Here is a 288,358-nt window from a genome sequence, read left to right on the forward strand (position 1 = left end):
AACTATAAAGTTCAAAAAATTGTTAATCGAATGCATATAATGTTTTGAAAAGTTTTTTGGTAAGCGATTACAATGCAAAAAATATTTATGTAACTTGATGTCTGCACAAGATCTTCAATCCCCCTGAAGTAAAGCACCCTGCATAGTTTAACTTTTAATAATTAAAACATAGAATAGGAACAGAAAAGCAAGGATGCAATTCCTGCATCACATATGCTCGAGAGGTTAAGGGTAGGTGTTTTAGGTGGTAGTTTTGCGAGCATGGCAAAGTCCTTTAAGTCAGAACCATCAGAAATCCTATCAGCAACTTGTCATCAGCAACAACATCCAAGGGAGAAAAATGGAATACGTATAAGATGGAGAAAAAGAAGCCAGTAATGAGGGGACACGGTATGTTAAGACAATGATGAGGGCTGGTAAGCTAGATAATTTTAAAAGGAAGATGAAGAACAGGAGAATAGATATTTTGGGACTGTGTGAGGTGCGATGGAGAGATAGAGAATGAGAACCTAAGGGGGTTTCTTCGAAGGATACAACGCACCGGAGTCGGTGCCCAGTAATACAACTGATTCGCCCGCACTTCTGGGGAGGAGAGTGCAATGGGAAGGTAAAAGGATGGAAAGGCTGCTACAATAGGAGACCGTCGGCGCCTCTAGGGGAGGGATGGGGATGGAAGGGTGGGAAAGGGAAAACCCTCACCACTATGAGAGCGACCAGGGTCCAATACTGGCGAAACCATACTTTGTTGTGCCAATGATTTTAGAAGATTTTACTATAAAGAAGTAAAATCCAAAGATCAAATCGTTGGATAAGATTGAGGGATAGTGGGAACTACTGTAGTGATAGGTACAGGTATTGTGGAGTGGATGAAACTCAATGGGACATAAAACCTTTGACATAAAACTGGAAGCTGGGTAAAAGAATGGTAGGTTTAGATCAGGTAAGCCATTGGGTTCTGATTGTAGCAATTGAGGCAGGGCCCACCGACCTTGTGATGGTTCATGAGTACATGCCCACCAGTGACCATAAGGAGGAGGACGGTAAGTTGCATGAACAGATCAAGGAAATAATCAAGAATTTCCAAGGTGAGAAATACCTAATAGTTATTGGGGACTGGAGAACTTCAGTCAGGGAATGGAGGGATGGAAACAGATAGGAGAATTTGGATTAGAAATGTGAAACAATCATGGAGAGAAAGAATTTGAATTATGCAAGAGGAGCAGACTATTTATAACAAAAACATGGTTTAAACATTATTAGGGGCAGAGGGGTAGACAAAAGAGTCAAGAGGATAGAGGAAGATACCAGACAGACTACATAAAGGTAAGGCTAAGGTTAGGAATAGGGTGGTTTCCTATTATTTTTTTATTGCCTAAATCAAAAGATCATTACTCCTGGAGTTCACTTCACACTTTTACATTTTTAAATGACGATATCTATTTTTCGCAATTAAATAAAAAGTGAAAATTTTCAAGTGCGTGAAAATGTGATGGCTAAGTATGAATGCTGGGAAAAGCCCGTGTGACGTCTGGCTGCTGCTGTGTGAGGCCACCTGGGTGCGAGGCTATGAACGCCGCTACGATGCAGGCTGCTTGCTGCCGAGCATGGTGGTAGCGTAGAGTACCCTGCTAGCAGGTAGCGCTTGGCTTAAATAAGGATTATTATTACCGTATCAAACGAAGGAAAGTTTCCGACTATAGGCAATTTTAATTGGTGATTATTAAGAGATGTTTCCCTGAGCTCTGTGCCTCATGCATGCATTGGAAATCTCAGACTATGTAAAACTGCTTTCTACTCGTATACCATTTAGGTCCCTGTGACATCACGTGGATTGGCATTGCATGGCTGCCAATCTGCCTTTTTCAAATGAGGTTAAAATTGATCATTAACATTCGTCTAAACTGGAATTTCTAAAACCAAATAATTTGTATATTATGAATACACTAATGGTGGGTAACGAATCGTAATAAATGCCTTTCGTTTTCTTTGATGAAGGAAACTACCCTATTGTGTGAAATAATGTACATGACTTCCCTGCAGTGGATGTGGATTCGGACCATAACCAAGTGCATATGAGATGGGATATGAGATTCAAAAGGTTAAGGAAATTAGAAAAATAAGGAAATGGAATGTAGAAAATCTGAAGTTGCCATAAGAAGTTAATTCCTGGAAATGATGGAGATGAGAATCCAGGAGGTGGGTAAATTGCAGACTGTTGAGGAATGGTAAGAATTATAACAGGAAAGGAGAATGTGGTAGAGAAGTCACTTAGTTAGGCAGAGAATAAAAGGATATAGAAACTGTAGACCATTGAGAAGATGGCGAAGAAAATGGAAGAAGAATGTGGACACAGAGCAACGCAAAAATATTGTAACAAAATTATTTTAGTTATCATTGTATGATATGTATGAGTGAGTTTTTTTTTGTGTGTTCATGTTACCGCATGGGAGTCTATGTGATTCCCTATGACTCCTATAGAGGCGTGTCTCTGTGTGGGTGCAGTGGATTTTGGGAATAAGAAAGGAGGGGAGAATATGATAAGGTGGGAAGGAGAATGGTTGACGGAACAGTGGGAGATGGTCGAGACAGAGACCGAGGAGCAGTGGTCATGAGAAAGTGGCCAGGAGAGAGAGCTTTAACAGTCAACGACTGGTGTAGCTGGCTTCCTTTACACGGAGTGACGCAGTTATTCAATGGACATCTCACCAGTTTACCTAAGCATAGAAAATTACAAACCGGTGAACCCCTTTTGAAGCAGTTTGTCCACGAGTGTTTGTGCCATAATTTTCAGAGATATTCTCCATATGAGAGTATGCAGCCATCGTTCTCCCATCTCCAACAAATGTCCCGTTCCTCCACAGATTGTTACACCAAGTGCAAAGTGTCGCCCTTTCAAAAACAACAGTTCAACAAAACTTAAGAGAACATTCATCTGACCATAATTGTATTTCATGCTAATTTTTGTTATCTATATCAATTTTTTTCGCTATTCCTCATATTTGTTCATTTGTTTTTCATTGCATTTTTTTCAGTCATTTCATTGCATTCTTCACCTCATCTTTCATTTATGCAATTGTTTAATTAAAGAAAGTTATCGAGTGAAAGCGATATTTTTTTATTATTATTTTCAACTCATATTGCATGGCCCTGCGGTCAAACAGATGGTCATTTCATTGTCCAGCGTCGTCCCGATGTGCATGCTGTGCCGGAAGGATACTTTCATCGAATGGTATGAGTAATCAGCAAGTAGGTTGCCCTCGGCCCAAGTTATTTTTTCTCCCCATCAAGGAAAGAGCTGGTCACTAATTCTTTATCGGGACCTGAAGTGTTTCAATTTCACTGTTTTTCTTTGCTTTCTTAGCTTGTGCATGTGCGGTCCACTTTCAGGGGTTGGCCTGGCGGTTGTTGGACAGTGATGCAGAACTGTTCAGCACGCTCGTATATCCTGATTGCTAAGCTATTGGGGGGGCATCCTCCTAAGTAGGGGCAACCGTTACAATATGTACAGGGATATAATCAGTAATTCCGGGAAACTACGAAGGCAAGGGAGGCTCAGTGGAAAAGAGAGTGTTATGAAGTAGAAAAGGCTCAGAAAGAAGAACTGGGCAATCTGCCCTAGACAGCACCAAAAAGTCCTTGTTTTATTGGTAGAAAGACGGTGTAAAAATAATACCCGGTCTTTATCAGGATAAATCCATATATCGATCTTTTCAACTTGTAACCTCACATTTAGCCATAATTTTGGATTAAAGTCCATTCCTGCAATTATTTTTATATTTTTTAAATTGCTTGCATACTTCCAGTTATGTAAAGGTATAATTTTAAAAATATATTTATTCAAATTTCTCAGGAACTGCATCAAATGACTGGATTCGTCCATTCAGACATTGCTATGTTGATTAATCGCGATAATAATTGTGTATACTCCAAAAAAGCAGACATAGCACCAGAAATACACCATCTTTATAACAGTTCTTGAAGAGTGGAATCGGTGTATACACTAGTTTTCACCCATGTATCATTAAGGTTTAATCTGGGTTTTACGTCGCTTGTACTGTCTGAGTGTATGCTAATGTAATGTTGTAATGGTAGCCCAGTAATGGTCAGCAAAAGACAGCAAGATAAAATAAATCACAAATGGCCCACAAGCATATGTGACACGACTCGGTTTGCTGGGAAACTTTTTTGACTCATAGTAACTCTACAAAATAGCAAGTGATTCCTGATTATGAGATGGTGTGCTTATGAGATATGTCATTTATGAAGTGTCAGTCAACTAAACTTTGGTCACCTTGAGTTGTTAACTAAGAGATCACTAGTTTCTTTATGCAGCAGTGGCCCCCAGTTTAGTGAATGTGCTTCTTCACCTTTGGCATCAAGAGCAACATTCATGGTTTCCATCCTATCTCTCTTCAGTTAGAATGGATAGATCAATGAACTCATCACCTGTCCCAGGCAAGATGTCACAGACGAGGAGAGAAGTTTGAGTTATTTTATCCTCATCAATGCGTACTTCCTCTAAATTTTCTTCATCACCATCTCCTCCTATTAAGTTCTGAAACTCAAGCCCTACTGCAGTCTTCTTCAGTTTTGGTCATGTCCATGAATTCCTACTCCTCCACTTCAAGAGTTTCTGGATTTATTCCCTCAAGGTTTATTAGGCACTTTTCTGCCAGAGTACACTCCTCATTGGGCAATTTAGTCAAGGCCAGATCGATATGCTTGAGGTGGGATGCAGTTTTTATCAGGCTACTCCTCGAAGCTATTTCCCAGCTCACTTCCTGTGATCGTCGATGCACCTTTTTCTAGCTCTGCTCAATGCTTGCATTCCCTGCATAAAATGCAAACTATTCTGGTCAGGAATTATTGCAATTAATCCTGGGAGGAAACATCTTAAAGCACTGTTGACTGTTTGGAAGCTAATATTATTTTAGTATTACATATTAGAGTAGAAGTATTATTTTTTACTTTCTGAGTATAAACGTAAGCTATGCCTGCAGAAGTTCACTATGAACACTTCTGTCAGGAGTGGACCACGAACTTCATTGGTAAGAGTTGATTCCAAACTTTCCCATCCATCAATGACTAGAAGAATAGGATATTTTTCGTCAACAACTAGAGTGATTGAGACTTTATTAACAGCTGCTGTTTTCAATCTATCTTTTGGTACATAGGCTGTTTTAAACACCACTTAATGCTATAGCAAACCCAAGCTATCGTTCTGAGGATCCAATAGTATTCTTTTTCCCCTAAGGCTTCTTTTCAATGGTTTCCATAAAGTTGATGAAACGTATTGCTGTGGTACTAGGAATCCCCATTGCAAGTTTTTCGTGCAGTAAAATCGCCCTCCACCCATGTTGAATCCAAGGGCTCTGTCGTCATGATCTGAGTTGAATTGATGGCTAGAGAGGATGAATGGGAAAACCCTGTGTTTTCAAGAGTCCCATTTGCCCAGAGTTTTGAAGGCCATTCAGAATTACTATCTTTCTAGGATGGACACGGATTTAAAATATGCCGTGCCATATACAATGCTATAATAATGTAAATTATAGTGGATTAATTGGACTGAAATAGATTTATAATTCTACCATTATAAGAAAATTCTTTAAATAGAAGAAACAATCTAAAAACACTAATGTTTCTCCTTCGTCTGATTATACTTGAGGACTGTCAGTTCATCTGATTCGCCAAAAGCCTCATCAATTTCTATTTCACAGAAACCGGTGCCGTCCGTTGAAATGCTTGCAATGCATTGATGAATCTGATTGTCGAATCTGATAGATGAGCCAACTCATTGGCAAGACTTCAGGGAAAAAACATCGTATCGTATGTGATAACTCCGAAAGTTCGTAGTGGACTATTATTTTACAATAAATATTGTTCAGCCACGGATTAACTCACGACAAACCCACTCACTTTTCCACACGAGGGTCCAGTTTGCAATGACTCTTCGAAGTGTGGTGTCAATCCAATCTGCGCCGCGTCAAAGATGATCCATGGGTCTTGTTCTTAGAAGCACACTTCTCACTCAAAAAAGAGAACACCGAAGAAGTTGCGCCCATTCTCGCCTTCGCATCAACTGCATTACGAATGTCAGATGCGAGCCGATGCGAGTTGATGCTTCCGGAACCTCGAAATATGCTCGATGCGGGGCCGTATCGATGCGCATCAATGCTTGATTCGGAACGGCCTGATGCGCATCGATGCACATGGTGCGTGATTCGGAACGCACCCAAACCCCCAAGCTAACCTCTTCCCCTGGCTCGCCCTTCAACTAACAATAAGATTATCCATTGAATGAGTGTAAATAGGCGAGAGTACCGTGGCGAAAATCCGGACCAAGGGCGCTGGCTACACGGGGTCCGAGGCCTTGGTCTGTAAGTTAAACTTAAATCGAGGTAATTCACTGTTATTAGACGGACAATTAGTGTCCAGGAATTGGATACATTATAATGTTGTCAAAGATAAAGTTGTCCTGGGAAATTTTCATGGGAAGTATGCAAACAATGCGAATCGAGGCGACTACCATCGTCCGTTTCAAAAGGATGCGATTTTATTGTGTGAAAGCACAGTGGCGCAACGAGGGAGGGTTTTGGGGGATAAACCACCCCCCCCAGAGCTCAGAGAAATTTTTAAGTTTAATCAATCTTACTTAATTGGATTGATATTAATAATGTAATAGAGTAAGGATTAATAAAATATCCCTCAGAAAGCCGTAAAACTCACCATTTTGAACCATTTATCTTAAAATTCCGCAATTTATTAATCTCGCACATACAGCTTATCCTGGTGGGTATTCCATACCCCCACACACCCCGGTATTAGTTGCATCTAAACCCCCACCCAGCTTTAATTCCTAGCTGCGCCCCTGTGAAAGCATATAACTCAGTCTAATAAAATGGCACGAAGGGAAAGAATAGATAATTGGAAAGCTTGTTTTGTTTTACATTAGGCATATTGATTATGTTTTTCTAATTTTACGTGACTCTTGTTGCGATTGGATCAGAAAAAAAGTTTAGTTTTCTTGAATGAGCGGGAGATTTAATTTTGGTGAAGTGTAACTTTTCTTCATAACACATGCAACAAGCTTGTCAATCAATAAAAAATGTGCTATTTTTTCAAGGAAAGGATTAAGTTTCAATATAGACTATTCAATACTTAGAGCGGCTCATCAGCAATCGCCTAGCTAGATAAGAACGCCCGTTTTTCGCACAGTGCCCAAAGATGCCTTGACTACAATATCTCAGGGAAACCCTAGGGCATTTTCCTTCATCAAAGAAAACGAAAGGCATTTATTGCGATTCGTGACCCCCCATTAGTGTATTCATAATATACAAATTATTTGGTTTTAGAAAAATACCAGTTTAGACGAATGTTAATGATCAATTTAAACCTTATTTGAAATACGCCAGATTGGCGGCCATGCGATGCCAATCCACATGATGTCACGGGGACCTAGATGGTATACGAGTAGAAAGCAGTTTTACATCGTCTGAGATTACCAATGCATGCATGAGGCACAGAGCTCAGGAAAACATCTCTTAATAATCACCAATTAAAATTGCCTATGGTCGGAAACTTTCCTTCGTTTGATACGGTAATAATAATCCTTGTTTAAGCCAAGCGCTACCTGCTAGCAGGGTACTCTACGCTACCACCATGCTCGGCAGCAAGCAGCCTGCATCGTAGCGGCTTTCATAGCCTTGCACCAAGGTGGCCTCTAACAGCAGCAGCCAGACATCACACGGGCTTTTCCCAGCATTCATACTTAGCCATTGCATTTTCACGCACTTGAAAATTTTCACTTTTTATTTAATCGCGAAAACTAGATATCGTCATTTAAAAATCTAAAAGCGTGAAATATGTAGGATTAAAAAGCTTTCGATTTAAGCATAAAAATTATAGGCAACCACCCTATTGTCCGTATTCCGCAAGTTATCCCTAACCCAACTTTCCAGACCGCGAGCGTCCAAACTTCGCAGAAGTATTGCTGCTAAGCCAACGGAAATACGTCGCCTCTCGGATCTTAAGTGTGCATCTAGTTATGCATAATATATATCTGGGACCGATAGGCAGAAAACGTCATGATTTAAAAAAAAAAGCTGTTCATTATACAGATGTTAGGTCGAGGCATACATTAGATATAAATGACCAAACCGAAAACCGACTGCACGCGCTCCAGCTCGTTGATTATGCCCATCTCATTAGGATCCCGGCAGCGTAATCGGAGGTCTCACGGGGGAAAAGTTGCCTGTTTCTCTAAGTCTCCGCACTATCTGAGAAATGTTTTCACAAAAAGAACAACTAGCTGCCAGTCATTAGCGGAATAAACAAGTGCGGATTAGTGTAGGTACCTTTTTTCGACCCATTCGGACGGTCATGAAATGTAGGTACAGAATACGGATGCCACCGTGGTGGGGTGGATGGGTAAGGGTTAACTTCACTTCAGTTGTTCCCGATTTCTGTAGCCATATTATCGCATTTTATGTGGTTCTTTACTTACTCTTTATTTATTCACTGTAATAGGGTTGTTTTGAAAGAATTCAAAAAGATATATTTTCATCGCGTAGGCCGTATGATTTACGGCATCGGTGAAGATCCCATGAAAATAAAATTCCCTCCTGCGACAGGTGCGATTTGAATTTTCTTATGAGCCATAACAACCTGTCAGTTGAACGCTGGGCGTAAAGGTTTCACTCCCCTTATCTCAATTATCTCAAAGATAATGCTTATTTTTTATATGAATTCCTGCAATATTCATTCAGTTATACTAAATTGCCAATTTTTAGAGCAGTAGAAACAGTCAAAGTTATCTAAATAGTCATTTGAGTGAATTCTGATTGCCTGTGTATTTGAGTTTAGCTAGTAAATTTGTCGTCAAAAAAGATGTCTTTATAATGGTGTAGAGAACTTCGGCCTAAACTTTGTGGAAGTCCATCGCACAAGTAAAAATAAACTTAAAAAATACCATTTCGTACTATCCCTTGAAAATGGCGCTGAAATACTGAAACCACTTCGGATAATAAAACCGTCGTGGAAAATTACAAACTATTTTTCTGTGATCTCTATCTCAATCCGTCATCGACCACAGCAGCACCATTTGTCACTAGAAGTTAGCTCGTTCTTTAATTTATGCAATCGTTAATTACCCTGCTTAGCCGTTTTAATTTTCTACATCCTCATTTTTATTGCAAGATTGCGAGCACCAACTAGCATCCATGATACGCGGGATAAATTAAATATTGACCACTTCATTCGTCAAAAATTACTATTTTATATTATTTCCCCTAAAGGTTGTAGGGGGCGCATTGGGTCATAAAGATCAAACTCCCTTCTACCTTCGAAATGTACGGGGATACAGTCATAATGGTGCCCCATTCAAATCAACACTCCTCGAATTAAATTCCTGCTCCAAGTAAACCTCCCACGAAAGAATTTACCGGCTACGTGCATGCCTTTCATGAACAAATACCCCGCTACTTGAGGAGACTGTGAAGGCACCCTCGCGTTTTTTTTTACCACACCTAGGCAGAAAACTAATTAGATAAATAATTTCATACACCGTTTGTTCTACCTTGTATATTTCTTTTTAAGTTACAATAACAATATCAATTTTTACATTCCTTTCCACAAAATACACCAAAAATAACGCTGAATATTTGAGGCTGTATAATTAGTAAATAGATAATTTTAGTGAAAATCACCGATTTTCAACAATAAAATACTTTTAACACTGACAAACCATTGGACCACCAACAACACATACACATCAACTGTCAACAACAAGGGTTGCCATAGCCTATCTGGCTGTTGATAAACTATGGCAGGCACTCAGCACTTAAATGTGTAAATACACTTTTCTTCTTGTATATATATCTTATTTATGTATAATTTATGCATGAATGTATACGTATATGAATAAATATTTGACAAACACAAATATACACTCAATTTAACTTGTCATAACAACTATTTCACGAATTTATTTTTTAAAAATCCCCCGTTTATAGTATTTGGCATTTGTATTCGCAAAAACCTTGCGCACATAAACAGCACACACTGATGCACAATTGTGGAAGAACACTGTCGTGGCACACATATGGAAGTAGAGCACGTCAAGGATACACTTCTATTAATCAAGTTACAGATGCGTACATATTACATAGTATAAACACAAGTCTTCATCTAGCCATCCTGAGCACCACGTCATAGCCACGACATTAAACGGTAAATATTTTTCATAATGTTTCTTGCAATGGATTAACCACTCACAAGGAAACAACAGCACCCCATTACAACACATTTGTATCACTTACACGCACACAAATATTACTTTAAACGAATTCAAGCACCCAAATTATGCAAATGGGAGGAGAGTAAAAAAATTAAATTCCTAACAACAAACTTTTTGCGTCTAGCCATGAACTATTACCACCTTGAACAAAAAATCCGCGCTAAAAGTCTAACATGCGACACATCCCGAAAGACTAAATTATTTTGAAGAGTTTTGGGAGTTTCTACATCTCGTTTCAGGTATATTTCTCCGAACAACTTGGGAAGGTCTTGTCAAATTATTGCCTATCTACACATGATCCTACATGGCTGGATTAACAATAATAATTTATTTCACCTGGTTTATATAATTTTCTAATAGTCGCTGGCCATTTCTGTGTTATTTTTCTTTACAATGTTCCACAATTAGATTTTTTGTGCTATAATTTGTGCCGTGACAATATATTTTGATTTATATTTGTTCTTACCTTTCCTTAACCACAAATTAAGAAATAGTTTCGTGAAATTTAGACTCTTGTGCATTTGTGCGGCGGCTTGCGCGCCTCTGCCGGCAGCCAACAGACACGATACCCCGACGATGTCATAGACACAGCCGCCATCAATATTTCGCCCCATGCACATTCAAATTATTCTACATTCACGCACGCGCACACGCATACAAAATAATTTATTAACGAAATTTTTTGTAGATATATATTAAGAGCCTTTGGGCAAGATCTTAACTTGTTAAGTACATCGAGTTTGGCTCGTAATTAGATACGACGGCACACGGTCAGTGGCAGCTATTCCCTCAGATCTCCGTTGATTAATAGTGAAGATTTTATAGAGGAGGTAGAGTAAAAGAGAGAAGGTCAAATGAGAGAGGAGGAGCAGTCAATAAGGGGAACAGATGTGTACATTCAGCACGAAGAAAACGACCTAATCCTAGGAAGGTATTTAAGTTTCAGTTTTATTTTTGCGCGATGGCAGAGTGAAATCCTGCGCAAAGTATGGGGGTTCTGAATGTAATAAAAATAAATTTAAATGAAAAATAAAATGCTATTTTTAGATTCCGCCACAGTTTTGAATAAGAAGACAGAATAAGATTTCATTTTTATTTAACGGATCATCATAGTGATGCATGAAATTGAGTTCATTTCTTAGAGCGAATTCTACTTCAGAGGTAATACTGTTTTCCCCAAGCTACAGTCAAGCATTAAATAAATTTCAGCTATTACAAATTCAGAACATATAACTAAAATATAATAATTTAAAATTAAATTCTTGCCGATATGAATGACATTTTTAAAATTTAAAATTCATCGCCAAAAACTTTTATTAATTTTAGTCATACACTTGACCATTATAATTTCTTCCAATTACTAGGTTTTCCTGCACCTCAAAAATATGGTATATCCGAAATCCTTTCCAACAGTAGAACAACAATTCAGGGAACTACTTTCAAGAAGCCTATTTTTTAGGTCCCCATGATACGTGAGTTGCCAGAATCGTAGTATTCCGTCGGGATAAGTTGCAATCCGATACTAATAAAAATCAACTTGATAGGGTATATTATCTATAATTAAGAGGTGTAAGTTACCGAAAGCTGTCGGAAGTATTCTTGACGTGAGACACCGACTTGCACAGTCGTCCGGGTACTGTGGAGACACTAGGAAAAAAAGATATGCCTATGGATTTAGTAATTCCAAACAGTCATTAAAGGCCAAGATAAATGCCAGTTTCAGAGATGGTTGCCGAGTATAAAGGGCCAGCGAGTGAGCGTAAATGATTATTTTATACGCGATAAAACCCTCCTCCAATTGAACGCCTTTGGTTTTTCAAATCTTAATTTTCCCTAATTTCAAGGGAGTAATAAAAATGTAAAATGATAACAATATTGAGCCCGATCAGGTAAAATGCTGAGCCCTGTCGCACGGAAATGAAGTCTCCACACGGCGCTACAAGGGACCTTTTTCTTATTTGAGACCTTTTTCTTTTCAATAACCTTTTTTATACTTGGGTAAAAAGTACGTCAGAAGACAATTTCTTTCTGCGAGCGAGTTAATTTGGTAGACAACAAGCAACTGGTCACGCCTGGATGAGACGAAAAGATGTGAAAGGCTATCATCAATGGTTTGCGAGCTATGTGGTAATTTGAAATCCATCATCAAATGTATTGATTAAGACTTCGTGCATTCTGCATAACTTTTCATTCGAAAAACCCAGAAAGGTTGCAAAACTCACGTATAATTATTTCACTTGAGTATGGCATACGTGTTGAAACCGTTAGCAGTTTACCAAATTAAAAGCTTTGCGGACTTAACTGAGTTTCAATCCATTTTTAAAACTTGGAAATGCAAATTTAATTTTTAACACTCTATCTCAAAAATAACTTCTGCGACTGAATGAAGTAAGGCATTCACTATTTCATAAAAACTGTAGTGCTTTTTACGGAAAGCTTGTTGAACCTACACGGCCATATTTAGGAAAATACGGATGTTAAGAGTTTTCAATCAAAATAAGTTATTTTTATGCCGTCTCAACGGCTTTTTCTTTTTAGTCATAACAAAGATTGAAGTTTTCTGTCCATCTTTCATAGAATTGTTAAAACGCAAATACTACGGTTGAACTCACGTCGAAATTGCCGATTAAAACTTAGAAATGCCTTCAAACTACTTGGTAACATTAATTCATCAAGGTTTGATAATTTAACTAAGTAAGTTAAACTGCTTTAGTCAGATTTAACTCAAGAATTTCAAAAGTGTCATTAAAAAAAATTAAAAATCTAAATTTTAGTTCGCCAGATTTTTTATGAATCTCTTTCCTTGGGACGTACTAAGTCTAGCATCTCCATGTATATTTGGGAAGCCAATGCAATTTAAAATTTCCATGGGCATAGGATGTAATGAGCAAAATTGGATCGTAATAAATCCTCCTCACCGGGACGATGTAAGAAAAACATCCCAACACATTTTCAGTTAATTCCACTTAGGCCGATTTGCGGATTTTTAGTAAAGCGACACTCCTGACATGAGAATAAAATTCTAGTCTACGCACACAAGTGAGATATGTTGTACAGAGGATGCGTTAACGGTGGAGTTTTAAGTTTCCGTGTGTGATTGGCTGAGTGTCGCTTCAGATGCATAGAATTATTCAGTGGAATTACGATTGCCGTATGCCACACACAAGGGATCAGCTATATTGGCAGGTACGATGGAGTGTTAATGCTTTGATATGTGTAGACTGCCGTGATTAACCAAATCTTATCAGAAGACAGTGTCCGCAGGGAATACAAATTATCATGGGTTTTTGTGGGTTCAAACTTTGTGCAACTCTCGCAGGTCCTTCGTGAGATGGCTTGGAGCGAATTTTCGTCCACTCATACGGGAAATTAGCATCGCCATTCCATTATAAAACGTTCAGTACTTTACGTTAGAAGATTACTTTGATGCCTATTATAATGTGTTTCATTCAATATTGAATTCTAACTCTGATGTGAAAGAAGTGATAAAATGGGGTCATTACCAGCTATTCATGTAAATTTCTCCTTAAAAGCATATTATTAAGCCAGAAATACTGATATGTGTCTATGCTTCACGCAGGAATCTTCATCTCATTGAAAACGTAAGGATCATTGATAGATTAGTATAAAACTTGAGGTTACAATTAATACATTATGCGGATTACTCAGGTATTAGCGCCCTTAAAATAGCACAAATTCAAAATAAAAATGAAGAATCATTTTTTAAGGGACCAATTTGACAAAATTTACGAATATTTAGTAACTATAAATATCAAAACCTGACAAAAACCCTTTCTGTGCGTTTCGATCGATATGTGGAGAGTTAAGTATGTTTGGAAATAACGAAAAACCTTGAACAGGGTATGTGGCATCAATTTCTTGCATGTTATTGTCATACAATCAACCATTAATATTTCAATTGTGTTCCGTTTCTCTTGACTGTTATGGTCACAAATGCAATCTTATAGGGATGCGAAAATGCCCATGGGTTTGGGGAGTTTTTTTTAGTAATTTTTTCCTTGTAAATATATAAACTCGCCTATATACAGCTTGCAAATTATTATTTGTGTGAACAACTTATAAAGAAAAAGCACATGAAAAGTTTTACATTAACTATAGGAGTGAAAGAGATAAATGTGGCGGAAAGATTTATCTTATTTCGCAAATCTTGGAGACAATGTCATATCATTCAGCGCGTTACGACGGGTGCAAGCAGAAATTCCGTCTGAAATATTGCGGTTCCTAAATTCGCAGAACTGTAAAAAATGGAAGGGATGGAAGGAAAAACTTTTAAGGGAAGACAAACCTTACTTATTATAGGTTCCCAATAGTAAAGATAAGTATTTTGAGCCTTTTTTGACTTCTGCACTGTTGAAGAAGAGTCATCACACAAAAACACATACAATTGCTCTTACTGTGAGGTACAAAATAGTATGGTAGCTTATTTCTAGGATAATTACACAGCACGACTGCGTTCAAATCCCAGTGGTGATATCTATTTTTTGGATTTAGACTTCTTTTGGGTATTTGATGCAATTAGGAACAATATTTGGAATTATTTCGAACTTCCGTCAAGGAAGTGTACCGTTCAGGCAAGTTTATTAAGCGAACTAATGCACTCCTATCAAATATTTCAATCTTTATTCAAAATGCATGTTAAAAATTCCGTTTTTCGTGGTCCGTTGCAGTTTCAAACATCGCATTACCCCAGTATCGGCGTCCGATCCCGGCTTCCTCGCTTAGCGTTATATATTCCATAATTACTCTGAGCTTCATTCAGTCAAGAGAAAGAGAAGAGGATGTGAGAAATTTCATCAAAAGTCTCACCAGAATGAATTTTTACGCTGGCAAAAGTACACTCTTCCATGCCACAAAAGGATTTCTACGATTGTGCCCCGAACTTTCAAACGGACATTACTGAAAATTTCTGTTCCGGAGGACCGAATGTAAAGCGAATTACATCGTATATTCAATCCCCATTAGTTCCTAATAAGGAATCAGATAAAGAAGTGTCCGCGCACGTAAATTTTTCTGGGATACTAATGTGTTTCATTAACAAATAAGGCGAAGAATTGCGTAAGCGATGACATAATGTGCGAAAGGAAAGGAATGCGGCGAATCTGATATTTTTAAAAGCCCGCGCAGAGCCAGCTCAGATCGTACACCGAATTCATCGCAAGTCGAACCCATCGTAACGCGTGAGTCTAGTGTACTCGGATTAGTGAAATGTTGGAATAAGTTAAATATTAGAATAAGAGAATTATATACCGCCAATTATAGCTCGGGCAGCGCAGCAATCATGATACCAATTACAGGAGACTTTTTGTGATTTGTGGGGAATATATAGTAGTGGAAAGAAGGTGAGAATAAGGTTGGGTCCCACTGTCGACCGTTGGCTCTATCAGACGAGCCACTCCCCGTAGGCACTGCGCTGCCGGACGCAGTCGGGGATGGTGGCGACCACGACCCATGCGCCGCCGCTGGCCCTGAGGGCGGGCCGCGAGTGGGAGCGGGCCGCAGGGCCCTTGGCTGCCGACGCCTCCTTGCGGCCGCCAAGTCAGACGTGCGTGCCGTACGTGGAGATGGTCCGGAAGGCCACTTCCTCCGGCATCTCCTCCGGCTTGGTAGCCTTGGAAAGGCGCTGCAGCAGAGAAAGAGAAGATACTATTATGGCGTCCTCATTACATTATCATATGGTTTGGTTTTTATCGCTTTGTTTTATTATTTTATAGTTTTATCATATTTGTATTTTATATTGGTCGTTTTGCATTTTTGAAATGCAAGTTATTATGTTTAAAATAAATAAACAAGCATTTGGGTTAGGACAACACCGAATTGAATGCAATATTCAGAGCCGAGAGTGAAAGGCCGTTTTACATGGAAAAAGACATTGCACAATCTGACGCGTATACGAAAGGATAAAGAACCGGGATACATTACACCGGGTTTATTTATGAAATGAGTTTTTACACATAAATGCATACGTTTTCGGTTTCGTTATGGACAGGATTTTAACGCGAAGGCATATGCAGACAATGAAAAACTCCTTAATTGATATTATTAACAGATTACACTCGAACGCCAGGGAGAAATTGTTAAGGCGTTTAACATGGGGCACGTAATTGCAAAATCTGACGCGAATACGAGGGCGCATTCAAATTTGCGTCAAGTAAAGCGGTGAATTTCTAGAATGCATACGAGAATTCATGGGGGTGAGATGGTAAAATTGTCCCTGTTCCAATTATTTTCGTGCTTTCGCCCATTTCACACCATAGTGATAATTTAATGAAATTCTAACATGATCAATCGCGTGCCCAGTGTAAAACGGCCTTAACAGCCGTTGTGCAAAGGGACACATAATCCCACTTTTTCTACCTACACGATTTTCTCAGTCGGGTTTTCAATAATTTTAAAATTAAAGCAGGGGCTATTTTTCCATTCTCCTATTATTGAGTTTATTGTTTCATTAATTTGCGCATGAATACATGCGCAAATTAACGAAACAACGTTAATTCACCGAAACAGCGTTAATTCACCGCTCAATACGGAGCAGTTTGAAATGCACATTCCTCGTGCATCCAGTTATGAAATAAGATGCTTCGAATACAACGGGCTATAGAGAAACCAGAGCACAGACTTGTTATAACAGCCGATATAACATTTCCTCAATGTCGCGAACAATTATTTTATAATTGCAGTACGAAATATTTTAAGTTATATTCTCAAGCTCAAAAATGTAGTCCCCGTTTACACAACAATTTTGCGTAAGGATCAATAATAATCACGAGATACCGTGAAGTTTTATCTCCTCTTAGAAAAAATTAATTTGTGTTTACGGTGCAATGAAATGAGCAAATTATGTGACAAAATTTTTCCTGGACTGGGAGTCGAATCACGGATCTTTGGTAATAAAGAGCACTGCGCAGAAAACTGCCCTATCCAAATATCTCTCTTCCCAAGGCGATTTTATCGAGGTTCATAGTGGCAGGTGTTAAGCCCTCACAGTCGATCCAAGGAGACAAGGCAAGGGAGGAATGATTTGCATGACGCCATGGCAGTTGAGAGCCTCATAGATTCTAGGATGGACCACGAGGGGTGAACATCTAGTACCATGATCCTCGCGATATTTGCCATCGAAGGAATCTGGAGAGCCTGAAAAGCAAAAAAAACTAAAAAAGCCAATTTCTGTGGCGCCCTAGTGGTATGCAATACCTCACAGCGATATCGGGTCTGATGTCTTACATGCGTAGAAAAGTGAATTTTTGATATTCATCAATTATTTTTAAGTATTTTATGTCTACCTGGTGCTGTGGGGTAGCCAGAAATTTCGTTCGGGGGGAGGGGAGGGGTCCAAAATCAGGGGAAAATAAAAAAAAACAGGGTACTAAGTAGGGGGTTTTAAACTAATGTTAACACTTTTCATGATGAAAAAAACTTCATTTGTCGAATAAATCTTTTAAAAATTCATGGGGGATCGGGTTGGTGTGGTGGCTAGAGTGTTGGCTTCCTACCCGGTGGGCTCGGGTTCAAATCCCGGCAGTGGCAGAGAATTTTCAAAGACTGCCCGATCCCTGCTTGAATGTTGTGTGGAGGACATTTCAAGCGCAACACTCCGTCCGTCGGATGGGACGTTAAGCCGTGGTCCCCTTGGCGCCTTTCGTTAAGAGCAGGCTAATGCCGACGCCGGGTTTCTCTCCACCCTTCCTTCCATACCCTAACCTCATGGCGCAAATGACCTCAGCTGTCGGTCGCCTCCTTCAAATACCATACCTTACCTATACCAAAAATTCATGATTTTTCAATATTTCGTTTCCTTTTGTGAAGAAAAGTAATTGTGTTTTTATATTAAGAGGTAGGGGGGGGGAGGGGTTCGGACCCGCCGGACCTCCCCCTGGCTACGCCATTGACCTGGTCAAATGAAAAATTTCAATGGAGAGCCATCAATTTCCCCAAAAAATAATATAAAATTTTCCTCTTCACACTCCACTGGTTCGTTTCCCAGTCTAGACGAATTGTTCCTCGTGGAGATTAAATTTAATGATTAGTAGAGATGCGTGAAAATCGCATATGCGATAAATGTGATATAGAAGCGATGTGCGCAAATAAATGCGACTTAGATGCGATGACTGGACTTTTATGATATTTTTACGCAAATTTGCCTTTTCGACGGCAAAGTTCGTACATTTTGTGCTGAGCGCAGTTTAAATGCTCCGCCGACACTCACCGCTTAAAGCATGAACTACAAGTGGGCGCGGACAAGCCACACCTCCGCCACTATAAGTCCTATTCTTTAATTTATTATTGTTCTACAACATAATTACTTAAAATATCCTGTATTTTGTCATATAACTGTGTTTCACTACATTTATCGTCATCTACCCCATTATGAAAATAAAAAATAGACGCTACAAAATGCGATAAACTGTTTTTGAAAGTGCGATAAAATAAAAATGAAAGCGCGATTTTCACGTATCTCTAATGATAAGACGTTAAATCCACTAATAATAAGAGTAAGTGAAGTAATATCAGACCTCACGGAAAGTCCCGGGTGTGATGGCGAGCTTGTAGATGAAGTAGACTGGGATCCATATGATCGACGAGGCAGTTAGAACCCACCCCAGCGATATACTCCATGATGGATACTTGTAATCGTCCTCTTCCAAGCCTTCGTCGCTGATCAGCGAGCAGATGAATATGGCCTGAAAAGAGGTGAATATAAAATGAGACCTATGGAAGATGTCAACAATTCATGAAGCCCGTTTAACCACAGCGAAAGCAACCGTAGCCGGATTACCCACAGTTTCATTTCTATTTCGAACGTTAAAATAGCCACTTCGTTCATCGCCGTCACAGAAGGCGTCACACTTTTCGAGTCAAAGATTTCTTGACGCCTTCGAAACACCGAACAGACTCCACGTATAGAATTTTCCATAAAACCACCCCAAAGTTTCCTTGTAGAAGATAATCCTCACGTATACGACGCACAACAATCACTCCTGACAACTTATAACATGACGATTCATGACGAATATAATTAATGTTTTTAAAATGGAAAGAAGAAATATTTTATGATAAAACATGATATTTTAATTGTTCATGAATAATTACAGAGAGAAATTTGAGAATTACTCCGGCTTCTACTCCGAATCTAATTGGACTTCCTTTCCTATTCCACTTCATTATATCAATAAACCCTTTTCCATTCATCCTTATTCGCAGCTCTCTCTTAGTATTCACTCCATATTTTCTTCTGTATCCTCCGTATCACACCAAGAGGTTTTCTCTCCTCACCCACCATGTTCAACACTTCTCCCTCCACTTCACCTTCCCCAAACAGCATCAATAGTCCCAATTCATAAAGAACTCATCTGCATCCGACATTCTCTCCCTGATTTCCTTACTGCTGATGACGATCATGACCACGTTTTCACGCAAATCATGCATACTAATTCACAGGAACCAGTGATTGGGTCCACACCTCATTTTGCAAGACTCATATAAAAGCCATTACAAATGAAAAAATGCTCACGATACTTTTGGGAATTCATTTTCACTGATAGCTACGTCACAAGAGTACTAAAAATGTCAATAACGTAAGATTTGTCAATAAATTACATTTTCTATAGATTAACACTTTGTGTATATATAAAGCGCTTGAATCACTCTCAAACATAATCTTTTTGAAATAATTACACACTTAACGGTGGCATCAATTCATCTGTTCACGGGGAAAATAATTCTCTTTCAAGTACGAGCAGATATTCGACACAGCCAAAAAGGATAATCAATGCATTTTCTTCGTTCCAACAGTTAGCAGGGATGATGCTGATGTTGACCCAGAATAGCTTTATTGGTAGGAAGGTTTGGTGTGTGGCCTTCATCGATTTATGGATTAGATAAAACGGGATAGGATTGGAATAGTGACGGAATGCAAAATTTTGAACACGTTTTTGAACATTCAATTTTCAAGACTGAGATGGGTGATATGCATAACCAAGGGTGACGTTATTATAGTGATGGTAGAAGCCATAAATGCAGTGATGCCGGGTCAGAGAACAAAACAATATAACATTCACGAGAAGGCAGAAAACCTAATGTTAAAACACACATTTTAAAAGTTATCTGGTGGAAATTGGGGCATAAATAGGATTTTTATGGACGGCGGTTGAATACTTTTTGAGTGAACATGAAAAAGAGAGAAAAATTCAATGGAGAATAGTCAAAATGGGAGCCGATGACATTGAAGGTTATCCTATAGTGGTGACTAAAGAGTCATTGGAGAAAGCAGGGAGGAGGGATAAAATATCCAGGAGTTCCAGAAAAGAGTACAAAGTTTTATCTTAGAAACATATGTTTAAGAAATGATTGAAGGGTATACTTAGTTCTTCGTAGAAACATATATAAAAACGTAATTTCATGCGATATCAAGTATGCAGGAACCAAATATTACAATTTATTATGGCAGATATTATCGTAGCTCATGATATTCATTTGTGAATCATTCCATTACATTAAAAGTACACCATCAAAGATTATAAGTAGTGGTGGATCCAGGATGGGGAAAAGGAGGGGGGGCTAGGTGGGAGGCCTGAGGGGTAACCCCCCAGCAATAGTGGGGTCGAAACAAAATTTACCATTTTATCTAGTGTAAATTGGATACCTCAGATACATAACCTTCGAGTGAACACGGAGAAGAGAGAGAAATTCAATGATGAATCGTCAAAAGGGGAGCCGATGGCATTGAATGTAATTGGATATTTTATGCCCCTCTCTGCATCCGCCATTGATTATATGTGTATACCTTTTTGTCATTTGAAACTCTACTTACGAGGATGAATGTGGGACTGATGGCCAGCCAGCAGACCCTCCAGAAGATGCCAGGTCTGTATCCCAACATCGCCTGAATGTCCTTCGAGAATCGGTCCACTCCGTACACCCAGAACACTCCAGCCGCTTCCACGAAGACCACGAACAGGATGGCGATCCCCGGGCCGTAAAAGTTGAGCAGGTTGACCAGGTGAATACCGCCCTGGGAAGTAGCATAGAAGATGTGCACATTAAAAATAATAAGGCCGCAAAATCACATTTTATTACATCGTTGGAATGCTAGAAATTATTTTCTTATTCGCAATTTTACCAGGGCAAAAATATAGGCATCCGGATAGAGCGGGTTACCTCCCTTGTTTTTTCGATAAATAAGTGGTAAATAAGTGAATTTCGCCAAGCGATACAGTAAGGAAGGAGAAAACACAGAAATCCGGATGAGGCAGATTTTCTATGTTGTTCTGTCGTAGGTGAAGATCTTATTCCTGTAAATTTACTATAAAGCTGAAAATTAATGAAGTACAACTAGAGTAAAATGCATCCTTAAAAACAATTTCGCTTGGTCGAGATTCCAATCCGGATCACGCGGTTGTTGGTCTGGTAAGCTGTTACAATTCAGTTGTAAGCCATTAGAAGGGTATACATTCTTTCCAAAGAAAGATGACGTGGCCGGGTAAATGATAACATACTTGACTGGCATTGGACGATCCGGGCTGGAGGCCCTGCTTAGCCAAATAAAATTTCTTCATACTAAATTTCACCTTTGGATTTGTAGCGCGAGCTTCTTTTCGACAAGGAGATGCACCAATGGATACGTCTCCAACTCTCAACCGGACGGCTCGCGTTCCAGTCTCAGTGCCGGTGTCTTTTATGAAAACATTGAGAATATTCGTGGAAGTTCCGGCACGGCGTTTTATGGGGTTCGCAACCGGTATGTAAGCCATCTCGGCTACCGAATTTAGTCTGTATCCAGAAGTTGGAAATAAACGTTCCTCAGCAGCAAAATACGGCTTTTTAATCAGCGTAGACAACGCGGGTCGTCATCGTCATTTCCTCAATTTTCACCCAGGGTATTTCACCCTTATATACCTCCAGGGCCAGATGCCGGTGTATTTTTATACCACCTCTTCAGCGAAAGCACGAAATCTTTCTTCTCTTCAGCGGAATTTAGCGCGCGTAATATCGCACTAAGGGGACAAATGGCACGACAATTTTAAAGGGACTAGTGTTACCAGTGTAAGTGAGCGAGAACGAGAAAGACAGACTACTAGTGAGCGCGCGCAATGCACATTAACACTACGAAGACTTAAATCTAACCGACATCGGACGTCGGGAATGGCTCGTTCGTACTTAAAGACAAGAATTTACGAAAACACTTATTTCTCTTAAGTTTTCGACAATTTTATCACTTATTTGTTCGATATTATGTATTTTTAATTTTTTTGTTGGTTTTTAGTAATTTTATCATTTTTTAGACCGTTTTGTATTTTTTATTTCCCTTGGAAATTTTTTTTCACTTTTTCCTCTGATCTTACAATTTTTCAATGATCAAATTCCTGATGGCTAGCTGCGAAGGCAAAAGCGAGCAACGTTGACAACATTAACAAAATAATGGTTGAGAGTTGGTAACGTATCCAACGGTCTCACTCCATGTTGTGGCGAAGAATGTGGTACATGTCAACATTCCAACGGAGCGAGTGACTGCAAACAATGTTACTTGTTTCAGAAAAGCTCAACTGATTCAGGCGTAATATAGAGGAAGTTCGACACATTGAAATGAAATATAGTTGCACTTTTCTATAAAAATATATTATGCGCCCGACGCGTTTCGGCTCACAGAGCCATCATCTGGTTTCGTGCAGAATTTCGGCTTTAGCGTTAACACGTTACAGTTCATATTTTGAGGTAATACTTGCATGTAAAACTTAGCCACGAAATTAAACCAATCAGGGGTTCCTCTTTTAAATTGCATGCTTATTCTTCACGTTTATTCGGTAATTCATGCATTCGAAATGTTTGCGCCTTTTTTCCAAGGCATCAGTGATAAAAAAAAACTAAGGGGATACTTAATAGATTGGCTTACCATACATATAAGAGTATAGGCAGAGAATTTCGTACTGATCAGAGAACTGGGTATCAGTCGTAGTCGTCGACTTACGGCCGTTGTGATTGAGGCACCGCAGGTTTTTTTTATAGAAATGAATATCATAATATCCTAATGCTAAAACAAAAATTCAATCCTAGCAAGCGTTATCATGAGTAGTAATCGCTCGTATTCAACGAATGTCATCTTGATTTAATTAAGGAAGCTTTCGGAAGGAGTTAGAGTTCGAAAGAAGAGACCCTTTGTCTTACGAGAAAACAAATTCGATTCGTACCACTCCACCTACTTCCCCTTCGTTCTTTTTTCACTTCCCCTTACACTCCTCTCAAGAGGCTACCGAGTGACCCTTTAAACTGAGGGAGCAAACGTTAAATAGATTGAAATCAATATACCGTTCGCCTTAATGAAAACAAGGGAACCCTTTTTAGTTGAAAATACTCCCTCTCTGAAAGTTTTCTCGACTCATCTCCGGCCGACATGCGAGCATCTTGGAAACCCACTGGGTTGGAATCGTACTTATGATAACACGAAAACCCCAAAAATGAAGAAAATCTTAAATCCCTTCTTAAAACTAATTTTTCTATTTTTGCACCACTTTTATATCAAATATCGTAAAATTAAAACATTCGGCCTCATCGTGTACGAGTATTTGATCATTTGCTAATTAAGGCTACACAATGAAGTTAGTCCTTAGTTCATGACATTTTATTTTGAATCATTCTAACTCATCTTAGCCTAGGTATTTTAATAAAACTTGTTTTAAAGTTCGTGGCGACGAAATAAATCTATATGACCGGGCCTAAAAATATCGCAATGTCTGTCATTGATAATATTCGAACACGGAACATTTTTTCGGAAGAAACTCTGTGTAAGAGTACTGATACCTTAAAATACATCATTTCAATTTGATTCTTCAATTAGTATGTGAAAAAAGCGAAGGCAGTGAGACCAAATGTACAAATTTTATTGATATAATCATATTCATACACATATTTGTATTCAAGTTCGGGGACACAATGTCCCTTGGAACGTTCAAATGAGATAAAAAAAATAATGGAAATTCAAGTCTCACTTTCAATTACAGCTTAAGGTTTCCAATGCAACATAATCACTAACATAAACACAATACACAACTTCCACAGAATTAACGAGAATAATTTATGACAAATATAAATGCAAGCTTGAAATAATGCACTATTAAAAACACAATAACAAATAAGAAAACGAAACCGTTCGGAAATATTGTGCATACTTAAATCTTTTAAATATAGCGATATTTACACAAGATGTAATAACTTTTTCGCTTAAACATATGATAATTTTATGGTATACGGTCAAATATAGGTGCAAAAACTGAAGTACGTCACAAATTGGTAAAAAAAAAATCTTAACATTGCAAAGCTAAATCCGTGAGTTAAGGAAACCCATCATTTACCAACTGATTTGATAACAAACAAGGAAATGACACTCTCCGAATACCCTAAACTGTCATTAAGAAATAAAAGATAAAATCTTAATCTCTTGAAATCTAGGGTCAGAAAATTTCCCATTTTTTCCACGTCTTCACGCGCCGAGAGTGGCCATAAAATTGATTTAAATCGAAAAAGGAAGTGAAATACGCGGACGGAGAGAATGATTGCAAAACGATAATCCGAATCTTCCCGGGATGAGAAGGATGAGTAAAATTACATTTCCAAGAACCGACCCCCCAAGACGACGAGTCTCAAACTCGCGAGGGTAGTAATTAAGACGGAAGACGGACGCTGATCAGATTGATCGATCTCATAAAAAGAGCGGAGGGGATGGTTTCCAAGATAATTGATTCTCGCGGCATTCGGATAAGCGTGGCCATTGCGTCGTCACCTGGGCCTCGATAGCGACGACTCTCGCAATTGAGGAGAGGAAGGGAGGTTTGGGTGGAAGGGGGGGGCATGTTTTTTCCAAAACCTACCCCCACCAGTCTCGTCGAGGGGATTTATGGGAATGGAAGTGAAGGGCAGGCACGCACGCAGGGGGTAGCGGGATCGTGGAACCCCTTTAACCTTTCGGAAAAGTGGCCATAAGTTAGCACACCACCTGTTCGCCCTCGAGTAACTTTCCGAAGAGGGAGTTGATGGGATAAAAATTCCATTTCTCTCTTACTCCGTCCCTCACTCCAGTTAGAGGCGACCTCAACACGTTGGAAGGATAGCCGAGAATTGGGTGTATGTATGTATGGCTCGTATATTTTCTGCCCAACATTGGACGTGGATGAGAGAAGTATCGGGAGAGACTAGTTGGGGAAAATGGAGGTCCAGTCCGCCATTGAATGAAAGGGGAAAAAATTAAGTGGCGACTGCTTATGCAACGTGATCGACGCGAAAACTTACGTGGAACTATAACTCCGGCTCGACTAACGTTTTGTAGTGATGGATTACTCGAGTAAAAAGCGTCCTATCATTTAGAAATTTTCATATTAAGCAAAATAAACTATGTTAACGATTCGCCTATTTATCAATATAAAAATAATACATATGAGAAAATAAGCAAAAGTTAAAATTATCACACTTGTGATGCAGGAAAATTTCAACGTTTATATAAGTACACTGAAAGTATGAATAAGCACACTTTGAGATGGCGAAAATTTACGCGTGTAATTCGTCGATAAAAAGACTGGTCGTGCAGGAGGCATGCATCCTCTGGAAAACAATGGACGAGAATCGACCTCAGAGTAAGGATTGGGGTAGAGGGCGCTTTCAGGCTGCGCAGTATCAGATTCTGTGGTCAACATGGTTGCCACGTGATCGTGGGAAGAAGTGCGGGAATCCTTACTATTCTTGTGGGAAGAAGTGTGGGATGTAATGCCTCATTCACCGGGATCTTGACTACATGCGCAGTAGCCAAAGCGCACTCTCCCCCATCCTTACTCTGAGGAATCGACAACTAAATATGATTCAAATATTAACGTTTAAAGATATAATAACATATTTATAACTAACTAAATATAAACATAACTAAATATGGTACAAATACTAACGTTTAAAGATATAATAAAACATTTATAATGTTTTCAAAAAAATATCATTCACACAATGATTCAACCTTTAGATCGGCGTGATATGACAGAGGACACCACGGACTATGTCTTAGTGGTGTTCTTACCATTTATTCGGGGCAGGGAGCAGTGGTGTAGGGAGGGAGGAGGTCCGGGGGGTCCAAAGCCCCCGAAATATGAAAACACCATCACTTTCCTTCGTAATAGAAAACAAAATACGCATCCAAATATCATGAATTTAAAAAAGATTTCTTTGACAAAAGAAGTTTTTTGTGATAAGTGTTAAAATTAGTTTAAAACCCTCTACTCAGTACCCTGTTTTTAAAAAATTTCCCCCCTAGTCTTGGACCCTCCCCTCGAACGAAATTCCTGGCTACTCCACTGGCAGGGAGGCCATTTCCTTGGCCCGGGCCACTTTGCACTGCGGGTATTTATTTTGGGGTGTCCGTCAAGCGCTCTTTCCACTACGCAACTACACTCCCCATGCTATTGATGACACTGGAAACTCCAATAACTTATTTACTCAATTAAAGATTGCGAATCACAAAATAATCGGTCGTCAGTGGCTCTGATTTCATATTTCAACTCATTAAAAAAGATATTATTTTAGTCAATATTTTTACATCATAAATAAATCTTGGAAATTTATTTACATATTTTATTATTATTATACTTAAATACATTATAATATTTTATTTACAATATATTTAAGGGCAATATTTCCTTATCTAGGATATTTTTGTTCTATGGAAAAAAGAACCACAGATCATATTATTTTACTAACATCTTAACTTACTGAACCTATAATACCTTATGGCTTTTTAATTTGTATGAAAGTAACATGTATGAAAAGTAAAAGTAAAAATGATATAAAAAATAAATCAAAGTGTTTTGTTTAGTACCTGCGACGTGATCCCTACGTTACGGTATTGGAGACGATTTTCTGTTTCTCGTATGCGAGGGTCGGGGGAGAAAATGGTAGACTTACGTAGGTGGTGGTTGGTAGGCCGCAGATGTAGACGAGCAGCAAGAGGCAGCCGACGAATATCTCACGGTGACGCCCAAGGAGCCGCGGGTACTCGTCGCACAGACCGGTTATCATTGCCTCCAGGCCTCCAAACGTGCTGTCCAGCCCTATAAAATTCGGTTTCGGAAGAAAAGTAAAAACCGAGCATGATTCAAAATCACATTGAAAAGCGAGTGCCTCGTTCACATATTAATCCAATTCATTCCATCCATTCATTAAAAATGCCTTACGTACTCGTCAATGGTAAATGTTAATGAAGATCTTCTTTCGCGTAAAATAATTTAACTAGAGAAAACACAACTCAGAATAAAAATATTTTAATTTTTAAAACAGCCTCCAAGGAAGTGCGGCTCATCCAAACTAGCGTTAAAATAATTTAGGCAGACTCAGTTTTTGATGGATGTACTTTTATTAAACAGCGATATTAAAAATTAAGTGGAAAAAAATATTATTCAAAAATTGCGCAATTTGACCTTGTATTATCTTATTTCCCAAATTTAATAATATTAGAGGCATAAATATAAATAAAGACCATTTAATAAGCATGGAATACGATATAACCAACTGATCACATTTTCTGCAATCCTCAAAACCTACCTAAGGTGATGAGCATGAGGAAAAATAAGATAGACCAGAATACGGAACCAGTCATGGTCGCTATGGCTTCTGGGTAGACAATGAACACAAGACCAGGACCTGAAAGGAAAATGAATAATTTAAAATACATAATGAGACGAAAAAAAATATCACGGCGAAGATGTCTGCGATATTATAATCCAGTAACCTTTATTATATCAAGTAATCAAAATACTTCCAGATGCATATTTAAAAACCCTTGCAGGCTGTAATGCCCCATTACGCATCACTTCACGTATAAAATCATTGGGTACGTATTTGCCACTGAATATCCTGGCTGTGACTGGTTCAGAGCATTCAGCCATTGAATATGAGATCATTTTAAAAGTGGATACACTTCAAAAAACGAATGCAGTATCCAACAAATCTTTATTCCTTGCAACTTATGGAATCAACACACAGAAAATGATATCATAATATTGAGTTACCGGTTAAATTCAATAAAAGATAACTTTTACTCCAAGAGATTTCTTTAACGAAGAAACCCGATTTCTATTGGTGATTTGAGAGGTAAATTTGACATGCACACGTATTGATTTAAAAATACCTCACCTGCAACTCCCACATCTTTTATATGCTTTTTCTGGACGTAGGCCATGTAGCCAAGCACGGAAAAGATGACGAATCCGGCAAGGAAGCTGGTGAGGCAGTTTATACTACTCGTCAAAATGGCGTCTCTGTAATTTTGGGAGAGAGAAATGAAGGATTAGCGTGGACACTAGGGTGTCCCAAAAAAATCGAAGTCGTTTTTTTGGAACGCATACCCTCTTAATTTATTTATACGACGTCAAAACAATTGTAAATAAAATTTTATATACGTAGGACCTCGGAAACCCGTGCCGACTTGTGTTGAAACATGTCAGTATTTGCGAAGGAAGGCGCCGCGGAAAACCTTCCATATGATAACCCTATGGCGACTGATGCAGCAGTTTTACCTGAATATAAATTTTTTTAAGTAATGGGTAACTAATATATGATGTTTGAACTTGGTCTGGTGACTGGTATGATGGCTGGTTTTTTTTATAACCAAGAAATACGAAGTATGCCGAACGGGCGGCGAGCCCAACGAAGGGTCCCACCGCAAGAAACGCACCAAAACCCAACACCTCAAGTTTGTACGCCCGAATGGAACTGACAATGAGATGGTAAGCACACAATTACTGCCACAATGTGCACAAATTAGACGAAGTACAAATGGCTAGACTCACAGGTAGCGCACCCTACAGTTTTTTTTGATAACCAAGAAATACAAAGTATGTCGCACGGAGTGCGGCGGCGCGCCCACCGGTTAATGCGAATTTAGCGAAAAATGCACCACATTGTACAATTGTACATTGTACAAGGTGTGTAAATAAAGTAACTAAACTGATAGCTTAGTGTTAGATCGGGCAATACTGGTGACGCGGGAGTTGGAGGGGAGGCAGGTGAACATGTGATACGCTATCAGTGCGAGCTGGAACTCGCTAGAGTCACGTTGGTTGTCCGTAGTGATTGTTCAGTGAAGCAGGTTTTGCTTGTGCGTTGTGAAAGCGTGTTAACGCGTCGATGTGTTTGTGATCACTTGATATTTTGTAAGTAAAAGTATTGTTTTCAATCAGTGAACAATGAACATGTCAGTGGAATTACGTAGTTCTAAAAAGGGTATATTTTTAATAGGGTGCGTAAAGCATCAAATAAAAGGTTCAAAACTCCCCTCTAATGGACAAGTTCTGGCAGTTTTATTTTATAATATCCGTGAAGTGACTTTAACTGTCAATGAAAGTGCAAATCTCACTATTCGCGAGTGTATTATCTTTTGGGAAAAGGCGCGTATACCTACCAAATCTTTCCCTAATTGTGTGAAGAAACTAGTGAACTTATATCAATTTTGGAGGGAGTTACAAAAAAATGCGCAAAAAATCCAAAGCGTATTTAAGCAGCGCCGACAACAATTTGTCAACAACTTAGATAATTTGTTTGACATTGCACACGCCGATGCGCTTCAATTAATAAAAATAGATGAAGACAGAATCTTCTTACAGCGACAGAGAGAGCCAGGTCGGCCTGGTCACTTAGCAGGAGTGGACAAAAAACTGGCTTATAAAGAGGAAAGGGCGCGCCTCAGAACTATTGAAGAAGAAAAGCGACGTGCTACATATTTTTCCACCTCAACTCCTTCAACATCATCTAATGAGCCGTTACAAAACGACTCATCTTCTGATTCTAATGAAAATGACATGCATTTAAAAGAAGATTTTCCAACTCTGATCCAGAACAAACAACCCGGAACCAGTGAAACAACTATGCGGAAAAATTTCATTACTCCAAAATTAGTAGCAGTGCTAGATAGATGTCAGTTAAGCATGCGAGACTCAGTGTTTATTCTTGAAGCTACCATTGAGGCACTTGGATATAATACTGATGAATTTCCTATAAGTAAGTCCTCGATTCAAAGAATTCGTACGGAAAAACGGAAAGAGCGTGCGGAAGCCATAAAAGTTCGTTTTCAAAACGAGGTACCAGATGTTGTGACTGTTCACTGGGATGGCAAACTGTTGCCTGCTTTAGATACTCGAAAATCAAAAGAAGAACGTCTTCCAATAGTTATTTCATATGCAAATAAAGAACAACTTATTAATGTGCCAAGGTTGGAAAGCTCTTCAGGAAGCGGACAGGCGCAGGCTGTTTGGAACGCGATTGTAGACTGGAATCTCGAAGATAAAGTGCAAATTCTTTGTTGTGATACTACGGCTTCAAATACGGGTCATATCAATGGCGCCTGTGTGCTTCTTGAACAAAAACTTAATAGAGATATGCTCATTTTTGCTTGCCGCCATCACGTGTATGAATTGGTGTTAAAAAGCGTGTTCGAAGTAAAAATCAGTCAAGTGACTGCAAATCCCGACATTCCACTCTTCAAAAAGTTCCGAGATAACTGGAATGGTGTCGATCCAGATAAAGCACAGTGCTATAAAAAAAAGCTCGCATTGCACCTGACTGTTTCCGAAATTGACAATCTCCTTGAGTTTTACCGAACTGAACTGACCAAAGAAATAGTCAGAGATGACTATCGAGAGTTGATAGAGCTTTCTGTGATATTTTTAGGCGGAGATACACAGAGAAAATTTAAAATTCGACCTCCAGGTGCTATGCACCAAGCTCGATGGATGGCGAGAGCAATTTATTCCCTAAAAATATCATTACTAAGTGATCAATTCAAAATTACGATCAAGGATAAGACAGCGCTGTTAGACGTTTGCCTGTTCATAGTGACATCCTATGTCAAGCCATGGCTCCAATGTATTTTGGCAGTAAAAGCACCTTACCAAGATTTGTGCTTTTTGAAGTCAATGAAGGCTTACGAAAAAATTGATAAAAGCATCTCAAAAGCAGCTTTACAGAAGATAATCCAGCATTTATGGTACTTGACTGATGAAATTTCTGTCTTGTCACTGTTTGACGATGATGTGGATCAAGAAACTAAAGGCAAAATGGTTGAAAATTTAACCAAAGAGAATTTATCAACTCATGGCAAACGTTACATCCCATCTAAGGAAGAACTTTGCGGTCCATTGTATGGTAAGTTAAATAAGTAAATATAGAAGTTGTTTCTTTAGTTTTCTGTTTAGATCACAATTTTGTGAACTGACTTTCTCTTGTTATATTTCAGAGAAAAACATCTACGACTTCATTTCAGTCAGAAGCAAGTCATTGTTCGATCGCCTCAAAATTGATGACAGTTTTCTACACGAATGTCCTGCTACGTGGTCAAGTAATGCTTCGTTTCAAGAAGCCAGAAAGAAGGTTTCAACGCTGAGGGCAGTCAACGATGCAGCTGAAAGAGCGGTCAAGTTGATCCAAGACTACCACGGTGTAATCACGGTGGAGGAGGAACAAAAGCAATTTTTGTTACGTTGCGTACAAGAACACCGGAAGATTTATCCTGACTGCAAAAAGCAAACTTTAAAAAGAAAATTTATAGAGTAATTTTATTTACTTGTCAAACAGTAAACACGATTTGGGCATATTGTTGTTTTATTTAATAAATAAGCATTAATTTCTGGAACCCTTCCATACTAACCCAGGACAAATTTTCATTTCTCATGTTTGGGATTAAGTCGGCACGTGTTATCATAATTTAATCGCAATAATATTTATTATGTGAGTTTGTTAGGCCAAACAGAAAAAAAATAGAGGGTATGCGTATTTGATTTCGCGAAAAAAAAATTTTCCATTATGTCTTGGGACACCCTAGTGGACACTGATTTAGAAATCTAATTCTTCAAGAGGAGAACTTAAGGCTAGCGAGCGTGACTGTCAAATTTTTCAGAGGAAGGAGAAAATTAGCCACCGATGAACCCTTACTGAATCACGTAAGTTACAATAGGAAATACCTTTAAAAAATTACTAACACATATTGTTAGAATGGAACGGTAATGCCATAACATTTCACAATACGCTGAAAACTCGAGAATCGATAGCTAAAGTGATACCAGAACTCGGTGCTAATTTAGGAGACACTGGCTCGTGCCAAAATTAAGGCATTTATACATTCACATGGCTATTATTGCACTTAACTTGAGTAACACTGCCTTCGCGGTCTCTGGAAAACGAGAGTGGACAATTTTTAGGTATAGATAACGGAAAAAATATCACTGTGCCTGGGCCAATAAGTAATAAGTCACGTAAAATATAGAAAGAGTGAAAAAGTAAATAAAAAATGAGGAATGGGTATAGAAAGTTGTTCTTTCATCCAGTGGGGACAAACGTTCGTTATACGTGGTAATGAAACGCAAGGTGCCTTTCAATGAAGTATCTAAAAAATACATCTAATGATAAGATAGTATAAATAAACAAAAACAATCACCTAGGCTGCCTAAACTGAATAGACTCATCATTATCAATTCGACAGGTGTACTTGACGGAATCAAAGCAGGATTGCACAAAATTTCATTTATTATATTCTACAAAATTTTATATCTAATCAATTTGTATACTTCACTCTCTCCAAAGACTTCACACCTATCAAAGAGTTAAATGAAAATAATGGTCAACAGTTACCAATATATTTTAGGTAAATAGTCAAAAATAAGGAATGTACTCATCAATGATCGATCAACCAAATTGAAAGATTAGCCAATAATACTCGTTGTTTGAAATGTCCCTGGCGAATAATTTTACCTATAAAAAGCAAATAGTGAAAATTGGTGGCTACGATTCATTGATCTAAAATGGCTCATTCACGCCCTTAACGGTTTCTGAGGATGCAAAATTTCCTGTCTACCAGTTTGATTTCCTCGAGCATTCTTTGCTTACAATTTACGATACCATTTTCATAAATTCATGGCATATAGAGTATATGGTAAAAGAATACGTTAGGTCGAGTGGGAGTAACCCGTCCTTATAACTTTGCGGAACTACGCATTTGGAAAATCTCCACATTCCATATTTTTTGTCAGTAACGGCCGTGGCTTCAACTTCAAACACCATTTACAAAGGCCTCCAGTGCGATAACGACATTTAATTAACGGCGTCGGCCTCGGTGGCGGTGGGGATAAGTCCTCGCCTACCATACCAAAGGTCGCGGGTTCGAGTCCCGCCTGGGTAGGTTGCCCTTTCCAGGACATGAGTGTTGTGACCGTCTGTTGTTGATTGTTTAAAACTCCCAATGTAAAGGCCACATTGTGCTGTTCTCGGGGGTTATTGAGATAAATAAATAATTCTGAACGAATTATCGGTACCACGGTATGAAACAAAGCGTAGTTTTTTTACTTCCCAACACTTTCCTTCACCAATCACCCATGCAAGACTCTTTCGATTGCTAATACTAAATTTTCCTTAATCAAGGGTAAGGAGCCTCTTTTTAAAGTTTCACTTTGTAACCAGGCAGCGGGAAGCGGAGAATGTAACATCAGCATCGCTTAAAATGCTACGGAGAAGGCTCCTTTCCCGTCATGCAACTTCGGTCTGAGGCGGTGGCTGCCCTAGCCCCCAGGGCACACGTCCCGCCCCCGACGGCAGAATAACAGGGGTGACGGGGAGAAAAGAGACGCACCCCCGAGCAAAAACAATAAGTGTGTCTAGAAAGACAAAAGAGGAACGCCCAAGTATTGGCTGACGAGGTTATTGCTTTTTTCCTGAACGTCACCGCCTCAGAATATCTCCAATGAAATTAAAAATAAAAGGATGAATGCATCATATTAATTTTTATTAGAAAATTCTTTTCAAGGGGAAATTCTTTTTTTTACCGTTAAGGTAAAAGCGTTATAAATAATCGATCAATCGATGAAAACCTTCTCGCAATAATAGCAGCCACGTCAGAAGTAACTGCAGGATAATATCATCAATGAATAACCAAGAAAATGTAATAGTCACATTTCTGCAGTTTTAGATATGAAACCTGCTGCTAAATAAATTTTATTAAATCCCATTTCAACGAAAAATATTTTTCATACTAATATTACTATTTCCATTACTTTAAGGGCGAAAATACCGTTGAATGGTCAATTATTTCAGAGTTCATCAATAAAGATACACAGAAACTAATTTCAATTGGTTATGGAATATTTATATACGGTGGTAATAGTCAAGAGGATAAACTGAAGTCTGAAAAATAAACTTACCTGTAGCAGTTGTTGTTGAATTTATTGTAGCTAGAAAGAGCTAACAATGTTCCAAACCCAGGACCCAATGAGAAGAATATTTGTGAAGCCGCATCTATCCAAACCTAGAAATAAAAGAAAGATAACAAATTGAAAGACACATCGGTGACTCGGGAGCACTTTTATAAGACTTACACGCCGTCTCACGGGTCAAGTGCAAATGGTCAAATTGAAATGTTGAAAAAGAACTGTGCACACACGTGTGAGGACATGATCACTTTCTTATTGCAGTAGATCGACAAAACTGTCCCCTCAACTTATTCTCAAATATATGTGACGAAGAGGCACATAATTCCTATTCAATGTATTTTATTGATAGCTAATAAGGTTGAAGCAATGTCTAACTTAATTTAGCATTTTTATTTTATGCCTAATGTTACACACCTTAAGAATAGGGTGGTTTCCTATTTTTTTAAACGTCTAAATCGAAATATTATTACGCCTGGAGTACGTATTTCACGCTCTTTTAGATTTTCAAATGACGATATCTATTTTCGCGATAAAATGAAAAGTGAAAATTTTCAAGCGCACGAAAACGCGACAACTAAGTATGAATGCTGGAAAAAGCCCGAGTGACGTCAATCTGGTTCCGGTTGCCGCTGTGTGAGGCAACTTTGGTGCGAGGCAATGAGCACCGCCACGATGCAGGTAGCGCTTGGCTCAAACAATGATTACTAATACCCTATCAAAGGCAGGAAACTTTCCGACTATAGGCAGTTTTAATAGGTGATTATTAAGTACGTTTCCCTGAGCTCTGTGCCACATGCATGCATTGGTAATCTCTGACGATGTAAAACCCTTGACGACTCGTATAGAATCTTGATCCCTGTGACGTCATGTGGGGTGAAATCGCATGGGCGCCAATCAGGTCTTTTTCAAATGAGGTTAAAACTGACCATTAACATTCGTGTACACTGGAATTTCTAAAACCAAATAATTTGTATATTATGAATACACTAATGTTGGGGAACGAATCGCCATCAATGCCTTTCGTTTTCTTTGATAAAGGAAACTACCCTATTAGAAATAAGAAAATTAATTAATGGACCACTGAGCCTAAAATCGTAACCAGAGAATAAATAGCTTAAAAGTATATCACGACAAAACACGTCGTAAATAAATCAATCAGTGGTGCAATTGAAGGGTTAGTTTTGATAGGTGAAAGAGGACGCCACTCCAACTAAGCCACAGGTGTGGAAATAACTCATATTCAGGGTAGCGGGGCTAGCATATTTCCCTGGTCCCTTTAGAACTTAAAGGTTTCGATTGGCATCTGGCAAGCTAATTTTATGATATACACGATGGGTTTAAATTAAAGTTTAAAATTAAAAAAAAGTAAACTTTTCAATTAAATATTTATGAAACACAGACAGGTCGACGCTTTTGGAATGCAAAGTTGATTGTAACAACTTAAAACTTTGAGTGCCGGCTACTAAATTTAAAGCCCTACAGAAAAATCCAGCCATTTTTACAAAAATCGTACATTTTTTAAAACATTAGCATCAAAAATATAATTACATCGATGTACATTTCAATTAAAATGGACTTTGCTCTTCTTTGTTAATGAATTGAATAACATTTGTTGCTAATTTTTAAGTATATAATTTAGCAATGAAAACCTACTGTTTTTGAAAAATAAAAAAGTTGCAACATATGATGTACCACCATAACATGCATAATAATTTTTTTAATACGCTCATATTTGAACTATTTAAAGCATGGAAATCATAAAAAAGCCTTGTTCCAAGCAAAGCATTATAAATCCTGGATGAAAAAAAGGGTCAATGCACCCTCAACGAACGGTCCATTGGCCCAAAGAAATTTCACACTAAGTGGCCTAAGATGAGGATGCCGGTAGCTACAGAGGACTTTTCGTCCTCAACACATAAAGTGAACTCTTTTTCCATCGAGCAGTTGATTTTTGAAAAAGCAGAACCCCTAAGCAGTAAACTGGAAAAGTACCACGGGCGAAATATTACGGCTTCACGCATATAAAGCCAATTAAATGGAAAGACGTAATATTACGCCCATGGCAATCCTCAGAAGGATTAGTAGGACGTAATATTACGTCCATGGCAAGCAAAGTGTTGAATAATTGAGAGATACAAAAATGTCGGAGAAAGATCTCTCCCTGGATTGACCCAAAGGGGTCTCACCTTGGAGCGCTTGAGCTTTTCCCACTGCGGCGTGAGGTAGTATCGGATGCCATCCTCGGCGCCGGGCAGAGTCACCCCGCGGGCCAACAAGATGAACAATATTACGTAGGGCGCCAGCGCCGTGAACCATACGGCCTACAGGAGTAAAAGGCGTTAAAAATATTGTGTACATATTCATGCCTATGAGAAATTAACAACCATAATTCCCGCTGCACATCCACAATTACTAGTGCAGACAGTGCTGGAGTTGGGAAAAATTTAATAATAGTTATAATAACAAATTTATTTTCCTAGGACCTTGTCCTATGGAACATAATACATTTTCAAATAAGTCTCAGCAGTGAACGACAAAGAAGAAGTGAAAATACAATTTTACAGTACCTATTGATGATGCATAGAATTACAGTATTTTAATTACAATTATATTTTCAAGTAAATAAGCATACATTTTCATTTTTAACTGATTTACAGTGTTTCAGTTAACAATGTCGCTATTTCATTCCATATTCTTATCGCACAGTTTAAGGTTAACAAATGGTACACCTTAGTTCGGAAATTTGGAATTTTAAATCGTCTTCTAGCTTTCACTATTCTACAAGTTTCACTCTGGTGACATACAATCATTTTATAAAGATAATAAGGTGTTTTGGATGACAAGATTTTATATACAAACAAAAATAGCAATACGGTACTCACCAAAATTTGCAAACAGCTGAACATGTATTATACATCCGGCCGCGATTGAAATGTCAAACTCCAACTCTTATATTTGTTCCAAGTTGTGCCACGAGATAACTCTGAACAAGTAAATAATAATTTCCGATTTTTCTTTCTGCAATCTATCTGGCGATTTACAGTAGGATTATTTTTTTTACATATGTAAAAAGGTATATAATATTTTAAACTTTCCCGGCATACAACATGTATAAACCCTTCTCGGGATACCGCGCAGGTAAGGTTATGTAAGAGCGCCGACGTTTCGGGTACCGAATAGCCGTGAGAATGGGTAGCGAGTATGGTAGTTTAAAGCGAAAAGTTAGTTTAACCGGTACACTTATAACGAGTTTGGATTTCAGGGGGTACGCCGTGCCGGCCCAGCTACAGCATTGAGCGCAGAGGAAATTATGCCACAATAACTGCATGCACTTCACAGAATGATTGTTGCGATATGTTTTCGTCACAGTTAGAAAATATATCATAATTTATACTCCGTGATCCATAATAACCATTGCATCCATCTTAGATTAACAGCCTTGGCTTTATAAACGATGAAGTTTGCTATTGTTCTCAACGGTATTGGTTGGTATTGATACCTATTATTCGTTGCAAAGTTTTTCATACAAAACCTTTCTGTACATTCGATTCCTTATGACAAGCTTGAGAGAAAGAGGACGGCATAAATGGTGGTTTCATAGGACAACTTGAAAGGGATACGACGAAATCTTACATTTGCATAAATAATGGAAATTTGATGATCTTTAAAACAAAAAGCTTCGTATACATCTTGTAAATGACTTAAGCTGCAACATATAGAAAGGTAGTTTTCGATTAATTTTGCTGTTACAAAGCCGTGGATGCGATACACCCGTATAGCAGCCGAAAAATGAATTGAAAATCTGTTTCAGGTCAAACTCGGAAATTACTCTCAATATGGAAATATTTAAGCAACAAATTCACGTGATAGAGAACAATAACAGCCTTCACCGAAAGCATTCGTGGTGAGAGGACCAAATAGTTGTTTTCTTCAAGATATTATATAAAATTCTTTAATCTCATCCTCATTTTTTTAGAGCGACCTGATATTCAACACAACTAGTTCATTCAGCATCTAGTTCTCCACTCAAATTATCTGCTATCGCCAGCGTCTCATTCTTAGATGACGGCAAAGTTGTACTGAAAGCCGATTTGATTGAAAATGCATGATTTTAGATTCAAAATAGATTACTTATTTCTATTAATACCTGTAAGTTTCACCAATGCAATTGGACCATTGCAAAAATTCTTTGCCGCATATATAATTACTTGGGCCTATTAATTTAGGAATCCATTTTGCTTCGTTAATATCCAAAAAATTTAAGTACATACTATTATTTTCTATTCCTTAATACCTGAAAATAATTCAACGGCCAGCGGGACACGTCAGTCGATCGCATGGCTTCCGAACTCTATTGTTTGACATCATCGGCCATTTTGAATCGGATTTAAAACTTGCAAAGCAGGAATATCACGTCTTGAAAATGAAGGAAAGTTGGATGCAGAAAATATTTTTAGCATTAGATCTAATCACCCAAAGCTGGACCCAATAAATATTCCCAAATTCACCAGCAAAACAGAATTCTTTTACAATTACCACCAAGAAATGCCTGCGATGACTACTATTTTTTACTTAGTTTACATGATTTCCTGATAAAATAAATGGGTATGTCTCACCTTTCCCGTACTTCGGACACCCTTCCAGAGGGAGAAGTAAACGAGAACAAAGACTGCGAAAACGCAGAGGGCCAGCGACCCCTTGATGGGGCCCATGCGGTCCAGTCCGTCCGCCCGGTAGGACTCCAGCACACTCCGACTGCAAAGAAATCACCCTGGAGCTTGTAATGCTATATAATTACATAGTTACATACATCTCAGCTTTAGATCGCAATGAAAGCACTCAAAAAAGGCTATTCGGGCTTCCAGCCGGGTGGTCTCCCTCCATTCTGCCAAACTTGCAAATGTAGTATATATTTTCGTTTTGTGGTTTGTTGGATTTTCGTGTTTTTGTAACCAATTTGTTATTGTCTTGTTTGATTATTATATGTGACTGAATGATAATAATAAGGTAGCATTCATTGTTAATGGCTATCAGTTGCCAAAAATGCTGGTATGCTTTTTTGTTTTTGTCATTTTCTGCCATCTTGGTTTTCTTGCTGTTTTGTTCTTAATGTCCCATGATGGTTCATTTTTTTCAAATTCATTCGTTTTGTGGTACCTCAGGCAACTTAGTGATTAATTTCCTCATTTTCAATAATTGAAGTTTGTTCATGTTTCAGTGTTCTTTTCTCGTAATACTTTGTTTCATTCTTAAATATATTACATTTATTTTGGTGTTCTTGGAGTTTAACTGTTTCTTTTCTCGCTTGTATCACGTCGATGACTGTTTAATTAATAAACGCAAAGTCTATATATAAATCATTAAACAGGCATATATTCCACCCGGATGGAAGCCCAAATAGCCTTTTTTTAATATATTCGCCGGGAAAGCATCAGAATTTACTTCGCAATGAAAGTATTTTACTTTTCGCTGTCCACCGTAGACGGCGCTGCGCTGTGAATTAAAAGAGCCATAAGTGTAATTGGTGTCTTCAGACGTGAACAGCGGGCGGCGAAAAATTGAATCGTATGAAATCGGCCCGACATCTCTTTATCAAAAATTATATCATCACAACACAACACCTGAAACTAAGGCAACAATCAAGTGCAAAAAAGTTAAAATTATAGGCAGTAAAAATTGCAATACTAAACTATATTTTAGCATTAAAGATATATATGCGGTCCGATATGCGGAAAAATTAGGGAACAGATACATAAATATGCTTGGGGTAAAAAAATAAAGTCAAGAAATGCACTTAAAAGTGTTAATTCTGATGAATTACTCGAATAACTCCTTCATAGGGCAGGGCATGTTTCTGAAGAAATCCGCTTTGATTAAGAACTTTTAGTAGTGAAAATCTGACTACGTTAAACAAGTGAATATAACGATCTGTATTAAGCAGCAACAGCATGTTAAAGAAGGATATTAGCCAAATTTATATTTCTATTTCTATTGTATCATATACATATTTTGCTGAAATTCAATGAGATTTTCCATTATCTCATTTTACTTTCCCAGCAAGCAGTAGTGTCCACTCTTAACTGCATTTATTCATATCAAAATACACTATAATTTCACCGGAAATACATTTTTTTAAATTTCACGTACGAAATAATTTAATGGCTTTTCTGAAGAATAAATTTTAACCAGGATGACTCACTCGACTCGACTCACTCTTCCTACTGGTAATGTGTTATAATTACGATTTTTTGGGGGTGAGCACCTGACTACGATAAGCTTGTGAATTTTATAAACTGCCTAAACTAACAACAATAGCTTGAATAAGTATGTCCGCCAAACAAGTTTAATTTCTATTTCAATTATTTCATGCCCGTCTTTCACTTATTTAATTGAAATTCAATGAGATTTCTCATTATTTCATTCTATTTTATCAGCTAGCAGTACTGTCCACACCTTATTATTTATTTATATTTATTTATTTCCATGCCACCGAAAACAGCACACATAGGCCTTTCACGTCGGGTGTACAACAACTATTTCAACAACTATGTGTGACACATGCAAGAACAACCATGCCCCGGGTAAAGTCAACCTACCAAGGTGGGACTCGAACCCGAGGCCTCTTGTTTGGTAGGCGAGGATTTTACCCAGACATCTCCGAGGCCGGCAACAGTTGTTTCTAAAAAAACTATATACTTATATACTTTGTATATACTCTCTATACTTTCACATGTCCATGTTTCACTTATATATACTTTCACCGCGAATGCAACATTTTTTGCGTAAAGAGCGAAATGACATCTCGGCTACACTAGAGAATTTGTTTAAAACAGGGATCACTCACTCGAAGAACTCCTTGGCGGGGCTGCTGGTAGCACTGGTGACGTTCTCGGAGACGGAGTCAAATACGCCCTGCAAGACTGCCGGGGCCCCCAACCCCTCGTCCGCCCCCATCAGTCCACCCCCGCCGCCCAACACCATGTCCTTGTAGTAGGCCATCTCGGGCCGGTCCATGAAGAGCGGACTAGCTACAGTTGCCTGGGACACGCTCGCCGCCGCCACCAGCACGTGATCGTCATCGCCCAGCGTCATCACGGGCGTGCAGTTGGCCGTGTTCCAAGTGTTGTTACACGTGGTCCACGGCAACTCGGACGTGAAAGAGGCGAACAGGTAGTACACGGCCCAGCCGATGATCGTGTTGTAGTACATCCCCATGTAGGTGTCGATGATGCAGATGGCGTAGCCGATTCCTAAAAGAAAAGAACGATAAAACAGCACGGATATAATGACTAAATCTTAGATGAACATATAGAGAATATTCTCTGAGTTTTCATCGTAATATCTTATACGAAGAATTTTTGGGATCAGTCATGTTGATAACTGTTATGTATGTAGTAGAAATCTGTAAACATTTCGTGGAATACTTGGGAAATCCCATTTTCGGCCCGGGCGAGTCGATTTTGGCGAACTTTTGGGAGAAAATGGGAATGTGGAAAAGTGACTTTTCTTTCGGGAATCCATTGGGAAAGCTTGCACTTGCCGCCAACCGCCCGAGATGTACTTCCATAAGGTAAACGGTTGAAAATACCCCTCTTGGGTTGGCCAACCTGACGATCCTATCTTCCCCTAGTAGCCTACATCACAGTGGTAATTTTGCCTTGCCCTTCAGACAACCTCCTCCGTGAACACCACCTCTTGTTCTCTCTGCCGTTCTACGCTTTCTGGTACAAGTTGCTGAGAAATTTTAGCAGAAATATAGTATACTCAAAGGATAGGTCTAAATAATATACAAAATATAGGTATCAAAAACTTCTCTTTGGAATTACTACATGAAATTATAATTCATACTGTATCTCTAAATTAATACAAGAGATCCCATGTTGGCTGCTTAGTGACCAAAAGGCGAGGGAAATATTGAAACCCCAACTTCCGTATTGTTAACCATTTGGATGCCAACCGATTTTCAAATTACTGTGCTAAAAGTGCCGAGACATTTTTGCTGATTTTGCAGTAGGTTAGAAAAAAATTAGGTCTCAAAAACAACTAAAAGCATGTATCCAAAACTTTAGGAAATCTTTATTATGTGTGCTTTCACCTTTTCATTGTATTACTTGACGAATATTTGGTAATATGAGTTAATTTTTCTAAAATAAAGAACATTGTTAATGTTAGAATAAAATGAATATTGACTATTGAATGATTAGTGAGCTATCAGCATCTAAGAGTGACATTGCAGGAGGAGCGCTATCGCGGTCCTTTCAATTTCCGCTAGAGGCAGCAGGAGCTCTTCCAGGCAATAAGGTTTAAGGAAAATGAAACCAGATAGCAAATTGATAACCAATCAAAATATTCCCGATTCCTGATACAAAAAAAATCTTGCTACTTTTCTTCGCCGTGAGTCTTTAATTTAATGGAAATGGAACTTCCAATTGAAAGAAACAACATGAAAACAAATGCTATCGCGAAAATCAGGCAATATGACCTATCAGAGTGATCACGATATACAGGTGTTTGCCATATAAACCTTGGCCTCATGCGCAGAACCATATGAGCGCTCTTCTATATAATTACACTGAGATAGTAATACAGCTGATTAAATTACATTATAGCTATGTGGATACAACAACTAAATTGAATCTGAAAGCAGCAAGTAGATAAGTCTTGTTTCTTGGCATTCGCTACTCCGCAGCCATAGTGGAACCAAAAATACCAGCTGTGGATGCGAAACCCGGAACACCATGTCACCAATCAGGCATTTGAGGCTATTGTTCACGATTAAAAACTAACAAACTCTTGCACATCAATCTAATTATGGTAAAATTCTTGATTGACGAATTATTATCTGAATGTTCCACACTCAAAAATAATTTGAGTGGCCTAATCTATCATCGCGAAGTTTTTAGGGTACCAAGATTAAGGTGTGATTCAAAGGTATAAATTATTTCAGACAAATAACTCACTCATAAAAACTCATAAATTTTCAGATTATCTTAAATTAATATGTACCAAATTTGATAGCATTTCTATAAATTTTCAATAATGAATGGGTAAACGACCTTGAACTTTTAACGAACCTCACCTGTGACATTAGTGTAACCTAGTATCCTGAAGCGCATGCAACTTACCATTGTATACTCGTCAAGGCGGTTGCATAACAGCGCTAGAAGCTGTCCAAACCACGTGTGACGTTTCATTTCCACAATTTCGCTTTGCCGCGTGTATAAGACTGACTATTCATCTGCAGATGCCAATGGTTACTAGAAGAATCATATGCATTCAAACCATAACATGTATTGCGAAGCATATGCAAACAAGTTAGCAGGGAGCAGCACTGTTGATATCAATGCTGGAAACCATTCATTAAGTCAGAAAAAATAGCCATTGGCCAATCGGTAGATCCTCTATGGATGATTTCACAGTGTTTTTTTCAAAGCCAAGTATAAAATGGTGTTTGGTTAAATTTGAAAGAGGGCGAGATTTCTGGATGGAAACACTATACAGGCCAATTGATGTGATGATTATAAATAGGAGAATTCTTCTTTATTCACTGTAAAAATTTAAATACCCATTAACCACGAAAAAATCTATCATTTCTAATTAATTTCGATCAACAATTTCTCTCTTGATATGTTTAGCAGGAAATCGCAAAAAAAAAAGTTTAAGAATTAAAATTTACACTATGGTTAATACAAGCATTGATTAATTATCTTACTAAACTAGATCGTTTGTTCCTCCACATTGAAATCGAGGCTAAATTGGATTTTAATAGATATTTAAAAGTACAAAGACATCTTTAAACGCAAATTTTCGAATAAACACCCACATTTAAAACTAAAGAAACGATAAAGAAGATGACAATTGTGGACTATGATTGCGAAAATCCGCTTCTTTATGTTCCACATCCAAAAATATAAGTAACCAGTCAGGGGCAACAGTCCATGAAGTTCAGATGAAAATCATCCCGCGGAAAAACACATCTAATTCCGTTTGTTTCCATTTGTTTGCCGTAAAACCACACATAAACGATTCATACAGAAACAACGACCAAAGGATCAGATCAGAACGTATTATGACATCCTTATTCGACCGCAAAGAAAAGTAAAAACTACGGAGTGTAACGCAGGAATAAAAAGCTAGTTTCCAAGAACTGCTATTATTATTAAATTAAAATATTAAAAATACAATACAGTTATAATTTTTGTCTACATATATACTTTTTCTTCTTTATTTTCAAAAACATATTCACATTTTTTTGAAAATTCTCAAACAGTTATGCCGGTAGAACGTTCTAGTCTAGTACAATCCTATTAAAATAACTTTTTATTATGCTGATTAAAGACGGGAGAGAATATTTGCTGGGTCATGTATCTAGGAACGTAGATTGGAAGAAGCTATACCCTTTTTATACCAGAAGGTGGAGAAGCAGCGTATAGGTATCTCACAGCATGTAGAGGGAGGGAATGTTCAAATTAAATTATTTAATTATGATACCGTGCATAGAAATTGCAAACCCATATTGTAAACATTTGACTCTACATGTTCCACATGCAAAACTATTTGTGTCTTGTCAGTGACAACTGTAATAATGAAAATCATCCCGCAGGAAAAGACATGTTATGACCATGCACCCCGCAGTGCTGTTATGTATTAAAACTTTTGCATTATTACTGTCTGCATGTATTCTTATTTTTTGTGAGGATCGTTCAAGTGCACCACAGAGAAATAACGACCCAATGATCAGATCAGAAGGTATTACGACATCCTCAGTCCCTTAGTCAAGGAGAACGACCGAAACGAAAAGTAAAAACTACGGAGAGCAACGCAGGAATAAAAAGCTAGTCACCAAGTACTACGTGGGCACTCGACGAAGATGGGACTTAAGAGCGCGGGGCACCGTGGCCTCATTGGATGCGCGGTTTGCGAACTGTAAGCGGAGATGCGGAATAAAAGTCTGCGGGAGAAAGAGTCAACAGAGAAGCGAGTGCGTCTCCGAGTCAAAACGTGAGGACTGCTCGTCTCCCGTCGTCATTCAGATGCAAAAAGCAGCGGCAGCGGATGGCGGGGAGACCTCAGAGGACCAAGGGGAGGTTTGGAAAGCATTGCGGCCTCACCGAAGTGGTTTTCTCAGAGGGAGGGAGGGGAGTTGAATCTAGGCCTGGGACCATGGGAGAGAGAGAGGGGGAGAAATCTGTGGGCAGAAACGATTTTCGGGTCCCCCCCATTCGCAGGAGTGGATTCCCATGCAAACCGAAAGATCTTCCCGAGGAACTAACGGAGCGGGGTCTGTGTGCCAAACAAACAAATGACTGGAGGATGGGGAATGCGATAAAAAAAGGGGAGCGTGCCGTGGAAGGGGGAGAGAAATAACTTGCTTGAAAGAGGGGGGCAGGAAAGACGGGTCTTTTGATGGGTTTCTGGAGTTCACGCTACAATATTGCCCTAAAATTGCAGTATGGAATTAAACAACTTTATACGCAGTTGTACGCGTAAAAAAATTAATTTGCGCGCAGTTGTACAAAGTTGAAATATGTAGGATGAAATTCATAATGAAGGAATGAAGGTTGGCGAGTTTTCAACCCGGATTTCCCAATTTCCGATCAGGTATACAATGGAAAACGTCTCTCATTAAATAAAAATTATGTATATTTTTCTCTCTTACAATGGTTTGATAATAACAATTGAGAGGGTGTATTTAAGTGGGTAGAACGACTGGTATTTGGTCTAAGTGTTCCGGGTTCCAATTCCGGGTGAAGACCTCGGACAATTTACAAGAATTATATCCTCGAAATACGAGGTAGCCCAGGGAAATGAACTGGTCCCCTACCCTAAATGAGTGAAATTCATGCGCTTGAAGCTTATTTAGGGGTGAGCTCTACCCTCACTTATCAAACCAACCAGGAGCTTGAATCACTAAATGAGTGAGATAAAAAGTATCAGCTATTCTTTATACTGTACAGAAAAAAATATGTGCTTCCAATGCTTGCTACCATATTTTTTTTCAGTTGATTTCCTCTAACCTTTAAGTTAAACCTCGTTAATGCCATCACATCTTTTCTGGGTTGAAAAGTGGTACGGAGGCTTTACAAAGGTTTCCTCAGAATTCTTGAAAATGCAGGGCTCTTCTAAACGGAAGAGTTCTAGAAGCATCCAAAAAGAAATTATTAACAGAATGAAGAAAGATTGGCCAGGGAAAAACAAAGATACCTGATGACCGCAACCATTTACTTCCGTACAGCGGCGAGTTCTGGGTCAATAAATTGCGGATTGGTGGAGGCAGATGTTTTAGAGCCACTTAGAACCGATAACGTTTCGCACTTACGGCCCACTTTCCTCAGCCATGCACTTAAATGAACACGATCTTATTATTGAGGGCCTGACTGCATTTAGCAGTGAGAACGGAAGAGGCTAAGGAGGAGCCGAGATGGATTGAGATGAATGAGATAATTTTGGAGGTTAAGCGTTAAACGAGAACAAATGCGAATCTTCAACGGCTAGAATTAACAGGCTGGAAAAGAGTGGTGATGGATGACCTAAAAGAGATTCGCACCGTTATAATTGCAAGTGAGTTCCGGAAAGGGAGATAGATCCAAAAGTTTATAGACACGAAAGGCCAGTCAAGCCCGGATGATGTGGGATGAGCTCAATGTCAAATATTAAAAACTGCTGATTTCGACAACGCGGAATATTAGAAATCCGAGCAGATCAGCTACGAATATATAGCAAAAATCAATATCTTTCATTATTCAAATGTAAGTACCCATAGACAGTTTTATGATGCAAAAATTCGCTACCTTAATTAATTTTGAATTCAGATAATTTTTTGGGACCAATCTACCCCTAATTCACTAATATTAAAACTCTTTCCAAAGCTCCACAAATATACATGCCAAAGAAGTTTCGTCTAAAGTTTAGTAAAAATATTCCGTTTGATTATTCGCCACCCAGCCAGATGCAGGCACTCATTAGGAATATTAAAAGGGTTAAATGCGACCATTAAACATCAATTTTGGAGACGATAACCTTCCTCAGAATTTAATTGAGGAGACTGAGTATCACCATTACGAACATTTTCCCCATGGAGGGGAAAAAAACGTTTCTATATGACAAAAATGAAATTATTCTCCACCCCAAATAATACTCATAGTCAGCCTCCTAAAATTAGCAAATGCTCATTCGGCGAAGCGAAAAGGATGAATAAGCTAGACAAACTTGAAAAAGGTTGGAAAAGAATATCAGTATGCCAGCTGAATTTCCAAATTATATTATACAACATGAGTATCATGAACAGATTACGTCTCCTTAATTTACCGTTAACAATAATTCACCTCTAGATAGATACTAGGTTTTCGGAAATTTTTATATCCTGAGGTTACAGCATAGTGTTATTAAATGCTTTTAATCTATTTTCAATGCTTAATGTCTAGCCCGAATCCTCCTCAGTCAATACCTCAAGACGGCGTGAACAGGAATTCCAAGCACTTAGTGGATAAAGTAGAGCAAGAAAAGACACTATAATTTAGTATCTGCTGAATCACTTTCATGGGAATATAATGGAGCCATCAAGAATCAACTTTCAAGGGGACCCAACCTGTTAAAAACCACATGAGAGGAAGGCCATATTTTAAATTAGGAATGCCCCAAAAAAGTCTTTTCCGAAAGGAAAGGTGATACCGCTCACTTTTTCTTTTATCCTAGTGGCCAAAACGATGGAGAGAGAACGAGAAAGAGATTTATAATGGCGTCGATATGGCGGGAGAGAGAATGGCCGAAACGTTTCCATCGGAAGCGTTAGGAGTAGATCGTGTGACCATCGGAAACCAATCCTCACTCTTTGAAAAGGAGGATAAAGGAAGGGGATGCGGTTTGAGGATGAAACTGTGAGATATCCAGCGGCAGACCGATTAATGGACGCCCTGTTTGTCTGACACCCCTGAAGGGAGCGAACTGCAGCGGCCTCAGGGCGAATGGCAGGCCGACACAAAGCACAAAGGGGAGTTTTAAGACGCTGATCCAATAAGTGGCAATAGCCTTTTAAATTTAACCGCCAATAGGATGTGACACTGGAACAAAATTTTTTAAATGACTAGGAATTATAGCAAGCATCGTCATCCCATTAACAGTCTAAATGTCTTAATAAAAATCCGTTTGATATTACATTAATATTTCTAACGCATATAAGGAGTATTTCTGGCAGAGCCCTTTCGAAGTTAGGTTTCTTCAAGGGTATTGTGGGATGATTTTCGGATGAGAAAGTAAAAAAAAAGGTGCTATTCCGCACTCGTCAAACCACACCTGGAATATGCAGCGAGCATATGGGATCCGGTGCAGAAGGACTTTATCCATGAAATGAGTAAAATACAAAATTAAGCCGCACGATACGTCAAAAACAGCTGGAGAAAGCTTTACACTGATTTTAGGCGAATTAGGCTGGAAGCCGGTAGAGACTCGGGTGGCTGCGCGCTATGCTTAAATTGTTTTTAGCCATTGCGAATGGCTCAATGGATATCATTAAGAGCGACATGGAGAACGTCATGTTAGAACCTCATTATATATCCCTGAAAAATGAATATCAGACTAAACGGATTGGTGTAAATAGTAAAAAAAGTAATCTTACATTAGTTTTGATATTTCCATTTTCCTGAAAAGTTTCCGTCACTTCTACGATTTTAAGCATAGTTCTAACATGGCAAATAAACAAGGCAATAAAAAAGTACAATATCTTTTCCTGTAATAATTTCTGCATTTTCATGGCTATTCTGCATAAGCTTACGATTTCGGGTTTCACTACAGTTATCGATATCAGAGAAAAAATCAGATTACAGATTTCAACAAAAACTAAGAATTACTTGCAATTAAAGAGAGATAATCATTTGGGTCATCAATTCATTTCCTCAGGATAAATAGAGTATTTACGATAACGTGCAAATACGTCCACGCAAATAGAAGGTGTCACACTACAAGTGAAATAAGCACGCGGAAAAAAATTGAGATGGAGAAAACAGCTCTTCTCCAGAAATATTGTACTACAAATCCAACGCTTACAGCCTAATAAAGAGGAGCAAAGAATGAGTTCCAATGTTGCAGCCATGGTTACGGTGAGTTAAATTCGGTAAATTTATAACATGAAAAAGCTATTTCGAAAGAATGTTGAATAGACTCATGCTGAATTGGAAATGCTTAAAAAAAAATTAGTGATATTAACGGTATTTAACCACAATTCAAGACTAAAAAATTCTCTCTATAGAAATAAATGATTTAGACCAATCAAACTTGATCTGCCAGAGAAACTATTTTTTCTTGAGATCAAAAACTGCAATTAAAACGAAAATTTAAATATGGAAGTAAAGAATAAATTTATAGGAACCTATATTTGGAGTATGTATGTACATATACGGAAGTGAGGCATGGACAATGACAGCAGTGGAGAAAGCAAGGGTAGAGGCCTTCGAAATGTGGTGCTACTGAATAATGATGAATATCAAATGGATCGACCGAGTAAGTAATGAGGAAGTCCTATGAAGAGTAGGAGAGAAGAGAAGCTTCATGAAAACCTTAATTAGGAAACGGAACAACCTTATAGGCCACATATTCAGGCATGATGGCCTTATGAAGATAATCGTCGAGGGACAAGTGGATGGCAAAAACGGAAAAGGAATACCTCAAACAAAATATATGGAACAGGTAAAGAAAGATGTGAAAGAGAAGAAATGCGTAGGAGTGAAAAGATCCGATACGAGAATTGAGTGGAGAGTTACGTTACACCTATCCTAGGATTGCTGACCAGTGAGGGTGATGATGTAGAATTTTAATCAAAAGACTTGGTGACACGTACAAAAATTAGCTTCAATGGTATGGTCAGTGTTGAGCTATTGCTTTTGATGCCAGAAATGAACATGGATTATTAAAGCGAAGGCATGTATACAATGATAGTAAACTTCTTGTGTAGGAATGGTAGTAGGAAATCCATTCTTTAGTGGAAATTTGCCAACATTTAGAAGTTCAGGATGATGAATAAACAACAGAGGAAAGGACCGATTGGATGACGATAAAGTCAGTATGGAATCCGAATTAACCTTATTTATTTAAAATATTCAATCTCATTTGCATTGAAAATCTAAATTGAGTGAAGACACGGGTGATTTTCCGTGATACCTCCTTCGCAGCGCTGGCAGTTGTTCAGCTTGTCATGCTATTATTATGTGGACATGACTATAATCAAGATCCTTCAGCACTAAGTAGGTGTGACATAGCAGATTCAAGCATGGCTAGCACTTATGGTTCAATACAATAGCGTAGCTTAATTCGATTTGGTAGTTAAAATCTATGCGGGCCGATATTGAGGAAAAAATTGACTTTAAATAAATATGACGTTATGCAGCTCTTGTAATATTTTAAAAATAATTCTACCTTAATGTACAGCGATCACGAATGATGAAATCTTTCAGTTTCCCCTCATACAGTTAGTTATCTGACAACGCTATTGTGAAATGCCCTGCTGTGAATGAACGGATCTAATTCACCATGAATGTATCAAATGGATTAGCTTATATAATAGTGCAAATATACGAATACACATGGAAAAGTTTTTGGGGGCTAAGAACGCCTGAGGAGGACGAAGAACTTTGAATTTCAAATTACTCTCCAAGATCTTGAACATAATGGATTCTCTACGATTTCTGACAAAATATCCTGGAAATAAAAGAACGCGGTAAAACATCTGAAAGTTACTGAGTGGCGTTTGAGGCTTAACTTAGCGAATCCAGAATAAAGGAAATTTGATTGTCTTTCCCTGGAAGTCACCTCTATAAGTGATTCATTGCATTTAATGGCATCAACCTGTTACATGTATTAATGTGAAAAATAGCCCATCAAAATGAACATAAATGGTGTTAAAGCGATACTTACACATTTTAAAATTCGGCTTATTTACTTTAATGTGTTTTAACTCACTTTTTCGACATTTTCGTTTCGCTTTGGTTCCATACGTTTTATCCATCCCAAATAATTTCCATTTACTATGAGGTAATACTTGCGAAGCAATTCAATCTTTTCATACTCGGTTAGTACTAAATTTATTGATTTTTCTCTAATTCGCGTCTTATTTATTCACATCCAAATGGTTTTCCAAGAGAATAAAGTATTTCTCAAATGCTTAAGCATTTACTTCTGCTGTTTCGCCAGGATAAGGTCTCTTTTCATGGAGACAAATGGATGAAATCTAAAAATCATACATTAGAGTAAATCCACGATTTTTCAGTGCATGCTATCACTTTTACCAAACTTTGGTCTAATATCATAATAGCATATCTCATATGTAATGTTTCATATCATAGATACATAGTATCGTTTAAGAGCATCATTATTATTTTACTTCTTAGTATCTTACCTAAGAACTTTATTAATCAATGAATCGCCATTATTAATGAAATATTACAATACCGTAAATTTCACGAGAAAAAGATTGATTTTCAAACGATATTTCCTTTATTTTGGGCCAAATAGTTTCATGAGTTCGCCACAGAGATTCCAAGTCAACGTGAGCATAAAATGTTCTCGAACGAAGTTGAAACTCTGGCCTCTCGTAGTTGAAAATATAAGCATTTTTACGCACTGCTTGATACATGTATCTTTTTCTTTTTAATTTGTTCCTCGGATTTTCTCGTATATTTTAATATTGCAGTGATCATTTTACCGACATTTGTTAGGCAAGTTTTGATGTAGGTATGCTACCGTGTCATGCTGGACTGATGCATTTTCTGAAGGTGACCAACACCAACAGTTAAATGCTTCATGAATCACCCATTGCCAAAGTCTGTAAATATGACTTTATATTGTACATGACTGGACGGAGCAAGCATTTCATAAAATGTAAATTATAAACATAATATTTACTTAAAACGTCTTTCACCGACCAAAAATGAGCTTAATTTCAAGAGACATTTTAAAATAATTTAATGAAATGATCCCAAAATATTAAAAAAAAAAAAAAAAAATGTTTCTCACAATTTTACAGCTAGCTGAAATTCACATCTCCTTACTTAAGCCAATCGAGCTACGTGCCGAATCTCAGTCGCCCTAATCCCTTGGATGGCACAATTATTCTGCGAAACTCAGCGGAGAGGGTTCCTTGGGGCATTCGTTTGCGCCAAGGTTTCCGATTTAACATGCGCATAATCATGCATTTATTGCAGGAGGAGGCGTGAGAGAGATAAGCCGGCCCTCTTTAGTGATTGATCGGATGCCTCATCGACTGATTGACGACCTCCGCGAAGAGTCCGCCGCTTCTGGGAGAGGCGCTAAAAGCAGGAGCTATCGGCCGGGAAGAGAAGAAGGCCCGAGGATAGATAAATGGCGGGAGGGGGAAGGGAGGGTCATAGGGGTCCCATCCCTCAGCGCATCTAACCTCGGCGAAGAAGACAAATGAAGCGGGGCCCGCGTGTCGCTTCCTCCTCATGCCGCCGCCCCACACCCAACTGCCTCCCTCTCAATAAATACGAGTGTGTGTAAATGCGATCGTCCCCCTTCTTTTGTTTTATTCATCCGCTCGCCTCCCTCTCTCCCTTATCTCACTTCGTTGCCCTTTATTTACACCCCCTTCGCTGCCACTTCTTTTTCCTTCAAAAACCCCCACCCCTCACTTCCAACCCATCTCTTGGCGACGCTCTCGAGAAACAGTGCGCTCGTAAGAAAGAGAATGGAAGGTTTTTCTTGATGGGGACTACTCGAAAGTTTTTAAGAAGGGAACTTTCCAGGCTGAAACTGTGACACGCAACTGTGAGCACTCACTTTTTCCAACTCATCCCGTGTGATTAGCATTAGCATCAGTAATCTATCTCATTAGAATTTCTAAGCAAGCTTAGACAAGGTGGTTGGATGGCTGGATTTTATTTTATAACACATGGTTTGAGTACTCTCTGTACTCAGAGTACTCTTAATGAAAATTATGGACAAGTAGATACACTAAACCTAAAAATTGGAAGTTTTATTTCTTCTTAAAATTGATTTGACGTTTTTATTTAATCATAGAACATTTAAATGGTAATCGAGGGACTTTTTCAGGTTAAGAATAATTAGAATAAGTATTTTGCTTTTTTTATTTTGCTTATCTATAATACATAGAATATAACTATTAAGAGATAAATTTATCACCAAATCATTCTGACATTTAAACATATCAACACTTGATAAACCCTAAACATTTCAGCGACCTTCTACAGAAAACATATCGATACTTTAATTATTAAGAAAACCTCATGTAAACCCCATTCCTAATCTTAACTCACCAGGAAATTTTGCGTGGCATGTCATTTACAGGTATAAGTAATTGGTGGTCATGAGTGCAGCCAATTTGCTCCAGATATGAGTGATTCAACTTCCGTTAAATCACATGGTTAGATCATTTTTAATATTGGACTAAAGTTGTTCTTTCAAAAGTTAAAAAAAAACAATATATCTCACATTGAGTCAGTCATTATGGCTCCAGTAAGCCGTTTTTCTAGATACATGACAGTTGAAACATAATTATTCGATCTATCGAAGTATGCATTTTGATTTAAATGGACATGTTATAAGCCTTTGCGCACCATGTAATAGAAAAACAAATTGTAACAATAAAGCACAGGATAGCTGAAATTAAACAGCTACTAGAGCTTGAAAATAAATATAAACCGTGTCTTTTTTTCCTCCTTGCCCTTAAGACGATAGAAATAGCTAAACCTATTCCTGAAACGAAACGCTCAGAAAAAGATGGTACGGTCACATTGTATTATTCATGCGCAATCCTTTCCAAGTGTTCCTGGACCGACTGGTTTCAGGCTATTTCGACAGGACGTCCACTTCATTTCAAGCAAGGAACGGCATAGCCAAAAAGAAGTGTGCGGAAAACGTTCAATCCTCTTACTTGGACCAAAACTATTACTGCCCTTTAACTTTTTGGGATTTCATGAATATTATGGAGTGAAAACCACTCACACTGAACACGAAGGGAGAAAGAGGCTAGGAAAATCTATTCCTCTAGCCAACTACGAGAAGCGACCGTACGTTATTGACACAAGGACCGAGCACTGAAGGGAAGCAGTAATGGCTGCGTCCGAATGGACACCAAAAAAGATTTGACGACAGCACATGTAGTGGCGGACAAGGCGTTTCTACAGTGGTCACGGAGTGCATGAGATTAATTTCATGAATGGGCTCAAACCCTGTCATACAGTTATTACAGCTTATGTTATGTTTGCTTGTCCTTTCATTCAGAGAAAAACTAATTGCTTTCAGGGTTGGTAATGTATTATCACAAAATTTTCACTTATTTACACGGTGTGTATATATAAAACCGATTCAGCGGATAAAATCAAATTATCTTCCATAATATGAGAGAAGAAATAAGTCATATAGTATGATTAATTTTAATCTACACGCTACCGACACTCCCTACTCTACTTACTGAATTTCACATTATTTACCTTGAGATAACAGTTCCAAATGAAATCGGAAAGAGGTTTGTTAATCTATTCACGGTCTAGAGAGATTTTTCTCCGTAGCAGTTAATGAGAATTCCACAGCCATTTACGCGGGAGATTCGAAAAATAGCACAACTACCAACATAGGTGTCTTCAGCGCAGGTAAAAGGTTTACCACTGATTGTGACAGCTCTGAAGCACTTTTTCCCCGGAATCGTAATTTTAAATGGACAGCGAAGACATAGAATCTAGCATCATGAAACTCGGTAAAATTTCCATGGAAGTTAAGGAAACTGAATGGCAAAGTGGTCTGGAAAGCCAAAGGTGAGATGAAGTATGTTGGGTGTTACATCAATCATATGGACTTAATTTTTACACTGAAAAGTAAAATTTGCTACGAAAAAATCATTTCTCAATCAATTTTATAGAGATCTAAATCCAGTTCTCCTTACCTCTGAACAAGCTTGTGTCCAAGCGCGGAATCAATTCATCTTAGTTTCCAGCGTATTATAGAGGGGCCATGTGGAACATTATTTTTCATGGCGAATGAATACCTTGGGTAGCATGCCTTTGAATTTGCAGCCGTGACTTCGGAAAAAGACACTAGGATACTTCAAATAAATGAGACGAGATTTTCAAAACAAATTGTATTTTTACGAACGCGTCATGATAAACTTCGTTAATATCCTCCTTAACTTTTCTTTGCGTATGTCAGAAACCTATCATTTTCGCAGAAGTTCAATATACAGCTTATTTGTGAGGCTAAAGTAAATCCTTTGCTGTCATGTTCTCCATCGTACTTCATTTTCAAGACAAGTGTTAGCAGGGTAATTTTTCATGAATATTGTATTTTTTGTGCACACATAAATTTAATCTAAGATTGTCTATTCAATTTAAATGGGCGTAAAACATATATGGTTGCAAAATACTCACGGTTCGTGGTCTTATTATTCGGTTGAAAAACCCCCGACGCAAAAAAGGTCAAATGCAGGAAATGCATGGGTGACATGTATTTTTCATTTACATTTACTCAAACTAATTTATTATTTAGAAAAATTCCCACACACAGCATAGCATATTACATAGCTTTCCAAAAACAGCGGCTCGATGTATCAATAACAACTTAGTAACTATGTGCAAATTAATAACACGTACACATATCTAATTGTTAGGCATAAAAAGGTAAGTGATCGTATTTAACGCATGGCTTGCTATGTTATTTGAATAATTTAGAGCTATAGAATGAAATTTTCATAACCCGATGAAACGAAAATTTCATAATTGACTGTATTTTTAAGAACGCCTTATTCTCCTTATCTTCGAATTGATGCCTAAAAACGAGTCTTTCTGAAAGCAACGAAAACAGCAGCGCAACGAGAGATTATAAAACCCTCACAACCTCACCCCGTCTCGTCCTGGCGCATCTGATTGGCCCCTATTCTCTCTCCCCTAACCCTCTGCGATACTCGTCCCCTCCCTTCCCCCGATCCTTGGCCCGCGATGGGGAAGACCACCCTCATCCCCCCACCACACCCATTCCCTACGATCCAAGGTTCCTCCTGCAGGTGTAAACTGAATTTCTTCTCCTCCGACTGATTATACCGCGTCTTCGAATCCTCCCTCCCGTCTGCTCGTTTGGAAGTCGGACCCCTTCCAAGCGCTCAGCCGGAGAGGAGCGGGTTTCTCGACTCCCGAGGAGGACTTGGGATTGGGAAGCGGAGGAAACGGAGAGATTTTCTTCGAAACCGCACCTCTCTCCCTCCTAACCTCCTCCCCCACACTCCTCACCCAATTTCTTACTCCCCACTACCACCCCGGAGCGAAGGAAACGCCCAGTTCGATGATGTAATAACCCAATTTCCCACGATTGAAACTGATTTTGAATGCTGGACGATTGGATTACTCCTTGGGAGAGAGAGAGGGAGCTCACCTCTTGCGACGCAAGGAGGTTTCATTTTTTTCCGCTCTGCGAAGTGTATCTCTTCCCCCCTTTTCACCGGGAAACTCTCGTTCTCCCCTTACTCCAGTCTTACCCCAACCCTTACTACTCCATGTCTCACTCCATCGTTTGGCCATATGGGCGGATACGAAGACGCCACTATGCAAAACGTATAATAATAATATTTATTTGCTCTGGGTACAATACCCCCAAGAGCACAAATTGTACATTAGTGGTGAGTAAATCACATACACAATACAGTTGATAGCATATTAATTATAAGTGAATTACAAATAAACATAAATAAATAGCATATTACCGTAGATAATTCTGTTTCGATTATCAAGTTGAATTTAACAGATACATGAAAACGTAAGTATGTCTTTAAATAAAGTATTTTTAACATAACGATAAATTAAAAATTTGGCACTTGATAACATTTTATCATTTAATAAAATTTAATGAATAATAAACGTATGAGGGTGAATGATGGGGGAGGACAATCCTCACTCTCTCCTCCTGCATCTCGCTCTACCTATCAGAGTGATACCTTGTCGTTGCCTGAAGGCCTGTTTACACGATACATTAACACGTACCAGTTAATGTCTGTTTGCATGAATGATTTTTATGGACCGGAACGGAACATGTACAAATGCATGAACCAAATTAGTACAGGTTCTATTTTCTGTGCATGCATTCGCACAAGTTGGGTGGTTACATGGTGCATTTTGGCGTTTATTCTCGCGTTCATACATTTGAGACGTTAACCCGTACGTGTTAATGTGCCGTGTAAACAGGCCTTAAGGCATTAAATTTCCATCCTCTCTGCTTTAAATACTTTTGCAAGCAATTCGACCTTAATCACACTACCTTTTTTATGCAAAAATTAGTTTATGATGCTACATATGTATATGTATATACTATATAAAAATATAAACGTGTAAAACTGACACTATATACGTATATATATAAAGTATCAGTTGTTCCTTTGATAATGAGACAGAAGCTATTGGCTACGAAAGCTCCAGAAATTTTTCCTGTTTCAGTGGTTCTTTTTATTTTTTTCTTGTTTAGTGATTCGCTAATTTAATATTATGCATATTAATTATGGTTATCAATTATTAATTAAATATATATTAAATACACCAACGGATGAAGTTCGCCATGAACAAATATTTGACTTAGCCGGATCGAACGAACCCGGATCTCCCAATTCCCGATTGTCGCTCTGAGAAAAATGGCTTGGTGGTGTAACTGGCTAACACACATGAACGGCAATCGGAAGATCCGGGTTCGAATCACGGCTAAGTCAAATATTTTTTCATGGCGACCTTTATCCGTTGGTGTAGTTAACTTTGCACCCGTGCGCGTGACTGCGTGCAAAGTCACTTGTTCCTACAGTGATTTGAAATATATATTAATATAATAATGTAAAATACATACACATATGTATATAAAAACGGACGTCGAATAATCTGTCCGCTATGCATTTCCATACGGCTGCACGAATTGCGACCAAATTTAGTACGTAGGTGCATCTCATACTCCCAAAGCCCGTAATGCTACTTCTGGTTGTGTCCGATGCGGCCTTTACGTCTTACACTCATAGCGTTTGTAACGTCACGTCATGCAACTTCTGCGGTAGGACATCTTGCCGGATAGGCACACTTATTATCACTCTCAAAGGGAAAACATAACTCTAAAGAATCTACCCTTAACTATTAACCCCCTCGGTTCAAATCTTTAAGCTGGGATAAGTGCTCACACGGCGTTTTTTATCAATGCAATCCGCACCATATTTACTTAATAAAAACTCCTACATGCCATTTTGCCGCATCTCTAATGATAAAATGCGGAGTGTTGATGACTCGTATTTAAGATATAACTTGACCCACCCTTGAGTCAATCTTACCAGATTCGTACATTTCCAAGGACATCGAATATCGGGGGGCGTGGCACCATGAACAAGCGTTCCAGAAAGGGCGCCCCCGTGCGGGAAAAACGGAAAGTAGTGTTCTTCGAAGCGCGACCACTGATGTATCACGAGAAAACGATTGAGAGGCGATCCTCTTGACTTGTCCGGAGAGAGGGGGACTTGCACGTGGTCATGTTGGGCGATTAATGATCTCCAAGCGAAAAGAGAAAGGGGTAGGGGGACGGTGTTCTCCGGCCAATCAGGGCCGCTGATGCGAATCCTGCCACGCCTCCCATGGAAATTGATTGGCGGAGTGGAAACACAACGGTATGGATGATTGGTTTAGTTGCGCTATCGGGTGACTCGACGAGCACGTCCTTCGATAAAGAGAAGAAGAACGATTGATTGATGCAATTGGGGAAGAGAGAAAGGAAGGAGAGGATGTAAGACGAAGAAGCAGTGGGTGGCTGCTCTCAGAACTATTGCAGATTTTTAAAGATTCCACCGTTAATAAATTCCCTTTGGATAATAAGATTCATTCATTCAGCCTCCATTAAAAAAATACAATCAAATAAAAAATACTTTTCGCGAGGACTTTGCCCTGTCAGTCTCGATAGCGATAGGGTAAAGTCCTCGACTGCCAAACAATTGGTCCCTGGTTCGAGTCCCGCCTATGTAGGTTGTACCTATCCAGGAAATGCTTATTCGCACACGTATGATGGTTAAATTTGTTTAACACCCCGATATAAGATAAGGTCAAAATTTGCTGCTATCGGTTGTGTGGGAATAGATAAAAAATAAAATACAGTTTAAGTCTTCGGAAGTAGAGTTTTGGAAGCACGCTCTTGTTATCCCAGGAAGGTATATCATTGCTACTTAAAAGGATCTTTAAACTTTTAGAATTAGTGAAAATACGCGCCAGAGAGATGGCTATGTAAGCCAAATATTATTGCCGACAGTTTCCATCATAATAAGCATTCGTTGTTAAATACTTTTAAAATTATTTTGGATTTTGTAGGACCCAAATGGAAACATTATTTCTCTAAAAGGAACTTAAGAATCCGTTCAGCATTCCTGTTCCAGGAAATGATGAAGTAAAGAACATGTTTTTCGGTAGTGCCGCATGATGCGTGAGTTAGCCCTTTTTGACGCATGTGATTGTGACCTTTGTCAAATTATCTCATTGAGCACAAATTTGGAAATGCTTTTCTTGTTTACTTGGTTTATATAATGATCTTGAAGAAATAATTACAAAAGGCCTTACTCTGGGATTACAATTGTACTTTCATTAACTATCATATCCTGCAGTACTCCCAAAAAATCTATCATTGGCACCTAGCATCATATATAGGGGAAGGTTGCCTAAATCGCACCAATTTGGGGAAAAAACGAATTAACTCAAGAATAAGCTACGGAATATAAGTTTTTAACGTTGTATAATATGAGGAGGAATGTCTACTTCTCTCACAATTTTTGGGAACAATCAATTCCAAGTTGAACGCATGTATAAAAATTCAATTTCAAACCTCTGCAAACGGTGCGATTTCAGCCACCGGTTTCCCACTAGGAAATGATGTTTGAACGGCAATGAGAAGGAGAGAGGAAAGTTATTTAAGGTTATTTTTTAGATCCCTTAACAAAGCAAGCATGTGCATTAAAATACCCTTAACATAAGGGACGAAAAAAGTTAAATAAGTCATATCTTTGTCATTAATAATGGATGTAGTTTTTTGCTTGATAAAAATTGCAATAATTGAAACAAAATTTAAGTATTTTGTATAAGTGTTTATGCTTTGGAATACATGGTCTTTTCACGGCAACTTTTTTGAGACTTCTTATATCGCTCGGTGACGTGGTGCGATTTGGGAGCGACCGCCATTTTATATTAAATCATTTCCACTGCCTAAACACGTGATCATACCGCGATGTTAACAGTATTAAATAAAACTCAATTGACTTGAAAAATATGAAATGCACCTAAAAATATGTGAATACCACTTAATTGTTTTCAATATGCTTGTAAAAAGACGAAAGAAGTAGCAGAAGAGACCCTTCTTTTCTTAATACCTGCGCACCTGACTTGTCCCTACACTGGTGGCCACAATTGAAGTGTGGTGTGCTTGGTGATGCAGGAAGTTCCAAATGCAGCCATTATATTGCATATATATCTAATGCATGGCCTTTTATGATGGTGGTGCGATTTGGGATGCGGTGCGATTTAGGCAACTCTCTCCTAGGAGGGAGGTTTTATTTCAACCTCCGATAGCTCAGCAAAAACACCATACAAGCGACGGGCGGGTACTGCGCAGATAATGCAATTGCGCGTCCTCCGCACCACACGCTCAAGTAATTTCTGATCGTAAGTTGACAGTTTAAATTCAGTAGCAATTTCATTAACTACACTGCCTCAACTGATTCTCCCGCCAAATAAGCAGTGCTTACTGAGCACTGCGGAGCGATAGCCAGAAAACTTGCCGAATGACTTCAAGAGTGATATGTCTTGACGTTCATGCCGATAAAAGAGAATTTTTCTTTAATGCAATGTGGATTTAGTGTGAAACATTACGTCCATTCCCATTAAAGCCGTGTGGGTCCTGCAGTGGGTTTTTTCGCTGAAGGATATTATACCCTTATCCTCATGTTTTTTCCCACAAACTTAAATCTTTTTTACACAAAAATGTCACGTATAGTTGTTTATATTTTTTTTGACATTTCACAAACAGTGTATATTGTATATTCTTGGTACTGTAAACGTTTGTCTAATATTTTATGATATGCTTGCATTGACGTTATCGAGGGGTTAGGTGGAAGAGGGGACTTTCCAGTCTCAACCTCGCCCGAATAAGGGCATTTTATTATTATTATATTATTTTTATTAAAAACAAAAGAAGAGACATGGTGACTTCTGAAAGTGTTCTGATCCATGACTACGCCCGTCATCTCAGTGCTGATGCAGCCCAACTGCTCCTTGAGCAATTTTAATGGGATATTTTCGATCACCCGCCGTGCAATGCTGACTTAGTGCCGGAGAACTTCCATCTGTATGCTGAAATATAGATATGGCAAGCGTTTTCAAACGGGTGATGAGCTTCGGGACGAAGGCATAATTCATTAGGAGTCATTGGCGGAAACATTCCATGAATAAGGTACAGTAAATCTTGTCCACAGGCACGACCAATTCCTCAATCGCCGGGGCGATTATGTCGAAAGAATACCACAAGTTTGCTCAAAATTTAGCAATGAAATAATTTTTAATGCATCACTACGTCTTCTGATCATGACCCATCGAAGGTTGAAAAAAATCGGCACTCATATAATCCGCCCTATTACACCCCCGTATGTTCCCTTACTATGCATCCCTACAATACTCACAAGAACAAACACAGACATCGAGTTAAACCATAACATGAACTGTCCTTTGAAATACAATATGGATGAAAACATCAGGAAAGTTGCCCATTGAGTGTATGGTGCATCCTTGATTATAGATATCTGCTATCCTCGTTCTTCTAACGCCCCTTCAATGATGTTCACTGGACACGGTAGCGTTGCTCATGGTGGCATGGCAAAACTCGGCTACACAGCTCGAGCTCGGTAATCCGACTCATATGCAGCCGTGCAATATCCGGTTTATTGTAAATGTGTGGAAACAAGCACATTGCACACAAATCTTTTCATGGCATAATTTTGCAATCAAATACATAAACCGACGCCAATTCTCCCTACTGCTTGGGGTGTGATTCAAAGTAGATAACCAAATTAATAAAAACGATTATGGTCGACAAAGGCAGAGTAATACCTGAAAACCACTGTGACTCTGCAAAGAGCATTTCTTGAACCAATTCAGTTGGTTGGTTTCGTTCAAATTATGAACTGACGAACACCTACATATATAATTATAAAACAAATGCTTAGTGTGTATTGAAAAATGTTTTGTTTAAAGCTGACGAAATTTTATTAGCCATAGGGAGGTCACCAGCCCTGCAAGCCGAATCACTAAATGGGATCACTGTCGGATTACCGTAAGTCCGGAATACAGAGATTGCAGCCAGGATTTTGAAATGGAAATTCACGGAAATTTACGGATTTTTCGAGGCCTTTCCGGGGTGTATAGAACACACCCTAGGGCCAAGCGAGGTCCGAAGGTCCTACCCCGTTACAATTTGGGGTTCTCAATGTTGAAAACGTGATTTATAGGGCTCAAAAACAGTAACATGTCACTCGTTTTTAAAGGCTCAAGGGGGAGGAGGGGTTGTAATCCGGAAAACCCACCGTGGCTACGCCACTGACAGATTGTACTGTATAGCAAACGATTTCAAAAGAAAAACTTCGGCCTGGTTGAAAAAGAGCTGTTCAAGGATAACACCTTTACCAGTACTACCACTTGTTTCCTCTAATGCCGAAAAGAGATAGGGTTCGGGGAACGGGAGCGACCTCTTGAAGAGGAGCAGAGGTGATAGCCTCCGCGGCAAAGTGAACGCGATACGTTGGGGTTCCGCTTGCTGGAGAGCATGCCTTATTGGCATCGTCGCCGTCAGGGCTGCACGGAAAAGAAGACACGGGCGTCGGACGTATAACGAGGCCAGAGTCAGGGCGCAGGAGATAAGGGCCTTCGCTTTGTTTTCTCCTTCTTTCTCGTTGGGTTTGGCGATTCCCCCATCCTCTTATACTTCTCCCATCTAGACGACGCTCCAATCAGAGGAAACTTTGGGAAAATATGTCCAGAGGAAAACATAATCCCTTTCCGTGCAAAAAAATCAGCTTTTAAAAGAAAAATTGAACTCTCAAAAAATATTTTCTTCGAATTCAGAAGATTTTAGGCGTCGAATGGAGACACAACATCATCATCATCATCATCACCAAGAAATTAAACTTTCAAAGTGCACAAAAGTAAAGAAAATAATTTCCTGACTTGAGCAATATTTCTGTTTTTTGAAGGTAGTTAGATTTCTTCACAGTAACAGACATAATTTAGCTGACGAGGAGAAAACTTATCCCATCAAGATCTTGAAACAGATGCTTTCCCTAAGCTATATTATCCCATTAGAATGGGATGAGATAAATAACTTTTCGATTACATTTTCAGATATTTAAACTACCGTCTATTTCTTTGTTTAGAAGAAATTACTTCGTTTAAGCATTCGCTAATAAGATTAATTTGTCTTAAGATCCAAGTATCGAATTCAGGTGGAACAAAACAAAATACACCTTGAAAACGCTGATAATGGAATTGAATTAACCCTTAACTGCAACTCAGTCATAATTAGGTGAGTTCATGTACAAATCAAATTCTTAAGTACAGATTGCATCAAATTGACGGCAGAAATACGAACAACCAACACGATTTTAGATTTACTGCTTAGTGAAAAACTTAATGGAATTCGTTTATTCATTTGAATGGATATAGGACATTAAAAGTGTGGTTAATGAAAATGCAACCTCGTAAAAAGGTTTCGCATTCAATACCCTCAAGAACGGAAGTAAATTCATGAAGCGATCCAAATAAAAACGAAGTCATGATGAAAACGAAAAGATGACCTTGCTTTCACTTCCGATTACTTACAACCATAAAATTGAACCGTAAAAGTGCTCTATCGTATTTCAAACACACGAGAAAACATCCTCGTTGACCGTAAAATTGGCCCTCTGTCCGATTAAATCGTTCCAAAAGCTATCGCAAAATTGCCCGTAGTCGGGTGTTTATCGGATTCGTAACGATCGACGAGTCCGTTAACGCACTATCGATTGAATCGCAATTCTCAATGCCACCTGAAAATGATAATTGCAGCAATCCGATTCGAGCTCTTAATTGAAGGGCTGGAGCGATGCTGTTTCCCTTTTCCCACGACATGCAACGGGGTTAATGGGTTCTCATTTGAATGTGAGGCGGCCTACTCCCAAATACCCCGCGATTTCTCGCTGACACAGGTTCGTCAAATGGGAGTATGGGAATGGGAAGATTTTAGACGGGTGGAAGCAATCACCTGTGCAGTAATACCCATTCTCTTGGAGGTATACGTAATATTTCTAAAGTCTTCCACGGGTATTTAAAATTTTCTACACCTTTCTAAGCCTACGTAAAAGGAAATACACAAGAACTAAGAGCTACTCAACCATAACTCATTTAGATTTAACAGCATAAGAATGCTGTCTTCGAAACCTTAGCACATTGTCCCAATGAAAATGGCACAAAGGTCGCTCATACGGCCTGAAAATAATCTGTTTTTATATGAATAAGAATTGAATTGTTCAAATTCTGTACACAATTATAAAGCTGCTAACAATACCGACAGTGTGAAAGTAATACTTTTCCAGACAATATGTGAAATATTGCATTTAAATCGCTTGAACTAACTTAAGAGCCGCATTAAACGAATTTAAATGTTACAAGCCAATGGATGATGATGAGAAGCTGATGAAGATAATTATTTTGAGTCGTTTAGTTGCCATAGAATTCAAAGAAGGTGCTCCGTTCCTAATTGTGTCATGTAAACTTACATGCTGCCCCCCAGCCGCCTCATTAGGCGGGTGGCGGTAGGTGTTAGAGCACCAGCTGTTAATCTTTATGAAAGGACGAAAAATATATATACGTGCGCATTGTGTAAGATTAGACTCCTGAGTTCGGCCATTTCTTAAAATCTTAATCCAAATTATTCCATGCTAATGTAAAATCAATACTTAGGGAAAAACAAATGCGTGCATCTAAAATCTGGGCAAAAAATTCTCCTCATATCGTTTTTGCCCTACCTAAAAGCATTGTGCAGTTCTGAGATCATACTAGAAGAGAAGAGTTCCAAGCAGCTTACCAGGAGACGAAATCTCGTAGGCAGCGGTGAGTAAACTCTCAAGGCTCCTATTTTGGAGAATGTTAATCCGATTTACGAAAGTGTTTAATAAATGTTGTGTTCTGAGATCAGCCATTAAACTTTATTTACGCTCGCTGTATAATGAACGAACTCTACCTCAACATCTTCTATGTGAAAAAAAAACTTAAGGAATCGGAAAGTGGCTTGTAGCGAATAGTTCGAAATGATTTTTTGGAAAAGGTTTCGAGCATGCGTAGCGAGTGAAGTAGAATTGCTAGATGTGCATTTTCTGTACGCAGAGGTCTCATAATCCTTATGCTCCCCTTATCCGCTACGGAAGTCTTCCAGCTGAAATCTCCGCCTAACGCCCGTGGTTCGATTTCCGGTCCATGGGAATTTTTTTTATCTCATGGCAATTCATGCACGTATTAGTGATGAACTCTACCTCAATTACTTCTACGTAAGAAGCTTGAGGAATCGTAAAGTGCCTTGTAGTGAATACAATCTGAATGATTTTTTGGTAAGTTGCTAACACACGCGGCGGGTTAAGCAGGATTGCTAGATGTGCATCTTCCATACGCATAAAACTCCTTACACTCCCCTTATCCGCTACGGAAGTCTTCCTGCTGAAATCCCAGCCCGCTAAAGGCTGGCAAACGTCGGCAGCAACAGGTCGCCGCTTCTCTGATTTGGCCAATCCTTATATATGCACGTGGATCCAAGGGGAGTAATGGGGTCAGGGTTCTCTTTTTTTTGGGGGGGGTAGGGGGTCGGGGAATGAGTGAAGGGGGGGAGGGAGGGGTGAGGGTAAAATGACGAAGCAGGAAACACGCAGCAAGATTGGAGGGTTTGGGCCCCAGACCACATTCACCGCCCCTTCATCCCTCCGCCACCATGCGGCCCCTAACACGACGCGCACACACTAGGGTTTCTCCGACATCTGCACGCTCGCCCCCAGGGTGTGGCCGCTCTACGAGTGGTGAGGCGAGGAAGGAAAACTGATCGGCGAGACGGAGACAAACATCAGATTCGACTGGGATTGTTCCTCAGTCTCGGAAACCAATCCGACCTCCGATTCAACATCGCTATTCATTCTGCCAAGAGCGAGAATTTTTCCGACGCGGATACATTTGATACGAATATTTCAAAAGTACGGTCAACATTTCTTGAGAATAGCAACCTCATATTGCTCCTTTATGTTTGCCTAAAGTAAGAAAATGGTATTGAATAATAATCTATACACCTAGTGATCCAAATTGTTGGATTTACATTTTTGAAAATTAAAAAACGAAGTCTAGAGACTCTCGCTCTCTTACTTAACTAACGAGATTTGAAACTCCCCGTTGGAAAACATTTTTATATACAATTTGATTCTTATACACTAAAAACACGAAAAGAAAGCATGCTTCAACAACCGACAAACTAAAATCTGATAAATCGGTGTACTGGTAATGATAAAATCAGCATCTGATAACTTACCTATCCATAACAAACGATTTCTTCAGACGGACGTACTAAATATAAGCTTATCAGTTCAAATGCCCCTTAACAACTGCATTGAAATATGAATTGACTCAGCAAAATAATCAGGAAAATAATTTCTCTGTTAACACCGAAGTTGTCCAGAGACTAATCCGTACTTTATTATTAATAAAAAATTCTAAAAAGGCAATAATTCAAATCATTACCGTCGATTGATGATATTATTTCCAAGATATTAAACAGTAACATGTCAGTGTTACACTTATAATGCACCCTTCACGTATTTATCAAGGACTAATTTGCATATATTTTATCAATACTTAATTTACAAGAATACTTACGCCAATTTTTCACAGCTAAAACGATGAGAAAATAGCACGAAATGAAATGAATCACGTATAAACTATATTCCCCTTTTCTACTGATTTTGTGAATTATTTCACATCTACTGTCTGGTGTTCTATGGACAGCGAGAAAATGTTCAAGTCAGTTACCTATATTGTAGTCATTAAGTTCTAATTGTAGACCTCCAAGTTCAAACATATGTAACAATCATTGAAACTTCACTAATTTCTTTATTTGTAAGGCGAACTCTTCTTGTATGGCGAACTTGGCGAATTTGTATGGTTTCTTAAATGGCGAACACATTTGTTCCCCATTTAAGGAGAAAGTAGCTGCAGACAGTAAGTACCTTAACAAATGTATTCGTCTCTTCACTGTAAACGAGTTTATATTCGTCGATTCTAATATCTTGCGCGTCAATTCGGTGACGCGAACAAAAAAGGCAATAATTCAGAAGAAAAAGGGAGAATAAATGGGTACACGAGGATCGCGACAGGCAGTTTGGTGTCAGAGTAGAGTCAAACGGAGAGGACCAACAAACTGTCAGATGGGCCAACTGTAAATGAGCGTTTGGGGGCAAATGATCGATGGCACGGCGGACACGGCGAAGTGAAACAAAGAAATGACTCCAGTTTTAATCCCCCGCTACGGCAATAAATAAACGTCCACGTCCGAGGAACAAAATGTGCCGCGCATCTGTAAGAGGCGAAACAGCGGCGCGCACATCCTCATTACCGTCACGTCAAGTTTTTCCTTCCATTTAAATTCCGGAGCGAAAAAAGTCCATCAAGTGCCGCTAGAATGACATGCTCAAATCCGCATTGCTGGAACGCTCTAAAAATTTGAATGCCATTCCAAACAACATCGCTTGAAAACGCATTCGTCTCCATTTTTTCTACAGACGAAAAACGCAAAAAATTTACTACGTGTTTATCTACTTGCGTTATACCCAGGATATCTCCAACCGATTTAAATTATATGAGCTTTTTCAAATGTTTTTATTACTTTCATTTTTTCGGATGAATATTGGTGATTTTCCGTCATAAAAACACAGATAAATGCAACGAGACTAAACAGCAAGCACTCTGAATTAAAGTTCACTACTACTTTTACAATGTAAATGCGTCAAACTAATTTTACAAATAGCTGCTTCAATAAATCTTGCACATCCTAAACATGTTAAAATGCTTCAGTTTTTATCCTCTACATAGCAATCACTTTATTACTTAGCAATGCATATATTTATCTATTTCAGGATACGAGACTACGTCAGGATTAATATCTAAGAAAATTAGCTACAGCCATCCATGAATTGTATTGCATTAAACTACAGTAAACTTGCTCACTGTGTAACAACCCAGCTTCTAATAATCCTTTCATGTTCGTTGTCAACAAAAAAAATAATTTGCACTGCTAGCGTAAATTAGAGTTTTCAAATATTTTAATAAATAGTACTAAAAATACGCCTTCACTTCTTCTGATACCAATTATTCTACTAATCTTAAGCTATGATTGCAAAAGATAACATCCTCGCATTGAAAGGTACAAATATAATTAATTACTGGCGACAGGAATATTTTTCAATAGTTCACAAAGCAATAACTATCGAATATATTTTGAAATTCTCTCAAATTCAGGAGGTTGAATATAATTGATTTGTAAGGGTCTGTTGCCCTTTTTCCACGTTTCTTTTGTTTTGGGTAAATTGTCTTTCTATTTCTATGTACATGTGCTCTCATATAGAAATTTTACGTATTAACTTGGGTTAAACTAATCTATGAAACCAACTAACCGAATGATATACAAATAAAAACTTCATATATTATTGTTATAACAATAATAATAATAATAAATAACAAGTAAAATATTATTTACTTTCGGTAAAATGTAATGTAAGGATAATGTTTCCTTTTTAGGAACAAGCGATTAGCATGGTACACTTTCAATCACCCCTCTGAAGGATTGGATTGGAAACGATTGAAATTGGCCCAAGGGTAGCTGGCACACGATGAATAAGGAAAGGAGCAACAGGCGAAGAGGGGGACGAATTAAAAATGAAAGTAATTTCATGGGCGGGAAGGTTCCGTCGAGGGTGAAATTTCAATTTTTGGAGGGATAATATTTGCAGTTGCCACCCCCAATCATCCCCAATTCATTTCTCCATCTTGAAGGGACCGTGATGACAAGGGGAAGCGGTAGGCATCGGGAAGTGTAGTCAGAGATGAAGGTGCGGTGGCAGGGAAAGACAGGCCTTGAAGCACGCGCCATCGGGTCGGAATGAAAGACTGATGAATATCGTAGAGAATGAAAGAGAGCGTGCATGGTAGGGTTGATCACTGTGTATAAACACATCAAGGGTGTCAATTCATTTCTTCGTACTTATCTACCACAAATGTTTAGTGAGAAGGATAGATATATTTTTATCAATGAGCCAACGTTTTGATTTGTAAAATAATTATCTTCATGACCAAAATTAAATACGCCATTGTTTCTAAAAATAAATATTGTTTAAATAGTATGAAAATAAAATGGTCAATGCGTAAATTTAACTCGAGATAAATAAAATAACGTTAATACATGTGTAATAAGTAATTATTTGGACTAAACGTAAAGATATAATACAGAAAAATTTTATTTTGCGGGACGTGCTCTTTATCCATTTTAACGAGCTGCATTTTATCCATGAAAATGCTAATAATAGTTATTTTTAAGACGTCAGATAAGACAAAATAGCATTCATTAATTCTCCAAAAACTATGAAGAGAATATCAATTTCCCCTAGTTAATGAAAATGTGACACGTAATTTATTTCTCACTCCGATGACGCTGGCAATAAAAGTAATACAGAATTACGAAATAAAACTACCGCAACGAGTCAGCAACATATTTTACTTATTTTAGAAAACGTCTCAATTAATTCTGAAACATTTTTATAGCGAGTATTCCAATATTATCTAATTATATCATTAAAATACTTTGAGCTAAAATGGATAATATTAATATCATTATCTATTTTAGTTAAATAAGTAGAGGAACGAATAATCATTTACCTTGAAAGAAACCACTTTCGCCTGTAATTTATCGCGCTCAACGTCAAGTTTTACACAAGTAACGCCCCAGTTTATCCATATGCAATATAAAAAATATGGATGTTATTTAAGCGGCTATTACCGCGTATTTATTGCGAAATATGGTTACACCGGCCAAAATTTAGCAATAGTGACAGGAGATTTTAGTTTTTCAATGTTTTCCGCACGTTTTATGCAATTTGTGGATAGCAGGAATGAAATTTCACTAAATGGAACTACTTCTCTGAAAGTAAGGATGTAGAGAAAAGTTATCGAAATTTAGCTTTGCACACAATTTGAATGATTTTATCGAACATGATTTTCCACAATCAATAATTACCAGCTGTAGTTGATACGTTTCCAATAACACATGAGGGGCATGTTTTAGCCTTTTGACTTAAGTCTTGAGGTACCCAAAGCGTCCAGAAATTCAAGATATCCCGAGAATCGATTGGATTGCGAACAAAGCAAAGGATTGACTCTGTTTTTGGCTCAATACGCAGTGTTCGACATGATAAGATCTTGACACTGGAGTGGCATCCCTTTTGAACCCAAATTAAGATTATGTCATGAACTTGCGTTATAATGATTCCATTTCCGTATATCATCCAAGTCACATCGAGGCACATAATCCAGCTATGGACTTATCCTCTTAAGGTTATCCATTAGCTTCTATATCCTCTTTTCATCAATCTCTACATACACAGCCGTAATTAGGAGAGAGTACGCCATAAGAACAAGTTAATCTTATATACATATAGACTAAATAAAGCCAAAGAGTAAAATTATTTTCCTCTAATGCTAATTTATTTCATATGTTAGAGAGATATAAAATAACTTTATAACTGTGTACAGAATGCCCGTGAGAAATATATTGTACAAAACCCTTCCTTGAACTATATGCAATGATCGAAAGATTTACTCGAAGGTTAATGACTGATTAACAATAGGTTGCTATCAATGGATTAACCGTAGTTAGCTGTAAACTTTCTTAGAATAACAATTATTATTACCTGTATTAATCCATCTAAATTAGCAGATAAGGTATAAATTCCAAAGATATCAGGAATGAGTCGTGAACTGCTGAGAATATATAGTGATGAGTAAGGATATGATTCCTCCACGATTTCAAGGAAATAGATGGCAGGTATCAGGATAATTGAATAATACTGATGGCTATCGAAATTTTAAAAAAATCCCTCCATCAGAAAAGGGAGAGCAAATGTCTCATAGAAATTTCACAAAAAAAAATATTTTCGGTAATATAATGTCCTAGAGATACCTTCACTTTAAATAAGGATGTATTCATAATACCCACAATTTGAAATATCATCACATTTACCAATATATATATTTGGTTTAATACTGTGTATAAACCCTCTTCTTCACGTCTTTAGACCTTAATTTAGCATTCCCGATAGATACATAATTCGTTCTTGAACTTTATGCAACGATCAAATGGCTAAAATTTGCAGGTCAAACGTAATTGGTTAATGCGTAGGTCACTAGCAATGAGTATAATGTGGTAAGATATAGTGACTTGATACAGTCAGATATGAGTCAAAAAATAACTCTGCGGAAATAATGGAATTAATAATAATCGTAGAAAATTGTGGGATAAAGATCTAAAATGAGAGAATGGGCACTGCGTAAAAATTTCTGAGAGTTGAAGTTGAATTTTACTGCTTCAAGTTGTTCACTTAAAAATATATATGTCAATGAAAACACTGAATAGATCCAAGCATAAATGTAGAACCAGACGACATATAAATGTGAGGTACAGTAACATTTAAGATCTCTTAAGTCTATCTGAGGTTTACATGAGTATACGGACCATAACTTGACAATACTCAAACTAAACTCAGAGTTAAAACCAAATATTTATTATGATTACGGAAGATTGAGATCCCCGGACTAAGCCACGGGCGTGTAAATAATACGCATTCATGACTGTGGACACAGCTCATTATCCTTGGCCGCTTAGCTTATCAAAGATGTTGGTTTTGAGGGTGTGTAAAGGCGAAGATTTGGAACCGGGGCCCTTAAGTCAGAAGCCAATCGTTTCACCCAGGGGCGCAGCTAGGAATTAAGGCTGGGGTGGCTTAGGTGCAGCTAATACCGGGGTGTGTGGGAGTATGGAATACCAACCAAGATAAGCGGTAGGTGCGATATTAATACATTTCGGAATTTTAAGGTAAACGGTGCAAAATGGTGAGATTTATGGCTCTCTGAGGGATATTTTACTAATCCTTACACTATTCTATTAGTAATATCAATCCAATTAAGTAAAATGGATTTAACTTAAAAATTTCTCTAATCTCTGGGGGGGCGGTTTATCCCCCAATCGTTTCACCCCCCATCGCTGCGCCACTGGTTTCACCTACTATCACAGACAGGCGTGTCGTAAAAAAATTATCCCGGGGGAGGGGAAAGAGGAGTGCCTAAGTCTAATGCAAAGCAACTGTCCCTTTTGGTTGGAATTACAATCGGTATGAGTTTGAACGTTAGTGAGAGGACAAAATATTTGCAAGATGGTATGAAACAGTTGTTATGGGGGCAAAGATCATAGAAAAAACAGCAAAAAATTGCCAAAATCGCATATTTTAATGTTTTCGCGGCGTTTTACCACCTAAATATTCTTTTTTCATTACATTAGCCGAAAGGTATTTAAACACTCCGAAACAAATTTTTGCTTTGTGGCACTCTCAAAAATATTTCATGAAAACTAGCGTTTGAAATTTTCAAATCGTCGCCAATTCTCCTTATGCCACTGAAAAGTTGTGAAAAAATGGGGCATTTGCTCCATTAAGAAAGCCCTCGAACGTCGCAAACCGCATTTAAAAATATGCTTGCTACCCCGAGATATTTGAAAAAACAGTGGAAATCGAATTTTCGAGCTAGCAGGCCCTGGTGGGCCCTTAGCGATCTGGAAGTTTGGGGAGGTTAGTCCTTTTTGATCCTATGCCCCAAGTCCGGGAAAATCCCGAAGAGGGGACTTTTCACCCTCTTATTCGGCTATGCCCTTTACGAAAAATAGAAGAAACATCACGCATAAACAGAATCTGTTTTAAAAACTTTTACGCGCTATATAATATTGGGTACAGTCACACAATATTTTTGAGGAAGGTGAACAGATTTTGGGGTTGCTTAAGCCCCTATATCACCCCCTGGCTACGTGCCCGATCAGAGAGGCTATCGCGCTCTCATGGATCAATAGTATTAAACAATGCTATTATTCAAGTTCATCCTATTTTACGTACAAATGAAGAAGCACTAAAATGACGGAGAAAAACCATTCTAAGTGAACAATGAAGGTCTAGTCCTTCCTCCGCTCCAACTCCTAGTATAAACCGTTCTTTGAAAAATAAATCAGCTCTTCTTCCCGTGGGATCGCAGGTTGCGAGACGGAAGGTGACATTGGCTTTATACTGCGCGCAGGTGACCCTTCCGCCTTCAAGCAATAACTCGACCATGCCCGATGGTAACGCGACTCCATCTAGCCGTTCTTCACTCTTTGGCGCTTCCGACGACAGGTGCTCGGGCGATGCAAATTCATCTTCTCATCCTTGACTGAGGCCGGACGGAGGCTTTGCATATTCACTACCTCAATCTCAGAGATGCGCCAAAATAGCTCACGACTTCTAAAAGCCATATTAGACGAGTTGCGCCTCTAGTAAATATTTACACTGTCCCGACCAGGATTAAATTTATAGAAGGAATATTATGTGTAAAATACATATGTAGAACCTAAATAAGATCTGATGCTTTCAGGTTTACCTGTGTGAAATATTTCCATTAAAAATTGAAAAAATAAACTTTGTTAGTTTCACTGTTTATATTATATAAAATATTTGAAAAAGCCCGACCCGGGTTTCATAACATAGTTACATCTTCAGGTTATATCTTCTTGGACCTTAAGATGTAACTATTTTTCTGAACCTGGGTCGTGCTTCTTCGATTATATAAGTGAGCCTATCACAGATTATTTTTTTTCATTTTTTTAATAAGACCTGTAGTCACTGATGGATTTTTATGCTAAACATTATCAACAGTAGAGGCATACGCACTTAGATGCTTTGAGATGAGGATCCTGAGGAAAAATTTAGGATCCATACAAGAAAATGGAGTTTTTAGAGGGTGATAAAATGAAGAACTTGAAGACCTCGCAGGCGACCAAGTAGGCATGGGCAAAAAATACCGGTTTTCGGTAGTACCGAATACTATTTTTTTCCTACTTCGGTAGTACCGTCCAGTATTTTTTAGCGGTACTACCGGAGTATCGGTACTAGAAATACCGGTACTTCGACGGCGCTGCTATCTTATGTGATATCAATCAACCACCTACCCAGCTACTTAAACAATTGAATGTTGATAATATAACAAGCAAAGTAGGCCATTTCCGAGGTTGTAAACACAGATACATGAACATACATACAAATATAGGTACAACCTCCTTGTCATTTCCAAGAAATAAACACCTATTCACAATGGCTCTCAGCAAGAAGTGTTTATTTAATTAATGCCAAGGATATTTCTCAAGAAATCATAACAAGAGACAAGAAAATATAGATGCCGACTTATGCAATAAGTGCAAAACTTGTATTTAAGCACACTAAAAATAATACCATTTGTTTATTTTAATTTAAACTGATGGTAGGGGCACTGAAACAGTTGATCAACGTAGGAAGAGACTGAAAAATAGCGATGCTGTCATGATATAGGCTAAGCTTGTTTACAATTGTCATTAACTTTTTAAATGTATTAAAAATGTTCATCCGTTCTCGTTTTTTTTACATACAACCAATCAAGTGCACCATCAAAAGAAGACCAAATTAATTTTGCTTCTTAATTATTAAGATGCGTCCTCCTTCCTCAGTTTCTTTCTTGTTTTCTCATCATTTAACGGTACTTTTACAAAATGTGAGTTCGAGATAAGTGTTATCATTATTGATATAGAAGATATTTATTTACTCAAATAAGGCAAGAAAAGTCAAAGTTATCGAACTTCACATATGTATTTCTTTCTCTGAAATAAATGGAACAGCGACCTAAACGCCAAATTTTATTCGATCGCAGTATTTTAGCTATAACTAACACCGATTATAGTTGTGTAAAATCATAAAATTAAATGTCTTAACATTAGAGGAGCTTTTACTAGTTAAACTCAGACTGAAAACGTAAGCTCTATAAATAAGAAGACTTTTCATTATAAGTTCTCGGCAGAAGACGTTCTAATGTTGTTCTCGAGTCATAAAAAAAACCGGTGGCTTCAGGAAAACAAGTCATCTGATAGAATTCCCTAGAGAGCTTCACACTTCAAATACGCCAGGAAAACACCAAAATGTAATGGTATGCACCAAAATCATTGCCTTTAAAAACTTCATCGCAATCACCCTTCTCACTATTGGAGAATCTAGCCTCCATGTATTTTTCCGATAAATTTTCGAATAAAGCCACTTAATGATTTTTTCAGTGTATTCTTTCTTTATGTTACGCTTATTTGCCCAAATGCCGTATAATTAGGGTAAGACAAGCGTTAAATCTTAACTTATTAACATATTTTATCAATTATAAAAATACCGGTATACCGGTATTTTTTCGCCGGTACTACCGTGAGAGTACTATTATTGCTTTTTAGTACTCATCACAAAAATACCGGTACTTTTTTAAGTACCGCCCATGCCTACGGCCAAGATGTAGTGAGATGTGTCAAGTCACAGAGACTCAGAGGGAAGGGACATTTGTTTAGAATTCCAGAGGGGAGAGTGGCCAAAAGATTTTTGGAGGGAAAAATTATTTAATGGAAAAAGAAGAGGACGTTCCACGCCCAAAACGATAAGACGGAGTGGAAGCAGACCTGGCCACTTTGAGGGGAGGAAGGAATTATTTAGGAAGATTGTAATGGAAGCCAATACTGACAAAATGCTGTAGCGCCAAGGAAGAAGAAGAACATTCCGCCTCGACCGTACTATTAGAAGTAAAGATGCAATTCTAACTTTTATCATATTTTTATAAAACAATGGCTCCCGAATGTGATGACCAATGATGTTTAAATGAAAAATGGGAATATGCAGCCCACATATTGACAAGTGAAATATTTTCATGGGACTCCTTTCTCAGAATTTTGAGTTCACTGCCACAATATATTAATTTAACTTGCATATTTTTACTCACTTACATCATTTATTAGCCATAGTATTCTTATGACTCAGAATATAGAAATGCGCATTAGATAGCCTCATAAGTTTCATTACTGTCGACCCGTTGTTCACCTGGACACCGCAAAAATCGTTAAGTGAATTACTCTAGGTAAGTGTATAGCAGCTTTATTCAGCTAGATATGAGTGAATATATAATTGTGCGCAAATAATGGAATTAATAACCTTAGAAAATTTATCCCAATATTTCAGATAGAAATACCTTTATCCCACAATGATACCTAATATAAGGGAATAGGCATTGCACAAGAAATAACAGAGGTGAAGGTGAAGTTTAATGCCTCAAGTTGTTCGTGAAAAATTATTTTGGTCAATGGATACACTGAAAGCATCAAAGCATAACTATAGGACAAGAAGATAGAAATTTCACATACAACATTTAGGAATTTCATATTTTCTTAGGAGTATACATGAATACACGTATTCCATTAAATTCCATTTTTAACTATCGGATCCTGATACTTACCCAAATTGGAAAATGTTGAGCTTGGCTAAAAATGTGAACTGATCGCTTCCTGAAATAATTTATCGTTCGCGATACCCACCACTTTATCTGCTAATTCATTCGTGATAAACTAAATAGCTATGGCGAAAGAAGAAAACGGCTCAAAACAAGCCCAAGAAATCATTCAGTCCCTCGATATTTCAGAGATGTCGAAATTAAGTAAATCATACCTTTGAGCGCTGGGCAAATGCGCCTCCATATAGTCAGGCAGCCGCATCGGTGGAACTGCCCAAGCGCCAACTCCATGTAGAAGAGCGGCAGGCCACCAAACACCAACATCAGCGTGTACGGGATGAGGAAGGCCCCTGAAGAGAAGGAAAGAAAGATTAAACGTCAACCTGGAAAAATTTAGCCGGGCGCAGCTCATTTGTGAAACCATGGCATCCAGTTTAACACTTTCCGGGCCAGTTAAAAATATGCTGGTTTAGCTTCCACAAATTAGTCCATTGGTTTTCACCTCATCTTTCCGACGGCTACAGCTAACTATTACAATTGAATACTGAAAATTGTGCGTGAACCATTCTGAGAATACTTATTCTCATATGAACTTACACTTTAAAAAAATAATTTTTGAGCAAATAGAACGTGAGCCTAAGATAATATCCAAGGGACGAGGTAATTAAAGTACCCTCCTCACAGCAATCAATCAGTAATCTGACTTCAACTTTCGCCTCCTCCACAATTCGAACGCGAACCCTAAATTTGTGAAGCGAGCACCACACGTAAATAAATTTCCTATTGTCGTGATACAAGAAGATTACCAATACCACTAGGCTTTTACGTCCTTAAGTGATATTAGATTGACGATAAGGACGGAATATAGTTTATACACTAGGAGTGAAATTCGCCGTGCAAAAAATCATTTGCTTTAGCCGGAAAACGAACCCGGGTCTCCCAATTTCCGGTTAGGTATATTACCAGGTACATCACTAAGCCTTGGAATCCTTAATATAAATGTCACCCTGGGATCAAACAACCTTGCGCCCTAAAGCGTGACTGCGTACAAAGTCACTAGTTCACGCACAGCTTTGGAAATACAGTTTGACGCACGTTTATAAATTCCGTACATCTAACCATGCGCAAAGTCCCTGCGCCTAGAGAAAAGTTAAATTTTGACTACCTTTATACTTTACCAGTATTATTGAAGGAGCGACTTGAACAATATATTAACCTTCAAAATAAAAGTCATTCACTTAAAATTAAATTCGATTATCACTCAAAATTAAATTCAACATTTAGCAACATTTAGCATTCAGGTGATGACAGCATTAGATGCTGAAACCCGGGTCGTGCTATTTAAAATAAAGCGTGGAATAAAACAAAGTTTTTTATTTTATTCTATGCCAGAAAAGTTTGCTTTCACTTCTTTTTACGGTCACTTTCATTTACAAAAATATGAAATACCGTAATATTTCTTGTAATTTATTTACAGCACATAATTTTAATTTGATAAGTCCTAAAATAACAATGAATCCCATGCACTTTTTGCAGTGGCTCTTCTAAAATCCAAGCGGCGAGGAATGTCCTCCCCAACCCTCAGATTCGCGTTTCTCCTCTTTTTCTTTCCACACATTTATCCCCTCCATCGGAGACCCTGCCCTTCCTACCGCCTGCATTACCCTACAAGCGCTCCATGCCATCAACATTGTCGCACTCTTCCTGCCTAAGTGACCCTGTGTGGTCAAATCGCCTGGCTTTTTCCACCCCCCGTGGATCTTCCACTCAACACGGCCATCTGCTAGCTCTTAGTCCACATTCCTCCCCCTTTCTACTCAATTTCCACGTACTTACTTATTCACCCACAACAACCAAGTCACGCCTTTGAAACTCCATAGGCACCCCATTTCACTCCACTACGCCGCGCGGTGTTCAAATGTAAAATGAGGTTAAGTAAATAGGCAAATAATTAAATTCGGGGTCTCTTTTCCTCCTTTCAATTGATTAATTATCTGGAAAAAGTGTTTTACATTCAGAAATGCAACGGGATAGCAAAATAATCACTAGGTACTGGCCATGGGCGTACCCATCGAGGGGCAAGAGGAGGGACAGCAGCCCCCCCCCCCCCCCCCAGAAGGAAAAATCGCAAGTCTTCCAGAAAAATCAGTACTGAATTGAAACGAAAGCATTCAACAATTTTTCTTTAAGCCCACGAAAAATGATACGTATCAGTATAAGATGTGTAACAAAAATTAAACTATTTTTTCAAGGATATAATCTCATAAACTAATGTCACAACTTATTTTGCCCCCCACCCCCAAGACCATGGCTTGTCCCCTCCCATACCATGGCTTGCCCACCCCTAGACCTTGGCTTGCCCCCTCCCCCCCTAGTTATGATCCTGGGTACGCCCTTGGAACTGGCCAAAGCATTCCGTGATCGCTGGACAGAATTTACTCCTTTTAAGCATGAAGTAAGCCTTAAAAAACTGAAAAAGCAGCCGCAAGCTTCGCTTTCCCAATACAATTCACTTTTACCAACACACGTCAAACATTGGAAATAAGAATACTAATTCTTTACAAACATATCTAGGGAACTACAAAATCCTAATGGACACAATTATTATAATTAATTTAAATGATAATTACCTTTTACTAATAATGAGGGAATCATAATTTTTGGAATTTAGTGGATATCGACGGTAACTCATCTCGATTCGATGAAAAAAGGAGTTATTACTTAAAGCAGGTACGGAATCTCCCATCCAACCATTGAAACTAATTTTTCTATTTTTTTACTACCTCAATATACAGAACCTACATCCTAACCCGCTTTGGTATTCGCTATTACTGGTAAGATATGCATTTTGTATATAATAATAGCAGCATTCAGAATATTTTTATGCAAACAAATATAAATTAAAAATGGAATGTACAGTAGGGTTCCAGGTCCAATTTTGTTTTCAAAACAAAGCTATTTATTAGTACTCTGACGAAAAACTAAAAATAAGAATCTTTAAGGTTAGTTGTTCGAACGAGAATACATCCTATTCATAGAATCATCACCACAACTATGATACTTCCTATGAATGAGAATGAAAATCAAATTTTCACAGCCTCGATAAGTGGCATGGCAGCATTAAAATAGCTTTCCAAAGTTCAGTAGGCAGTACTAAAAATAACACAAAAATAACTCGGGTATCTCAATACGTAATATCCCATGCATTGATTTTCTTCCCTAGTTGAATTGGCATACCTATAAAGAGAGCATTTTCTATCATGGTATTTTAAATACACCACTTGCCTCACTTATATTTTCATTAATGTCTTAACAATCTCTGACTTACTTTATAACACAAATGCTGTGTCAATCATGTGCAGAAAAAGCACGTTCTTCGGAACTTATTTGCCTCAACAATTGTTTCCCGTTCAATAATTTCAAGAGAAAAAGCAACTGTAAGAGGAATCCCAGCTTATTAGTGGTGTATATACAAAAACTATACACATTTTTTTTATTTTAAACAAACAGATCTTCTAACATCTAAAGTGGATGATAAAACTGCGAACGTCTGAGAAAGCTGGTCGTGAGGGAAATTACGTCTTTGGCCTTTTAATTATCCCTCTCCATCCCTTCATCCCAAACTTGAATGAAATCCGTCCTAATCCAGGAAGGACACCACTTCGCAATCTCCTCGCGGAATTAATAATTGATTGGACGCTGCTCCTCCGACCGCACGAGTTGTCAGCAGAGTCCCTAATCGCTGATTCTTGCCACTCTCACCCAATCACACGAGGCGTGAGAGGATACCACCCGCCAAAAGTGGAAGGTTTTCGGTTATTTGAGAGCGGTCGGTCGATTTCTTGGATAACATCAAGGTGAGGGGGAATTCTCGGAATGACTACAGAGTGGCTGCGCGGCGGCACAGCCCGAGGCGCCGACGCCGGGAACACGAACTAATTGGTTGCTGAGCGCGCAAAACGAACACGAAAACCGATTGCCTCTTTTCGTTGACTCCATCTCAAGAGCAATCGGATTGCTTTGATTCGTGACGTCAGCAAAGAATAAAAGAAATGTGCTCCACTGCCGAGATGGTCACAAAAGGAGCATTCTTGCGTAAAAAAGGCAACAGCAAGAAGTCGGCGAAACGACGACGTGTCGATGTATCCAGAAAATCGGTCGTGATCCTGAGGCGAAACTGGAAAAAGCATAGATAAGCTTTATTTCGAACTATAGACAAAATATTATATTTACTCCGCTGAAAAAACTGGTGACGAATGTTTTTGCTAATTTTCCTCGCACATGGTTGTCATTAAAAAAGGTATGCTTTCCTCTGTAAAAAAATCGGCGTCAACTAAATTTAATTTGGGAGCATAATTAATTAAAGCGATACCCAGTAACTGAAATTCTGAGGAAAAGACTTCAAATCCTGAGAAACCGAAAGCCAATCTAGTGATAACGATTCTAGTAGGTATCCCAGAATGAACATCTTTTTCCACGATTAACTATGATGATCGGATGTTATAACCAGTTATAAAATCCCCAATAGAATTGTCCAATGAAACTAAAATTAAGAAAAGGTTAGTACAGCTAGTGAAAGCTACCAATGATCCTTTCAACGACCCAGTGATTATATTTATGTAGCCAATTTCAGCGACTACTACATTCTTAGTATAGTATTCAATTCCGAAAGAATCTAAAATAAATACTTTGCTATTATAAGGATCCAAAACATAAAAAAGCAATAATTTTCCCTAATAGTCCTGCTTGTCTTTCAACAGGATTTTCAACTGAAGCAAAGATAGATTCTAACATCTTCCACTGCATGATTCATATTAGCTCTCTTCTACGAGTAGGCAGCCTCCTTTTTTGTCCTTCCTAGTACTTAAAGATATTGTGACGCCATTCGAACTCTAAAAAACTCTCATGAAAATCTCTGGATGTTCATGTATCTCGGATCCGCGTCATTAATGTTTAAGCCAAACAAAGACAAGTTTCATGTAAAGTAAGGAATAAAAAGAAGTTGGAAATGGTGCGCAAATCAACGAGATCTTACGCTGAAATCATCAGAAAAAGAAAAATAATGAACCGGTTATAGGATGGGGAGCTTTTTGTTACTTGACTTGAGAAAATATTATCTAAAAGAGGACTTTACTTTGGACGACAATTTTCTTCCGATTGACCAAAAAAACAAACTTACAATCAAGATTTTTTTATGCTAAATCTTACATTGACGATGAAAAAGATTTGCCCGGTATTTTTTCAGCTACAGAAATATCCTCCATTGAATTGTCAAGTGAAATGCCATTGCAATAAAAAGCCCATCCCCAAGACCATGGTGGGGGCATCTGCCAACAGCGTTGGGCTGATGATAGACGATTTCTGGTTCAAATTCCACGCGAAGCCTCGGACAACCTCCAAACACTTCTCGAAATGCGAAGTGGCTCAGGTAAAGAATATACCCCCTAACCAGAATGTTTGAAGTCTCCCATCACTGAGTCTTACTGTGTAGAAGAAAGAATAGGAAAAGGAGAGAAGCAAGGGTGTGCAGTGTGCACCGTCCCCCGTAATTTTTTATGTTTGCGTCGAGAAAGCCATCAATAAAATCAAGGAGAAAAATTTGGTTGTCAATATCTACGGAGACATAATTAGTATGCTACGATTTGCTGACGACATGGTAGTCATTGCCGAGACAAAGAATGCGTTGAACAAGACTTTAACACACACGCAAAGGATAATGGCCGGATATTAGCTTTCTTGCTGGTACTTCTAATAAATTACGACATTTCCTCACCTATCCAAATCAGTCTAAACGTTGCATCTCTGAGCGATAGATGATAGAAGTGTTGCGGCCCAGAGATTTAACCCTTTTAATGCGGCGGGCCGATATATCGGCTTTTGACACTCGAGCGAAAAGTGCGGCGGGCCGATATATCGACTTTCACGTAGGACATTATTCAATTTGCTGTAACTTATTACATTGATATATTTTATTTCAGTAAACGCAAAAATATTTTGTCAATATTAACCAGTTTAACCTCAATAACAAAAAAACTTTTATGGATACGTAATAAAGTAGCTTTGTGTTGTTTTTCTATTAGCTGCTACATTTTATGAATATACCTTCCGTATTTCTCACTAGCACTAAGATGGTTAAAAGGTCAGTGGTTCATTTCCCAGTCCAGACAAATTTTTTTCTTTCGGAATACATACTACCTCTTTTGCGACTGGTTCGAAATTAGCCTGAGTAATATTCCGAAAGAAAGATTCGGATAAGAAAATGGATTGGGAATAAATATATTTGTGGTCATTTTCTTCACTGACCTCAAACTCCGGGAAAGGGATGGGTGGGTCGCCTCTGATGATGAAAGAGAAGGAGAGGAAATGGCGGAGAAGTGGAGGGATGCGAGGCAGTTGGCAGAGATTTGGGAAAAGAAAGGGAGATTAAGGGGAGGGAGGAAACAAAGTTTGCAACCGCCGTAATCCACCTGCCACGTCCCACGCCACCCGCTCGGTGAGTTTCTTCCCTAATAAGGAGATTAAAGTCTTAATATCCTCACTCCACCACCCCCCAAATCTTTCCCGAGCGACCGAAAAATGGAGACTAAGAATCAGTCTCGGGTAAAGGGAGAGGGTAACTATTTCCCAGGCTATCATCACACTTCCCCTACCCCTGGCTCCACTTCCCCCCCGCTAAAACCCCAATAACATGCCCCCTTCCGCAATACCACACCTCAATTCAGATATCCTTTCCAGAGCTGGTGGAAATGAATATATCTCCCAACTCCCTACGATTGCTGTCGTTCGACATGCACAGCTATAGGTACCGAGGAAAGCTCGTCAGCCTATTCGGTGAAGTTCAAAATTTTTTCAAGCTAAGTGGTTTGCTGAGTGGCATTGAGCCCAATGTAGTGACTTTATTCAATTATTATCATTAACGTGTTCTGCCTATTAAGTTTGGTTTGATTGAAGTATTTAAGAAGTATACGGGTAGTTTCCCCTGCCTTTTTTTGATCTCCCTCTTCAATTCACAATAAGGCCTACATCCTTTCATTTTATCTAAAAATCATATTCACCTCCTTTCCCTCCCTCTTTTCCCCAAAATTCTATCCCCTAACCTAATTTTCAACATCCTCTCCCCGCTAAGTACTCGCTCCATCCTTCCTCGCATACCTTCTTCTCCGTATCACATCTAGAAGCTGCCTCTCCTCACCCACCGTGTCCAGCATTTCGCCGTACCTCCTCCTCCTCTCCGTTGACTTTACTTCCTCCTTCTTTCTCCACAACCACATCTCGAACGCATCCAGTCTTCTCTCGTCCTCCTTGCGAAGTGTCCATGTCCACGCAACAGTAAAGCGCTGCACCGTGAATGCAATGCAATGGTTATCTAAAAATTTGATATTTTGTCGTAAAATAAATATGATAAAATTTAAAAGTGAATATATTATTTTCTATTTATATTATTGATTTCTATATTTGAATTGACTCCAGTCGCCATTCTAATTTTAATAATTTAAGTTGAACATTCTCAACATCCTATAATCAATTCTGCAGGAAATTCCATGCCAAAATGATGTTTTATCTTTAAAATGTGCGTCTTCTCTTAAGTTTCAATTCCGATACAAATAATGTGATTTTACATAAAAATTACTCGAAGTGTGATGATAACATACTAGGGGCACAATATAATTTTATATAATTTTTACTCAAATCGCAATAAATAGCATCATATTCCCAACCCCTTCCGTTTTTTAAGCCACTTTCATCATAAGAGTCGTCGTATGCGTAAGAAGTACTCGGACATAAGATATTTTTTTACGTGGTAAAATTAGCGAAAATATAACCCAAAGCGATCATTTGCACAGAGGCATTGCCGGAATATTTCAGAAAAATAAAAACACCTGCTCAGCGACAAGCAATAATAACTAATTTGTTTATTGACATCCATTTTATACTCTATAGGTAAAAACTCAGGGTTATTTCTGACGCTGAAGCAGTGGGGTTAAATTTCTGAAAAGGCAGGAATTAAGATGAAGTAATAATATTCAAACTTAAGAACTTTGAGATTTTCATCAACATTCGAGATGTCAACTTTGTCCAAATTGGCCATTTCATTTTTTAGTAAAGCGTATTTTTTTTTATGGATTATGGTGTGAAATTTCTCCAGAGTGAAAATTTACAAACTATTTTAATTTCATTTTTAAATGGTTTCATACGAACCGAGTTTCACTATTTGTTTAACAACAACAACGAAATGAAAGTAACATTAGCTGTTGGAATCCAGATAAAAGTGACCTCACTTATCATTTTCACCGCTCAATTCATTTTAATTTCATCACCATTATCATTAAAAGAGGTTAACTACACCTCAGCGTCCGAGAAAATAAGCTTTTTTGAAAATAATAATAGCCGATTCGTCACGAAGGCAAGTTAATTACAAATAAAATTCTCAGTCTTGTCTTTCATTCCTCATTTTATCTCTCATTTTCTGAATCTCACAACCGGAAAAAGTACACTATCAACCTCGGATATAAGCCCACGACCTTTGAGTTTACCATCTGCGCACGATACCCCCTCTCTTTAAACATGGGGATATGACACAAAAAGAGAATAAGACTCAAGATAGCAATTTGTCTCTTTAATTTTAGAGCCTATGCAAGAATTAAGAGAGTGGCCGTCTTAATTAATTATTTTCTTGGATTCGCAGAAGAAACGGAGAGGATCCAGAGAATGCTAAATGAAAAGACGCCTCCAACCACGCAAACATGCGATATCATCGCTTTTGTAGCTCAGAAAGGAAGATAATAGTCGCGGGCAGTGCGTAACTCAATTACGCGTAAGTAGTCTCTGAAATGAAAAGGGTGACGTAAGGTGGGGGGATGGGGTATTGACCTGAAGGAGAGAGTCCACAGAGAAAATTGCGCGGACGAATAAAATGAGGAAGAGCGGGATAAAATGGAGAAAGAAGGGAAAAGAATGACAAGGGGCTGATTTCGATGCTTAATTGCTACACGTGGGTGGGAAAGCGGCCGCTGCTTATTGCGACACGTTTGTGATTCCCTTCGCGTTTGCGGAACCGTTGCCTTGACAACGCGAGCAATGCATGGGTGCAGGGGAGGTAGGGGAGGGGTGGGGGATGGGGAGTAAACATACCCCCCCACTTCCCCCGAGGCAAAAAACTCCGCCAAGGAGAAGACGCGCTTCCCAAGTGTCGCAACAATGAACTAAACGACAACCTCCCCCCAACTAAACGACAGCCAAAGGAAGAAAATTCATGATCCCTCCTTATTCATCCTCCTTGTATCTCCTCTTGAGACGAAAAAGACGGGAATAAATAAGCTCTCGGCAGATTTTTTCCGAACCTTCTCTATATATATATTTTTCCACAAGGGGCCCATTTTTCCCCCGCTCAAAAGGATTTCGTCGAAGAACGCCAAGGAAAAGACGTAGGAAAAAGCGGCCGGAGGCATTTACACTGAGAAAGAAAAAAAGGGAGAAAAAAGGAGTTAGGGGGCCGTGGGAACAGTGTTTCCCGAAGACGGCGTAAGGCGGCGTGGCCGACGGAATTATTATCCCTCGTTCGCAGTCGGCTTTGGAGTTAGCGGGGTGATATTGCTGTGACGGGTGGGGGGGATTGCGCGTTCCAAAGACCGCTGTCTCGCGCCTTGATCGACCGACAGCATCTCTCCGAGAGTATATAACAGCGTGATGCATTCGTCTTCTGGAGCTGGTGATGCCTTTTTCACTATCATTCTGGATTTTTCGCACCTTCTCCTCGCTAATTTTTTTTTATCTCCAATATTTGCATATTTTATTGGGTTAATCCGTACTTTTGAATTTTTTTGTACCACTAACCTTTGCAAATTGTATTGGATGCTCCCGATTATTATACGATTTTTCGAGGTGGACTAAAAATAAAAGATCTATCATATACTACATGGATTACTTTATATTGAGCAAATATATCTAGAAAATAATATCAATGTAGGAAAGAGCAATAAAATTTATGTGTGAATTTAGTCTTGAATAAATAATTATGAATGGCAATCAAATTGCTAATTTGTCATGACACAATCTCTATAAATGATGAACTTAAATGACGAACGAATGTAAATGTACTGCGCGAAAAGCAAAAGAAAAACATTATAAACTGAGAGAGCACATTCCATCGTGAATTTATTCCAAAGAAAAAACCTAAACTTTGCAATTGAAAAATACTAGCCTTATTTAAAGGCTTTGAACTCATTATCAAACGCATTACAAACAGCATTACTTCTCATTTCCTTGCAGCCTTTACTTTTTATTTTACTCTACGAAACTCCACCTCTCTGAAGTTACGGGATTCACTTCATTTCTCGCTCTTAAACCGCCACAAACAGCTTATGGCGAGGGGTATTAGCATTCCAATCGTTTACCTGAAGAGGTAATTAGAATATATTTTTTAATTCATGGCGAACGTGGAGATTTTTTTTGGCAATGCCTAAATTTATTACGGTCCCTTATTGACCGTGAAAACATGAAATTCCTATATAAATTCCACTTCATCTATTGAATATTCATTATTCTTATTTTGCAGTTTCATTCAAACCTTGAAATTTAGAGCGTCCCTAGTATGAAACACCCGTCTTACGTAAAGATGCCTGTTCTCAATTGCTCAAACCACGTAAGCGTACGTATGGTCTCCGAGACAGGCGCTCAGCTAGGAATTAAGGTTGGGGGGTTTAGGTGCAACTAATACCGGTGTGTGAGGGTATGGAGTATCCACCAGGATAAGCGGTAGGTGCGAGATAAATTAATTGCGGAATTTCCAGATGAATGGTTCAAAATGGTGAGTTATACGGCTTATATATGAGGGATATTTTATTAATACTTACACTATTCTATTAGTAATATCAATCCAATTAAGTAAAATAGATTAAAGTTAAAAATTTCTCTGAGCTCTGGGGTGGCTTTTATAACCCAACCCCCCCCCCTTGCTGCGCCACTGCTTCGAGATACTTGCAGTTCTCAACCTAATCCACTTAAAAGGTGTGTAACACCACCTATTCGCTGATATCATTTGTCAGCGCGAATTTCGAATTTCCGCCACTAATCGCAAAAACGTTTCGCAGGTACTCATTTGATTTTTTTCATTTTTTTGAAAATTTGTTTTGTTCGATTGTTGTTTTAATTTTCCACGGCAATATTTACTGATTCACCAGCATTTTCCCCGGATGATTATTGAACTTTGCATTCTTTGATCAATGCTATCAGTCTCGCCTGCCGGTTATTCTCAAGTCCACGCGCACGGTTCTTCCTTCAGTTTATTTTCCACTTCTTTCGAACTCGAAAACATCTGCCAAACCCAACAAAATCTAATGTATCACTCAATACTGCCTTCTAAAAATACATTTTATCCATTTAAAACGATATATTGCTCCTCATTTTCGACCTATTCAAAAATAAAGACGTTCAAAAAAATAATATAAAAATTTAGTTTCCATCATAAAAGAAAACGTATCGTAGATCATAAATACCTGCACTATTCAACGTATAAAGGATACTTAAAAATGTAATTCCCCTAACAAGTTAAAACAAATCAATTGATGAGTATTGTATGCAGTGATTCAAGCCGAAGGTTTTCCAGTAGAGGTGAGGGTAGAGCTGTAGACTAGTTGGCTGCGGTTGATTTTGACGCAGTAAGTGTAGGGCAGATACTTTCTTAATTTTTGACCAACGGAAAAAATTCTGTGAGCAAAAATCGCTTTGGTCAATCGGGATTTGAGCCCTACAATTTATAAAAAATAAGATGATTTATAATCTAATAATTACGGAGATCGAAGACGAAAAATCCCATATCACGTGATGTCCCACTCCTCCATCTCCGATCTCTCCGAAAATAGCTGATGAGCTGATTCCGACGAGTTTATTTAAATGTTTTTTATTTCGATTAAAAAGTTTATTACCATTGAAAAGAATTTTATTTGGTTTTATTGAACGCTTTTAATTCATGTTCCAATTGTGAATCTCTTTAAGGTTCATCTGGACAATTGATTTAAGCACTTGCCTGGCAAACTTTTGCTTCATTTTTCACGCTTCAAATCTCATCACAGCTGATGAATCAAAAAAATATAAACACAAACCTAAAACGATAGTTACCATTGCAAATTCAAAAAAGGAACTAGTTGTTAAATTTAATGCGTTAATGTTTTATTTGGTATTTAAAATTATATTTGAAACTAAAATAATTTATATGTGTGTACTCTTGCTCGACGTATAGTATTACTAAACTTTATTTTGTGCCCTTATTTTCGAATTTTCGGCCTGAATGAAGCATAAGGCAAACCTTTGGAGTTTTGGCACGAATGTGTTGAAGCCGGTCGAGGTTGGATCGAATAAAGATGTTAGAAACTGACTATGTTTTCAATATATTTATTAAGCTATGAACATATTCCACGAACTTAGCTCGCGAAAAATTGGAGATGTTCCCAATTTCCGGTCTAGTATATAGGATTGCCGGCAATTGCATCGCCATTCCATCATTTTTCAATTCCTGAATTTCCAGTATGAGACTCAAGGATGGCAAGTGAAACGAAACGAAAATGTAAAACGAAAAACGAAAATACGAGGCCTAGGTTTAGTTTCATTCCCGCACGAAATTAAAATCACCAAGGGGTTTAGTGTCGACCCGGCACGAAACTTAACTCCCGGGAACGTAACTAAATCAATAAAAACTCCGCTGCTCATAGTTAAATTTCGATACCAGAAGTTGAGTGGAGGGGGATAAGAGAGAAAAGTTTCGACCCATTACTTTTGAAATGCGTGTAGAGAGGTTAAAACATTGAGCTTAAAAACCGAATGGTCTGATTGCGATCGCCGATCTCCTGTTAGTGGTAAAAATATGAGTGCCCCCAGCATCTAATGGCGGTAAACCGAGCCTCTACTGCATTCGACCATATTTCGTACTACTCGGTGTGTGGGTCGAAACTAAACCGCTCGAAGGTGAAGCACGTGGTACCTCAGGGGCGAAACATTATCTGCGTTTCGTTTTGTCCCATAGTATAGTAGAAAGGAATTACTCAATTGGCCGTATAATTCTCCCACGGCTCGTCCACCTTGCAAGTCAAAATTGTTATTGCGTTGGTGTGCGGGAAGGTGGGAGAAATTCACCGCAGGGACCAAACACCAGCCTCTCAACCGGAAAGTCCAAAACACAAACACGCACACATTCACACACAACAAACATACACTACAAGATCTTTTGTGGGGGCTGTAGTGACCTCCACAAAGGATTCTCGCTCTACGAAAAACCGGGAATCTTCACAAGATGGACCTGTTAGGGATAGCCAGTGATTTGTGGAAACACACGCACTCATTAAGCAGTCACTCACACGACTCACCTTCAGATGGCTTCAATTTTCTGGGAGAAAAATATTGTTCCAAGAGAGCGTCGTCGGGGATCAGCAAGGGCCAATAGAGTAATTCCTTTCTACAGTTCCGAGGCCGTAGAAGCTCAACCTCCATTTTTGCATTTTGTCCCATAGTTTTACTTCAGTTTCGTCCCGAAGTAGCTTTGACTCTGGTTTCGTTTCGACGCTGAGTTTAGCTCCCCGAGTTTAAATCCATTTCGTTCCGCTTCTACATTTCGCTCCCGAGAACGAAACTATCGAAATATTACTGGTCCTGACTTTCGTTTAGTTTCTCTTGCCATCCCTGATGAGACTCAAGAGGAGCGTAAGAATCGCTTTGAGACGCGTGAAGTGGCGAGGCGCGTGAACTTTCTCCGCTCGACAGACAAAGAGCGCGCGTGAGCTTCCGCCGACAGAGAGGTTGGCGGTTGGGTGGCAAGGTCACGCACCGAAATACGCGGCCTTGGCCTCCATCGGAAAATGCACGCGTGCCGGGCGAAGCCACGTGGAGATGATTCGGCAACGGCAAATACGTCATCGCCATTATAGTTTTCTAAATCATAGGAAGATCAAAGGGATACGTAAAGGGGACAACGCCAGCAATAAATTGACTCACGCATAACCTTAAGTATAAATTAGCGTGGATATCTCTTGAGCCATTACAGGGAATGAATGATATGTGGAGTATGTTAAAATAAAAAAACATATCCCTTATCTTTTGCGTCTAAATTTGACTTTATATGAATGGCCTCAGAGTAAAAATCGTTATTTTTTATTGGTTGTCAAGCACAGAATAAAATGCACAAAAACTATTCCACATACTTGAAAGATACTGTTGTTGAGGAGAAAATTTTAGAATTTTTTTATCTCATAAATATGCAATTAGTCAGAAAATTTTAACCGCATGAGGAAATGGGGTGAAATAGAGAGAAACTTCGTGTTTTTATTCATTTAACTGTGAAAATGAATACCCTAATCCTCAATTTTATGTGATTTTGAAAGAAACAAGCATGGTAATAAGGCAACCTCTGAACGACCACCATATTCTCTTCTAGGTCCATCATGTTTTTGCAGAGATAGGGAGCACTTGAGGGCCTTCCAGGGCCTTAAGGCCGTATTTATACATCTTAAACGCGAACTGGGAATACGAATAATCTCTCTGCCGCATTTCGTTTCATTCGGTTCGATAGATTTTGAGTGATTGATTAACAGTCAAACAGACAGGCACCACTCAATTTTTATACAATATCATAGATAACCTGCCACGAAGATAATATTGAAACACTAAGGAAAATATTCGGTACAATTTATTTGATAACAAGGGGACACGTTTCACAAGAAATATAATTAAAGAGAACTTATAAAATGCATAAATTTTATTTTTTTTCTAAGCTAGAGTGTCATTTTTACTTACTTAAATTATTCGCTAGGTGATATTAACCAATTAGCCAACCATATACGTAAAAAATAAATGGAAAGTAAATTTTAAAAAATAACAGTTTTGTGGCTGACAGGTCATAATTCTGCACAGGTAAAAACTTACTCGGGTCTAGACACTTCGCGCCGACTGTCGAATTCGATGACGGTGATGTCCGCAAGTAAGTTTATCGGCGCACCGTCGTCCAAGCCGACTGCCTCAGCGATGCGATTTGGTCATTTAAGACTAAAAATTGAGCTCCAAAACCCTATAACTGCAACGCAAACGATAAATATTGAGTATGAATTCTAGAATTGGATAATTTTGGGAGAGTTGCTACTTTTATTCAACGAACTCGGCGTCACGGCATGATCTTATTGTCGAAGTTTCCTGCGCATAGGTTCGGCCGAAAGAGAATTCCAAGACGTTTTCAAAAGTGTTCAAAGTTATTACACCTCATTGATGTACGTTATGGATAAAAGCGGTATTGTACTAATTTTCATACATTTCACATCCTTGATCCCCCATCCAGTGGTTCAATCCAAAACTTGGTTTGAACAGGTTAAGGTAGAGCTCACCCCGGACCAAGCCACAGGCGTGTGAAATTCGTACATTCAGGGTTGGGGGCTGACTCGCTTCCCTTAGCCGCCTCGGAATTCGAGGACTTTGGTCAAGGGTGGCCGAGGGCTTCTCAGTTTTGAATCGGCGATCTTTCGATCAACAGCCAATCCATCTACCCAATTCTAGTCCCACTGGACCACCTAGTCCCACTCCTATGCTTAGAGCATACAGTATATTGGCTGATTTCCATTCTCGATACATTTTTATTTAGCTTCTGCCACCGACTTTCCCAAAATAGGAAAAAAACCGACGGGTCTGATGAGATAGTACTGACACAGAAGCCAAGAGTATGAAGGTTAAATTTCCCCAGTACACGATCTATAAAACGACATCATTAGAGGTATGCAAATGCACGAGGTTGATACTAGCACTGATAGACCCAGGTCATATAATTCACAAGGAAACTAAAGTAGGTAACCATGGTAGAAATAAAGGCTTATACGTCCAATTAGAGCGGAATCCATGCTAATAATAAAATTCATGAGGTAATCAGATTATGACAACCCTTCCACGACTTTTCACTGGGTGGCAACGGAATACATTAATCTGACGCTCTGTGAAACTATCACTCGAACGACACATGATAAACTCCCGTAATGGGCTCGCTCAACGAGAAGTGAACACAAATTAGAAAAAAATGAGAGAAAATCCGTGATTTATCACAAGGTATCTTAAAACGGTTATAAGAAAACATAGCATCACAACCAATAACACGGGATAAAAAGGTGGGGATACAATTAAAAAAATAAAGAGTCATTAGACAATGTTAATAGTATCAATAAATAAGGAGAGAAGGAATAGGCAAGCCAAAAGTAATATTTAAATCGAAATAGAAGATTGAAGACATGAATAACGAGAATGCCAGACAAGTAGATATTTAATATAGACGGAAAGTTTTAAAACTTTGAGAATACCTACCTTGAACAACTGGAATAGATTACCTTGTCAAAAAGAGAAATAATCGAGTTAAAATATTTATCTTCCAGCGCGACTCCTATTAAGTAGTTCGTATTAACAATAATTATTTCCGTTTGTTTATCACGTTTTTCTTGCTGGATCGTTTTTGTTATGAAGGTGACTCGTCAGCAGTCACTCTTAGCTCACTCGAAATCCGTATGGTAATTGAAATGCAACATTTATGCACAAAAAATATTTAGAAGTTATATAAGCCAGAATACGCGTGGCTGCCGCTTTCTCGATGAGAATACAATACATATAGCGGGCGTGTGTAAATAACTATGACGTTTGAAATGATAATCAGTATTACAAAAAGGCTAAGCAGTCAAATTATAGGTGCGGAAGATCGATATTTCCCATCCTTGGAAGGAATTGACAAAGAAAAAACATGATAATGAATGCAAAGAATTAAAATATTCAAACGACCCGCAACAATCTAAAAATATATTAATTTTTTAGTTAGCCCCATGATTAGGTAACAGGTTGAAAATATTTCCTTTTACCCGATAAACTGAGTTGAGCAACAAATGTTGAAAATGAATCTAAGCGCTAATTTATACTCCGTCCCAAACTATTCAAAAGTCTTCAAATGCCTTACATATGTAATCTTTTTGCCAGAAACGGTAGAATCGTTGACACCAGGTTTTGACTATGACTGAATGTTTTTGACCAATTTTTTTCGGAAGAAATTCTGTGTTATCTTGCAAAGCAGATATGCTTGACTGATCTTAAACGCTCTTAACAGCTGTGCATGCGGGGAATCAAAAAAATACACTCGCGACACTGGAGGGTAAATGAGCGTAATGCGAGCAAACGTTGGAGGGTATAAGTGGACTAACTTGACAAATGGGCTCTCCAACCCCAAGAGTGACTTTGGAGAGGGCTTTGTCTGATCGGAGGAACGATCCGAGGCGACTTAAGTGATCTCTACACTCTTAACCGAGGACCCGGATAAAAATAACGATTTTAAGTAAGATTTATTAGCATACAGACAATTGTGAGTCATATGATGAGAGCACTTCAGGATTAGTACCGTGCTCGTCGGAGGAGAGGTCAGTAGAGCTCAGCTTGGCTCATTTGTGTCAGAAAAAGACAATGGCGGCGCATGGAACCATATTTTGAAGCCCCTGCTGCCTCACCGGATTCTTCAACGTTGAAAGAGATATTCTGGGCATGTATTACATGCCACACCTTCAGAAAGTAAGTTTTCTACGTCTTAAGAAAAAAATGCACCATTTTCTATTCATTATAATTTCTTTTACTTCTCCCTACTGCTTGCTGGGCATCCTTTGATTTAAACGCCACTTTCAACTTTATTTCCGCCTTCATTCGCTGAACAAATACTTTTTGTTCAATCTTGAGGAGAACCCGTCTCCTTACTCTTACTCTCTTGGTTAGTCTTTTCTTCCTACCTCGAATTTACAGTAGTATTTTCCTCATGCAATATTTATGAATTTCTACTTAGGTTTTTTCAAATACCGTATTACCAAAATGTTTCAATCGCATGAATTCGAACTAATTGCTCTTGAAAAACGATTATGTTAATTACAGGTGCATTATGTATGCGTGATGTTTTTTGGACCGTGTGTTATGCATGTGGGAGTCCATGCTGATGATCGATCTCTCCCTGCCAAACTCCCTAGAGGTGGCTCGCAGGGTATTATGTAGATGTAGATGTATGTGACTTAAGTAATGCTTGAGTCTAATATTCACGAGCTTTGCCTCAAGAAGCAGCCGCGCTGCATGACGACACCGAATACAACTGAATTTCACTTGGCATAGAAAGTCGGTAGAATATATTTAACGAACTGGTTTATTTGTTTGAGCGGCTGAAGATTGTCCGCCCATGAAATAAACTTCAGCTAAGAGAGATTATTCACAATTTAAACTGAGAGAGTGAAGGATAAAGCCATTATTTCAAATAGTTCTCGAGTTCCCGTAACTTAAATTTTATCTTTCGCCCCTTTTCCAGCGATATTTTATTGTACTAGCTTTAATCGAAATATTTTTACAAAATATTACATGAAGGATAATCGCCACACAAGGAGTAGAATCGTTCAAATTATACATGCGTTTTTATTCACTTTCGGCAGAAACCACGTTATAAACGACTTATTTCACATAATTTTATGTATACGCATTACAGTAACAAATATCATTTAATTGCTGAGCGACGACAAGGTCATTAACATGAGAATTTTCAAATTCATTGAGTTGAGGCTGCTATATCTCGAGTGATTTTGCCCACTATGCCTTGAAAGTAACAGGCACTTATCATGATGATCTAAGAAAACACCAGCTTAATTAATTATTATTCCATCTACATGATTGAAAGTATATTTTATTACTTAACACGATGAATTTGGTAAAAGACATACGATGGCTTCATCCGAATTTCTGCTCTTTGGTCCATATCTATCAGTACTACTAGCCCTATTTGCTCTATCAATTAAGTCAACATACATTTCCAACAAAAAATTATTAACTTAATCGTTAACAAGGGATTCCTCCGAATACCGAGCTAATATAGGCGGTAATATTCTCTCGGGTGTCACTAACGCCAAATTCCACCCCATCCCCGTAAACCTTTCCTCACAGATCGAAAGAACGCACACGAATTCTGCATTTCAATGAAAGAGCAGAGGTGAAAGGGGAAATGATGAGGGTCGTCTTCGCTGTCTCGCTAAGTCTGCGGGTGGGATGGGACGGTGAGGGTAGCACTAACGCCGTGGGGTAAGGACTGCGCGCTGCAAGACGCCTTCGGGACGAGGGGAGAGACAATGGGGGGAGAATGAGGAAGTTTGTGTCTCTAATCTGCGGTCCTTCCTGGGGTCAGGAGGTCATTCTGTGTGGATACAGAGAAGGGCCCTCCAGCCTTGCTCCCTCTGATATCATTGTACCATCCTACAGAAACGGATCCAGGATGGGGACAAGGAGGGCTAGGGGGCTCTCTTCTTCCGCATATATTTGACAAATGAACAAAATTACCATTTTATCCAGTGCAAATTGGATACCCAAGAAGGGTGGCTATGGTCAGCCTCCTTACCCCTCTCTGGATCCGCCATTTCCATGCTAGTATTCTCACAAATATTCAACCTGCGTTCTAAGGAGCCCCCTTCAACCATACAACTTGATCAAAGTATGATAGATGGCACGTTTTAATGCGCAAGCACAGGCGATCGGTGAAGCCAACAGGAACTACCCGCGGCGTTTAAAGCCATGCATCCACCGGGTTGGGTTAACTATTGGATCTGGAGATCGCAAACCAAGCAGCTCGTGCTACGAGAGGCTATTCCAATTACAAGCGTAACAACAGGGTTATTAAAATTTTCCGCTGTCTACCGCTCTGTTGAGATCTGCCTACCAGAACATGATCCATTTCTCCTTTACTTTCATGAATTAATGATCCGTCACCTAATTCACATGATATTTTTTGTATCCCTTTCGAAGAACAGCTCCAGCGATCGATCCAAAGATGGTGGGAAAAAATGGCCGTTTCACGCGATCATTTCCGCGATGGCTCGAAGGATGGAAATCCCATCCCTTTTTTCATCACTCGGCACGCCCCTTTTTCAGTCGCAGAACAATCGTTGACAACGTCCGTCAGCCAGTCAAAACGCAAGGCCGCTAACAGCGATTGTAACGCCACGCTTGGTTTTTTTATGGCAATTGTTAATACGGAAAAAGCGATGTAAAAAGGGACGATGGGAATGACAGTGATATTCGGAAAATGATGGGTCGTGCGATAACTCCTTTGGTCCCTGAAAACCTATCGTTTAAGCTATTTTAAGGGACGGAAAAAGAAATGCTCGTGTAATTCAGGCTTTGTATTCAAGTTCTAACCCCTCAAACACGCTCATTTTGTAACGTGGGAATCAACAAAATGCAAAGCATTCCTGAGAGAAATAGCCGAAAAACAAAAAATATCAATTTAATATAGCCGATTATTTCTGAGATGAAACACGGAAATTATTCTATAACAAATATTAGCAATAAAATAACATAAAATATTATGAAACCGAAAAATTTTGAGGTCACCGGAAATAGGAAAGATTGGAGGTGGTAACTCATTCCGCGGAATATCGACCCATGTTGGTATCTATAACACTAAAAAACACTGAATGGCTATAATTAATTAATCCGTATTTATCTCAAATAAGCATAGAAGCAGCAAACATAAAATCGTAACCGTTTTCCTCGGCTTATTTTATGTTCTATTTACGTTCTCACAATAAAATAGTAGCCATTAGCGAGTTGTTCACGCATCTCTGCCAGCAAAGGAGAGTATCCTGCCATGTTCAGTTCTTAGGAGCGTTCCCAATACTGACTATTTGCTGGTTAAAGGTTACAATCTTAAGAAAGATTCTTTTAGGAACAAGACATTACATACAAGCTCCGAGGTCGACAGAAGCACAGAATGGCTGTGGGAGCAAATATTTGCCTAGTTTAATGAAACGGTGAGTGAATGGGCCGTTTCGGAGGCATTTCGCGTAGCAACGAGGACGCGCACAGAATGGAAATTCTCAGGAAAAAAAGTCATGATTTGGGAGGAAATAAGGGGGAAATTTAATTCAGTGGACAATAACGAAGGAGTGGGTAAGAAGGCGAGAGATTGGAGTGTGGTCTATAGGAAACCAAAGGGGATATGCTCGGATGCGGAGGAAATTAAAGGGAGCCAGAATGCTGATTGGAGAAAACACCTTCGCAATTCCACCGCATGGAAAGACCGCCTGCCTTACGAGAGCCGGGGACGCATCTACTGGGTCCAAAATAGGCAGAAAAAATCCCCACGTGTTCCCCTCTCACAATAAGTTGGCCCACGAGCTATTTAATGAAAATTCTATAGTACATCTACATATAAATTTAATGCAGTCTCCAACGAGGTTAGAGTCACTTTTGGAGTCCCTCAGGGTAGTGTCGTAGGCTCACTCCTATTCCGTCTTTATAACAACGATGTTGGTGAAATAGTACACAGAAAACTACGATTATTTGCAGGCGACGCTGTAGTTCACAGGGAAATCCGTTCCAGTAAATATAGGGATGGACTAGCGAACGATCTAGCTGATATCAAATCGTATTGCTATGCGTGACAGAATTTTATTTGAAAAAATTCGTGGTAATGAATTTCTGAAAAAAAATCCCCACAATTCAGCAGTATCATTCAGGGTACCCAATTAGAGACTGTAAAATACGAGAAATATCTATGAGTTAGACTCAGTAATGATCTATCGCGGAATAAACATAGTCGGGAAATAACAGGTCAAGCTAATCGTAAATTGGGTTTTGTTACAAAAAATAGTGGGAACGTGTGACGACAAAGTGAGAGAAATGAGCTACTTTTCCCTTATAATACCCCACTTAGAATACGCTTCCAGTGTTAGGGATCCTCATGAAATACGCTTAAAAACGGATTTAGAGCGCGTGCAAAGAAGAGCTCCTAGTACATGAAAATCCGTTACGATACACTTGCTAGTGTTACTGACCTCTTAAATAAAATTGGATGGGAATCTCTGACAGACCGTAGACTGAAAAATAGACTATTAGGTAAATTCAAGAGAGTGTATTTTCCGATGAAGTTAGCCATATCTTACGATAGCCAATATACTACGGTTGATCAGATCATACAAATAAAATATGAGGCCTTTAGAACAGATAGATTCAGAATATCGTTAATACGGCAGCGATTTGTAGATGTACATAATACCCTGCGAGCCACCTCTAAGGTGTTTGGCAGGGGGTGATCAATCTCCAGCATGCAATAGGATTTCCACATGCACACCACACGGACATAAAAATGTTACGCATACTAACAAATTATACTACCACATTCATGCAAAAGTAAAATTTGCCAAATACTCATGAAGGAAATAAGCCAATAAAGCTAGAACACACAAAACATGCTCTTAGAAATGCTATGAAAATTCAGAAACACGCATTGTGTAATAGATAATTTAGTAGCCAAAACAACAAGTCAACTAGCCTATTTATAAGTTCTAACGCTGCCGTTATAGTATCTTATTAATCGTAGAAAAAAACGACATTCTGGATATATCTGTTCCAAAATCTATCTCTTTTATTTTATAAATACGATCTGATCTATCGTATTCTGTTGGTGTTCGTAAGGTATGGCTAACTTCGTCGGAAAATACACTGCTTTTGAATTTACATGATAGGTTCACTTCTTTTGATTTTAAAATTAATCATCTCCTACTAAAAAGATTCCTTTGCTACACTTATGCACCCATATCAGGAATTTCCACAATGCTGGTTGGGAATTAAGGCCAAATTTCTCATTAGGCCGACATAAACCGACAATCCCCATTGCTGCGGTTTCTTGCTGCATAGTCTACCCTTTCCACCGTAAAACCATTAAAGACTCTGCCGATTATTTGATGCTAAATGGATACATATTATGTCGTTGAAATGAAACAATAATAATGTTAGCTCACCAAATTTACAATTTCGTCATCCCTGTGCATCTCAATTGAATGCATTATTTACATGAGAATACTTTGAATATAGACCGAAAATAAGTAAAATACTTAAAACTTTTCAGATCATCCATTCATAATCGAATCTGAATGACTCACGTAACATGAGTCTAGCCGTACTGGACGTACCCCATAAGAACTAAAATGTGCAAATTTTATTTTATTTTGCTGTCTAAAATTACTTCCATTCAAGAGACTGGGTGGAAATACACATATTATCATACGTAAAAGGAATGCAATATTTAATTTTTTAATCACTTTTTCTGTGTTCTATATTTTATTCTCAGAAAATTTCAAATTTATCTCTTTTCTTCTATTTCAATAAAAATTATGGCCGCAAACAGGAGTAAACATGTAATCAAAACATAATGCTATACGAATTAAGAAATTTTTAATTTCATTTACTGTCATTTCTTCCGTTTTCACTTCAGATTGAATCGCTAGCCGGAAAATTTAAGAACCATCTTTATTTTCATCCCAGCATTTTCATGATTCAGCGGTTATTATCAATCTGTAAATGCAACAAATTTTTGTAGATTGCTGCTTTAAACATTTATTTCCTTCAGTGGACGCTATATGTCCATCCAAGAATTAAAATGCCATTTAAAAGACGATGTAAATGATAAAACAATTAAGCCATAAAAGATGATATCATGATATCCGATCCTGAAGTGGCTTGAGTAAACGGGGATTAACTCATTTAAATGATTTAAGATGCATCTGCCATCGTATTTTTCACGCATACTCCTCTCAAATTAAGTATTTTCTTTGCCTTTAACCACGTTTTCCTAAAATAATAAATATAATTAGCGCTCAAGAAGCAAAATGCGTTATAATAGTGGCATTATAGGAAAGAGAAGTGGCCAGGTGGGTACAGGGAAGGGAAGGAAGTAAAAGACTTGTTAAAGTATTGCAACAGCAACCTTTTAACCTTAATAATACGAAAACGAATCACTCCGCCACGCAATTAATGTACAAAATTTTCGAATGAACCGACGTTCTTTGAGAATGACGGATGAGTGTTTGGGACGAAACGATAGCTCATGGTGGACTTGAAGTTTTGCACAGTACTATCCAAAAGAGTTTGAAATCAATGAAAGAGTATTATAACTTTAATATATTGAGATTAATAACGGGAAGCCTTACTACTTGATAGTTTCTATTTTACTCTAACAAATTCCTTCCTTAGCCTTATCACCTCCGTTGAGGATCAACGGGCTCCTCCATCAGCCTTCAGTATTTTAAAACCCATTGTCTATGTCTGTAGCATCAGACCAAACGCATTGAAAAGTAATCATAAACCCATCTTATTATTTTAACTTTTCTTAATCTTGATTAAACTTCAGCATTACCGTCGTCTTCATTATATACTTAGACATCATATTATATTTGTTTATTAAATATTATTAAATTTATGCAAAATATTAAAATTAGTATGATTCTTGAAGATAAATAGTTAGATTCATATTTATTAGGGGAGAGGTAATGGTTTTCAGAGATATAAAAATAACACAATATGAGCATAGTAATTGCAATAACTTAATAATATAAAAGTAATAGTTGACGGGCATTTCTTCATCCAACCTTTCCGATGTCTCCTAGTAATAGGCTTTCATGTTATCCATTGCAAATTCTAAGCCAAAGAAATGAGCAAATGATTTCCCTTAGCGAGACTGGGAACGCCTGGTAAACAAGTTTTATGACCACAATACCTGCGAGCAGCTGTGATTTATTCAGCTATTCTTCATTTACGATGTTGTTTGAACAACCTTTTCAAGGAAAACTGCTCAAAAGCGAAAGCCAAGGTGTGCTAGGGAAAATAACAAAGGATTTGAAAGCAATTTTCTATCATAACTCCGCCACTATAAAAAGGATCATGGAAATAAATCTTCACTTAACCAATAAAACCTTCAAATGAACAACTACAATCTTACCATACTTACAGATATTTAATGAGTGTTTTAACCGAATAATTATAACGGTATATTTATGAAAGAGGGAAAGCAAAAGATAATATTAAAAATTATATAAATTCCTCCTAATTTCTGGCTTACCTTCAAAAGCCATTCCTTTCAATGGCAATAAGTAAAAGATCGCAATATACGCATATTGAAAACTTCATTTTATTTTTTTGACAGTGTATTGACTACTTACCATAAAACAATTTTACATTGATATTAACGGCACTCTTCCGCAGTTGCGGCAAGAAATCCCTTATAAAGTGATAATTAGGAATCCTACCCAGTTTGGCAGGTATCAAATGCTTTTAAACATGAACACACCGGTCTTTCGATTTCACTACGCAATGGAAAATTTCTAGGTGATGGTTAGAACAGTTAATTTAACTAGAACTATGATTTTTTTACCCAGCACGTTATAGCACAAAAATTATTGATTTTAAATAATTATCATAGTAAAAGTGGAAAGATAAACATACGTCCTTGCAGCTTCTGAGTCAGCTTACTGCTATACACTTAGCTACTATATTTACATACTTCTTACTTACACTTACTTAGTACATTTAATTATTACATTTGGCTACAAGATCGACCACGATTGGCGTTAAAAGAGAGCTTATATAAAAAATAAAATTTTGGATCCACCCTAATTATGTAGAGGATTAGTGACGGGCACATGGAAATGAAATCTTTATTCTCGAATAGACTTTTAAACGAACCCATTAAAGCCTACGACCCTGACACAATTAGCCGCCGCTCGGGCGTTGGACTGGAGCCAAGGTACACCGAAGAGTGTGAGAGGGATTTGAGAGGAACGGCAAAAGTTTACGCAAGTTTTTTTTCCCCCTTCTCTTCGCGCACGAAGATCATCGCGCGCGGTGTCGCTATCGGGCTGTGTAGCGCCTTGCCGATCCCCCCTCCCACACTCTCCCTTGGCGTCATCAACCGGGCATTATTTATCCGGGCGTCCCAATCGCGCGAATCTATTTCCGAGCTTTAAACCCTCTCAATCAACGGGAAGCAGCGTATCACCGACACCGACGGAATCTTGAGGAAGCCGCCCCTCCTTCCTCGAGTTGAAGTTTTATTTAGGAAGACCAGCAGACGGGCGCCACTAGAGGTTCTGAGATACCTTACCAAAACACCCCCTTTCCTTCCTCGTGCCAGCACGATCCGCCAAGGAGTGAAAGTGAACGCGAAGAATCGCCTCTGACAGAAAACTGAACACTGCGACTTCCCTCTTGATACGAGATTGGAGTCGTGTACATGCATCCGCAATCGCATTTCACTGAAAGAATTTGGTAGGAGGTAATATAAAGCCTGAATGGCACGATAATTTTTTTCGTCATTTTCGAATGATTACTCCAGCGATCACTCGAGTGATCACTCGCAAGTGATCGTCGCCGGCAATTGTTTTTCGCGATCATTCCAATGATGAGGGTTCCCGTCACTTTTTTCATCACTCACAACACTCTGGAATGGGATTTGGCAGTCTGAAAACATTTTGCCACCGCCTAGATTTGTATAGGGGCCTACGAGGCTGAAAGCCAACGGTTTAGTAACCACAACAACCCAATTCTCTATACACTTCGTAACTAATATGTCTGCCCTCGACGAAATAGCAAAAGACGATCAGCATGGTCAATCATCACTCATTTTGGCGCGTAGTCACTTATGAGTAATCCAAGTCTCCCACTCCATTGTAAATTTTGAATGTAGTGAACAGTAGGTGCATATTTATGACTCTCTTTCTAAATTCACAGCGGATAAACATCACGGAGAAACTTGCGAAAACCCCACGAAAGCTCTACATGAGTGCTGTTCTCTAGTTACTCCAGCCATGTTTATTTATTTATTTCAACGGATAACACCATTTAAAATTAAAGCTCCTTGATCAAAAATTGCCTTTATAATAAGAACGTATTCTAGTTAGTCGTGGAAAATTGGTCACTGCCACGAGCACAATGAAATACGTTTAAATACGTACGTAATAGTATATTATATGCGTTGCTTAAACAATAATGATGCCCTCAAGAGAAATAGGTCTTTCAGAGTACTTTGCAGCAAAAGTCCGCAAAGTGTATGAGTGATGTAAAAATATTAGACGAAGAAGGGATCTTTATCAACGGTAAGAAACTAAATGGATATGTAATCGATATACACATATCGATTGCATCATATCGATACAATTGATATATACATCATGACAAATAATATCGAGCGACTTCTTTCAAATGATTTATCCCTCGGGTGAGTAGGAGTGGCTATAAATTTCCTAGTGCAATAATAAACGGTTTGTGATTATATTAAATACTTTCAAGCTCAACCTCGCGATATTTGATTCCTTCACATAAATTGAAAACTATTGAGAATTTTTCCATTGAACTTTAACTGACGACCGATTGCGACCCACAGCTGATGTCATCAGTTATGAAATACAGATCACCTCTTCGATATTTGCAGTGTACTTCAGGAGAAATCTTCAGGTGGTGGTAAGTACAGAAAATTTGAAGCTTTTTTGTCCATAAATATGGGGTCGCAACTCCATAGTTACTGAGCTATGGCAAAAAAATTTGAACGCACTTTGTATTTACCACGAAAACGCTTTTTCTTCGATATCCAGCCTTGTCGACATTTCCAAAGAAAAACCGTTTTCATAGTATCCGCAAAGTGCATTAAAAAATGCTTAAAATTTCCCCTCCTTGCACCTCGTGAAGTATTGCAGATTCCTCTTGAAACATCTTGTATATTAAGTAATGAAAGTTTGAGTACACCGAAGAGGAGAGGAGTGGAAAGAAGGGTGGGAGTGGAAGAAGAGGGTGGAGAGGAGAAGCATTCACATTTCAACCAAGCATTTCTTAAAGGGTTACATCAAGCATGAAGTAAAATCCAGTGGCTGTTTTAGTAGATAGGCTTAACCAAAAGACAAATATAAGCAAATTTTAGCCCTATGGTAAGTGTCACTTAAACGATTATAAAATCAAACTGACGGAGTTGAAAAAGGTAGCGACGAGGCATAAAAATGCACGAAACATGCATGAGTATACGGCTCATTCACATATTTTTATGAACTATTGTTCTACTTCTTGCCGTTTGAAACTCGAAAAACAGAAGAATGACAGATGGCGAGATACATCCTCATAGAAAAGCTGGAAAAGTGGGAATCAGATTCGCGCTAAAAAGATTTTTATCTATCATCCTCATCCGAGACGGCGAGTGAGGATGTCAGACAATAATCCCTCACTTCAAGAAATTTATTTTCGTCGTTCGAGGATCACGGAACCGGTAGGCTAAGGATCGAAGCACCTCCTGACAGCTCTCAAAAGGATCAAAGGAGTTAATGCAAATAAACAATCTGAAATGAGTGGCAGATGAAGACACATTTTGTGAGTATTTGAATAACTGATTGACGCCTGGTTGATTTCCTTTGAAATATGCCGAGCCACGTAAGGCAACGGCTGCCGTTCTTCGCAACTCATCGCCTTTAACAATGACTAGCGAATTAATTATCGGATGGGGAAACATACAGATTACGACTTATCTCTCCTGGATTAAAAGGTACCAATCATAACCCTTAAAATAAGAGGAGAATACATATTGAACTGAAACGAAATCATACCCCCATAATCATATTCATCTTACCAGAAATTTGCGTCGACCCTAATAAATAGCTTACATTTTTCAAGCAGGCATGTGACACGAGAGTTTGTTAATATTTTTCAGTGATTTTTATCCTATCACGGATAAAATATAAAATGTATGATCAAATTTTTCATTTACTCAAATGCTAAATATCTACTAAATTTAATATAATTTCCGAATATCATGTAACCAATGAGGAAACTATTTCTAACGTCAATAAATTAGGCTAACAAAGATAACGGAATATTTACCAACAGTTTTTCTATTAAGTAATATATTTGCGCATTTTTAACGAAAATGAATTGTTATCATTGCTGCAGTAAACACAATATGAGACACACTGATTCAATTATGAGATAGAGTACCAATCATAGTAAAATGCACGATTTCACTAAACTAAAATACCATTAGGCTCAAAGGCGCAAACTGGCGATACAATACAGGGGAGTATTACGATTTTTAGTCATGAAAGTTAGGTGCATCCATTACACTGGTTTTAATGTCTATAAATATTATTTTAGGCAGAGTAGGGAATTAATACGGATTAAGGAAATCATCAAGAAAAAGACATCCAATAGCAAAATATTTTTGATTTAAAAAGTCAGAAATAATTTATCAAAGAAGTATTTTTGCGACGATGACTGAATTGACTCCTATTACTTTTTCATCTAACTGGCTTCTGAGCACTTTCACTCTGGAACCACACACCAACGAAGAAGGCTACCACTTATTAAATACGTGAGCCGGACTTCTGGAGTCTCCCATGCACAGCCTGAAGGGGTTTTTCGTATCACTTATCCCTGGGACGAGGACACCTCGAGTGGAGCTGCAGCCGACGTGGCTGCGGGCCCTGCTTATATATGCGAGAGGCGGGCAAAAGGACAATCGCATAACGAAGGGCGTCACCAAGAGCCTGAAGAGGTGCCCTCCTCACAAATATATGCCATGCCACGGCGAGAAGAAAAAAAGATAGTTCGAGGTTGCCGAGTGACTTCGCGTCCTCACGAGAACCGGAAGAAGTACTAACGGACAACGATTCAATATTTTTACTAGCGACTTCCCCTAAGATCATGGTGACTGGCACTTTAAAGTAGCATTACATGCTGCTGACGTGGCTATAACAGCAAGAAGCAAATACCGTCTCAGCAATTTCTTACTGCCAAGACGCACTCGACGAGGTAGTAAACTGGCACAACTAAAGGAGGATTAAAATCAATACGCAAATAACGAATGCAATTGTATTCACAAGCTGGATCGACATTGACAAAAGGCATAATAAACTAAGCTCTAAACAACTGGGTTTTCAATGGCAAGACAGTGCCCAATACCTAGGGGTAACACTCGACAATGACGGTCAGAAGGAAGGCAAATGAAATAAATCTAAGGTACCTGATGATGAGGCTACTGCGTCGAAACTACTTTTACCGCGAGAATAAATTGGTGGATAAGTACATAGTTTTCTTTCATTTGCCAGAATGAACTTCGACAAAGTTGAGCCGGAGAATATAGAGATTATCAGAAGACAGTGTCGGTAATGTGTAAGTTCTGAAATGAGTAGGAAAGAAGAGGCCACAGCCAATTACTTGGTACATAAAGCAGGCAAAAGATATAAATAGACATTAAAAGAAAAGCTGACAGAAGAATTGAGCGAAGTGGACAGAAGTTTAAATATTATCTACCAAAAAATAAAATTATGGGGAAGCCAAGAGCATTAAGAGGTTTCCCTTCTCCCAAATATATGCAATGCCACGGAAACAAAAAAGATGACAGCGGGGCTTGCTGCGTTGCATCGCGGCCTCGTGAGAAGGTGGAGGACAAGCGGATGATGATATATAGTTATAGAGCGAAAGAAAACATTAAATATTGGTCAGGACATCGATAACTTTACCGTCTCCGCTAGCCACACATTCCGACTAGTAAAGAAATGAAACTCGTAAAGACTTGTATTAACCTGATGTATTTTAGTAGGTACACAATAAATGCACTAAATTTAAGCAATAATCTCGCACCATTCATGGGAATGCGACATCCAAGCAACAGTTACTAGGCGAGACATGTCTGTAAATTCCACCGAATTGCAATACACTTTCCCCTTAATCATTTTCATCTTCTCTAGTGCTGAAATAATAAATTTCATACAGATATTCACGTCGCAAGCCGCCGACCCCACTATACAGGACTACATTTTTTGTGGCTAAATTATTTGCTGGCCATTCCAAGGCTCCGGGTTTTAATTTCAGAGGTGGACATTTTTTTTTTTAAATTCTGACCCCTACTAGGGTAATGAGTGGAGGGCCCTAAAACACGCCATTCCGCCCGAAGGATAGGATTCCAAATCGAGGCACCAAAGTGCCATTTGTTAAGAATAGGACACGGTAGTTTCCGACCAACTTTTCTGTAACGGCGTCAATAACCTCAGTTGTTAGCTACCCCATTAAAATAATAGACCATACTTATTTTTTTATTTTACTCCCAAACCACCGAATACAGCTCTTATTGGCCTTTTATATCGAGGCACTAAAAAAAATTTAATAATTACATGTGTAACACGAACACCCATGCCCTGTATTGGGGAAACCTACCCAGGCGGGACTCGAACCACGTGACCTCTTGTTTGGCAGGACTTTACTCCGCCGCCACCGAGGCCGGCAAAAAAACTACTACCTCCAACTGGTTACGAACCCGGGCACTGGGGAAACCGTAGCCACTGGACCACGGACGGTAAATTATATTTCCTGTTTCGTTAACCCGTGGCTTTTTATCAATTTTAAAAAGTCATTACCTTTATATTTTAACTATATCTGCCAATAATAAAATGGGTTGGAACTTAAAAAAACTATACTTTCCGCAAGTTCAATATATGCAACGTATGATGGCTGCATTAAATCTTCGCCAATGCTTCCATGAAGCACTAAATATAGTATGCAGAGCGGTTTACTCACGCAAGGATTGCATGTGTGGTTTATCTTAGGCGGCAAATGTATCGCGTGCGCCCCGATTTCTTCGTCTTCAAGTTATGGCTACCATCCATCTATTCCCTCCACATTCTCTCGTCTCCCATCAAACAGGAGTCTTCTCCGCTCTCATAAAACGTTTATCATATTTTTTAGCAAATAAAATACAGTGGTCTGCATACGATGAATAATAGTAATGTAGACGTGATGCGCTTTTTCAAAGCAAAAAAAAAAGGAATCAAGTTTCCCATTTTTTGCATATTTTAAGGAAGAATACCCACAGATACCCTGCTGAATATGGCCATTTCAGGAAGTCTTAAAAATATAGGAGATTGCTTCTGAAAATTCCGTTGTTGAGTCTTTTGGAGACATTTACATGAGCGTCATCTTTAAAGACCGTCAAGACACAAGGGATTGAGGGCCGTAAAGGAGATAGCAGGAGGGGCGCAATGGCTGCCTCCGGTCACCCTCCTTAGAAATACCGTGCCCCGACCGTGACCTCCGTTTGAGCAAGAAGAGGGCAACAGAGAACGACAGGCAAATCGTGAAACGATCTTTACTTGCAAAGGAAAACACTAACCAAAGCGGTATGACAAAATACCCATCTACCACTGAAATGAAAAGATGCTTCCTACGCCACAGCATAGTTCAAATGGCCTAGAACATTGGAGGAGTTGGCCTTTAAAAAAATCGTTTGATAATGTATAATATAATAATAAAAGTCGATTAAAGGTAATCTGAGGAAGGTTAGTTCATCTTAATTTTAACAAACATTAGAATGAATAAACGGTAATCCTCATGTTCCAAAGATCCTAGCTAAGACAATATGCGTCCTCTACAACAACTTCAGCATCAAGATTCTTACCGCTGGGTTTCATTCCTCGTAACAGGCTCCTCAGTTAAACTTATGAAACTGAAGTGCTTCCTTGTACCACAATTAGCCTTCAAAATATATGAAGTTCTGAACACATTGAAGATATATGCAACTCTTTCTGCAATTTTATGTTTTGAATTTATCAAGAAGAAATAATCATTTATAAAATCGTTATATACTTCAAGGGATATCATCTCTTTATTTACGGATTTCATGCCTGACTAGCAATGCATAACTGCTGGCGTTTTATAAGTGGAGTGGCATACGTCTCCATATTGATCATTACGAAGAAAGAGTCGCTTCATTTCATATTCTCTTGTTTTGCATTAGACTATCTTGTATATAATTAACTACTATTCGATCGAAGTGACGAACAAGCGACACAAGTCGTCAAATACTTCGCTATCTCAAGACGCAATTCTACATCATGGAAGACCTTACAGCTAGGATAACGCTTTCCGCATCTATAGGAAAGCCTTAAGTTATCCGAAAACTATTTTTATGCACATACCAATAAATATCATGCATAATAAGCACATCATGCAATCAAAACAAATAGTGGAAGATCACAATTTAAATAAGCATAGACAGGTTTCAGTCCAAGTCTGAATGAATGAACCTCCGAACTCTTTTGAGTTTCCAAGGTTCGAATACGGCCGAGATTTGGACTTCAAGTTTTCTGAAAGAAGAATAGTTCCATAGGTGTTGCATAAAATTCACTTGGAAAATATTATATTTAGTTATGTATGCTCTGAACTTCGGTTTGGTAGATTCATGACAATCACAGCAGAGTAAGAGAAAACATAAACTTTCAACGTTAGGGCAATATGATATCACATTCGGTATTTAACAAGATACGGATCGTCCAAACCATTCACTAAAGATATTGGTAACCTCTCAATGCCTTTGGAAATCAAATTAAAAGGTTAATTTAGTGCATATACCATTGATTTTCCGAGATATTTCAAACTTATGTCTACTATTCAATGGTACTTAGCTGCGAAGTTGAACGCATCCTTAATACGTAAGCCGTTTTTTAGTAAAAGTAATGGTAAATATTAAAAAACCTGATCTACTAGAATACATATTAGGAAAAGTATGTATATTTAATTACCTAACGCATGGACAACATTTTCCCTACATTTTCCTAAGTTTAACCGGCATTTTTCCTTACCTGAAGAGGTCGAGACCTGGATGTACACAACGTAAGTAGGGATCGTAGGCCTCATTGACGAGGAGTTATGGTGAGAGGGGAGGTCATCGATTCACGGCAGGTGGAAGGAACACACACTCTTGCTCGAGGAAGGAGAGAAAGGCCGGGGAGGAAGACCGCCTCGAGACTCGGAGGATGCAAAGGAAGAGGCGTGCGGAATGCGGACGATGTGACGTCTTTTGTTTCTCCCTCTTTGAAGTAATGGAGTGAGCGGGCCGAGACTTGGAGGGATTAGCGGAGGAGGGGAGGGAAGAGGATGATGGGATAGGGGGGGAGGAAGGGGATGAAATGTTGGTTCGTGAGAGACGAGACACGCCTACTCTAATCAGGAGCAGCGAACAACACTTCACTCTCCATCTTCGCCATAGAGTTACATAACTATGCTTGGCGCATAAATTGTCTAGTTTCTGGCCATGTAAGCCAGTTCTACTATAGCTAAATACTCCAAAAAACACATTTTTATTGATACTACTCAGTTATGTGAAACCTTTCAATAAATTTACCATATTCCGTAAACCTATTTTTTATAGAAAATAGCCGCTATAAATTGAAATCATTTACATGTACCGCTTCTTATAAAACTGTTCAATTTTCCTCCATTATTTTGACTCAATATTTACTTTTCCACAAATACATAAGGTATGTAACAAAGGTACTGTTGACGGATAACCAATCGGTTACCTGGCATATTTGAACATTAAGCAATACGCCTTCAGAAGTGGGAACAAACATCGAACCATTTGTGAAACCATACCCTAGATTATCAAAAAGTATTAATTGATGTTTATAATTAATAAGTATTCGTCACGTGGTCCAAATCCAGCTGAGACGTCATGCTTCAGCACCTAAGGGTTACTGACTGTACCTGTTCTATGTGCAAGCTCTATTGCACGTCCTCCTCAAAAACGTGTAGTTTCGGGGGATGATCCCTCCTTGTTTCTCTTCCTTTCGCGAGAGTCCCATGGTAGCCGAGACGATCAATTCACTACAAATTTCCACTTTAAAGATGACGCGTGCCACAGTTCCCTGTTCCATGAGCCACGTCAAGTGAGCATTTTAGCGCCTTCTCACAAAAGGGAAAATGCAATGATGTAGGGACCACGCAATTGAAGAATTGGCAATGTCACAAAGTTGTGGATGGATGGTGAGAAAGAACAACTTTACCCAAGTTTCATCTCCATTCCTCTATTTTTACTCTCACTAAGCATCTCTAAGGGTAGTTGAGTGGCAGCGTTTAAAGCGAAGATAGGAAAACCCACTTACGTATCTTAGCTACCTCGTCCTCTATATTGCTAATTATGAAACGATGACTACTAACTCACTGGCATTTACTCTATTATCTACTCTCATAGAGGCGAGATCATCCCTTTAGGATGGATAAAATATCCAGCATCGCACATTTGGCTGTCGGGCAAGAGACCTAAAATTGTGCCTCGTATAATTTTAAATTACCTTTCCCAATGTTAGCTACCCAAACATCTGCTCCGTAACACGTATTCTGACTCTTGACACTGCTTCTAGACTCGGGTGATATAAGTTACCATTGTAATACTCTTGTTGCATGTCGTGAAGTCTCTCAGTTTTTTACTTTTCCTGTCAATGCGTCTTCACGTTTTTCTGAATGACAAATCAATCAATCCATAAGGCTCGATCATTATCCATACCATCTGTCCACCATTTGGAACCATTTTCTCTAATCTTTCCCTCATCACCACTCATAACACAAGCAGAAACTATAATAACAGAATATATGAATGAGTCGTATATATCTGCTGCGGAAATCCTCGACAAGTCCTTGTTTCATAATGCGTAACTTGTTGACGCTCTTGAAATTTTCGAGATATATAGATAAGACCTATTTCATCAGTTGACGGATCTCAAATTTGAAAAATTCACCTCAGTACTTTACTGCATGTAAAATTTTTCAACTTGAGATACAGGCAAAAGTTCACCATAGCCTGCTCAGCATAAGTATATTGAAAATTTCAAAACGTAAGTGTGAGTTTAAAAAAAGCAACAAGTCACGAAACTAATTACACCCGATAGAGCGAGAAAATATTAACTATTGGTCAGGATATCGACCACTTCATCGTCCCCACTAGGCACATATTCCAACCGGTAAATAAATGAAACTCTTAAAGACTTGCATTAACCTGATTTTTTAAGTACAATAAATGCACTAAATTTATGCAATAATCGCACACCATTCTTAGGAATGCGGCATCCAAGCAAAAGTAATTAGGAGAGATGTGTCTGTAAACTCGGGCTTATGAAAACGGGAAACTATTGAAAATGCCGTATGAATAAGTATCTTGCAGCAAATATTTAATTAATACCGCACCCCCGAAAACAGCTTTATTTGGCCCTCTACATCGGGGTTTCCGCAATATTTAACAATTACGTAAACGAGCATCTATGTCCTGGATGGGACAACATACCCAGGCGGGACTCGATCCGGCAACCTTCGGTCTGGCAGGCAGGCAAGGGCATTAGCCCACCGCCACCGTGGACGACGTAATTCAACAGAATGCAGCATAGTGAGTTTAAGTATGTAAGTAAAAAGCTTAATAACTGGTAAATGCATTGCCGCAGAACTACTCCACCTCACCAGTATAATAACATAGCAATGCCCAGCACTAAAAACTCCTCCGCTGCCACATCGCGCTGTGATTTTTCTTTTTCCCAACCCAACCTTCCTTTCGCTGAAATCCCTTCAACACTCCCCGAGGGCGTGACGGACGCATAATCTGGGACGATAAGGAAGAGTTTTATTTCCCATTGTTAGGATTTCACGTCGGCAGCCCTCGATGGGATCTTTTCATATCCTCGCCATTGGAGGGGAGGGGTTGGGGTTATCTGCAATCGAAGAGGGAGTTGGGGGGGGAATACGAAAGATTGAAGGGAGAGGGGATTGAAGACTCGTTCCTCGGACGAGACTCTCCGGCAGTCGGTCACTGGTATGTCCGGTCGCTGCCTCCCTCCCGTTCGGGGAGAGAGCCCTTGGGCGCCCATAAATTTTTACGGCCGTTGGGCGAGGCAATTGCCCCTCCGTGAATGCTGATCCTTAAAAGCGGGAGAAAGAATCTCGCATCGCCTCCTCGTTTACCCAAGATGCCACGCGCTAAACGTCCCGAGGACGTTCACCAGTTAAACTGGTACTCATTTCACACTTTCGCCTTTCGAATTTCCCGCGTGATTTCCTCATCAGGTGGACTGCACCATTCCCGTACGTATTTTAGTTTATAACGTCGCGCCTCGTCAAACTCCATTTTTGTTCGTATTTTTTGCCTTTATTTGTTTAATTTTGTTCGTTATTTAGGTTTTTTAATTCAATTTATGTGTTAATGTATTATTTGCTAGGCTGCTGTTTTAAATAGTTAATTGCTTGTTAATAAAATCGTTGCCATGTGTTGTTGATAAAAATAAGGGTATTGTTAAAAAGAAAGTTTATGAGAGGAGATGTGTCATATGGAGGGGCAATGCAAAACTGAGATTTCAAGAAAGCTTATATTATTTGAGGTATCTCGACGTCACAACTCGTAATGTCATTAATGAATTGAATACTTACGACGGTGAATACATACAAAATCCAAAGATAGGAAAGAAAATGGGTACATATGTTGACTAGTAGCAAACTAGGCAGTAATTCCTTTCATTAGGGACGAACAGCACTTCGTTTTAGAACAAGGACAGCAACATTTTTTAAATCTTTTATGGGGACAATAAATCAGTTTATCAAATAATTAATCACATTTTATAAATTTACCAGATTTAAATGCAAATTTCGATACATGTAGTTGACAAAGGTGCTTAATTGGGTTTGATTGAGAATTTCGACACTATAACATATGCCAAGCTATTCGACAAGCGACTGTTAAAAGACTTAATACTTCTACTGTCAACCAGGAGAATTGAATAGCTATGAAGGAGACGGTAATTCCAACCCCCTCCTAGAAAATATTTAATCGCGTCCGACCACAGCCCGTAGACTCAACTTTGATCTCCGTACCATTCTCCTCCTCTACAACCTCCTTTTCTCTACTCCCTACCCTCGCCCTCCCTTAAACATAGGTGTACACTCGCCACGAGAAAAAGTTGCATTATTTTGCTCTGGAGAATTGCACGAAATCGTTAAAACCGGTCGAGGTTGAACCAAAGAAAGCTGTGTGGAATACACAATGATCGGTGTGAAGCTCCTCTATACTTATTTTGCCATATAATGGAGAGCCGGGCTGAATTTTTTTGAACGATTTATGAGTGGATTTGAATACGAATGAAAGTATTGTTCGATTTGTTTTGCAAGTTCCAAGCGAATCTTTATTGCTTATAGATATGATAAAAATGCGAGTTACTAGTGTAAATTTTCGGCAATGGCTTTCTTCCGCAAAGATTTTCCATTGGATAAAAATTTCATTTACTATACATTTCTGTATATTTTACGTTTCAATTTATACCAAAAGAACTAAATTACCATCTTATTCCCAACTGTTCAATTGCAAAACCCTTGAATGCATAGGATTTTGTTGTTACAAGGAACAAATACTTCTGGTTCTCATGGTTTACTTTTAAATGATTCAGAAAACAAGCGGGACACCTTTATCGTATTATCTGCAAGTCCGAGCAGTTGCCGTACTTTTGTCGTCACTTACCATCAAAACTAATGGCATTTTTTGCTACAATTCTGTTGTGAGAAAAATCACAGAGAAAAAATCATTCGCCTTGACGAGGATGAGGATCCTGGTCAAGGAGAATGATTTTTTCTCTATGATTTTTCGCAGAATTTGTGCCTTGCGGGTGACTCCCGTAAAAGTTATCACAGTGGCTAGTCCCGGAATACTTGAAACTATATTTCTACCCAGCGATCCTCAGATGACTATGATTCCTGTTTTTATCGTCCAAGTTTACGTTCTGGTTACTTCCCTGGAATATTTTATTAAAATAGCATGGCTTTTAAAATCTCTAAACTTCAAGCTCACCGTATTTTATGATAAGACGTTTTTGCGAATTCAGGTGGGAAGAGAAACTTGATGTGAAACATATCTCACAATTTTATGAAAACAAATGAGACAATGTTCTTCGGTTGTACAATAAGTGACAAGAAGCCGCTCCTTTACATTTTATCAGATTTTAATGGCAACTTGGACAAATTATAGTTTAAAAACTCTTTGAAATAAAAATTCGAATTAACGATGTTCTCTGCAACGCAAAATAAACACCTTGGCAGAACAACAGCGATCTCTTATTAAGGCATGTCCAATGAAGGCCAGAGCGGAAAAATCAAATTTCGTCCTACTGAAGCATAAATCTCGTAACGTAAAATACTGCTCTGAAAGAATTCTCACATTTATCACAAACTTAGGTATATGAACTCTCTTTTTTTGCATTATTTTCTCAGATATGTGACATTTATATTATCTTTTTCTTGATTGGATACCCACAGCTGGAGAAAACACACATGCTTACGTTTGAAGATGACTAGGTAGTTTATTTAACGACAAAAAATAATTTTTAGTCACTGTCGGTTTATTTATCAACATTATGAAAACCAGGAATGCAGTCACTACCTAAAGATTCCATTCAAGGCATCCTTTCAATGCACATCAATGTTACAATTGTAACATCGTTAAACTAATATCGCCGATTTTTGCGTACAATGGAATATCACGCTTGAATCGCATCTGAGGTCACTTCGGAAGTCTGATCTTGATCCAAAGTTCCTAGTTCCAGTGGCAGACATCTAAATAAACTTGGCCGTATGAGCACACAGAGAAAAGTGTTTATACTTCTTGAGGATGACTAACGAAGTTTGCCAGCGCAGCTATGGCTCAAGTCATAGAAGCAAAAAGTTTCGAAATATCCGTGCAACCGATTTACAGATTTAAGACTTGATGCACTACAGGTTTCTGAGAAAATAAATTCCAGCGAAAGTAAAAAAAAGTCCTTCATTGGCAAATATGTGTTTGACCAAGCAATTGTGGCCCTGATCGCAGCCATCCCGCATGAATCACGACGGGGTGTTTATGCGTGCACCCAGCACGCACAAGTAGTAAACGCTAGTAATCTTTGCTAATTACACAGCAAAGATACTGGACTCGCGCGCTTAGTCGGAAATGCGCATTTACGCCACAATCGTGAACAGATGGTCAGATTAGGCGTAAGGTATCTCACTCAACGATAATCCCACAGGTTGGCTTGATACCTGATGATACAGCAAATCTCATGACAATTCCGAGAGAGCGAGGGATCTAATTGCGCTGCGAAAGAGTCAATCTTGAACGAAAGGCAGCAATAGTATTCGTTGAGGTGTACATCAGAAGAAGGCATTTCTCGATTTTTTATGAAATGATTACATTCCAAACGTTTATACCGTACATCGATGAAAAGATAAAGCGAAAATAACAAATACAAATAAATGATTACAAAGCGCATTTTTTCCTGCATTTCCGCAATAGGCAAAAAAAATCAATCAATATATCGCGTTCGAAATTCATTTCTATTATTTTACCTTTACACAAAAATTATTTTTTTAAATAAAAAAACTGAATCTATTTATCGCCATGGACATATATCAAATGACCACAGCTCCCAACCTGATAATGCCTTAGTTATGTTGAGTTTCTGATCTGAGGACGGCTGTTCATATTAAATGGGAGATGGGCAAGCGCGATTTGTATAAGTAATTATGAACAACTAGTCACATCATTTCATGCACATACGGTGCGAAGTGACCGAGTAACTAAAAGAGTGAATTTTTAATTTGATTTGAGTTACATATTTCAGTCTAAAAAGTAGTTGGAAACAGAAGCGAAAAAAGTTATTATCAAGTTGACATCATAATTTTTGCTCAATCTAAGCGTAGATGAAAATTAAATAGAATGCAGGAAATTCCAATATGAATTAAGCTACCTGATAAAAGTTAAGGCACTTTTTATGGAAGCAATTTATATCGCCAAAAAGGAACATGAACTGAAAACGGTAAAAAATTAAATCAACCAACATTTTTAAATGCATCGAACATAATATATACTCCAGTTCGACCACTACAAGGCTGAAACGAAATGATACTCTTTAGTGGACTGTGGATATTATGGCATTTTTGCAGTCCTTGAAATCCTTCTCCCATTAATTATATCAATGCCTCTTAAATATAGCAATTCTCTTCCTTGGTGGGAACATGGCATGAAATAATTACCAAGATATATACATTTTTCATAAATTTTTGAAAGATTCCTTTGCTGCACAGAAGAAATAATTTATACTTCATTTGCAATTTCGTGTTCATCTATAATCCTAAAATCACCATAATTTTTCCTTCCAGAGTTACACCACTGCCATCTGTGCGAAGTTCGACCTGTTAGACGCAATCATGAATTCCGTGGTACAACACCCTCCCCGACTGGAAAATCTCTGTTAAAAACTGCTCTTACTGAACGATCAACCCTATCGCAAACTAGCATTTCACGGAAGCAATTTCAGCGCCCGAAGGTTTATGAGGTTAGAAACTTCTGCTCAAAGACTACACCTTATATTAACAAAAATACAAACACTTCGAAGCCAATTTCCACATATGCAGGAAATGAAAACACTAACATTAAATTACTATGCGCCATAGAATTCCCGGCTGATCGAAAGAAAATATTCAAAAACTCTCGGTTGTTACTGCTTTTAGCGATTCTAAGCCCCTTTGTTTTCCCGCTGTTTTCAATCTAGTCACCTAGGCCTTTGAAATTACATGCATAAAGAGATGCAACCTATCCTGAAATCTCTTCCCCAATCAAACAGCCACCCCTCAGGACGAAATTGTTTCACTGGTGCCGTCGATCGGTGGTCGCGGAATAAAGGTTTCTCTGTACAGTACTCGCTCCGTACTACAGTAAGCCGGCACTCTACATCTACGGCCCTGCCAGTAATCCGGCGTTTTTATACAGGGAGCAACTATGCGGGTAGCTGCCTGAATAGCTCGTTATTTCGAATAGTCTTCTTCGCAGGCGAGCCAAGTGCAACTTGGAAAATAGGGGAAGTAGAGCTTACTGAGAGGGCAATCATGCACGAACAGTTGTTCTGCGGTGGAAAGATAGAGGGAAAGTTGTTATTGTAGTTTTACCTTCATTTAACACATCGATTGCGAGTAAAGTTATACCAATGTAATGTATAATACAAAATATTATATACATGCAGAGGCGGATCCAGGATAGGGACAAGGGAGGATAGGTTAGAGGCTTGGGGGCAGCCTCCCAGAAATAGAGGAATAGGTTACGAACATTTCGTTTCGAGGCTTGTAACAACACTTTAGGGTTTTCTCATTACTAGTATTCCAAAAAAATACGTGTTTGAAACAAAAATTTACACAAATTTACCATTTTATCTAGTGTAAACTGGACACTCAAGGGTAGGGCTATATCCCTCCTATCCCCTCTCTGGATCCGCCACTGTATACATGCATGCATATATCAAAACATAGCGCCTGCCGTTTCATTGCATCATTATTAGTGATTTCCAGTAATCCGGCGTTTTCGGTAATCCGGCAGTACTCTAGTGAGGTTATCTGAGGGATTACCAAGAGGCCTAAAAATCCACAGAGAAAAAATCATTCGCATTAAACAGGATTCGAATCCGGATCCCCCAACATCCGATCGAGTCCTTTAGCCAGTTAAGCTGCCGAGGCGTCATTCTTCCCTGTGTAAATTTGCGGGTGACTCCGTAAATATATTACCAAGAGACCACTGAACAACATTTATTGGCGGGGAAACTCACCGCCTCCGTTCTGGTAGCAGATGTACGGGAACCTCCAGACATTGCCGAGGTCGACGGCGAACCCGATGACCGCCAATAGGAACTCCACCTTCTTGCCCCACGTCTCCCTCTCGTTCTCGGGGGCCTCCGCAACGTCTCCGCCCCCGTCCAGCACCACGATGCCGCCCCCCGGCCCCTGGGGGCTGTGCACCACGGTGAGCGCGGCCCCCGTCGCCTTGCCGTCGGCCGCCCCCGCCTCCCCGTCCACCTTCCTGTCATTGGCCCCTCCACCCCCCTCCTCCCTCTCCTCCTCCTCACCCCCACCCTCGCCGCTTCCCTCCACCTTGCTCATCTGGAAACGGGAGAAGGAGAGAAAAGAAATTTACTTATTAAACAACTGAATGCAAAATAGGACTACGTAAAACTGGAATAATGGTCGAGAACCCCGCATACAAGGCTGATTACTGTTGCCACTTAGGTCGAATTTAAATCGGTTTTCAAAAATGTCCGCGGCGCGGTGATGAGTGCAATGTGGTCCACTTTTTCCCAATAATTTGCAAGAAAATGTTGGTAATTGCGAGGAATAGCATTGAAAAGTTATGAATTGGTTAGAACACATCGGGTGCTTTCCAGTCGTCGATACACATCGACACAAGTCGACTTGTGTCGCGGTTTTCGTGTTCCATTCTATGTGTGTCGCCGAATGTTGTGACACAAGTCAGCAAACGATAACGCGCAGACATTTGAGAGTTATAACAAGTTTCCGTGAGTCGACGCGTAAGTCGCATGAATGGAAAGCACCCATCATCGTGTATATAAATTTCGGTTAACACCCCTAATAATACCTGATTTCCCCGTGAAACTCGCATCACTTCGTCCGTCAGCGACGCGAGTGGCGACTTTTATAAACCCATTCAAATGCGCGGTGGTTGACAACACATTTAGAGGCCGACTTGAGGATCCTCCTTTGTAATATTCGTGGAGACCCGGATCAAAAAGCACAAGCGAAACCTGCGACTTCGCCAACCATCAAAACCGGCAGTCGCGGAGCATGACATCAACTTCGACCGCTCCATACAATGGGGAGAAACCAAAATGCTTGGCCGCTCCAAGGGTTACTGGAATCGCCTAACCAAGGAGGAAATCGAAATACGGCTATGCGAGAAAAACTTCCAAAGAGAGGAGGGGTTCAGTCAGAGAAAGGCATGGAACCCAATCTTGAAAATGGTGGGAGAACGAACTCGGTCTGCGCCAATCAGAATTGACCCAACATGACCACCTAGGGTATATGAAGCTAGACTGATACCCTAGACTGATATCAAAAGCCCTGATGACGATGTAAAAGGATTACATCGAAACGCCGTTAGCTCAGGTCCGAAATCGCATTTCACCTAAATACTTCGGTGGATTCACAAGGAAAATGTAAATACGACGAAAAAACATACTTCCCCATTCAGAAGATCATCAGGAATCTACTATCATGCAGTGATAAAAGTACATATGACCACCGCTAATCTATGGATTAAAATAGATTACTACCAACGATTGATATAGCATCAGCGTACTGCAAGGCCAGAAGAAGAGCCATAAATCATTAAGATAGGATTAAATGCGTCACGTTATCTTTAGATAAGGTTAAAAATATCAGAAACGTCACCAACATGCACTAAGATTCAAGACGACACATTAAACCATGCCAAACACAGAAACCGCTAGAGAAAAACGGACCAAGATCTCAATAAACACACATGGACGATAACCCGAGGGTGGTGACCATAACTTTCGCAAAAGTCAATTCTGTTGTTAATTTTCCATGGCTTGTGTCTGTACGTACAATCAATCTTTAGCGAAAGCTCATTCAGGGAAAGCCCATAAAATCATTACTCAGGAAAATAAATTATCTTCTGATAATTGCCTACCAAAAGAAATTTTCACTTTACCATGATTATAAAATGGAAATAAGCAATAACACCTCTCTTTTCTTACAGTTCTTTCTTTGGTAGAGAAGTATGTCAATAGAGATAGAGAGTCATCAAGCTGGTATGTTGACTCCTTATTCTAACAAAACCTTTAATGCAAGTCACTTTACTAAAGAATACAAAATACAGCTGAGAAATAATGAAAAAATATCATAAAAGAGGCTTGAAATCTGCATAGTATGTGGAGTATAATTCAAATGTAATTCAAAACACAACTTAGATATATTTTTAAAAATATCATAAAAGAGGCATGTGATCTGAATAGTATCTGTAGCTTCTGGAGTAAATCAGCTGAGCGGAGGAAATGCAGAATATGCATAAATTTCATTTTACCTAACGATCAAATAGAGATTGAAGAAGAATAATAACAGTATGAAAAGAAGTCGTGGAGGTTTTTACATCGATTTCTCGAAAAACTTTATATGAAATTGAGAACACTGCAGTTTCCCTTCTGGTAGCGCAGCCATGTGGCAACTACTACGGAGAAAGAATAAAAAGGACAAACCAGGAAGGGCAACTGAAAGATTACATCAAAGAAGTTATTCAAAGATTCAAATATCGTAAATCATCCGATGAAGTATTCTAAGGAGAAGAGTAGTGGAAAATAGCAACAAAAAAATCGATCTGAATACTGATAACTGCTTGAGGTTATTTGTCGACTAATCGTATCGATGAGTCAATGTTGATGGCTCGAGAAAAAATCCGAACGCTTCGTCTACATCCAAAAGAGGCTATCTGCCAGGCACTCAAGAAGAGTGCCGATAGCCAATCGAAGCGCTTCATCTCAATTTGCGCTTATCGATAATCTGGAAGCGATTTCTCCCTCCCGCGAGAGCAGTCGACACCAATCGCGGAGATTGGCTGTGAATAAAGCAAAGGATGGATGGGTTCCTCTCGGGAGTTTGACGTCGAACCGCAAGAAGGCGCTTTTGTACGACAAGGTGCCGAGGGAACGGAAAATCGGAGAAGTCGACTCATTTATTTTATGGCCACTGTCATCGGTGATATCATATGGCGACTTTCCCGGGGGTATATCTGGGCTTTTAAGGCACCAGGAATAACTCAACGAAACGCAACACTCTCTTCATCACCTCTTTCACTCTCCTATCTTCATAAAAATTAAAAAAGGACGATGATTATCACTGATAAGCTGAAGAGCACGGCCATAAGTGCCTTCCCTCAGCTTCTTTCTCTACGACCGACTTTAAATAGGAATATGAATCCACTAAGACGACCGAAAAACACCGATTAAAAGAAATGGATATCGCAATTGAATCCTAAGCACTTATCATAAACACTTCATTATTTTGAGTGCTCTTCCGTAATCAATTGCTGGAGTTGCCTTCTCACACGAATAATATCACCTGATAGCAGGTCAATAAAATGTTATCTTTATACATCCTTGCACCGCTCAATATTGGTTCGTTGGTAAGATGACAGTTCAGTCCGTACTGAGACATTGGCACGTGGATTTCACGCACTTCACTAAAGGAGGAAAATTTGTTTCTTCCTTATTATTTGGGAATCTTTACTATGAAAAATGGTTTATCTTAAGGACCTTTATTTATTTGAAGTAAATTGATATTTTATTATTCCAAGAAACAGGTCTAAACATCTTTCTACATTAATTATAAAATAAAGTATCTATTAAGGCATTTTTGGTCTCAAATTTTCTCTTACTTTCCGAGGAGCCACTGGTTGTTCATATACTTGAAGAAAGAATTGTTAAAGCTCAATTAAGGACCTCGTAGTAAGACAAGGAAGTGATTACATCTGATATAAGATAACATGCAAATATTTCAAACAATACTCGACACAGCTATTGCGATAAGCATAACCGGAATAGCAATCAATTTTTTCACTGCTAAAGATAAGAATTTTTAAAAACAGCAGATTTTTTTAGAAATATCGTAAAGTTAACTTCGATACAATACAAATCCGATCTGTTTTGGAAGATACCTGCTGCTACCAACATTTTCACAAAGATCTCTCATTCTCGAGCCCTTTGAGCTTACAAAAACATTTTTTCGAATGAGATGCATTAAAAATTTTCATAATCTTTTTGTCGTATTTTTGACGAAGCAAATTTTCATAATGCTTCGACAAAACTACAGTATGACCACTTACGGAGACAATTATGAAAAAAGTTTCCCTGTAGAAAAGAGCTGGACACTTGCCAAATCTGTAAGAAAAGTAAATTAACTAATTGAATTTAGTCACGGTAACATTTGAAAGTTTACTAGAAAAATAGAGACATAAAAAATCAATATCTCAATTAAATGCTAAACAAATACAGTATGTAATGAATTAGCACTGCGTAGCAGGAGTGATGTCCTGTAGATATAATTTTCACGGCGAATCACAATATCAAGTATAAGCATTGAGCATGAATACGTTCACTCCTCTCGCTTTGACCCACAAAACTTGCAATTTACTGGCCAAATTAATTTTCATGTAGCTTTTCACTTCTATTACAAAATTGTCTTGAATTTGCGCATTGAAGAGCACTTATCACTTGAGAAGGAACTTACATAAGGAGGATGAAACTTTAATTCTAAAATTTATATGAAATTAACATTACTCAAATAGAGTAATCAGTGAAAGTAATTTAAATACATAAGCCATGAGAATTTTTAAGGTAAACAAATATTTCCATGCGTCACCCAGGTTAATAAATTGACATTTCTCAGTCATCGATAAGAGGCTCGTAACTAGTGGTAATGAAATGTTCTTAAGATAATTTTTTCAGAACTGTCTCAGAGAGATTATAAGATAAGGATCATTACAGAGATAACATAATGAGGCTTGAAATGTGGTTCACTCCAGATATCTCTTTCTAGGCTTAACAGTGCTACGACCCCAACTACAAATGAAAAATGTGCATCAGAAGTAAAATTCAAAGTTTCAGAGCGGTGAGAATCAAAATCAGGGGTCCATACCGAGGAGACCATTCAACTTGAACCACGCTAAAAAGATGCCAGAGAGGTAATAAGATGCAAAGATGTACATGGAGGGCTGTTTACGATCGAATGTGACACGGATGACGAATGTGGGTAATTAAGATTAGGACCCGAGTGCCCGCTACGTGGATGAGAGCGGGGTTTTGGGATGGAGATTTCGGTACTGGGCTTCATTAGCATTTCCTCGAGAGGGAGGACGGACAACGCGTTAGAGGCTGTGGCGGGCAAATACTCCTCCTGAGTCCCACTTCACCCTCTTTGATACGATGGAAAACACTGCGCCTCAAAACCTACTTCCTCCTCATAACCAGCAACTCTCTGCCGGGAGTAAGCGAGACCAGGCCAGATGAAGGACACAATTCATGCAAATACGTGACGCTCATGAACCTCACACATCCACCCAACGACCTCCCCGGTGAATTGCGCAGTACTCTGCAATAAGTACGAGTGGGCAAAAACTTGAGACTCGTTAACTTTAAAGGAATCAAGACGGCAAAATTTGCAAAGAAGGACATGGAATCAAATGTAAAATCAAGAAACATTTTGCTATCATTACAGCACCCTTCAATTATCTTGGATATTCTTTCAGAAAAGGGCTTATCCAGTCAATCTTTAACGCTCATTTCACCATGTAACTGGGAGTAACAAGGACATAGTCATTTGTCGTATAACATTTAATTAACATAACCAGTTTCGGCACATAATATGCCACACTCAAGGGTAAAAACTCCCCTGTGCCCTTGTGAATGCCAAAGTAAGTGTCGAAAAGGGTTGAATTAAATATGGCTTGTGAATAAAAATACTGAGCGATTTTTATTTCAACCATTAACATGACGATAGTTCAAAAATTCGACCAACTGGATCACTGCACGTCTCACCAGTAAAGCATCTATCACTTTCACGTACGTCTCTAAAACGCAACCTTTCTCCATAGATTCAAATGAGCATCATAACTGCGGAAAATCCCTGTTCATCCAGAATTTCCCGTTGAAATCACTGACGTATTCACTGATTTTAATGTCTTCATTCAAGCCTCCATTCGTTTCCATAGCCAACATTCCTTACGCCATAGCGCAACCCTTCACCTAGACGAGTAATCGCCAGGCATAGGTACACTCAAGAGGATGGATTATTCTGGATATCTACCTATGTTAAAAGAAAATGGACTAGGTAAACAAATACTTAGTAATATAATATTAGAATAAATTAAAATATTTATTCCATAAATACTCCGCGAGTTCTATTCGACCCTAATCTAGATCAATATTTTACCGTATTTATAGCAGAAATCTTTAATGCATTTTGTCGAAGCCACAAAATTAAAATCCGTCATCACTCACTATTAGAAATAACATTAAGATTACACGGAGCAAATGCTAAAACACATCACCTACTTCCTCTCCTTTCCACCGTTTTTAAGAAAAACAGTTTCAATAATGACGATATTAACATAATGATATTTGATGGAATTGGTAAAATTTCTGTTGCAATAAAAAAAATCAATAATAATAAGTCACCAAAGACGTTAAACTTTCTGCATAGGTAAATAAAAGGAAAATTTTTGCTGAGTACAAATGAAAGAGAACAGAAAATAAGGAGGTATTTGTAGGGGAGGGAAATCGAATAGTTGACTACTTCGACCTATCGATCGATACGAAAGGTTAGCAACCGGATGAGAGAGTTTTAATTAAAGCGTCCGGTAAATTAAAGCTAAAAAGAGGACCAATGCAAAGGTAAAGATCAGCGAGACTGCCCTCAATACCACGGAAAGCAGATTGGCTAGAATGCCGAGTGATCCGAACGGAAGCTGGTTTGGCCTTAAGATTCAGCTGGTTTTCCGTACTCATGTAGAAATAAAATTGCACCTATACATATATAATTATTATGATTTCTCTCGCATTATAATATATTGTGTTTACTGTGAAATTTCAGCACCTGAGTAAAAATAAATAATTTACATCCTGGAAATTGCTCAAATTGGACGAAGAAAAGCACTATTCTAGATACAATTACATAAATTACATTGATGGAAATTGCGTTCATTCCAATACATTAAAATATATTCAATTTACATAAAATTTTACAATTAATAAAAAGGCAATATCGGTATCCCATTGGAAAAACTTCGATTTTTGGTAACCGAATCCTTTTTAATAATAAAAGGATAAAATATCCAATTACGATGAAATGGAGTACTTTTTGTTAAGATTGACCCACGCGTCAACAAAGGCTCAATTTTTCAAACATTGGTTTTCAAAAATCATTACCTGGATATTTAAACCTTTACTCCAAGCTTTAATGTAAACGACGTCATTGAAATATTATTATAGAATGATGAAGGAGGCAAAAATCAAAATATAAACATAGACATTTTTTTCTTATTCTGAAATCGTACCGGGAGCATTAGCAATAGCCTTCGCTAGAATAATAATTTATTAAGAAGAAAGATCTACACGGCTTGGACACCGATTTCTTCAGCAAAGAAGGCACTTCAATTGCTTGTTACGAACCCATGACAATTGGTGGCCAAGGTTCAATAAACAAAGCGCTTGAAGTAGAAGACGCCGACCAGGGGTCAATTGAGTACGATTACTGCTATTATTGAATGACTGACTCTCCTAGTATCCATCAGGGGAGAAAATAACAGTGCCATCCAGTCATAAACCTCGGATAGCAGATTTGAAGAATCTTCCCTAACACTCCTGAATCTAATGCTTTCTTCAGTACCCCTGAAGCTGTATCTTCTTTCGCAATAGATATCGAAACGAAGAACTTTGAATCCTATTATTTACACTAGAAATTATAAAATTTAAGCACCTTAGAATCAGAGCAACAGAAAATGTCTGAATGCCATTATTCAAGAACGGTAGGCTTAAAATTACACGTTATGTTTCATCACATCAAAATAAAACAGGCATGTCAGAAATTTCATGACATAGCTCAATTAAGACGATCATATTGGCCCAATTATGCTAAATAGAGCCATGTCATAAGATATTATAAGGTTTAATAGATTTTTATTTTATTTTTTGCACTTAAATTCTAGCTTTAGACACAAGTAGCTTATAGTAAGTTTACGAAAACCTAAGCCAGCGTTCGGCTAAAATGCAATCATTATTATTTATTTTTTTCACAGTCATCGTACTTACTAATGCATCCCATATTCAAACACCCCATTATAAAGGCAGTGTACAGTTACTTACAGGCTAGTTTAGAGTACATGCTAAAAATGTATAAAATCAATAGGGGTAGTAGTGCCTATGCCAACCAAAATACTCGAAAAAATATTGAATTAATGGGACTTAACTGTAGAATTCCGCCAGTATGATCCTCATGAAAAGCATGGAATGAAATTAAACCGACCGCTAAAAATTGCTTAGGATTTAGAAGACGTCCCACTTTCACCGCTTATGGAAAATTTCTTTGATAGGTTGAAAATTATACAATTCTCAAAAAAGTCTTCAATCAGAAGTAATCTTCTTCATATAAGGGGAAGTTTCGAAGCCATACAACCAAAACCTCCATTAAAAAGAAAAAAATCGTATCCCTTCCGATTCATTTTTAAGGCTTCACCATCTATTCCCTTTTTATATAAGGTAGGGATGAATTTATAATACCTTCAAACAACGGCTAATGGGCAACTTCATTGCAGGATATCGTCCCTTTCGTTGAGCACCTTCAATTGAATTCTTCAACTCAGACTTTAATAAGGTAATTTGAAAATATTTTATCTAATGACCAAAATATGGAAGATGATATAGATTGAGAAGAATCTGAAGCTTCTTAGTCAGGTTTTAAAAAAACCGAACTGGTGAGCCTGCATTGGCTTACGAAAAAGTAAGGTTTTACGCTACCGCTCAATAATTTGTCGTTACACAAGACAGCACCGCAATGACGTCCGAAGTTTAATGCGTAAAGTTCATTCACTTTAAGTTGGTTAAGAATCTAAAACCTTTGGTCGACATTCCTTTTTCGTTATTACTATTCATGCTGGCTTCAAGAAACTACAGGAATGCGAAAGTCATCGTGAATTTAATTCCACGAAGTAACGATACTTGTGCGGTTATTGCATGAAAAATCGAATCGGCAACTGAAAATCACATACATTCAAAAGTAATACACTCTCCTCACGATTTAGGGGTTTCGGTTTAAATCTAAACCAAGAGAATATTGTGGGTAATCTTTTCTCGGGATTCCCACCGGGTTAATTTATCCATAACGGCCAACGTTTCAAGCACCAACTCGGGATCATCCTAAGGGATGAATGTTGTTTTATTCGTTTTCTGTAGAATTTTATCACCTCTTTTTATGGATTTCTAACACTTTTGCCGATATAAGGAGGTTGATTAATTTGCCACGGCTTGTCTGATTACTTTTTCATTTCAGTGTGAAATTTGAATATCTATGAGAAGAGAATGAGACAAAATATCGTAAAAAAGCAGTCCACATGATGGCTATGAAAGGGTATGGATACTAATAAATAACATAAAGTTGAAAGTCATCTTGAGTGCTTTTAGATAGCTCATTTCTCGATTTCTGATTTTTCATGAACTCAGAAAATTTGACGTAGTAATTCATAACTATATTCAAGCGCTATGCTTTGCCACCGGTCAACTGGTAGCAAACTTGACCAGCTATCGGGTGGTTCTGGCTCGAATCCAAGTCAGGAAATATTTTTCCACAGCCAAAATCATTCTTTGATTTTTATGCCCCTTGCGCGCATGACTGCTTGGGAAGCCACTTTCTTACCTGTGGTCGGCACATATGAATCGCGGGCAGTACAAAGTGATGCTTATTTTCTTGCGACATATTATATTCCCTCACTGATTGAAGAGTGGATGGCCTAGGGTACCGTATGCCTTCACGCACCATTCTACGCGATGCTTAGTCGTCTGTATCCGCCCCATTTCCGTTTGGTCCATAAGAGTAGAGACGAGTGGACCCGAGGAGGGAGTGAGCAGGAGAATCAGGTCCGGTTGTGCTTAATTGCGATCGGCAGACGTGATCGCAGAAAGGAAACGAGGGAAGAGGGGGGAGGAGAGGCCGGAGGAAGTTCCAGAATCACGGAGAGAATGTTAGGTGCTACGCCACCCAAGCGCCCTACGAATGGGAAGACCGAAAAACTGGCAAGGGTGCGTGAGAAAAATTAGAATCACAGCAGAATTAAAGCGTAGTATAGCCCAAGCTAAGACGGCATTAAGATATATGGAGTAAAATCATATTGTTCAGTTCCACAGATATTTCTATTTTATACAAACCTCGGTTTCGACTGCAAAAGTCATTATCACCTCAATAATGACTAATGCGGCCGAAACCTATGTCGGTAAAATAAATAAATGGATATAATCTGAGGTTTCGGGCGAGATGGAGTGGAAACGGAGCATAAAAAGAAGCAGGAGCAATTTCCATAATTTTATATTTATTGCACGACCGTTTTCGCTTATAGCATCATCAAGTACGTGTAATAAATTGTGCAAAGTATATCAAGCATATCAACATAAGTATATCAAGGTGTGCAAAGCAAAGCAAGAGTGCATCCTTTGCACACCTTGTACATGATAATGCTGTAAGCGAAACCGGTCGTACAATAAATATAAAATTGTGGAAATTACTCCTGCTTCTTTGTTAAAAAAATGGAATTAATCAAAGAGATTTTATATGAGACGTTTTTCTTACTTCATCCAAGTGTATACAGATGGGCAAAAATCGGATAAAAAGTGTATATACGCTGTTGTATCTACCTGCCACAGCACACGAAAGCTAAAACTCAACCCAATGTGTTCAGTATTTACTGCCGAAATCAGTGCTATCAGATTAGCCTTATTAAGCGTCGCATTCACCAACGATTCATCTGTTTAACAATTACAGTTTCCGGCGTAATTCGGCGGAAATCTCCTCAATTTAGCATAATGAAATCACTTCAGACAAAGCAGTCTATTTTAACACTTTATTATTTCTACAGTCCCAGATTTCGGTAGATAATTTCATATTCAAGGTTCCTTGCCTTTTCAATGCTCGAGGAACCTTAAAATTGGCATTAGGTGCCGAAACCTGGGCCGGCAGAAACAAAAAGCTGCGTAAATGGACAAGGACTTTCATTATTCTTAAGATTCATTTCTTATTCGTTCCGACTCTGCCAGGAGTTTACAGTTAACTCTATATTTCTCCCACAGCAATTGCGTTGTACAAGATATACAGATCTCTCTTTTATCCCATTCAGAAAAAGGAGTCAATGTATCTTTTCTTTGGATTCCTGGACATGCTGAAATTAATCGGAAATGAAAAGGCTGACTCAGCGGCTAAGTGCCCTTGGAATTACATAGACCAACCTTCCCGCGCGGCGTCTGTTTACGACCTAATAACGATGTTAAGGAACGAAGCCTTGAGAAAAAGGGAAGAAGCGTGGACCAATATCACAACAAATAAACTCCGGGTACTAAAACCGTCAATCACAGCGCGAGCGTAGCCATCTTGTTTCAGAAAAAATCTTTAACCGCGTAGAAGAGGCCGCCATCACGTGGTTCAGGATAGGCCACTGCGTTGTACCACACTCGTATCTCCTTACAGAGGATAAAACCCCACCTCGATGTGAGGATTGCGACTCATCCCTTAGTGCAAAGCATATCTTGACGGAATGTGATAAAACAGAGGATTGTGAGGAATGCTTAACATCTCAGGAGACATCAAACAGGTTTTAGACGACAACCCTGAGCAAATTGACATTTTTTTTCTAGTTCCCTGCGCACCCCTAAGCTTTTTAACAAATTAAGATTTTTTACTATACGTAGTTATTAATATAGCGTAGGTAATGCTTTTTTACAGCTATTTTTTCTATTGAGGTATATTTTATATAAATCTGAAATATAAAAATGTGCAAATGACCGTAGCCGTCCAAACACCTCTGAAAACGAATTTTAATCCTTTATTCTAAAGTACATCGTGATGTGGTTCCACAAATTAAAGCCGGAGAACGTAATGTGTACAATACACTTTAGTACAGGGCTTTCTTTAAGCATCATAAAATAAAAATTTATAGTGAAAAATAATTATAAACAAAATTCCGATCAAGATGACAATAAAAGGGTAAGGAATACGAAAAAAACAATGATAAAAAATAATAAAATCATTTTTGAACGTATAAACTGCGAATAAATAGAAAAAACATGCAATATTTTTTTTTAATGAGTAGCTATTCGATTAAAATAGCTTGAATATTATCCTATATGTTATTCATCATCAATGCACTACAAAGTCACTGGAGTTCCATAAAAACATTTTTAAATATCCTTTCTCACTGAACAATTACAATAAATGAAAGATAGCCACGCGCCTGTTTAAATTAACAATATTATTGAACATCGCACACTTATTTGCACGTATGTAACTTGTATGTGACTTTACGATTTTATGGAGGAATTTTGGTAGCATTTGTATAAACAATTACCAGTGTAAAACAGGAAACTTTCCGCTCAAAACCTTGACATAGTCCCTAAATATAGATATAAGTGGTAAGAATAGTAATAGGGATAAAACTTAGTCGTTCTGTTTCTTTCTAGATTTCAAAATATGAATTTCATAAACGATTAGGTGCAATAAACACAGATAAATAACGCTATATTGATTATTATTCAATATTTATTATAGTTAAGCCATAGAAGTGCCTTTAAAACATACTCCGTAAAAATGCCTCACCACCCCATAATAGAAATAAGCATTTGAGGTAACATACGCTTTAACGATTACGTATATACGCGAATCGGGTACAAAAGCGCTACATACTATTCATTGAGTAGTATATGAAACTCACTTTTTGCTTATCACGCTGTGTACGGCATTGCACTAACAAAGACTTATGGAGAAGATAATGCCTTACAACGCGCGCATCGATGGATCTCGAGTACAGAGTAACTTCTCTTTAGGAACACGAATACAGGCACCTCTGAGATAGAAAGGCTGCACGGGAGAGACGACCAGATCCTGAATCGCCTAATCAAGATCGAGATTAGGCAAAGCCATTTGCAGCGCTTATTTCCGGGTTGAACGGAAGGAGATAGCCGCTGGACTCACTTTACCCGGAATGAAGATAACTAACCACGTCTGGGAATATCATCCTTCCCAGATTCGGAAACTGCAGTTTTGACAGATTAAGCCATCCAACTCTCAGGAGATGGCGTGAGAAAGCGTAGGACCAAAAACTTAGCGTAAATCGATGGCCATCATATGAATCGTTAATTAAATTGGTAAGCATTTATTATTATAAAAATAATAATCCACTATTACCATGGTTTAAATGATTTTCCTGTAAAAAAAACATGCTATTACGAAGAATTAGACATCCTAATCAATATTTACTCTGTATTTGAAAAATACAATGTATTATGGCAATATAATCTTAATAAGATTCAATGCAAATAGGTAGGTACTCGTGGTATCATGATTAACACTTCGATATCAATAATTTATCCCTTAATTCTCAATTAAAATCCTCCTAAAGAGGTCTGAATGTGAAGTCATGATGTACGTACATAGCCACTATTCTCTCACAAACATACCAAAGGGGACAATATCTAACTTAAATGGGTTTTTCCCACTCATTAAATTGATACAAAATTAAAATTAGAGGCACATGGTCCATATGGAAGCAGAAAACATATTTATAATATGGGCAACGAAATTCATGCTAATGTCATTCTTATGCCTGCTTCAAATATTTTGATAATATTATTTGGCTAGAGTGGATTGGGTAAAGATAATGCAGTCTTCAGAGATTAGCCGTGGACTGGAGGCGACTCATTAGAAATCTGTAAACAGTATATTTCAGTGACTGCTAAAATTAGGGCAGAAGACGGAGAGTCGGGGTGGGCAAGCTTCGATAGATATGTGAGACAGCGCTGTCCACTATCGCATTTGCAGTTTAATGCAGAGGCAATGGTGCGGGAGGCGTGGAATAATTTGGAAGCTGGTGTTAATAATGCTTAAAACGGTGAGTCTCGCGGATGATTTGGAGTTGATTAGTCAGTCAGCGAGAGATTCGTAGGCTCTTGTGGATGCATTAGAGAAGCGTTGCGATGAATATGGCAAATGATGATTATGAAGATTAATCACAAGAATACCAAAGTTACACGGTTTTGTAAAGTATCGCTAGCTAGGAATGTGAGACTCAAGGAAAGAGTTGATGGGGAAAAACCTGAGCGAGTAGAGCAATTCAATTGTTTGGGCATCAAATTATGTGAAAAGGCGAAAGGGATACAGCAGTAAGGACATAACGAAGACAATTAGGTTAGAAAAGGAGGCGTTCATGAACAGGAAGGCGCTTATGAGAGGATCGTTACAATAGCAATGAAGAGACTTTGTGACTAGTGCGGTTTATTTAACATAGAACTACCGGTTTCGGCTATCAAGCCATTCTCAAGTACATTGAAAATACATGGAGAGGACAGTTGTTTTTCAAAATGGCGTGACAGCTGAAACCGGTCGTTCTATGTTTAATTAACTGTGGAAGTCACTAATAATCTTCATTGCTATAACGGAGCCCTTTCTGTATGTCATGGCTTTCAATTTCGATTTAATTAGGATCGTTAAGTAAGAGTTAGGAGAAAAAGCTAGTGAAGAGTCTTTGTGTAGCGCTTTACAGTGGGCAAATATGAACATTTGGTAAGGAGGACGAGAAAATACTGGAGATCTTCGACATTTGAGTATAGAAAGGGATGGAGTAGGTGAAGTGGACTGAGAGGAGGAGGAACGAGGAAGTGCTGGACATGGTGGGTGAGGAGAGTCAGCTTTTAGATGAGATACGGAGGAGACAGAAGGTATGGATGAAGCGAGTATTTCGAGGGAAGGGGATGTTGAAAACAATGTTAGAGGGAAGAATATTGCGTCAACGAGAAAGATGTAGGAAGAGAATAGAATTTTTGATAGAATGAAAGGGTTTCGTTATGAATTTAAGAGAGAACTCGATGATGGGGGACGAGGACTTCGGAATATTTATCGAATTCCCCATACAAACCTACCTAAACCGGCAGAATAATTCAATGGCAACAATTCTTTCTTCGTGTTCCTACACTTAAGCCAAAATACGTATTTTAATACAATTCAATTGATTTCGATAAGCACGTACACATCGCATCGACTAATCACTGTCTCCATCAACTGATCTTTAATTGGAAATGATAGGCATATCATTCGATTAATGACAAGCCAAATCATTACTAACCGATATCACGCTGATGTACAAGGAGAAATATAATCCTGCGATATTAAAGAATTTCATGAAGACAATTGATGACCCATCCAATATCCTCATACATTATCTTAAAACGTAGTAGCTATCTTCAACCTAATTCTACAAGAAATCGGTAATAAAAATGTTTCACCAGAGTAGTATCCAATATCTTTATTTTTCCGACGCCATAATAAAAAGCCGCCATAGTGACAGCTTTATTTGGAGGTCATTATGGCTTCGAGGGCTGTACATTTTAAGTGGCTATTCATTTGGGACACCAGAGTTCGTGTAATTTCATAATTCAAGTTACACCCATTGGCGCGTGTTAACGACTCCTATTCCCCCTTAATGACTCCATTAATGGAGAGAAAAGAGGAAATAATTTTTAAAAATCACTAATTGACTCCCGTGATTAGCAGACATGAAAAGCCATATAGATAAGTCCACCGCAAAAGAAAGGACCGTCATTTCACATGAAGCGTATCGTTATCACTCAGGGAAACTTTTTTTTTAATTATGGTACTTTTCACACAATTTGTTTAAGACGACCGGTTTCGTCGCAAAGGCGACATCTTCAGGTACAGAAATAATTTTTTTAATGTCGTTTAAATAACGACTTCTATACCTGAAGATGTCGCCTCTGCGACGAAACCGGTCGTCTTAAATAAATTGTGCGAAAAAGTAACATAACTTTTTTTATTGTTTACAATGTATTTTCACAAAGTTAAGCCTCAAACCATCAAGTTTAATTTTCAGGGAATTGGAAATCAATTGCTCAAACCAACACTTACTACTGCCTGCTTTTCTAAGATGGAGAAAATCCGTCTAAAATCTTGACATCTAATAAGCCGGTTATTGGGTCTTCTTATACCCATTTCCACCATTTTCGAAACGAAATTGAACAATTACTCTCTATTGACAAGTGCTCAGGGTCAAAACATAATACGTTATCATATCAGATGTGAAAAGAAAATGTTTTCAACGTTGAGGATTTTGTAAAGGGTATTTCTTAAAATTGTCTCCAAACAGCCAGAAAAATCATCAAAAGTTGAGGAAAAAAGAGGAAGCTAAAAGCATAATAGTATTTCATACAATTCCGTAATAATTAATGATTACATACTCACTCGTTACTGCACCGAAGCATTCCAGATCGTACGAAATGATGATACCAAACGATTAGAGAGATATGTAGAATAACACGTCAAATTGTTGCGTTTCCTTAAGTAGCAACTGAAAATCGGTGAAATTCTAAAAAAAAGTGACAGAATTCAAGCGGTTTAACCTCACACATCAACAAAATACTTTAATGAAGCTTCTAAATAACTATTATAGAGGAGACTATCCTTCCTTCCCTCAGCGCAGGTCGGAGTAGGCTTATGCATCCTCCTTCGTCGGCTACCATCACTCCTTTCTCTAGATCGTATTCCCACTACAACCTTCCGATTTCGTTGATTTAGATTTCAGCGTACATAGATCCTCTGGCCACGTCAACCTCTATATTATTTCTATCCTTGGTGCATATTCCTTCACATACAGTTTCCTCTAAGCTTCATTCCTACTTGCAAAGTTTTTTATCCCACAGTTATCTTCTACTAGGATAAGATCATTTACTTCATTATAATAAAGTTGTCCTTTGATCCTTGTGCTCCATAGTAGTTCCATAAATATCCGTCATTGCTTTTCTTTCAAATGTAAAATAATGGGATAAATTTTTATTACAAATGGAGTAGTGTGTGGGATTTTAGGAAAATGGACATTTTAGCTTATTGACGACTGAGAGAAATTATATGAGAACAAGCTGTTGAAAGAGCGGTCACAATAAAGTTAGGAATATAACTATAATTAAGACGATGGGAAAGGTGAGGGTTATAGCCGAAACTTACAGCGAAAATAACTGATTTGTTCAAGGCTCAACTATGTGGAAGTTGATATTCGAAAATGAAAAGAAGACTTCGTTGGCTTTCACTGATTTATTTCCTCGATACGACATGTTTCGATCCATAGAGGTCATTATCAAGTACCTCACAATACTTGATAATGACCTCTATGGATAGAAACATGTACCGAGGAAATAAATCAGTGGAAGTCAACGAAGTCTTATTTTCATTTTTACAGCTAATTTGGTTTGGCCATTTTTATATTATGAATGATACCAGATTTCCCAAGCAAATATTGGAATAAAAGCCTCCAGAAAAACGGAAAAGAGAAAGACCAATAGTGAATTGGAAACGGAATACAGAGAGCAATCGGATCAATACGGAGGAGTACCGTGAAAGAAAAAATATAAGCTGAGAGCGAGAAAATGACGACAGTCGTAAACAACCTGCAATATGTTTTAATTCGTATCAATTTTTCAGAAAGGGCTCTTTCTGAAGTTAAGTCTGATATTTCTGCACCATAAGTCAATAATGTATAAAAATGAAATTGATTTTAACTATATGCGTATACACAATTTCCCGTGTAAAGTTTGCACTAAATGAAAAGGAAGGCGCCTAATCCGGAAGCAATCCATATCGCCAGTACGCAGAAAAAGAAATACAAGCGGTATTTCCTTAAATCTTTCTTTACCCGCGATGTCTCGTGGCTTCCGTACCACCTGTTGGTCGCATCCGAGTACGTTGCTATGGATACGGATGACGTTAAAAACATTTCGCAACGGGACGTCCAGACGCTTCCTTTTGGGAGCAGAAAAAAAAATGGTTTCAGGGACTTTTTTGAAAATAATCTCATCTCGGCGAGAATGATTTATCCCATTGCCTATAATGAAAAGTTAAGGCGATTGCTAGCAACATCGGATGGACAGCCAGATAATATCGTTAAGAGTGATAAAGGGAATTTACTCAGAGTAGCATGATACTCCCCCGAAAAATTCCGCTTACGCCATAAACCTACACCTCTCTCCCCGCACCGCTCTAATCCCATCGTTCGGCTCATCTTCTGGCTGTCAATACCATCAGTATAATCCAATAATTGATACAACCGAAGTGGATTAGATTCCCTGAATCTTCGGCAATAGGTATGCTATCATGCGGGAACCTTGCAGCTCCCCTTTAAGTTTGAATATCTTAGGCAAACCAGATTGGGCCGTTAAATTTTTTCATTGCAAACTGCATGCTTGGAAGTTCTTGAAGCTGGTCATTACGGTTCATAATGCATGACCATTAAGTTATTTCTTATTATATTAAAATACTCACTTTATTCTTCTGGTTTGGTAACGACACATTATTCATATGCTATAAAAAGTAAGGGATATAAGAGGGATAAAGGTGTCAGAAAACCAGTAGTAATTACAACTCCAAAATATTTATCATATAAGAACAGTAAAACAGTTTACTTTTATTATAAATTTATTATACTTTCACTTTCAAAAACCTCTTTGAGCAATTGTACGTTAAAAAATTGACAAAACCCGCAGACCTCTTTTCACAAAATAGCATTCTTGGCTTATATTTCAATGAAATACGCGCACTATTAATTGAAAGGAGGAGAGAAGCTTAATCAATTCAATTATAAAAAAGCAATATTTCATTCTACGTTCGAGGTTTCGAAGTCGGGATGTCCACGAACCGACGATCAAATAGGAAAATAATAAATGGCTATCAATTAAGTGAATCAAATAGTTATTCTCATTTTTTACCGGGAAAATACAGACTCGTTTTGAAAAAAAATGAAAAAAATAATGGATTTCACTTTAATTTGACCAGTTATTTTAACACCACACTTAAAATAAGCAAGTAAGATAAAAATCAAACGAAAATAATTTAAATGCATATCGCCTTTATTTTTAAACGAAGTTTCACTAGTTTATGCCATATTTCCACCAACAAACCGCAATGTTTTCCTCTCCATACAGTAGATCATGCGAGAATAGGTGCCAAGTGCATGAGGTTTGTATCCTCGGCACATATGCCCTACACGCCGACATCTGTGAGCGCTCGGTTGCATAACAGCAGTGGTGAAGGCGGCCATACCCAGCAAGACTAGGTACTAACGGTTTAGGATCCTAATTAAGCCGCTAGATCAAGGGTGGTCAACCCATGAATTAGATGTATGCAGTGGTATGAGAATTAATCGCTCAACAGCTGGAGGGGCACCATGGGCAATTCATTAGAGATTTGATATTTAGACGCCCCTTTTAGTTAAAACTTAGGCGATAACTTCTAAGTTGGTTATATATGACCGACCTGGGTTTCAATGCAGCATTTATGTATATAAGGATAAGATATAGGTTGGCCGTGTTCCTTCGGTCCTTTTTAAACACTCCTGATGAGAGCAACTAATTTATAGTATAGATCTAAATATCTTCTCGACCCTCCACCTGAGCTTCAAGGAGGACGAAGAATTAAAGAAGAGAGAAATACGACACAGCTGAAAAGAAACAACACCGATGCCCAGAAAACTCCAACAAATTATTAGAAACTAACTTACATAGAAGAAACTTAATTTCCGGACGTGAAAGAACGCATTGACGGAATGGCACCTACACTATAGTTTCGTTAAGTTAATGCTATGCAAGACTATGAGATTTTTATTTTAAACAGCAACACTTCGACTTCGACAAATGCAATTTTTTTCGCAGTGAAATCAATGGCATAGTATCTAACTGCACAGTGTGTGGCTCTAAAAGAAATAAGAATAAAATTAATAACTAAGCGGGGAAAATACAATCTCATTCAAAACACAAGGAAAATTGCAACTATAACAATAATAAAAGCTACAGGATAACTAAAGACAAGATTTTCTGAAAATGAAAAGAAAACTTAACATGAGGACGTTCACTCAAATCAAAAATTACAATTTATTGAAATGATTCGGTCGATGGAAGGGAAACATAAGTTGGGACGAAAAAAAATTCTCCCCATTCAGCCATTCTCTACTAAGTTTTAAACAAGAACACGCGAAAGTTTCCGCCCACTTTCATGAATTGGTAACTTATTTTAGAGCTCTAGTAGACCTACTCACTAAAGGAGAACGCTTCATTGGGGAAAAAAACTCGCAAAAAGGTAAACAACGACGAACTATGCGAAGTCCATGCGTAAAGATGAGGAGTCACTGAAAAGTGTTGACCTGCGCGGAATGCGTTCGTACTCATAAACTGATCTGGGAAAGGTTTAACACCGTGGCCTACTCCCAAATAGCTCGGGCGTAGGCGGCATATCGAAAAGCGGGTATATATTTTCCATTTCCACCGCATTGGATGGTTTAAAACAATTGGTAAACGATCCACTACTAACTCAGAAAAAATTATTAATACCGAAATAAATCCGGTATCAAAAGAATAAATTTTCTAAGGTTCACTTAAAAGATTTTAATAGGCATGATCTGGGTTTCATACATTTAATGTGCTCTTAAATTATGTGGTTTAGTTTTACTGCTTTAGGTATTGGTGACGAAGTACTTGAAATCACTGTCCAGAGAAACAATGTTTCACCGAAATGTTGGTTGATGGACCAGAGTAACACTGATTTCAACTGCCGTACTTTTATTTTCTACGTATTCATTCATACACCACTTTCCACAGTAAAAAAATGCAAGGAAACAAAGCCAAAATTTTTCGAGATTGAACGAAACTTTTTTGAAGGAACCGGAAAAATAAAAGTATATTGATCCTGCTATCAAGCACAATTAAATATAGACGAATATCGGTGTCCATGGTATCAGTAAGAGAGAGGGAGAGCGTAAAGGCCAAATGGATAATAGATTAAAAGCATTAAAAATCTGATAAGTAATAGAAGAAAGAATATAAAAGACCCAAATGTAGAAATTTCTTTCGATTGTAACTCTATTGCTGAAACATACAAAATGATGAAGAAAGTTGAACTTAAACTTTTTCCTATCCAATCCGGCGGATTTCGAAGACCGAAGATAAAACGGAAAAAAAGGAAATAGAACTGGAATTCGTAGAGTTGTTTATTTTTATGCAACCATCTGGTCGCTGCTACGGAAAGGATACCCAGTATCCCCTGCATGTTATGTACAGCAACTTTCAAGTCTGTAACTAAGGCAAACCACGCCAAATTCAGGCATTTAAATAAAGGCATACAGCGACGAAGGAATATACTAGAGTACTCGCTTCATGAATATGATATTTTTATCTCCTGATTTCAAGTAATAGCAAAAATATTGATTATTCAATTTTGTCATTCTATAAAATATAATTTTAATGAAACATACGCTTTGAAATCAATACTTAATGTTTAGGGAAAATAATTTACGCCTTTGAACAACAAAATTCTCCAAAATAACATCTTACACCCTGACACAGTAACAGTGATTACTGACTTCCCCAGTGATCATTAGGTTGACTACTGACATCCGATTCGGAATTCTCGACTTTCCTGAAGCTTCGTATCAAAGACGCTATCTGACAGATAGCTAAAGGTCACCTCCTGTAATCATCATTTTGATTTAGGTCAGCCTAATTCAATTACCGAAGTAGCAAATACCTAAACTCGACACATAAAAATGTACGAAGATCTTCATTTCAGCGACGTTAAATATGAAACATCTTCGCAGTAAAGTTTTCTCGGGTTTCACAACGGGTCAGGTCCTCCATATCTCCTTCCAACGTTTCGATGGACAACTCGCCCATCGTCATCATGGATTCAGGAATCAAACGCTATTTCCTCCAAGCCTCGAGGTATATATACAAAAATCCACGGGTGAGAGCGGTTTCAGCGTCTCCTGATTTTCTGCCAGTCCCTTCGGATTTTCAAGAGGTGATCCCATGTATGGGTTTAAGCTATAAAAATATACTAATAGACAATATAAAATTTATATCAAAATAAGCTTATATCTGGATAAAGATAAACATCCCTAACAACCCAGTGCTACGTTTCCATATATATTCTCCAAGACACAAACCTAATAGCCTATGGGTTACCTCTTTGATTTGATGAAGAATCGGCGAGGGATTCACCGGTTTCCGTCACTTAACAATATATGAGGGGTACAAGTGATTTTTTTCTCAACAGAGTTAGGTAAAGTTAATCGTTGGAAATACACAAAAACTTGGTTGCCAAGGGATACGAGTTAGTCTCTGCTCTGTGCTGACATGGAGTGGAAAATCAAATGCATTACTAAATATCTAGTGGATCTCATTTGTTCTCCATACCTAATATCTGTACCTACTTCAGTGTAGAAAAAATAAATCACTTGTACCCCTTGGCTTCTCACCCACTCATAAATTCTAGCGTACGGTCATTCAAGCTTCCAGGCTCGATATAAGGTGATTGGAACATTTAATACTCGGGGTATTGAATATAGTCGGGTTATTATAGAGAGGTATGCATTTTACAAGCCAACAAATCCCATTAACTGAAGGGCTTCGTGAAATAGTAGCAGTAATAGTAAGTAGATGGGCCGCATAGGGCAATTTTGTACAATACAAATGAGCGATACCCTCTTTGTCCTATACCCTGTTCAGTTGTGCAAAATATAAAACCATGGAGATTTCTACCAATATCTGCTCCAAAAAATATCAAAATGCATAAAAAATGAGATCTCAATGGGAGAACCGCACGCAATATGGCCATACCTTGGGTAGCAACCAGGGTTGCAGGGGTAGGGAACCAAAAAAAATGGTCTGAAATATGCAGAGTATTTTATGGATGTGCCCCGATACATACACGATGAAAGAGCCAAACGATGAGCGGCGGGCACAAAGGAGATGCAAGTATATGGTTTCATCTCCTCTTGTCGTCCCTCGCTCAATGGCTGTGCCACGAGAGATCTCAGATGGGCATCTCCTACCCACCTTCCCCATCAGCCCCCTCAGCTACTCTGGTATTGACAGAGTGAAGTCTCTTGAATTTCTTGCTGAAAAATTTGAAGCGCGCCTCTCGTCTCGGATAAGACTCACAATAGAATATTAGATCCGGTACAAGGGAAAAAGGAAGATCAGACGCATCGTTGATTTTCACGTGCGTAACTTTTTAGTGCTAATTGAACCGCATTACCACTGCAAACATTATCAATTGCGATGATAGCCAGCAAGAAAAGACGAAAATTTTATTTGTGGGGGAGCGGTCCTCTCGTATTCTTGTACAAAAGCCATCTTTTAAAATTTATATCAATTGATTGGAAGCGACTGATACGCATAAACCCTATATTTCCCTAGTGGGAAAGTGTGCAAAACAAGAGTAGAGACAAAAGATATCATGATCTGTATAAGTAAATACAATTATTTACTTTTTAACTAATTTGCCGAGACTTTTAGCAATGGCAGTATAAAATTTCTTTAAAATAGAGGAAAATTGCAATCCATTCAATAGCATAGTTCCACCACATTGACCTAAGAAACTTAAATAATGCCTTAAACGAAAGTTAGGTAACGTTCTCAGTAACTCATGTATAACGAATGTTAATATTTTAAATGTTTTACGAATACCACTCGCCTCGTTTAATAATCGTGATAGCAGAGATAGACCAGTGGTGGCACAAAAATCGATTATTCAGGTACCCTATTGATTTTTCTTCGCATAAATTAATAATATCAATAAATAGCCATCATCGCTGTCTTCGGAGTCGCCCTGAGGAAAATTTGTGGATATGTATGTTAAGGAAGGCAATGATATGATCTATTTTTTTCTCCATATAGCTTTTGAAATGTACACACAAATTGAATACGTTCAGAGGAACCCCTAAGCAGAAACTATAAGGGCATTTTCACTGGGAAGAGAAGAAAATTCCTTCAGTCCTTTGTATTCTATGCATTTTTCAAAATTTTTCATTAAATGTATTGCAATTGTAAAGTTGAAGAAGCAAATATTCCAAAAACAATTCGCTAAAATTGGATAATGGTAAAATGCTATCACGACTCTGCTTGTGTTACAGAGTTGTGCACGCCCAGATGATGGTTAACTCTACGAAGGTTTAAATCGGCAAAAAATCAGGTAAGCATGCCATTCCAATTTTAAGAAAGTACCTTTAATTAAAAAATTACTCACTGCTAAGTATCTAGGATCATAAAAGATTTATTATTAGCCTTCTCTGACAAGATTGAAGGGGGTTCTCATACAAAGGTACATACTAAACAAGAAAATTCTACATTTCAACCCTCATATTACAAAATTGAGACGTTTTAAAAAAGTAATCCACCAGAGCCATGGAAAAGTCATGGCAAATTTCATGCGCGTAGACATTTTCCACGTCGAGACTGGCCCCTTAGATTTCTTTCTATTGGATAACAAACACAGCGTAGCCGTGAGAAGACGCCAAGCAAAAAAGCGCCCCCCGCACAGAAGACGAAAGCTGCAAGTCGTTAAGATGGAAATTGATCGCCCCGAATGACAGGAAAGATGTCACATGTGGGATTGAGGATGTCCACATTCGCCGCACATGTAATATCTGCTTCTATAACCCACTGCTTTTCCCCGTGATCGCTGCTAAGAGCTTCGCAGCATGCTGGAATACCCACAGATTAAATTTAACACTAATTTTGAAGGCTAAATATATTAATGGCTTTCCATTTAGATCCCCCAGGCTACAATTCAATGCCACAGTGGATATTTTATCAGTGATCCCAATCCTTAAATCAAAGAGTCTAATCCTAACATCTTTAAATTCCCGCTCATAAATTGGGACTACGGACTTGGCTGGGACTCAATTGTGGATATGGACCCACTGGAGTCCTTCAACATAAGTATATTAAGGCAACGTCGTCCGTCATCCTCTTTTTAGTCATCCCCAAGATGAATGCTATAATGTATATGAGTTCCGAGCAAATTACACACTATTAAATCAGTTGAATTACCTTGAAACGTTAATTGAGAGTATGCTACTGCTCTTTAAGTATCAACTACATGTCAATTCCAGCTATCGCCAGGAATGAGAACATAGTATTAAGCTCGGTCAATATTTCGATCTTGAGTGAAATTACCTATGGTCTTAAAAAAAAACAAATTCTGCCATCATTTAAGAGTGTAGCTGAGTGATATTAAGGAATTTTCCAGCAACATTATAGTTATTATATAATCATGCACAGTATAGCCTGGAATACCTGATATTATTCAACAGCAAATACGATACTTTATGATAAAATTAATTCCATTTTTTCCAGCAGGAATCAATGATTCACCTCCGGCAGATATTCCGCAATATTTTCAGGAGAATAGGACTGATACTAGCAAAAAGTGACATGTAAAATTTTAGTTTTTTCCGGCCTATAGATTGATGAAAAATTTCTCGGGATTCCCACCGGGTGTGGTATAGGGTTAATTCTCCCAACGTTAAAAAATTAATAAGTACCGTAAAAAGTACCATTAAGAGTAAACCCCTAAGGACGATGGCAGACACAGCCATTGAAACGTTAGGAGAATTAACGCAATACCACATCCGGTGGGAATCCCGAGAAATTTTTCATCAAAAAGTGACATAATTAATGGCGAATATATATCATCCGAATATTTCCTTAGCCATTCTTACCGTCCCCTTGTACTTTGAAAATTGTCTTCATAAGAATATCATGCCTCAATCTGGCACCATAAGCGGAGAAATTAAGAGCCATCCATAAGGAGCCGGTGGACAGCTGGAAAAATGCATTGTGCCTGGTTTGAATCGGGACGTACGGTACAGTAGCACCGACCCAAGCCACGCTCTTCCCACAGCAACTTAGAGCTCCGCCATGAACGTCTAAACTGACCTCAGTAGTCAGTGGCCTCCCTAAATATACAAACGCACCGAGCTAAGGAGACGTAGGAAGATGACGGGCAGGGAAGAAGGAGGTCGGAGGGGTAGGGTGGAGGAGTTGGGAAGGAGTGGGATCAGGATGAGATTGAACAGATACAGATGCGAGCGTGGCGCCAGAGGCGCGGCTAACGCGGAACAAGAAAGCCAAAACTGCGCGCGGCTAAGATCGCATTCTCTTTGAGACATTGCGCGGGTCGCCACGATGAGAACCTCACTAATTAATGGTAAACTAGCCTTTCAGTTATACTGAAGAGGAGGAAAAAAATACGCATTAATAATAAGTCTAACAAACCCTAATTATCCACAGATCAATTAACACAATGAGAGGTATTTGAAAAATAAATACTTCCTCATTTTAAGATTAGAGGCTCAATTAGGAATGATGTGCTATAAAAGTATGATGAGGATCAAATGTATCGAACGAGTTAGTAATGAGATAGTCCTAATAAGAGTAAGAGGGAAGCCTTATGAAGACCTTATTTAGAACACGGAACAATCTTATTAGCCATATCTTAAGGCATGATAGCCTGTTGAAAACAATCTTTGAAGTACGAGTAGACGGCAAAAAAGGAAAAGGAAGACCTGGAACAAAGTATATGGAATAGGTAAAGAAGGATGTGAGAGGGGAGTAATACGTAGGCGTGAAAAGATTATCTGATAAGAGAATTGAGTGGAGAGCTGCATCAAACGAATCTTAACATATGACCTGTGATGATGATGGACCTCAAATAGATATGTAGAGAATGATTTCCTAGTAAACTTCCAGAAAGACTAGTTCTATTACAGCATGACACTTAAAGTTGCCACAACACGGATTAAAGAGGCTGTGAAAGATAAAAATAGAAAAAATCATAAATCAGGTACTAAAATTTGTTCGCTACCTCGGAATAAGCTTTCACTTTCAATTAAAGCCCAACTGGGGAGGTTTACAGTGTTAAAAATAAAGATAAAAATATGGAAAAATGAAATTCATTGGTAAAGAAAGAAAGAGAGAAGAAGAAAATAGACCGCTCTGTAGTGGACCACACAAAAATAAACACTGTCTCCTTCGCCAGCGTTTCCTCATTTAAATTCTAAAGGGCTGAAAAATGGTACATGGAGGCAGTGGCGGATCTATGGGGGCTAGTTGTAAAGGGGGCTATCACTTGTAATTTAAATTTTGCCCCCCCCCCCCCTTTTGTTTTCCAATTTACACTAGATAGAATGGTAATTTTTTCCGACCCCCGCTACTGTTGGAATTTTTAACCCCAGTTATCCTGGATCCGCCGCTGTATGGAGGTCAAAAAACAGCAAGCAACTACTCGAAATCAAACATTTACATTTTTTAAATCTTGGAATAAAAAACGATTATTATATATACTTGGAGCTAAAGAAACCCAGACAAAGTAACCCTATGACCAAATGCATAACTTTCAAAGGACTAAGGCACATTTCCATTGGATAATATTATTTGGATAGAGCTCATTCAAGAAAGAAATTCTGAGATTTAATGCAATGATTTAATTTTTACTAAAACATCTCGTGAAAATACAAATCCTTGAGTTCGCAGAGCCATTCTCATCCGAGTGAGCGAGGGGGAGAAATATTTTGCAAGCACTACGCCACTTATCCACCACATTAAAATTCTGTGGGTCGGATGAAATTTTTTTGACTCAGTTTTAATATTTAGAGAAGATTAGTTTCATAGAAGTGGTGATCTCAAACCCTAGCTAGTCATCATTTATTTATTTACATCCATCACCCCGACAACAGCACTCATAGGCCTTTACAAACGGGGGGCTGCAACAATGAATTATGGAATATCGCAAAAAATCCATACCAAACTGACCAGGCGGGACACGAACCCGCGACCTTAGATTTGGTAGGTAAGTATAGCACTCCGCCGTCACCGAGGCCGATATTATAGGGTAGAATGCATTCATTGCTTGGGAACGTTTTCCTTCCGATGGCTTTCATTTATCCTATACCACTCCAACGCGCCTACTGGCTGCTGCCTCTGCATGTGCTATCCATGCTGTGCACCGGTTACTGTTCGCAGAAACCATCCACTGAATGCAAACATTTATGCCAAGATAATTTTATATCCAAGTCAATGGAATCGCGATAACTTCTTGTAAACTCAATACCTATAGGCTTGAAAAAACCATATAAATGATACCAGGCATGCAGTATGACACACTGGGAAATGATAAGATAACAGAGTTTGATTACAAGATGTCATATCTTCAAACGGATTTAGATATAATCCCCTCAGCCAGTGTTTCGAGCCTACACAACGAACCACTATGCCGTTCCATGGTTTACTATGGTCAACTAAAATAGTTGATGCAGATCTTAACCAAATATGGATCATACACAGAAAACTTGACGTTTCAAAAACTGCCGTAGATTTTTTACTAGATTAATCCTGTCAACGAAGTCGAAGCGGACATGGTCAATTACAACCAATGAGTTTCGTATCCAGTTGTGGAGTGATATACCTTACGGCAAGGCTGAAATTTATCTTGAGTATCTCTCAACAGGCGATGTGTATCTCGAGGTCAGCGGAGTGATTTTCCACGAGGGGGGCCAATTACAACGGATACGCGGTTGGGGGTCCAGGGATCAAATGGCAAGAGACCGCGTCTTACACTGAGGGTTAACTGTCTCCGAGTTTGGCTGGCAAATGACGGCGCCATCGCAACGAAGCGAACGAAATGCTGGCGAAGGGGAGGCTGCGGTAGAGATGACCACGGGGCCTATTGGACAAGAATTCGCAGTTTTTGAGGAGGTAGGAATTAAGTTAAGCTACTAATTGGTTGTTATGAATTACAATGAGTTAAGTTAATACGTCCGGAGACAGGAAATCCAAGTTTCGATTGTTTTTTTTTCAATTTATGTGTCCAACTGCTCTTTCAAACTGTTTCCGATTGTTTTGTTGCCAAAATATCGCGAAAAAAAACTAACGCTCGAGTTCACATATGCATGCTTATTCCAGTTAGCGGCCAACAAGCTCAGTGTCAAGCCTATTAGTGCCACGCCTATTAGTGCCACGGGCGAAAGTGCCTCGAACCGATATACCTGCAAGAGCGCAGACCGAATATAAAATCATAATAAGTCAATATATTTTGTTTCATCCTTTATCCCAGGCATTATGTTATATATTATAACAAATGAATAATTCTTTTGTGATTTAAATTGAAAAAATTACATTTCTATCTAAACTTTATTGTGATTTTTTCTTCATAAAGTGCTACAAGACCCTTAAATTAACGTAGGACCTTTCCGTTAGTGCAATAAGAGGGTGAAGGATTTAACTACGCCACTATATCAAATTTCGAGTGGATGGATGAAATTTACTAAATTAGCTCAGTTGAAATATTAAGAGTATTTTTACATACACAGGTCCACTGACACCCTATCAAGACATTAGCTGGCGGAAAATACATACGGCTTGGGAATTCACAAAATAGTGCAAGAATGTAGTTTCGGACTACGTGATTCGAAATACATACATAAACATTTATACATGTGTTATCAAAAAATGCTTAGATATCAAAGACCTCCGCTGAGGTTAAAAAGCAAAATTTGAGCACAGATAGCGTGGCTAATATGATCCTCATATTTTTAATTCAACGCTCACCAATAACTCAAAAACTAGCCAGATGACGAGACAATTTCACTTTTACAGTAATTTTTAAAGTATAACAAGCAAAATATCAGTTTTTTCAAATATACAAATATATAACATTGATAAAATGTTTTTAACATAGCGTTGATAACATTTTTTAACGGGAAATTACTGGAAGAGCATATTATCAAATTTTCGTGAAAAGTATATGCATTCTTTTATTCACACTCAAAACAATATAGTTAAGGTTTAATAGTCAACGGCTTCATTCATTCAGCACCTTAAATGCATCTTGATTACAGAAATTCTTCATTTACAAATGGAAAATAACATAAGTAACTCGGCACGAGTCATATGCAACATTTACATTAATTAATCCTATCTTTAAATTTTATAGGACAGGTCTGCCCACAGAAAAACATAATTACCATTTAATTTTTTGGTTCATCACTCGAAATTTCGCTAGGCTTATTGAATATTAAGAAAAGTCAGTTCAGCGCCTGAAATTTCATACCATCAGTTTGTACCGTGAAACGCATAGGTACGGAGAGTTTATTAGGCCTGGGATTTTCACAACCTGCAGGTACTTTTGTAAAAGCACTTCCGAATAGAAAGCCGTAAGGTTCGAAAAGATTCGATTTTCAATTCATTTCTCTCAGGTAAATTTTAAACTTCTTCCCATTTATTTTAAAATAAATATTTTTAGCAGACAGTTTAAGCAATCTTAAGCTCTTATAAGTTAAAAATTAAGTCGTCTCATGAAAGTTAACCACCCTAGGCATGGCAAAGTTCAAACGGATCACTTCACCGCTATGAGCGGCATGAGGGCTAGAATTGAATTTGGCGTTATTGAGGATATTTGAAAACCTTAAGTAATTTACGTTGGCATCGTTGTTAGACTAAAATGGCATATCATCGATTTCCATTCGCAGTTCGGGAACCACTATCATGAAAACGACGCAGAAAAATAAAAAGCGACGACGAAAAACGACGCAGCGTAAAGCAGTGGTCGGCGGGCCAATCAGGAAAGGCAAATTTCTGAGGTCCATTTAGGACCAGGTACATTTTTCTCAAGTGAATTTTATCGCCATTAATGGACTATAAATTCAATAGTCGCTTAAAATTTATTTTCAGGATAATTGAGATTCTTCCAAAGGTAGGAGGTAAATGCTACCACATCAGTCTCTGCAACATCGCTTTTAAGAAGTAGAATATCTTATACACCAAAAAAAGTAAAATAGATGACATAAGCGGTTTACTACATAATGAGGGCAGTTAAATCATACTGACTCAGTGAAAAACATAATATAAGGTACTGTGTAGCGTGATGGGACGCCTAAGTAAGATTCTGATCAAAACGTTCACTAGAATTGTCCTTCATAAATAATAAAAGATCCACAACGGTCCAAGGGACCACAGTAATAAAAGGCTATTTGGAGCAACCTTGATCCTCGCACCAACAGAGGCAGATGGAAATAGCTGGAAAAAGTTCTTCAAACGGTTATCAGTCCCATTCCCCGTTTCTCTGACTGATGTAGGCATTTCTCCGCTGTGGTCAGTTTTATTTAAATCGATCGGATGCCATTTATCAAGAAACAGAGAAAGGTGAGTAAGAATAGCCAAGTGATAGATATAATCTTTAGTCATCATAAGTGGATAGGCCTTTGAATAAGATCAGATATCCTCTCCAAATCCCAAAATTGCCATAGCGACCATCTCAGAAGGGCAGAAGTGGGTGGGGAGGTGCAGCATGAGGAATGAGAACCGCCTGCTCTTGGCAGCTTCCTCCGATTGCCAGACACACCATGAAATAGCGATAGCCGCGGGTGAAGTCCAAAACTGTTCCATTTCAAAGGAACCGGAAATCTGCAACTTGGTCCCGAATGGTCGTAGTAGACGAGGTAACGCAAGATCGGAGTCTGAGAACGCTTCTAATTCAAAAATTAGACTACAGATGCAGAAGGAAAACTTTTCGGTCGGCACCAACGCTTCGGCAATGAAGACGCTGAAAGACACATCAGCCAAAGACAGCAGCTTTCTTCGTGAAACGTAATGATAGCCATTAGCACCGAGGAACTCAGCGGCAATGAAAGAGGGCTACAATCAGAAAAGATAGAAGACTCTTGCGAGGTCTTTAAAAAATCAACAAAATATACCTCGCAGTAAGCACTCTTGGCCATTTGAAATTCTTTCCTCGGAAACCCCATATAATGATTTACGATAAAATGGCTATGACATAAGAGATAGCATAAGTTACCATCTAACTGAATCCCCATGATCTCAATGGCCTAGATCCAGGAATTTTACTTCAGAAGAATTTCAGGAGCTAGCGCGAAATAGGCTCTCTGAATTCACGATTATTTATAATATATTCTGGATACGCACATATATGATGAATAGCCATTATCTGAAAACTCAGATTTCCATTATTACCTATACCACGCCTACCTCAATCAAAAGGCAACGCGAGCCTAGGAGCAAAACATTAAACGAACACGCGATCTACCAATAATCTTGAACAAGGCAAACTTTGACTGTATAAGATCTAATCCTGAATAAATAAAACATTCCATAATGAAAAAATAGTATTTTCGAAAAGAAAAACAATATACGATCAATTATTTCACATGTGAAAGGCTAGAAGGATATAAACGTCGAATATATAGCATAGAACATCAGCATAACTGCGGACTATAATAATTTGATCGGCCAGAAAAACTAGCAAACCAACTGCGAATGCGATGAAGGGAGAAAGTTAAATCGGTGAAAAGTAGTCGGCGACTGCAAAATATTGGGAATAATTGAGAATAAATGATGCACTGATTGTGATAACTGTGAAAAAAAGATCAGCATGTACTTTAAGCTACTACCAGGGCCGCGGTATGAAGTGTAAAAATATATGACTGAAAGAGGTAATACATTATAAATAAGCTGAAACGGGGCGATTTCAAATCTTAATTGATTGGGTGAGAAGCCAAGGGGTGCAAGTGATTTTTTTGTAAACAGAGTTATGTATATGTGCATACATAAATTGATAGAAGAAATATTTTTTTTTAACTTGGTGGCCAATGGATACGAGTGAGTCTCTGTTCTGTGCTGGCATCGAGTGGAAAATCAAATAGGCGACTAAATATCTAGTTTATCTCGTTTGTTTTCTTCACCTAATTTCCGTACCTAACTCTGTTTAGAAAAAAAATCACTTGTACCCCTTTGCTTCTCCCCCCCTCAATTGATAAGCTCATACGGAGCTAACACAAGCCATATATTTGTACTTTGACGTGAAAAAGAACGTCAATTAAAAGAGTACACACGACATTCTGCAGTAAACTCGCCTCGATTTACATTGATTGCGCCACTTAAAATGTCGTTGAGGATAACAAAGGAGACCATCAAGAGGATAAAATATACACGCAGACAATATCTCAAAAGCTTAATATCTCGACGAACACGGACATAAATTCACCCTCTCCTTCCTTTACAATTGGACCACATTGGTGGATCTCCAATTGAGAAAAATATCAAAGTATCCTGTATTATTTTATTAATTCCCCGAGTTCTTTTCCTCTCCTCCCGTTCAGTAGTAAAAATACCTGTAGATATATCCCTCAAGAAGGATGCCTTGATAGAATCGCACACGTAGAGTATATTCAATGTGCCTGCTAGAAAAGAGATAAGCTAGAAAGATTGGAAAACTATTTGTAGGAAATCCCCATAAAGGTATACAGTACTTACTGGGAGAAAACCTGTGGTGGGATCAAACAGAATGACCCGTGGCCATACATCCCTTAAGCCTCTCACTGTATTCCTCATCCGTAATCACGTGAGTGTGGGCATGATCCCACTTGAAAGGTGCTCCGAAAGCATGTCGTGTACAAAGGTCGGTGCACGTTGAATGCCGCGCCTCGAATCTGCCTCCACTCTTTCGCAAATAGCCATCCCACTCCAGCTTACACGGAAGCCCGTCACGCGGGTAGGAAAACGCACCTTACGAGGAGCCCCCACACAAAACCGATCATCTGTATTCTTTCCCCTTAAACTCCAGTGCCAAGCCGCTGTTACTCCTGAGAAAAAAGTGGCTTGTTTTTGAGGCCGCGGTGAAAGTCGGAACTAATGGCAGCACCTGTCCTCAACCCTGGCAGACGTCGTTATGGCATTGAAACCCGTGTAAATTAAGGAAACATTTGTGGAGAATATGTTGGATTCCAGAGATATAAGGCCAAATATTATTATTTTAAATTAAATAACCATTCTTTCATGTGAACTGTATGAGCTTACGCAGGGATTCTAACACCCCTGTACATTAATATTGCGAATTATATGCCGGTATGTCTTTCCCTTAGGCTACGAACTTGTAACTGCTAAGTACGCCTTGAAGCAATGGAATAAATACTGGAGATTATCTACGACATTACGAACGGATTCTCATCACAGTAAGGTGATGTTTACGTAAATGACGCGATACATAAACTAAATATTTGTCACAACAGATGCATAGTACAAATTTCTCAGATTAGGTAATGGAAGAGAGTTATACTAAAAATAAATTCATTATATCTATCTTATTAAAGGTTTGGTTCAAAATGAAAAGAAGTAAATACCCTCTGTATTTAAGTAATTTATTCAGGTTTGGAGATACCTTTGAAGCATGTGTAGATAAAGACTGAACAAATAACTTGAGAGGCCTGTGTAACGGGCTCATTAGTAAGTCCTAAAATTTCATTAGGCACAGTCTTCTGAAGGATAGAGCAGGTGGCGGTCTCTTCCTCGGTGGCCTGTGAAACCCTGTGATCCTCCTGTAAATCTAAGCGTTTCACACTCTGACATCCCTTCCTGGGGGTTTTCGCCCTAGGCCTTGCTTTTGGCTTACTTACGTAAGCTGGACAACCCGGAAATAGCAGAGGAATAGCGTCATCAGTCAATTTAGGACATCTAAATTCCACCTAAAATGAAATCGCGAAATAACACATTAAATATATTCGTTGATACTTATGAAATTATTTTATTTAAGCTGGGCCTTTACTTACCTCCTGGACGACTTTGCCATTGCCATCTCTCAACAGCTTCTTCCTGACGATGTCGTGGGGCATGAAATGCCTTTCACACAGTACCTGCCCTGCCTTTAACTCAAAGTTTACCCTCGGTATCGCAGCTGGCCATTTACTCTTCTTAACAGGATCTTTGGGGGCAGGGAAAAATGAGAAGGTAGACTTTTTAGAGCCATACCCCTCAGTACACCCTGGTGCGACACAGCTTCATGGCATTTCAAATATCGCCGAAAATTAAGCGAACGAGCTCCTGCCTCACCCGTGAAATCCACACAGTGAATTACTTTAGCGTTTAGAATTACAAAAAAACGCTGAAGAACTCAATTAAATAGTTTTTCAAGTGCAAATAACTCGCTTAAACACACGTGAACTAACCGAACCACATACAAAGCATGGGTGGACTATTAGTGGCGCTCGTAGTTCGTTAAAATTCCGCAGCCTCAAAAACGTGCCACCAAAACTGTACAGCGGGCATAGGAAGTTGCACTGGTGTGTCCAGTGCACTCAAAACATCTGCCGCTGATTGGACGGCCGTTCGCGTTTGGGAAATTCGTGACGCCTGACGCACCTGCTCTTTTGATCGAAGAGCAAAGGATGAGACCATCTATTGCGGAAAACGCTAGCTGAAATAGCAGACCAGTTTTACTACCGAGCATTCGTAAGAATATTTGGAAGCCGTCATCATAGACGAACAAAATGTTTATCATTCATAGCTTATATTGAAACCTATGGTTTATTTTTGATGACTTTTAAAAGCTGAGTGTCAAACAGTGGCGCCGACTCCATGGGGCCTGAGGGGGCTCTTAGCCCCCTCAAAAATTCGTGGAAAAATTGTTTCAGGCTTTTCGATTTTCCCCGGAGTGCCCAGATATCGAGATTTGAGTTATCAGGGTTCTAATGTTGATCATGTGACTCTTCTAAAATGATTAAAAAACTTTAAACTCACTACTTATAAAATTTCCAGGGGCAAGATCCACGGTTTGGGCCCCCCCAACATTTTTTGTAAGCCGGCATCCCTGGTGTCAAATAAAGTTAAATGTAAAAAAGTTTTCATGGTTTCCATTACGTATTATTGTCGAGTAAATTCTTATAAAGACTCAAACTGGGTTATACTTGCGGGTTCTGGATTCGAATCACGGGTAAAGCCTCAGGACATCTCTAGAACTAGCCTCGCTGCCCGAAGTGGCCAGGGGAAAGGGACCATCCTGAGTGATATGCACAACTGTTCACGTCTGTGGTCCAGAAACTTCCGGATGGCGATTCGCCACACTACTCTCTAACCGGATAATAATTCCGCCATTCCAGAGGACTCTGAAATGTTATAGTCTTCGGCGAACACTAGCCTCTTATATTCACACCATTCATAGGACTGGAATACTGAATGATCGTGAAGAGGCGCTAAGAATGAATGGCGATATCTGGCATTTGTGTTATCCTTTGGAGGTAGGAAAACGAGACATATCACAAACGCAGGCAAGCAAAACCAGAAAAAGGCGAATTTATATAATTACTTCAAAATCATATCGGGAAAAGAAAGGTTTTATACGGTAGGATTGAGAATAATAATAATGTCCATAGCAAAGCGTTACATACTAAGAACTCACCACATGAGGATTATGACGGTAATGAGCATTAAGAGCTGTGTCTAGGCCATAAAGAAAATTATGACCAGGAAGTAAGAAAAAATTAGGCTGCATTGATGTACTTGGAGAATAAAGTCTGTCAGAGGAATACGGGAAAGCAACTACATCACAAAGTAATGGACAATATTTTCAGTCGTCTATACGATGAACTTTCAATATTATTTTAACATTCACCTTTACTGGATGCTAATATAAGCTTTATGGATATGTCATAAATCAAGCGTTAACTAACAACTGGTAACATTAAAATAACATAATAAAAAATTAATAAATTACATCCAACAGGGACTTAATTTTTTCCTACCATGATGCCATGAGATAGATTAATTTCGCACAAGTATAGCAAATTCAGTGGCGTAGCCAGGGGGGTCCGGACCCCCTCGCCCCCGAAATATAAAAGCACAATTATTTTCCTTCATAAAAGAAAAAATATTGAAAAATCATGAATATATATTTTTCAAATATTTCTTTAACAAATGAAGTTTTTTCGATTATGAAAAGTGTTAACATTGGTTTAAAACCCTCTTATAGGAACCCTGTTTTTCGAAAATTTTCCCACCTGCTTTTGGACCCCTCTTCCCCCCCCCCCTCCCAACGAAATTCCTGGCTACGCCCCTGAGCAAATTTATTTCATGATTGCTCACGAGATTCTATCCTAATTGGATGAAAGCTTCTCGGGTTCCCAACCAGATCAGGGTCTGCATGCTGTAAACCGACGTTTCGTCGGGAGACTTTCCCAACATTCTCAGGGCTTTCCCAACATCCCAACTTTCCCAGGGCTGAGCCCTGAGGAATTTGGGAAAATATCCCAACCAAACGTCGGTATACACCATGCAGACCCTAACCTGGTTGGAAACCCGAGATGCTTTCATCCATGCTATTCACCGGGAAAAGATCAGATTCTTCACTATCCTAATTGGATCAGAGTTGAAGGGGTCTGACCTTGAATCGAGCGGAAACCATGGAGAACTCTTCGCGACCCAATGAACGTTGACTCCAGCTGTATAGTATTAGTTCAAGTGTGACGCTTTGACTTCATCTCTCGAGGTTGAAGGATTCCCGCTGAGAGTCTGTCTCGATTGCTTCAAGTATTGGCCTCCGTCCATCGAGGGAGACATTAAGCAGCGGGACCCTCGGCTTCGTTTTTTCAAGCTAATTCCTGACAGATACGATAGTATGTACGATAAGTACTCTTCCAGAGAATCTTTTGCGAATAAATTATTGATTTGAACTTCTATTGGTAAAAAAATTCTTGATAATCTTGATTTTCACATTCATCTAAAAAGTGCTTTTAATTTAACCTCAAGGTTGATTAATATCTCGTAACATTTTGAAAAAAAAATACTTTTATATAATTAATAATAATAGATCTTGAAATAACCCGAAAAATAAGTTTAAAAATTAATTCTTCACAAATTCTGTGTAGTACTTAATGGAAATATACGTATCTTATAAATGGATTAAATTATGGACTTATACGTATCTTATAAATGACTTATACTTTTCCAAAAGCATCTTTTTCAAGCATATTAGCAAACATTCTATCGGTATCATTATCAAAACTGAATTTTTTGGGAGAATGTCTACATAATGAGATTTATCACGTGCTTTTCCGCATTTTATCTTCAAGAAAACAAAGAGTAGATAGACTCCTGAACCGAAAGTATTGACAATACTGAATTTTATTACCAACTACTTATTAGAAAGGGATTTACATTATGTTTGCAATCATCTTGCAACCATCGTTTCAACGACCTTGAAAAAATTGCATTTCCTCAAATGTCGGTAGAATTAAAAAATAACCATTATCCAGCCCAATCGATTACGTTGAAGACACATTACGTCATTCGCAATATTCTTACAATGAAAAAACAACAATAGCTAACCCACCAAATGGTGCGAGGTTTGGCATCATTTAAATTTTAAAAGATATTTAGGATATACAAAGAAGGTTTTGGCATAAAGATATTTTCTCCTCTCCATGCCCGTTTTTTACAACTTGTCACTCAATCACTGTTTCAATGAGTTAATGTGATTCCACAATTTTGCTCATAATTAGGTTCCTCTTCCTGGAAAACTAATCGGTGAAAATGTGAAAATTACGGCAATTTTATGGCGCGAAATTCGTCCAGTTTAAGATAAAATTATGTTTCATCGAGGCCACGTCGGCGAAAGAGCCTGTTCCATTCAACCACCTTGTCTTGGCAAGACGGCTTCCATTTTCCATGATTGCTTACGTTCTTCAGTTTATTTTTGAAGTTTACAACTCGAGAAAATCTCTCCTTCTGGGTGTCACTTTCTTATGGGATTATCTGGCAAAGGTTTTTTCCCCCCTCGCGCGGAAGATGGGCGCCGGCAAACGGAAGAAAAGCCCGCGAGATGAGCGTGTTCCCGGAATAGCACTCGGCGTGGTGTGGGTCGAGGATGGAAGGTAAATGCGAGAGTGGTTTGAAGGATTTGAAAGTGGAGGGGGAAACAAAGATTGAACAGCCGTTTTAGCTGAGGGGGGAGAGAGTCGTTCAGAGTACGTGACAACGGCCACCGTGACGTCACTCTTGGCTAGGGAGCGTTTAGAGCTTCAACGTCCACAAAGGAAACTGACACAGGCACAAAAAAATTCATTGCCAATATCACGGTGAAGGTGTATCCAAGATTTATCGGGAAGAAAACAGAGTTGGTGTCTCATATAACTTCCATATTGATCTAAGTGAGTGAGGCATGGACAGTGACAGTTGCGGAGAAATCAAAGATAAAAGCCTTCGAAATGTGGCACCACAGGAGAATGATGAGGATCTAACGGATGATCGACCGAGTAAGTAATGAGGATATCCTAAAAAGAGTAGGAGAGAAGAGAACAATATGAAAACTTTGATAGGAAGACGGAACAACTTATAGGCCATATCTTGAGACATGATGGCCCGATAAAGACAATCTTCGAGGGAAAAGTAGATGGCAAGAGCGGATAAAAGACCTCGAATGAAATATATATAAGAGGTAAAGAAGGATATGAAAGGGAAGAAATGAATCGCTAACGGTAGAGGAGCAACATGTCCAAGTTGGACGATTTATCTTTTATTTTATTTAAGTTGTTGCTAGGTGCGAGACTCAAAGTTTCCTACTAAAATGAAACATTTTATGGAAACATATGCTCGGTGTAATTACCATGACATGTTTTCTTTTAGTACGAAAGGTTTAGTCTTGCACCTAGCAACAACTTAAATAAATAGAAGATAAATCGTCCAACTTGGACATGATGTCTTTCTGCAGTTAGCGAGTTAGTCAAATACAACGTAGGTGTGAAAAGATAAGTTGATGGGAGCAGAGAGCTGCGTCAAACCAGTCTTTGGATTGCTGACCAGCGATGATGATGACTGATCCAAGGGATAATCTACCGTCCATGTCTGCCCTCTTGCTCTGTACATAATTAAAGCTTTTTAGCAATCCTTTTCTGAGTCACCATCAATCTGTGCGGAATGTCAACCCAGCACGAAAACCTACACCTTCCCATTCTATCCATTCATGATTTTATTTATTTCAGTTTTATCATTTTACATGTTTTCCACACTTCTTAAAAAAAGCTTTCCATAGTCACTAAGTATGCCTGAAGCAAAAATCGATAAAAAAATGAACCAATTAAACACCGTATCTGCGGTTAACAAAGAAACAGTATCTGTTGAAGAAAACCAATTCATTTTTTTCGGATCTTTTTAGTCTAATATTGAAAGAAATACTTGCGATTTCCCACGATTATAAAAAATATTACGACCTAGATTTCAATGTTACAACATCAACTTCAAGGTAAAAATGGTGAGTAGTGTAACTTTTAGTGCAGTCGTGCAATTTTTATGGTAGTACAATTTTCACTGGAGATGGTGAAGTAAGGGGACAGAGCTAGTTTTCTTCTCCAGATGGGAAAATCTGAACAAGAAATTGAACGGAATAGAGAGGAGAGTAAAAGAGGGGAAGATGAGGCCTGGATCTTCCCTCTCTTCTCTATTTCGTTCACTTTCCTCTTCAGGTTTTCCCATACGCTCCCCCTCCTCTCTCCCCTTACTTCTCTCACTCCAGTTAAAAATTGTGTAAATTGAAATCAGTTCACACCATTTGTATCCTGAAAATGGCGCGGTAACATTGAAACCTAGGTCGTAATAAATTTTATAATCGTGGTAAATTACAAGTATTTATTTCAATACGGAAAAATTCCACTCCATCACGGTTGAATCGTCGGATTTCATTGTAGTCAAAATCTGCTTCTGTGAATTCCAAGGAGGTTGTGAATATGTGGAGGCGCTGTTTCCGAGTTTTAAGCGTGGTCAAAGTGCCGCCATCTTGGTTTAACAATTTTTGGGCTTGGTCTCCGACTGATATTTTGAGGTGGCTAAGTTTTGTTCTGAAAATGAACTACATTAAGTGAAAAATTCTACCATTAATATAAGTATTTCGGCGGCGATTGTCATCGGATTGCGGTGAAGTTTTCTCGGGTTTCACACCGGGTCAGGTCCTCCATTTCTTATTCCAACGTTTCGATGGACAACTCGACCATCGTCATCAGGAATAACATTGGATTCCTGTTTGGATCATTGGTATTGGATTCCTGAGTTCCTGATGACGATGGGCGAGTTGTCCATCGAAACGTTGGAAGGAGAAATGGAGGACCTGACCCGGTGCGAAACCCGAGAAAACTTCACTGCAATTGTTCGCCGGGAAAAAAAACAAAAATTATATGTCATCGGATTTTTCCGATCATTCGCGACAGTGGCGTAGCTAGGAATATGCTTAGGGGAGGGATGAGGGGGCTTTGGGAAGAATGAGGGGGCTTTGGAGGGGGATGAAGGTGGTTAGTGGGGGCAACCCCCCTTAGAAACGGGGGTTTAAGGAAAAATTTTGAAAAATAACATTTGAAAAATAACCTGACAATGCATTTTACATCATTTTGGCACTTAAATTTTAACTTTAAGCAGACGCAGTTAGTATATATCAAATTCAGACAAGAAATTTAAATTATTTTTTGATTTCTCTGAGGCTTTGGGGGGAGGGATACATCCCTCATCCCCCCCATAGTTACGCCACTGATTCGCGATACTTCCATTAATGCATAAACTCTGTGTCTGTTAGCCGCTTTACCGGAGGGGATATCCTTAAAAATGTACTTTTGTACTGTAATTTTTAGATTTCCATTGGCTACAATAAAATGAAATACCAGAATAAGAGCAGGGATATGACAAGTTTGCTCTCGTAAAGTTTTATTTTCAGCTGAGCTGGATTTAGATCGTAACCGTGGTGATTGATAATAATTTTTCCCTGGGAAAAGATGTTTGAGTCACAAATTCGCGAAGCCTACCAATGAAGTAAAAAAGAAGATTATCACTGTGGGTTCCATGGGTTATTTTAATGTATTAACGAGTTATGACCTAAAATTTCACCAAATACTAAGCATTGACCCTAATGGGATTGTCAATGTTTTGGTCAAAGTGGGCGTGGCTTGTCCTACCCAAGCACCCCCATTCCGGCCACACTTCGCTCCACGCTCGAAACCAGTGGAGCCCCCTCCTGATATTTACAACCCCCTCGGTGAACAGAACTTCTGTAGAGAAAACTCCGAGGCGATTAAAATCTGAAGTGAGAAAGAGATAGAACGTGGTATGAAGAGTCACCACGGGATGCATAGACAAAATTGATATTTTTGAAGTAAAGAATATTCTTCATTGTGACGAACGTTTTAAGCTACTCCATCCACTTTCATTACATTTTGCTCCTTGACTAGTACGTCGTCTACTAGAGGAAGGGATAGTTCATCGCTATTGAGGAAAGCACATCGAACGTTTACGAAGTATTTCTTATTAGCTAAAAAGATGAAAATGCGACTGATACCAATGCAGTGAGGTGCCTGGCGACGGTATCAGCTATGAGCATGGGTTTCAATGTCATCAATAGAAATAGCCATCCTTGCTTTTTCGTTGTTATTATTCTCCGACATAATACAAGCATTAAGCACTAAGCATAGCTTGAATATGGGCCATTAATTACTGCTAACGACATGAGTAATTTATATAATTAAACTTTGCCAACTTGGAAAAAGATATCAGTCCCAAATTTAGGATATTTCATCGAAAAACAACTGCAGCATTTAACCCAGAAAGCGATATACAATTTCTCGACTTTTTATTCCTTTGCATTATTACTTTTCCGGACAAAGGTCAGACCTGGATCGCCAGCAAACAGTACTTGACCGTGGTTGACAGCGTTCGAAAGATACCTTTGTGTTTCACGATCAATGCACCGGGATAATCATCACAAATACTCCATTACGATTACTTCTTACTGTCACTTATCCCGCTATCGTTGTGGTTTCCTAACTACTGAAATATTTACGAAGCCATCAGTACAGGTTTCATTATATTTTTGTTCGGAATGATGATCACCATAATAATAGATAAGACCAATTTCTATATAATAATTTTACAATATACCCATCCTGTTCCAATGAATTCATTCACCCAAAAACTTTAATTCATTTTACCACAAGGGAAAATATCTCCTGATTATAAAAACGCTTTCTTCCAAATTGAAATAAAGCTTTGCAATTACCCACGATCATAAACTTTTATTCCGACCTAGGCTTCGATGTTACTACAACATCTTCAAGGTACAAATTAGTTTCGAACGAAGGTCGGAATAAAATGTTATAATCGTAGAAAATTTCAAGGTTTTAATTCAATATGGAAAAATAGCGCTCCATCACACTGGGTTCTTCTGATTTTACTTTCTAACAGGATTAGATAGAAAATCTAGTTTTTCCTCAGAACAAGAGACGCATGACGGCGATATGAGGGTGCAATCCTTACTTTCCCGCCCTTTGTCAATTCATTTTCGTCAACGCCTTACGTTCACATCCGGATCTTCTCCATATAAAAATTCACCAATGTTTGGATTCACTTTACTTAAGTCTATTCCAGATTTTGATGACTGAGAAGGCAGGTGGCACCCAGATTCAACATCGCCTCGTCTCCAACCCACCAACTCGCCCACCTTTTCAGATATTTCGCCCTTAAAGCGGACCACTGAGCCACGCGGGGGTAGTCGTCGCCCCTGAATCGAGCGGTCAAAGCGCGTGGGCCCTTCCCGAATACGGAAGAATGTCTCCCCATCTGCCCACACAGCGGCCGATGGCGCTCCGCTCTGCAAACAAGAAAAAACCACTGGCGCACCGCGCCGTGTTGATTCAAGACCTCTGGCGACCATCGCCGCCTCCGCCATGCCTATTCTTTCGTCCTCGCTGTTTGCCAACACGTTTTGTCAACTCAAGAGGCCAATTACATCTCCATCTTTGTTGCGGTCGTCACCGCGTCTTACGTGGATCCTTTATCTGGATTCCGAGGTCATTTAGCGCTAATTACACAATTGAGGAAGGGAAGAGAGCTTGGATGTGAAGGAACATGGGTGCTGGATTGCTGCGGCTGAGGAACTGGCTTCACCCCAGAGCTACAAGGAGATGTCCGGCTGTTGGTATCTCGGCCGTCGCTAAAGATAAGCACTCCTCCTCATCGCGGTCACCAATCCATAGCGATTCTAAACACCGCCTCTGGTGAGATAGAGAAGTGCACGGAACTTAGGCATGATGATTTCAACTTTTTTAATGTATCTTCCCGGAAAATACACTTTCTTTAGGTAATGAGTATTTTTTAAGCTATAATGATAAGCAACTTTTGGGCTATGTCGCCGCGTCAATTCTTGGGTGGACCCAACGTTTCCCGAGCGGGAAACGTTGGGGCCACCCAAGAATTGACGCGGCGACATATCCCAAAAGTTTTTAATCATAATGACGAGCACCCGCGAAAGTTTTAACGATTAATTTTTAAAGTTTTTCATTTCCGCATTTAAGAAATTTGATTTGAGGCCAGTTGCTTTACAGGTTACCTTACTTCCCTGAATGAAAATCATTTACTATATTTGATTATGGATGGTATAAAATATATATTACTATTATTTTATTAATATATTCCAGTTCTTTCTCCTCGCAGTAAGCAGGAGTAATTTTAAACGAAAGTTGGTCTCCCTAGCGAAAAAGACCAGGAATGATAATTGGATGCAGACCTAGAAAATGACGCTGAATAGAATCATTCTTATGATGGATCGACTAGGCAACCACTCTATGATGCACTTAATACCCTGCACTTATTTTTCTACGGATGCAGATTGAAGCCTTCCTACGAAGGGAACAACTTACCTCATCGCGAATACTACCACATCCAGACACGACGACGTTAAAATATGATGCAGTTTCAACGATAAACACATCGTTTACATGACGCACTATATTCCACGTGGCGTTCCTCGAGAAACCACAACCGATTTCTACAATACTAAAGAGACATTTAGTCTTTGTCCAGACCCAATCTACCATCATAGCTTACATCGCTGTATGACTTGTTTGGTACACTTCTCTTTTTTTCCATTCGACAATTCGGATTCAGTCCCATCCAATTCCCCGTCACTATCCCCTTCTACCAGCTTCTTGAAAAGAATTCAGCCCGTTTCCCACCAGGGTACGGTTATACAGAGCGCACTTGGCATCCTTTTCAAAGAGCCTCCACTTACCGGAAACTATTTCAGTCTGCGTAGATTGCTTAACTGCCGATAAACTCCCAATTTTGTGCGCCGTATTCCGTGAAATAAATTTTCCATAAATAAATTTTCCCTCTAGGAAAATATTTTTCATATTCATGCATGCATGTGGGGACTCAGTCCATTCAGCGATATTTTTTTCATCGTTCCACAAAATACAACCCTAAAAAGTAAAAAAAAACCCCTACTCAAAAAACACTACATAGAAGACATTTGTACATATTAAATGAAAAACTATATCGATAGTACATGTAATTAACAAGAGTAAAAGTTTTAGGCTAAACTACAGGTATTAATCAAACCACGAAAATTACTAAATAAATAAAAATTAACATCCTTCCTGTTGCTGATGCTAACCGGAGTGTCCATTCAGAGATGAAATCATTTTTTTTCGAAATCCAGTGCAGTTCATCTCAAAGAGAATATTTTGTAACTGACGGAAAATCAACGGTCAAAACTAGATATTTTCATGAAAGAACCACATGAGCTCAGGTGCCATTTACGACTACTTTTTTTTTAGCACTTTACGGTGCAGAAAAGTGGGCACTTGGGAAGGAGGACGAGAGAAGATTGAAGGCGTTCGGAATGTGCGTGTGGAGAAGAATGGAGAAGGTGAATTGGATGAAGAGGAGGAGAAACGACGAAATTCTGGACATGGTGAGTGAAGAGAGGCAGATTTTAGATGAGATACGGAGGAGACAGAAGGTATGGATGGAGCGGGTACTTAGCGGAGAGGGGATGTTGAAAACAGTGCTATAGGGTAGAATTCAGTGATTTCATGGCAAAATTAGCAGTGCCGAAATGCACTTTCCTTTAATTTTCTTACAAGCATAGGCGGATTCAGGGAGTTACGGGGGCTCGTGCCCCACCCCTACAGATGCTTAAAAAATAGACATCTTGTTTTTAACGTTAATCGCATGATAATGAGAGGATCGTTTGTCTGTCAGACCCCTGTCCCTCCCCCAAAAAACAAATCCTGGACCCATACCTGCCTACAAGTGAAATATTACTCTTTGTGTTTCGATCATTTCAGCAAATATAGAATAAGCAAGTCGAAAAAAAGTTTTGGTTTGAACGTATATTATAAATTTTGAGGCACCAAAAGTGATAATAGTGTTATTTGACTATTACATATTCTCGTATTCGCTTAAACACTGCCGAAATGGCGTTCCAGCACCATGACACCACTGGTAGAATTTTAGGTGAACGAGGGAGAGGAAGGAATATAATAGGATTTTTTTTTAGATAGAATGAAAGGGAGTAGGCCTAATTGTGAATTGAATACTGTACATGAAGTGAGGATGCTCAGTGGCGTATACAGCAGGGGGGGGGGGGGGTCCGGACCCCTTCCCGAAATATAAAGACACAATAATTTTCAATAACAAAATATTGAAAAATCATTAATTTAAAAAATATTTCTTTAACAAAGGAAGTTTTTTAGATTATGAAAAGTGTTAAAATTAGTTTAAAGCCCATTACTTAGTACCCTGTTTTTCAAAAATTTCCCCCCTTGGTTTTGGACCCCCCTTCCCCGCCCCCTCCCCCCCGGAACGAAATTCCTGGCTATGCCACTGGGGAGGTACCCAGAATGCTTCTTCTGTATTCCATGCAAACCTACCTTAATCGGTAGAATACTAAATTAATAATGGATTTCAAGCTAAGTGTTACACGACCATAATGCGTTATCTCTTTTATAGTACCATGAAAATATTCAAAGCAAACGGTACCACTGTGTACTAATAATATTTCGACCAATTTTACATGGTCTGGCGAAATGCGCTAGTAAAACACTGGCGAAGACTATTCCCTCTCCATCTCTTCTCTTTGCCCCCAGTCCTCCCTATCAAATTCCAATTTCATGCTCCTTCAGCGAGAAGTCGCTTATGGAAAAAGTTTTTCAAGGAAAAGGCAAGGAAGCAGCGGTAGCAGATGCGTGCTGTGAGTGCTCAAACGCGAGCATTGGAACTGTCACGCGATCCGCTTACTTTCAGGGCAGTAGGGACTTCACCGCGACGACGTCAGCGCTTCTCCCATTTTCGATCAGTGGTGGCAAATAACTTGGGGTTCTAGAAGAAAGTTAATGGGCGAGTTTCTGCGTCAATCCTTCAAACACTGAGCAACTAATTGTTGAAAAGAGAATGTATAATGACAGAAACATTAAAATTGGCTATAATGACTACAAGAGAGTACAAAAACTGAAATATCTAAATACTATTTTGACCGAAAACTCCAAAAATGAAACGGAACTAAAAGACGGACTGTAAGCAGCAACCATCAAGCAGCCTCTATGCACATAATGAAATACTAAGCTCAAGAAGTGTTTCCCGAGAAATTAAAATAATATTATACAAAACGCTAATCTGTCCCGGTCTTTTGCATGGAAACCAATCATTGAACACACGGAAGAGAAAACCTGAATCAATTGGCGATATTTTAAAGATGAGTCCTAAGGAAGGTTCTTGGCCCATTCATTATTTAGCGACAGGAGAGGAACGGCATTATGAAGACTTATACAATCCGTATCAAGAACCGAACGTTGTGGGAGTGCTAAAAAGTAGGAGACAGTGACTTCACAGCAAAATTAACAGTGCTCGAACGCACTTTCCTTAACTTTTTTTAGAAGTGAAATATTACCATCTGTTTTATATTACTAGTTATTACTTACATTTTATTACAATTTTTGGTTTTGATTATAATTTATATAGTAGAAATCATGAGTCAAAAACATAGATAAAAGTTTAATTCGACTATTATGTCTTTTGTTATCCAGTGCCGGAACAGCGTTCCGACGAGTTCCGGCACCATGACGCCACTGATAGGGGATTGAAATGGAGTGGAAATTTCGTAACAATGAGTGGGGAAAGATTTCCTAAGATGGTTATGGACATGGGAATAGAAGGATGGAGACGGAGAGGTTGGAGGGAAATGGAAACACTTCGCCAAATTCGATCGCGTAAAATGACTCATTAAAGTGATCCAAAAAACATGCGTTTTTCCAATATGAAAGCATAAACATCGTTAAAAAGTTCCTCGTTTCATCCTTATCTAATTTAACAGCCTGTGTAACCGTCGGAAAAAAGAGAAGCTAAAATGTGAGGAATCTTTCATTGCTAAAGATACGATCCGATTCGAATAAATACTAATGATAACCATTCCTCTATCACAACTTACATCTGGGAGAAATAAAGCATATGAATGAGATTTACAGGCAGGCATTTATGCGATAATATTGATACATTGACTACGATTTAATGGCAGATTAGTGAATATTCTCGAATCGCTTTCATTACCTAACGACTTTTTTCATGAACCAGCGAGGTAAAACCATTAGTTGATTTCAGTGCAGGTTCAACTATACGAGGAATCAGTTGACATAAAGCATAACGTATACAATCGAAAACACTCAAGAGGAAGAATGGAATTCCCGTGGCCATTGTCAAATCAACCTTCCCAATACAAACGAACTCTCTGAAAGGCAATTCAAATAAAATATGTTAAATAAAATAAATTATTATAAAGAATAATGGGGGAAAAGTTATTTTTACGTTCGCGTCGGAGTCTAACGCCAATGAAATCTTAGAAACAGAAATATCTACAGCGTTCTTAGAAAATCTGACTTCGATAATAAATGATGGAATATTGGAAATAGAAAAGAAGCTCACCTAGACAATCTTCTACGATATGGCCAATCAACATTAATAATAAAATAAATTAATCAGAATTATTTAACCGACCAACAACGACATATAACAAACTGACCTGAGAAACTTACCATCCAGCTCAATCACGACTAAGCTGTTCCCACATCTATAGACATCGCGAGAAAAAAATGAAAAAGGTAAAATAGCCAACACTTCAGCTACCATCGATTGCGTATTCCATCACTGCCGAGTTATGAACCTTCTATATAGATCCTGAAGCGAAATAATAATTTAAAAAAAAAACTTAGGCCTCCTCTCCAGCTAAGTCCATTCGTCGCGAAGCAGCATGGCGGCTGCGCGCAGGCGCAATTAACGGACACGTGTTTGTCGAGTTCGCTTCGGACGAGGTACTTGAGGTACCCGTCTTCATCCGCCAGTACTTTTATGAGTTTTCCGAGAGTTGATTGTAGTGTGGCAAGGACAGAGGCGTCCCCCTTGCGACCGGCGAAAGCAGCGCCATCTCCCGCGGGAGACCGCAAGAGTGGAATGCCCACCGGGCGATTATGGTGGCTCTCCTGATGGCGCAGGATTAGATGCAAAAAGAAGAATCGGGAAGGGGAATTTTTCCTTTTCTCGGTCGGGATTGGAACACAAGTGGGCCTCGGGAGGGGGAACTATTAAATATGACTGACGTATAGAAAGGAATACTAAACGATTCACTCTCAGATGAAGCGTGCATGTACTATTTCACACACGATCGTCGTAATTGCACGCAGCAATTTGGTGTACAGAACGTGTATGCCAGCATATTACTAGTCCAAAAAACTTTCGGCCGGAAAATTTTAATGGATACATATCCAATCGAAAAAAAACTCCACACTAGCGTACGAGATTCCCTACTAAAGTAAATTGTGTACATATATTAAGGGGATCGGGTTGGTGTCGCAGCTAAAGTGTAGGCATCCTGCCTCATGGGTTCGGGTTCGAATCTCGACGGTGACAAAGAATTTTCACGATTCACTCTCTGATGAAATGTGCATGTACTATTTTACACACGTTCGTCGTAATTGCACGCAGCATTTTGGTGTAAACAACCATATTGTGTGTGTAGAAAGTGCAAAATGCCAGTATATTGCTCGCCCAAAAAATTTCTATGAATATTTTCTTGAAAAATTTTATGGACACACATCAAATCGAAACACTAATCAACACTGGCGCACGAGATTCTCTCCGAAATGAAATTCTATACAATAACAGAATCGGGTTGAGCTAGAGTGTTGGCTTCCCACCATGTGGGCTCGGGTTCAAATCCCGGCGCGGCGGTGGCAAAGATTTTCAGAGAATGCCCGATCCCTGCATGAACGTTGTGTGGAGGGCATTTCAAGCGCAACACTCCGTCCGTTGTATGGGATGTTAAACGCTGCTTTAACTCCTTGGCGCCTTTTATTAAGACCAGGCTAATGCCGACGCCGGTTTTCTCCCCACCCTTCCTTCCCTACCCTTCCCTAATAGCGCAAATGTAGGCCTCGGTGGCGGCGGGGATAAATCCTCACCTACCATAGGGGTTCGAGTCCAGCCTGGATAAGTTTCCCCTTCCAGGACATGGGTGTGTGTGATCGTCTGTTGCTTATTGTTTGAACTCCCGATTTAAGGCCACATTGTGCTGTTTTCGGGGGTAATTAAAATTTAAAAAATGACCTCAGTCGTGTGTCGCCTCCTCCAAATACCATACCAATAATATTAATTCCAATAAATAAAGAAAAAAATAGCATGATGATTTTCCTTCCATAATTTAAATTTAAAAAATAATCGCTTTAGTGTCGTAGTAAAACCACTACATTTGGTAATGCCCAAAGCTAGTTTTTTCATTAGCACGAATGGCGTCAGATTCAAAGAACCTTGCATTGTCGTTACTAAGTTAGCCCTTCCAAATCAAACACGAAAGAGCTGATATTGATTGAAAGCTAAAGAAAAACTCATGAGAGACTTTTCGAACTGAAATTGTAAGAGCATTTCGGCATCAACCAAAGACAGAAGTTGTATCAAGCATTAATTGTGACCACCTTCTTAATTGACTTACGCACCAAAATGTCGTACTGACACTTAAAAAGCCTCACTAAAGAATTAAGAGTTCAACTCTCCATTGGCAATCTAAGAAAGTAAATTTGAAAAGACTTTTCCCCACTATCACTTACTATTCATGCATACTTTGGAATAAATCACTTCATCTTCAAAAACAAATCAGCGACATTTGCCGTTCAGTTTCCTTCACAAAATATAGTTCCGCTCTGTTTTCTTCAAAAATTTATTTTATTTATTTATTTCCAATTTCCCCATAAACAGCACAAGGAGGCCTTAATAACGGTAACAAAGCATGTCAGCAAGCTAATCCTTAAGCTTTCCCAAACTCTGTAGTGAAAAATAAGGAGGCTACCATACGCGGCTTAAAATGTCCACGAGTGACATTATTTCTAAATAGCTACACATAAATTAGAGTACATAATACCTTCCTTGACTCTAAAACTATCCTGCAATTGTCTTAAATTATTTAACTATTGCAATTGCTAAAAGTTACATGCTCCCTAAAATTAATTTCGGCCACCAAATGAGCTCGATAATTGGTCAATACAGGTAAGGTATTAAAGAAATATCACCGTGGCAAAATAAACAAGAAAGGGAATTTGGAAGGTCGATCCCTATCCTATTCACCCTCCACCTTCAACTTCTCTCCGAACTCGGCAAACGGCCGCACCGGAACACTAAAAACATGGGGAGAAAATAATTATGCGATAGACTATTCTTGTTCCCCGGAGCTCTCCACTTGCGGCTGCTTCACGAACTTGAAAACTAGTATGAAACTCGATAAAGCCACCAACTCCCGCGAGTGGGCGCGTATTACGGACGCTTCCGCCGCACACCTGCTATCGCGTGCCGCATCCTACCACCTCCAGGCCCACACTCCGGCGATAAAGAGCGTCCCGAGGGAATACCGTTCCCTCCTCACATAGCGACTGTTAAACACCGAAGGTGCCTAGAAATGGTGATCAAATCGAGACCGATTTGAACCCACCGCTATAGGTAGTAACCTCAGTAATTTTACACTATAATTCTACTCTATAACTGCCCTTCGCAACAGGTATAAGGTAAGCGAACATCAAGTTAGGTGTAATCCTAAGTTGGAACAAAACCCTAGTGAATAGAGAAATCGATTTTTGACTTTATTTCATGAAAAAAGAATAATATTCCGGTGACATAAAATCATTAGGCTGTCGAGAACGAAGTATACTAATATTTCCATTGCATTCTTTCGATTGGGATTGACCAGAGGCTTCGACCGGATTTAAACCGGGACACTTCGGTCAATAGCCTGACGGCGCCATCGATGATCGACCACCGCTCGCCTGGCTATTCACACGCCCACGGGTATTTCCAATCCTACCCAAAGTTCGAACTGATAGACTACAAAGTAGATCCAAACCTTAGCCGGGATACTGCGGGGTCCAAACTGTTAAAATCCGGCCGACATTAACGATAGGGTGGTTTCCTATAATTTTTTATTGCCTAAATCGAAAGATTATTACTCCTGGAGTACGTATTTCACGATTTTAGATTTTTAAATGACGATATCTATTTTTCGCGATTAAATGAAAAGTGAAAGTTTTCAAGAGCGCGAAAACGCGACGGCTAAGTATGAATGCTGAGAAAACTCCGCGTGACGTCGTTCTGGAACCCGCTGCCGCAAGTGAGGTGACCTTGGGGCGAGGCTTTGAGCGCTGATACCACGCAGGACGCTAGCAGGTAGCAGAGTACCCTGCTAGCTGGTAGCGCTTGGCTTAAGGATTATTAATATCTTATCAAACGAAGAAAACTTTCCGACCTTAGCCAGTTTTAATACCTAGGTGATTATTAAGACGTTTCCCTGAGCTCTGTGCCTCATGCATGCATTGGTAATCTCAGACGATGTAAAACTCCAATCTACTCGTATAGAAACTAGGTCCCTGTGACGTCACGTGGAGTGGCATCGCATGGGCGCCAATCTGGCCTTTTTCAAATGAGGATAAAATTGACCCTTGCCATTCGTCTAAACCGGTATTTCTAAAACCAAATAATTTGTATATTATGAATACACTAATGGTGGGTAACGAATCGCAATCAATGCCATTCGTTTTCTTTGATGAAGGAAACTACCCTATTCGCCGGAGACGTCCGGACGTAACTTTTTTTTGCGACAGCAACCTCACCTCGATGATTTCGACAGTGCGAATTCTCGTTCACTATTAGCAATGGAGTTCCCAGAATCTAAAAGTGTAAAACTAAGATTAAGAATCGAATATAGATCCTAGTACTACGTATACGCCGGGAGATGCATGATCTCATTTTTAGCAGATTCGGCATTGACTGTGCGGCGAAGATAACAGGACCCACGAGCACAGCCCAACACTTTCGGGGAGGCTCCGCCAAATCGGCTTACTTTTTGTGAAGAGGTAGTCAATTTTTTGATAAGCTAGTTTATTTATTTTAATTGAAATGACCACGACATTTAAAATCATCATTATCGTCATTGGTAAAAAAATCCTAGGATTGATTTGACGCAGTTCTCCACTCAGTTTTCCTATTGGCTAATCTTTTCACACCTACGTATTTCTTCTCTTTCACATCATTCTTTACTTGTCCCATATATTTTGTTCGAGGTCTTCCTTTTCCGTTCTTGTCATCCACTTGTCCCTCGAAGATTGTCTTCATCAGGCCATCAGGTCTCAAGATGTGGCCTATAAGGTTGTTCCGTCTTCTTGTTAAGGTTTTCATGAGGCTTCTCTTCTCTCCTACTCTTCTTAGGACTTCCTCGTTACTAACTTTTTGATCTTCATCATTCTTCTGTACCACCACATTTTGAAGGCCACTATCCTCGCTGTCTCCGCTGCGGTCATTGTCCATGCCTCAATTTCATTTAAAATAGTTTTTTTTAATAGTAAACCCTATTTCCCAAAAAAAAGAAATTATTATAGTTTTCACAGGAGTATATGGCGGAAGAAATCCTTTTTAGACTTATTTTTTTACCTTTCTTCCATAAAAATTTCGCTTTATCTGCTACTTCAATTGGCACTTAAGCAGGATATTATTTTTCTCTTCTTCCTGACAGAGATAATTCACTATGGCGGCGAAAGGAGAATATGGTTTTGAAATGAAAAGAGATGACGTGGAAAGACTTAGGGGTGTCTTCGTGAAAATGAGTGAGCATGGAAAAGGTCAAAGGGAAAGCAAGGGGAAGGAAAGGTTAATTCTAGGGGCCTTAAAATGCAGGGTGAAATGGAGTATAACCTGACGTCACCTAAGAAAAATACGGAGAGGAGCAGGGACAAATTGTGCTTCAATGCATCGCCCGGATACAAGCTACATGATTAGGGCTTTCTTCAATCGTCACCTCCAAATGTCTCAATTTATTCCCCCACTAAATGCATCATTTTGCACTTAGGTGTCCCTATGAAGAAGAAATGGGTTTTCAGTTCATGTTCGCGGGTAGGCAAAAATAACAACAACGATGATTTCTTCGCCGTGAAGGTAGGACAACTAAAAAGAGTGGACCAATATCGGAGAAAGGGAATTGGAACTCTCTAGGTATTTAGTGGTATAGGAAGCGAAGGTGGTTTCGAAGTAAAGAGGCTTCACAAAAAATTACATATAAATATCTTACGATTATAATTAATAGTAGCGGGCGTAACTTGGTGGAAATCCATAATCGCAGGAATAGAAGGATTAACAACTTTGCTATTTCCACATAGTAATTTATTGACAACGACCATGGTTTCGTTACAGAGTAACATTATCAAGGTGCTAATCACATCACACAAGCTTTGTCAAAGTGGTATCATATCTTGATAATGTTACTCCTTTACCACCTTGATAATATTACTCTGTAACGAAACCATGGTCGGTGTCAATAAATTACTATGTGGAAATAGCAAAGTTTTTCATCCTTCTATTCTCATCTTACGATTATTACTAAGCGATTATTGGTTACCACTAACCCGATTATTTGCTCCTCGGTGAGTCCAACATCAAGGGCGTATCCAGGATTTTTCGCTAGGGCCCGACAAGGGCCCGACAGGCAAACGATCTTCTCATATTTGAAATTAAAAACAACATGCAACAATTACATTACGAAATATTCTCTTTATTTTAATTTGAAAGATTAAGATTGTTGGTCAAGAAATTTTAAGATTGTTGGTCAAGCATACATTATTTCAATTGATTTCATTTTATTAGCCTTTATTAATACTTTTTTTCTAATAACCCCTTCAAGCGCAAATTACGTCCTTTACCACAAGGGGAATTAACAATTGATATAAATGTACCATCACGAACACCTACACGCCCTTGATATATATTATGTACAGAGGAGTGGCTCGAACCCGCGACCATCGGTTCAGCAGGTAATGACGTGAACCAGCCGTCAACCTGCGAGTCCAGCATTTCTTCAATACTCTTCGTCAATCGCCGAGAAATCTCATAGGCTGTGCTTGTTACTAGCACACATTTTTCGGATATTTAATTATCTTTAGTCATTTTAACTTTAGGTCAGACAAAATCAATATTGCTCACATATAAAGAGACAATTTTACTTGCATTAAGTAATTATTCTAAAATGCTCTCCAAAAAGTCTCTCAATGCTCTTCAATCACTCCCTCTAAAGAACTCGATTAGGAACTAATTACAAGATGGTCTTACGGTAATCGTCTTACGATACCAATGACAGAGAATAGGTCATAGATACCTTTAATAGGGTTAGCGAGGTGGCAAGATTACTGGCTTCCCACGTAGTGAGCCCGGTTTTAAATCCCGGCGGTGGCAGATATTTTTCTGAGACAGCCTGATCCCCACTATAGTGCTTCGTGGAGGGCACTTTAAAAACAGCACTCAGTCCGTCGGATGGACCGTTAAGCCGTGGTCTCCTTGGGGTTTTTCATGACAAGTGCAGACTAATTCCTACGCCGCGGCGCGCCGGTTTTCTTTCCATATTTTCCTCCTTACTCTTCACTGTAGGGCAAACCACCTTAGCTGTCAGTCGCCACCTCCAAATACTATACCACACCTAGAAGGCGTGGTGAAAATGTCAAGAAAACACTAAGTACACCATATTGGGAGGAACCTGCAGGCCCTCGTGTGACGGATTTCACTAAACCCCCAATCGCATGCACGATAGATAAATTTATTCGCGTCCACATTCTCATTTTAATTTCTCTCTCCGTCGAACACCTGTGCTGTTTGGGATTAACCTCAAGAGGACCTACTTGCGAGGTCGAATTTATTTCAGGGGGCGACCCACGTCTCGTCCTGATCCCCAAATAACTTCTCCTGATCTCCTCTCCGCCAATATTCTGTGCCTCACATACCCTCACCCGTACAATACCACCAACAAAATGCTGCAGCATTAACAGGAGACCCACGAGGAACAAATAATTCTCTCACAATATTTTTTAAGGAAAGTTAGTTAAATTTTAAGAGGTTCTATTGGACGAAGCACAATGAGTCATTTCGTGACCCATTTCAAAAATGTTCACAATACACTACAATTCGATCCTCCCTTTCATGATAAATTTGTGCCGTCAAAATTCCTTAAAATAAAATACTTCATCACTGGGTACTAAAAAGCTCATTTATATAACCAGTGTACCCATACTCATGTATATTCAAGAGCCAATATTTATATTTTTTCGATCGCAGATGACGTTCAAGCCCGAATTTTGGGTTATATCATTGGTAGAGTGAGTAAATGAAAAATGATTCCCCTTATTATGCCATGACGGCTGATTAAACCATCATGTTTTTTTTTCGTTTGTATATAGAATTTATATCATGTAAAACTTAATACCTCCCCATCCTCCTGAAGTTGTGTATCGCACCAAAATGTCACCAATGATATTTTTTCCGAGTCGAAAGAGTTATTTCATAGGAAATTTGAAAGCTAAACTTTTAAGTCTACTGACGCCTTGAGGTTAGTGATGAGCGATATATCGCTAACTGTGATTGAACCACCGTTACTGAAACGTAGCAGTCACTGCCGATGACTTAATACTCGAAATCACTGTGACTGTGGATTCTTTGAAGATAGCACAGGCTGCTACCAAGTGATGAGCGATATATCGCCACCAGTGATTGAAGAGAAATAGCCGTCACTGCCAGGGACTAAATTACTAAATACTCGAAACCACTGCGACTGTGAATACGATGAAGATAGCTTCGGCTGCTATCACTGCTACCAACTGCAGCAATTTTACGAAATATACAGGTAACGATTTGAAAATAAAATATGTTAAAAATGCTGACGGTAAAAATACTTAATTATCGTAATATAACTCAGAATCAGAACTATTCCCTCAAAGTTATTGTTTGCCTAATTTTCCAATTTTCAATAATTTTATTCGTTCCTTTTGCGTAGAGCTCATTCATTGGAATTGGACAAAATACGGCAGGAACAGCAGTGCCACAAATCACAGCTGACTTTGAGTGATTCTCGTCGGTGAATGCAATCACAGTTAGGAATCACCGTTACTGATGAGTAACAGTCACGCATAACGAAGTGATTGGAATATCACAGTTCCGCTCATCACGACTTCAGGTGTAGAATATAGTCAAGATTTTGTCGATATTCATACACTCAAGTGGGCCATGATTGGTTGTTCCTGGATTGGTGTTTTCTAAGCTAACTTCTATCAATTATTTCCTAATGCGATCCCAGTAACGGTTAGCGTGGCAAACGAAGATCCTGTGCCGCACTGACACTTCCTGGCATTGTTTCCTAAAAGGAGCGATATAAATTGACTTACAAGAAAATATCATGAACAGGGATAAAGGCATAAGATACAGCAATATATGAGAAGAAGCGAAGGGGTACAAATAATTTCTTTTCTTAACAGAGTAGCTACAGAAATTGATAGAAGAAATACAAACTTGGTGGCCAAGTGGTACGAATAAGTCACCGTTCTGTGCTGACATCTAGTGGAAAATCAAATGCACTTCGTAATATCTAGTTGATCTTGTTTGTTTTCTAAAGATAATGTATGTACCTAAAAATGTTTACAAAAAATAACCTGTAACACTTGGCTTCTCACCCCTTCAGTTATGGAAGAGCATAGGTAGTTAACCATAAAATACGGCAACAGCACCGATCTAGACACAACCGACAAATCAGGCCTACTTTAACGGCACCGCCAGAAGATGTCACACTTATCCGTTGAAAATTTGGGACCATATACTCAAATTAACACACGATGGGAAACCCGAGGAATCTACCTGGAATGGATAGGCTAACAGTCTTGAGAAAGGATAGATTATTAATGACCTGAGTGACTCTTTGACGACGTATTCTCCATTTTTTCGATTTTCCTACCGAAAATTAAGCAGGTCGTTATCATTTGATCTAGAACCTTAGACAGCGACGCTAGGCTCCACGCATGCGACTATTTTCCCACGCTCAAACAAGAGGAATTGTCGCTCCACACATTAACGCCTGGCCCACCTAGTCCTTATAGTCTTCGTACCTTCCCGTCCCATCCTATCGCATAACACACGGCCGCACGGACCCGAAACTCGATCCCGCAACGCATGGGAGGGGAGGAAAAAAAGAAAGAAATTGGGAAAGGTGAGATAGTGAGGTGGAGGAACAGGAGAGGCTTTGGTTTGGGCCATAGAGGATTTCGAGCGAGAGTTGTAGCCCTGTCAGCGAAGGTGGCGACGAGCAAGGGAGGGTGGGAGGTTCTGGAAGCAGAGGATTTGGACCGGAGCGACAAACTTACCAATCTTCTCAGACTCTCCCCCACTCTTCCAATCACGTCAGAATTACCAGCCAGATGCGCGTGCCTGATGGGTGGTGCCGTTTAATAACGCCGCGACATAATTTCAGGTGGGAGAATTGGGCGCGGGGCTATCATCTCAACGGCCCTCTGCTGAAAGAATGCCTGCCCTAATTTTTCGTATGATCCCGACTCATAGATGAACATAATTCAAGAAATATTTTATGCTGAACCAATTAAATTTTAAAAAATCGCACTTTAAAGACAATTCTTGTATATGGGACACAAGGGACCAGAGGACTTCAAAGCCAAAAATTATACTGAAAATAAACCTCTCCATCTGATAGGGGAATGGCTACTAACTCAGCAAAGTGTAGATAATATCTTAAATATTATTATATGAAGTTTTTTTTGTATTTATTATATTCCATTTGGTTCATTGTAAAACTATCGTTAAATTAATTTCTAACTGTAATTATTTGTATTGTTCTGTAAAAAAGAAATAAGCAGCTTTAAATACTGGGTTGGTATCCTCACCACAGATATTTCTTAGAGGTCATCTAAAGCTTCCCTAGGATGCAAAAAAAGAGCCCGTAACTTATTTTTGAAGATTGTTGTTCTGTTGTGGGAAGTAATAAAAACTCATTTTTATCAATAATTATTTTTAGTACATTTTATATGATTCTTAAGTTCACGCAATCATGAATTTGTAATTGCAACTTCTTATACTATTCGTCAAATGTTTAAATATAATCCAGCGCGTCTAATTTATTTTAAAAAATCACAAAAAAAAATACACCCAACAAATTCTGGGAATTGGAAGGATATAAAAAAATATTTCACAAAATAGACACTAACATGCGACACAAAACATATTATAAACAAATACAATTACATTCATAATATATATTTCCACTATATAAGTCCTGCAGAGCCAATAGTTGCTTACAGTCGTCAGGAGTTGCTTACATTAGCAGACCATAAAATATATTGACTTTTAGTATATTCCACACAACTTTATTTGAAAAACCCCGACCCGTTTCGACACTCACGTGGAATTTAAAAAGTTTCAGTATATTAAATTAGCGATTAATTCGAAGCCCTACAAAATAAGCTCACTAATTATTGAATTAATAATCATGACCGATTTTCAGGGAGACACCAAGGAAGCTGAGGGAACCGTTAACAAGTTTAGAAAATGAATAACCTGACTTCAAGGGTAGGATTACACGTATTTCCAAAAAGGCTTTTAGTACAAAAAGCTAACTCACACATTAGATTACACGCAGATTATCCATGTTCTATATGATGCTAAGTCACGAGAATTTTCCGTGAGAATTTTCAGAATTTCGTGCGCACAATAAGGCCTACGTTTTTCAATCGACAGCTCGAAGGAACGATTCAGACCGAAGATTATCCTTGCTCTAGCCGTAAATGGCTCAGCCACAATTCAGTAAATACTAAATAGCTATAATTTTGCATCGGATGATTCTTTTTGGGAACTCTTGCACTAATTACTGTACTCTGTACCCAAGGCTGAGGTCTGAACAGTTTCCATTTTGACCTGAAGACGGCAGAAGAAAACCAGGAAATACTGTAGTTACAATGCAACAACATACGGTGGGAACATACAATGGAATCCTTCGTTGTCCATGACTCTTCACACAAATAGCGTAAGTATTATCTACTTAGCATAAAAATTCTAACATGACAAGAATTTTCTTGCGACATCGACCCGCTTTTCAACAACAATATCATATGTACCCAATGAATAATAGCTTAGACATTTGAACTGAGGAATTTGATGTATTTTCCTCCCCAATACCAGCACACAAACCATCACAGAGGTCGAAAAGGCACCTATTTGGTCAGCCTCTTGAAGATTCTCCAAGATGGTCCGCTGTATTGAAAGCGAAACGAGACGGCAGCCCTCCCTCGGGATATTTCGTCCCTTTTTATGGGCGCAGAGCCCAAAGGAAAGGGACCGATCATTGTGGAGGGGCCGAGGGGACGTAACGAAGAGGCAAAAGGATGTAACATTATTTACGAGCATCTTATTCGAATGAATAAATCTCCACGCTGCTTCGTCCCCCACTCACGCCTCTCCCAATAGAGGCCTCGATAGACGCACCCCGAGGTAATCTTGAAGAGCGGCACGGCCTCGTTATTTCTATCCCCCGGCGACAGCCATAGCAGTGCGGAATAAAATATAGGAATGAAAGAAATTCTCCCTTCCACAAAACGCAAATATTATCCTATTCGTTCCGTCGTTGGCAAAAAGAGCACTTGTATTTACAATCTACGTATTAAATGGGCTACGAAGAGAGCTATAGAAAAGGAATCTATACATCCATGCGAGATTTTTTGAAAGGGAATATTTTTTCTAGTTTTAAGCGATCAGTAATCATCATTTCCTTCTCTGACGCATATCTCTGAAAACCTGAAGAGAGACAGCTATGGACACGCTGCCTCCAAAACAAATACCCCAACTCTTTAATATTCCAAAACTGTGATATGCAAAAAACTGAAAATACTTTTCCTCGTCAATAAATTGGTTTGCAGGTGGACAATATATCCATATTAAAACGTATATACTCTTAATCAGAAGAAGTGAGACGGATTGGTCTTGAAATACAAGAAGATAATAGATACTCTTCCATATAAAACAAGGAAGGTGGGGACATCACGCATATTTGGTGCAATTGACTCGTTGAGATAATAAAATATGAAATTTCCATTCCTAGTCCTTAAATATTATCCCTCATATAGATTAACAGAAATTATATTGATAGGTAAACAAATGGTTGAGGTAGCATACGCTAATAAGTAGGTTGAGGTAGCAGGTGGCTCGCAGGGTATATTGCATATGTAATAGCTCGAATGCGGATAATTCGCTGGCAATAAAAACACTAGAAGTAGGGGAGATCGGAAATCTTAATAACATCTGGCATAAAATATTATTCATAAGTTTTTCAAATGTTAAATAAGATTATTTCAAACATTTTACACTGTGTGCAATATTTAGTAGCAGGGACTCTGAAAAAGAGGAATATAAATTAGCTTTTTCGCCAATTTATCATATTCCAACGCTAAGAATCCTCCTAAAAAAGAGTTAATCCTCGGAAATAATTACTATGTGCCAAGCAATAAAAATAATTCCCATTCTCCAAATGCAATTTCAATGAGACAACCTCATTAAACTTGACCCGCTGCACAACTCGCCCTTCTACGAAAAGTGCATCGCTGAGCACTCCGGTGGCTTGGCTCCCTTCCGCTATAGAAGGAATGCAACCGCTAAAAAGACGAAACTCCGATAATATCGCCCAACGCGGCAGCAAAGGCTTCGTGGCGTGGGACGGAGAGCTGCTCGGGTCCAGACGGGAGCTAATTAAGATCCCAAACACTGATCTCATCCCCAATGAAGAGGCCGCGATGCGATAAAGGCAACATTTCTCAAGGCGCAAGCCGCAAAATGTACAGGAAACGCAAACCCTGGATAAAAAAGGCCGTTAGAATACATTTTTATTATACGATGGAAAAAGTAACCAGTGAGTTTTGTAATAAGCAGCAATTTGCGCCACTTTTGCGATAGGAACGGTGATCATGATCTCACGCATGCGACTGCGTTGTCGTGCCCACATACAGGATCAGATAAAATGCAATGAAACGGTTTAATTTTATCATGAATACGTGGCGATTGCCACGCTGAATGAAATTCTTATGAAGTTACTGTAGAGGAGCGTTCACTACCACTTCATAATACAGACTGACTTAGAAGCCGAGACGGCTTGCTTATATATAGGCGGCGAACTCTCTCGAACGCCGGGCCGGAACTACCTCGAACATTATGGAATTTCTCTGGAAAGAGACCGACCGGCGCCGGGATTTGACCGCGGGCCGTCTGAATGGGAGTCGAACACCTATCCACCGGTCCAACTCCATATTGCAGCAATTGATGGGCCAAAAATGTGATCAAGCGCATGATATCTCGCTATAAAGAGCTTAAATTTTACTATTCTACAAACATAACTGTCGGTTAACCTTTTGGGGTAGTAATTTGTTATAGAAAAGATTGAGCAAAGAACCAGGACTTTTTCACACGCCGCTAAGTTGATTGCCTGTCTTTCTCATTTAAAAATCTAAAATAAGCATGTGATTTTTGAATCAGGGCTTGATGATACACGGAAATAAAAGGGCTACTTAGTTCTTAAATGAAAAACATTCATTCAATCATTTTCAATACGATCCATTTAATTTAAATTATAGCATTGTAATTCTAGCAAACAGAAAAAAATGACGAGTCCACCACGCCAACAGCCGCTATTTGGATCTACGACCTTACATTTCCAAGCGATTCAATACAAAGGAGATAAAAATAGGATAGAGTACATAAGGTATAGTTTACATGATTACTAGGGTTAAGATAAATACCCGACCAATTGGATAAAATGGTGTTCTTTCTCCTCCCTTTATTTCACATTTCGTACCACTAGATTTCAAGCTATATTTTCAGACGCTTCCACTACTAACGATATACTTCTCAACGGAAGGCATTGATTTTATTTTGGTTAGCAGATATAATAATTATTAGGAGATTACCGAACATCACACACATCACAATTTATTTTTTTAACAATTATGCCAAACATAAACGCATGAAAATTCAAACTTGCCACAGAGAATATAGTTTTCTATTTATAAATTAAACCTCAATTTCTCGCCATATAACGACTTACATTAGAGTGATACCTATATTCTGTTCTAACGCCAAGGAATAATTCATGTCATTTTGATTTAAGATACGGGTTGACATGCCAAGAGAAATATCTAGCTTTAATTATGTACACGAGAATTTCTCGAGACAAAAGCACCGCAAACTGACCACCAACAACACACAGAATACAAAAAATTCCGGTGATCAGTTTAAATACAGTCCATTAATTTTAATTTGAATATTTTAATAAATATTTAAAACAGAGGGGTACCATTTCGCATTCGCCCGACCACACCTTGAATACATGAGCGAGCATATGGGATCCGGTGCAGAACTACTTAATCAGTGAGCTTAATAAAACACAAAGAAAAGCTACGTGTTTCGTCAAAAACTGCTTGCAGAAAGCGTAAGACAGATGTAAAACGAATTAGGCTGGGAGCCGCTAAGGACTCAAAGGCTTAGATTCCTTGAGCAATTGGGAATAGGTATCTTTCAGATCGACAGGAAGAACATCATTTTAGGACACCACTATATTTCCAAGTCTGAGAGAAATGAAAAATTAAGAGAGATATTTTGCCGATTGGATAGGTATGGGAATTCGTTTTTTCTCTCAACAATAAAGAACTAAAGTAAATGCTAAGCGCATTTTTGTTCTAGCATATCCTGTTTTATTGTAAGCAGCTGGTGTCCAAACACCCGCCTAATGAGGCGGCTTGCGGGGTAGTAGGTAGATGAAGATGATATAGAGCAGCGGCGGCTGTAACTTTGGCGCCAAGATTGGTCTTCATAAATCCAAGTTCTTAAGGCTCTACTTCTGCATCAATTTTCTACCGACTGATTGGTAGACCACGAAATACTTCATTATTTTACGGACTCAAGGAAAGGAATGAACGCCTTTAGTCCATCCTGCATTCTTATTTTTAAAGAACGTTCCATAATGTTCGTGCGCGAAAATCAACCGGGGTTAAATATTTTTTTACCAGATGGCCGTTAACTTTTCCTCCATAGGCTGGAAACCAGGACACCTACCACTCTCGAAGAACATTTCCTGTTAAAAACCGCGGCTTATAATGTTTGAATGCTCGATTCGTAGGTACTCTATGAAAGCGCTGCCCTTTTTCCGTCAAGTATATTTTCCCCATAAGTCTGAAGGTTAGGTACGAAGCCAACGAAGGCACTGGAAAGGGCAGCCAGAGAAATGACGAAGATTGTTGTTCCCAACGTGGAAGACACCAGGGGCTGTCATTCACAGAGCACAGGCAAAATAAGCATAATTCAGGGAAAAATACACGTGTTACAAAATACACAACACCTTTCATAGCACCTTTCCAGTCCTCCCACTCTCAAAATTCTTTCTCATAAATAACGAAAAAAAGGCTAAGCTCCGTATTTTTCACTCTCACTTTGTACTCAGCATTAATAAAAAATAGCATCACCAACCACGCTCAAGTGATGTGAGTAATCCTTCATTTTGATATGTTTACCAAAATAAATTTAAAAAACTCCGATTAGCAGACATATTAATTAGCCTGTGGGGACGTGTCAGTGTATTGGTTAGCGCGCTCAACTCAAAAGGTCACGGGTTCCAATCATGGTGCCTCCAAATTTAAGATTAAAAAAAAAATAATTCACAAATCAGATATTTTCCAGGTGAACCATAGGTATACTTAAGAGCTTTTTTACTCTTTAGGACTTAAAAAGGGATGTATATAATTTTGAGAGCCGACAATTAGCAACTTCAAATACCCGATTCCACTGGTGGGAGGCAGCAGTTTCACCAGAAGGCACCGATGGCGAATGTACAGAAGATCGGTCCGCCACATCTTTTGGCAAAATGGAAGTGCACGAAATTGGCTGGAAGACTGCGATGTGGAAGGCAACGGGAAACCACCTCATTGCAATCCCCTAACGATGCAGCCTTGCGATTACTGTGCTGAGAGACTTAACCGTAAGCTACACGCACCCGCGAGGTTAGCGCCAGTGCACGCTTGCGGCTTTTTTGCCGCACTTTAATATTTTTGGTTTTCCTAAATTTACATTAAAATTTTAGGGTATTTTAATGCATTTGGATAACTTCTAATATTAAAAGCTCTTTAAATATTTTTCTCTTTCATTAAGATAAACAAAATAAAGCATAGATATTAATATGAAAATTTCTCCATGAATACTTTGAATAATTTTTCTTAAGGAATTGCAGACGATAATGTTCTTGGTCGAGGAAAAATTACAGAAATAGAATACGAAAGAGTGCCACCAGTGATCTATACGCAGTAAAGGCGCTATTTCGAATTTCCGTAAAATGCGGCAAAATCCCCGCTTAGCGTGTAACTAAGGGTTAATATCATTTAAGTTTTGTTGCTTATAAAAAGATTCGTAAACACATTGAAGAAGAATTTATTTAATTAATTTGAGGCAAAAAAATTGTTGGATGCAATGAAAGAATTGACAACCATGCAATGGTTACTAGTTGATATTAGATATCTAATAAATACAAAATTATTCATTGACGAGAAACTAACCACTCGGTTACCTAAAACTAAAATCATGACGAATGAGTGTCGTAACATTGGTTATTATTTAGGATAACCAAAGGTATGTAAGGAAGAGGTTTTTTTCTCGCCATAACTGAAACAATAGCATATGTCACTTCAATTCTCTAGGAAGTATCTTGAAGGTATAAACAGTATATTCCGTTTCATTTCGTACGTATGTACGACCGTTTTTTATCACTTCCAAAGCGCAACTACCAACTTTTCGTGTTATTTTAAAACTCTATGCGGTATCGAAGCGTGATGTCTGTAATTCTCTACACACATTAGCTTACAAATATTTTTGTGAAAGTAATATCACAGCACGTCAAGATAGGGTTTGCTACTTCATGGCTAATTTTTTTTAATAATAAAGACTACCAATCCAAGTGAGAGGGGAAGTATATTCGAGGGACTAAAAATGTCGCTCTTCTTCCGAGAATCAATGCGGGGCTCTGTAAAGGAGGCACACGGAGTCATCCCGTTTCTGGGTACCATTCAAGTACCCCGCTTCCGCAAAGGGTGACTTATCGATTATTTCGATGGTGGCTTAGTAAGCATAACTTACGTCCCATACGCAACAATGTAAACATGTGACGTCGAAACCTACTTCGGTAAACTGCCCCCCGAAGTTCGCTTTGAAAAAAATGGCAAGGAGATGTAACTGGCAAACACGCCTAACCAGCCATCGGAAGATTCGCATTGGAATCCCGGCTGAGTAAAATATTTTACTTATATTGAACTTCACCTTTTTCGTATACCTATATCAATAATGATATGGTGCAAATAAAGAGGAAAACGTAGAGATAATGGGGATAGAACATTGCTTGCATCGAAACGCCCGCTCAGTCATGACATAAAAATAGAAATTGCTCACTGATAAGGACTAGAGCAAGAGTAATTCTCAGTAGAGACTCCAGTCCCACCCGCGGAGTCTTCATCGGTTTCGCCATTCAGCGGACATTTCAATTGTTTTTTTTTATTCGCAGCGCGACTCTGTGCTCAGTTCGATCCCATGCATTCTATTTTCAACATAGCATTTTCAATCCCATGAAATAGCATTGTAAACTTACGTATTTTACGGATCAAATCATCACAATGTGCATTTTGGTGAATAGCCCTAATTAAAGCTCATATCCCCGTTAAATTCGGATTTCTCTGCCGTCAGCATTGCGAGTGGTCACTTTTGTGAGCTTATTTAAATCAGTGGCGGGTAATAATGCATTTACTGGCCGATTAGAGAATCCTCTATTGTAATATTGAAAAATGGATGGCTATGAGGGAATTTCCCCTGCTACCACCAACATAAAATGATTCGCCAATGTCCTAATCAATTAATGCGTTCCATCACAAATGACTCAGGGTATTAAAATCTATAAACAAATACTCATAAGGGGTTAAAGATCCAATCTTTACTAGAAACCGTTATTTTCCAAGGATACGTAGCGAAAATCTAAGTATTCTAGGAACAATTTCCAATTACTAATTACAGAATTTTTACCTTCCGAATACACCAGTGTCCACGAGCCTAACGATTGGCAATTTACACAGCTTCCCTTTCATCTACAGACACCACCTAGCGGCAAATTGAAAACTAAGTAGAACACTTTTAGAACAAAACTTTAGGACAGAATATAACACTTTTTTAAATAAACAGGACCTTTTCATGCCATGTCAAGCCAACATCAGCAGCGTGAGCCGAAACGAGGAAATACAATTAATCGATTCCAGCAATTTTCTTCGACGAGTACTCTACCGTTTATGGGAGGTTCATTTGGGGCACGTCACACCAATCTTACTTCTCACCACCCCAATGCCAACGCTCAATTCCCTCCTCCAGCTCGGCATAAGGTCTACTGTTCTCCAGTCTATCTATGATTCGCGCTCTATTCCTCCCCTGACTAACCAACATCCCTCCATTAATGATTTCAGCATCATTTCTCCCTTAGTACAGCATTTATACAAACCATTTGCCTTCTCCCAATCTTTTCTGGAAGTTTTCTCTCCTTACCCATCATGTCCAAGGCATCCTCGTTCCTTATCCTCTACCACCATTTCACCTTCTCCATTCTACTCCTCACCCAGATCCCAAACGCCACCAGCTTCATGCCCTCTTTCTTAACGTTCCATGCATCTGCTCTGAAGAACGCTATTCTCCATACCCGACCCTTTACTAGCCCTTTCCTAGCAATTTTGCGCAGCTATCCTTTCATTTACTCTTCTAGATTCATAAACCCCTCTTTTACCAGCCATGCTCTTCCTCATATCCTTTCCTCACTTTCACGTCACTTCAACCCAGGGGCGTAACTAGGAATATGCTTTGGGGGGGATGAAGGGGCCTAGGATGCGGATAGGCCTAAGCTACGCGAGGTCCGGGAAAAATTTTGAAAAATGGCATGCCTGGAAATACATTTTACATCATTTTGTCACTTAAAATTAAACTTTAAGTAGATGCAGTTATTGTTCGTCAAATCTAGACTTTATTTAAAAATATTTTTTTTATTTCACTGAGGCTTTGGGGAAGGATCTATCCCCTGTTATAGTTACGCCTCTACTTCAACCAATCTCCGTTATACTTCACACACTAATGATTTAACCCGAAGGTTTGTGTGGATAGGTAAAGCTAAAGCTCAACCGAGACTATGCTGCTTTGTGCGTAGTATCCACACATTCAGGGTAGGGTCCCTTTCCCTAGGCCACCTCGCACTCCGAGGATTTTGGCTTTGGAGATTCCAAAAGTCTCTACCCGGGAATCGAAACAAATAATTATCGCTCAGCGCCCAAGTTCTTAACCCACTAGGCAACCACCCTCCCGTTCGTCGTTTTAGCTAATGAACTCAATATAAGGCAGTCGATTCGGCTTTCACTTTGTGAAAATCCATGTTGAAATGAAAAATAAACAAATAAACAACCCTGGTAAGTTTTCACGGGAAATTTTTATTGGTACGATGCGTTACAACGCTGAGGTGTCATATTTAAGTACCTGAAAATGACAACCTGAAAATGACACCTCAGCGTTGAAACGCGTCGTAACAATAAAATATTTCCAGTGAAAAGTTAGCAAGGTTGTTTATTTTTCATTTCAACTCAATATAAAATCATTCAAGGTCATTACCAAGGACAAACATTTACGGAGTCACCTGCTGATGTACAAAAAAGCCTGATGCATACAAAACGCAAGTATACATTTCACGGGGGAAAAATCAACGCGGTCAAAGCAAACATTTTCTTCGCTGGAATATCTGGACTCATCACAAATTACGTCAAATTTCTCAGAAAATCTGTCGAATTTCTGGGCAAATTTGATTTTTTTCTCCGATTCCATCACTCAAGCAGTTTTGTGGACTTGGTGCCGCTTCGTGCGGCGGCTCTCTCGGAGCGGAAGGAGGGGTCGCAGGGGACGGAAACTAGTTTCGTCTCACGCGCTGGTCCGGAGCGTGACTATTGGAGCGGGGTTGAGGGTTGACCCGCGAACCAGAAGAGGAGGAGGCAGGGAAGGAGAGTGTTAAATCATCGTCTCGTCTCTCCGCCGCCCCGAGAGCGTGCGGTGATTGAAGAGGTGGACACCTGATACTCGAGGCAGGCGAGGGAAGGGGAGTCGGGGAGGGTTGTGAATCGAACGCCTCCCTTTGACTTGCAGCGAGGGGAAAGGGGAGTGGGTTGGGAGGGAGTCACGCCCCCGCCTTCGTCTTCCGAGTTCCGTCACGCTCTCTCAACTGTTGCCGCAAATCGCACGGCCCTCCTTCATTTCTTTCCGCATTCGAGACCTCTACGACCTCAATGAGACACTACTTAACGTGATGAGGACAAAAGGTAACTCCCGCCCGACCGGTCTTTTTTGGTGACAAATAGCTGCCTTATAATGTACCCTATTTACTTGAAATTTTCGCTATATTTAGAATCCTACAGAATGGAATCGTTTAGTATGTGGGAAGGAAGACGAATTATTATTTAAGTATTCTACAGAGTAGGGTAAGCTTCCATGGGGTACTTGAGAGGAATTCTGGGATTCTCCCTCCCTATCAACTGCTTCCCTCTTCAACTCACAATAAGGCCTACTCCCTTTCATTCTATCTAAAATTCATGCTATTGTTGCTATTCTCTTCCTTCTTCTCCCTCGTTTACCAAACATTCAACCCCTTAACACTTGTTTCAACATCCCTTTCCCGCTAAGTACTCGCTCCATCCATACCTTCTGTCTCCTCCGTATCTCATCTAAAAGCTGCCTCTCATCACCCACCATGCCCAGCACTTCATCGTCCCTTCTCCTCTCCGTTGGAGACGAATTAGAAGGTTAAATGTTGAGCACAACGATTACCAATAATCATATTATTAGTTACAATCTAGATCAATCACTTTGTTAGATCGAGTTCGTACAAGATTTATGAGTAAAGACTAACTTTTATCTTAGATTCGTTAAATTAGATTGATTACAATTTTATAAGGCTTGAATTGCCACTTTTTTCTTTTCTAATACCAACATTTAGAAAGCCATCAAAATTTCACTATTGCACCAGTTCCAGTTCGCGTCATTCTTCCCGAGTTGCCAATGTTCGAATTCGAAAATGTAAGAAAGTTGAAAAAACTCTGAATTTTTCATTGGAATATATTATAGGATTCTAACATCGTGGTTTCGGAAGGGTGTAGATCTACCAGCCGGATTCCGAAAGCGCGACACTGCAAATCGTATAAAAAAGCTTCATTCCAGAACGCTACGAATTCATTAGGATAGTCCACTGTCTGGCAACGGACGCACGACTGTTCGCCATGAGACAGCGGCAAGGAGCGCAGGTTTTCGCATACCCTTGTCTTACAGTATACGTGCAATATCTTTTAAAGTGACATTGCGTAAAAGATATGACACTGATTTTCACTCTAGTCAGAATGATATTTAGGCTTATGGTCTTATTACAATTATATATGGTCTTGTTACAATTGTTTATCGTATTTTTTTCTGGTCTTCGTCATTCTCAATTTACTTTGACATAATAGTACTTTATTTCGATCTATTCTGGCTTGACATTTATTCGTTGATTTGAGATTATTCTTACCCCCAAAGTAAGAAGAAAATCTTAGTATTTTCATGACATGTTTTGCATTGTATCGGCTATTTCCTCGTGAAGGTGAAGATCTAACGCACGTTTCAGATTATGATTCCTCAGAAGCATACTCCCTGTTTAACTCACTATTCTGGCGAAATTTGCGAGTTATTCTCTCATGTCTGAATGAAGACTTCAGCCGTCGTTCAGGGACGATTTTATTTTTTAACAGCACCGCATTAAAGTGTCTTGTAAGATTGGTGATTCGGTTACTGGAAAAATAAAGCTCAAGAGTCGAACTTCAACAATGAAAGTTCACCTGCCACCAAATGTCACACCGGCCCCAGCGTGTAAGCAAAAATGAACCAGAACGCTACGAATGCATTCCACCAGTAGATAGTCCACCGTCTGGCGACGGACGCGCGACTGTTCGCCACGAGACAGAGGCAAGGGGCGCAGGTTTTTGCATCCCCTTGTGTTGCAGTATACGTGCAATATCTTTTGTAGTGACATTGCGTAAAAGATGTGATACTGTTTTTCACTCTAGTCAGAATGATACTCAGGCTTACATGGTCTTGTTACAACTGTTTATTGTATTTTTTCTCGCCTTCGACATTTTCAATTTACTTTGACATAATAGTGCTTTATTTCAATCTATTCTGGCCTGACATTTGTTTTATTAATTTGAGATTATTCTTCTTACTCGATCCTGTAGGACTAAACGTATTTACATTTAAAATTCAATGGGATTAAAGGCATGGCAACCTTTTATTTTTGCTCTCATCGTGAATTATTTTCACATTATATTGATGTTTTCAAAGTTCAAGTTATGAATTACATGAACTTGAATACATAAAAATCATACCACAACGCACGCTTCTTGTGCTCAAAAGCCTATAATATCCCATAGTTTCCTATACGAGAAAAATTAAGCTACCAGACCATTAAAAGTGATAAACTAATGTTCCAAGAAGTTAGGTGATTTTCCAAGAAACCAATGTTCAATATGTATACGCTGAAACGATACCCCAATTGGGGACCAAGTCAAATAAAACACCTATTATAAGAACGTCTAGCCGAACATGCTGAAAATCCATGAAATTTGGCATCCCGGGAAGATTTTGACAAACTACGCATTATTATCAAATATTTCATCACTGATTTTAGTTATTTTCCTAAACCCAATTAACTTTCCGGAATATTTATCGTTTCCTCCATGTGAATTACATATGAAATAAGAGAGCTGAAGCTAGGCTCAAATTGGCTTTCGCTCGGCCTTTACTCAAGAGCATTTGCTGAGAAAACGAAATATACAGCAAGACGCCATTTATTAACACGCATCAAATATATCCACAGAAAACAAGACTTTCCAATAATTGTACAATGAAAGCGGAGCCAACAAACAATTAATGCAAATGTAGAAGTCGTAAAAGGTCCAGCAAAAAAATAATTTTCCTCGAGCGCACCAATAAAATATAGAACGTAACGTTCGTTTATCAATAAAACACTTTCCTTCAAAAATTTTAATGAATCCGGCTTCCATGTTTATCTTCATCATTAATTCGTCATGATGACGCAATTCATTAAAGGTTCGGTTGTAAGTAAAAGTAATTAACTAAATTGACGAGAGCCTCGTTGAGTATCACTAACCTAAATGCTTTGAATGGGAGCATTGACTACCTCTGAAAAGCGCGTTTCAACTGTACGCACAGCTCATGTTACGTTCCACCTCGGCTCCTAAGGTCTCTCTTTCATTACAGGCAATTAAGAATGAAATTTTCTTCCCACTTTTCTCCAGAAGTTTCATTTGAGTAAAAGGTATGGACGAGTCCAAAACCCATAATTTATACCCATTGTTAATCATTCCTTTTATTTCTTGCAAGGAATATATTTTCTCCGCCGAGATATGGAATTCATGCATTGATAAAACCAGACCTTTCATTCTTTTTCCGTCGCAACATTCGCCTAAGCCTCATAAACATCCAAAAATAGCCAAAACCATCTATTTCATAGAAAAAGCTATGAAAAAAATCGTTTCTGAGTCTACGAATAAAATTACGCCTTCCACATAACACCTGTTCTTATGAGAGCATTTGCGAACAATTCCTAAATATTTCAATCAAAATGCTCCCGGTAAAATGTCATTTGGATCAAAAGCTCAATGATCATATTTAACTTCATAATCACGTTAAATTATTCCAGCAGATATATCTTTATTATTAACAAATTTTAAACAGCACCGTACAAGGCAGCTTGATGAATGACTAATCAACAAGTTATTGCATAAAAATAATCGGAAACATACTTTCAAAAATAATTTTATGAAAATTTTAATAGTTGCTGCAAGCCTATCAGTAATTTTTAGCAATTAGTAATATTAGTAATTAGTAATGCAAATAAAATAGCTTATTTGAAGCAATCGATGGCAAGTACCACCATTAAGTGTTCCACACAATACAATAACTGACAAGAGCCCACGAATACATTGACGATCTATAACAACAAAAAAAACAGCAGCCAACTCTTTTTGACGTTTACCTTCCTTTACACGAGCTGTTTGAAGGAGTGAAGAGTTTTGTTACCTAGGAAGCCGTATAACCAACGATAGACGAAGCAAGAAAGAAATAGTCAGTAGAACACTGGCGCACGCGAAGTTTCTACAAAAATTACAATCTTCTTACAGCTGAGAATACAAGCATAGAGGTAAGGAAAAAAAATTATCAGGTGCGACCAATGGAACATGTTTCACCATGGGAGCGAGGTGTGGACGCTGAAAGTAGCAGAGAAGTCAAGAGTGGAAGCATTCAAAAGTGGTGCTACCAAAGAATGATGAATTTATCATGAATCGACCCGATTAATTAATGAGTAGTGCTTAGAACGGTGGGAGAAAAAAGAAGTCTCCTATAAACCTTAAGGAGAAGACGGGACAATTTAGTTGGCCACATTACGAGATGACGGCCTGATGAAAAAAAATATTTAAGGACAGGTGGAAGGGAAGAAGAGTAAGGGAAGGCCCAGAATGAGTTACATAGTACAGATGGTAAGCGATGTTATAGAGAAGAAATAAGTCACCATGCAAAGGCTAGCGAATAGGAGAGCTGCGTCAAACCTATCTTCGAATTGTTAACTTACGATGATGACACGAACAGCGAGTCCATAGTTTTACAAAATCATTTACGTAGGATTGCACAAGTTAGAAACGCGTCAGATTAAAAGACTACCACCATTTCGTATTGTTAAGACATTAAGTCCAAAGTTATGACATAAAGAATAAAAAATTCTGCCCTGTCATTGGTCACACTATCCTCCCGTAGGAATTTTTATGATCTTTCCTTCATTTACAATGTCTTAAATGGCAAATTCCGATGCTCAGATATACTGCCTTTCTTTTCACTCCACATTCCCACCCGCTCCTTCCGTAATAATCGCCTACTACACCAGCCTAAATTCCGTCTTTCTCTCTCTCAGAGATCACTTTTTTACAGAATCCCTACCTCTTTCAATACCATTTCGACTACTCACCCTTCCCTGGATCTTTCAATGCCCGTCAGATCATTCAAGAGGCACCTTCGAAAAGCAATCTTCTGAATTTTTTTTCTTTAACATCCTTTTCATAGTTTTTTTATAGTTTATACAGCATATTCCGGTTAATTGGGACATATCGGGACTTGTGCACTTTGCCCCAATAAAGCGGCTGCCCCAATTAGGCGAGCTATCCTGTATATGGGCATAAACAAACGTTGAAATGATAGAAAGAAGACTAAAGAATGTTTATAATGCAACATGAGTTTATTAAACTTTTAATTTGAACAATAAATCAACGAGTTTAATTAATTTCTTATCATTTTTGACGCTGAATGAATATGTTTTACTAAGTCCTATTCTCTTGCGGATAGTATAACAACAAGAGCTTTCAAAATAGGGCAAGAATAGGAAAATTTGTGAAAAATAAGAGTAAATCAAAGGAGGAAAATATAAAAAAGTAGTATTCTGAAAACAAAAAATTTTAATTTCGTCGCGAGTACAGAGACTATGTTGCCGACTCATGGCCCAATAAAGCGGCATGCTGTCCCAATGAAGTGGAGAATACTCTGGAATATTCCTCTATTGGGTTCTGTTCTTCAAGATCTGCCCCAATTAAGCGGCTGCCCCAAGTAACCGGTGGACCCATTAAACGGAATCTACTGTATTTGTTAAAGATGCAGATTTTAAGTTGTCCATTCAATGTAAATGCCGTTTTGGCTGTTTTTGAATCATTCAATAAATAAAGACCAGCAGGAATTTATTACCAACGTAGACAGTGCCAAAGAAGCCTCCGTAACCCTCGTATCATCCTACTTGGAGAGGAATGACTGGATCTCCGAGCAAAAGCAAGCCTACAACACCCTCCCACGCCCCTGATCCACACTTCCTTCGCATCGCCCGTCTTTCTTCCCACGGAGTAACGGCGCCTGCCCCGGAATCACCTTCCCCAACCTCCCTGTCTCCATCACAACACACACATTCATCTGGCTACGTACACAAACGACCAAACACCAAGCATAATCAATTTTTTAAATGGGGATACAATTGAACATTACATTGACCCCGACATGAAATTTTGTCCAAAATCATAGACATCAATCATTTTACTTTATACACAACGGCTATTTCGTGAACTAACTACCATTAAAAAAGTCGTCCAAACTAATGAAAACACTTAAAAAGGCAACTTCAAAATAGAATTCAACCATTTTACCTTTCACCATTGACATATAATCTCTAGCACCTCTAATTGGAGCAATTTATTTACTAAATAGTGTTTTGATGGTACTTAATAGTGTAATAGAGTAATGATCAGTTTACCTGGTGTTAGGTTCTAAGTACATCTCACTCACTCAGTGATTCAATCCGAGGGTTGTTAAGGATAGGTGGGGGTAGAGCGCACCCCAGACTAAGCCGCCGGCGCACATTCAGGTTAGGAGCGCCAATTCCTTTCACTGAATTTTTGATTGGTGCGTCTCCGAAGGCTTATTGCCTCAAATGACCTATTTCATTGAAAATATTCGAATGCTCTCTCCAAAATTTAATAAAAAGCGGCCATAAATTTCTAGGTTGTGACGCGAAAGAAAGAAAAGACTAATTTTAGTTAAAATCTTGACAAAGTATGAGAGATGGTTGTATTCCCGTAACTCAAAACGTAGCGTGCTTGAAGTAATTCTCGGCCGCGAACCCTTCGAAAAATATACGTGAATATAAATTTTTTTAACTCCCAAAAACGAGCATGCAAAACAAAGCCATGCTCGGGACCTCACAGTTTTTCTTTGTCAAAATGAAGTGAACGACGCACGCCATTTGAAACATTTTCCAACGGGTACAGCAAGGCGGCGAAATGTTTCGCAGCGGGAGGAGGGGGAAAGGAGTTATGGGACAGGTCCAAAATCTCACCGTGATCTCGTGGGCACTGAAAACGATGGCGGTGGGAGGGTGTGCGTACCTATATATTCGCGGGAATGTGAGGGGAGAGGAACTGACCGGTGAACGGTCAGGTATAACAGCGGAGGCAACTGGGGAAGTGAGGGTGGGAGTGCAGGGAGTTGGATCGGTGTCCGTGGGAGGTGCGGAGACTATTTTTCCCGTGGGAAGGCCACGGAGGTTAACCCCGTGAATAAAGCGTTCGGAGGTATGTTGCTTCACGTATAATATATATTTACGTGCGAATGCTTGAGCTCGTGCTGCCTTAAATTTTACCCCAACACGAAGGGTTCTGGTTCCCAAATGCCGTACTTTTTCCCTAAGGGTCGTTTAGCATCTATAAATTTGCCTATTCCATTTAAATTTAACCAGAGTCCAGGAATTTTGTGAGGTCAACGACTCGGATTTTACTAAACAAGTTATAATTTGTTATTCCAATCATATCATTTATTTACACTTCTACTTATGACCATAAGCAAAATTTACGGTCGAAAACCCAGGGTTCCAGTGATGGAGTCCATCTAGGAATGGGTGTACCGCCCATTCGAAATTATCGGATCTCGCATTATCTGGCGAATCTATATTTTCATAGTAATATCATGAGAAAGAAAAACGTATCTGGCTTAAATTTGAAGCCCTGACACAAAGGGTTCTAGTTCCCAAATGCCGTTCATTTTCCCCAAGAGTCGCTCAACATCTATAAATTTCCCTATTCCATTTAAATTTCACCAGATTCCAGGAATTTTGTGAGGTCAACGGCTCGGATTTTACTAAATAAGTTATGATTTATATTTCTACTTATATAATGACCATATCGATGGCTAAGATCTAACCACACGCATCTCAAATTTTGGCTGGTCTGCGTAAATAACTTATTAAAAAATAAAATTCAAACAAAAAACAACTCTTTGTTCGCAAATGCATGCTTTTTTCAGTTTTATGTATTTTTTAATTTAATAAAAATTATATAAAATGAAAAAATTAATTGTTTTTTGCTCTCCCGAAAAGTTACTATTTTTGAGATTCGTGTTGTTAAAACTTAGCCATCGATATTCAAATTTTACGGTCAAATATCCAAGGTGTCAAAGATAGAGCCTATAAGTGAAATATTGCAAGTATTTGTTTCGATATGGAAAAATTCCACTCCTTCACCTCTGAATCTTTGGATTTTATTAGTAAAAGAAAAGGTGTCACGCCCATTTGGGACTCTCAAGATCGCCCGTTATCTTTTAAGTCCATACTTCGATAGTAATATCTTGAGAAAGAAACACGTTTCTGGCTTAAGTTTGATATCCTACGAAACTTGCAAACATGCTTCTACACATCCAACACATCTTTTTTCAGTTTTTTTAGTGATTCTTCTGGCGATACTACAAAATCCATTCTTCGAGACGCCACCGTCAACATAGACTAGTCACTAACAAGTTACTGAGGCTAGATTCCTTGTTTATGATGACATGACCGTAAGCAACAGGAAATTTAACGATAGGAACACCTTCTTTAAGGTTCTACAGGCTCTAAATAAGGCTCCAGCATAAACAAGTCAAGTTAAAGCCCTTATGTGAGTAGAGGGAGAATCGACATGATTTATAGAGAAATCTGTGTGGAGTACCAAAACACCGGTGTTTGATTTCATGTGGAATGACTGACCCTTAAAAGTGTTTGGCGGAGGGTAACATTTTGCCATAATTCTATGCCTTAAAAAATATCACTCTAATACGCGCAATGGAAGAGAACCATTCAATGCGTGAGTAAATGAAGGGAGAGGTATTAGGGATGAGCTGGCTGGTTTAATTCGAATCACGAAAATTTCTACCACCCTGGATAAACTTTAAGTCTTTTAAGTTTGTATATTTTTTTAATTAAATATCCTGCCACCGATTTACGGTAAAATTATTTCCGCCGTTTCATTCCAAGACCAATTTTCCTTATTGTCATCTTTTTTACCACTTTTTTTCTACACCGACTCTTTGACTTGTGTTTTAAACTACTTTACAATGTGCCCATTTCACAGGAGTTTCAACAACAATTCACGCGTGAATTCAAAAATCACTTAGCATCACGAGGCGGTGTGAGTGGTCAAAAATGGTCTACATCGAATTGCAAGATTTGTGAACAACCTTCAATAGTTAGATACAGTTGGAAAAGAGCAATAAAAGCTGCTACCTTAGCGCAGAATAAAATGTCTACATCACGTTAACATAAATAGTATATGCAACCACGCAGGCCTGGTACCCGCTCAAAGGTAAAACGGAAGAGTGATCTCACATCTCCAATCTTCCAAGTGATAAAAGTGATTCATTAAAAAGGGGATGGTGCACTTAATACCCCAAGGAGTTTGAGAAGAATATGAGGCACCTGATATACTACTTCTCTGCCATGTATTTATAGACTTCCGAATTGTTCCCAGCGTATGATATGCAAGCATAAAACTGAGTGTTCTTAGAGTGTTTAATATATGTGATAACACTATTTCATCACTGCAGACGAACTTAATGCCGAATCTCAATAGGGGCGTGTCATACATCGTTACTCATTGTTTATTCGACTACAACAATGAATCATTAAACATTGTTTAAACGTAAACGTTTAGCTTCAACGGTCGCGATGAAGAAGACGACCCTTTTGCCGTTCTCATAGTTTTCCGCGCGTTCTTCCTCACTCTTTCTCCCGTAGAAGGTAAACGTTTGCGTTTGAACAATGTTTAATGATTCACGATTGTATACGAATTGAAAATGAGTGAAAAGTTATATGACTCGACCCTATAGAGCTCCGGGAGGATTTTATACAAATGCTTAAAGTTCAGCGGTAAACCTTTTTTGCGCAGATGTAAGGCTAAGATAAGAATTGGAGCCGAGATTAACAAATATCACGTATTCACTTCTCATTGCCCCAGGTTTATCGGGTGGGCCATTAAGTTTTCCCCTTGAGAATTGAATTTTAACATGTAGTTCTTCAGAGGACCTGTCGCCACAGCCAATTCAATCCTAGTGCCTACCTCATACCCTCATTTCTATTTTATCCAGCAATATTTTCGCGATTTATCTTCCTCAATACTTGGCCAGTCTCTGATGTAACTTATACTGAATATATATTGTGATTCACAGCTGTCTACAGAGTTATTTGGTGGATCTGTTTGAAATTAAAGCGAGAAATCTCCAGCAAATAGCACTCTTTATGAACTCCAGTAGTCTACGCCTAGTTGTCTTACATCACTCTCGCGAGCAACCTATCACTGTTCAATTGAAAATGATATTAGGCATGCAACATCAACATTGGAATCACTTCGTTAAAAGGGGAGATTTCAAACGCATGCCAACCCTATAGCATGACAGTAATGAGTTGAGGCACCGAATATTCGCGTTTCGAGAGAATTCAATTCTACAATACTCGCATAAATGGTTTTAATGCATGCTACTAATTATTTCAACAGAAAATGCATCATCATCATCACTGGTCAACAACCCATAAGATTGGTTTGACGCAGCTCTCCACTCATATTCAAACCACAATTCTCCGATGCGATAATCTTTTCTCACCTCTGTATTTCTTCTCTTTCACATCCTTCTTTACCTGCCCAGTATATTTCATTCGAGGTCTTCCTTTTCCGTTCTTACCATCCACTTGTCCCTTGACGATTGTCTTCATCAGGCCATCATGTCTCAAGATTTAACCTATAAGGTTAATCCGTCTTCTTATTAAGGTTTTCATGAGGCTTCTCTCCAACTATTTTTAGGACTTCCTCATTACTACTTATAGCATAACATTTCCACATCGTTTAGTAAATCAGAGTAATGAAAATAAAAATTTGATTCTGTGTTTCCGCTATTCGCGATATATCAGTTGTTTCTAGGCGAAACGCATCCATAACGTATCATTTTTTCCAAGATGTTAACATTGGGAAGTAAAATCATGTTACTTACTGTCTTAAAGGCTTCATGATGACTTCAGACGCTTCACTACTCTTAAAGTATAGAGTATGTTAACAGGATTAATCTAGTGGAATTCCAAAATATTAATAAATTAAAAATTACCTATAATTACCTAAGATTTTCAGTAGCAACAATAGAGATAGTAAAAAGTACTGAAACTGATCGTGAAATTAACCTTTACGTGGATAATTTCCTGCCATTTTTCAAATTTATTCATTAAGTACTCAAAATAGTTTTGGTTCGGGTCCTTTCACAAAAGTTAAGCTTTCTCTAAAAACAAAAAGGGCTCTTAAATTAAAAAGGGTGAGATAACAACACATAGTATAATTTATACTTAAATCCCTACGATACTCTCCCATGATGGTTCCAAAGTATCAACCACAGTGCGCATGTGGTCTGCAATAACTTCGAGAGTAGGACGCAGAACAGATAAAAATTAGCCATTAAACGATGATCTTGAAGGATCTGAATTAAAAATGAGCCTGAATTAATTATTAATTACAATTTTTTTTAAATTTTCAATTAATTATCTTCGTCATACTTTTCCATCGTCCTCAGGGCTGATTGAGTGCTCACGAGATGGACATAGATACTGTTGCGGGTGGGTGAGGCCGGTTGTGATAGGAAGAGCCAGGTATAACTTTTCCCGACACATTTAAAAATGGATTACATCCCTTACTCAGACTTAGCTCTTGATCTCAGCTCAAGTTACTGCGGGCTAGATGAATTCCCATATTCCCTTTGGTGATTCTACCACAGAGTCAGTTGGGAAGGCGTTTTTGTGCCCATCATATGGCGTGGCCGAGGTAAACAGCTGACTTCGTAGGCTGGCCAAGCCAGAAATGATGTTGGTGTTCTTTTTTACCCGTTCCAATGGCCAGACTCGTCACTCCAATATAAAAATTCGCATTCAATCCTTCTACATTATGTTAATGGCAAGGCAATAAGGAGAGTTTACAGCTACTTTGCATCACGGAGCATGGGGGGATACGTGATCCCCACATGATTGAAATTCAAGTCAATATAAGCGGTTCTCTGTCGTCTAGGGGTTAAATCGTTATATTCAGATTTTCAGTGGCAACACTGAAGATATTTTTAAAAAAAGTATTGCAACCGGTCCAGAAATTTAAATTTACATGGAAAATTGCTAGTAATTTTTAATTAATTAACTGCTTAAAGTAGTCTTCGTTCGGATACTTTCACAAAAGTGAATCTTCCTCTAAAAACAAAAAAGAGCTATTGTATGAACAAAAAGGAAAGGGGGCACTACCCTAAGACCATAAAAATTTTCCAAAACACTCGGATATATTCCCCAAAACTTCGTCAGGCACGTGATCACCGCAGAACAACAGCTTTCTTTAACTCCAACGAATTCATCACCCAAGATATGGATGCATGCCACGTAACAATAAAACCACACCTAATCATCAACCACTACATCGTGAAGGCCTTCATTTTCGGTTACAAGTCAATTACATGACTGTCGCGAGAAGGGGACATAATTGGAAGGTTCTAGTTGAGAGGTGACGAAGGGATGACGAGTAGGTCTCCAAAAATGTCTATGAATTTTAAAAAACCGGGATGGGCCGAAAATCCAACCTAGATAGGTTTCTCCAGGCCTTCTCAAATCTCTTTGCCACTATGCCGACAACACCCGGCCCAGCGAAAGCCCGTTTCGAGCCGACGTACGTGTCCTCTACCCCACTCCCTCCAAACCTCGACAGTTATGAGGTGAGGCGAGTGGCCCTGCTTCCATTTTTCTTCCGCCCACACTCACCCACCCACTTTCATCCCCCTCGCATGTGCCATGGTTCTGCTCGCAAGTATCGACCATGGTATTCTCAGTCACGTTGACGGCGACGCTCGCACACACGACTTCTCGCGTGGCATCGCAAAAGGAGTTGCGCCCAAAATTCTAACCACTCCTCCACTGTACCACACACCTACGCTATTACTCCCGCCGTCACACCCCTACTACTTGCTGCCTATCTATGTTCTAATCCGTTTAAGCAAGTTCACTAAGTGGAATTAACATATTTGGCTGTACACAGGGACGCCGACTTGCAAAAAATATTCGGGGGGCCCAAACCGGGGATCTCTCCCCGGGAAATTTTATAAGTAGTGAGTTTTAAGTTTTTTAAACATTTTAGAAGAGTCGTATGATCAAAATTAGAACCCTTATAACTCGAATCTCGATATCTAGACACTCCGGGGAAAATCGACAAGCCTGACACATTTTTTCCTCACACCCATTACGAAATTTTGAGGGGTTCGGGCCCCCTCAGGCCCCATGGAGTCAGCGCCACTGGCTGTACACCGTAATGATAATGGGGATCGGCGAAGCTAGTGGTGGCTATAGTGTTGGCTTCCCACCCCGTGGGCTCGGGTTCGAATCCCGGCGGTGAAAGAGAATTTTCATAGACTGCTCGATCCCTGCTTGAATGTTGAGTGGAGGACATTTCAAGCAAAAATACTCCATCGTCGGATGGGACGTTAAGCTGTGGTTCCCTCGGCGTCTTTCGTTAGGAGCAGGCTAATGCTGACGCCAGGTTTCTCTCCACCCTTCCTTCCATACCCTTCCGTCATGGTGCAAATGACCTCAGCTGTCGGTCGCCTCCTCCAAATACCATACCCATACCGTTATGATTCCTTCTTGGGAAACTTATCTAGGTTGGATGCTCGGTCCATCCTGTTTCGTAAAATTCATTGACAGTTTTGGATATCTACTCATCGTCCCATCGGTAATTCTCATTCTTCACAGACCTTCCAATTTTGTGCCCTTCTCACGCTATTCATCAAAATAATTTCCCTGTTCCCGATAATAATAAGAGCTAATGATTCAGCTGCTGCTGGCGTAACTTCGAGCAATTTCACCACGATAGATGAAATTGCTCGAAGTAACGCCAAGTTATAACGACTCCATGTAGTAATTTTCCATACAACGTTTATGCAACCCAAACAGTTTCGACACTTACTGTGCTATTGTGCGCCCTAATAATGAAACATTAAGTGTCGAAACCGGTTGGCTGAATAAACGTTATATGGAAAATTACTTAGCCGTCATTTCTCCCGCCATCACACCTCTACCATCTGCTCCCTTCCAAAACCGTTCTAATCTAATCTGTTCTAATACAAATAAGTCCACCAAGTAGTATGTAATTACACCCTTGGCTGAGCAGCGAGGAAATCAGAAGGACTAAAAAGGTAATGATTCAACTGTTGCTGGCTTAAATTTGTGGAATTTCACCATGATAATTTGCAATGATTGGTAAAATTTGATGCCGAAAAAAGTTATATTTCGCACTACCCTATTCCACTGACTTCACTATCCGCCTTTCCATCACTTATCCCGCCTTTATTCACTCCATTACTGTTTTCGTCGGTTCGCAAATGTGTTATAACTTCTGATCTCTCCATGGTTTCCAGGTTAGCAGCATCAAGTTGTTCATAAGATGACGTTTCGCGAATTATGCTGGCCACAACTTCACATCACATTTGAGTCGTAAATGTCCGACGAACGACTTCGACCGCGAACAGCCAAAAAGGTTGTGTCGTTGTCGGAGTGATCCCGTAAATCAATCAATCAATAACACAAAAGATTTTGATCGCGAACGTCGGTCGCTCACGGCCGACCCTGTATCACCTCAAACCTTATCTGAAGATGTGGCCAGCGTAGGCCACGAAACGTCATCTTGAAAACAACTTCGATGCAGCTAACCCAGAGAGAACTGCAATCCAGCTTTGCGAAAGCCTCGAGCAGAAATGATACAGCTTCCTCGCCGACTCCACTACTTCGCTTCCCTCCATCTCCACCTCCTTAGATCCAAGTACATAAGCTGCTCCCTCCTTGTGATGGTTCGGGCCGTGAGCGACCGACATTCGCGATCGAAATCTTTTGTGTGATCGATTGATGAACGGGATAACTCCGACGAACGACACAATCTTTTTGGCCGTTCGCGAACGAAGTCATTCGTCGAACGTTCATGAACGAAGCCCTTCTCTCGCGACCGACATCGAGCATCGTCATTCGTGATTGAAGTCGGTGGTCGGTCATTCGTGACCGTGGTTAACATCGGTTGTTCTCGATCAAGATAATGTTTATTGTCGCCAATGGCATCGGTAATGATTGACATCGTTCGTAACCAATATCGGTTGTGATAGACATAGGTAATTACCGACATTGGCCGTGATTAATAAAGGTTGTGACCGACGATCAATCATTCGCGATTGACCCACTCAAGCAAATGGTGAACGATGATTGTCATCGCTGAAACAATCGAATTGGCACATCCCTACTTCTGCCATCTAGAACTTTGCTGGAATCCCATGGTATGACGCCGCGCCGTACGTTGCATATTACAGCAGCGATTCGTGAAAGATTTTCGGTCGACTTCCCTTTTGGACCCCATTACGATGCATTGTTGTCGCCAAAAATGAATGTAAAAGAAATAACTAACAGCGGCTTTTCACAAGGAAGAAGTGCGTATTCAAGTGATGAAAATTTTAATTTTTTTTCATTTCAATTTTCAAATTTCTTGAAACTTATAAAATAATGATTCATTTATCAAGGCAAATTTAAGTCATCTATTTGAATTACATGAAAAATATTCAGGAGAAACCTACGGTAGACGAGAAGAAAAACCTCGATCAAAATACGCCAAAGCACATACTTAATGAGAATAAGCATATATATAGCATACTAATCTAAATTAAATTTCAAAAATAGACCACAAATGAAGGTAATGAATAAAAATAGCTTGTTAATAAGCTTGTTTTCGTGCATAGAATAAAAATTGAATAATAGGCATGAAAAACACACTTTTTCCAGAAACAGTGTAAAATACAGTAAAAAGTAAATAAAATGAGCTTTTCATCACTGAGAGAATAAATCGTGGTTGCTAATTAGGCTTATTATAAATGAATGTAGAAGAGCCTAATATTTGAGAAAGGATCGGCAGGAAGTATTAATATCTAACCCAAATCAGCACCTTTGATTTATCCTCCGGGTGACGAAAACCTTATTTTCTACTTTGTAGTCCATTTCATGCAGTTTTTGGAAAAAGAAAGTTTTTTTATCCTTTCTTTTTACTTTTATTATTTACTTTTTAGAGGTGAATTAAGTTATCGATTAAACCAGACCTGTTTAAAAGAATTAAGCCAAAACATTTGTAACCAACACACATTCATCCAATCCATTAAGAAAATTTAAAACTACTTCTTCATATGAACATACAGTAAATTAATTAGAACGCAATGGACAACAATTTAAAATTTCTGTTTAATTAAATATTTTACTGATATCATAAGCGAGCAAGTGTGCTAAATTCCATGGCGATTCAACAATGGGAAGTGGGTTAAAAACCAGTTACAAGATTCAATCGATGAAACAGACTAAAAGACGATGCAAGTTATGAAAAAAAGTGTTAAAATGATGATAAGGAGTAGCTGTCATTTACCATTACTCTTTCTGACATCAGGCGAGGTTGGTAAATGCAAACCGATACATTTGTTTTAGAAATATACGCGGAACGTTTAACGCATTGATCAAGACCCATTTTTCACCACTTCCCCACGCTACAAAGCTTCCCATATTACCCTATCAAGAGAAATATTAAAAAAGCAGTGCAGAGAGAGAAAATGTTCAACCAGCAATCATTCAAGCCACAGTAATCGAAAAGAGACATCAATAATATCGCAATCGACAACCAATTTATCTACATGCCTAGTTTCATCGAGTTTCAATTAGCGGGCAAAAGCTTTAAGTTTAACTCGAGAGACCTTATTTAAATAAAATCCAACCCAATTTTATTCAGCCCAAATCGCTCATTAGATGGTTACGTTGCCGTAGCTGAGTTTTCAACATATTCCTTAAAATCCTAACGTAAAGAAATAATAAATATAAATGGAATCATATATAATTAAAAATTATGGCGGAAAGAGCAATGCAACGCTTTCCGACAAATGTAGGACTAAATAGTAATGAATGCAATTGCAGTTGTCTTAGAGAGATGGTAGACGTGACAACTAGGCCTAACTTCTTTGTCAGCACTAAGTAGGAAAAGAAAAGTTGACAACTCGTAAACCTTACAATGCGTCGATCGATTACGATCGGTCGAGTTCTTAATTGATTACAGTTCCTATTAAGAGTACATTTTGGAACTCCAAATTCCAATTGAAGCGGAAAAAGTATTCGACCAACAACTATTGACTATCATACTAAGAAGGCTCGAGTCTTCCCGAACCATGAAACATTTCAGGCTTTCCCGACGGATGGCCATATGACCCGGTGTAATACCCGAGAAGAATTCATCCCCATTTCATTTTCACCACCCACACACACTTGATGCAGCAAAGGTCGCTTTTACCTTCGGATGCCCAACGACCCCTACATAAACCACGTACAATCAGTCAAGAATCGCAATGCAAAGGAATTTTTCGTGATTTTTAAATCTCCTACCACTCCGGCATTAGATAAACATTTAGGGGCTAGTGGGTACGCAACCGGGTTGGAACAGTAATTATTTACCAGTAAACCACAATTTAATACAGCAAGTATATTACAACGTCATGAGAGCAGAAAATGAATCACTCTCAGAGGCAACTGATACGCCGATATGTCGCAGAATTTAGGAGGAATAGCGATAATTAACAACTATATAGAGCCTACGCAGCCACGGTAACCGAGTGGGTCTCAAACAAATAGCATGCCATAACTTTTATTCCTCGCATACCTCATAAATGCTAGCGCAAGATTCCATAGAAACTTCAAGAACCTTATTGAGTTTATTCCAGAGAACGATGCACAAGGAAATGAAAAGGCTCGCTCTGATCTCACTCTGAAGGAGAAGAAGATGCAGATAGCATCTCCAAACGCCTCGGAGCGAGCTGTGGCCACGGACGAAAACAGTCACGTTCTTTTAAGAAATATTCTCGTCCTTTACGAATTCATTCGTGTCAATCAAGTGCCGTATTCAGAACGGACTATGAGCGGTGGAATCAAGAAAATTTCGACAGCATTACGCGTCAACTCTGATGAATCTCAACTTTGGAACGATATTGTTCGAAACGTAAGGTATTAAGCTCTTATTGTCAATAGCCCAGTATTTTCGAGACCTTACTAAATAGGTACTTCTCTTTAACAACAAACGGTCAATAGATATTATTTTTTCATTAAATTGAAAAGAGAACCACATTCCTTTTCACTTTCCTACACACATTTATTTTTAGTATAATAATTTAATGGCCACCTTAGGAACACAGCGAGGTGGGTTTTGTTCGAGACTAGCTTTCACGCTGCATACTGATGGCCCGTTTCAAACTGGTGTCAAGCTCCAGTCATTCGTGACCACCTTATTCGTGTGGCAAATATCCGTTCATAACCGAATTATTATCCGTACATAACTTTGTAAAAAAAATCGAGCTGCTTAAGATTTTAATTGCGCTGATACTATCCAACCCAGGAACAACACTAAAGAAAATTGGAGATATTGTCATATTATGAAACACTATCAGGTACCCTAAGTTAATACTACTGCTACTCGTTAATAAATTAAATACTAACTTACTTTTATTTAGGCGGTTACTTATTAGTTACTTACTTTTATTTAGGTGGTTTTTTTAAGAAGCTGTGAAAATCTTCATAAGGCAAGCACAATAACAATTTGATATTACGACTACTCAACTAACTCGTGGTTCAAATCCGTCTTTGTTAGACCTGAAAATTTGGATTGCTTTCATGACTGACCTTCACATTTGATGTTCGCTACAAACAACACTGGGTTAGCAAGGGTTAACCGCATTGTGTAAGTAGGATACTCGCGAAGACCAACCTTATCTAGCAATATCATAACTGGCAGCCTGGGGGCATTGGCGCGTGGGTGAACGGCGCCCCACAACATCGGCACTCCGGAAGCGACGCCTCACCGCCCGGGAGAAGAGATGGCATCCGCGGGTGAAGGGAGAGCCTTATCAAGTTTCGCTGTTTGCTTGCATCGCGTCAAAACTGTCTCAGAGATAAGATGGCTCGTTCCCACAAGAACATCGAAGTCCTCTCGCCACCGTATATTTCCTATTTGTAAACGAGGGCTCCGTAGTAATCATCCCACGCCTAAGGGCTATTCTCACGTGGAACGGAGAAGACAGCAGCGTAACAGATGGAGGCAAATAGGCGGGTATGTTTAACAGATTGGTTCACGATAGGGCGGAAGCCTATAGTAAATTTCATACTGCCCTCGGATATTATTTTTTTAAAGTCATAGCGGTATTATTTGTGGGTAAATTTTTAGGAAAAAGCAGGGAAAATACCTAAGAGAAAGAATTTCCTTAAAATACAAACCAGCTAAAAAATCGTAAAAAGAAACTTATGATGAAAATCGATTTTCGCCTTACTAGAAGGAAAATAGGCAGTAAAAAAATTAAAATAAATTAATTTTGTTGCTATCACGATTAGATGAATTCTCTATTCTAATAAAAATTTACGAAAACCATTTCCAGGGAAAAAAAAACTTTCGAGAAAGCAAAAATGTGTAAAAACTTTTGGATTCAAGTCTGGTATAAAATAGAATATTTTAATTTTCGTCGGTATATAGCCTATCTATTGGAGTTTTTAGCGTTAAATGTTTTTCTCTTACGCTAAGAAATGTTTTTGGCCACTAAACCATAACTCTCTAACTAAGTTTTAGTACATAACCATAAAGTTTCAACGAAGAATCATAACGTTGTAGTTTGTCCAAAATCCACTTCATTAACCTAGTTCTCCGGAAATTGCCTCCATTGGTACTAAGATTGAAGCAAACATTTACGAAGTAGAAGAAACACTTTTTATGTGCATAGTTTATAAATCAAGGGAAATTCCAAATATTTACGTGTCGCTACTTAGTCTCATTACCATATACACATACAAATTATCCAATGTCATTTCCATTAAATTGGCCAAATTCTGGACGTATAATAATAGCATAATACAACCGCATGCATTAAATGAAGTGAGTGTAATAGCACCATGAGCCACGGTAATCCACCACCACTGACTTAGCCCACTACCCAGCTTCAAACACGGCTGGCTGTACACAAACCGAAGGTCAAACACAACGAGGACTAACTTCGATGAGTGATGAAATAAATAATAATGGAACAAATTAAAAATACGTAGCCTACACGTAGTAAGCATGCGAACAATCATTAATCGCGTAAAAACCCGAAAAAGGAGGAGTCGAACCCACCTACTCCGTGCACGCCTCATTAATTTCCTTTGAGTGGCATGTGAAGCATGGGTTCCGTGCCGGAGGCACACTGAATTCATGGATAATTAAAAGTATCCCCTTGAATTAACACAGGCTTACTTTAATACATTAAACCTAGAGAACTTCACCAGCTTTATCAGCCGACAGAACACGCAATACACAAACCAGCCACGGATGAGTATACAAATATACGAAGTGATGACGTGAAGCCACTCATTCAAATTTTCACGAGACTACTACCTTCTCAGCATTAACAAGAGTCACACGAAACCAAGCCATCGAGAAGTATGTGCGAAATAAATTGTATTTTAGTGCAAACACAATTTTGTGAACTTTAACTTTGAAATTAGGGTCCTGATAACTATCGCACTCCATATAAAAGAATACATCAGAATTCGATCTAAAGAGAAAAACTAAAAACGTTCATGTACTATTAACCGTCATGAACAAAATATGGCGCGAATTAAAATTACATAAATAAAGCACACAATATTTTAGATCTGAATCAGGAAGATACTGGCGTTTCCAATGATTCTCAGGCAGTCACAACCGAGCCAATTCTCGCTACAAAAGACGGAAAAGGAAGAAGCGAAGTGTTCGCAATACGCCGATAACAGGCCGAGAAAGAGATTACGTGATTTTGCAATGGATAGTTTTAAAGAAACGAACTAGCGAGAGAACAATATTCTTGCCATTATTCACTGCCATTTGCCATTAAAAGAAATGCTCACTTAACGAAGGTCTATTCACGCGGTATTCACGACTCTTGCACGCAAGAAAGTTGTGCATGGAGGTACAATATGCCAATCTCCCTTCTTACACATCTAGGCTACGAGTTGGTCAGAGTTCGTGACTAGCTCCATTATTAATGAAACGTTTAGGCCTACACATTACGGAATAAATACACGACCCCATTCCTTTTATTCCTGGGCACGAGGCAGTATTTATAAATATCTGTTTCCAATAAAATCCTCTTTTTCCCATCTAATCAACCTTTCCTTTCATTAATAAACTTGATAACCTGAGAACTTCTAACTTTACATGGTAAATGGCGGTCCAATTAAATACTTGAGGAACAAATATAAATCTCTCACCACGTCGTACGGCTATTACGAAGGAGTTTAACGATTCTCTGCGTTCGTATTGAACAGGCGTCGGAAAGTATCCCACGGTATCGTGCTTAAGTTCAGTTCCAGGAGTACGTCACTGAACAAGCGTACGAAGGGGTTCGAAAACACTCGAGGTTTTGAAATTGCGGTAGATTTCTCAATTTTGTGTAGATGGAAATATCATTGGGTGACTTTTAATTTCTTTATGATGAGGCATAAAAGAGAGGAATTGAATAAAAAAAACGGATGAATGGTAACATTGAAAAATTCAATTTTACCATCAAGGCCTCCGAGGTCAAATTTTACCGCCTCGCTGCGGTACAATTTTAAACTTTTGTGGTCCCTTGGATCACTTATTAATGCTGTGAATGTTCTGTCACTGTTTCATGAAATACCAACTCGAATAATCTATCTGCACCTTTTTCCTATTAGGCCTCAAGTACCCACTCTTTACACATTCGCCAGTTGCAACAATTTCAGTTACACAAATTCCCCATCTTAAGCTTAAAATCTTCGGTAGAGTCTCCGAATCGAAACATAATTTTCGTTGAGTCTGTTCCCACTTTCAATGACTACATTGTAATAATTTGAAGATTATTCATTCGGGAGGTCGGGTCGACCGATTCTGAAATGTGATAGGGCCACGAGAATCAAGGAACACACAAGAGCCACGAAACAAACAATTTAACTTGTCGGCCATTGCCTGAAGTGAGGCAGGTCATACGATTGATTTGAAGAGGGAAATCCACAAGATATAAAACTTCAACTAAGACCATGGCTGCCCCATCAGTAACGCGTGGGAGAGAGTGCTAGCCAATCAGCGTCCACCGGAACGACGCAAAGTACTAAATAAGGCAGGGAAAAAGCAAGTGATATAAAAAAATTATTCCGACTAATGGATAAAAGTTAATATCATATGCTATTCTGAATGTTAATTGTATCAAGTATTATCTAATTCTAGTTTTAAGTTTCTCTTTCTCACAAACAACATTATACACCAACAAACAGAACACGTGCGTCATTGGTAATTAAAATTAATCATTAATTGTAAACTGGCAGGTTGTGGTGAGCCAAGGCTCACCGGTACAGCGATTATTCGCGCCTTCGGCGCGGTTATGCCGTGGAAAGAAGAGCGTCTCATCTTCGACCTCAAGACAAAAGCAGGATGGCTTACGAAACTGTCATCAATCGTAACAGATGAACGCGGCTAGAGAAACCAGAAACCTGAAATCATCATATTTTTAAGGTTTAAAAATTCACCTGGAACGGGAACAACGGGCCTCTGGCTTTCCAAGCCATTAAGAAGACCACTACGCTATCCAGTTTCCTTGATTCCCATGTCATATTTCAGTAAAGTCAAAGTATCGCAGTTAGAGACCCGGTTGGGGGAATTCGTTTCCAATGGCAGTGAATGCAATTTTATCGTCTTTCTTGCGGGAAGTTTGACATATCACAAAAACTCTGTTGATGTATGATTAAAACAGGTGAGCGTCCAGCCTCCAATTTTCTATGTGGTAAGCGACTTCTATAAATCGCCTGTCATTTGGTACATGTTTCAGGCGGCAGCCGATGAGAAGCGCAGCTGAAGGACGTACCCGTCTACAAAAAATTTTCCACCGCCGCGTCGCCCGTGTTCTCAATCACGATTCTGTTTTGCGATTCCGATTACGAGAAGTTTCTTGCTGCCCTCCATGCAATCAGTTAAATAGTATGGGTGAAAATAACATGTGACGTGTCCTACTACGCGAGTCCTCCTGGATGCGACGTGCTTCCTACACGAGGTGAAGACATTAGAGCAGAATTAGGGCAGTTCGCACACCAGGGTAGTTGAGATGAGTCAACTCATTCGAAAGCACCTACCCTGCTCGTGACAAATATTGAAAGTTTCTGCCCGTCAAAGTATTTACCATCGCGAGTAATCGACGTGTCCGCAACATTTTTCTACTCCAAAATAAAATGAGGCGTTCACTTAAGCCTTAACGAAGGAAAACGGACCCCTTTGCGTTGACGAGCGCTTAGGTATGTGGACGTGGGAAAACCCAGATCGATGATAGATGCAAATCTAATTCTCACAGAAAATGTTCATTTTTACAGTCGAGCCGGCAAGAGTTGTCCCATGACAGGTTTCGGAAAGGGTTAGGGGCAAGGCTGCCAGGTCGGAAACGTAAACATATGAGGTCAGAGATGAACAAAAGGCTAAGGAAAGAACGGGCTGAATTAAAAATTTAATAAGATAACGAAAGAAAAGAAATTTCCTGCTTTTCTTGAAAATTCATGTACAAGTGACAACGTTAGGAAAGAGGATGTGGGCTGCAAACGAGAGACCGCGATTGGCCCGCCCAGGAACACGTGCAGTCACGAGGGCTCTCTGCCCACGTATTTTTTGTCATGGGGCCACGTTGTACGACTTGACTGTAGGCGAGAGAATTTTTTGGAAAAATATACATCAAACGCAACTTATCGATCTTCTTCCGTAGCACGGAGTTCATACTAACATTACGCCTCATGCTCCTTCCGCACCGTAAAATTTTTTAAGTACTAATTTCCCGTACGTCGCTTGCTCAGTGAAAGATTGAAAGAGTTTTCGTCAGTCTTTCGTTCATCTACACATATTACTCGGCGACAGCTTTTCTAACTCGGAGAACTTGATATGATCGTTAAATATCTTAATTACACTTAAATTACGCAATTAAAAACTAAAGCAACTGCAGTGATTTACTCGCGCTTCAAAAATTATTTTACTACACTTGGCGATCATGAATACAGCAATTCTTCAGTCCCATTATAAACCCGATATTTACCACATCAGTACTGTGTATTTGAAATTCGGATATTTTTATCATTTGCTACGATTAAAACACAATTACATGCATTTCATTTGCACTCCACAGAGCTTTAAGAGAAAAAAAATATTTCCAAGGTAACTTAAAATCGTGCTGCGACCAACCATTTCGCTCTTACGTAGTTACGAATCACAAATCTCCCTTGAAAAAGCATCAGCGTTTGTTTACAACTCTAATAACCACCAAAAAGTGTTTAATCTCGCGAAAATCTTCTCACGACAGTATAGTACAGGGATCTGGGAAAAATAACCACCATTGTATAAATAGAAGGACGCATATGAAGTATCAAAACTTTAAAAGATTGAGGGATTTTGGATTCCCACAAATTATTAAGATGCCACCGGTCATTATCAAAGCATTACCAAAAGGGGATTGTCGCGAAATTAATCGCACGATTCACAGATATATCAATGAATAAAGGAACGAAGAGGGAGAAGCCTTATTAGTTTTGGGCCGAAAAGAGAGCATGGCATTTGGTCTCTGCGTATAGGAAGAGTCCATTCAAACCTTATTTCGCATTTTTGGTGGAAGATGGCGTAAGGCCAAATTAATAAAACTTTAGTATTATTCGAAACTATCTGGAGAACAATGCAACTAGATTGGTATTTTTGTAGAAAGCACTAAACCCTAGAAAAAGTAAGATAAAATCTCTTACCATCTAGCATATCCATCGATGAGTGCCCATGTTCTAACGATAAAGACTCTAGAGAAGACAAACATGGCTCTTGTTTCCTCATTTATTAGTCCTGATAATGGGAATTCATGAATCGCGATGAGACTGGACATGAGTTAGGGGTTAAGCCACCGAGTTTATAGAAGGGAACATTGGGACTGGTTGGAACGATTCGTAGTTCTAATGGTTTTTTTGGGAGAAAGAATGTTTTAGCTCATGAAACTTTAATTTTTTCAATTGTAACTACATAAATGGGGTTACACAGTTATTTTTTCAAACTTTGAATATATTTACAAACGCTTCCCCAAGGAGCCCCTGATTTCGTCCTTCGCTTTCACCAACCTTTAACCAACTTTAACCAACAAGGAAGAGAACCGTTTTCCGCGGCTTACATTTGTAGCCAAGTTTTCAAGAGCGTTCCAAGAGACTAGTGGATTAGATCCACTCTTAGGGATGTACGGAGTTGGTACAAATGGGACAAGTGTTCATAACTAACCATATTTTTTCCGTTCCCATACGAGCTTTTGCTCATAGATAGCACGATTAGCGGCACCACAAGTCGGAAACTGCTTATCCAAGTCAATCCTAGAACGTGAGATATTATAACGTGACGCGCGCACTGTGAGTTTCCTTCCTGTGAAATGAAAACGTATCATTTATCCGTAAACTATACTAAGGCAATTGCATATTCATTGATACGAAGTAACGAGAAATTAAAACTGCTTTATCTCTGCAAGCATTGGGAAAATGAATCATCGTATTCATAAAATATTATAATAAAAGGCCATGATAGGTAAGTATAAAAAATAAAAAATGCTAAACTACAAACTTTAAAAATGCCTAAATTTATAACCTTTCAAATAATTAATCAACCTTAGAATTAAATAATTTGGAATTATTTTAAAAAACTGACCTTAAAAAGGTGCTACCAGCAATTTACATAAAAAGCGCGCCATCAGCGCGGATGGAGAAGACACTTCGTTCCCAGACGTAGACATTTTTCAAGGAAGTCAGAATCAAAGTATCCTGAGCTGCGACGGATAGCGGAATTCCCTGTCCGGCTCTGGGACAAATACCGACGTCCCTGCGGCGGAACCGGTCACACCGAAGATCTTCCTCCGACGGAACAACATAACGCGGTCCAAGCGAATCATCATCTGAAGAGCCTAGGAGTTCTGATCAGATAAATACCAATATAAGATTTGCAATTCGCTCATTTGGGAAGCAAGATAAGTAGTGACGGGAGAAGCGAGACAGACATCAGCAAAATAGCCCAGGCGAAGATAGCTTTCCATCAAAATAAAGACCTGCTTACAGCGGGAAACTTAAATATGGAAGTAAAGAAACAATTTATAAGAACCTACATTTGGAGTATGCTCCTATACGGAAGTGAGGCATGGACAATGACCGCAGCGGAGAAAGCAAGGATAGAGGCCTTCGAAATGTGGTGCTACAGAAGAATGATGAATATCAAATGGATCGACCGAGTTAGTAACGAGGAAGACTAAGAAGAGAAGGAGAGAATAGAATCCTCGTGTAAACCTTAACAAGAAGACGGAACAACCTTATAGGCCACATCCTGAGACATGATGGCCTTATGAAGACATTCGTCGAGGGACTAGTGGAAGGCAAGAACGGAAAAATAAGACCTCGAACAAAGTATATGGAACAAGTAAAGACGGGTGTGAAAGAGAAAAAATAAGTAGGTGCGAAAATGTTAGCCGATAGGAGAACCTAGTAGAAAGCTACGTCAAACCAATCTAGAATTGTTGACCAGTGATGATGATAAGATTGGCATGAAGTACCACGCGAGTGAGCTGAACCAAGCGAGTGAATACAGGAAGGGTCATAGCCATAATTCACTTACGATTACAGTACGCGAACTTGTTCGTCAACGCCAAACGTTTCTCATCTCCCACGTACGCCAACGGCAATAGTGGAAGATGAGAAATGAATATGCACCGCTTTTCTACCGCAGGTCACACTGTGCAAGCGGGAGAGTGCCCCGCCGTGGAAGAAGACGTCTTCACGACTCCAGCAATGATAGCGCACTCACAACCAATTCACACCACCTTCATTGTCGAGAATATAAGAAGGTAGCGTACACTTAACACGTGAATAAGTTTATCGAGAAGCATTTCTTCAGAGACAAAACGGCTAAAAAATATGCATGGGAGATATTTATATAATTACGTATTCTAACCGCACGTAAAATTATCAAAAGTTTAATATAAAATTAAAAGACATAAAATACACACGCTGAGGAATAAAAGCTGAATAAGCAACAGTGTGACAAAATACGCCACAGAGAGCCGCTAGTAGCCAACATGTTGATCCTTCAGCATCTTTACTAAAATATTTTTCCACAAAGGTAACTTAGACTCATATTGGATAACTAGGACTCAGTTACAATTCTAAACACTATTAGAAACAAATAAAAATAAAAATACACGAAATTTTCATGCTATTAGTGCTTCCTTAAGCTGAAAGACAAAATATAGTTCCTTTTCTGAAAACTTTTAGTGACAAATAATGAAATAAGATATTTATTAAACATATGAAGGCCTATATTTCTGCATCTTAAAACACCCAATTACGCTACAGATATTATTTTTCACTGGCTTTGTGCATGAATAATGATGTTCATCAATACATTTAGGAAATACCAATTTCAACACGAACTGGAGGATTCCCATTGTAGAACAGATGTAACAACACAAGTGTCGCGCATTTTCAGACTAAAGATTATGAATTTAAAATTTTGTGCGGACAATCAGGATTACAAAAGGAACACGAGTCACATATTTTGCTTTCAAGTTTTTTGCCGGCAATTTTCAGGACAAGCTTAGTCACATTTTTCTACTGCTTAAACGTCAGGATATATATAATATTATAATATCTTACCTTTGATTATATTATTTACGGATTTCATGGAATAGGATAGGCTAAAAGTTACTGTTTTATCAGAAAAGATTACCATGCGTCTCCATCATGACTTTTTTATGATACCACAGTAAGTCAATTCAGTGAGAAATAACATATTCATTGTATTATGTTTAAGTGCATTGAATTTTACAAGCTACTCTTGTAAAGGAAACATATTTTATTTTATTTCATTCATTTTACACCCTACATTACACTTTCGACAAACTAGGAACTTATAAAATTTTCGAAAAATTGCATTTGCTTGTGCGGGCATGCTTTACGAAGTAGCAAACCTTGGCTTCAACTTCTGCAATTAGGATTTCCACAATAAGCTGACTTAAGTATTTCAAGAATAATAGAATGGGATTATTTCATTTGGGAACGAGCGCAAGGTATAAAAGTTCGAAGCGACTGCTTCGGTTAAAAGACCACTAATACACATATTTACTAACTGTGAGAATTCCCAAGTTTTCAATTCATTTACGGCTTCGCATCTCATTCAATTAGAAGATAACATTCGATACTTGCCCCGTAACGTTGCTAGTGCTGTAATTGCAACGGTAAAAGCCGCCCAAGAAGTTCCTAATAATTACAAGATATTGCACAAGCAGAGTCGCCAAGAAAGTTTGACAATGTGGTTAATGTCATCGGTATTTTCACCGCAGGCAACACTAATGATTCTAATGGTAATTCGGTCATCATTGATATTTTGATATTTTTATTACGTTTCGAGAAAAAAAAAACTTGTATCGAAGTCACGCAGGGGAAAAATATTCTTCGATGAGAACACAAATGAGCTTATTAGACGATACGAATTTTCTCCTAATCCTACACAAATTAAAATCGAGAATTATTTATAATAAGTGCTTTCTGCTTCGATCCACGATGAAGGAATATTCATGAAACTTACCGCTTTGGAGGGAAATGGCCAACATAAGTTTATTTCCAAGATTAATAGTAAATAAAATGCTTTCTCTATAAAAGCCTAAAATAAATCCGTCATACTCACGCAGGCATACGATCCTATGGATCATTCCACCCAAATTCGACCAGTTTTTTCCTTTAGGATCAGCAATTTCGACCATATCCGGAAAATTGTCTTCAGTTGATGAGAAAATGAAAATCTTTCCTTTTCAATGGATGCAACGGTTTATAATGGATTGCAAAGCGGAATACAGCAATTTTACAAAAGCGTCTTCAATTTATACGTCATATCTCCGAAAATAATTAATATACAAAAGCATGCAATGTCTTATTTTAAAGACCATGAATTTAAAAAACTGGATTTTTATGGGAAATTTAGACAGCTAAAAATTGTATAAAACAAATTGAAATTTTCTAATCGATTTTTGACGATATAACCACGCTTTCCATTTTCTCATTTTTTATCTATTGTAGATATAACCCTCCTCCACAAGTTAAAAAAAATTGGAACGAGTAATGTTTCGTTTAAGGATGAAAAATTGTTTGATTGACGGCGTGATGCTGGTCTTCCGTCGCGGCGACGTCCGACTCTTCGCATCATACGCCACATCTTCATCAGTAAGAGAAATGAAAGTAAATGCAATGGCTCAATTCAAAGGCCCTGCTTTGAGAAAGATAATTGATGCGTTAATTTACAAAATTTTTAAGAAATTCTCAAGCTTCTAACAAATTCAAATTTTCAAATCGATTTTTGGCGAAGTAGCTACCCCATCGATTTTACCCATTTCATCCTCGCTACATTTAAAAAAATGATAATTCGCCATTCATACGGCAGGCCTAAGGGGATGAACATCAGAAATCAAGGTAGTGTTCGTCTGACGATGCCCGACGATATTTTAGATTATAATTGCTTATACGAAACTTCCAATAAGAAAACGCCAGCGTGTCCTACGCAGTCTCCAAGTAAGTAACCAAGCAAATCTCTCACCATAGTCTTCGAAAGAGAAAACGGCATTTCAATCGATGGAAAATAGAATTACCACAGCGCCATTTCGAAAATTTAGTCTCTCATGTCGCATCCTGGAAATCGTAGGTCAGCCGTTAAAATCTTCTACATCATAAAATATCGAGCTTTTATAACATGAAGAAGTACAATACACTACAATTAACGTTTAATGAATAAGCATGCTTCATTACTCCTCCTCAGTACGCGATGAAAATCTCACATTCTCGCAGAATATTACGAATTTCATTTGCTTAAGCAGTAAAACAAAAAAAAAACATCCCGCAGCTAATCCTCGACAAGTAAACGATCCCTTCTTGGATATTTCACGAACATATGCATATTAAACGGGAAGTAAGGAGAAAACTGCAGTTGAAAGAAATAAGCGTGGAACTTTTTCTAAATCCTTTTCAATGCATTTCGCGACCGCACCTTTGACCATTTAACATCTTCAGCAAAACCTTTCGCCACGATTCAACGCCGCACCAAGAGTCGTGAAATCTTACACTCGCACATGACTATAAGAGGGAGCTATTTATAAGAGGCACTAAGATTATCCAGCGATAAATTATATTTTATGATGCATTAAAATTATGTAAAAAAAATTGGTTTTCCCCATACATGGACGACAAGATCCCAGAGGAAGAATACACGCAGTAGCGAAAAATAGGGCTAATAGCAGGCTTAGTAGATGACTTACAGACATTGTGTGTCTCCGTATTACTGCGAAAAAAGTACCATGGGCGCTTCTCAAGTCTCAACGTCTTCTAAGTGAGTTCAGTTCAGAAAGTACCACTTATATATTTCTTATGGCCAGGCTAACACCTGGTATGTTATACTTAGGCACTTGCAGTATGTATCTACCCCTGTGGCACCACCAATAAAACATTTATGGCTACATTGAAATCTACACTGATAGTCAATTCTAGAGGTTAACAGTCAGGGTAGATATTTTTAGGGAAGGGTATATTGAAAGAGAATATTCCAAGAATAATGGTAACGTTATGCCAAAAAAGCTAAAATTTCAACGCGCGTTTTTCTAGCGCCTCTCGTCTCCAGGATCCGGATAAATAGTCAATAGAAATAAATGACCAGAAGTTGATATAAAGTGGCAGGTCACTGGCTTACCGGGGTTATGTGCGGACCACTGTAATGCCTTAGACCTGTACGCCGCCGCGCCGCTGACAGACTACGTCACAGCGCGACGAATAGCCGATGATCTACTCTAATGAAATCGTGAATATCCCTAAATTTACTCATTACAAAAACCAATCCTAATTATTGAACCTTTGTTTTGCAATTCTTATCTCCATATTAAATTTCCATTCATTAGTGGCCAATGCGCGGCGTAGAGGCCATCGGCATGGACGCTAGCGCGCCGCCGTGTGTCGCAAAAATTCCCCATCCCGCCGCCGTCGTCGAATTCGACAGTCGGCGTACAGATTTATTTATATATTCAAAAACAGGCAACATTACCTTTAAATGGAATATAACCCTTAAAAATCTGCAGCTTCAACAAATTTAACTAAAAAATAATAAAACGCATTCATTCAGGAGAAGATGGTTTTTCGAAGGTGTCTCCTGAACGAATGAAGGGGTGGCATTTCACCGATTCGTGAGGCTTGCAATCACTTTTACTTCGAAGAATGTATGAACTATCTCGCCGTTGCCTCACTTGATGTGAAAAATTTATCAGCGAAGCTTGGATTGCCGGTAGCATAGGTTTCAATAATGGCTGGGTTATTGACAATTGGCGGATTGGAATTCTATGATAACTTAAAAATCCAAAAGGTTTTTCCAATTATACTAACAGAGTTTTTCAATTTTAAACAGGGTAATAGCCAGAAAAAAATTCCAGGAGCATACCTTGGGGAAGAGGAATATTTCTTAAGTGGTTATTTTTTGGAGGTTGTACGCATTCAAAGTCCAAAACGGATAGGGGATGTTTCAAGCCTTTGACCCACCCGGCCGCGACGGCCAAGCTCACAGAACAACTCTATAATTAATGTACTATTGAAAAATTAGATATTTTTTGGGATGACACTTGAGGAGCTTGTCATTTTCCTTCAGACTAATAAAAGGCAACATCAAGGGCCGGCACACTATCCATATCCCAGGGCCATACACTCAAATTTTCAACTCGCACCAAATTTCAATTAAGATGATCCTGCGAGCCGACTTCTGAAATATGCAAGGCTATACGAATCGGAAATACTAGTATATTCCAAAAATGTTTTAAATAAACAGTTTTAAATGATGGAATGTTGACTAAATGATGAAGAGGAAAGAAGGATATAGGATTAGATAGAATGAAAGGGAGTAGGCCACATTATGAATTGAAGGAAATCCATGAAGTGAGGGGATACTGCCTCAATACTTCTTAAATACTCCATGAAAACCTACCTTAATCGGTACAATATATTAATAATGATGTATTGCGAGCTATGTCTCATACGCCCATAATAAGTGATTTCTTCAATAGGACTACAAAAATATGAAAATCAAAAGGTTCTCCGGTCCGCTTGAGGCCCGCATGTAGCTGTCTCCCAAGTTTTATAATACCCCCATTATTATATTGAAATAAACACAGGCAATTTTCCACTTTTATAAACTTTTATTCCATATTGTAACTTGAATATGACGTAAGTAACATCAACACCTACGTCGGAATAAAATTTTATAATCGTGAAAATTGCAGTGTTTATTTCAGCAAGGAAAAATTCCACTAATCCACGCTTGCTTCTTCACATGTTGTTCCCATAATTCTTCCACTTCTCCCACATTTCATTATCAATTTCCACTCACCGTCTTCCGATCGGCTGACCGCCTATCTTCTTCCTCGGCTCAGGCGACGTCGACGCCGGCCGCTGGTCCCTCGAACACCGGCGAAGGCCTGCCCTGCTCCCGTGAGGGCGAGAGCGTCGAAGCGCGGGGCCGGCCGGTGAGCCCTCGGCGCCGCCCGGCCGAAGGCCCTCCTCGCATGCCCGCCGAAGACCCCCAGGACCCCGGACGGGGGGTCCCTCCCCCCCTGATCCCCAGGGGGCGTACCCGCTGAATGCCCCCAGAGAGCGGCGGCGGTGGTCGGGGCTGCAGTCGCCGGCTCTCGGTGATCGTATCGCCGGGGCGAGCGGTGACCACGGGCGGTGAGAGTGAATATATCGGATGGTGAGGAGTGGATGTGAGGAAGGCGGGACGTCGACTGTTCCGATGCCTCCGCCACTCCACGCCTGGGCCGCGCGCGCGGAGGGGGCGGCAGTGGGGGAGGTGCCACGCTCCCCCCACCATCTCGGGCGAGGGGGGGGGGAGTATAATGGCGCGCACGCCTTGCACGCTTTCTTCTCCTCCCGTTCCACCTCTTCTAGCTGGGAGGGGGGGAATGCGAAAGAGGAGGAGGAGAGGGGTCCATGTTTTGGTAGGAAGGGAGGATGGTTAAGAGCCTCGAGTGACGGCGTGGCCAGGCGCAAAAACAGCCAAGAAGGTACCTTCCCAATCAGACGTGTTCTCTGCTCGTGCCCGATTGGATCACTTTAAGATGGGTTAATACGAAAAATGGCGCTGCTGAAGATCAAAATTTTTAATTACCTAAGTAAACTTTCTTAAATTTCAAAGCACTGCATGAGACATACTTTGAATGACCGTCACGCGCACGGATGCAAAGTTATGTACACCAAGGATGAAGTTTGCCATGAAAAAATTTTTGATTTAGCCGGGATTCGAACCTTGATTCTCCCTATTGCCCAAGCCTGATTGGTTCCGGTTCGAATACCAGGAAGGTCAAATATTTATTCATTACGAACTTCATCCTTGGTGCATTTTCTTAAATTTGCCAGCCTCGGTGGCGGCGGGGTAAAGTCACGGGTTCGAGTACCGCCTGAGTAGATTGCCCCTGACCAGGGCATGGATGTTCGTACACCTTTAATTATTAACTCAATGAATACCCCCGATATAATAGACCAATAAGATACTTTTTCGGTGGTATGGCAAATAAAAAATAATAAAAGAAACCTAGGCTATGGTGCACACCAATCCAAGTATTTCTCCGGTAATCCAATCCAAGTAATTCTCCGGTAAGAAAAAATTCGTTCCATCATTGCAAAACATGATTATTTTTGTGGTAAAGTCGAGTGAAAATGGAGTAAAAACGAAATTTTTTCCTCCGTTTTAAAGTAACTGAAACGGTGCTGTAGTTGGGCCGGTACGGCGTATGCTCTAAAATCCAAACTCGTTATAAGCGTACCGGTTAAACTACCATGTATAATACATGTTCAGCTGTCGGCAATTTTTGGTGAGTACCGCCTAAATTTTTTTTCCAATTACAGCATTGAACTGAACTCACCAGACCCGAAGATGATAAGGTGTATTTGAAACTGGCAGTTGCATAAAATTATTATAAAAGTAGGAGATTCCATTTCATTGACCGATATAATATTAATAAAAAGCTACACTGTTGAAAATGTTGACGTACGCTTGGATTGTTCACTGTTGCTACTCCGGCGTCGGAACAAAAACTCAAAACATGCGTTTTTAAATTATTAAATTTATATTTACCTTATAAATGCTGTATTTAATGTAATTTTCATGTAAAAATAGAATAGCAGTCACGCCGATGGCTTTTTGAGCGTTTAAATGCTTTCCGCCAACTGGTGCCCCATTCCGGCCGCGTCGAAAGTGGCGATATTCGGCGCTGCTACCTACAGCTGGAGTTAAGGCGACTAATATCTCTACATGATTGAATCCACGATTTCAGTCAGGCTACAGAAAATTGAACATAAAACGGGGACCGGAAAAAATTTAGCCTATCCATTAGAGCTGCTTTCAGCGGCGTCAAAGTCGCAGAATTAAGATAATGCGAATAAATAAAAAGAAGTTAAGGGTTACATGAACCAATAGATGATTAATTTCAAGATAACACTGAAAGAAATCAAACTTCAATATGACATCAACCGAAAACTCACCTATATTAATCACGGTATTCCACTACACTACAGGTACTAAGTAAGTCATGAGACAATGCCATTTACTCTCTTCACCGATTACTCAATGCCATACAGTCACAAGAAGAATTGAACTAAACAAATTGCGAAAAATATTCTTTCATACCGCAGGTGGCTAAATTTATTACTATTGAAATGCAAAATCATTTGATCCGGTGACCAAAAGTAAAATATATTCACTCAAGCTTGGAAACAGCACCGGAATCAACGCGGGTTATACAGCAAGAAATTTTATCATTAAGACAAAAAACTCGAAAGCTTTTAAAGCTATTAAAAAGTTATCTATATACTATAACGCCCTCTTCCGACCACTTACTCACTCACTCATACAAATGTTTGGGGTGAACTAGGCGAGATACGACAAAAAGTCTTATGTTGACCTCCTCTGAAATTGTGTGAAACTCTAGGAAAAATTGTGAAAACGCTAAATGTCCCATTATTTATCTGCCTATTCATTTAAAATTGAGAAGGGGGTTTCGTAAAAGCGAGTCACAGTCCAAGTCTTCCAAGTAGAGACTTTACGTGATAGTGACACTAGAAATTTTAACTGCTGTGAGCGATGAAATATTTTTAGGAAAATGTTATTCGAACCTTAAGTCACGCTTTCAAAAGAATGTTCATTTCCAGCCAAATCGCCTATCACTGTTGCAGTTTCTTCCCCCTCACATACCCTCTTCAATAATCCTTCGTCAGTTGAACCCCACTTTTTACAGCTGTACTGATACTGACTTGCGATACTTTAACACACTTGGAATTTACTCGAAACGCCTCCATTTAACCTAAAACCATTGCTTGCCTCCCTAACTCACCCTCTCTGACCTATGAAACTGAAGAATACACGAGATACGATACGCCGAGAGATACTTAATGATTCTTCCTTAAAACCAGGGTCTTGTGTAATGTTTTGATTCTATCCTGCGCACACGGTAAATAAAACTATTGACTCCTTTGCTCTCAAAACCTCTATCTAATACCTCATATATAATAAATATAATATATATACTATATAATATATAATACTATAAATAATATACTAAGCAAACATACTTACTCATATATAATATATAATACTATCTAATACCTCTATCTAATATCTTTGCTCTATAATACCTCTATCACTAAAAACTGAAGAAGGGATGAAGCAAGCACAAAAAGTTTTGAAAAAGTCACAAGCGTTAATAAACTCCTTTATTTTCGTACACGCGAATTACACCCCATGTAACTCATATTCAAATACAAAAAAGGCTAATGATTAGTCAGTCTTGTGTGATTATTTGCCTGAAGACGAAATATCATGCTTCAGGAGGCGGAATTTGTAATTAAGAAAGGATATTTTTGAAATGACACTAGTTCGAAGACGGGCGAATCAGTTTGATTAATATCTACATTATAAAACATATAAATATAAACACTATGCCCCGACCCAACCGAAACCCAACACACCTCGACATAATTCTAACTCAGTATAACGTAACGTAACTGTTAATGGTGAATTGTGGAAAATTAGCTTGATTATACCCACTAAACCAGGTTTATTGTTTCGGTGGATATAATTCTGCGTCCGCAACAAATAATCTGTCAAGACGATCATGAGGCTGAGGGTACCTTAGCTTGAACATATATTCTGCAAGGTACCCAATGCTCATTCCCATTCAAGAAATCAGACGCGCTCACTAAATACCCAAAATACACGAGTTCATACAGACGCAAGCTGTACGCCTTCAAAACTCTCTTCCACGTGACACGCTTATAGCAAAATAATGGGATAACCCTGTACATTTCAAACACTTCAAAAGCTACTAACTGCCAAAAGGAATATTAACTCAGTAGCTCCCAATTCTTTCCTATGTCTCCTGTTGCACCTGAAGTGGACGTGTTCGCAGTTCAGGTTGCAAACGTATCCGCACCAATTGCAGATCATTGGTGACTTCAACACGCCCTGATCGATGCAGAAGTTGATAATGCCTCTCGCTTTGACGACGTGCTCTCAAAAACTTAACTTTACAACCAGTGCAACACTCTTATTACATTAGTACTAGATATCGAGGCCATAACTCAACCCATTTCGGCATATTTTATATCGCGGAGCGAGCTCAAGGAATCGTTGAGCAACACAAGAATACAGAGCTCTTACAATACTCACACGGGGCTCTTACTTAAGAATGCAATACTCTCAAATTATTATTAAGCAGCATAAATAAATTATTATTTACTTGAATTCTTCGCTTTGTAGATTATACGACTAATCTCAGAGACTCACAAAATTGATCATTCGATAAGAACGGTTGTGTAGCATATCAAAGCTACTAGTCAGCACCCAGCCACTACATTTAATACGTTGCTAGGGAATTACTCTCATTTCAGGAAAAATATGGTGCTATTAGTTAATTGTTATTAGCCAAATTAGCCCAACCGATGTAAAACCGCCATAAACACCAAACTTGTATCTTTAGACTTAAGCAAATTATTTATGTGCTTTGTGCCTGCTTCAAAAACTGTTGCAGCACCTATTAATTCGGTTAAGAACCAAGGTCACACAAAAGACCAGAAGGAATTACAGAGCCATTTAAGTTAGTCGGTCAATCTGAATTTTTACTATTAGCGATATGTTTTACTTAAGAAAGATTTATCATTTTATAAAATGGCCTTGCCATGGACTCGACAGTCGCCTATTTTAGCAGATTAATAATTAATCATTTGCGAGAAAATATGTTCAAATTAAGTCACCCTTTGTAAAGAAATTCCTATTAGCACCGCTGTGTTAATGATCTGCGAGTTCTGTGTGCATACTGTCTGAAGTGTGTACAGGTTTTGACAGGTTATGTGCCTTTGGAGCCGTTTTTATAATGGCTGTTTAACGATAAGCATACGATAATACATCTTTTAACGTTAGCTATGAGACTTCTATTCGATGCCTACAAAATAATTATATGCTATTTAGCAAACTTATGACAAAATTCAATCATTTATGTTAAAAAGTATTAGGCGCGCAACTAATCTCTCGCTGTTGTTTAAATAAAAAATATAGCTTTATTTAAAAAAATGGTTTTAAATGAATCATTCAATGCATTCTCCGTCACTACCTACAAAATTTACTCACCATTGAGCAGAGCCCGAATATCGTTATGGTAGAAGTGTTTGTCTTTTAAAGCTATCCTCTAACCCTACTTTTTTGCACCAAATGGTTATAACTTATATTCTTACCTTTCTTATTACTCTCTCCACATGGATCCTAAAGCTTTCTGTTTGCTTAGTTAGTTTAACTTCATCTTTAGAGTTCTTCACATTCTTGGAAACTCATGGTGGTCTAATTAACTCTCAAATTTTACCACTGAATGAGTGAGTAGTTAGTTTGAACCCGCGATCTACCATTGCCCCACTGCCTTTTGGAATTAGCTCAAGATATCCAGTCTATGAGAATGACACTATCTATTGCCCAGCCACCATAACCCCCCGAAATGAAATTTTCTACAGAAGAATCAATTTTTTTTTATTGAGTTTAGATAGAAATATTTGAGCTATAAACAATTAATTAATTTTACAGTAATGTTAAAAATGATTCCTTTTGCAATAATTGTGTTTTTAAAACATTATTCCTATTTTTCTTCGCTATTAGCAGTATAATGCACTGATTACTGGGCCATTTCATCTCAAATCAGGCAGATAGTGCAAAATCATGTCAGGTGACCATCACCGATTTCTCTGAAATTTATATATGTGAAAGCAGTATCCTTATGATGAATAATGATGCCTTTACCTCTGCTCAGAACTGAACCGTCATAAAGTTACCGCCCCTTGAACATTGCAGTGTCAGGCCTCAGAGTAAAAAATGAAAAATCACATAAATGCTGATTACTAAGGAACCATGGCTTATAAAGCAGTGGTTATTGATTTATTTTGAAGAGAATTCATTTATGCACATTTTGGCATAACTTGCAAGTCATTTGAAGCAATAATAAACAAATAGGACTTGTTTAAACAATAAAAATTTGTCATTATTTAACAATTTATTACTAAAAAAGGCCACCTTTTATTTTCTTTAAAATTTATCAGTGGGTAGTTCAAATGTTCTGCTTTCATTTAAAAAAATAAAAAAAGGTAGTATTTTTATACTTTTTGTTTTAAGGCATGTCAAAGTTAGGCATGTTTTCGACTCTTATACACCAAGATTGCATACCTTCAAGGGGGAAAAATGAAGTTTCATTCTTCTTAGCATTCATAATAGTGAAAAGTTCATATCTGAATGATTGGTTACATCTATTGAGTGAAAGCAAGTTCAATCTTGTTTACTTCCATGGCATCCAATGTGTGCAAACACCCACTGCTACTGGCTGGAAACGATGAATGAGTCGCAATTTGCACAGAGTATTTTTCAATGGCACTTCACATAAGTCTTCTACTTTGGCCATGTGGATCATTTTGATGGACCATGTGGATGTATAAACGAGACACTAATGTCATTCCCTTCTAAAGACACTGCAGTGATTTTAAAAATTCACCAGGTTTTTGGGAAACACACAAGGAAGTCATTCATGGTGAGATTTTGAGTACTGTACGTCTTTATATCTGGATTTGTTAGTGTCACAGCCTGTTTGATTGTGTGGATTACAGAGCGAGCGATAGTTGTCCCGTGTCTGTTAACTACCAACACATGAAACTGTTGATGCCATGTACAGGTGCTCCTTTCATCCAATCATTTTTTTGTGTAAATTGAGCTGGTTAACGTGTGTAAAATGGAAGTTTCATATTAGGCAAGAATTTACTTACTGAAAGAAACTGATAAATGTCGAACATGTACTTCAAGACTCTGAAGAAGCCAGAGTGAAATGTCTATGAGTGGCCATGTTCAAATTTTATCATTCTTTTCCACGAGTTAATCTAAACAACATAATATGGCTGCTTTTCCAGTTTCAACCAAACATACAATTGACATATCATGCAGAGCTAAAAAAAAAACAACTAGGAATATGGGCCAATCTGATGTATACTGTTGGCATCCTCTTCCTCATACTGCTCAAACAACATTATGCTCTCATTTTACTTGGATGATCATAAAGATTGTTCTTGTGTAACTCCTAATCAGCAAGATGTGTTCACTGCCATTGAGAATCATTCAGACAAATTCATTGCTGAAGTTTAGGATTGAACCAAGAAAGGTGTGTATCACCAATATATCCGTAAAATAGAAAGGGAAGATATTCAAAAAGAGAAGTTGGTAACACTAGGTTTTTGGGAAACACACAAGGAGGTCATTCATGGTGAGATTTTACGGATATATTGGTGATACACACCTTTCTTGGTTCAATCCTAAACTTCAGCAATGAATTTGTCTGAATGATTCTCAATGGCAGTGAACACATCTTGCTGATTAGGAGTTACACAAGAACAATCTTTATGATCATCCAAGTAAAATGAGAGCATAATGTTGTTTGAGCAGTATGAGGAAGAGGATGCCAACAGTATACATCAGATTGGCCCATATTCCTAGTTGTTTTTTTTTTAGCTCTGCATGATATGTCAATTGTATGTTTGGTTGAAACTGGAAAAGCAGCCATATTATGTTGTTTAGATTAACTCGTGGAAAAGAATGATAAAATTTGAACATGGCCACTCATAGACATTTCACTCTGGCTTCTTCAGAGTCTTGAAGTACATGTTCGACATTTATCAGTTTCTTTCAGTAAGTAAATTCTTGCCTAATATGAAACTTCCATTTTACACACGTTAACCAGCTCAATTTACACAAAAAAATGATTGGATGAAAGGAGCACCTGTACATGGCATCAACAGTTTCATGTGTTGGTAGTTAACAGACACGGGACAACTATCGCTCGCTCTGTAATCCACACAATCAAACAGGCTGTGACACTAACAAATCCAGATATAAAGACGTACAGTACTCAAAATCTCACCATGAATGACTTCCTTGTGTGTTTCCCAAAAACCTGGTGAATTTTTAAAATCACTGCAGTGTCTTTAGAAGGGAATGACATTAGTGTCTCGTTTATACATCCACATGGTCCATCAAAATGATCCACATGGCCAAAGTAGAAGACTTATGTGAAGTGCCATTGAAAAATACTCTGTGCAAATTGCGACTCATTCATCGTTTCCAGCCAGTAGCAGTGGGTGTTTGCACACATTGGATGCCATGGAAGTAAACAAGATTGAACTTGCTTTCACTCAATAGATGTAACCAATCATTCAGATATGAACTTTTCACTATTATGAATGCTAAGAAGAATGAAACTTCATTTTTCCCCCTTGAAGGTATGCAATCTTGGTGTATAAGAGTCGAAAACATGCCTAACTTTGACATGCCTTAAAACAAAAAGTATAAAAATACTACCTTTTTTTATTTTTTTAAATGAAAGCAGAACATTTGAACTACCCACTGATAAATTTTAAAGAAAATAAAAGGTGGCCTTTTTTAGTAATAAATTGTTAAATAATGACAAATTTTTATTGTTTAAACAAGTCCTATTTGTTTATTATTGCTTCAAATGACTTGCAAGTTATGCCAAAATGTGCATAAATGAATTCTCTTCAAAATAAATTAATAACCACTGCTTTATAAGCCATGGTTCCTTAGTAATCAGCATTTATGTGATTTTTCATTTTTTACTCTGAGGCCTGACACTGCAATGTTCAAGGGGCGGTAACTTTATGACGGTTCAGTTCTGAGCAGAGGTAAAGGCATCATTATTCATCATAAGGATACTGCTTTCACATATATAAATTTCAGAGAAATCGGTGACGGTCACCTGACACCCCTCTGCCTGATTTGAGATGAAATCCCCCTACTGTAAAAAAAACGGATTTAGAGTTTCCTTCGCAATTAATTTTTTTTGCTATACGCATATTGCAGCGTAATAAACTAAGCGCAATTTGATATTCTAATCGCAGTAAAAAAACTGATCCATACAAGAGTAAATGCGTTACATGTCACTCACTGCAGTGAGTACTGATCTATTTTTTGATGCTCTCATTCAGGTTAAACTTTGCCAAATTGGGTTACCTGGATTTTCTATTTCTAAACAATCAATAATTGACACTACATACGAATAGCGAGCAGGAAAGGGAATTGGCATATTAAGCAACATCTTATTTTTGTCAACCCAAAAATTATATTTTTCAAAAAACTAGCCACTGGAACAATGGAAGCAGAGAAATATCGTGCCGCTGTCGAGGGCGAGACATTGAGATCTTCTGAGCTTAAGTATTGACGGATTAGTTGAGTCTAATTTTCCATAACATAACAATAACAAGTAACCCAGTATTTCCTGATAGTAAATTGACAATAAAATATTTTTCACAGTCTACTCTTAACCCTCTGGTTACCGAGCGGGGTCCTTTAGGGACCCCACACTTGAAAAATTGTTAATAAATAGGGGAAAAAAAATTTCACGTTCATGTGTCTCCAGGTATGTGGACAACTTTTTAAATCCGAATTGTTGGCCAAAGTAGGATCAAAATTACATTTATTTGGAAGGTATATCAATAAAAATACGGATGGGGTCCCAGAAGGACCCCACTTGGTAACCAACGTTCCAAACTGAAAATTTGACTGTTTTGCAAATGTGTGCGTATACAACTGATTCATTATTAATAATTATTAATGTATGTTACTTCTATTCACACAACTAATTTAATTATAAACAATTGGTATTATTAAGTATTATTATTTTTATTCTCTGTCATCAATATTTGGATTTTGGCGATTTTCATGAATAATGTCTGATCAAGAAAGTTTTTAACATGGGATTGTATTTGCTTAGCCTACTGCACGAGTGTTCTTAGGGTAATATTACAATTATCGCACGGAAAAAGCCTCTTGATAGGTTATCCCCACATCTCTATCTACATTGTGGTCCTCTGTCTGTTTTACGTTCCTTCACTGGTGATCTTTAGCACCTGTCGTCCGTACGCATAATGCATACATTTTTCCCTATGAAATACTGTTTCGTCGTATCTGCTCGTTTCAGTTATACATATACCCACTATTACAGAGGTAATTTGCATTCGAAATGTTTTGACTTCATTTTACGTTTCAACAAGTTTGCTAGCTGGTAAATATCTGCGATTCTTCGATCCAACTTTTTGTTGTAATACCATTTACGCATCGAAATTTCGACTTTTTTCATCGATCATAACGTCCAGTTTGACTTCTTACCGTAGTGAAAATAGCAATCATAAATTGTGATGGTCCACTAACCGAGTTATATATTTACTACCCAGGTTTTGCATCATTTCACATCAGCATGTATACAAATTGCGTTGCATACCGGTAAGAAAGGGATTGGACACTAGGTATCGAAGGGTAGTGCTGAGTATAGGAGGCTGGAAGGGTGTGGGAGGGAGAAAAGGTTGGGGAAGAAAAAGGGCTGGCCTGGGTTTTCCTACATTGAAGGCCTTCGGGCAGCGGTATGTGTTGCAGTTGAGAAGAGAAAAGGGAAGTATTAGCAAGGAACGAATCAATGCGGTGTATTTTCTTGGAGTTCATATTCACAGTAGACAATAGTGATCAGCAAGTCCAAACTATTAGTAAGCCCCCTGATGAGCACCGCTATCAACCCAATGGGATGGAATGCAAGGGGACACGTTGTTTCCTCACGTGCTTGGGCTTGGGTCTCGTGTTCCCGTATTTTCCGTTCTACTCGGTGAACTGTTACACAAATGATAACATCTCCAGAGCCTCTTTTTTCTGACCACCTTTTCACAAAGATTACTTGTGACTGAACCAGAAGTTAGCTTAGTTAGATTAGTAGATTCCAAGAAATAGTTATCTCGATGCCAGTGCAAGTGCCATTCCACTCCCTTCGTCAATCTTCCCTCCAAATCACCAGTTTTTCCATCAATGGTTTGGACTCGCCTATAACCATTCCCTATTTTGCATAGAAATTCTAATAAAGTACACCGAATTGATGTGTTCCTCGCGAAACCTTCCCATTCCACTTCTCAACTACACCTCCACTGCCCAAATACCCTAAACGTAGGAAAACCCCAACTGGCCTAACTCAGCCCCATTCCTTCCCAACCCTTCTTCCTACCACAACCCCTCTTCCTGCCTTCAAAACCACCCTTCAATGCCCGATGCCCATTCCCTCTCCCACCGGAATGCATTAGACTTTTTATACATACGAACGTGAAATGAGCATATTCAACAGTCCAATATTTTTTTATGAACGACGATATCAAAGATGTTATAGTGAAATAAAGGAATGCAATAATTTGAACGCCCAAAAAGTGTTCAATGAGTTGTTAGTGAAGCACCATAAAGAAAATAACTGGACAATTTTGAGTATTGATGAACTGGATGCTGGATGAACTGGATGAGAGAAGGCCATTGTCTATTGGAATACTATTGACTGCAGGTGTTCTTCGTTGTGCAAAAGAGAATGTAAAGGAGTTGTGGTTAATTCCATCCATCCAGGAGTGGTGGTGGATCCATGTGATTGCGTGACTGTTGATGAGCAACTGGTATCCTTCAGGGGAAAGTGCCCTTTTAGGCAATATATTAAATCCAAACCCGAGAGATATGGGATAAAAATCTGGGCTGCAGCTGATGTCAAATGGTCCACTGATACCAGCATTCGTAGAGCTTTTTTTCACAGCATCTATGTCCTGCACAAGATTTCAACGAATTACGAGATTCATGTGATTTGATGACAAAGATACTAGGGCCCAAAGAATACAAATTGACATATTAGCTGCTGTCCGTAATGTCTGGGATATTTTCGTTGGAATTGCCAAAATATGTTTGATCCATGTGATTGCGTGACTGTTGATGAGCAACTGGTATCCTTCAGGGGAAAGTGCCCTTTTAGGCAATATATTAAATCCAAACCCGAGAGATATGGGATAAAAATCTGGGCTGCAGCTGATGTCAAAACTTCGTATCTCTTCAATTTGCAAGTTTACACAGGGAAATTACCTGGGCAGCAAGCTTAGAAGAACCAAGGGACTAGAGTGGTCAAAGATCTCATTGAGCCTCTATAAAAGACTGGCCGCAGTGTCACAACGGACAAGTTTTTACTTTCGTGGAGTTGGCACCCTTTTTTGCATCGAAACATGCAACTCTTCTAGGAACAAAGAGAAAGAATAAGCTGGATACTCATTATGACTTGAATAGCACTAAAGATCATGAATTTTTTCTTCTAAGTTTGCTTTCTTACATAAAGAAAGCCATGGTCTCGTACATGCCAAAGAAAAATAAAATGGTGTACTTACCAACATCGCTATACTTGCATAACAAAATATCTGACAGTGAATGTAAAAAACCTCTACTGATATTAGAATATAATAAAACAAAAGGAGCTGTAGAAAATGCAGACTAACTCATAAGAGAATACGTATGTGCCAGAAAATAACTTATAGGCTGTTCATGAATATAATAGATATAGCAGCTAGTATGCATTTATCATATTTACGAACAAAAATCCAGAATGGAATAACAAGACCTCGTTTAGAAGGAGAATATTTCTAAAGTGCTTAGGGCATGAACTTTTTCTACCAAAGCACTGAAGGAACAAGTGACTTTGTACGCAGTCACGCGCACGGGTGCAAAGTTAAATACACCAAAGGATGAAGTTCGCCGTGAAAAAATATTTGACTTAGCCGGGATACGAACCCGGATCTCCCGATTGCCGGTCAGGAGTGCTACAAATATTTTTTCACGGCGAACTTCATCCTTTGGTGTATTTTTCTACCAAGCATGAAACAACGCGCAGAAAAGCTAATAGTATAATGGTTGCTTCTGCTCATCTGGCATGATGAGTAAAAAAAGCAAATTCAGAAATGGTCGAATCTGAACCCAGTTACGGCAAATCCAAAAGGGGCAGATGCCATATTTGTCCACGAAATATTGACTTTAAGGTAAATGTAAGATGCTCTGAGTGTAAAACCTTTGTTTTTTCAGAACATCTGACTGAGACTGTCACAATTGTATGTAATAATGAAGGGCGTAATAGAATTTTCCTCTTTTTAACAAACAAATTTTGTTCACTCAATAATATTTTTATGAAAACATTGTATAATTTTCTGTATTAATATGGTATGTTCTGACCATAAAGTATAATATCAATAATTGAGTTAAGTAGTTGAATTTTCATATTTTTTTTAAACAATTTTTTTTTGTTTATTTAAAAATATTTTCATGCGAAAATTGTTTAATTTTTAGTAATATTATGACCTAACATGATGTTTTTTCAATAACATCAATGCATTCATGTTAAAAATTGTATTCATTTCCCTCATTCATAAACAAATACGTTGGGGTCCCTAAAGGACCCCAGCGGTAACCAACGTAATAAAATGAGGGTCGGTAACCAGAGGGTTAAATGCAATGCTGCCTTTTTTCCTAGAAGAACACAGTATACTTGGCCCTTTGGCTACATATCTCCCTGTCTGATTCCATGTCAGAGCTGCTGCCGACAAATCACTTATCACATTTTTTTCAGTAGTTGAAATGTAACTTTCACTAGCTGCAATACCATCTAGCTTTTCCAGGCGGAAGAACTTCATCGGAAAAGTAGCAGCATGGGTGGAAATAGGTTTTTTTCTGAACACCAACAGTTTTTGATTCTCGTTTCAATTGGCAGGAGTTTTCCTGACCTCGGCTTTCCACCACTTCCTCAGGTTTTATTTCCTCCTGTGGCACTAAGTCAGTTGATTGGAGAAGGTAGTGATTATGTATCAGTGAGTTTCTTACAAATTATACACTGCAAATATGGTTTCGAGGGAGTTCAATTGGAATACTATGCATGTGAATCAATTGATTTCGGAGATAGGGAGGGTAGCCTACTGCATGCACCTTTTAAGTATTCTTATCATGATTAATCATTGATAAATTTGAAAAATGCAATAATTAGAAGACATCGGACACTACGAGGGCCGTTTTTTTCAACTTACGATACCTAGCTCAGCAAAAACAACACGCGAGCGACAGGCGGATACTGCGGGAACAGGGCAACTGCACGTCCTCCGCACCACACGCTCAAGTCATTTCTCAGCATAATTCTGTTGTAATTACTTAAGGTTAAGTGATCTTCACGAACAAATCTCGTCGTTTCCGTCGACCGATCGTTCTTCCTCTTTATAGCCTTAACCCGTTTCTTTCTTCTCGCTTTATTATCCTACATATGATGAGACAGAATTATCAGATCTGTTAACCAAAACGGTGATATAATATTACGGTTCTGATCCTAACAAGAGTTCTAAAATAAATACGTCAACGAAGTTTATGCAAGCCGTCGCTATAGTCAATTATATTCTTCCTCAGTTAACACAGTATTTAAGCAATATTTTCGACTTCCATACGCTGATGTATGCTGCTTTTATTACCATCAGTAAATACTTAGGCTTTAAAATAAAACCGAAGATTTGATCTGATACACTGCCAATAAGAAAAGAAACCATACCACCATGGAAAAAAACGCTCAGAAAGCGATATAGAACATCTAAGGCAGCAAATAAGTAAACTGACCCAATATCAAAATTGAAATTAAATCGAGAGAGTTGGTATCATCACTTAAGTCCGTTTTTTTTATATTAACACCGATATAGCTGATGAAAACCACAACAGGGATGTCAAAGAGTTACTTGAACTCAATAAACAAAAATTAGCAGTTAAAGTTGGACGCTTTAAAAGATGCAATAAGTTTCAGTAGAAAGGAGCAAAACCGAAAATTTAGAACTAGCGAAAAATCATTTTACAAGAAGCTAAGATCATCTCCAATACTGACATCGAAGGTAAATTGCCAGATCAGGATGAGGTATACAACTTCTGGTCCTCAATATGGTCGAACCCAACAGAAAGCAATTCGAGTGCCCGTTGGATTGGAAACGAAGAAAACTTACACCACAATTTAATTGAAATGCAGTCACTAAAATCACAACCGAAGACCTTAAAATAGTTTTAAGAAATACACATAATTATAAATTACCAGGACCTGACGGAATTCAAAACTTCTGGTATAAACAGTTTACGTCTCTACATGGAGCCATATCCAAATGCTTCACTGATAATATTAACAACAGACCTCCCTAAATTTTTCACCTCAGGGATAACATACATGAAACCTAAAGCAATGGATATGGAAGATCCTACACAATATCGACCAATAACATGTTTACCTGCTGTTTATAATATAAAATACTCACGTCTTGCATCACAAACCATATATAACCATATTGACCAGCATAATATACTTGCGAAAGGACAAAAAGGATGCCGGAAGTTTCATATGGGATGCAAGGAGCCACTGACAATCGATTCTGTAATACTACAGTAATCACGCAAAAATAACAGAAACCTTCATGTTGCCTATATAGACTACCGTAAGGTGTTTGATAGTGTCCAACATAATCGGCTGTTTAAAGTTCCGACTACGTACAAAATCCACGGCATCATTATTAAATTTTTATAAGCAACAATGGCAAAGTGAAAAAGGACTAATGGTAAAATATTGGGTATAGGCTTTACAACATCAACCATTGATAAATAACGGGGCCTACTCCAAGGAGACTCTTTGAGTCCGCTCTGGTTTTGCCTTTAATTAACCCTTAGATGCACGCAAAGCGGGGATTTTTCAGCATTTTTGTAAATTAGAAACAGCGCGTTTACTGTGCATAGTTGACTAATAGCACACTTTGGTATTCTATTTCTGTACTTTTCCCTCTACGAAGAACATATGTTTGCGTCAATGTGACGATCAACTATTGTGTTAGGATCTTACAAAGTGATGACAACGTAACTTCGGGTGATTTGCCGCAAGATGGCGTTCACACGATACTAAGGAACTTCAGCAGCTCGATTCTGTAAATGTCATTTCTACGTCTCGCGTGCTTCGAACCACAGTGGAGTTCTGACGCCTCTCACCGTGAAAGACGTTCGAGCTATTCTGGAAGCCAGCGTCGCACAGTGGGCGGAAATCGAAAAAAGCTTGACGAAACTAATATCTCCGTTATCATTCAACGTAGATCCACGATTTTTTCGATTTATAATTATTTTTACCTCCTTAATCCGAATCTAATGTTATTTTTGCTCTAGAACAATCAGGGGCCTCTCTAAAATAAAATGGCGGAAAAAGTAAAAATTCCCTAATTTTAATATTAAAAGCGCTGCATGATAGATGCTTATTATATTCACACAAGTACTATCAATGACTTAGAAACTTCGATACATAACCCTAACCAACTTTACCGTGATGTACCGATACATCACAGAATATGTATCGATGCGCGGTATATATATATAATATTAAGGATATGGATTTTACGGATATTAATGCAAGTATTTTTCGATTATTTTCATTAGAAGTTAAAACCATATTTCTGCATCTGAAATGAATGACTAATGAAATGGAAATAATGCATACCTGAGTAAATACAGTTATAGGTCTTCGTCATCTGAATCAATCTCGTCTCCATCCGAATCTGCGTTCTCCGCAATCAGAAGGAGGTTCCTAGCTCCTTTAGATACCTTCACATTTCCGTGATTTGAATCGATTGATCAGGATATTATTACGTCCGAAGATAGAAGAAGTCTTCGAAAAATATCTTCGAACGACACCATTCTTGAAAATTTGCTGGAGTGCTGCTCCCTGAACCTTCTAATACCCTTGTGCCTAGATTCAAGGGCCTACTCCGACAATTGTCCAATGGGTAGCACTGCTGCGTTTACAATAGACGCTCCATGTATTAGAATCTTATGCACAGTTGGGGGCATAAAATACCATTCATAGTGCTCCACATAAAGGGCAGCTGTGGAAGAGCAATACTCGCGGAAACGATCTACGTCAGTTGGAAGTCCCAACTTTCCCAAAAAAAAATCCTTTATCTCTGCATCTCCTTCAATGCTAATTTTTTTATAGAAATTTGAATGCCAATAGCTTATTCGACTCTATTGTCTACACCATTCCTTGGCACATAGCATCGTGCAGTTCTTTTCGAGTCACTTTCCTCCTCTCCATTTTCTCCGCTGTAGGATATACAAACTTCTAAATCTACAAGCCACAAAAAATAGCTACATTTTCTAACGTTGCCTTATCGACAGTAAATCTTTCTACAACTAGTGGTGTTAATCATACCTGTTACCGATTTTTATATTCCCTCCGTCGTGTAAGACCTCTCTGTATTAGAGTAACTTCGACAACCGGTAGCCAATCGATGGGTGCACCGAGGAGAACTCCTCTGCCAGTAGTCATTGTGGCTAAAGCCCTGTACACACGGCGACATTTCTGGCACCATAGATGGCGTGAAATACTGTGCCAAATCTTGCCGGATGGCCTGGCGGCAATCGATGGCGCAGTGCCTGCAAGCAATGTGTACACACGAAGCCCTCACCTGTGCCAGTGGTGGAAACAGTTGAGCCCGAGTGACCGCAGTTCTTCCAAAATGGCTGAAATTCGAGACGTTCAGGATGTGTTAGGAGTAATAGCAGTGGTCGAAGCAGTGAGAGTGGTTAGGAGAGAAAGAAATAAAAGGTGGAGAAATAAAAGGTGGAGGAATAGAAGGTGGTGGACGAGGCCGTGGATACAGTGGAGAGATGAGGGTGGAAATGAGATTCACAGTATGCTGTGCAATGAGTTGCGAGTGGAGGACCCTGAATCGTACCGACAATATTTAAGAATGGACGAAGGGACTTTCAGGAAACTTTTAGCACTCGTGGAAACTGCGATATCAAAGCGGAGCACTAATATGCGAGAGAGCATATCCGCTGAAAGAAGGTAAGGGAAATAATTTTTTATTTATGGTTATCATATTGTACATAATGGTTCAACCGAATGCAGCAAAATACATATTAATCATGTGACTTCTTTTTTACAATAATTTTCTTTAATATTTTAGGCTTGTACTAACACTGCGGTTTCTGGCCACTGGGGAGAATTACCGCAGCCTAACATTCGCGTTTAGAATCCCAACTTCTACAATTGCGAATATCATCCCCGAAGTTTGCACAGCTATTTATCTTCAAAGACTTCGTGACCGTGTATTTATGCATAGTCTAATCAAGATTTGCAATAATTTGTTTGTCTATAACAAAAAATAGGTGCTTTACACTTACCTGAAGGTCCTTTTGATGTATAAACTTTAATCTTTAAGTATTCTGTCCTCCCAACTTCTCTCTTCTCAAACAAAACACAGCGGAATTTCGCCAGATATTGCTGCCAGATCGCTTGGAAAATAGAACGTGTTCTAATCCTTACCAGGGCCAGCAAATTGTATGCGATTATCTCGCATACCAGCAGATGGCATGCGATGTCATTGTACACACGGAGAAATGTTCACCTTGCCACCACTTGCGCCATTTCCGGCGCCAGAAATGTCGCCGTGTGTACAGGGCTTTAAAGACGTCGATGTTGCAGCACTCACCAGCTAAGTTAGACTGACCGTTTGAGTAAAACTGACGAAGCAAGACATTATCTAAGCCAATAGAACGGGCGCATTTTTGGGAAAACCGCCTTGTAAATCGCCAGCTAACTCGTTCACTAGCGTGTTCTAGAGAAGCGATTTTCTGGAGGGCATTAACCGATGCACGTGCGCTACGTTGGTAAAACAACTAGCGGCGACTTTTCAAAGAAACAACCTGGCCCCAAACACCAAATTCACGAGCCCCACATTTTGAAGGAGCAATGTACTGCAGAAGTCAAGAGGTGTTACTTAGTGAACTACTAGTAGTGGAAGCGGATTACCGCCCCAAGGAATAATTGGGGTCTGTCGGTCGTGTGCACTGACCGCGCCTGCTTCGATTCTTTTCCTCTCTTCAAGGTCGGAGGGATTTCTGGTTTAAAGGGACCTAAAGTGCGGGAAATTCCCTGTGTATATGCATGTGAGAATTAGCACGAATAAGGGAACGAAGCACTCTTCCGACGTATGGTCACACGTCCTCATCGGGCTCATGGGTGACCGGCGGCAGCGGCGAATTTTCCACTTTCAATATGCCACAAGAGAGTACGAAAGTTTTTTTTTGACAAAACGTTACCTTTACTTTTAGATTTCACATCTTTCCTAACGATTGGGGTAAAAATATAGTTGTGGAAGCATTATTTGCTTTAAAATGGAGCAAAAACCAAATCAGGATATTCCGCGGCCGGGCCGGGCGGCTGCGTTGACTTTTTATACATATCCCATCTTTAAAAGCAAGGTAGCAAGTTAGAGAAAGATTTTTTTTTTAATCATTTAGTGAAGATTCAGGTCTTTCTTTCCATATGAATTTTACGATCGAGTTTCGTCGTCCTCATAAAGTTTTTTTCCACTTTATGTCAAAAATAGTCCAAAAACAATGCACTTTTGAATGTTTAGTTATTATATGAAAAATTGATAAAAATAAATAAACTTTCACGTATAATTCTTAGGAAAGGTTTACTTTTTTAGAAAATATGCGTTTAAATTCACGGAAAACCATATTAACGGCTCACTAGCGAAAGTAAATACCCAATTTTTGCAGAAATTCAGAGTTGAAATTTTTTATAATTTTTTCTCGTCTTTAACGGCTTCTAATGATTTAATGGGTGAACCAAATATTTAAATAGCCATAGTTCCTTGATCCTTGGACATTATTCCATCAGACTGTACCATTTTTTTACCTAAAAAATAGTGAAAATTTAGGGTTTTGTCAAGCTTTATTAAATTTCCGCCCACTGTGCGTCGTGAGATGTTTGTCGACTTGCGAATGGACAGTTGAAAAGCGCAATGATGACTTTAATTTCTTATGTTGGTAGCTGTGCTGATTGCGAAGAACGAATCAGAATCGTCGACACAAACCTACTTCAGTGGAAAACTGAAACTACATTTGACACAAAAGAGTATACAAAATACCATGGCAGATTCACTCCAGTGAGTAAAAAGTCTTTTCTCTTAAAAATACCTGTTCCTAATTAGTTATGGTAGCTTAGTTTACAGCTATTAACTGTATATTACCTCTTTTATTATTGACAAGTGCATCGTGGCAGAGCCAGGTTATAACGTAGCAGGCACGTAATTGCAAAATTAACTGTTATTTTCTCACAGAGCAAATTCTTACGCGGAATGAGAACAAGTGTTATTTCATTATCTCACAATGGTTCATTCTCGCATGCGTTGGAGCTGTTCTCATCTTTTCAGTACACAATTTCAAATGCGCTGTCGTGCATGTATATACATATGTCAGATTGTGCAAGCACATGCCACTATCCACGATATATCGGTGATAATGTTTTTATTCGAATATGAGTTCATTATTAATAGTTTTTGTTAGAGGTTGAAATTTCTTAGTATTTCCATTATGTCATCAGAAAGAAGAATCGTGCTGGCCGTGTGACTGAAGGCTACTGGTGGACTACATGTCCACACAGTGATTTTGCTGCCGGACGGTTCACCGGTCCAATGGGAGCGGAGGAAATTAATGATCAGTGGGAGAGATTAGCAGGGCACCTCAACGAATATGGGCCCTTTAAAAATGTTGACCAATGGAGGAAGGTAGGTATACCTACCTCAGCGAAAATCTCTATGGGATTTCGTTTCCCTATTGTAATTTGACAATGGGAAACATTTGTTCCCATAGGAAACTTTTATGTTCCTATGGGAAATTTCTATGTTCCGATAGGAAAATTTAATTTTCCAATAGGAGCATAAAAGTTTCCCACAGGAATATAACATTTTCCCATAGGAACAATCGTTTCCCTTTGTCTAATTATTATAGGAAAAAGAAAACCCATTGAGAATTACATCAGGATATGAATTTTACGTATCCATCTTTTAAATCTCAATTTAATGATAATATTATTAATTAAACTTTCTAATTGATAACTTATGTTATATTTTTCTGTAAACTGGTAAAGGGCGAAAGCCCATCGAATAAACATTATTATTATTATTATCATTATGATTTTAAAGATATTTTTATGCATGTTTCGGGTTTTCACGAATGACTGAATATTATCTCCTGAATAGTCATGGAGGGATTTGAAACGCAACGTCCGGGCCAAGGCGTCACGCATAAACTTGGCTTCAAGAGCAACTGGTAACCTCCCGGTGTACGAGGGGCTGACGGAAATGGAGGGGAAGTGCCTGTCCGTCATCGGTGAGGAGGCTGCACTGGGACTACCAAATGTCCCAGAAATAGGCCATGGGAATATGGTAAAGTTGACAATAATGAGTACAACTGTCGTCGTATTTTATTGATTGACCTGTCTCCATTTCGATCCATATCATTTCTATCGTGCATTTCTTTTCGTCACAGACTGTACCCATGACACATGCTAGGGAGGTGCCAGTTGTAAGTAGAAAAATGCTTCAAATCCGTATATACGAGGGCCGTTTTTTTTTCAACCTCCGATCGCTCTGTGCAGACGCTATGCGGGCAGCAGGAAGCGGGCATGCGCTGTAGGCGACTGCGCAGCTCTCATACTACACACTCCGCCATTGTTGAAATTCAGGCGTCAGTCGGCATTTTGCTACAGCCACGTAAATATGTCCGCCATTATTGATGCTCCCGCCAAGTGTGAATTGCGAAGTGTGATTCGTTTTTTTACAGGCTGAAGGCCATAGTGCTGCAGAAATCCATCGGAGAATGAGTCGTGTTTATGGGGAAAACTTCATGAGTGATGGTGTTGTGCGTGAATGGTGTCGAAAGTTTAAAGATGGCCGTAATGATGTGCATGATGAAGGGGGCCAAGGACGCAAATCTGTCATTTCAGATGACCTGGTTAAACGAGTTGACAGTAGGGTTAAAGAAAACCGCAGATTCACCATTACTGCTTTGTCTACGGAATTTCCAGAAGTTTCAAGGTCTGTTTTGTACTCTATTGTTACTGAGCAGTTAGGCTACAAAAAACTTTGTGCACGTTGGGTCCCAAAAATGTTCACAGACGGCCACAAAACTGGACGAGTGGCGTCAGCTTTGGAGTTTCTTGAGCGTTATCATGATGAAGGAGGCAACTTTTTGAAATCAATCGTGACTGGGGATGAAACCTGAATTCAATACGACACACCGGAAACAAAACGACAATCACAACACAATGCATTCAAATTCACCAAACAAACCAAAGAAATTCAAACAAACCTTCAACAACAGAAAGACTATGGCTACTGTGTTTTGGGACCAACAAGGTGTGTTGCTTGTGGAGTTTATGGAGCCCGGAACCACAATCACTGCAGCTGTTTATTGTGAAACTTTACGACGTTTGCGTAGAGCCATTCAGAACAAACGAAGAGGAAAGCTGACCGCTGGAGTTGTTCTGATCTATGACAATGCCCGTCCACACACTGCTGGAGCAACTCAACGGGTTCTCGAACAATTTGGATGGGACATTTTCGATCATCCGCCATACAGTCCTGACTTAGCATCCAGTGACTTTCATCTTTTTCCTGAACTGAAGACGTGGCTTGGTGGGAAGCGCTTTCAAACCAATGAGGACCTTAAAACCAACGTCAAGGACTACATGAATTCATTGGCGGCAACTTTCTTTGAAGAGGGTATTGAAAAGCTTGTCCACAGATATGACAAATGTCTCAATCTCTTCGGCGATTATGTCGAAAAATAACCATAAGTGTACCAATCTTTTGGTAATAAAATTATTTTTTTAGATGAAATTGTCTTTTATTTATAGCCTATCGGAGGTTGAAAAAAAACGGCCCTCGTACATCAATGGCATATTCTTGTGGGTGTATTTTGATGGCACGTTACTAAGGAGGGTATCGGTGACACTGTTTTTGTCACATAGGCTCATGATGTGGATGCTGATGCAGGACCATCTTCTTCCATGGCCGGACCATCAAATGTTGACGTCCCCGGGGAGCATGTACGTAATTCTAAAATGAAGTTACGATCAAAATAGTCGTACCTATGGTTTTAAACATATCCTTATTTTATCGTCTCCATCAGTTGGAGATCATTGTAGAAGATTTATTTACCCCGGATCGACACGAGGCCCCAAGGCGTGAGTTACTGTAACACCTTTCAAAATGTTGTGTACACCTAAGGGGATTTATATTGACTGTTGATGTTTAACTAAACTAGTGTGATTGTGGAATTATTTGTGTGAATTTCAATTTAATATGACAATTTACAGGTAAAGCAGAGGGGGAGTTGGAGAGAGCCACTGCTCTCATTGTGGAAGCGGTGAAAAAGAATGCGGTAACAGTATATATATATATATCTGCCAGAAGGCATATTTTGACTTAATTTTTCTAATGGGTGTTAGATAGCTTGGTATAAAATCAGTAGATGTGTACATAATCATTTAATAATATAGCAATGACAATTTTTTTCAGCATTAGTAATTTTTTTCCAGTTTCCTGGGGTTGTTTAATGTACAAATATTATTTAATTAGAGGGATACTTCACTGAACGAGAGAAGTGCAGTGGCAAGCGAGCTGAGAGCTGCAGCTGCAGTGAGGAAGGCTGCTGCAGTAGAGAGGAAGGCTGCTGCAGCAGAGAGGATGGCTGCTGCAGCGGAGAAGAAGGCTACTGCAGCGGATCAGAAGGTTGCTGCAGCAGAGCGGATAGCTGCAGTTTTAGAGAGGCGGCAGGCGGTTGATGAAAGGAGGGGGCAGCAAGAACTTTTGTTGGCTGCCAGGCATGTCGCTGCAGCAGAAAAAGCCGTGGAATTGTTGGCCACTGCTGTTGCGAGTTTGCAAAGACTGAGTGATAGCATGAATGGACGAAAGAATGGGATGAATATATGTCTGTTTGAATGTAGTTCTGTTTCCCAAATTTTCTCCTTTTGTTGTTACATATTTCATTACAGTGTTCAATTTCTTATTTTATGTTATGTGAAAGTATTTTTCATTGATAAATATTTATATCACTATATGCGTATATTAATTTAGTTAAGTACGGTGGCATCAGTCCTAGTTTTATTTCACTATTTCCTAGTCCAAAATGTGTTGGATGTTCAGCCAGTTATGATGATTAAGCATGGCATCAATCTTGATATATTTGTTTTGAATGGCTACCTTTGGAGCAGAATGGATGTAATGATATTCAATTATTGCTTGAAATTACTTCCATTTATTTTCAGCTATGGGGTTTACCAAGAATGGAAAAAATATCAAACTTAGTTCATTACTAATGTGGTGAGACATGTAGGTAGTGCATGGTTTATCGAGGCCTTTAAAAAAGGGTTTTGACTGAAAAATTAATACATATTAAAATTTATTAACGAACCAATTTGTTTCTACAATGCCTTTGCACCATTATGAAATATTAAATCACCTGAAAGTTGAAAGTTATTACTGCTAAAGGTATATTATTGGTGATATTTACATGGAGCATTTGTTAATTGCCTCAGTAAGTCTCCACCTCTTTCATCTTTTGACTTACCTCCTTAACCTGGAATTAGATCTATCCCATATCTTTTCATCCATAAAAACTATTACAGTCCTTTCCCGTTTACCTCACTTTCTTCCTCAAGCACTGTTTTCAGCATTCCCGCCTCAAATATATCCTGCTCCATACGAACGTGTTTATTATATTTTTTGTAAGCATTTGCATTATTATTTCGTTATTATTATTATTTGTATAATGTATCTCGACCTCAAACCACATGTCGTAATCTAAAAATTTCACCTTCATACTCAAATATACATCACATTGGTGTAAAAATGCGTTATTTACGCTTCACTAGTGACGGAAAAATAAGTTATGTACGTTTATTATAATGTGTTATGCAATGGAGTTTCAAGGCGAAGAGTCGGCACTTGGTGTATCTACCTGCGGGAGAAGAACGTAATGTTACAAAGGCATTATAACAAGATTCAGGAATCGTAACCTCCTTATGGACGTAAATTGTATTATGATTTTATCAAATTGTGAAAAAATTGAGTTGGTTGTGACTAATGTAGAGTATATGATATTCCAAGGTCAGAACGTATTTATCACCCTGATGAGTTCTAACGAGTGCTTCAACAGCTTGATAATGAAGATGGGAGGGAAGGGCTGGTCAACCACGATATGGAGAATATTTTTTTGATTTCTCACATGAAAGTGAGCCCACCACATAATTTCAACGTTGATCTCGATCAGCGGAAACGGTTAAACGTTTTGCTGAACTCTTAGATGCAATTTGCTAACACCAAAACAAAAGCTAAAGACATTGTTCTTGTTTCTCCAGAGACAAAATCATTTCCTAAGAATGCCGCAACCGAACTCGAATTGTTGCCCAAAACGATTTCAGTGAACGTGATTGAAGAAAATGTCGAGAATACCAAGTTGTATATTGAAGGAAAACTGACATCTCATGTGTACTCGAGAATCAGAGATTGCATCACTACTTCTCGTGTAGAAATAATATCTTTATTAGGAATTAAATACACTCTCTTTGTAAATAAAAGTTACAAGGCAGATGCTATAAAGTGCTTGTAAAACAGATGGAACAGGCCTGATGATTTGTAGAACAGCGTTCGGGATAGTAACGGGAATACGGGAATTCGAATGGTAAAATAACAGCAGCTATTCAAGTATTGATTTAGCCATGTATTTGCTAAAAAAATTGTCTTACTTTCTTAGGTGCCGTGAAAAAATCTTAAATCCACAGAGAGTTTCTACCCTGCAAAATTCGATAGGCTGGCACATCATTTCTTGGTTTTCAGGATAACTTGTTTCGTACTGCACTAAACGAAACAAATGTGAAATTCTGCTTTCTACATTGCACTGCAAAGAGGACATCGATCTAGAAACTGCGAAACCTGAAATTATCCTTAACTATTAAGTGTGTAAAATACTTCCCTTCAAGACGAACGCGAAGGTGGCCTTTATCACAATTTCTACGGTTTTTTTTTATAAGGCTACCCTTAGCGACCACGTGAATTTTGTAGGTACCTAATGATATTGAAAATAATTCATCGGAGACCAAGAATGGCGCCCATGGAAGCTCTCGCGTTTAGTCTTGAAGATGAACATCTTAAGTCCAGGGTGAAAAAAGATAATCTTCCAGCAGACACAAAGGCTTTTCTAACAATGAGCCTTGGGAAAATTCCTGAAGTATCTGCTCCTACATACGAACCTCGCAATGTCATCGTTTTACACGTGGAAAATATAAAAATTATAAGACGGCAAATATACCAATGTTTTCGAATTATATGCAATAATGATTCCTGCATCAAAAAATGTCACGAATGTCATTACAGAGAGAGTGATGGTCAATAAGGATGTAAAAATTGAAAAATTAATTTTATTTATAAATTTTGTTACTTTTATAATTTTAATAATTGCATTAACGATTTGGCATATCTATTTCCTTTTTTGTGTTTTTTTTTGATTTGATAGTGCTTAGATTATCGTCTGCAATTCCTTTAGAAAAATTAGTCTAAGTACTTATCAAGAAATTTGCGCATAATTATGCGATATTTTTGTTTATAAATGAATGGGAAAATATTTTAAGTGCTTTTATTTACTAGAAGTTACCAAAATACATTAAAACACCCTCAAATTTGAATGTATATTTGGGAAAATAAAAAAAGGTAAAAGTGCGGCAAAAAAGCCGCAAGAGTGCACTATACTTGCAGGTGCGTGCACCTAAGGGTTAAACCCATTATCAAATGCACTCAATAGCACTAAATATGGATACAGAATAAAAAATAGCACAAATAACAGTTATACTTTGCCACCCCTTCTATACATGGACGATATTAAAATCTATGCCTCAAATGAAATAAAGATCAAGCACCGTCTGGATTTCGCAAGTAGGTTCTCCACTGATATAAACATGCGATTCGGATTGGATAAATGCAGATTGTTTCACACAGAAAAAGGAAAAATCAAGCATGGCAACTTCATAATTAAGGATGTTGAGTTAATAATAACTATGGAAGCAAATAAGAACCACAAATACCTTGGATTCTTGCAAGTAAAAGCAATACAGCATAAACAGATCAGGAAGGAATTAACGACTGAATCCCATAAAAGACTAAGATCCATCCTTAAAACAGAATTAGATGTACGAAATACAATCAAAGCCATCAACCTTTGCGGTACCTGTGTTGGCATATACATTTGGAGTGATTAACTGGACCAAAACCGAAATAGCGGGCATAGAAAGATCAATACGTACATCAATTACAAAGTTTAATTTACAACACCCAAAGGCTGCAATAGAGACGCTACCCAAATTTATGGGAGGTAGGGGGCTAATTGATGTACTGCAGCTCCTTAAAAATCAAATTCATGGACTAAAAAATTTATTTTACAATAAATCAAACAGTTCGATGCAGCAAAATCATTAGTATATGCCGACAATAATTTAAGACCATTAAACCTAAAAAAAAAGGCACGACCAATGGAACAGCCTAAACAAGAACCGTTCTATTAAATAGAAAGGTAGAAATATGGGCCCAGGAGGAATTACATGGACGACACATCAATGAGCTTAATCAACCATTTGTTGATAAAATCTCATCAAACAAATGGTTGTCATTGGGTGAATTTCACGGAGAAACCTAAGGGCTCATGATTGCGATACAAGACCAGGTTTTCCGCACTAAAAATTATGCAAAGTACATCCTGGGTGATAAAAGCATAGCAGATGACAAATGTAGAAGATGTTTCCAAGTGCCAGAAACAATCCAACACATTATATCTGGTTCTAAGATGTTATCCAATGCAGAATATTTAAATAGGCATAATCAAGTTTCAAAAATTATCCACCAAAAACTGGCCTATGAACACAAGTTAATAGATACCAAGACCCCATACTATGAATACCACCCCAAAACAGTGCTTGAAAACAGTTAATTTAAACTTAACTACACTTTGCCGATCAAAACAGATAAAACAGTCAATAATAGACCAGACATATGGTCGAATGATACACCCCATAATGGAAATAAGACCTGGATGAGAAATGAAAGAGCAGCAGCGGAAAACATAGAAACTATGCTTCACCCATTACAATTGAAATTCTGGAAAAAATTCTTAGCCGAACCCATAACTGGAAAAGCCCAGGAAGTGATAATGTACACGACTTTTGGTACAAAAAATTCACCAGCTGCCATAAGCATCTACTAAAATATATAAACGAATTTTTGAAGTTTCCAGAAAATATTCCAGCTTTTTTAATGGAAGGTAAAACATATTTACTGCCAAAAGAAGTCGCATGTAACGATCCATCAAAATATAGACCGATAACTTGTCTACAAACATTTTATAAAATTTTCACCTCTTGCATAACGGAAGAAATCAACAACCATATAGATGAGAACCACATTTTAACGGAAGAACAAAAGGGGTATCGCAGAGGAGGCAAAGGTTGCAAGGAACAGTTGATAATTGATTCAATAATTCTTTAACAAATACAAGAAAATAAGAGGAACCTACACAGTTGCTACATAGATTACAAAAAAGCTTTCGACTCTGTTCCCCATTCCTGGCTTATTGAAGTACTAAACATCTATAAAATTCACCCAGAAGTTATTAAATGTCTCCATACCGTGATGAAAAAATGGAGCACTATCTTGCACATAAAAACTGATGAGGGTCTTTTGCAGACAAATAATATCAAATTCAAATGGGGAATATTTCAAGGTGACTCTGAGTGCGTTATGGTTCTGCCTTGCGCTAAATCCTTTATCAAACCTCCTGAATAATACTCAACATGGAGTCAAAATAAAAGGAAAAGAACCAAGATGCCATACTCTATCACATCTTTTCTATATGGACGATCTCAAGCTGTATGCAGGATCTAACAATAATATAAATCAATTAGTCCGTTTAACTGAAATATTTTCTAAGGATATAAACATGGAATTTGGAATAGATAAATGTAAAACTATCACAATAATCCGAGGTAAAGTACAAAGGAATGATATTCCACTACAGGATGGGCAAATAATAGAGGCCATGGATGAGAGAGATACCTATAAATACCTAGGATTCCAACAAGCAAGACGACTAGACCACTCTACGATAAAGCAAAAACTTTCGACTGAATTCCAAAATAGAATCAAGAAACTTGTTCGCACAGAATTAAACAGCAAAAACCTCACTAATTCAATTAATACCTTTGCCATCCCTCTCCTGACATACTCCTATGGTATACTCAAATGGTCACACAGATCTAGACGACCTACAAAGAAAAATTCGGTCCCAAATGACAGAGAAAAATATGCTCCATAAAAACTCGAATATAGAGAGGAGCAAGTTGCCCAGAAAATTGGGTGGAAGGGGTATCGTAGACATCAAGAATCAGCACAACTCACAACATTCTCAGTTACGGAAATATTTATTCAGCAAGAAATCTACCTCGGATCTCCTGAGAACTATCTGTGACGCAGACAATAAATACACACCGTTAAACCTATCTGACGAAAGTATGCAAATTAGTGAAACCACTGTTACTATAGACAGTAAAATGTCAATATGGAAAGCTAAATGCCTTCACGGAAGACACCCTCATGCCCTGGAGGCCCCTGATACAAATGCATCGCACGCATGGCTCAGGCATGGGCAACTCTTCCCAGAAACAGAAGGATTTATGATCGCAATACAAGAGCAGGTGGTGAAAACAAAAATAAAATGAAAAATATATAATTAAAAACCCAAATTTATTGGATGGCAGATGCAGAAAATGGACTTCCTCTGAGACGATACAGCACATCACAAGTGGATGCACTAACTTATCCCAAAAAGACTATCTGCACCGTCACAATCAAATATGCAACATCATCCACCAGATATTAGCTCTAAAGTATAAACTCATACAAAATGGAGTTCCTTATTATAAGTACACACCTAAAACCATCCTTGAAAACAATAACTGTAAGATTTATTATGACTGTTCAATTATTAACGATAAAACAGTCCATAGCAATAGACCTGATCTAGTAGTGCAAGATGAAACTCACAATGAAACGTACTTGATAGACATTGCCGTACCTAATTCGCATAATCTCACCACAGCCTACACCAACGAAATGGAAAAGTATGAAGAACTTAAAAATGAAATTAAGAGATCGTGGAAATCAGATAAAGTACACATAATACCAATCATTATCTCTGCCACAGGAGTAGTGCCCCATTCAATCCATCAAGGTCTTCAAACTATTGGACTGCCGAAAAACTTGTTTATTTCAATACAAAAAGCAGCAATTTTAAATACTTGCCGGATTGTCAGAAAAATTTTCAACACAGAGTAAAAAGACGAGAGTACTTGGTGATACCCGTACCTCGCCTAAAACCAGCAAAAATGCTGTGAAAATATATTTTTTTTTTAATAATAATAATAATAATAAATGCTAATTAAGTATAAATAAATCAAAATTATACATAAACCGTAAAAATGAAGTGTTAAACGTTAAAGAGTGCGCAGCTACTCAGAATTTATTGGAATTTTTATTTGACTAATAGCAGATTGTATTAGCATTTTTATTTGGACATAAATTTTGCAGTGGGGCGCAGCAGGGTTTGGAAATCTGTTTTCATCAACACATAAATTGGCACGTTTAAAGGATCCACGAACGACATTCACTTGAAAGGTGCACATAAATAAATGACCTCACTGCCTCCTTGAAAGAAAACATTTTAGTTCCCACCGACCTGTGAAATACATGTACTTCTTCATATATTTAAATATAATTAGACGGCAAAGAAATGTAGCCTTGAAGTAACTGGCCATGTATCACATTTTTAACTCATTAAGTACATATAGTGGAAGAGGGTGATGCCATACTCAATAATTTTGATACACCGTGACCGTGGAACTGTCTCATTAAAAATGAAACAACTTCCCGAATTTGATAGTTTTTTTCAACAAAAATCACTATCGATAGCTTTTTTAGATAAGTACCCCAAGTCGCGTTTTCACATGACAATCTCACGCATTAACAAAAGATACGCCTACCACATTGAACGGAAAGAGGACAATCGCTGATCTCCGCAATTAGGTAAAACGGCAATGCAAAGCTAAGGTAGGAGGCAGAAATCATTAATAATAGCTGTTCGTTTCCTATCGCCACTTCTAAATAATACGGGATCATATTTTCCCCTTAAAAAATTAACCCTAGGGTGCATCTTTTGGCTGACGGGACAGGAGGATGAACTTGCTTCTAAGTAAGTCCCCCTTCGAAGAGAGAGACAAAAAAGACGAGGTTAGTCTCCTATATGTAAGACGAGACTTAGGGTAAGAGAGGAAGAACAATCCGAGACAGACCTCCCCGCTGTCTCTTCACTGGAGACAGCTCTCCTCAAACCTTTTGGCCACTCAAGACCCCCCACCTGCGTGAGGAGAAGTCCGTGAGCATAAGTGACAGCTATCTTTCCCTAGTTTTCCACTTCATTGGGCGCCACCCTTTTCTCATTCCGAAACAGAGCATTCATGCCCCTCTTCCGATTGCCCAAGCGGAAGACGGTGAGGGCCTTTCGAACGACGCGAGGCCTTGAACACACCGCCTCGATGTTACACGCGAAACTTAAAACAGATTTATTTCAGCATGCTACTTCGAGATATTTCCTATATTTTTTCCGAAACTTTACTTTCAAAACAGGAGTTCTGACTAAAACTTGGGTAGTTCCATGATTCACACTAACTTCTTTGAACGATTTTAACCTTCGCTACGCTGAATATCGCTGTTGTTGATGTTGCTCCATTTCCCAGCTTTGCAGCTGTCCCCTGAGAATTTCAGTAAAAGTTGGTTTCAGATATAGTGGGGTTAAGTTCAGGTCTGATTTTTTTTCGGACATTAATCATGGGGCGCCGAGAATTCTTCTAATAATCACGTTTTCCGTTGGCTGCAGTCATTTGAGATGGCTTGCCGCTGCATGAAGCCAGGCGGAGTAAGCATAGGAAAAAATTGGGTTTATGCAGCTGTTGTACAGAAGGGTTTTTTTTTCAGATTCAGAGGGGAGGTGAATTTTAGTAGCGGTCATAGAGTAGAGTTTATTCCTATGGCTTTTGTGGTGGTACGATTTTAAGCCCCTTAATGCCACGGACTTATATTTCGGCTTTTTCTTCACAGCCGATAAGTGCCACGAGCCGAAATATCGGCTTTGAGGTAGTTAAATGTTCAAATTAAGTACTAAGCAGTAAATAAACGCTTATATAGAAAATAGGATTAACTACACAGCTAAAAATCAATATAATAAGGGTAGCATTAAAAACAGCATGCTGATATGACAAAAAATTGCGTGATAGAATTTTTTTCTCGACGATGTTACAATAAAGTTACCTCACGCATTTCTCGCCAGTGCCACGGTGTAGTAGGCATTTAGACAGTTAAGGATAAATATGGACTAATGATCACGTATGAAATCAATTTAAAGCCAATAAACGCTTAATTATAAGTATAAAACTTAACTATAACCATATTTTAAATCACTAAGTTAAAATCACTAATAAAATCAACACGAAAAATTAATTTTATATATTATTGGCTTTTGACATCCCGCGAAAAAGCGCGTTAGGATAAATCACATGAAACTAGGGTGAATTTTCATTGCATTAAGCATTTGCAACTTTGTCTTAAGTATAAGCTTTTTAGCTACAGGTCTTCCATCCGAAATGATTGAATGCATGTGAAAATGCAATTATTTGAGAATGTTTTCTACGGTACCTTTACCTTATTACCTTTATGGCACATCTATTTTAACCATGCCCAGGTATCGTGGAAAAGATTACAAGAGTTTACGAAACCATAAGTATACCTTCTCTTGGTTGAAATGCGGATCAACCAGCGATGATTCCGTTCCTTCTTTTCAGATTTCTAAAGTGCTTCATGATGTTAGTATAACAGTAGGGTAACGCATATCTGCTTGATATACCGTACAATAAAACTCAATTCACGGCATTTAAGTCTCAAGACCAATAATTGATTTCCAACCTCAGTACGAGTGTTCTTCAAGTTTCGTAAAGAAAAGGACACGGTAGCTAAGAAGGTTCCTCCAGAATATACACAGCTGCTTCGTTTTAATGGGTGCAAGTTTCACCAATAGCGCAATAGTTCCGCACCATTAATTTTCTAAGTCACCAAATTAGTGAAGACATCTATGTGCGAAAATTCCACAGAGAAAAAATCAATTGCTTTGTTCGGGCTTCGAACCCGAATCTCCCGATTTCCGATTGATGCTATAGCAAGATGCTACACCGAGGCGTCTTTCTCCTCGGTGGAAATTTCATTTCATGAAATGGAAACCACCTCGGTACCCCAGCAGTGATCAAGGGATCCGGGCTCGAATCCAGGTGAATACGAATGATTTTTTTCTTTGGAATTTACGCACTATTTGTGTATTGCGGGTGACTCCGTAAAGTTTTCACCCTGATTACTCCAGGAATACTTAAATTAAAGAAGATAACAACGGATTGGAAGTAATATATTCAGGATGCATTGCTACATTTTTTATATCCATGAAATCAACTAGAAATTTAGCCTTCCAAACCGTATGATAATGACGAGATAATAAAGCCAGATTATACGCAGGGTTGAGATCATCGTTCCATGGAGATATTGGTAAGCTGGTAGGTATGGCTTCTGCTTCCAAGGGTAATGCTGACCCTAGGTTTAAGTTGACTTGGAGGGCTTGAGAAGGTTCTCCGTTCGCAACGTGCGTTCATAAGGGCGACTTGACCGACTCCTGGACCTGGTCCGCCACGCTCCGACCCGGGACGCGCCAGGCGGCTGAGATGGATGCCTCACCCTGCTCTCTGACCAATGGGTCGTGGGTACTAGGAGTCTCTCTTCTAATGGTTCCGTGGTTCGCGGAGGCTCGCGGCTTAGGAAATAACCGGAGGGGCCGAACTCCGTTTCCTCCCACCTCACTTGGGGCATCAAAGGTACCCTGGTCAAGGGCATAATCAGGAAATCAGTCAAATAGTAGTAGCAGTATTTATTTAAGGTTGCGTCGCCATCTGAGGTGATTTTGCACAACACCATATCTTATGTTAGAAAATTTTTATATCACCCCATAAATTCGAGAGCATTCGACATTCTTGATCTTCTCAAAATAGAAATACCTATCTAATAGAAAATTTATACAAAGCTAATCGCATAATTAAACTTCGTTAAGAAGACCAGTTACTTTCAAAAATTTTATTACCCGACTTAGTTGCTCAGAGTCGTCGAGTTTCTCACAAGCATCTTACAAGGTCTACACTATCACACCATACCTGATACAAGGCGCACACTATCAAGAAATGTCTCAAGCTGATGGCGAATTCAAATGTAACCATACATAATTAATTAGAGAATTGCGCTCCCGAACATTAAGGTTCAAATGGAAAATTTATTTTTGTGTGTATTCACTCATTGGTCATTTTGAAATTCATTAAGAAACTATTTTCGTTTGGTGTCAATCGTTCACTTAGTTCAACGTTCAATAGTATTTTAATAATAAACCTACTCATTATTAATTTTTGTTTACTTTCTGAAGTTATCCACCAAAAAGCTAATGTAAAACATTTGTTGTGATTACTAGTGGCTTATTATTGGCATTAACCCCCTTCCCAAAAAATATTATCCATATTCACCACTGGGTTCCATTAGCACGAATTGCCCGAGTATACGAGGTGTGTTTAAAAAATAACGGGAATTTAAGTTTATGGAAAAACAATCATTTATTAGTCTTCATTAATGTTGTCGCCCTCAAAATTTTCCCCATGTTATATTATGCACCCATTTTATATTATGCTTTATTATATTATAAGGGGATGTTTGTCCACGAGCTCTGTGCATTGTTTTGATAAAGCTCTTGTCGAGTGTTTGGGCGTGAGAAGAGCTGCTCCTGGGAGGCGACAAAAGACATCTTTTTCGACCACTACAACCTCCAACAGGTTAGGTAACAATCCTCCATCCCTGTTTATAACCTCGCCTTTTCCCCGAGTCTTTTAGTCGGTTTCCTGGCTACCACTGTTCAGAAAAGTGATTATTTTTTTATATCGACCGTTTCTTCGTTATTAAATTATTTTATACTCGTGTACAACCGTGCCTTTTTATTTTTTTCTGTGCTTTACACTCCTCCGCATACCCCCGGGCCTCAATTTACGTTTCAAAGGTGCGATTTAACGTGCTCTTTAGGCTATTAAGTGTTATTATACACAATGTATTCTATAGGATGAGAGGTTTTTATTTTGCTATCTTATTTATCTCAAATAGCTTTTATTTTGTTTTACTGTGCCATTATTTTGCTTAATTATGCTGAATACTTCTCCACTGATCTGTCAGCATAAATGTGGAAAGTGTAAGGCTGCATAGAGGGGGTCATAACAAAAAGCTACCATAAGCGTCAAGGGTCTATACCGCGTAGTGGCACGAAGGAATGAAAAATAACTCGTGATGTGCCTGTCAGATCCATTGCGTCCGACGGAAGATAAAGATGGGGGGGGGGTGGAGAATGCCAGAATACCTTGCCTTTACTCCACGCAAACCCACTTTAATGGATAGAATACTTTAGCAATGTATGTGAATAACATAGTAACGTTAGGTCACATATTACACGTTACACGTTTTTATATTAAAACACAAAAAGCGTTCAGGAAAATCCCCTCTGAATTAGGCTAATTCAATCACATTCGAGAAGGATTTGTTTCATTAGATTCTACAGGGTCAAATATTATGATATCGAACAAACGTTTTTAGGTACGGTATGGCATTTGGAGGAGGCGACCGACAGCCGAGGTCATTTACGCCATGAGGGAAGGTATGGGAGGAAGGGTGTACAGAATCTCAGCGTCGGCATTAGCCTGTTCTTAACGAATGACTCCAAGGGGGCCACGGATTAGCGTCCCATTCCACGGGCAGAGTGTTGCGCTTGAAATGTCCTCCACACATCATTCAAGCAGATTGGGAATTCTCTGAAAAACATTTTTATGAAATTCCAGCCTCAAATCATACTTTCTTCGTCTCCCTATAAACACGATGGATTCGTGAGGGCCACTCACCAAAACATCATGTGATCGTTATGTTCGAAGACTTCGTCCCTTCTGTCCCTGGCGGGAGGGAGGAGTTTCAAGAGCAGCAAAGGGCACAACCCAATAAGGCAAAGGACGAAGGGCCTGAGGAAAGAGGGCCGAAGCAAGGGCCGCACCATGGGATGCAACCGCGAAAGGTCCGGTTCGGGTGCGGGGGCGTTTGGCGCCGTTAGGGACGTCCAACTGCCTCGGATTCCCAACACTATGGGCAGCATCGACGAAAGCGACATGTGCTGCTCCCCTGCGGTGGATGGCCGTCCGCCGGATGGCGGGAAGATCTCCGCCATCTGTCGGGGAAATAACGGACCGCGTGAGAATGGTTTCCTCTGCATAAAAAGGCGGCCAACCAAAAATCACTCAATTTCGCTCTTCCACATTCCCAAACTCACGGGAATATTATGTGTACGCTCGACCCACGAAATGCCATCAATAGATCAATTCATAACCCATATTTTAAATAGCTCAGAGTGAGTAACCAGTAACACTTACATCTAAGAATACTATCCCAAGGTCCCAAATACAAATGAAAACTAGCTCAACAATCACTCTTATATGAGTATTTCGTCCGTATTCCAGGTTGGGTACCTCCTTCCACGCTTAGTAATTCATTATTACAATGGCAATCGAAATAAGATAAAATTTTAAAAAAAAACAGAAAATATAAAAAAATTGCCAAGCAAATTGAGTAAATTTTCCTCGATGCGGGCAGCTGTAATTAATTGCATTAAATCACGACAATATATAAAAACTGATGATTACAAAAGAAAACTATACATAGTTAACTGTTGAATTTCATTTGATCGAATGGAAAAATGTTTCTCTAACGTTTCTTAACGATTTTTTTTATTTATGTCACTGTCTTGGATTACAGTTCATCGTTTAGACCAACAATTAAGCACACAGAAAACGCCAACATAAGAACCGAAAATAAAATTTATGCAAACAGGCAGATTTGAATGAGTCAATAGGCTCCACTAATACATCATCAAAAGTGACTGCAGGGCGGCCAAGTCAGACTATCACTGGAAGTAATCATATAATCCTAGCCGTTAAGCCAGGTCCACAATAATGAAGTTGGTGTAATTTCACTTATTATGAACCAGACCAATTAGTGACACAACCCTTCAATTACACCAAAAAGCGAACAGTAATCGTAAAATTGATTTCGGAGATGAAATTATTTGCGAAGACATCTCTAATTTCCTTGCCAGAGTTTACCAAAAAGAGAATTGAAAAAATAAAGAGGTTCTAGTACTGCATATACGTATATATTATACGTATATGCAGTATACGTATATACGTCTCACAGGTCGTGTGTCATTTTTGACCTCTAATTTTAGTAACTTCACATCGAGCATTATTCATGAAAATTGGCACACTTACGGGAAAAGGTCCTAAGTTCTGTTGAGTGTAACCAAATTTTACAATTTTGACCTTTTGACCTCACAATGAGGGTCCAAACCAAACATTTGAATTTGCCTTATGCTAAAAAAAAATCGAGATAGAAAAAAGTCTGAATTTCATTGACCAAGATGTCAATTCATAGGTTTCTGGACACGAGAAAACCGAAAATAACACTTTTATTTAAGAAAATTCAACCGCTGACCCAGTAAGGTCACAATCAAGGTCATAATGGTGGCAAAAAGAATAACATACCAACAAAGGTTTCGATCCATGGTGCCCAAGTAAATGGTATTACCTTGTACCCGTATTATCCACTAATTGACCTCCAAGATTAATACGGAGGTCAAAAAGGCCTCATAATTTCATGCCGAATATGCGTCAAGTTTCAAGTGTCTACCTCAAAAAAACGCTATTTTGGACTCATGTCCGGCTCTTTCCGATTTCGGACCACTGTACACCGGTTAGCGCATTCCAGGCTTCGTTTCGTTTCAACTTTGGACAGCGCAGTGGCGAGGAGATGAAATTATACATTAATATGGGTTTTATGGCATATTGCCTTTCGAGTCTCGAATATTTTTAATTGGGAAAATATTAATCACATTACTCCGCTCTCTGAAAGAAAAGTATTTCGGTAGTAATAACAACATTATGGTAGTCCAAGTCTATGTTAACCATACGGTATCCTTAAGGAAGATTTAGGAAACTCTGATTGAGAAGATTACATGATGAAGCGATACCCTAGTGAGCCGTACCTTAATCCAGTAGCTGTTTAAGAGAGAATCCACACCGCCGACCATCCACAGCCACAGTCTGAACGATTCGGCCAGCAACCAGGTAAACAGCACTTCCTGCGAAAAATTGAACCATCATAAATGATCACTCACTAGTTCCATCATGTGCCGGTCACGATAACGTCTCACAACCCATTTATCTCCTTTATAAATGGGTATAACCAGCTTACTTACACACAAGCATTAAAATATATATTCACAGAACCGGCCATCCATGTGAGAGCTTAGCAATAAGAAAATTAGTAACACCGGCCACCAAACTAGGTTTAAACCGAAATAAATACCGCGCTTTCATCAAGATAAGAACATTCGCAATTTTTTTAAATAAATCACTCCCCACACGTAATTGCCGTGGTCTTTCATCTCGAAATCTTTGGCAGTCTTGATGACATTCATTCAAAATACGCCCGATCGGAAAAAAAACTATCACCAAGGTTTAAACCATCCCAATAATTTTAACACCCACTCGCCTCACTCGCTCTCTACCACTTACAATCATAAAAGGAAGGACGGAAAAAAAATATTACATTTCTCAGTGGCGCAGCCAGGATTTTGAAATGGGGGGTTTACCGGAGAAATTTCGGGTCCTTCCGGAGTGTATTGAAAACTCCCCAGGACATAGGGAGGTACTGGGGTCCACACTTTGCCTCTTTTAAAGGCTCTAGAGGAGTTATAACCCGGAAACCCCCGCCCCCGGTGGCAACGCCACTGACATGTCTACCAGCGCCTTTAATATTTCTGGAAGTTTCACCACCCTCAGTGATAAGAGATCATGCGCGTTATTTTTAGAACTGTAAATCATCATAATAATCATATTTCTTCGCGGACGCACCTGAAGCACGGCGTCCTGGGCTGTGCCGAGCTGGAAGCGCCTAGCAAGTCGATCCAAGACGTTGCCCCTGCGTTCGATTCGGTCTTGCAGTTGATCGACGGGTCCGATGACAGGGTGTGGCGGGGGCGGTTGAGCTTGTCGGGATATCCTCTTGGTCGCCTGGAACAGGAACACGGCCGAGGAGGCTATGAAGAGGACGGAAGCGTATAAGGGCGCTTCCACCGCCGATTCTGGCAACACCTCTGCCGAAACGCGGCCCGCCAACGACGACATATAGGACCGAAAGGCCTTCATGCGCCCCCACCAAAACTCCGACATTGGTTGTACTGGAAACAATTAAGTTTGTGCATTTAAGACAACCAGTGATGAACCATCAGGGTAATCTGAGAGACTGAGAATAACCAGAATGAATTAAGGAAAACAATAAGCTTTACCATGTGTTTGATGTTTCTAAGAAAGCAGACAACTTATAAGTTTGTACGTTGACCAGACTGGTCGCTAAATGAAGACTAGGGCCAGTGAACATTTAATTCCTTTTCAAACTGTGACGATAAATCTGTTTTGCTATACATTTATGTGACATGCTACATGAGGCAACTTTTGAACCATGCATTTTACATACTTGTGACAAGGGAAAAAACTGGACTTCCTAGAAAATTTCGAAAATGCTTCATTCCGAAAAGCACATGGTAAAAAATCGCTAAACGACATTGTACCGTCCACTAGCCACCCATCCACAGCATTAACCTCTCCCCTCTATCAATGCCTCCCAATACCACACCCTTGACTTTGACCTTCACCATTCCAACCACCGACCTTCAACCTCCCTCCTTACCCACATTACCTGTTTACCCCCTCAATGGGGAAAAATCACTGGATTGTATGGAGAGACAGTCGTGCTTGATAATGAATTCTGACGTAAAATACGTCGAAAACAGTAGCCGAGTATTAAAATAAATGTGGAAAGTACGAAGTGTCCTTTATTATTACTCCGCATAACTTACACAAAGTGAATTCACTTACTATCAACTTTAATAAGATGCGTTTTTCAGAGGATTAAAAGAACTAGGTGAACCGACAGAAAAAATAATGAGCAAGAATAGTAGTAGTAATTATTATAGGGTGCGTCGGCGGCTAAGGCTAACACAGGAGGCTTTTCAAGGGAAAAAGTCCCTTGGCGATTTGGATCACGAAGCGAATCATCATCTGCAGATAAATACCAATATAATATTGGTATGAAGTACCACGCGTCTCTCTAGCGTAGGCAGTATACGATGCATAAGGCGATGCTTAATGAAGATTGTCTGGTCATCTTGTCAAAAAATGTACCACTTTTTTCCTATATGAGTCTATTGTTAAAAGTAGCAATTTTGAGTCCATCAGAAAGTAAAAACGGGACAATGTCGGTAAAATATTCCAATTTCTCAGAACTGAAGGAATTACCCTCAGCAAGAACATTTTTTCTTGGAATTGGGGTAGGACATTTCCCCTTCTCTTACCCGAGTGCAATCCTGGGTCTCCACTCCACATATTATATTCGTCGAATTCGCAGCTTAGTTTTGCCTCAGATTAGTGGAGGGGATAATGAAACTGAGACAAACGAAATCATGTAATATTTACCCCATCTGTCTTCCAAATTCTTAGAAATGACACCATAACTTTTGGTTGGGTAGCGGATCGCTAATGGTCACAACTGTGAAGCATTGGTCGAAACAGCGTTTATTAATCTTGTTTGGAAAAAAATATCTCATTTGAAATCATAAACTTTTTACGCAATTTACACTCACGGTCAGCAAGGGCATAGCCACATTGACACACCGGTTCCCGTAAGAACGCTAAAGCTGAGAAATGCTGAGGCTTGACTAAGTTTGGATGAGTGACCATGCTGCTCTTGCACATTGCCCGTAAGCGGCAGTTAAGGTAATGGGGCAGGCACAAGAGACAAAGAAAGGTGGAAGTACCAGGGAATAACTTACAAAGGCCTCCCACTATGCTATATTATATAATTTATCTTGGCCCGGAACTAGGGCGGACCAAAGGGAGCACGTGCCCCGGGCGGTAGATTTCATGGGGCAGCAAATTTTGAAAACTTAATTTCAATATTATTTAATTTTTCGTATTAAATTATTTAACAATAATTATTGATATTTGAATTATTACGCAATAATATTAATTAAACTTCTTAATAGAAATAATACGTTGTGTAATTTCAACTGCCGCATCTCAAAAAATAGCTTTTGGATGTATTATATTTTAGTGGCGGGGGAGGGGAAGCGAGGAAACGGGGAGCGGCAGAGTGATCTTGGCCCACCCTGAGAAAACTCCAAGTTCCGGCCCAGATCAATCTGCACAATTAACCCGGAAGAAGTCTCTTTCAGCCCGCCCAAAAGGATGAATTCGCTCGCAGACTCACCGCACTACAAAATTTCTCGAATTCGTTCACAAGTAATATACCATTTTTCTGAACTGATGGCGGCTGACCTTGAGTGTGCTCGAAACCCACCCACTCTTCTAGCCAATCACAGAAGAGCGACAGGAGAAAGTGTGTTAGAGCCCGCAGTCTCTCTCCGAACTCCGAGCAGTGCACATCGCTCTCCAGCTAGCAGTGTTGCCAACCCGAATCTTTGGAGATCGCAAAGCGCTCTTTCTGTCGCCCCCGAAAGTACCGTTATTCCCTAGGATGGCAACGCCGGTCGGCCGAGCGGAGGAGAAAGGGAGGGGTGGAAGGGGCAGCGCTTCTCATTGGCTAGTTTCTATTTTCCACCCAGCCGCCGTCAGTTCGGAAAAATGGTATAACACCTCTGACACTACCGACCTACACTTAAACCAAAGCACCGCCTAGCCAAATGTTCCCTTAACCCTTCCCACATTCCTATCCCTTAACCAAAGGGTCCTCAGCCCGCGGTCCCCGGCCGCATGCGGCCCGCTGGCTACTTTTTTGCGGCCCCTAATGGCTAAATTGTTAAATATTATATGATACATGGGGTATCTAAGAGATCTAACCTGTTGATTAGTTACTGTTTTAGTTGAAAAAATAATATTTTTCCTAGGTACGTGATGTGTCGAGTGATTAGTAAAAAATAATTAAAGAAATATCAGAAGCTCAACATAAATAAAATATTTTATTGCGCCACACAATATAAAATATTTATCGACACAATCGTCAAAAATCGCTTTAATTGATGGAACTCCCTAATCAATAAAGATTTCCTCTTCAACCTCTTTATAAATGACCTTCCCACCATTTCCGGCGAAACTACCTTCCTCTACGCTGATGATACCACCTTTATTGCCCAGGGTTCAAACCCTAGAACGACAGCTGAATTGCTCTAACGTCAAGTCGACGAGTATGAAGAATGGGCTGACACGTGGAAGCTGTCGGAAAACCCGAGAAAATGCGTCCATGTGACGTTTTCTCGCCGCCCAAAAGCAGGCATAGGAGAACCAATTTTCTATGGAAATACCGAAATTCCACGTGCGGAGAAAGCTACCTTCCTCGTAGTCATTTTGGATCAACGAATGCGATGGAAGCAGCATATAACATACATCACTGGAAAAACTAATGCTCTGCTCATTATTGTACTTGATAATGAACTAACGGTCGAAACGCGTTGTACGGAAAATAAACCTGTGGAATATTGCCATCTTTGTGTTATTTTTAAAACTTATAAATTTTTCTCTAACAAATTTCCAAATTAAGCAAATCAAGACGATCGAATTTATGAGGTGATGCATTCAAAAATTTAAAATAAGATATGTCGCGGTGTAAACTGACCTCAGATGTCGACGCACCCTTCAAACAAAAATACGGATGAATCGTAATTGGAATCCCTTATTCGCCAATTGGCGGATTGGCAGCGGTGTCTAGAACTATTTTCTGGATAGGTTTCTTCCCTGTTTGGCTAATTTTAAAGCTTCAGATCCCGCGCGTCACCGTCACTTCATTTCTGCTTTTCGATTCAGGGTGTCTACACCTGTTCAAGCCCATCATCCCGGATTTATCGAAGTGACCCATATTATAAAAGGTTCGATCATGACTTCAAATCTAATCGGTGGATTGCACGAATAATTTGGATGTTTTTTGAAACAGGTGAAATATTCTTTATTGCAGTAATTTTATATATTTTTCAAAAATTTTATCGTGCGGCGACCAGGGGGTCCAACTACGATCGCACCAAAATTACTGCTACTACTTGGATTTGGACTCGTGAACCTACCAGTTTACTCTTCTTCGTCCGGCACGGGTAGTGGGATTGGAATTGGTAATTCGGCAGGCTCAGGGCCGACGGGTGGGAGCACTGGCGGCAAGGGTGGCAGGGGAATCCTAATCGGGATGGGGAAGAGGCCCTCAGGCTCTCCAGCTTTGGGAAGGGGCTGCGAAGACGGCTCAGGAGAGGACTCCTCCAGCTTACGCGTCGCTTGCCGCCGCTTGATCGGACTTACTCGGAACACGGCGGCCCCCCTGCGGATGGCCAGCGCCTGGATAGCGATGCTCAGGACGCCCTGGGTGGCGAGAGATGTTAAGGCTGGGCCGCGGGAGGGATTCTTTTGGTTGGCGGAAGCAGGGTTGCTGCCATACGCTTCTACATTGTCCCTCACGGTGGTGGTTGATGGCTTGGTTGACTCGGCTCCAGCGAAGAGGTGGCCTTGGGACTCCAGGGCCCTTCCTAGTAAAGCAGTTGGCAGGGGGTGGAAAAAGAACAGGCGCTAGGGACGGATTCGTGGTGTCTCGCTGATGGTGTGATCCCCACGGCGACACGACAATTACCCGGAGCGAACTATTGTTGCTAGCGACGCGCGAGTCTTCGAGCGATTTGCAATTTTCCCCATTGTTACATGAGATAATCAACCATACCAATATTTATCCCATGAGTAATAAAATTAATTTAAAATTTTCTTAAAAATCACTACACGGAAATGCAATTTATCAACTCCGGAACGCCTCATGAATCACAAGTTAGGAATTGGATATCGTAATTCTCATTATTATATTTGCCGTAAATGCAGTGTGCGATATCATTAATGTTATGTATTAATTTATTAGTAGTAGTATAGTTTGGATTTAGGGTGCGTCGACGGCTAGGTCATTTTGCACCACTACTGTGTGATTTAATTACAAAACTTATGTAGAAAGTGATCCACTGCATATGATGTCTTCGTACAAAGAGTGTGCATAATTAGATTTTATTAAAAATATTTATTTCTCTGAGGAACAGAAACGAACTATTTAAGTTGGTAGGGTGGTCTCCTAAAAGGGCTTCTAGGTCTCCCCCTAGATTATTCCGTCTTCGCGCTTTGCGGTACTTAACACAATCTAACATGATGTGTCTAATACTTAATGGGAACTGATAAAAATCGCATTGGGGAGGTTCCTTCTCTTCAGTAAAGAGATACGCATGGGTCAGGGGGCTGTGCCCTATCCTCAATCGTGTGAGTACTACCTCCTCTCTCCGATTACTACGAGCTGAGGAGGGCCACGCTGCTACTATGTCCTTGATGCCACGGAGCTTGTTATTATTAAGAATCCTCCACGATTCCCTCCATTGTTCCAATACCGCATTTCTTAGAGATGCTCTAAGTCCTCGTAGGGAACCAGCGTTGCAATTAATTTATTTTATACGTAAATATTATGTTTTTGTTTACTTTTCGAGTTACCCATGATTCCTTGCGCACTGGCAGGCAAAAAGCTAAGATTATATGACGGTGCTGTATTGAGTTTGATAGAATGCCTGATAGAGTAATGTGAGCCACTTCCTGAAGTTGGACAGCGAGTGTAAGTAGCAGTAGAAATGCGTTTTACGTGTGTTGCGTCGACAACAGGGTCATTTGCACCGCTCATTGTTCCTTTTCATTAAGGAAACTTATTGATCTCAGATAAGAGCTTTCAATAAAAAAGGGGCCTCCTGTAGCATGAAATCATAAGAGTTTGATTATTCCCGAGTTCATGATATATTGGATTACATTACTGATATTATCTAGATTATTACTCAGAGCGGTTCGTAAAACTTGTTTTCCTACGTTCACGAGAATATTTCATGCATTCTTCCAGAACGTGTCTCACAATAAGATGGCAATCACAACTATCACAGCGGGGGACTTGCTTCTCATCGGTGAAGAGGTATGCATGTGTGAGCGATGTACGGCCTATTCTAAGCCAAGTGATCTACATCTACATAACACCCCGCAAGCCGCCTAAAAGGTGTGTGGCAGGGGGTTTTCGGACACCAGCCGTTTATAAATAAAAAGGAGGTGCTCTAAGGAAATTACGACTATCATTTACTGAAATCCCTTACGGTTCGGGGGAAAAACGAATTCCCACATCTATCCATTCGGCAAAACATCGCTCTTAATTTATCGCTTCTATCTAGCTCTCTGTACGCCCGTAGCGGTTTTTGACGAACCGCGAAGCCTTCCTTTGTATTTTGTTCAATTCGCTGTGATCAGTGATGGCGACCTCCACCCTACGGCTGCTCCTTACTGAAGTGGACCAGGTGGATGTTTCCAATTTGATGCTTCTGAGTTTAATGCCAGCGGTATTACTCCACAACTGTTTCCATTGCTTTATGCATACTCTCTTCAGTGCGTCTCTTAGATAGTCGGAGGAAATCCTATCAAATTCGGTGATGAGTTTACGAAGTGCCTCCTCTGCTGCGTCCACCATCCCATTGCTTCGAATTCCGACATCCCCCGGGACCCACATAAAGGAAATTGTAATGCCCTTCCTGCTCAAGGAGTAAAGAGTATCATGTATGGATGGATAAAATTGCATTACTGGAGAATAAAATTGCATTACTGGAGAATAAAATTGCATTACTGGAGAATAAAATTGCATTACTGGAGAATAAAATTGCATTACTGGAGAATAAAATTGCATTACTGGAGAATAAAATTGCATTACTGGAGAATAAAATTGCATTACTGGAGAATAAAATTGCATTACTGGAGAATAAAATTGCATTACTGGAGAATAAAATTGCATTACTGGAGAATAAAATTGCATTACTGGAGAATAAAATTGCATTACTGGAGAATAAAATTGCATTACTGGAGAATAAAATTGCATTACTGGAGAATAAAATTGCATTACTGGAGAATAAAATTGCATTACTGGAGAATAAAATTGCATTACTGGAGAATAAAATTGCATTACTGGAGAATAAAATTGCCATACTGGAGAGGAAGATGGCCATGGAGGAGCAGCAGATGGCCATGGAGGTGCAGAAGATGGCCATGGAGGTGCAGAAGATGGCCATGAAGGAGCAGAAGATGGCCATAAAGGCGAGGAAGATTGACATGGAGTGAAAGATGGCATTGAAGGATAAATGTTTCTTTGAAAAGTTTTTCTGGCTATTTTTCATTGCATTTCATTGTTTTCCGGGGTAATTAATTTTTGAGTTCTAATTACCACAATCTACCATAGTCTCTGTCACAACAGTGTACAGTTCTTGTATCACTTGCAGTTCAATAAATTAATGCAATATATTCCTTGTGGGGAAGCATTAAGATAACCTAGTTTTAACCTCCATTCATGTTTACTATTAATTCTAGATTGGTACAGAATTCTAAAGCAGGAAATTTGGGGCATCTCCATCGAGCATCATGGCTTTCAAAAATAGTCCATGCAAGAATGTGGAACAGTGTACTTACAAGTAAATTATATATATACATAGCAATATTCATGTAACTAACTTCAATCCCCAAGCGATTTTCGGCGACGCAAGCGACGATGAAATTATGTAGTGACAACTACAAAATAATTGAGACAGTGTGCTAGCTAATGTTACTAGAATGGTGAGGAGAACTTAAATCATCTGAAATATACATTTAATCTTCATGAAAACAGGATATTCTAAAATACCTGGCACAGGTAAAGTTATGAATTCCTTCAAGTAAATAGTTGATAAGTTGTTTGCTTTGGAGTAACTCAATGTAAGGTAAGGTGGGGTAAGTGCGACCTCCCTAAAAGAAAATCGTATTTCCGTTCTCAAAGCACGTGGCGGTCGTGCAACATAATCCGCACATTGTAATGGAACCAGAGCCAACTACTTTGTAATACTTATCCCTCGAATTCTTATTCCACACGTTTAGAAAATATACCCTTCAGTTCACCTCATTGTTGTAGTTGGTTGTGAGGTGAGGTTACTCCGCAGTTCCCTCAGAATCAACGCATCGGAGGTGTTAGATAAGAACTATATCTTGTTTTCTCTTCTTCATGGATTAGTTTTCTTTGCTTTACTTTAAATTTTGGAACTTTATTTTAGATGGGGGGGTCGCACTTTCCCCGCCGTATCTATTCATTCATACCTGCCGGGGCAAGTGCGACCCCAATGGCTGGGGCAAGTGCGACAGAGGGTCGCGCTTACCCCAGGCTGCGAGGTTGTAGTATGGATTAAATTTTTAGTTTCTGTCTGGCCGTTCTTGCGTAAAACTTTTTTGTATAAATATGACAAATTACTGTGGATTATAAAACTAGGTTGTTTAATTAGAGCCCTCACATCAACTTTTACTTTGAAGGCTTCTTTGATGAGGAAAGCTTTTTGTATAAATATTACAAATTACTGTGGATTTTAAAACTAGGTTGTTTAATTAGAGTCCTCACATCAACTTTTACTTTTTCTTTCTTTGATAAAGAAAGCTTTTTTAAGTTAGTTTTTATAAAATAAATTCTTCGCATTGTACTCTTACTGAAACAATTGCATCTTTGTAGGTGTCATAACCTAAGTTCTACGCAGGTGAAATTGTTTACGCAAAGCTAAACTTGAGACCTTTCCTGTGGCAATACGAAAATCAAGCTAATATTTTTAGCAGATACATCGTATATGATATCGTATTTCCTTCACTGTGTTTAAGAACTGGTTGCATATATTCAATAATTTTGTGCATATTATAGGAGTTGCTGTCACAGTATGAGCAAACATTATTATTGCAAAGTGAAATGGTGTGCAATTACGTAAGAAAAACACAGAAGGGACTGGCATATAGCAAGGATGACCAACAGAAGGTTCTTGAGGAAATTAGAAGTGGAAGAATGGGGAGAAAAAGTCCACTCTTCTTGACCATCTAGAAGGACGACGTCGCATCAAGTCAGCATCCTTTGGTCGCAACACTGCTATTTTCAATTTCTGAAGAATGGGTATTAGTGGAAGGGCCTATGTGTCTGGTTAATTCTGGTCCTAATAATTAGGGTTGTCTAGAGAAGTATTTATAAAAATAGTAGCCGATTATGTTCGTAAAAAAACACAAAAACACCTTTCAAAGACGGCAAACCTTCGGAAGATTGGTTTCTCCGTTTTATTTCACGGCACCATAGCACTTTCTATTTAAAAAACCTTAAGGCGTACAGTATGCAAGGAAGAAGATTTGTGACCTTTTGTGATAAATGCTCATTTTGATTTGCTGCAAAGGACAATCCATTAATTGCGCCTTAATAATAAACCGGAATGTATGTATGGCATCTGGACGAAACTTCAATTTCTACGTACCCAGAGAAGACAAATGTTATTGGCAAGAGAGGATTTCCTTCGACTCGTACAATTAGTTCATTTGGTCGTTTGAGCATCACCGTATTATTGGCCGAAAGTGCAAATGGGATTAAAGCCCCTCCTTTGATAGTTTTCAAAGGGAAATACGTTTGGGATATTTGGTGTGCTCCAGGAAATACTGGATCGTAGTGGAGATTGGAAATTGGCTAGATTCAGAGGTAAAAAGTCAGTTGCTCATTATGTAGGGAAAATTCTGGAGATCAATGAATCAGCTGATCCCATAGTTTGCTTTCTAAGAACATGTTTTGGGACTGAAGTAAGTTTCACCTATCCACAGAATGACGATTCAAGCGAAATGCCTAGGGAAGAAGTTGTAAAAATATTACCTAAGCCCTCGGTTGGGCCGTCGAGGAAAGCTAACCTTTTGCCTATCTTTCTTGGGGTACAACCCAACTTAAAATTAACAAATCAATATTCAATGCTCAATTGCTGGAAGCCCATACGTTTTTCTTCATTTTGCTTTTTCATATTGATAACGTAAGCTACACAAGAGAATAAGTTTTTTGTTCATTTCAATCTATGTTAAATTCAGATATCTTGTTATATATATATAGATTTATACTGTTTTATTACTATGCATTCAGATTTTATGCATATTTGCTATTTTTAATTCGCTTGTAACTTAATGTGTGAAATTTGAATACCATCACTCTCATTAATAAAACACATTTGACTTAAATTCCTTAGTGTGTTATGATAAACAAAAAATGCAAAAAAAACTACTTACATTTTCTCAGATAAAAGTTGATTTCTTAAGAATGGTTAAACATAATTTGGTACTTTAAAAAGCAATGTAAAGCTGAATTTTTGGGCAAACCGTACTTAACTTATGTTCCACGTAATGCAGAAATATACTGCACATCAGCCATGGGACGCACCTGCCCCATGTACGGGGCAAGTGCGATCTCTTGACATGACACTAAGAAATAATTTATAAAAATTACCTCGATAGACAGAGGAATGTATATCTAATTACGTTTTTTGGTGATTAACATAAATATCATACATTGAATCTCAGGATTTTAGTTAACCTAGAAATTTTCCTAAGCTAGTTTAAGTTGATATAAGCTACTTAGGGGTCGCACTTACCCCACCTTACCTTAATAAGGTGTAGTATACTATGACTGAGACATTAAGATAGACAATGAACTTTCAATTGAGAAAAAAGCACTGAATTAGGCAGTTAGGAATAGATAGAAGAAACGTATAGGGCCACTGCTAACTCCTTACATTAATTATTTATTTTAATGTACCTATTACTAATCTAACCCCTTTTTATATTAACCCCCACAGCACCCACCCTGCAAACACTTATTTCTGATAGTCCTGAAAGCACTTTCTATGTAGTACTTAAAGAAACCACATGCAATGAATGATATTTTTAGCTGTTTCTGGTTATTCCACACCGCCATAGAGGTTACCAGGCAGGCGCATTTCCCTTTTTTTATAGAAAGAACCTAAAGGAAAAATGGATCCCCCAGTTGAAAATCTGCCAGTTTACTGGACAAAAGTACAGTAAGCTAGAAAGACATTTTTCATCTGGTGCATACACCTACAAAAACCAACAAAACGTACAGATACAAACACACACTACATTCGCACGCACAAGCACTCCTTACCAGAAACTCAATCATCACCTCCATTCTGGTGGAGGATGCCGTCTGGGTGGCGAAGACTCATCTTCTCCATCCACCAAAATTAAAGAGCGGGAATGAGTGCTAATCACAAATCCTTCCATAATCTATGCATGCTATCATTTAAAAAATACAGATAAAGAACTAGAGGATAAAATTAGGTGTTTTTCTGAGAAAGGCATCTTAATACCTACTGTCAGCAAAAGGGTTAAAACAAATTCATAACTTATCGCCTCTTATCTTGGCCAGCGTGTATGGCATGGACGCTGACAACTTCCATCCCCTCCACAATCTGCATTTCTGCAGCCTGCATAAAATGTCTCAATAAGTGTCTCCTGCTGCCAAGTATTGGGCAACAGCAGAATTTTCTGCAATGTGGGCATCATACTCCTACGCTGCCTTTCCCGCAAGGCAGAGGGAGAAAGATGCTCCATCATTTCATACAGCCTGAAAGCATGAAATAAAATAACTATAATAATAAAATAAAGAAAGGGGAAAAAGAAATGGATTTCATTTTGACCACCTGGGCACCTTCTGTATCACAAAGATAGTCACTGAACCATTTCAAAAGATTATCATTAATATCATAACATCTCAACTTACAAAGCAAATCTACTTAGCAGGTTGGGCGGATAGATACCAGATAACATAAACTGATTAAATAGTACTGTTAGAGGATCTGTAATGAAAAAACAATTACTTTGTTACACGAAAGAAAACTAAATATTGAAACATCATGAATTCATAAAATTCGATTCCCCCCAAACGAAATTCCTCCCCACCCCATTGGCCTGGTGCCTATTTTGAGTCCAATGAATTCAATTTCTTATCTACTTCTGAACTTAAGACATTTACAGTAGAAAGGTTCATGTTATTCGGGAATTCATTAAGATTATGTTCGTCAGTGACTGGTTTATAAATACCAGCAAAGTAAGAAGTGAAAAGGTTTTACATTTATTCCGGGTTACACGGTTATTCCTCCAAACTGGAATAGAAATTTGAACGTTTTCAATAAAATCATTGCATAAATTATGGGTTTCCTTTTAACAATCTCCATGGGCCTCACAAAATGTCAAACAAGCAATTTTGGGATTTGCATGTTTTGCAGATACATCTCACAATTACCATTAGCCTAGCATTTCTCACATCTAGCTCACCTGCAAATGCATTACATGCACATCCTTGCGGGTAACGTAGGACTGGAGATCCACCCTCGGTGCAGTAATTTTTATGTGGGAATGCCTCCATCATCCTCTTGACCTCCTCCACAGATGGCCACGTTATGACGGACGGTGCCAGGCAATGTAGTACATAGCACACCCGGCGGATGGTCCGGAGGGCCGTTGCCTTGCCCACATTAAATTTCTCGCACAGTGACCTGTGTCAATGTAAAAATATTAATTAGTAGTAGTATTAATGTTGTTTTAAGGGTGCGTCGACATCTGAGATCATTTTTTACCACACCATATCTCGTGTTAAAAAGTTGGTGATGTTATGCTAAACTTTTTGTAAAAGGCCAGTTACTTTTAAAAAATTTACTACCGGGCTAAGTTGATCAGGGTCGTCACGGATCGTGTCCTTTAATCTTTCGACAAGGTCCATTCTATTTCGCCATACCCGGTATAGATCACACTCTGTCAAGAAATGTCTTAAGGCCGTATCACACTAGCGACTGCGGCCGGCGCTGCGGCTGCGACCGCGGCTGCGACTGGCCCGTCGACCAATCAGAGCGAGGCAGTCGCAGCCAATCAGAGAGCTCCATTTCAATCTCGCGCGCTGGCGGCAGACGTGTTTGTTTGTTTTGGTTACCGTAGCGAGGGAAGTTCAAAAAGGTTATAAGATAACGCTGAGATAATTTCGGATTTTTAAAGTGAAGATGGAAGCCCAGTATATTGGATATTGCACCCGAGTACACAGGTGAATGAAAATGAAGTACATTTTAACATATTTTAGGAACATTTTCAACAATTGCTGCTCTCTATCTATTCTTTGGGCTTTCGTAAACAAACAAGCCACAAGCAGAAACGTTCATACGTGCGCATGCGCGATCGTGGCGTCGGCCGCAATGTGTGATGGGGTGTAGTCGCAGCCGCAGCCGCAGTCGCGGTCGCAGCGGCGGTCGCAGTCGCTAGTGTGATACGGCCTTTACACTGATAACGGAGTCACATAAATTACACTGAGGCGGGATTTTATCTTCCGTGAATAGATAAGAGTGAGTCATGGTGCAGTGTCCTATCCTCGGACTAGATGTTTGCTGGCTTTCGGGCGTTTATTATATATGTCTAGGAATCGTGGTTTGAAAATAATGTTGTGTGCTGGGTGATTTCTCATCGATAGAACTTTCGCAGCGTAGTTACACATTAAATACTTGCGTCATTAGCGAGGGGTGGCTCTCCAGCGTCCGCGCATAGACTCAGGACTAGAGATGTCCTGAAATCCCCGATTACCAGGCGCAGACTAACGTGATGGACCGTTGATAGCGGCTTCTGGTATGAATCGCGTCCCGACGAATATGCAACGGACCCGTAATCTAACCGTGAGCGAACAAGCGCGCGGTACAGTAAAAGCATGGAGGAGCGATCCGCTCCCCAAGTCATTCTCATTAAAAACCGTAAAATATTTAAAATCTTGAAGCACCTATCCCATAGGTCGCTAATGTGATAACGCCAGTTTAGTCTCCGGTCGAATTACATCCCTAAGAAGCGGAGTGATTCCACGAATTAGCATTACCCAAACGCAGGTTTGGAGATGAATGAATACCTCGCAAACGGTGAAAATGCAGGCACTTAGTCTTCTCGGCCGAGAACCGGAATCCATTTGGCCGAGACCATGAGTGCAGTCTGTTGATGGTCATTTGCAATTGCCTTCCTGCAATGCTGCTTAAGGCGATCGGTAAAATATCGCCAGATCGTCCATATATAATGATCCCATTACTGGTTCTTTAATACACTCCACAACATCATCAATATGCTATGACGTAAAGTGTCACACTCAGAACCTAGCCCAGCGGTATGCCATTGTCAAGGGAGTAAAATCTAGAGAGATGCCTTCCATTACGTACTTTAAAAACTCGGTCGGTTAGAAAGTTCTGAATAAAAATCGTTAAGCTTCCACTAGATCCCCACGCATGAAACCGGTCCAAAATTCTCCTCCACCACCCTATCGTATGCCTTTTCTAAGTCGAAAAAGACAGCTAAGGCACGTTGTCGAAGGAGAAAGGCTTCCTGGGGGCCTATTACGAACCAGAGGGCGGTGCGCCACCGCCGGGCAGAGTTTTCGTTCGGTATACGGTGTCACACCGTCCCTTGCGATTACGACTGGGACGGTCGGAGAGTCACCGCTTGGCGGTGAGGACTTCTCCAGGGGTCGGAGAGGGGCAAAGCGGCGGAAGTGACGTCTGCATGAAAAATTCTGAGCTCATTCAACACGGAAATGGCTGTAGCCAATGGGAAGCGTTTTTCGTGTTCTAAATCTGCGGGAACTGTTTCCCACACGAATACTTCGGCAGCAGGTTGTTCTCAGACTGTATCAGAAATTAAGGATTTTTCGGGGTATTTTATTCGTTAATTTATATTATAAATTGGAAAAATGAACTATGTTTTGCCCCTTTATATGTAGTGTTAGGAGAAAATGTTGAGCAAAGCATTAATTCACAGTGACGTAAGGAAGAAATCTGCAAAGAAGTCATTCAAGCAAACGCAGGTGATGGCCAATTATACGGCGGACCACTGCAGTTTTTCGAGGGGAACATTTGTTGGGCCAACAGGTAAATTGAACCACCAACAGCAATGAGTTCAACTAATGGATTTGCTTAATGACCACGGCCCTCAGAAATCCGTGAAGCAGTGCGGAAAGGTATTGTTGGTTTAGCCCCTTGATCGGTTATATTTATTCTATTATTTATTCTCGAGAAAATGGCGCATTTATTTAATTTGAGTAGGCTGATGCTGATGCGGAAGATTGAAGTAAATGCAATGGTAGAGCTGAATGCGGGGCGAAGGAGATGGCGAGATTCGCAAAACGCATTTGAATTACCTGAAGAAACGTTTAAGTCCTTCAACAGGGTAAATAGGAATATAGCGTTGTATCTATGCAAGAAGGAGATGCGGATTGAATGTTCGTACTCAGGTGAATTGGGTAGTTATTTATCTCCTGCGTGACTTCTTGGGCACCGGTTTTAATGGCCTTAGAGAATTACCGCGGCATTCGGCTAATACAGCCACGTAGAATATCAACATCGTATCAACCAAACACAAACATGCCTTTACATTTACTACAATGGGCAACTACAACCATTCATTCAACCGTAACATTACTATTAAATATTTTTTTAAACCTTTACTACCTTTTGAATAACATACTCGACTGACATAATCTAGGTTTTGGTTACTCTGCGATTCGTAGCCGAGGGATCCTATCAAAAGGGCGTTGGCCAGGATTTTTTCATTGCAATCAGCCAACCGTCGACGTCACGATGTTTAAAGGCGGTGACGACTGCTATTATTGAAATTCTGTTAGAAGAATGGGTGTCATTTCCCCAGACCAATCAACAAAAAGCCATATTGGAGCAAGGGTAAGATCATAATTGTTTCACATGTGAATGAGATGATGGATAATATAAGAATATATAATGATAACTAAATATGAAATTTTAGTTCTAACCTCAGCTTCCATGGAGTCATTGGCTTTCCGGGGGTAATTGGGGCCATTGACTGCACCCACATTGTCATTGTTACACCAAAAGATCATGAGGAGTCCGATAAAAATCATAAGGGATTCTACTCCCTTAATGTACAAATGGTAAGAATCGATGTGATCTGATACCCAAACATGATTTTAATAAGTTTGAAGTACAAGCTGTTATTGATTTCTCTGAAAGGCAGGCAAAATTTTCTGAAATGATTCTGATTATTTTGGAAAAACTATTATTACTCTTCAGATATGTGACAGCCGAATGAGTATCATGAATGTTACTAGGTAGTAGCAGTAGTATTTAAATTTAAGGTGCATCGACGGCTAGGTCATTTCGCATCACTTCTGTGCTATTTATTTCCAAAACTTATGTAGAAAGAGAGCAACATCGGAAAGCGTTCCGCGTTTGGTATGACGTGAATAGTCATCCTAAACGGGAAACGATGAAACGTCACAGTTTTCAAGGGCCAAGTGAGCGGCGAAAACAACCTCCCGCCAGTTTTGACACTTCACAATAGAGGCAAAAGGTACGTATGGGCAAGCATAAATGCTAATTGATATTTTGTCACATAATTGACGCCAGTGCGGGGTTAAATTATTTCATAATTGTCCATTTTTAGTTCTGTTTATTGTAATCTCCTGTCGTTTGGTGCAAACTACGAGAATTAAGCTAAATTGTAAACGATTTTGTTTGTATATTCTCGTGAGAGAACGGTTGATTGTTAAGGCCATGTATCAGAAGAATTGAGTTACAGGTAATGGCGAAACCCATTCTTTCTTGCAACAAAAATATGTTGGTTAAAATATCGGAAAATAGTGTTGTTTGATTGTTGTATATGGTACTAGGTTATTTTTACTTACTACACCATTCCATGACTAAAATGGCACACTTACCATGATAAATGCCTCAGTAAGGAGGACGACATCCTTTTGGTAAAGTGGGTAGACAATTCCACAGTTCGCGTGGCTACCACCTGCCATAGCATTCAGCCCGTAGCTCTTGTGCGGCGATTTTCACGGGCAGAAATGAGGAATGTTCGCATTCCTCGCCCATCAGTGATTTCAGAGTACAACCGTTACATGGGGGGAACGGACAGAATGGACGAGAATGTGTCCTACTACAGAATAGGGATAAGAGGTAAAAAGTGGTGGTGGTGCATATTCACATGGCTAGTGGACGTGTCATTGAACAATGCGTGGGTTCTTCATAAGAAATCAGGAAAAACGCTCTCACAATTACATTTTCGTCGCTGCATCGTCCAAGTGTATCTGACAAAATACAAAAATCTTCCTGTTAGTGTAGGGCGGCCTTTGATATCAAGGAATAGTAGTATCCACGTCCGAGTAAGTGATGAAATTCGCCCCGACGGTATTGGCCATTTGATTGAACCATGCGATCGACGACACTGTTCAGGTGAATATTGTCAAAGTACTATTCGTACCCAATGTGCGAAATGTGGTTTAGGGCTTTGTGTACCATGTTTTGCCAACTTTCACAAAAAATGAATTTCTTTGCTGTTCACTATGCCTTTTTGACATATGTTAATTTGACATGGCCATATGACATATATTTATTATGACATGGCTTAATTTGTTAATACCATAAATCCATTGTCCAGAAGAACAAATAAATATGACTTAAAAATTGATATGTTTTATATTTTTCAAAGACTTTATCTGGGGAGCAAGATAACTGCAGTGATTATTCGAAGAGTTGAATTACGCGAGCGGGGATGTTACTGCTACGGTATCCGCCTAGCGTGATCATATGGACACAAGTCATTTTCATGAAACCACTGCACATACTTCTATAATATTTGGGATATATGTTTTTAAGTAAATAGCGATCAATCCCTGAAAAGAGGAAAAAAATCGGAGGAAAAAAATATTCCGGCGTTAAAGGGTTAAATAATTTCTATACTTGCATTGTGGATAGCTAGCTCCACAGGAGCGCTTTTTCATATGAGTCATTCCACACAAGGCATATTCCATGCACAAGTCTCAACAATAGGGAAAACATACATTCAACTCCTATTTTACCCTTGGAATGTATCGCTTCCTTTCAAACAATTAAGTAAAAAAACAATACTTTTGGGACTGTATTCCATTGCTGATATCATCTTTCTGTTTGATAATGAAAATAAAGGTACCAAGTGTAATGAGGTGTATTACCAAAGATCCCATGCCATTGTCACTACGAATTAGGATTTTTCGCACTTAAACAAAAATATATTATGTTACTTGTAAGCATATACTCTAAATATTGTTCTTGTAATGTTGACTTTTATCCCATAGATGCCTCTTCACTGGAGGAGCGAAGTGTTGCGGCCTCAGAGAAGATGGCTGATGCAATGGCCACAATGGCGAGAGAAATACCTCAGTTAATGAGAGACATTTTTCAGGAGTAAGTTTTGGGTAGATTAAGTGGCATGGTATTTGGAGTAGGTAGCCAACAGCTGAGGTCATTTGCACCACGAGGAAGGAGTAGGGAGGGAAGGGTGGAGAGAAATCCAGCATTGGAATTAACCTACTCCTTACAAATGAAGCGTATCAGCAGTTACGGACAAAAAATCAAACCACAAATGTGAAATGATGTATTGCCACGTTTGTAAAAAGGAAAAACCAGAAGGGCATGAGTGCTACATGCAAGTCGTGGAATCGAAAAAACTTGCCTCGAAGTTTCCATATGTATTTTACGACATTGAAACCACACAGAATGAACCGTTAGGAAATAAAGATGGAGTTTTTGCACACACCAAATCTATTGGTGTCACAAGTGTGCTGTGACCAGTGCATCGACAGCACCGACACAACTGTTGACTGCCAAGGGTGCGGCGTTCAAGAAATGATATTTGACGATACTGATCCAGTATTTCAATTCTTGGAATGCCTCAAAAATCTAGGGAATTATGGGTTCAAAGACATAACTTGTATTGCTCTTAATGCTAAGGGATTCGATAACCAGTTCATTTTACGAACCATTTTAGAAAAAACCACTAAGAAACTAAACTCCTCGTGAATGGATCAAAAATCGTGAGTATCTCGTAAGGGGGTTTGAAATTTATAGATTCCATCAACTTTATTCCTATGGCACACTCCTATGGCTCTGGGCTGGACACTGAACTCACGAAAGGTCATTTCCCAATTTTTTCAATACTGCAGCCAAGTCGTGGTATGAAGGAGAGTTGCCGGACGAAAGATTTTTCGGTCCGGACAACATGTCATCTAAAGCGAAGGATGACTTCTTGCGTTGGCACAGAAAATTGAAGGACGAAGGATACATATTCAAAATGCGAGATGAAATCAAAGCATACTGTGTAAAAGATGTAAAAATATTAAAAGAGGCCTGCCTCAAATTTCGCACTATGTTCCTCTCAACAACCACTGTGGATCCTTTTCGAGAGGCCTTGACGATCGCAAGTGCCTGTATGACTGTCTTCCGCAAAAAAATCCTGAAATCGGACTCGATTGCAATAATGCCAGCCAAATGGTATCGGTGGGGGGATGTGCAATCGTTGAAAGCCATAACATGGATACTGTTTGAAGAGGGAAAAAGAAATACAAAAACCACTCATGCTGGCAATGGGAGGGAGGTAAAGGTACTTGGCCGTAAAGTCAACGGATTTATCGAAAATGGTGGCAAAAAGACAGTTTTCGAATTTCATGGCTGCTTTTTTCACGGGTTCCCTCATTGCTATCCCAAGCGAGATGAGAAAATTTCCAATAGCAAACTCGAGACCGTCCGGAGCCGCTATAAAAGGACTGAGAAGAAGAACTCTTTCGGCGGAACGGATATGAGGTCGTAGAGATGTGGGAGTGTAATTTTCGACGAGAGATGGAGAAAAATCCAGAAATTTTCCAGAAATTGTTAAAGGATCCCATTCTCAAAATATCCCCACTCAATCCAAGTAACGCTTTCTTCGGTGGACGAACAAAAGCCGCAAAACTGCGAACGCGGACGATGCGATAGGCGAAGAAATGAGGTACTATGACGTAAATAAATATAAAAAATACCCAGTCGGTCATCCAAAAATTCATGTAGGAGCAGAGTGCCCACCCGCTACTGAAATTGAGGAACTAATCAAATGTACTATTCCTCCTCCAACAACTCTTTACCATCCAGTTCTACCGGTGAGAGTCAACCAGAAATTGTTGTTTCCGCTATGCATGAGAAGTGCCACAGAGTAAATACAGCACGCTTGTTCGCACGGTGAGAAAGACCGCGCTATAACAGGAACCTGGGTTTATGATGAGATGAAAATGGCTATCACCATGGGGAATAATGGAAATTTTTGAAGCTTGGCACTACAACACCACTTCCTACGACCCAGAGAAAAAGGAAGGTGGATTATTATTCACACAGCACATAAACTGCTTCCTGAAGCTAAAACAAGAGGCTAGCGGGTGGGCGAGTTGCTGTGACACCAATAAAAGAAAGGTAGATTATTTAAAATCATTCAAAGAGAGGGAAAACGTTGAATTAAATCCCCAGAATATCTCTGAAAATGCAGGAATGAGATCTTTATCGAAGCTAATGCTCAACAGTTTTTGGGGCAAGTTCGGTCAACGGGAGAATTTGCCAGTTTTCTGTTCTAAAAAATGGTATTCAACTTTTCAAACTCCTCAATTCCCCGAATATCGAAGTATCCTCCATACACAGTTTACACCAGCTGGACGGAACACGAAGATGCTCCCGCATCGAAAGATGCCAGAAGTGTGGTTATTGCGTGCTACACAACGGCCCACGCTAGACTAGTTATATAAGAAGTAGTAGTATTTGTGTTTAGGGTGCCTCGACAACTAAGGTCATTTGCACCACTGACAATCTATAAAAACAAAAATGCATTAAACAACTTTTAAACATTCATAAAAGTTTTGAAATAAAAGGGGTTGTCAGATTATAAAAAGGTTGGAATTTAAACACTGTTAATTAGCCCGGTCTCTATTAAAAACTTTATCACTCGGCTGACACTATCAGGGTCGTCTCCTAGGATGTGCCCTAGGTCTCCTCCGATGTTCAGCCGATGGCGCACAGAACGGTATTTCTCACATTCTGTCAGGAGATGTCTCACAGTGATGGGAGAGTCGCAAACACCACATAGGGGTGGAATTCTCTCTTCGGTGAAGAGGTACGAGTGGGTGAGAGCGCAGTGCCCAATTCTCAATCGTGCGATTGCGACCTCCTCCCTGCGATTCCTCCAGACAGACGTGTGCCAAGCTGAGATTACCGGCTTGATTGCGCGTAGTTTATTCCCGGTCAGAGAGCGCCAAGTCTCTCTCCACTTTTCTTAGGCTATCTTTTTTGTGGTCGCCTTCAAATCCTCGTATGGTACCAGCACAGAATCAGCAACGTCGTTCTCGCTGGCTGCCTTCGCGGCCGAGTCGGCCTTCTCATTTCCAGCAATACCCACATGTCCAGGGACCCACATAAAACGGATTCTCACTCCTTTCCAATCAAGGGACAGTAGTTTGTTTTGAATTTCCTGGACGATTGGGTGATAAGGAGAGAAACTGGAAATGGCCTGCAGGGCGCTCATATTTCGCTGCAGACCATAAAGGACGCGTTGCTACACTTAATTGCACCCAGAGCCATCTTTATGGCGAACAGTTCTGCCGTGTAGCCGCTACACAGCGGACTGAGCTTGGCCTTGAGGGTTCCATGGTGAGACGAGATCACTGCACACCCGCATGCACGCTCCGACTTCGATCCGTCCGTGTAAACAGAAATGAAGTCGGAGTGGCGGTGCATTATTTCCTTGAAGCTATGCTGGTATTCCGCGGCAGTTGTCAAATATTTTTGATTTTTGTGGAGGACAAAGCTGACTTGTGGAAAAGTTACCTGCCAAGGTGCATTTTCCGAATTCCCAATGGGGTACACTTCCGGGAGTATGAACTCACTGTCCACGATAAAATTATTAAAAGTAATACTTAGGGGTCTAGTTGCCCTAGGCCACCTGTTAAAAATATTAATAAAGCGTGGGTTAAAAATAATATTAAAACTAGGGTGCCCTCTCATTGTTAGAATTTTAGCAACATAGTTGCACATAAGGATGTTTCGGCGTACAGTCAACGGGGGCTCCCCAGAAACTGAGTAAACACTCAAGACCGGAGAAGTCCTGAAAGCTCCAGTTGCCAATCGAAGCCCCGCATTGTGAACCGTGTTCAAAGGTCTCAAATAGCTTTCACGGGCAGAGGAGTTAGTTAGTTATTGTTATTTTTTAGGGTGCGTCGACATCTTAGGTCATTTTGCACCGCATCATTCCATTAGTAAAAATTCGTTTTGGGAGGATCACGTCATAAACCTGAACCTGAAGGAATCTATATATTTATTTCCTCGGAATATAAAATAATAGGTGGGAAAAATGTGTGCGTAAATATAAATTGTGTAACGAGGTTAGATTTCATTCAGCAGACCAATAGTTTTCAGAAATTTTATTACCCGACTAAGACGTTCAGGGTCGTCACGAAGCATGTCGTTTAGTCCTCCAACAAGGTTCATCCTATATCGCAATACCCGATATAGGTCACATTCCGTCAGGATATGTCTCACACTGATTATAGAGTCACATTCCTCACAATGGGGCGGGATTTTCTCTTCTGTGAATAGATAGGAGTGAGTCATGGCGCAGTGCCCTATCCTCAGTCGTGTGATGACTACCTCCTCTCTCCGAGTATTCCTGACCGAAGAGGCCCACTCTGACACGTCAGGTTTCACGCTACGGAGTTTGTTCCCCGTTTGGGAACACCAGCGTTCTTTCCACTGACTTAGAACGATTCTCTTCCACGCTACCTGGAGATCACCTGCAGGTACTGGAAGTGTATTGCGTTCTATATCGGATAGAGCCTCTTCCGCCGCTCTGTCTGCCTTTTCGTTTCCGCGTATTCCCATATGCCCTGGTATCCACATGAAACTGATTTTCACACCCCTCATTTGGAGGGAGTGGAGGGCAACATGAATTTCGTTTGCAATGGGATGCGATGGAGAGAATCGGAGTATGGTCTGCAAAGAGCTCATTGAGTCAGTGCGGATGACATATGGTGTGTCATTTTGATGGATTCCCTGAAGGGCCATCCACAGAGCAATCAATTCAGCCGTGAAAATACCGCACAGAGGGCTGAGCTTCCGCTTGATGACACCGTGGTGATTTGAGACCACGGCACATGCACACGCCGAATCAGTTTTCGACCCGTCCGTGTACACGGGAATTAACTCTGGGTTGAAGGCTAAGAATTCGTTGAAGAGCTGCTTGAACTCGGCGGCCGAGGTGGAACTCTTGAGACGTCTGTGGAGTTGCGTATCGCATAACGGCCTCGTCTTCTCCCATGGAGGTAGTCTAGAAGTAACAGCGGGGAATAATACGGGAACGTTGAACGGACATTCGTCTAAAAAGTTTCTTAGCCGTACGCTTACTGGTGTGGTGGCTTTCCGTCGTCGGTTAAATATTTCTAAAAATCGTGGTTTGAAAATGACATTATGCTCTGGGTGATTTCTCGTCGCTAAAATTTTGCAGCGTAGTTGCACATTAGAAACTTCCGTCGCGTTTCGAGAGGTGGTTCTCCAGCTTCAGCACACAAACTCAGGATGGGTGACGTCCTGAAGGCCCCAGTTGCCAAGCGCAGGCCAGCATGGTGTACGGTTGATAGTGGTTTCAGTTAGGAGTCACGTCCAGACGAATAGACTATGGACCCGTAATCTAATCTGGAGCGTACTAGTGCGCGGTACAATAAAATCATTGAGGAGCGATCCGCTCCCCAAGTCGTTCCAGATAAAAACCGTAAAATATTTAAAATCTTCAGACATCTCTCCCGCAAGTCTTTTGTGTGTTCACGCCAGTTTAGCCGTCGGTCAAATATCATCCCCAAGGAGCGAAATGACTCAACGAAAGGGAGTACAGCATTGCCCAGGCGAAGGTTTGGTGGGAAATGAATCCCACGCATACGGTGGAAATGCAGGCACTTAGTTTTCTCCGCAGAGAATCGAAATCCGTTTCGCTTGGACCACACGTTCAGCCTGTTGAGAGTAGTTTGCAACTGCCGTCCTGCTGTTGCAACTCTAGACGAACGGCTAAATATCGCCAAGTCGTCTACAAATAGAGATCCCATCACCGGTTCTTGAATACAGTCGACTACGTCGTCAATAGCAATGGCGAAGAGAGTCACGCTTAAAACTGAGCCCTGGGGTATGCCATTGTCAAGTGAATAAAATTGTGAGAGATGCCTTCCTGTTCGTACCTTAAAAACTCGGTCGGTTAAAAAGTTTTGAATAAAAATCGGCAAGTTCCCCCTAAAACCCCACGCATGAAGCCTGTCTAAAATTCTCCTCCGCCAGACTCTGTCATACGCCTTTTCTGGGTCGAAAAAGACTGCTACGACATGCTGTCGAAGGAGGAAGGCTTCCTGAATAAAATTTTCTGCACGGACGAGGTGATCTAATGTGGATCGACCTCGGCGGAAGCCACATTGAATGTTTGAGAGAAGCTTTTGCCTTTCCAGCCACCACATGAGTCTCCGATTTACCATTCTCTCCATGACTTTACATAGGTAGCTTGTGAGGGAAATGGGTCTGTAATTATTCGGGTCAGCTTTTTCTTTTCCTTGTTTAGGGATAGGTACCACTATTGACTCCCGCCATGACGATGGGAAATCCCTATCAATCCAAAGTTGGTTTAAAGTGAGCAGAACTTCGTCCAATGCCTTTTCCGGAATATTACGGAGGAATGCATTATGTACCTCGTCCAACCCTGGCGAGGTGTTCCTGGTGTCTTCGATGGCGGAGGTGATTTCCCACAGGGTGAACGGGTCGTTGTACGGAGCATCTGTATCTCCTTCTAAGGAAAGGCGAGAGGCTTCGTGTTGGCGTTTACGGTGGAGAAAGGAGCCGTGGAAGTTATCATCGCTGCTTGTGTTGGCTAGGACCTGCCCGAAAGCTTCCGAAATGGCGGGCGCTGTTGTCAATAAATTGCCGTCAATTTTCAAGTAGGGCACGTTGTTAGGCTGTCCCGAAGCTAAAATGGATTTGACCTTGCGCCATACCTGCGCAAGTGGCGTTTTATAGTTAACACTTGCAATAAATTCCATCCATGAGATCCTTTTAGCCTCTTTCACCACACGACGAGCTTAGGATCGCAGGCGGCGGAAAGAGGCCAAGTTTGTTGCTGTGGGGTATTTATTAAATATTCGAAGAGCCCTCTTACGAATGCTAATAGCTCTGGCACATTCATCGGTCCACTATGGTACCCGTGGTCGTTTTGCCTTACCTCGAGATCGCGGTACACTAACATTTGCAGCTTCTATGATGGCCGAAGTTAAGAGCTCGATGTTTTGTACAGCGTCCCGATTATTATCGTGCAAGTATTTAAAACATTCTTTAAAATGGTCCCAGTCGGCTTTACGGGGAAGCCAGGTAACCGGTCGATTAAAATTGTCATTAACACAGTGGTCATTTGTAATAAAAAGCGGGAAGTGATCGCTCCCACACAGGTCGTCGTGCACGGCCACGCTAATCTTCGTTATAAGACTGCTTGATAAAATACAAAGGTCTATGGAGGAGGAGGAGTGTCTTTTCCTTGCTGTTCAATAAAATAAGGTTAGAATCTATAATAAAATTAGATAAAATTCTTCCTCGCCGGTTTTGCTGGGTCCTTGTGCTACCCCACAAGGCGTCATGCGCGTTAAAATCTCCAAGCAATACAAAGGGCTTAGGTAGTTGGCGGGTAAGGTTCTCAAAGTTGCACCGCGTGACCGGCGCACCCTCCGGTAGGTAAACGTTGCATAACGTTATAGTCTCCGGAGCATGGATTGTCACCGCTACTGCTTGAAATGGAGTGGTCAAGTGCAATTGGGAGGTGTAAAGGGTCTCCCGAATAGCAATTGCCACTCCACCTTTGGCTCTTTGACCACTGGTGTCGTCGTGTCTGAAAACATTAAAACCCTTCAAAATTCCTTTATCTGTAGCTTTAAAATGCGTCTCTTGGAGACAAACACAACTAGGGTTAAAATCACGAATTAAAATGGTAAGCTCCTCCCTGTGTCGGTAAAAACCTTTACAGTTCCACTGTATGATAAACGCCATTAAAATAGGGAATAAGTTAAATAAATAAACTAAAACTCGATCACTAGGCTAGGGGGAGACTCAACGCTTAAAGCGTCTCTTCTCCTTAGCCTTCGCCCGGTTTATCTCTGACTCCGAGATATCATCTTCATCCATGGATTCTGGTATGCTATGTATAGCCTTACCAGATGGACCGGGGGACTGGGACTTCCCACGCTTGTTTTGCGTGGTCCCGGTGGTGCCTGAGTTGGCGTTCTTCTTCGAAGAATCCGACACGGCGTCATTTTTTCCTCTCGGAATGTTCTTTGTTACCGGTTTAGTAGCCTTATCCGGTTTGGCTTGGTTGTTGCTGTTGTCCGTTGCTATGTTCTCTTTCACGTTCTTTTAGTTTCCTTGGGTTGCATTGTTATTATTATTATTAACTGAGGTGTCTACTACTGCAGCGTACGATCTTGAAAAGGTAGGTGCCATTAACGTTCTGAATTTTTTGCGGGCTTCAAAATAGGGTAACGTCTCCACAGTCTTGATTTCCATGATTTTCTTCTCTTCCATCATTTTGGGACAATCACGGGCGTACACTGGGTGTGTACCCTCGCAATTGACGCAGGATGGATCTGAGGTGCAGGAATCACCGTCATGTTTATCTTTGCCACAGCGTGGCATCTTGTAGCGATGTGGCCGAAACGCTGGCATTGGAAGCATCGCATAGGACTTGGGATGAATGGTCGGACTGACACAGATTCGTAGCCCACATATAACTTTTCGGGAAGTGTGTCGCGTGAGAATGTTAGGATTACAGATGTGCTATTTATCAGCTCGCCGTTCCTTTTAATTTTTAATCGGCGACAGTCTATTACGCCTTGTGGAGCCATCTCCGTCTTAATTTCATCATCGGACACGTAGAGGAGGTCATAGTTGCTGATTACACCCCGGCAAGTGTTTAGGGTGCGGTGCACTTGAACCTTGACAGGGATATTATTAAATTTCTCGATTGCGAGTAATTTTTCACTTTGTGCTTCGTTTGTTGTCTGTATTAGGAGCGTTCCGTCTCTTAATTTTTTGGCGGATTTTAGGTCACCCGTCACCGTTGCTGAAAGGACTCTGCGTATTAAGAAAGGTGACACCTTAGTAAGGGTCTCCCCTTCGTTTTCACATTTCATCACAAGAAATCTGCGGCGAGCGGAAGCTATATTTACTCCCCCGTCCGTTTCCGGACGGGATCTTTTGGTTGGAGGAAGATTGATTGTCTCCATGAATGCGTAAGGAAAAACATTCATCCCCTGGGCTCCCCACCCACCACGGAGCCACACATTCGGGACGCCACACCGACATCCGGTGTGGTCGCCAGGGCTACCCAAGGGATATAGGAACTTTCGATAGGGGGTCTCTTTTGGGTCAGAACCTCCAGCACGGGGGCCCTCCGAACCCACACGCCTTCGGCCGCCCTACGGAGACCCCCATATCTCCAGCACTAACCCGTCCTGGCGTACGCTCGGAAGGAGCCGCCAAGCTCCCGAGCCGCCAAGCTCCGAGCCGCCAAGCTCCGAGCCGCCAAGCTCCCCAGCCGCCAGGAGCCGATTGACCGAGCTGGGCTCTTCTCGGCCGCCCGTTTTGCGGGGAATCCAGGGCCGAAGTGGGGTATTGAACTCCGGCCCATACAGGGTTTCCGACGCCCAGCTGGGTGCCGGAGAACTCACCCACCAGGATCCCCTTCTCCCCCATGTACGGGTCTCCACGCACGGCAAACACGTGGGTGATTCTGGACGCCAGATGTTACGGCTACTCAGAACAGCAGAGTCACATGCTGTCTGGACACTATCCGAGCGAGCGACGGGGTTTTTTAATGAGCCTGTCTCCTCGGTGGGCTCGAGTCCGTGGGGGCCCGGCTCCCCAAAGGAAGAGATTACTCTCTTCCCCCCGTGCGGGGACGGGCAGAGGAGTAGACAAAACATCCATAGTCTAATTTCGAGCGCACCAATGGTCTATACAATAAAAGCATCGTGGAGCGATCGGCACCCCACGAGTAATTACATAGATATCGCAGGATATTTAAAACTTTCAAACATTTGTTTTTTAAAAACTCAATATGCTCACGCCAATTAAGGCGGCGGTCAAAAATCAAACCCAGAAAGCGGGCTGAATCCGTATAAGGTAGAATTCGTCCGCTCAGGCGTAGTTCTGGTGGAGGAACATGAGCCCGCTTACGATGGAAGTGGACACAATTCGTTTTTTCAACGGAAAAACGAAATCCACTTCAATTCCACTATTCGCCAACTCTATTAAGGGTCAGCTGGATGACCCGTGCGGCACTGGCAGAATGATTTTCAAAATATTGTCTATAATCATTGTGTGATTAATCGATGTTTAATTGTCTCATCAATGTCAGTGGATATAGTTCTTCAATGTAATTTATATTTAAATATGATGTTAATAACAATATACGATTGATAAAGAGAGTGGTTAATTGAGTGACTGGTCTGTTTTAATTTGTGGACGATCGACAGAAAAT

The 288,358-nt window shown here is 39.1% G+C and overlaps 3 protein-coding genes across 3 annotated transcripts; 1 reads left to right on the top strand and 2 right to left on the bottom strand.

Annotated features, from left to right (window-relative positions):
- Positions 1 to 9,564: 9,564 nt before the first annotated feature.
- LOC124159354 (sodium-dependent serotonin transporter) lies at positions 9,565 to 119,659 on the bottom strand. Its single transcript, XM_046535119.1, has 13 exons — positions 119,465 to 119,659; positions 77,432 to 77,566; positions 41,626 to 41,780; positions 41,375 to 41,442; positions 39,147 to 39,285; positions 36,717 to 36,851; positions 34,522 to 34,625; positions 28,472 to 28,596; positions 27,881 to 27,979; positions 27,245 to 27,390; positions 21,123 to 21,323; positions 18,826 to 18,993; positions 9,565 to 15,935 (listed from the first exon to the last, which is right to left on the bottom strand). Exons 2-13 carry the CDS (start codon positions 77,538 to 77,540, stop codon positions 15,852 to 15,854), a joined length of 1,533 nt encoding a protein of 510 aa, XP_046391075.1. The 5' UTR covers positions 77,541 to 77,566; positions 119,465 to 119,659; the 3' UTR covers positions 9,565 to 15,851.
- On the top strand, positions 30,207 to 32,071 carry LOC124159353. Its single transcript, XM_046535118.1, has 2 exons — positions 30,207 to 31,477; positions 31,569 to 32,071. Exons 1-2 carry the CDS (start codon positions 30,262 to 30,264, stop codon positions 31,883 to 31,885), a joined length of 1,533 nt encoding a protein of 510 aa, XP_046391074.1. The 5' UTR covers positions 30,207 to 30,261; the 3' UTR covers positions 31,886 to 32,071.
- A 134,634-nt stretch (positions 119,660 to 254,293) lies between the features above and the next one.
- Positions 254,294 to 264,234, bottom strand: LOC124159355. Its single transcript, XM_046535120.1, has 5 exons — positions 264,148 to 264,234; positions 259,931 to 260,256; positions 259,060 to 259,155; positions 256,874 to 257,190; positions 254,294 to 254,775 (listed from the first exon to the last, which is right to left on the bottom strand). The coding sequence occupies exons 2-5, from the start codon at positions 260,246 to 260,248 to the stop codon at positions 254,499 to 254,501; spliced, it is 1,008 nt and encodes a 335-aa protein (XP_046391076.1). The 5' UTR covers positions 260,249 to 260,256; positions 264,148 to 264,234; the 3' UTR covers positions 254,294 to 254,498.
- Between the last annotated feature and the right edge of the window lie 24,124 nt (positions 264,235 to 288,358).

This window comes from Ischnura elegans, chromosome 5, assembly GCF_921293095.1.
Source record: "Ischnura elegans chromosome 5, ioIscEleg1.1, whole genome shotgun sequence".
Taxonomy (NCBI): Eukaryota; Metazoa; Arthropoda; class Insecta; order Odonata; family Coenagrionidae; genus Ischnura; species Ischnura elegans.

Bases quoted from the DNA above. Each gene is read 5' to 3' on its own strand.
- LOC124159353 (XM_046535118.1), top strand. From the start codon at position 30,262: ATGCGAGACTCAGTGTTTATTCTTGAAGCTACCATTGAGGCACTTGGA. The intron at 31,478-31,568 runs GTAAGTTAAATA...GTTATATTTCAG, and splicing joins ACTTTGCGGTCCATTGTATG to AGAAAAACATCTACGACTTC.
- LOC124159354 (XM_046535119.1), bottom strand. From the start codon at position 77,540: ATGTTGGTGTTTGGTGGCCTGCCGCTCTTCTACATGGAGTTGGCGCTT. The intron at 34,626-36,716 runs GTGAGACCCCTT...TTTTATTTCTAG, and splicing joins AAAAGCTCAAGCGCTCCAAG to GTTTGGATAGATGCGGCTTC. The intron at 27,980-28,471 runs GTGAGGTATTTT...TTTTCCTTTCAG, and splicing joins AAAAGATGTGGGAGTTGCAG to GTCCTGGTCTTGTGTTCATT.
- LOC124159355 (XM_046535120.1), bottom strand. From the start codon at position 260,248: ATGTCGGAGTTTTGGTGGGGGCGCATGAAGGCCTTTCGGTCCTATATG. The intron at 259,156-259,930 runs GTGCGTCCGCGA...AATTTTTCGCAG, and splicing joins CCCAGGACGCCGTGCTTCAG to GAAGTGCTGTTTACCTGGTT. The intron at 254,776-256,873 runs GTGAGTGGCCCT...GCCCTTGACCAG, and splicing joins AACGATCACATGATGTTTTG to GGTACCTTTGATGCCCCAAG.